Source organism: Echeneis naucrates, chromosome 8, assembly GCF_900963305.1.
Source record: "Echeneis naucrates chromosome 8, fEcheNa1.1, whole genome shotgun sequence".
Taxonomy (NCBI): domain Eukaryota; kingdom Metazoa; phylum Chordata; class Actinopteri; order Carangiformes; family Echeneidae; genus Echeneis; species Echeneis naucrates.
Genome location: NC_042518.1, coordinates 12511975 through 12742029, shown reverse-complemented (window position 1 = coordinate 12742029; position 230055 = coordinate 12511975). Strand labels below are relative to the sequence as shown.

Here is a 230055-nt window from a genome sequence, read left to right as displayed (position 1 = left end):
GATGCATTTGCATATTTGTACTTTTTGCTCTCTTTTTTTCTCCGTTTTTGACTGTGCGTGGTGGCAGAAGTGGATTCATTTAGCATTATTGTTTGAATGTTGTGTGACCGTGTCCCCTTATGTTTTAACATCTCCAGCGGCACCTCAGGCATCATTGGGATGTGTGGATAGGTTCCAGTTAACATGGTTTGGATAGTCTTTTAGTGTGTGTGTGTGTGTGTGTGTGTGTGTGTGTGTGTGTTATCAGCAAGAGAGTGGTTCAATTCTTAACTGACATTTCATATTTAGGCCCTGAAAATATGTTTAGAAATGTCTGCATTCTAACCTGTGAGGAAAATCCTGGGTAAGATGCCCACCTGTTCAGATAAACCAGTTAAAAAGTAGATTGATATGTAAATATGATTGATATGTTAAACTCTTCTGTCCCATTAGCGTGCTTCACACTGAATCTTAGTTATATAATTCAGAGTATTGTGATATATTATTAACAAAATGACAGCCATGGTTCCTGCCGTTTTGATGAATAGGGATAAAGACTTTGTTGCGAATGAGGTCAAAGAAAATGTAAGAGATCTTTTTTACTTCCTCTGAGCAGCATAAACGGGTCAGCTGGATCTGTGCACAAGCCTGAAATCACTTGTCTGGTCACACACACACACAAACACATGGACACACACTTGAACATGTGCATGCATGCACAAACCAAACCGACTTGAAAGGTTTGCAGATTAAAGGCTCAGGAGAAAGGGCAGGACCGGTATTCAGAATTTTTCGCCTCTTGCACGTCGGAGAGTGATAATATCGCATCAATAATGTGCAATGAAACATTAAAAGGCAAATTCATTGTTAATTTCTTCATAAAACTAAAAATTTATTGCATCAACTGCAGAATTTGTTCCCTAAAAGGGAAGTGCATAAGGGTTTTGTTTTCTTTAGAGTTCATGAGTCATCATTATCAGTCATCATGACCTTTGCTTACATAACAACTGTCTTCATGAGTTTCCATATACTGAGTGATTAATCTCCAATTGGGATGTTTGTTTGTTTGTTTGTTTTGTCGAATAAGGGTGCCCTGTACTGTGTTTTGAAATGAAATCTTCACAAACTAAGTATAAACATTCTTATTACTATGAGTATATTTCTCCAAGATCATCCACAGTCTCACTATAAAAAAAATACAAACTGATATTGGTGCTTACTCATGCGGCTGCTACACATCCACGGACCGACATCATGTTCTTTCTGTAAGCAACAAAATGATAATGGAGATTTTTGAAGCTGAAGAAACACAATGAAAATATAATCAATAATCGTTTGAGCCTGTACGTTCATGCGTGCCCATGTCAATGTTTCAGCTCACCTGATGAGACAATGTCTTGCGAGAGGACAGCTCACATTTATTATTGTGTTTTTCCAGTAAGTCTTCCCTTTTCCTCCTTTCGTGGAGCAGCCAGTTCCCCTTACACCACGGTTCTTGTTACTGCTGACTCCCACTGTTGGCCCCTGGGAGGGTGTAAACATTGTTTCTCTTCTGATGCACATGGACTTCAGCCAGCTGCTTTGTTTCACCTGTTGGATAGAAGCTTCACTCGGAGAAAAACAACATGCACATGTACTCACACGGTCCAAAGTTCTAAAACATCCCTATTTTTCCAGTTTATACAGGCCTTTCAGTATTTAATGTCTAGTGAAAAGCATTAGCTCCGGTTGTCGCTCTAAACCAAACACCAGAATCACGCAGTCAGCCTCAAGTGATGGAAGAGCAGCTGTCTCTAGATTTCCTGTCTGCCTTAACTTACTGCGTTCGATGGGATTATCCTCCAAAGTGGAGGAGCACTGTTCTGACACCGAGGACCCCCCTAAGGCCGGGAGGTTGAAATGGTTCCCCTCAGAATCAGGGCTAAATGGTTTAGCTAGCACTTGATTGATAGAGCCAACGTATGTGCTAACAATAAAATCCCGGCCATTGCACCAGTATGTTCTCGGGTCACCCAGTTCACAGGCACCAGTAGGACTCGTGTTAACTGGTGGGAAGCTGATGATGAATCACACTGTGGTTGCTACACTAGTGACCCCTACTGACTAGTTGGGGTATCTAAGAGAGGGAGGGATGGAAGGCAAATGTCATGAGCCTGGGACGTTTTTTATGTATTTTGTTGCTAGGCCAAATCACATTTTTTAAAATTTGTAATCATTCAATTAATTTAATGCAGTTTTTACATTATCAAACTCAGAATGTGGCATTTCAGGATCTACAGGATGCGTTGGCTGCACACAGGCTTCTTGTCTTACAGCTCGTTTAGTGACGTTTAGTGCAAAGCAGTAGAAATCACATTTCCTGTTGGATCGTTACTGGCTAAACAAGAATAGAATAGAATATACACCCACGAACAATTATTGCTACAATGACGAAATCATTGATCTCTGAACATCAAACGAGCGACGAGGAACCAGGAAAAAAGATTGCAATGCAGTCCTGCTATTCATACATGAAATACCTTGCAGTATGTTATGGGAGAGAGGGAGGATGAGGGAGATAGAGAAAAATGTAGATGGAGGGAAATAACGTAAGAGAGGGGGAGCAGAGGAAGAAAATAGTGAGAAATTTTGTACCTCCAGCCTGGCTGAGATTTCTCATCTAGCAAAAACCCACCCACGCTGCACCTTATTATGACCTCACTCTCTCTCCACTTCACATTCAGTGTCTCTCACTCATCTCCAGTTGGCCTGCTTTCTCTCTCCCCTAAGTGATAGCGATTGAAGCAAAACGACAAAATGGCGACCTCTAGGGGTTTTGTAAACTGTGGTTTTGTACATTGTCAATAAACCAATTCCTCACACACTGTAGCCTTTGTGCTTTTTCAACTCACCATGCATCCTCCATTTTATCTCATGTAACCTTGTAGATAGTGTGAGGAATTTTCACATTGGGAGATTTTATTTTGTTTGTGTAATCATGGCTTTCTTTTTTTTTTTTTTTTTTTTACATGATAATATATAAAGCAATCACTTTGAATTATGGGAAGTCACAAACGTGCTTGTTTATTTATATTTTACTGATTTTAAAAGGGGAACTCATGGATTTTGAGACCAGTGCCTTAAAACTTACCAACCACTAGAGGGAGACAGAACTATGCTGTGATTACTCAGGATGTGAACACGTCTGTGCTGTCTGGCCTGGTGGCAGGCTGAGGTACTGCATGTAGAGTTGACTTTCTTAATTTTGAGTTTTCTACTAAGCAGACTGGGTTACAGACTAGTTTAGCTAGTCCATTATCTCTAACACAATCATTTATTAATTTTAACATTGAAGCTTCCCTCATCTCAAACATGCTGAGGTCACAGACAGAAACCTTCAAGTGATGATATGCAGACAATATTTATATAGACTGGTTTTACATGCTTATTTCTATGTGAATGATGGCTGCTTCAGACAGGATTATTATGAACCAAACTGGGGTTTCTCTCCTGAACATCTGTTTTCCATACTCTGTTTTACTTCCCATCAGATGTCAATCTGATGTCAGATGTTTTATTTTCTTTTCAAAGTCAAATAATGATAGCGTAAGTGGTTATTAGGAAGTTTATTGCTATTGGACATTACGCATTTACACAACAAGTCCAGAATATGTATTTGATCGGCTTCCTAATCTGAAAGAGACAGCTGGTTAGCATTACAATGCTGAAATAAAGAGACATTGCAGGGTCAATATAAGGATTGCTTTTTTCCTTGGCGACTAAACAAATCAATTTTGATCTTAGCTCAGAATCTTTGTTCTGGACTGAGCTGTCACTAGTAATTTTGTTTTAAAGTTTGCAGTTCTGTTAGTTTTTTCAAACTGCAGCAGACCTTTATTTAGAAACACCAGTAAAAACACTCTGATAGTTTGTCATAGCTGCCCCACCCAAACTTTATGGTATTTGGCAAAACCTAGTACCTGAAATAATGACTTCTTTTTTGAAGCCCAGACCTCACTAACAAGTCCAATGAGAGCAGGTGAGAACAACTCTTATAAATGACTAACCCAAAGTCAAAGAAGTGTCTGCGATGTTATTATTGCAAGAATTCTGCATCTTCCTCTGAAGCTGACTGTGTGCTTTGACTGTATCTGAGTTTGGGATTTTCCAGCATTTCTCAAAGGGCCTCAGCATTTCATATAAACGCAATACTTCAAATAAACAGAATTTGGGCTCATATGTTTTTTTCTTTTATGATAGAAAACAGTGACAGAAACATTCCTGATCTGTGTAAACTGAAAAACACACGGTTGTTAACCTTCCTGTGTACGGGACTTTGTTTACAATGGATCAACAGTATAGTTGGGTAAAAAAAAATTGTGCACTGAACAGCTGCCTCACAGTGTGACCACACATGAGCAAAGATGGAAAACCTGATTGTAATGACAGACTGTGTGCTGCCATTATAATGGAGCTGTGGTGCAATGTCTCTGCTGGATCCCCTCAAAAAAACCAAAAAACCAAAAACTAACTCTGGTTAAAAGGTCAAAAGGTGATCCTAAACTATTTTCATACTTTGCTGAATGCTTTGCCAAACTTTCTTCCACAGATTTATATTAGGAGATTGACAGCTGCATGTTGGCGGCCAAGCAAACAGCACAGCAGGTGATCACATACAGTTTGATGGGGTCTTATCTCTTGGCCTCCTGTTATGCTTTTGAAATCATGATATTAGAATTAGCAACCAATGTCGTATACATGCAGCATTAGGGAGTCTCACCTGAAGACAAGCTTACTATGAATTATGTGACAAAACTCAATGACCTGGCTTTTCCTAATGACCTCTATGAAATGGACATCAATCCTGATGTAAAACTCCTGATGCTTAATTAGTGGTAGCTTTTTTGTTGTTGTTGTTGTGAATATATATGTACCATTAAAAATATTTGACTGAAAAGTGATCTAGTCCAAGATTTCCATTGGAAAAGTCCACCCAGTGGCTTCATCTACAAAGTCAGGAAGTAAATGCAAGCCTACCTCCATGCTTTATTCAAACCCTGAAAAGTTTTGGAGGGCTCTGAGTGTATGTTCTCCCAGTAGGTGTTCCAGCTTCTTTACACATTCCAAGACGCGTTCATTAGGTTAACTGGTGAGTCTTCATTTCCCTAAGGTGTGGGTTAGGGTTAGTGTGGCAGTCTGGCCAGAATGTAGATCGCCCTCAGCTGTTGTCTGCTGTGACTGGCTCCGGATGGGATGGATGGATAAGATGGAGCTATGTCTAATCATGTCTCTCAGTTAACGCTTGATCGTGTGTTTTTCAGTGTTATACAGTAAAGGGTCAGTGACATCAGCAGCAAAGGGCAACCTGGTGTGTTTTTTTTTTTTTTTTTCATCTTAAATTTCTCAAATTTTGAACGTTTCTATTTCCACTGATGTTTTTCCCAAATATAAGGAAAGTGTTCGTTTTGCCCACTCTTGCATTGTGGTGCATTTTAAGCCAATGACGTTTCTCACTGTCTGGTATTGTTTGTGTCTGCGGCTGTACTTACTGTAAATGGTTTACATAGATCCTCTTCTTCTGAAATGCTGAATTATTATAGAGAAGTCCCATTTCCTTCTTTCAAAACATTATACACCCAAAAGGAAAACGACTCAAACACAGATACAGTACAGGCCAAACGTTTGGACACACCTTCTCATTCAAATGAATAGGAAAGTGAGTCCAAGCCTTTGGCCTGTACTGTATATAATAAGAGCAAAAATGGGTATCAAAAGTTTGACCACCTCAGAGAGTCATTGTTTTAGTAACGGTTTATTCCCTTTTTTCTTATATGACCAACAGTATGACGTGACTTCACTTTCATATCATCATTCTATTTCTTTGAAAGTGAAAAGTATATTTCCAAGAGTAATACAAGTAGGTTTCTCTACAGACTGTTTTTGCACAGGGCCGAGGTGGTTTAACATGGTGAAACCTTGAGTGTCTGTCGAGTCTCACACCATTGTTAGAATACATCCACCCCACAGTGATGGTGGTTGACAAGGTGTAATGAGAGAAACGAAAAAAGAAGAGAAAAAAAGAAACTCCAATCATTCACGTGTGTGTATACATACACATGATAATATGTCTGCGTGCCAGGCTGTGAAAGGAAACATAAAGACATAGAAGGACTCCGACATGTAGGCTGCACCAGATACCATGACGAAAAGAGGCCATATGACTTCATAAAACTGAGTCACTGTGATGTGAAAAAGGGATGAACCACAGAGTTGTGGTGTGTCGCTGTGTGTGGGGGGGTAGCGGGGGTGGGTCTGTGTATTTGTGTGTATGCCTGTTGAGGGTGACCTTATGACTGAGACTGTTTAGTGGAAAGAATAAATTTATGATTAAGCCTGCATAGGTTAAACAACTTGAAGAGCGTGTTCTTGTTTGTCTGTGTGTTTTCCTGTAAGCCATTGGTGATGTTCTGATAGTCATGAACAGCTGCAGAGCTTAGTTGTAGAAGCTGCTACTTAAAAAAAAAAAAAAGTGGTAGTAGTAGGTTGTAGAAATAACATAATAACGTAATAACATAATTACAGTAACTACAATAAATATGAATGCAGTCATAGAGGGGTGATGAAACACTTTGATGGGCTTGGAGGTGCTTCAGGCATTGTTTTGCGAAGCTTACTATCCATCTCAAGGAGAATAAATTTGTCATGGATTCTGGAAAAATTATGACCCTGAACCAAAGACCATTCAAATCAACAATATTTGACCGTGAGTCCTCTGAGAGCTGGCTTGCTCGGTTGATCAGCCAACTCAAACTGTTTAAGATGACAGTAGCAATCTTTCCCGAGTAAATTGTGAATTGTGAAACAAAACAGATTGTTCGTTCATTATTCTAGCTTAGCTAAAATCTGATCATATCTTAGGGCGACTTCGCAGACAGAGACACCAGTTAACCCAAACATGATGTCTTTGGACAGTGGGAGGAAACCCACACAGACGCCACACAGAAAGGCCCCAGGCCAGGAACCCAGCCCGCGGCCTTGGGATGTGGTGCCAAATTGATACCAGACAAAATGAATTTATCAGGTTCAGAGAGAAGTGGTGCTGACTTTCCTGCAACATCATTTGTTTTGTAAATGGTTTGTTCAGTGTACAGACACGATTTACAGAGCAAACAGTGAGATCTAACAGTACAGTTCTCTGAGGAGAACAGAAAGACAGAAGTGTAGCTGTGGTGTTTACTTTATTTCACACACAAAGCCGGTCTGGGAAGTACTATTGAACTTCTATAGTTTAATAAGTAATGAAAATGTATGTATATGACAAAACTTTAAAAACCTAACATTTCTTTTTTTCTCTCTGTCTGCATCTCAACCTACTTCAACTTGGGCCTCTGCAATCTGTCTGCGGTTTGAAAAAATAAATAAATAAAAAGAAAACAAATCCAAACCGTGGATGTGACCTCCCCTACAGTACACTTATTTTTCACATTATCGCACAGCATCATTGTGCTCGTCGCTCTTTTTTTTTTTTTTTTTGTCATTACAAACTCTCAAACAATTTCATCAAACAAAAGTAAGTGGACGGAAAAGAGGATGTCATCACGGTCCCGTGATGTTGTGCTGCTGACAACAATGTTAGCCAACACATTGGTGCACCTCAATTTTTATTATCTCATCAACTAACTCTTTTGCTTTCAATTTCTCCAGCAGCTCTGACTTACACTTTTACACACTGTTACGGTAAAGGGGTTGAAGGGTTTAGTGTGTGTTATCTTATGAGTTGAAATGTCTACTCGAGAAGGATTCACACACTGTTTAACCTGATAGCCATCTATGCAGATTTCCCTGATCTCGAGCTCTTCAAATGAATTATGGTTTCAAGAAAACACTTCCAAGCAAACTGAAATCCCATTTTGTCCTTTGAACTTTCACTTTGCACAGACAAGATGAATCCCCCAAAATTACCTCAGTGTCAAGTCACAACTCCCTATAAGCAAGTATTTTTTAAAGAAAATACTATTCCACAGTGACTCATAATCTTATTCAATAGCAAACTTGCCACATTTGACGCACACCATTGTTGTTTTATTATCCAGTATTTTGTGCATCTTTTGAAGAACCCATGATTTTATTTTACTGTATGTTATGTTCAGTCCAGGCCTGAAACTGTTTAAGAGAAAAGGATTGTGAAAATCATTTTCTCTCTATTGTGATTGTGAGAAAAAAGGGTGCAAAATGTGATGACGTAATTGTTTTCTCCCATCAACATAAATTTCAGAGAGCATTGCGTGAAAAGCCAGTTATAGTATTATCTGTTATCTTTACGTGAGCTGGAAGAGCTTTCACTTTCACATTCCTGGAAAGAGCTGTAGTTCTACTGCAATGCTCCCTGGATCTGACAAAGGCCGCCAAAGGTACACATTTGTACTTCAGCTGTCCTATTATCGCTTTTATTTCTAAATGTAGAGAATACAGCACTGCGCTCCTGTTGCTGTGATCTGTTTTCCCAGAATGCGGTGACACTACAGGAAACCACAACTCCTTCATGCTAGTGGCCTTATCTCAACAAATTCGAAGAACTCTAACCCCTGAGTTGGTCAGATGGTCAGCTTTCAGTTTCATTCTGACAGTTTATAGTTTGAATAAAGCCAGTGCAATTAAAATAATATTTGGATTTTATGAAGAGTGATACTGGACTGCGTCTTTGGAGCTGGATATGCCGATGTCGCCGGTGTTAATGCACCTAGAAACAGTGTTAAAGCCGTGAATCTCATCTGCAGCGTCGCAGCTACACAACTTGTGGGGATGTGTATCGCATTTCCAAGCAGAGCAGGAGGGCCAGGCTTAACAAATGCCTGGATAACGCAGACTGGACCAAATCACAGAGCCTGCAGGTGCTGCCTCTGGTGCTACCACCAACACTTTGAGAAATTCCAGTGCGACATACACTCAAGGACGAGGTGGATTTTTTACACTGTAATTTGAGTTATTGGAAATGCGATTTATAATCTGCCCACACTGTTAACCAAACACAACTGAGCCAGGATTAACCCCGCAACATGGTGTGGCAGACTGCCGGTCTTTCACAAGTCAAAAAGCATAACATTTTGTGTCCTTACAACAGTGATGACAACATTTAACAACATGACATGCAGATAACCAATAACATGCATGACCCTGCATGTCCATGTGACACATTACACTTAACTTTCCAAGATGAAAAAGAAATTGTAATGAATAGGTCATCCACTCTGGGTACGAGAATGCTTTCTGTTCCAAAGGCAGCCAGAATGACTGAGATGTTTTTAATAGCAGCAGGAGGAGGGACTCAGGAGTCTTGGAGGTCACGGAAAGCTGTGTTGACTGATAAATTTGTGAACCCTGGCCAGCTGGGTTATGTTGTGCAGTGCTGTCGTCATGACTGCTGTGTCGTGTATTGGCATGTGTGTGTCTTTGTTACCTGGCGGAACAGGCCTTAGAGTTGTTTTCTTTTCTTTCTTTCTTTTTTTTTTTTTCTTTTGGGGGGGGGGGGGGGGGGTTAGTTTGTAACAGGGTTAGCTGATGTTTTGACTGACTATCTGCTTATCAGGACAATGTAAGTTAGCCAGGGCATCTTGAGGATCACAGCTCTAAGGGGAAAAAGGCATCATGAGAACCATCACAAGAACACTCCAAGGTCGCCGGCTTATCACAGGGCTGACATACACTCCCACTGACTCACACAGGGGTCATCACTCAACCTAACCATGCATGTACCTGGATGGAAGCTGCTGTTACTGAATGGCCCGAGTTGAGAACAATGAAATCATACTGTTCTGTTGGAGTGCATCTGAATAAAGGCCCTTCAGTTACAGAGACTGGTCAACAAAAGAGAACACTTGAATATATCTACAGTTTGTGAGATAACTGTTTTCCAGATCTTGTCTAAATGTGTTTTTAAGACACAATAGAAAAACTGATTTAAAGAAATAAAAGTCTGGAAAACTACCTTAAACTGTACAAAAAAGAAGAGACTGAGCCACAAAGTGACTGCTTTAATATTTCTTGAGGAGAAGAAGTGTTTTGAATGAAGCAGAGGTTTTCTTGGAAATACTGGAAACTACTGAAGCCTACTGAAGAGTTTATCAGCCAGTAGTCATCTGGAAAGGCTGCTTCCTATAAATACATGACACTTCAAGGAAGGCAGCACTACTTTCACATTTTGCAGCATTACCGTTGGCACAGAGTTCAAATATGCTTCATGATATCATGATTACACAGATTACATATGATCCTGCTCTTCCTTATAAGTAGCATATATTCAATGAAACACAGCGAAAACAAAAACAAAACTAATTCCTGCTTAATTTTGCTTTGACAGAGGGAAGCAAGAATTGCTGGATTGAGAAGATTTGGCCCTGCCAAGTTCCTGTTTCTCCAAGTATCGTAACGTTCAGGGTAAGGATGATTGACGCTGTAATTGTTGAAAGACCTGGCGGCATTTAACGTGAAGGGAGCCTGTCTACCAGAAAGGGAAAGATATTTTCCTAAAATAGAAAAAGAAGTTTTGTGTTGCTTTTTAAGCCAATTTGGCTTCGGGTTTATGACAATATTGTGCAATCGGACATACTTACAACTAAAACACAAAAGGTTTGCTGAAGTTGTAAGGCATTTTGTATTGTTTACAAAGTTATGAACCATAACCAGCAGCAGTGATTGCCACCGTGTTCAGGGTCACTTCTCCAATGAAGCAAAGCTTTATGAGTGCGTGTGGCACAGGTCTGCAAATTTTTCTGAGAAGTCAAGAATGAAGACAAGCCTTGTGAGGCAGCGTGGAAAACCTAGTATGGGATAAAAGTGAGAACCAGCACTCAACACGGGCTGAAAAGGTGGATAACAGCCAATCACATTACAATGAGAGAGGGGAGTGGATGGACAACATTTCCTAATCACCAACCGTCATCGTCAAGGACAGCGATTTAACACAAATAATATGAAAACACGGATCTACAGTTTCTCTGGTTCAGACAGGGAGGTGCAGAAATCTTTAGATGGGTGGGGCAAGAAACGGAGCCAAAACAATTAAAGTCCTCTAGGGTGCTACACTTTATATGAGAAACTCCCAAAAAAGAAAGTCACACCCATAGATGGGCGAGGCCTGTTTAACCTATTATATCAGATTTTTTTCAATGTTGACAGATAAATTATAGACATTAACTGAACTCTGTTTTTAAATCCGGCTTTTTCCTTGGACATGAATATGATACACCAACAACACATGGAGTGCAGTTAACCCTACGCACAGCCTTAAGACTTATAATACAGATAGAATGCAAAAAAAACAAAAAAAAAAAAGAAAAAGAAAAAGGAAAGGACATATGAGAAGTAAATAATATGAATGTATTATAGGTAAGCAAAGATTCAGTGGAAATATGAAAATAGACGTTGTGTAAGGTGCAGCAGTGATGCAGGCTATTGCACAGTTAAGGGACTCTTGGAAATAGATGGATAGATCGATGTGAAAATTTGCAGACCATACATACAAACACCAAATACAGATATGTACATACACTGTAAACATAGCATGTACATACATACAAGGTATTGGGGAAAAGTGGGGGAAAAATCTAACAGAAAGGTGTTGCACATAGTGGAATTAGGTGGGGGGGGGGGATTATTGCTCCTTACATGTGCTAGCAATATAATATGTTAATGACCACGTGCAAATTCACTGAATAGGCATCATGTGAGAACATGAGATTGCTACATTCAGGACATCAGCTTCACCAACAGACACCTCACCCCTCAAGAGACTCAAATCCTTGGACTTCCTTGTACTGTCAGACCTTTTGGGCTGCAGCGTTAGTCTTCATATGCTTAATGGGGAGATCTGGAAGTAATCCAGAAAAATGACACAACTAATCCAAAAAAGTACTTACACGGTGCACTAAAAATGTTGCCAATGGCTCTGCAGATCTCTTTAGGTAAAGAGGATAGCAATAACAGTCTGTCTCCTCTGCCGTGCCAAGAGCCATCGTGACAATCACAACACGAGGGATCAAAATCCACCCTCAGAGCACCCACTCCTTCTAGCAGCCGGGATCACACAGCGAGTTCAAATCGAACAGTGTGAAAGCCAGTTGGCCAGCTTGCTAACTTAAGTAGGAGAAATATAGGATAGAAACAGATGCATAAAAAGGGGATTGTATCCTGCTGGAAAAAGGCTTTGGTGGGGGAATAGCGGTTAACGTTAACTATTTGACAATAGCCACAGCAAAAAAATAGTTGTGCTAAAAGTTAAAAATAACTGTATCAAAGCAAAGGGCCCATCCCCGCAGAGACTTAATGTGTGCCTATGCTGTGACATGTCCATGTGGTTTCTTCTGGCAGTTTTAGTGTTGAGTCTCGCCTCAGGATAATTTACAACACTGAACACGCATTAAAACAGACCAGACAGACTCCAACAAAGTCCTTACATATTAGCACAAAAGGCTCCTGCAGGACTGGAAACAACGAAAATGGATTTTTCCTGCTTTGCATTTTTCATGCATCTGTCATTCATTGATCAACACTGCACGCTCAGTTGCTGCATGCCAAAAGAAAAAAAGAAAAAAAGTGAGCAAACCCATGTGACTACACTAACAAATACTTTTGACCAGATATAACTGAATGCATATTCATTTATATATACTTTTTCGCTGCATATTCTTTCTTACAATTGCAGTCTGCAAGGGTCTGCAACTCGGCACAAGTGGCACTTTGTTCATCTGGCTGTGTTTCTCTCTCTTGCTTCTCTCCCTGTTTCACAGAAATGAAACTCATGGAGTGAACGCATATATGTAAACAAACAAAGTGCGAAACAATATTCCTGCAGCAACCATGTGAACACACAACAAGCACGCCATTTCAATCTACACCATATGCATTTTAGCATGTACGATATCTGTGATGCATGAAGGAAATGCCTGTGACTGCAACATGAAACATGCAGAAACAACAGTGGCAGTGTTTTACGAACCTAAACACATAGAGCAGGAGCCAATAAGATGAGTGAATGCTAGATTATGTTTCAAAGGTACACACAAACTACACACTAATAAAAGCCATTTATTTATCAAGTATAAACAGAAATGCAGCTTTCAACGGTGTCTCATTCCAAAAGACTCAGATATAATGGACGTCCTGCAATCAGGTCAAATAGAAATTAAATAAAAATGGGAAGAAACAAAACTGAAACATGGAACCAGGTAGTTTTGAAAGCAAAACATGAAGAAAATTAAAAGATGCCTCAAAGTATGTTATCACTTGAGTACATACATAGGTAGTGATTCATACTGTGGAACCCTGTATGCATACATGCATAGCAGCAGCATAACATGTGTGTTTATGCTTTCAGAACAATCAACTGATGAAAGAAATATGACAAAGACCGAATAATTATTGTGTACTGCCTGGTACACTAAATTAAGCAAAATAGTGACTGATAAAAATGAAACCTAACTCATACTGACTGTTTTACTCAAGTAGGTTTTCTTATTCTAGACAGTCTCCTATTCTCTGCCCTCACCAGATGACCATGAGCCTTTTCTTAACTTTCTGTTTACCCAACACTGCTCTTTGGTAATCTGACTCCCTCCCAAGGCTGAAGCCGCTCTAGTTGTCGCTGTACCTGAGCTGCTGCTCCCATTTTGCTCAACAGTAGACTGTTCATAACTTTCATTTCTCTTGACCTTCTTTCCTGCAGTTGATCAAGAACAGATATTTTTGCACGAATGAACAAATCCGGTGCAGGGCAGCTGACTTTATCATTTATATATTGTGCACAGTTCAGAATGCAAATACTGCAAATTTGAATAGATTTCCATTTAGTGTTTAACTTAATCATACTAAATTTGATTAAACATAATGGGGACAGCATGGCTGCAGCGCGCAAACACATGCATGTTTGGGTTAATTGGTGACTAAGTTGTTTGTAGGTCTGCGTGTGAGTGTCAGTGTGAGTGGTTGTCTGTCTCTGTCTGTCGGCCCTGTTCGGCACTGACTGGCGACCTGACCAGGATGTACCCCGCCCTCGCCCCCGGGGGAGCGGGGATCGGCTCCAGCATCCTCTGCTACCTAGAAACGGATAAGCAGTTGAAGATGAATGAGTGAATGAATAAACTGTAATGTTTGAAAGCTGCCAGTGTAATCATAAATTAATGACACTGTACGTTTGCTTTCTCCTGTGCTGATACAAACTAGTTAAACTTGATACAATTAGAAATGGCCGAAAGAACACTGTTTGGGTTGAGTTGGGTTTCTGTGAAACAGTTGGAGTCTCAGCAATGATCAATTGAAAGAAGTCATGTGATATCCACCACATAACCACAGCTAAAGAATACCACGAAACATCGTACGATGAGTCGTGCAAATACCACTAATGGTTCAAACTATATCATAATGGGACTAATAATGAAAAATGCTTCAGTGTGGCAGCAGTGGAATAAATAGCTGAAAACCAAAAAAGAGAAATGACTGTGAGGAAGTCACAATATGAACAACTCTGAGATTAATCACCTGAAATGTGAAGGGCCCATTTGAACTATTTCTGCAGAAGAGCCGATTATTAAGAAAAAATGAAGAAGTGCGATAGAAACACTGGTCTGATTTCACTGTGTGGCCCCACTACTGCTTTTTTTTATATATATATATATTTATTGTAAGAAGAAAGATTTAAAACTTCCACCTCATGAGAATTTGATATTCTGTGTCTGTGTGACAGCCTCACATCCAGTGGAATGAAGATATTAATCTAAATGGGACTTGCCTGGTTGAGTAAGATGTAACATGGTTAAGCGATGATTGTTTTTCTTTATCAGGAACTTTATCGGGATGCAAATCTGTGCAGACTGACAAAGAGGTTAAAACTAGTTGTGCATGAATGCGAACTTGTTCCATTTCTGATAAATTGGTCACAGAGTTCTTTTGGACTAACTGATGTTTAATGTTTAACCTCTCCATTGACTGCCATGGAGAGGAAAGAAATGGATAAAAACAGCACAGTAGAATAGCCAATTAATGGAGTCATCTGTCACCTGTAGCCTATTTTTGTAAACGTCAGTGTCATGTGGCTTTGCGGTTGTCATGAAATTCTCTAAATACTGACAGAGTTCAAAAGAAGTGAAAAAAAAAAAGAGAGAAGACAAAAAAGAAAGGGTGGTTCTTAGTGCTGCCCGAGCTCTTAGATAAGTTTCACTTTCACTTCTGTTTCACCTCTTCCTCGAACTGCAACAGTTCGAGGAAGGTAGAAAAGGTGGAGCGGTCGGAGCCACTGAGCTGTATATAAGCGCTCTCTGTTTATTATCCTTCGCACACGCAACGCGCAGCGTGATCTGACGGCTGGAAGTCTCAGCCAAGCAGGACCGACACAGTCTCCCTCCACCGTCCGCACAGCTGATCACGGATGATCATCAGGAATTTTACCGGCTGCACTTTGGGATTACTCTGAAACGGATCTTTAAAGCGCCATTGTTGGAACAAAACGGTAAGAAATGGCTGGATTTTTTTTTTTTTTAGCATGGGTTCTCCTCTTCGGCTCTGAATGGGTTTTATCAGCTGTGTGAAAGCAAATGTGCATGAGTGCAGGGAGTGTGTGTTTGCACACAGACACACACTACACAGCGCATGGATCACACTTGGGATAGATTGTGTCCTCAAGTTGATCCATCTGCAACACGTGACTGTGATGTGTAAAGATTACAAAACACCACACTTTATGTCAAATTTGGAAATATATCCATCACAGCTTTTCCTCAAATTTAAAGCCATTCTGATCAACTTGTAGAAGTGTGAAGTAATTGTGTGATATTTCACCAGTTATTATGTGACACTAAAACAGTGTATGAAGGCTCCATTGGTCATATCGATTTAGTATTTCAATCATCTCTGGGATTAAAATTAAGTCACAGAGAACTAAAAAGCCAAGTGTGATACTAAGCCGATATTTAGTTATGGTGACATACGTCATGCAGTCTTATGGCCCCAAAGACCTGAAGGTGTAAGTGTGTGTGTGTGTGTGTGTGTGTGTGTCTACAGACAGTGTACAGTAATTCTGCTGACGCTGACATCAGCGCTGAATTCCAGCCAAACCACAGATTCCAGTCATATCAAACCGAGCAGCTCTGAATGGAAATTCGAATGAATGTCTAACTTACTCAGTGATTCTGTGAATGATAACACACACACACACAGACACACATCGAAGGCTTTCTAATTGTAGAGCCACAGGCCCTTACATGGTCCTTTTCTGGGAGCTGAGGTTGTGTCCTCCACTTTTCTTTTTCAGCCAACAAAAAGTTATCTCCTACTTTTGTTAAAGTTGCTGTAAAGTGATGCCACTGGTGTGAATAATGCTTAGAGAGTAACCTTTCTTCTTCTTCATCTCTCTCTCAGGATGACAGTGTGGTGGTTAGAGATGGGAGAGGGTTTGGGGCCTCTCTCCCCTGTAGGATGGTAGCCGACAGCACAGTGGAAGGCAATGACAAGACTCACTTGTCAAGCTCATCGTCATCATCCTCGTCCTCATCATCTTCATCATTCTCCTCATCTTCCTCTTTGTCATCATCGTCATCATCACTCCACACAGAGTCTGAGCGACTTCAGCATCGAGCTGCTCCAGCGCCAAACCCAAGACAGCCGCCTGTCCGTTCTGTGTATCTGACCCACTTTCCTACCTTCTCCTGCAAGGAGGACTGCAAGATTATCACAGACACAGCAAGCAAGCTCGAACGCAGCGGTTTCTACTGGGGCCCCCTGGGAGTGGAGGACGCTCACTCTCTGTTGCGTGAAGCTCCGCTGGGCAGCTTCCTCATCCGTGACAGCCGGCAAAAGGACGTCTTTTTTACGCTGTCCTACCACGCCAAAGGTGGACCGGTCAGCGTGCGCATCGACTACAAGCAGCAGAAGTTCTCACTGGCGGGCAACCAGCGCTCTTTCCCGACCCTCTTTGCCCTGTTGGAGCATTACATCAACTCTCCCAAGAAGAGCCTGAGTATCCCTTATAGGAAATGGGAGCCAACACTGCAGGAGCTGTGCAGGAAGCGCATCATAGAGCTTGCTGGCACAGGAAGGGTTTCAGAGTTGCCAGTAACTCATGTTGTCCAGGACTTCCTGCTGGAATTCCCTTACAAACTTTGACCAGTTTGCCATGTAAAGTTCTGACTGTATTATTTTTTATTCCAAGAATTACATTTTTCTCAAGTGACGGTGAACGGGAGGGGTCAGCAAAGCCCATCGAACATGCATCGAAACTCAAGACTGCACTCCCATGGTGGCTTACTATCAAATCGGCTCCTTGTTTTGAGCTGAAAATCTGCACAATGTTCCAAGTGGAGGCCATCTCCAGGCGGACGGGATTCCTGCATGAGATTTCAACATACATTACCTCTGGAGACTCATCTCCCATTTGCACATGGACAAAGCACCTTGTGGTTTTGAGGAAGCCCCGTGAATTGGAAAAGGCTGCATTAAGAGTACTCAACAGAAGAAATGGAGCTATTATAGAGAGGGAACAAAAGTCTACTGGGACGACACAGACACAGAAAGTTTTAGAAGTACCTTCTGGAAGCACAATAAGACTGTCTGAGTGGACTTTTCAAAATGCCAGGGAATGGTGGCTCGTACGATTGAAACCCTCACAATCAGTGGTAACAGTACGATTTATTTTGTAGCAGTTTTGAATACTCTAACAATGTTGAAAGTTTACATTACACAGGAACGTTGTTTTTTTTTTTTTTTTTTTTTGGTGCAAAAACCACTTGATATATTTTAGTGACAGATATTTTTATATTTTATGTTTTTTTTTTTTTCCAATTATATTTGAAATAAAATTTATTTAAAGTGACCTCTATATTTGTATTGCTTCACTTTTTGACGGTTCCTAGAATCATGTCATTGTAGGAATTCACAGAGGTGGAGAGAAATCTGCACACCCTCAGAATCTGTTCACGCCAAGTCACAGACAATGGGACACACAGTGAGACAGACAGGAAGTGCAACGAGGTAGAATACAGTATTATCACTACAGTGATTCATCTGTGTAGGGTAAAGTGGCAGGTGGGTGGGGTTACTCTGGTTGTAAATGGACTTACGCTTAGAAACACACACACTTACCAGAAACAGAGGCAGATGTGACACAAAATGAAGCAAATGAAACATGTGATTGAGTGAATGTGTGTGTAGAACTCTTATCTGAATGGGGAGCCAGCACATATTAAAATTTCCTGAAGAGGAAGTGGGAAATTTTTTGGGTTAGTGGTTTGATGGAGACAATGTTTGATCAAGGTCAGGCTTCGACTCACATTTTACGTAAAAAAGAGTCATATATATAAAACTCTAAACAGACTAAGAGTAACACACAGACACACACAAAAACAGACAAAGTGAAAAGCTTGAAATGACAAACCATCTGAACGATAAAATAGAACATTTAGACCAAAGGACAGTCTTCATAAGAATGGCGAGGCAGAGGAAGAAATTAAATGTTACTGTTGTTCCTTCTACACTGAATTTTTATTTATCTGGAGTGGGCGTGGCATTACTGAATCAGACGTCGGTTGACTCATAGACTGCCAAACATACATGATCATTTTCCCAGCTGACAGACAAGTATAGTATTTATTAGTAATGACAACATAAAGGATGGCATTAGATAAGAACACTCATATTACTAAAAGTAGGCACAAGTAGTCTGCAACAAGTTTGTCTACTCCTCATTACAACCTGTTACAGTATGTGCCGAGCCAGTAAACTAGATGGTGACGGATGATAAGCTGTAGAAGTCATCATAATGTGGAGTAATTTTTCAGTTTTGTGACATATGTAAGAGTATCTGTCACAGTTTCAGGCAATGAATAGTACACTTTAATCTGAAGTTGTAACCTGGACTGACATACAACATCCTCCTCATGGTTAACCAGAACTCCAGCAAGTAATGACACATTTCCAACAAGCAGAACTCCAGCTGTGTGTTTGTGTGTGTGTGTCTGGATCATATGCAGTAGTTTCATTTAGCTTCTGTTTTTAGGACATTCCAAAAGTATTTTGAGAAGTGAAAGGTGAAGTGAGGTGTTTTGTGACTCTGTGCTTAGCAGCTGATTTCTATGGAATCCTCTATTTGGAGTTTTCTGTCCTTTAAACTGTCTCACTCTCTCATGTGCACTCACCCCCACACACACTCTTCGAGCCGAGTCGAATAAAAATTGAGAGTCTCCTTAACAGAAGGGCAAGAGTCTATCAGGACAAAGTGAAAGATGACAGGTGCGAGTTTTGATTGTGAACCGTTTTGTCATTGTGTTCTTTTCTTACTCGTATTCTGTGAATTCAGATGAAATACATCCTTCACGGCACTCACAGATGTGCTAACTGTTGGTGGCATAAGTGTTTCCTCAGACTATTAGCCACTCCTCTTAATAAACAATAGCTTGTGGATTTCTGGTAACCCACTTCTCACTGAGATGTCATGTAGGTGAAAACATCCCTGATTCCTGTCATTAGTGACCAGTTTTCTTCCTTTTTACTGTGCACTATTTCTTGTTGGTGAGTAGGTCAGAAGTTATTCTTATTGTAACCGATTTGTAGGTAATTTATTGGAAATGTCGGGAACAATACTATCACAAATTGTGACACAATGGGTGTCATTGGAGGAGCCTTAAACAATACTTGCTCTAACCCTAGTGCCTATTTGACAATGTGGAGAGACATTGACTGTAGCTGTCTTTTTCAAGCAGCTGCTACGTCATTCCTGAAATTCCTGTTTGCTTCTTGACTAAAAGCAATGGAAACAGCTCATTGTGAGAGATCTGATGTTGATCTCACAATCCTTCATCACTGATGAGTAAATAGTTCTAGCTCTGTAGCAAATTCCCAAAACTTACAAATACCCATTTAAAAGAAATAAATTGACCTTTAAGGAAATATTTACTTTCCTGTGAAGATTTATTTTACATCTGTCTTGCACGTAAATGTCCAGGCTGAGTGAATGTAGATATAGTAACTGCAGGATAAAAATAATACAAAGTGTGCGCATCTCGAACAAAATCAAATTCTTACCTACTGACATATGTAAATAAGTGTCATGTGATTTTAAAAACTTCACTGATGGTGACTTCAACTGCACAAAGCCTCTCTTGTCTACCATCAAAACTAAAATCGATGTTGTGACTGTGGTTTGGTAAAGAAACACATACACACTAACTATTTCTGTGTCGTTGCAGTACCAGGAACCATTCACATGTTTACGCACACACAACCAGACTTCCCTGAAGAGAGGAACCGTGATAAAAGAAACACGAATCAACCACAAGATGACAGAGGGCTCCTGCAGCAGCCACATGAACATAACGTAAAGGTAGAAAGTGTAAAGGCAACGTCATGATCTCTGCTTTCAGACCATCTGACACACACACATGCAAATTCAGGCTTGAAGCAAGTGCGTGCATCGGTTCTACACATTCAGATGTTTTCAAACTCCGGTTTATAGCTGATTATGGAGCTGCAGTGCAGGAAGCTGCACCATTCTCCTTCACAGAAAAGTTATATGCTGCAGTTTGAAGGTCACCACGTGGGTGTTTGTTCACCTGCAGCATCATTGCAGTAGACCATTGTCTGATATGCTTGTATAACCCATGACTGAGTTGAAGAACTTGAAGAACTAAACCTTAAACTTAAGAGTTCTAGTTCTAAAAGAGTTCTTCTCTAATATTTGCTGTGGTTTTCTTGCTCATACACTGAGGAAAACCTCCTCTACTGTTACTGCTAAAGGCTGACTCTGTGAAGAAGAGAGAAAGAAAAGAAAGAAAAAATTCTTTGTTTTTAACCCCAAGTAGAAGGCTCATGCAACAGTCTCGCTGTTCTTAAGTAGAATAATTTATTGCAGTTCTTTATTTCTCTCTTTTAGTTAATTAATAATAATTACAGGTTTTAAAGGCCAAAAGCATTTACAGAGCATACACACACATTACATACACACACACTCTACAATCAGAGACTTAATAATAGAAGCTTGTTGTGGCATCTAATTGTAGAACGTGCAAGTGCTCAGAGGTAACAACGCCATCATGGTGTTGTGCTCCTCCACAGCATCAGTATCAGCTCTACGCATTGTGCCAAGCCTCTTCAGCATGTCAGTGATCATCACTATCATTCCTCTGCTCTCTACAGCAGCAAAGTGGAAATACTAACAGACCAACCAAAAAAAACAAACAAAACAGAACAGTATTGCTCAGAATTTCTCATTTACAAACTTGTTGACTGTACAGAGTTATAAAATAAGAATGACCGTGCATTAGGTCTTCAGCTGTATGACAATGGCACAGAAAAAAAAAAGACAAGAAAGTGAGCTGGAAAGCAAAAGTGGAGAAGAAAAGAGAGAAGAGTAAAAGCATTACAAAAAAAAAAAAAAAAAAAAAAGATTAGGACACAGGGAAGATACATGTTTGAGACCGTCTGTGTGTGCTTTGTTCTTAAGAGTTAGAAATCTGTCAAAGTTAAGTTACAATGATTCAAATTTCTTAAAACTGATCAACACAACTTTTCAAAGAACTTGGTTACGCTTATCACTCTCCTCAGTGGTTAGCTCTATAGATTATTGCAGTAGTAAGAACTTAGTTACACTGTTTATAGACGGAGGATGAGGAGGGGGCTTGCCTTTAGAGCCCAACATCAGGACAGCATCTGGTTGCCAAAAATGTTTTTCCAATAGTATTTTTCTCTTTGTAATGTTTTATGTCACTTTGAGATTAAATATATGATCCATGCCACATATTAAGCTCTTTTTTGGGGGGTTATGAACAACATTATGCTCCTAATTTCATTTTCTTGAACAGACAGAGGGGCCAAAAAAAAAACAATTAATCACTCTGACAGGTAACATTTCATCAATTTTCAGAGAGGATGCTCCCAAGAGTCATTGGTGTGGTGAAAGTCCACATTCCTTTAAACCCACCCAGACAGATAGAGGACCAAACTACATTCAACCCAGCGTAGTTGAAGTGATGTAAGGACCTGATGACATACGTTATTTCAAATGGTTTCTCATCATTTCCTGAAGTTGATTCATCTAACATCAAGGATTATTTTTACACTGCATAAACACAGTTTCATTTAACCAACTGATCTTTTTAGTCTATTTTTCTTAACATATCAAACAAAGAGGAATTACTTCATTTTTCAACTAGTTGTTCAATGCTTGGACTGATTACAGAAATACTTAGTCACGAAGTGCTGTCACTTCTGTACCACTTATTCAGCAGCCGCTGCTCCATTCACATCTTTCAAAGCATTTACTCCACCAGTCAGTTTGCTGTGTGACTTTTTGAATAGATCCCTTTATCTGATCCCCAAACAAGATATTGCAAATTGTTTAACGCATTCGAAACAAACAACCAATGTGCAACGGAAGCTGAAATAAAAGCCTCACATTAATTGTTTTCTGCAGCATATTTGGAAGGAGAAGAAGAAAACCCATCTCCAAGCCTCATATGGTTCCAACATCCTAAAATGTCTCAGACATGCGAAGATGGAAACCAACTGTGTGATGGTTGTGACTGCATCCAAAAAGTTGCTTGACATTCCATTACCATATAAAGAAGTCCAAATATTCACCAGCAGGGACCATCTGAAAAACTATTATTAAATTAATGGTTGCATTTTAACACCTGCTCCCTCTTTACTTGGGATGTTGCGGGTGATTGGACACATGGCGTGTCACAAAGTATTGTTACTTTACATAAGGAAGAATGAGCACTAAACCACAGGGTTACAGGCAAATGCTGCCGACTCAGTATGCACTGGATGTGTTTTAGCACAGTAGTGACCACCACTACGCATAGGGGCCAACTGCTATCTGAATGTAAGACACAAAAATAGGGCAATTCCCACAAAACATTATGTGTAGATACACAGCTCACAACAGCAGCATGTGGTGGGTGTGCATGTGTGCGCGTGTGTGAGAGAGAGAGAGAGAGAGAGAGAGAGAGAGAGAGAGTGAGAGAGTATGAGCTGACAATCGATCAGAATGAGTAAAAAACATTGCTGGTTGTGCGCTTTAAGACGCGTGATTAAAAACACTTGCATACACATGACCAGACACGCTCGAGTGCACAAAAACCCAAACGTGCTTTGAGCCTTCCTTGAGTTTGACCAGTGTCTGTGTTGTCCTCTGTTCTCTCAGTCTGTGAGAAGAGTCTTTCTTCATGTGCAAACACAAATGCTGAGATGCCTCCAAAAAGCCTCCTGGACTGCCTAACCTACAGGTTGCAACATGAAAATATACTGCAGCCAAGCAGGATAGTTAAACTATCACACTTCACTGTCCTCTGTTTGGGTTAGAGAAGAGTTTAAGTGCATGAACATGAATGTGTGTGTGTTGCTTAATCCAGTTCAGGTGAGTCTGGTATTTCAGTATGTGTTTCTGCGTCTCTTCCTTGCAGCTCTGCAGCTGAGAGCAAGTCTCTATCCAGCTGCTGAGGTGTGTCCTCACCTTGTAGCTCATCTCCTTCCACAAGAGCCTCGTCAGTGGGCGTGACCAACTCTGTTGTTGTGGTATCCTCTTTTACTGTTGCATCTGTCTCCGTCTCGTCCGTCAGCGACACCTCCTCCTCTTGTAACTCCTCCTCTTCTCTTTGCTCTCTTTTCCTAGCCCTCTCTTTGTCTTTCCCCTTCTTCTCCTCCTCCTCCTCCTCCTCCTCCTCCTCCTCTGCAATGGAGGTGTCTGCTGTGTGGAGGAAGCATGCTGTGGGAATGTGGCTGGCGCAGGGGTGCAGGTGTGGTGAGTCGGAGGGGGGTAGCAGTGTAAGTGACTCCACGGTGAGAGTGTCAGTGCTGTTGTCGGTAAGGAGGGAGATGGTGGGCTGGGAGGCTGGGGTAAGACTTGGGGCCAGGGCTGGAGTTGACACTGGGGTTGAAGGAGTAGAGGAGACTGCCATTACTTCTCCACCTCCTCCTTCCCCTTCTCCACCACAGGATGAGGGCGGAGTGTGCTCCAAAAATGTACCATCATCTAGTTGAGAGAAGGGGACAGAGTGAGGCAGATGAACTCAGAAGACGTTGGCTATGAAAATTAGGTTTATTCTGCACACAGAACATCTCAATTCATTAAGTTTCAAAATATTCCCTAAATTCAGTGCATAATGTGTGACGCGAGCACACCTTTCTGTAGAATCTGCTTGTGTCATGTGTCAGACCACTTCACTTGAGAGTCATTGTTAAAGTCTAGTCAGTTGTCTATGAGGAATTAAAAATAAACTTAATGAACCTAGATAAGGCAGCACGGTGGAATAGTGGTTAGTGCTGTTGCCTCACAATAAGAAGCTCTCAGGTTCGGTTCCTGGCATGGGGCCACTCTGCGTGGAGTTTGTATGTTCTCCCTGTGCCCGGGTGGGTTTCCTCCCAGCTTCCAAAGACATCATGTTTGGGTTAACTGGTGACTCTAAATTGTCCGTAGGTCTGAGTGTGAGTGGTTGTTTGTCTCTGTCTGTCTCTGAGTGTTGGCCCTGTGATGAACTGGTGACTCCGCCCTCACCCAGAGTCAGCTGGGATTGGCTCCAGCACCCCCCCACGACATGCAAATGGATAAGTGGAAGAAGATCAATGAATTAATAAAATAATCTATATAAAATTTTTAAGCCTTTGTGCAAAAGACTGTCTACACACTGTTCCACAGGACTGAAACACAGCCAAACAGATGCAACACCATTAATAATAAAGAAATAACTTTTTTTCCAAACTTTTCATTCTATTTTAACAATCAGAAAAAGCACTTCCAAAAGACGCGTTCCTACTGATGTCTATACATCAAGAACAACCAGTGCTCTAAAGGATCACATTAGAAAAACAAACCACAAACCTATTTGGCATAGGAGTAACACAAGGTACATGGAGTACCTACATACTCACTGCGACCCAGTGTGGTTTTCGTGGTGCGTGTATATAACCCTAACCCTACTGGCCATTTTGTGTGTGTGAGAGATTATACCTTCCCTAAATTAGAGGTTTACCATAATTTATAATCTATATTTTGTTTTTCACTATACTATATGTGCTACTTTGTTTTGGAATGTAGGGACCGGAGATGTAATGTGTGTGTGTGTATGTGTTTGTGCTACCTGTGGGGCTCTGAGCTGATATAGTGCTTGCAGTAACAGAGTCACACCTTCCTGTGCTTCCACTCCCACTGGAGGGAGGCGAGGGGGAGGAAAGGGGTGAGGGACTGTGCTGCGACACACAGTGAGCCACTGCAAAACCTGGAATGAAGCATGTGTTACTTTCATTTAGCCAAAACGTGCAAAAAGTAGTTTTGGTGACAGTTTTTACACTCTGACTTATAAAAAATTGTCCCAAGCATATTCACTGTGTTGAGGCTGACAAACCAGTGACAAATGGACAAAATATGTAACCTGTGGTAACTGTATTTAAACAAAAAAAGGTTAAACACCTTTTTGACCTGTGAAAAACCTGTAGGCTGTTGCTGGCAATGGAAAAGGCTTCAACCAGCAATCACATTCAAAGGCTCTGGTCAACACAACACACTTGCCTGCTATTTTTTGCCTCTTTTTTCTGTTATTTCCGAGAACACCTAGAACACTTAGAACACTGAAAAGTTAAAATAAAAGGAAATATGCACATTTAAAACTTTTTGGTGTGTTACTTCTCAAAGCCTCTCTTGCCAGAAACTGACTTACTGTTACACTTCCACACTAAAGGTCAAATCACAAACCCATTTCCACTGCTCAGTCTATCACAAGATGGTTTCAAGATAAGATAAAGGCAACTTTATGACAAAGTTTTCCCTGAGACTCAAAAATAAAAGTATGATAATGGTTAAAATGACTTCATGTTCTATTTCTTATTACTATGATATTTCTCATGAAATATCCCGTGTGTGTATCAAACAGGGCTTTGATCTTGGTAAAAGCTTGTATATCTTTGAAGGGTATGAAGGGTGACTAAAACAGTGGCAAAGCGATTGCACTTAATTCTAAGTTACCTGGTACTTTATCAACAGTGGCAAAGACTGATCTATTTGCTGTGGGATCGTTTGGTGCCCGTCTTGACTGCTCGTAGAAACGGAAAGGCAGGCCGCTGGGCGAAGGGTTGGCTGTCTGACCGAAACCCAAAATCTCGGTCGCACTAGGCTGCACAGGCAGGTCGAGCAAAGCTGCATACACAAGAAGCATAGGCATATAAATCAAGAACGTGCAGCGGATTTATCTTTGGGATTTAAATGGAAATTACAGAGGTGGCTACCTTAAATCCATAGCTTGTCTGAGTATTTGGGTTCCCCCATGAGTTGACTTGTAAACATAACAGTTGTTTGGTCCTGCTGATGGATCTAAAAGTGGTTTTATGATCGCAGTAGCTATTTTTGTAGGGTTCACGTCCTCTTTAAATACACTATAATGGGAAGACCTCAGATATCTGCCATTACTACTGTTTATATTTTGCAGACTTTTGGCTAAAGCTTGTCATTTCAGTATGTCTGGATGAGCACAGAGGGGTTAAAGGATTTTCACTCACCAGCAATTCTCTGCATCTTCATGCGTCTGGCCTGGATCCGGCCTTTGGCCAGTCTCTGCTTGGCAATGATGCAGCGGATATGGTCAGCAAAAATGAAGTTTGCCTGCAGGATGGGCAGGGGCTTGGCATGCGGATTGGAGCTGGGCTTATGGATGACAATGTTCAACGCTCTGCTGTCGTCTTCAACACCAGACACCTGCATGTCCTGTTGAGGGAGATGGAAAAGGGTTAGGGGGTTATAGACAGAAAAAGATAAGGGGAAAAAAAATAGAATGAAATAGACAGACATGAATTCTGACCATGGTAAGATTAACAAACTTACACATTAACAGAAGTTAACGTAACATCATTTACATATCATGTTTAAGTCATAAAGAAATACATTGTAACAACCTTTTCACAATGTCAGTTTAACAAGAACGTGCGTATTTTGCAATTCAGATTTCAAAACTTCCTCCAAGAATGAAATGCAGTATCACTTGATATTGTCTGAGGTTATCTGATGTTTCAAGGTCATTACAGAATACACAGTGCAATGTGAAGAGCATGACTGAACATCTGAAGGACACAATGAGGCAGAAGAGTAAAGGAGATAATAAAATTACAACTGCCATTGCAGAAACATAAGAATAAGATAAAAATAACAAAAGAAGGAAGAGAAAGACACACAAACACACCACTTTGCCCTTACTTGCAAAAGTCCAGCAAATTTGACAACACCCCATCCAAGGCGTTTGGTTTCTGGCTCAACCAAACTCATCTGGTACACATCTACAGCGAGGAACCTCTGGGCCTGGCCCCCGTCTTTACTAACCACCATACAGGCTATGAGGTCACTGTTATCTGAAAAACATGATGTAAGTGTAGGTAAAACAACTTCTATGCTATCTGGTACATCAATCCTTGAAAAACTTCTCAAAAGCAATGCATGAATCACAACATTTTGTTTACCATTTAAGAAATTAAAATGAGTGGACTATTTTTCTGGAATGATCAATATAACAACACAAGTGAGTCCTATATTAAGACTATCTATTTACAAAAGCTTAGCATTAAACTGAGAGACATAAAATTCCATAATTGAGAAAACCACATAAAAATAGTACAGCAGATTTCATAGTGCACTTCTGTTTTTTGTGTACAAAATGAAACTTACATTGCAATACAATGATTCATCTTCTTAAGGACAACTTCAATACAACACCTAAGCAAGTGCAACCATATTCGGGAAAAAACATTAAAACATTACTATTTAATTAATCATCATGTCTCTCTCTCCCCCTTCCCAACCGGTCGAGGCAGATGTCCCTGAGGCTGGTTCTGCCTGAGGTTTTTGCCCCAATTAAGTTTTTCCTTGCCATTGTTGCTTCAATGCTTGCTCATCAGGGGATCTGTTGGGTCTCTTTAAATAATTTTATAAAGAGTTTGGTCTAGACCTGCTCTATATGCAGAGTGCCTTGATGTAACTGTTATGATTTGGCACTATACAAATAAATCTGCTTTGATTTGAACAAACTCTACTGCAGAGCATAAATGAACTATGGAACTGATCATTACCTGGTTTGACATCACCACTTTAGTAAAAAAAAATAAATAAATAAATAAATAAATAAATAAATTAAAAAAAAAAAAAAAATCACTGAATCTGACAAGCTCAATTGTTAAAGTAGTAACACCACGCTGATATACAAATCACTCAGTTTCAAGCATGCCCTTTATTTGATGATGATGATTCATCTCATTTTTGGTTCAGAAACCAACCCATTACTAATGTGAAACTGGCTTTTTGCATGTTTTTATATTTTTAAATTAGGCCCAACAGTAGTCTGTCTGTTGGGAGGAAAAAACCATTCTTGCACTATTTTCAGCGTTCCTCCTAACTACCAGACAGTTATTGACACACACAAAGCAGCTCTTAGTGTAAATTGAATGTTATATTTTGAACTATTAAACAACACTATTAAATGATGACTGGGGGTTACCAGGAACTTCCCTTTACTCACCGAAACAGGGAAGAGGGAAAAGTACCTTTAGCTGGAAAGGTAGTCCTCAATTCAGTGATAAAGAAGGCATGCCAACATTTAAATGGTCAATTGGTAAATCAGGGGAAGTCTTGCAGATTGAATCCCCTGAGCAGGTGGGAAAAAACCCTCCCACCCTCAAAAACGTCTGCTTGACTTTTCACTACAGAACGTGGGGGTGGGTCAACTTGCCTGGTCAAAATGCCAACAAGATGATTCGTTTTTTTTTTGTTGTTTTTTTGTTTTTTTTTTTTTAGAAATCACAGTTTCAACCACGCAATTAGTTTCAGAGACACATTACAGTGAAGCACCCTTCTATGAAAGATGCACTTTCAGGAAGAAATTTTAATATTTCAAAGTACTAGCCAAGCTCTCAGGTTTTGTCCAATGTACAAACATTGAGCGAAAAACATTCATGTTAAGCAAACAGAAAAAAGGGCAGAACTCTGTTTCAGCATCTGGTGAGTCATTCATCCAGTCAGATTCTTCCAGCTTTTACCATCAAACATCATTTAACACTCAGCAAATGAACGCTGATTCTTGTTTTTACTGCTGTTATTTTAAAAACATCTTTATCTAAATTTTAACAAACTTCATAGAGTAGTACAAGCTCATGTTCAAGCAATATATGACTTCAGTTGTTTTGTATCACGTACCAAACAGTGCAGTGGGCTGTCACTGCTGCTGTGCACGGAGCACTTTTTGTACCTGAAACTATACCCTTGAACTAAAAAGTGGGCCTGCTCAACCTGTTGGACTGCAAATACCTTTCTGAAGACAGACAGTGAATTGGATTCACCGGTTTCAGAGTTAAACAAACTTATGTTTAAACTGCAGCATGCTGCTGAATGGCAGTTGGTTTCAGCCTTTTATTTACTTCTTTCCAACTCTGTCCTCAAAATTATATTTTAATGCAATCAAATTTCCAATAAAACGATTCCATGTTTTTTTTCTTTTGTTTCTGTTGCCAGGCAATAGAATGAATATAAAATATTGAATTGAAATTTGCCTCATTAAGACTGCATTTTAACTACCAGTCCGTTACCAAGCTGCTTACACAAGTTGAAAGAAAACAGCTGCAGTCAATTGGTTTTACTTATTTGTCTAAAGATTACTGACAAGAGAAAAATTACACCTCTGTAGGTCAGCATACAGAGGTGTGTCTGGAAAAAGCCAAGGGCCCACCTTGTGCTAAAAGGGCTAAACTTGCAACAGTGGTCTATCCAAAGTAGTTAAGGCTTGCTGAAAAATACTCTTGGGATATGGAGCGCTTTGGGACTTGGGGCATGTTTTTGCATTGTCTCTGTTTAGCATTAATTTATTCACTTTGACTGTCAACCACACAAGAGATCTGAAAAGTCAGAATATCAAGTGATTTGTTCATGTATTTTGAAACAGCAGCAACCCTCAGGGAGACCAATACTCAGCAGGCCAACCATTGGTGTAACCTTATCACTCATTCACATTTGTGTTTGCTACCAATGATTTTAGTATATAATTGATTATATTTATGCATGGGATCTACAGTGTGAGGTGTAATGGTAATTTCAGTTCCTTACATTTGATCTACTTGAAATACCCCAGTTCCCTTTTCCTCATCAGGATGTCAGATCCTTTTGGGTTTTTAATTTTTTTTTTTAAACACCAACATACAAAACCCTGCAGAATACCTGCAGTGTGGACCACACCCCAGGGAGTTGGCACCAACACCTACAGCAGACCAGAGGGTGTGAAAACACACCTTTGGGTTGGGGGTGTCAAGTATAAATATTTAGCTCTCCCCATGCTTGGGGTCTTTTTTTAATTTTTACCGCTCATGTGATGAATGACCTTTTCTTGGCAAAGAAAACAAAACTTGTCGGCCAACAGAAGTCTGTATTTCATTCTACAACAGCAGCAGAGAATTTCCACAACAGGGCTCAAACAAAGAGACTTGACTCAAGAACTGTTACAATTTGAACAACTTCCAACTAAAAACAACTCACAACACGACAGGTGCAAGGATGTTCAATGAGCAAACCCCAAAATGTAGACGTCCCATGTTGAAAATACTTTTGATTTAGTGCATTACTCAGTTGAGTTACACATACAACCAAGACGGGTGTAGTATTGCTGAAACAAACTTTCTATATTGAGGCAAATTTCCTGCTGAATGCAAGATGACCTTCAACCACACTTTTGCCACTCCTCTGACACAATACAACAAACACAATAGGTACAAACATTAGCATATGTTTTGCAATTCAAACATTTACTACAGAGGATGTGGTGAAATGTAGGCAGTGAAAGCTTAATGGTCAGGAAAAGGAGTTTGTGGGTGGGAGGTGGCAGCTTTAAATCCCCCAGCCAATGAGGAAAAACCCTCCCTCTCACCACTATTACTCTGTGAGAGTGTTCTTAGTCAACTACCTCGCCTAAGTGAGAGCGCTGGTGACAAGGTAAAAAAAAAAAAAAGATAAAAAAAGAATAATAATAAGAAGAAAGAAATGCATTGTTTAAAATCACTGTTTGAAATGGCCACAAATTACTGGAAGTCATGCCACACTTCATATGACAACTGATTTCCTAAATCTTCCACAGACTCTTTCGACTGGAATTTGGAATGAAGAAAACATTCAGTTTCAACCACTGACTTAGATTTGAAAGTAAAGGTGAAGTGAGACATCTGGTTTCAACAAGTGTGTTTCCCTGTCAAGTGATTTTTTTTTCTGAAAAGAGAGAAAATGAGAAGCCAGGGTTTAGGAAAACAAAAATAGACCTGTGAAAGTCATTACCAAGTAGTGACATGAATGACATATTTCCTTATTTTGAAGATCAGCTATATAATTTTGATAAGGAGAAAAAAAAAAAAAAAACTAAACTGGACTTCACTTGTCTAGTAGAACAAGTGAATTGACTGTTCAATAAATGTGTGCGATTTTCATTTTGAATTTGTGTTCGCAAACATAAAAGAAGATGACCCGGTGAATAATGGAAAGCCTCAAAATGAGAGCACAGACAATGTGAAAAAGGAAATCAAAATAGACTTTCTTTTTTTACGTCACAGAATAAATCTAATACTGATACCGCGTGCCATTTTCTGCTTTGGGGAATTTGTGGTCAAGGTTACTTTCCTTCTTGGACTAATTTAAATTAACCAGAAGGAACAGGTTCTTTTCCAGGTAGGAAGTTGGGTGTGTGTCTGTTTTACAATTCTCTGGAAACAGTTGACTAAATGGTACATAGTAATATTGTAAAGTTGTAGTATAATTATAACAGTGCTATAAATTGTCATCGATGAACATCATTCCTATCACAATTTATTGAGGTTATTTTTTTTTACATTTAATAGTCTTTGCGTGAAGTTAAATTACGCCTTAACTATATTATTTTTTGGAATAATTTTTTTTCAGCACATCTTTAACTGTACATGCTGCACAATTGTTGAGACACAACGTCCAAATGAGGCCGCTTGGAGCATAATCTATCACTCCTTGAATAGCCCAACTTTTAGTGGAATTAATCACTTAAATTCACAATTTAGTCCAACACATCAACAAACCAAAAGTTCACGCATGTCGAAAAACGAAAAACAACAAATGTTTTGCTACAAATGGCTTTGCAAAGTTTGAGCAGTTCATGTGTGCGAGAGTCGCCTGACATTATTTTGCATTCATACTTGTGATATCCTGCCCAGCAGCAAAAACTATGTTCAAGTTTCCAAAACATCAACACACCTGTGTGTTATGAGAAGACTGTTCAGGTTATCTTGGTGTGTGGGAAGTTGTGTGCATAGATGCTCTGTCCGTATGCTTGTCTCGCTGTGGTTGTCAGTGCATGCATGTGCACGTGTCTTGTTAAGTGCACTCATAAAGCAAGTGTTTTGCAGAGAAGGTACGTGTGTGAGATAGAGAGAGGGAGGGAGAATTCCTGATTCGTCACAGAAAGCTATACTAAAAATTTTTATATTGATAAAGGGTATTTTGGGGTAATTGTAGGAGTGGTTGTATTTAGGGAAAACAGCATCTTTAATTTGCTTTTGTTAACCTTCTGAGATTATACTTTAACTACAATAATCAGTGTTCATTATGCATTTTCTCTATAATGTTGCCTTAAATCCCAAAGGGAGGGAAAATGAGAGAGAAGCTGTGGTCAGATTGTTAAAGTTGAAGGGAGATTGCTGTCATGACTAACAAAGTACAGTATGCCTGTGTTCCTCTAAATGTGTCTTACTGAGGTCTAAGACATCGTCCGTCTTGATGAGGTCTTCAGGTCTGGTTAGAGGCAGCTGTGTCTCAGGTTCTCCCTGCAGCTGAAGAGACAGTGACCGCAACATGAAGAACACACGGATTGCCTGTGTAGAAATAGGAGAGGCCCCACACAAACACACCCAAAAAGAAACTATGTTAAATCAAATTTCCTGTCTGAAGACAGTTAACAAATACATAAACAATCAAACAACAAAAACTGTGAAAGAATAGGAGGGATTTTGTTTGAAAACAATGCCTCAATCAATGCCTTATCACTTTTAGAATCAAGCTTTGAAGTACTGTTGTTTCAGGCACAGCTTGGCACAGAAACTCTGCAACACAATGCTTGCAGTGTAATTACATGGGTATTTGAAAATACCATTCATTACGAAGTCTACTATGTAAAATAAACCAAGTAATATGAATTTTTTCAAAACTTTCAAGAGAAAACTCATAGTTCAACTCCAAGATCCGATTGCTCAGTAATCTAATATGTGACACACATAATAATATAATAACAATATGGGCAGAGTTCATGTGTGTGAGTGGACGCACCCTGCGTGTCTTCTCCACATCACCGCAGGGCAGTCTTTTGACAAAATCAATACCAGTCAAAGGGGTTCCCGTGGGTGGCAGCAGTATTGAGGCATCCATCATTAGATATTCCACATTCAGAGGTTTACTCTGTAACATTCACACAAGAGTGTTAGTCCAGACAAGCAACAACAATGTATTTTTAGGCACAGGATGATAATTCATGTTAAAAAGGGTGATGGCATCAGATCATTTAACACCAAATAAAGTCCGACTAACCGTCATGCTTCGGTACTCATCTTCAAACATGTCTAGAAAAATCTCCTCTCCCTGTCATGACAGAAATTGGAAGCAAATTAAATATAAGCCATAATATTGAAATCCACTGTGTTTATTCACATCTCTCAGGAATCAACAGACAAGATGGCTTCATATAAGAATAATGTGTGTATGTTTGGTGTACACACTTCTATGCTGGATGTCTTGGGCTCACATCAATTCAACTCTGCTAAAAGTCTCAACTTTAATACTGAGGTGTCCTTGGGAATGGCTTGTGTTACTGCCAATTGCAGCCTAGACATTTATATGAATTTATACAGCACCATAAAATTTGTAGTGATATTATAAATAAAGGTCTTCTTTCTATTTATAGGAAGCTCTTGCTGTGTCTTGAAAAGATTATTATTTTTTAAATAATGATGTACAGGCAATGGACAAATTAAAGAAAAAACCTAATTGCATGAATGGAGAAGCATGCAGGAAGAACGGAGCAGCCACCACACATTACATTAGGTTATTTAAACCATGTGCATAAAGTCATCAGAGACATAAGATCAGTGCCAAGCAGTACAGAAACTGTTCTGGTGGCATGTGGAGACTTTTCCGTTAACTTGTCATCTGTCTGTTGACGCTGCTTTTGTGCACACAATGAACGAGAAGCTTACAAAACAGGGACAGTTTCTTTTTTGGTAATGTAAAACTACTGACCACTCTTCAGTTTAAAGCAGGATTGAAATTTATTGTATGTTTGCTGGTAGTAAGAGTTTTAAGAACTTTTTATTTGGGCTAAGTGTACTGAATGCAGATATGTTTTCCAAATGTTGTGAAAGAACTTCTATGTCCTTTTCTGAAACTGGACTAAAGAGGAAATCAAACCTGTGATTGATTCCACAATTGACGTCCGAACACACTTAAAGAGAAACAGAAAATCTGGAAGTGACAGCATTTTGAAAATGTGTACTAGTGCATCACTGTCTTGATAACACTTTCAATTCTGTATAAAACTTCAGGCAAATGGCTTCAGTTTGGTGAGTCACTCATTTTGAGACATGGAACTGAAGCCTAGCTCCCTAGCTCCTTTTTTCCTCTTTTTCTAAATTGTTTATTGGTTCCTTTGAAGACACCCAGAATTCAGAATCTCACAGAGCAGAAACTACTGAAATCTACATTTTTCATGTTAATATGACATCAGTCTACTTCTCTGAGTGTGTTTAAGGACATTTTCTATAACTTCTTCCTTATACCTCCCTGATAATATACTGTAGGTAGCTGGCACCTTTGTAGGTTAGTGGTACATGTGGGAATACCAATAACAAATGTAGTTACTATTACTGTGTATACTCACTTTGTAGAATCTCCTCAGTAAATGCAGACTTTCCTCTCTTGCACCCTTCAATCAAAAACATTAAGTATAAACAGAATGCAATAACAGAAAATACACATATTGTACCATGGTTTGTGACCTTTCCAAAATAAACACAAGTGCAACAAGTGGACTCCGTGGAAGTTAGTTTAAGGCAAGATGGGCATTATCATATTTCTCATGTTACTCTATATTTAGTAGCACAGAAATGCCAAATTTGCTAAGCAGTTTTTCCAGATAATTTGCTCTGGTCTGTGATAACTATCTAGTTGGGACAGAGACCAAAGTCCAGTTCTATGCCAAGTAAGTGAGTATCTTTGTTTGTTGCCGGCTGTTCTTGGGTCAGTGTTGAAGTTAAAATTTAATTAGAACCTGATATGATATAGTTAAACTGCTCAGTAATGCTGACACCCATGTTGTGTAATAGGAGGCAAGGACAGATAGGTCTGTGAAACCAGTGTTCATTCTGCAGTGATGTCAAAACAGCCCTCGCCAGAGAAGCAGTATTTGATATACACTGAATTAACTTAACTTGGAAGTTTCTGCCCAACCTTTTTCTAATCAGAGATTAGTAAAAAGTCACTTATTCGCCCATAGCAAGCTGGAAATAGAATCAGCAGGCTCAGGGTCATCTTTGTGTAATATTAACAGAATGGGTTTTCTAAAGTCAGTTTTGTGACATTTTCCTTGAAATGGATGTGTTAACAGAGAATTAGTAACCAAAGCTACAAATAAAAAAATAAAAAAATAATGCAATGACCAGAACACTTTGAAAAACTCTCAACTTCTACTAGAAAAAGCCTCTTGATTAATATTCAACAGTGGCAGAGATGGGAAATTCTCAGCAGAATCCCCCGAGTATTGTTAGTCACTGATAGGCATGGCCTCAGACCTTGCTGTGAAATGACCGCAGGTAAGGTTTAATTTGCTTTATTTGCTTTGGGAATTTCTCGAAGATTAAAATGTCAAGTTAATAAAAAAAAAATAAAAAAAAAAAAATCAACAAGTATTAGCACAACTACTTTCATTTAATTCTGTGAAGGAGGAAAAGGAGTAGAAAGAAAGAGGATGAGGAGCATTACCCCCCAGGAGGTAACAGGAGGTAACTTAGAAATTTTGCATAAGGATTAGGAAGAGAATTCCTGTGCTGTGCAAGCAGAGTCAGAAGGCGTAAGTAAGGAAGGAAGAGTTGGTGAAATGCATTCTTTATGTCTTCTTGTGAAATGAGTATGAGATATGCTGCAGGATCTGTGCACATGTGAGTGTGGTGTACCTCCAGGCAGGCCAGATGAACATCTTTTATAATGCAGTGATTTCCAGACAGCACAGACTGCTTTAACAAAAGGCAGCTCAGTTCCAGTGTAGCTAGACGCACTCTGCTATCTATACATACACAGACATGCCAGAAAAATACATGAGTAAGTTATGAAGATAAGTTCTTGTGTTTTTGTAGATACTTGACAAAGAAAGCTTCTTGTGTGCGTTTTACCTGGCTGTGCTGCCTGGCTCATTACTCTGATTAGTCTCTCTACCAACACAAGGCTGTAGGAGCTCCTCTCCTGGTCAGGAACGGGCAGCTGAAGCCGCTCCAAAAGGTCTTGGTTTATGCCTACGGACAGAACATGCACATTAGGTGGTATAAACATTCTTGGCTGATCTACAAAGCACTGAGTGGTCTTGAACCAAAACACATGCTAGATTTATTAGCTCTGATGAAGCATTCAGACCCGTCAGCTTGGCTGGGACAGATCTACTTTGTGTTGACAGAACCAGACAAAGGTAAGCTGCATTCAGTTACCATGATCCTTATCTATGGAACAAACTTCTTGCACACCTGAGGTTTGCACAGACTGTCAGATTTTCTCGTAAATTCAGTCAATTACTTTAATTATCTCAAATGCGCTTTTATTGTCTCTGATTTCAGTGTAATTGTAATAACAAATTAAGATAAAGACCAACCTTTGCTGTGTGAGACAGCATAAAGGAGACAGAGGACAAACAGAGCGTGATAGTCGTCGCTGGTGCAGTCGAGAGCACTGTACACCATGTCTAAGAATGGCCTGCAGGTATAGAAAAGGTGTTATCAATATCAATTCACACCATCTATTCTTCCTTTTATTCAATCTCACCACTTCAACTACAGCTGTGTTCACTTGTGTGCATCCATGTACCTGCTCCTCTGTGCTTGTGTGCGGGTGGCAGCAGCGGTCTTTTCCTCATCAGTGATGTTCTGCTCTGTCAACTCTGATACCATACACTTCTCCATCACCACCATTTCTATCTCTGTACAAACACACAGACACAGAAAGACACACCCAAAAAATTGTGCTTGCTTTCATACATGTGAAGTTTTTTTTATTCAAATCACAAGCCCAAAGCAAAAAAAACCTGCAATGTAAAATATTTGCTCTTTTCACCATGATTATGAATGTACAGTCTGTGCTTCCTTCTTACCCTTCACTGGTTTAAAAGGTGATGCAATCTATTAAAGTAGCTACCAACAATGCAAGAGGTGATTGGTTTTCACAGGTCTACTAACTATTGATTACAGGAAAAAAGGTAATGCTCTATGATAGTATGAAAATGGAGAGAGACCATTGAATTCTAGTGATATTTCAATAGTCTGAATCCTAAATGAGAAGTTGTTATCCATTCTTTTTCCCCCTTTTTCATTATCAGCTGAAAGTTTTGGCTTTTCTACCCCAAATGGTAATGTTTCTTTGTAGCCCACAATGTAGGACTGTACCCCTGCACAAAGAATTTTCCAGCAAAATTTGTATATCTAGTCAAAGTGAGGGAGGAATCTTTTCAAATGACTGAAATGATCACATTGTACATTAAACACACACACACACACACACACGAGAGACAGGCGGAGAGGTGAGGAGCACAGGATGAACGGTGTGCCACCATGGAAATGGGAAGAAAGCTACCATGGAGATTGTGTTGGACATGTGATCAGTGGTAGCCATGGTAACCAAGGGCAAATAAACGGCACCAAACACAGAAAGCATCAAAAATGGGTGGGGCTCATCTCAAAATCAGCCAAGGAGGAATGATAAATCAAACCCATTACCACTTTTGCAGTTTTTACTCTGCATTTTGTTATTGCCTCAGTTTTAACAAAACAACCTGTCTGTTGTGTGCACAGTTAATTGATAAACAAATTGCAAAAAGCAAAAAAGCAGAGCACATTTACAAAAAAATGTGAAATGGTATAAGCTTTTCAATTACTCTCTTTTAAAGATTTAATCTCTCTCTTCTGTTTGGAGATGAGGGCTGCTGCTCTGGTGGCTGTTGGGTAACTGGGGTGCTTCTGGGGAGACTGTGTTTGATTGATGGGATCAAAGGAACACTCACAAACACAGTCCTGTACTACCGTGTCCAATGAGACACACACTCACCTTCCGCCGTCTCCCCACTCGCTCTGCTTCCCTTAGAACTCCCACCTCCTCCTCCCTCTATACCTTTTCCCTTCTCCTTCTCCCGGCCTCCTTCCCTCTCTCCTCCTCTGCTGTTGTCATCCCAGTTCTCCTCTCCTCCAAGTCCACTACCTCCCCCAGCCCTTTCATCATCCTCCTCCTCGCCCAGGTTCTTGTAGTTTGGCCTCTTCTGGGTCCTCTTGCGGCCACGGTGGCGAGACAATTCCAGGGAGCGCTCAAGAGACTCTGGGGGCTTGGTGAAACGACGAACGCCTCCCACATTGGCCTGAAGGTTTGGAGAAGGCCAAAGAAGAGCCATTAAGAGGAGGGAAGAAATTGTATGGCTGTAAGTGAGGATCACAGACTAATTATTTGATCACTTTATCATAAAATCATGAAAGTGTTTTCTATTACTGTGGTTATTCAATAATGTTTTTTAGTGGTAAGAAAGCTGAATTCCTTCTAGTAAAGACAGCAGGAAGATAATGGTTCAAATGAAGAGAAAACTTAAAGATGAAAGGGGTTTACTTTGTTGGGTAATGATATTCTTGGACAGAAATAAAAAACTGTTCAGTTTCCAGAAAGCAATATCATTGCAACATTTTACTGGTAGATATGCAAAAAACAGATGCAAATGAGTGCAAGTAACCACACAAAAAAAAAAATATATATATATATAGCTCATGGGTTTATACCTGCTCAGATATGCAGACAAACACAGAGCTTTACTGTAAATACTTCTTGCACGATCATGTTGATCAAAGTCTCTTAAAGCACCAGTCACTTCCTCTATGAGAGAGTTTATCAGGGTATAGAGGAGAGGATAACCATGTACTTCACAAACCTCTACTACCAATCAAATTGCCCCTGATGTATACTGGTCAGGTGAGCGTACAATACCCACCCCAAAGAAAAACAAAACAGGTGTGAGGCCAGAGTAGAAATACATTTCATGAAATTGCTCCGCACAGGAAGACTGTTGTGGAAAGAGGGAACAGAGTATCATGAATGAGTGCTGAAAGAGGACTTCAAACAAAATGTGGCTGAATGTGTGTTGTAATTCTGTATAGCCCTCTGAATAACTGTAAAGAAAATCATGTAAACTTTGGTATGTAGATTTGTTATAAGTGCAATTGGTTTAATATTAAAAGATATTGGTCTGAGTGTGTAATTTTAAGTGTAATACAATGCCTATTTACATGGAGATGTGAGGTTTAGTCAGGTTTGTGCTAAGGGAAAAATATGCTCTGCAATTCTGCTGCAAAACAAAATGCAATTTAATACCTGGATAATCCTGCTTTTAAATAAAACATCATTGTCGCAGAACATTAAGATGTGACCCTATTTTGCTGATCTTATTATGCAAATTCAAACCACTGAACAGGCACATAAGCATGATGATGTACAAACTCGACAGCTGTACAATGAATCAAAATTAAAAGTTACATATTGTGTTAATTATTGTGTTTTTGTTCCTCCATCTTGCTTATCCCTTTGACCTCCATCCAATTTAATTTCTTTATGGCTTGAACTTCCAGCTAAGTCCATAGTGAAGGACTCTAGAAATACTTTTCAATAAGACTGTGAATAACAAGACAATACAGGAAAGTGTATAAAATGTAAAATGTGTTAATTGTTCATGGCTCAAGATTACTGAGAGACCCCATAAAGCAGCAAACCTTTTCTTTGCTGGAAATGAGTAACAGTGTTTTTAATCCTCCCTGTAGCCAGACGCACATTTAAAAACTGGGTACATCTAAGCAAAACTGTACTGTAGCTGCTGTTGAAAACAGTGTGCATGCTATCAGGCATAAACCACAAACTAGTATCAGTGTGTGTGTGTGTGTGTATGTGTGAGTGTGAGAGAGAGTGTGTGTTGCACCTGTTAGCTGACTATATTCTGGTAAACCACTCACAGCCAATGCTGAGAAATTAATGGAGGTCAGGGAGCATGTAAGACAAACCTACACACATATACACACGCTCAGTCAAAACCATGCACAATCACACCTGACAGCACCTCAAAGTAGGGCAATGTTTGCAGGTTAAAGATAAACTCCTTAATGCACATTTCTTAAAACAGCTGCATGTAATTTTTAGAGGTTTAAAAAAAGATTTTGGTGCACTCATGCAAACGTTGATATCACATAACTAACTGGTGCACTTGCAAGGAAACATGGGTACAAAAGAGAAAATAAGAGATGGAGATGATGAAGAAGAAGAAGAAAAAGAAGAAGAAGAAGAAAAAAAAAAAAACTTCTTCCAGGAAAGAGATTTGGGTTAGGTGAGCTAGCTCAGTGTTCCATCATGTGACCTAATTTCCTGCCACATCACAGACAAACAGGAAGTGCCATTTGACCACCTGCGCAGAAACAGTACCCATGCCTCATCATTTTCATCTACAACAAATCAAACAAAAACAAAACAGCAGTTCTATCTGATGTGGTGAACAGAATCCAGCTTGGATGCAGATAAAAAAAGAAAATCGTCTGCGCATTGGCAAGCATGCAAGTGAATGCAGGTACAAACTAATATGGCTCCAAAATAAGAAAAAGATTTGTTCATGGCAACTTATTGCTCCTTTGAGAGAGACAGGCCATTGAAGTCTGTGTGTGTGGTGCTCAATGGGAAAGCAGTAAAAGAGAACAAAAGTGATTAGTTGTACCAAGAAGTCATGACTCAAACCATGTCAAGTGTATTTCCTTAAATTGGGACAATTTCAGTGGCATTTGTATATATATATAGCTCTTTTTTTTTAACTGCTATGTTAACAGGTAACAATGCAGTATGGCTCCTTTAACATCTGCAAACTGTGGAGAACAGCAGCTAGTAGGGATTAGTCTATGTCTGGGACTCCTTTTGTGTCAGGCCAACAGTCTTCAGACATCACACCTCAGCTCATATTCACTGAAAGGGTAGGCTGCTTCTTACAACAACTCAAGGTCTAGGAAACACACATACTCAGCACTGAGAATAACCACACGGATTCTCAGAAATGCTCACTACTTCAATACACCCACCTGGCATTTGACACACAGATGGTCAAAAAAAAAAACCTGAAGAAATACGGAGTAGCGGGGATGGAAGAATAGAAACTGAATCATGGCAGAGGAGGAAACAGTCAGAAAACGGCAGGTGAGGGGACTCAGATGGGGAAGGTTAGGGGGAGAGAGGGGAAACAATGTAATGAAACAGACCAGTAAGAAAGACCATTAGAGGAAGATGTTAAAGAAAGATGTAAAAACAGACAGAACATTTGAAAGATGGACATGATGTAGAGTGTTTTAAAAAAGGAAAGATGAATAAAGTGTAGGTCATTTACATATTGCTGCCTTGATGTGGGTGAATCATGGAGAGAACCATGACCTTGAGATCTCATAACCACCGAGTGCAACTACACTGTGTATTTGTGTGTTTGTCTGGTTGCTGGCGTAGGTGTGCGTATGTATTGCACTCCTTTTTTTTTTTTTTTTTTGTAGTGTGACTCTATAAGTATGTACAGTTCATGGTGTATCAGTATGTGTAACTTATTAGTAGTATATGCACATTAACACAATTCAATCATGTTTTTGCAGGTGCTGTTTGTGTCAGATAATGCTGTGTTTCTGGCTTGACAGCTTGTGTGTGTGTGTTTTACCGTGGTCTTATGCGTGCTGTGTAAGTCTGTCTGAGGGGTGAAGACGGACAGGTCCCCATTCAGAATAACGTCGGCCAGGGCGTTGACCAGTGGCTGGTAGTGGATGATCAGAAAAACCTGGAAAGCATGCCGACAATCTGTCAGTGATTAATTTCCTTAACTTTTTAAGAAGAAGATGGAAACACCTTTTATTGAGAGTACAATGGATAAGTAGACACTATGAAAATGCCAACTTTTCCTTAGTATAAACCTGCAACCTTCACAATACTTCACATAATACAAAAAATATGACTCCAGATAAACAGAATTAGTTGATAAGACTCTTTAAAATGATACAGATCTGCTTGAATAGTATTGTCATTTCTACAGTGGTGTGATAGATTTGCATGCAGTGCTTACTTGAGACAGCAGGTAAAGGGACACCTGAGGGTTGATTTTTCGATCCTCAGACTGAAAAATATATAAAAAAAAAACAAAAAACAAAAGGCCAGTCAAGGTCACACATGTATGTTTATGTGCTGTTAGGTAGCTAAAGCTGTATAACATTTGGAGCTTGAGGACCCCATTTTTATTGAACTTTCAATAAAATGATACAAAGTATTTAAGGAATTGCTATTTGATAATTATCTGTGATCTGTGTTTTGTTTCCAAAGGTGACACTTCGAAATGCAATGCAATGAATGGCAAAGGTCTATCATTCCTTCAGCATGTTAATGCACCATCAGGAAGGATTCAAGCATCACTCCATGATGGTTACCATTAAAGCTTGGTAGCCCAGTTTACTAATGACCTCCTTAAGTACTAATGAAGCCAATAGGGTAGTGTTTCATTGTGAAATGTTAGTGCTGTGGAGAAAGTGTTGATGTTCATGGAAGTTTGGGGAAGCAGATTTAATGTTTATCAAGTATGAACACATACTGGACTGATCTAATTCCTACTGGTAATTCCTTGGGTACACTTTCTCATAGCTTTTTTTCATTTGTTTATATGAAATTGTACATTAATTGTCTTTTGAGTTTTTTGCTGAAATAAGCAAATTAAAAAAATTCACTTAGACCGGGACTTTTTACTTTCACTCATATTAAACACACGTAACTATAACTGAAATAGTAATCACAAACTCCCAAACAGCTTAAAAAGTCACTAGTGAAATGACATAGGGGGAAAAAAAAAAACAAAATAAAACACATTAATGCACAATTTCTGTGACGTGTGTCACATTAGCGTGGGAAGATATGCATATGTGCCAATGTGTTATAATACACCACCTACTAACAATTTGGTGTTAAGATGCTTTAGAAATGAATGGCTGAATAGTGCAGTGTAATTCATCTATAGACATGCACATCAGGGTAACACACCGTCTCGGGGCTAACCAAAGAGTAAACGTAAAGGGGCAGGAACAGACGGTTGAGGAGATGGTCCGTCAAAACGTCATTCAGGAATTCACAGTTGATAATGAGGATGTCGTTCAGGTAATGGAGGTGGTCAAGGTGCTCTGCTACCAGGTCACTTAACTTCCCCCTGTTCTTATGTCTGGGACAGACAGAGAGACAGAGAGAGACAGAGACAGAGACAGAGACAGAGAGAATAAAGACAATAGCAAATAAATTTAGATTTCTGTCACTATAAATATACAGAAAACCTAAATGTTCTAAATTAAATATAAAATAAATAGCTCATAAATGTATATAATGAGTTGCTACAATCATTCAATATCCACCATCCAGTATGGCACTCACTCTTCATCCGTCTGCACACATTTGTCCAGCTCGATGACATGGCTGCCGATAAACCACACCAAGTTGCTGAAATACGGGACTGCTGTTTTATCTCGGATGTAGTGCAGCATGTGTTGGTTGTCCACTGGAGAGAATAAGGTCAGAAAGAGAGGTTGTCACCAAGGCAGCCCACTTTATCAGATACAGACATGCAAACATTCACTCATATGCATAGACACTTGATCCCAGAGTTTTACTAAAATGTGTAATTTAAATATGATTTCAAAACCAAGCCAAAAGGAAAAAAGTAAGAAACACCACTTAAATTAAAAGGACAAATTAAGGAAATTAACAAAGCATGTGAGGTAAAAATTAAATACAGGAACAGGTTTGAGTCAATCCAATTTTGTTGATACAAAATAAAGGGACTATCACTGGAGTGGAATTAAAAGATGGTTTGGTTTTAAACTAAAACAGCAGCGATACTGGGGCTTCTCATGCTTTATAATACAGACAGATGCTTTTCCATCTGATTTTCTGTCTGTGGAATCCACACCTATGATTTAAACCTGCATTCACCAAGATTTCATATTCACAGTAAAAGTAAAAAATAGCAGCTCTAGCAGTAATAAAATTGACGACACAATACTAAAAATCACACAAGTGTAAACAAAGTGCATGTGCTGCACAACAGCATGAAAAGCCCTACATTGTCAAGTTGGACAACAGGCTACATTTGTTGGTGCTAATGTTAATGGAATGGACTAATCCCTGTGTCACCAATGTAAACCAAAACTACAGGTGTGAAAAGGAAAGCTGCAAAGCAGAAAAATCTGAGACATGGTACTTGGCCATCTGGAATATGAACTGACTTTATCTTATCAGAGTGCTGCTTACAATCACATAAGATATTGCTGAGCCCAGATTATTGATGCTTTCGCTCTGTGACTCGCATCTTATTTGAGTTGAAATGTGAATAGTTTGGTAATGACACTTTGAAATGCAAATAACACCTAGTTGGAATTTCACAATGCACATAGGTCAAAATGAGAAAAGTAAAAAACGAGCAGCCAAATCAAATTAATGAGCTACATATGAGCAGAAAATGAATAGACAAATCACAAGCTGCCACAAATTAGAGTCACAGTGTCACTCCAGTTTGGTCCACAAGAGGTTGAACTGAGAATTGTCATATCATCACCAAAATAACAAGCCAAATGTGGTGCTCATCTGAAATTAACCCAGTGGAAGACCAAAAACCAAATTAAAAAGGCATGCAGGTTTATCTGCAGTATATTTGGTAATAATTATACGAGTACATTTATAAGAAAAATATAAAAGAACATGTAAAAGAATGAAAGAAAAACAACATTTTTTAAATAGAATATCCAGGGCTTAGAAAAAGACTGAATGAATGGAACCAACTTACATGAAACTGGAGTTAGGCAGATGGGACGCGCAGAGGGAGGGGGGGAGGAGAGAGACAAGGAGAGAGAGTAGGAGGAGTGGTTGTTGAAGAGGGGGGAGAGGGGGAAACAGACACAGGGTTAATGTGAGCAAAGGGGTGGCTGTGGGGGTGGGAGGGAGTGGGGTGGAGGTCCTTTCAGCTGTCTTAACGAATAAACTACAAACAATGGCACACGAGGAAAAGGAATATATAAAGGTTACTGTGGCACTGGCACATATTTTGGGGTTTTCGGATTTTTAAAATGTCAAGTCACAAAATAAACAGATTATGATTAGAAAAAAAGCAATAACACAAAATTGTTGTACTGGAATGTATTGACTCTTAATGTCTTGATGCAGCACAACATTCTTTTCCAGGGTGTCATTTGTTGCAGTGCAATGTTCAAGGAATCAGTAGGAAGCATCAAACAGAAAAAATCAGCAACATAATTTTATATTTTTGGTTAATGTAGCATTGTTTTTTTTTTTTTGGCAACGTAAGGTTGCCATTTTAATGGTTGTGGTATGCAAATTGTAGGTTCATTTCCAATTCTTTATCCTTTTTTATTGTAATATTAGTGGCTGTAATTTAATTTGCAAGCGTTTTTCCCCCAACAGAATAAATTACAGTTTTTATATCTGTATTACTTATAACAGCATTTTCGGAGAAAAGTGCACAAAGGTAGCATTTAACGGCATAAAAATCAAAAATTGTCATCAACATCTATTACAGCCATGAAATATCCTTCACCACCAGTCACCATTGTCAGTGAGTTCATGCTTCACTCTTAGACAGATTCCTTACTTTAGTTAAACAGTGGTATAGGCTGCAGTATTCCCCACACCACTAATTCACGACTTGTATTTCTAGTGTGGTTAAAGACAGTTTTCCAAAGTGTAATGATGTTACTTTTGAGAATCACAGACTTGAGACTTTATGGACAACAAAGAAAGCGAGGTTGTACGGTACAGTGTTACATGCTAGACAAGACATACAAGAAGAGAGACAAACAAGAATCCATCAGTGATGTGCTGCAACAATTATAATCAAAGCAATGTTATGTTATATGGAGTGAAAACAGGCAGGATGTGAAGGAAAACCTGTCCTAGGCACCACCAGCCTTCCCTGGGGTGACAGCTACCAGCTCCATCAAGGTCTGAAGCAGCCCAGAGAGTAGGCAGGAAGAGAGGCCGAGACTGGCGTAGCACAGTGCATGAAGCAACGCAGCACAGCCCGATGTCTTGTTACAGACTCACAACATCACTGTTTTTTACTCTGCAAACTCAACATTTAGTCTGAAAGGCCTTAAGTGCTAATTTGCTGGTGAGGAAATTTCACATCCTGGGTAATGCGGCTAAAGAATTACATCATATTTTGTGGAATAAATATGTGAATGTGCAATTAGTGAAGTGATGATAATGAACTTTGTGGTTATGCTACACTATCAAAATCTCACAGTTGATTACCTGCTGATTTATATCTTGTTTGATTCTGACATTTTGGATTTTTTTTTGGTCTTATTAGGAAATCAGATATTATGTCCTTATGATAATACTCTTAAGAATGACGGGCATTTAGCATGAAGTGACAAGATTAATACAACAGAAGATCACCAAGACAAGGAAAATACACAGATTGCAGCAGTGATTTGTGAGTGAACCCTGGAATTTTTTTTTAAATATATTATGAATGAATTCAATTATTGAAGCTAATTTAATGCTTGCTGAATATTCTTATGACTACATTGAGTGCACATTTCAGAAACAGAAGCAAGGGCAAGTGTATACACAAACAGCAGATGTTCCAGAGATAAAAAAAAAAAACAACAACAACAACAAATGAGTAGAATAAGGAGAAGTGATAGTTTGGATTTATATTTAATGGTCCCAAATAACTAATGAATTAATCTCTCCTCAAAATAACCAATGGTAACCTTAACACTTGTGTGCATATGATCTGAATGAGCTGTGAATATTTCAACATGTCTGTAACTCTGCCACTACAAATAGGTGCTGTGAGTTCAACCGTCATGCTTTGAGCTAATACTTACTGTACTTACAGTCTGTGTTGTATACCCATTGTCTGGTAGATCTTCTCATATTGGACATGCATTAAAAAACAACCCCCCCGCCCCCTCACTTCTTCAACTCTTGCCATGTTGTTGTGCAAAAGAAAGATTAGTTTCAGACCCACAGATAAAATTGGCTTAAAAATGTTATGTGGAGTAAATTGCATTTCCTGGGATCCACTCTTTTGTTTAGACTTTCATCACCAAAAATACTGTGTGTTTGTGTTTTTGTTACAGTATTACCTGTTAGTCATGCTCATGCACCAGAAGCAGCAGCAAGAAGAAGGAAGAAATACGAAGAGAGGCGGCAGGCAGTTTTAGCACCTCATGAGTGACTGAGTGTGTGCATAGTTAGCATGTGCGCATGCACATTCCTGGCACTCACCTTTGTAGACGTTCAGTGTGATGGTGCGGACTGCGATGCGGACCATGCTTTCAGGGTGGTTGAAAAACTTAATGGCCTCGGTGTACAGGGCAAAGTCATTAGTGTGCTGTGTGTGGGAGACAGAGAGGGGGTGTTGGTGAGCAAGGCACGGTTCTGCGCCGCTTGGGCTGAGATCACTAAGAACTAGATAGAGGTAATGAGCAGCTACTGGAGACAGAAAAGCTGGGCCCTGTTTGCACTATTGCTTTTTACCAAGAGATGATGTAATTCTGTTGTACAAGAATAGCCTCTGTTCAATAATTAATAAATTAATAATAATTATTAAAGAGTTAATACCTCAATTCAAACACTTTAAAACAAATCATGAATGTCTCATGACTTTTGAAATCATATCAATATGGATACATTGACTTATTTGTGTGATATAATTTAATGTCGAATGGAAAGTGGGCATGTCATGTTGCCACTGACTTCCAAGAATTTACTTTTCATATAATAAAACAACAATACTCATAAAATCCAAACTGGAGGTAAATTCGCTCCTGTGGATTGAGAGCTTGAATAAGCTTTAGCGTTCCCTCATTTAAAATCTTCGAAGAAATGATTCTCTTTAATGCGTAAATAAAATTTCTTTTTAAAAAGTACTTCAAATAGTGGTCACATTAATTTAGTAACTTTGGGTATATATATAAAAAAAAAAAACCCAGCAGATCTACATATTTGACTCATCCTTCTCCGTGCCAGGGCTCGATTCAAAACCCAACAATTTCTCAGTCACTGTGACCTCCAACCATTCAAAGGAGGAAACTGACATCCAAAGGTCACAGCAAATGAAAAAATATGACTGACACCAAACCCAAGCCCAAAGTTTGTGCTCTAATTTTAGATATGTCATGTGTAACTCAGGGGTTACGGTAACAGAGATCAGATCTCTGATCCAATGGCGTCCTCTTGAGGGGAAATGACAATAAATCACCCAATCATAAATCAAATAAGAGATGAATACCAAATATGACCTGTAATTTTTGCTACCGTAAATTTGGAAGAAAAAGCAAATATTGTGAGGAATTTTAATCAGCATTGTAAATGCCATTTAGCATCTGACTGGCCAAATACCAGTGTGGTTGCTTAAAGGATAAGCCCACAGTTTTTCAAATCTGCAGGATTTCTTGCATGCAGGAATTCAAATTAATTTGTTATGGGTTAGTTTAACTACAAAAATTCTCAGGTGTACACTTTGGGTCTGCTTTGGCTTCAGGGCTGAAGCTACCATCAACAGTACACCAATCACTTTTCCCAGAACACACAGGCCAATAAAGGGATTAGAGAAACTGCTGTAATGACGTGGGGCATTAACATCATTAAATTGCTCTGTAGTCTTCACTTTTAACATCAACTCCCTCGTTTTCTTCACTCTTTCACCCATCCCTTTATTGAGGCCTCACCTCATTGTAGAAGAAGTGCACCGTGTGGTTGTTGAGTTTAAGTGACAAGGTCTTGAGGAAGGAGATATAGTAGGCCATGATCTCCTCATCTGAGAAGTCAAATTTGTGGACAATAATGGAGTTCACATGGTTGTTTGACAAGAGGTAATCTGAGATGAGAAGAGAACAATAGCCCAGTTAGACTTTTTAACATGGGACATATTTTTTCAAGGACACAGCTTTACTGTACTTCTCTCATTTTTGCTCTACATACATTACACAAGTTAAATGAAATAATAGGTATAAGCTATAAGTACTTTTTCTGATGAACGTTAATCTCCATCCTGAATCCATATCACAACTGTGGAAAACATCTACAATCAATCTGAATACAACCAAAACATAGTGTGTAGAAAATATTAGCTTACTGTATAATGACAATAAATCACCTGCTGAGTTGTTTGTCTGGAAGATGCAGCAAGCTGCCATGTATTGTATAAAATCAACAAAGACAGAGAATGTAACCTGGGTTGTAATGTTCAGCCAGACAACAACAGCTTGCATACAAGTAAAACTATAAAGTTTGTAAAAAAGAAATGCTTATATTTAAACGTGAACACTAAGAAATCAAATGTATTTATATAGTGCCAAGTCATAACAACGTTACAGCAAGGCACTTTATACATAGAGCAGGTCTAGACCAAACTCTTTATGGTGTTGTTAAAAAGACCGAACATACAACACTTGATGATAGCCCCAAGGCCCCATATAACCAAGTAAAGCAGTAGTCTCACCCCCAATCCCCTGGACCAGCGGGGATGCAATAAACAATTCTCCACACTGGTTTCACAAAAAATTTCATGTATGGATTTTTCTTTTTTTTTTTTTGATATACAAGTCCATCAGTGTAGAACCACATACTCACATAGGGACGTCTCATGGCTGATGTTCTCAAACAGTATGTTGAGGGTTTGGAGAAGCTGTACACAGACGTAACGTCCCGACTTCTGACGGAGGATATTCAGGAAGAAGGCAAACATGTTCTTCTCCAGAAAGAAGCTGAAGACATGCAGCAGTGCAAATACAAATGTAAATAAGATTCATTATGACTTGATCTTGAAATAAATAATTGTAATAGTAAAGAATTTTTCTCCTGTACATTTTCAAAGTGAACTAGTGGTTCAGACAAACACAATACATACACACAGTTGCTGATTTGATTCAAGAAAATGGACTTCTGTTGCTGTCACATCACAGTCTAATACATACAAATTGCCAAAGATTTATTTTAAAAACTGTTAATTACTGGCTCTTGGACTTGCTAACTCAACAACACCATAGTGCCAGGCACAATGGAAAAAGATTGTGTTCTCTTTTAATGCGAAGATCGTAATGTAGGGTTAGGGTTAGACAGCATGTTAATTCAATTCTGGATTTTTATAGCCAATGTTAAAAAAGGCCAAAGAGCTCCTGGTGCAGAAAAGTTTATGTGACTATTGGTGTCTTGTTTATTCAAAAGATATCCTGAGAGCACTCTTAACATCCTCTGTGGGTTTTCTGCTCTTTTACAGCCCCTTCCTGTTTCCTATGATGAAGTTATTTCCTCTTGATTTTGTAGAATGCATGCTCAAGTCACAATGTTACCACTGTGTGCAGTCGGTATGTCAGTGAGCTTATGAAAGTGCATTTGATACACAAAAAGCGTAACTTCAATTGATTTTGAGAGTTTTAGAGAAGAGATCTGAGGTCACTAACATAGCATACCTAGCTTACTCTGAAAGGCTGCAGTGCAAGTAAATGCTGTCCCTTCATTTCCCCATCACAGCTGCACACAGCTCAGATCTAGGTGACTTTGCATGAAAACATTGGCTGGGACTTACTCAAACACAGAGCTGTCATTCTGGTCCCCCCAGATGAGGATCTCTGTGATGGACCGGATGGTCTCCACCAGCAGGTTTCGGTTGTGGTCTGTCACTGTGGTATTTTTGGTCAGGACATGGTACATATACCTGATGTGTGAAAGCGTTGTGTGGAAGAAAGTAGTAAATTTACCGGTCAGTTTTTTGGGTTTTTTTTTTTTTTTTGTATGTGTGTGTTTGTGTGTGCATTTGTAGAAATTTGTTGTGAGCTGCTAAAAAGACCATAATGGAACATCGACAGGGCACTAACAGTAAAAGTACTACTAATGAGGCTAATGAGATATTGTCTTATTGACATCTGCAGACAATGCATTCAAATTAAACTCAGACAACGTAACAAATTAGAGTCTTATTTAGTATCAATGGACCCTCTCCATATTATATACAAATATAATGTAATATATACAATATATATCTGTCAGGAATTTCCCGGTTTGGGATCAATAAAGTAAATCAATCTATCTAGCTGTCTATCTGTCCACCACACGACGGGCCCTGTAATGTAGGCTCATAATAGTGTTTCTATTTTTTCTGCCTGTTTAGAGCACTGTGGACGTTATCGAGCCCACTCCCTCATTATTTTGGTGCACCTGTTGTGGTGGGACAACGGCTCAGCTCACATTTTGGGGCGGGTTTTAAATGTAGAGCTAACATTTACATGCTAGCTCCTATTTCTATCTCCGTTTCCGATCGGAGAGCAGTCGCCATGGCTCTAAAGGGCATTAACATGACTGACTGGACCTTCGGACAGATTCGCTTAGCTAGCTGTTGTTGTGTTAGTCGGGGATAGCTGGGCTAATACTGCCGCCGATGGTCGCTTTCAGCCGGTTACCAATAAGGCTAACGTTAGCTTAACCGAGACTAGCTACTCACTTCAGATGGTCCAAGGAGTGGATGTTTTTCGTCCTCCCCTGTCCAACCCAGCTCCGTGACCGACCAAACATGGTTGCGGTTGCAAAGGGGGCTGTTGTTTTGCCAAGCGCGTTATTTCGCTGATGTTAGCGTCAGCGTCTATCCATTACACCCACTTTTCCGGACATTTAGGCATTTAGCAAACAGAAGGTGATAGTCGGCTGTAGCATCTGCAAGGGGCGGGGGGGCGTTACGTAACAGCTTCATCGTCTGGATTGTCTGGGACTTGTAGTTTTTATTCCCTCAACGGCTACGTGATACAGACCAGGAAAAACTGCAACCTTCGTGGCTACGTTAATAGTGACGATATAAGCACGCGACACACTCTGCAAGGGGAAAAGGGCGGGGCTTGTTAGGTAGACTGAGAACGTCGAAAGCCAATCGTGGGGCAATCTGTTGAGACGAGAGCCAATCACGTGGCGAGGCTTCAGGCGCCGCTCTGTCGTCAGGACTGTTTTGATGCAGCTGGCAAAAATGTTAGGAGGGACGTTTATCGGTGGAATCCTTTTAAGAAGCGTATATTTCTGAATGCGTTTCCAGGTGCCGATGAGTATACAAGAAAAGTCCAAACACTTCGCTTCCCGGAGATGTCCGCGTTTGTTTGTTATAGCTTTACATGCTACTGTTTTTAGCCCAAACCAGCTGGCGAGGCGTGAATTCTGCAAACCCAACAAACCAATGTCAAGAATGCGTCGAGCAAGCTAACGTGGTATTTTGATACTGCTCGTCGGTATAATTAGCTATGAGCATTACTCCCTCAACTTTCTTTTCTTGTCGTCTTTCTCGGGACCCTACAGATAGAAACTATTTAGCAGCCGCCTTTCAAACACTATTTACAGGTCGGGACGAGGCGAAATGGACGCCCCAGTGCCATCACCCAAGACACATTTCTAGCGGTGACACTTGAAACTCGAGCCTTGCTTGGCCTTGCAGAACCACCACAACCCGACCCGTGGCTGTCTTTGTTTTCTATGACACACCAAATTTATGCCCAGTTAGATTCGGTGGAATCGCTTTTGGACGATCTCCCATATATGTTTTATTTGGGCCTGTTCTTTGTGAACGTCTTGATCCTCTACTATGCCTTTCTGATGGAGTACATCGTCCTGAATGTGGGGATAGTGTTTCTGCCCGAGGACATGGACCAGGCGCTGGTGGACCTCGGGGTGCTGTCCGACCCCGCTTCTGTCCCTTATGACACGGACACAGAGCTGGATGTTTTCGAGGGCTACCTTGAATGACAGGCCGGCCCCAGAGGAGGAAGAGGAGGAGGAGGTGATGATGATGCTGCAGAGGTCCGGGGCAGGTTGGGCCGGTGTCGACGCTTCCTGGGCAGTGATGTGGGGGAAAACTCCTTCCAAAAGAACGCTGTTGTTGCCTTTCTCTCACTCAGTGAAAAAGTAAGCAAAGTAATTTGGGTGACATTTCTTTGTTTTTGTTTGTCATGCTCACAAGGAAAAGGATTTAAACTAGTGGTTCATTCAGGGGACAAAGAACAACTACACCTGATGCAAACTTTGGTGATTGTAACCAGAATGGTCATTCATATTATTGTTGTTATTGTCTGTGGATTATTTTTTTTTTTTCAACGCCACTTTTCTGTGTGTGTCTATCGCTCTAGGTTGTCTCGGCTCAAAAGAAGGTAGTCTAAGGATGAGACCCATCACTGCCGGCCACATGATGAGCTCCTGTCCTCTGGAAAGAGCACTCTGCACTACATCAGCTGTTAGTCATTCTGTAGTCATTCTAATGGCATTTCACTGTGGTTGGAAATAAGGAAGTGAGTTTTGGCATCTGTCACTCACAGCAAACACAATTAAAAGACAAATAAGGAAGCACAATGTGCTGCAGATGGGACACCTTTTCTTTATGGAAAGAAAGAAAACTTGAATGTTATCAGAGGTGCGGGGAATGTTTCCAGCCAGATCAGACTGCAACCTGACATGTTGGTACCTAATAGTTATCCAGAATGTAAGATCAGGTGGTTGTACACATGCCACTGCAGTCCCAATGAAACCAAACATCTCAGAAGAACTGTCAAAGTGCAGGAAAACAATGTGCACTGTAGCTCTGTTGCAAACTTAATCATTTACAAAAAAGATTTGTTTTAACTTTTATGTTTTTAGAATACAAAATGCTTTGCTGGTTTGCAGGCTCACACATCACTGAGGCATAATTTTAAATGTCTCTTTTGTGGCCATCCATACTGTGCTAATGTGTGCTTCAGGGATTTACTCACAAGACAAACACTGACACTGGACACAGGCTGTGAAACTGTAGGATATAGATGAGTACCAGACTCTTCAAGCTCTCTTTAATCAGGAACATCATTCTGAACTTGTCACACCCTTCACTGTAATTCAGAAACTTGTGAAATAGACCTTCTGCAAACTTATGTCACAATAGATATTTGCTTCATATGCAAATGTGGTTTACCACCAAACAAGTAACAGTAATAGATTAGTGAGAGCAGGCCAGATGTGCCAAAATGACATTAGTTTGAGTAGTGACAAAGGCTGAATCCTCATATGGAGGAGAACCTTAAAAGATAGGAGACATATTCACCCAATGTCTGATTCATACGTCTGTGCTGTTGTAATTCTAGACAAGAATCAGCACATGATAACATTTTTTTTTTATTATTTTTTTTTTTTTTTCAGTTATCAAAATTCAGTTTTATTGCACTTTCTTTTGTTTATTCAGTTATTAATTTAGCATTCAGCTCATAAAATATGTATTCTTGGCAGCAATAACAAACTGGATTCAAGCAATGGGGCAATTAAATGGCTTGAGTGGCATCCTGCACAGAATCAGGTAATCATTCCTATTCCATCAATTATACTCATGCAGTAGACTTGGTTGTTGGTGGGTGGAAGAAAACCATCTCATGTCAGTGATGCTTGCAAACAGTCACTTGATCACCTGGATATTTGTTTTTGAAAACTTCTGTAAATACAATTTGTCTGTGAAGAGCACTTACAGTCCAGCTAATAAACTAAGCATGTGTTACATAATTTTTTAAAAAACATTACACATAAACCAATATTTTCTCACAAAATAACTCACTAGAATAAGCAACTTGTGAATAATGATCGTCACTTTGTGGTTGTTCTTCACCAAACAACCAAAGCTTCAAAGAAGAAAACCATTTCAAAATATTTCCACATGCACGTTTTAAAGCTCCAGAATCTTATTGCCTGATTATCAGTGTTCTGAACATTCACCTCAGTAGAGAGCCATTCACAATCATAAATGCTACATTTAAACAAAAGTAAATCATCTTCTGCTGTAATGTCTAATGAGATCAAAAGAAAAAGAGAAATGAAAGAATGTGGATTTAAAAATACATAATTGACAGTACAGTTTGATTATGCAGCATAGACTTTCTACATCTGAATTCCTATTCCATTCATTTCCATGAGTGTTCATCTAATAATGGATTACTGATGGCTGATAACCAAATTCCTTCTTCAGGCTACTGCTAAGCAATATTTTTTTGTACATTTACAATGTTTGAATTTGTTTGTGTCAATCAGTATGTCAACAGTGGTATTTTTGGCAAGATAGAAATTCTTTGAAACAACATTGAGTCCACATGACACTAAAGCTCAGGATGAAACATATTTGTCTGGAATCTGATCAAAATAGTCAGAATCAGGTAAGGGCTTCCAGTAGATTGACAGTGGGTAGTCAATGAAAGCTTGAGAATCTATGTAACAAAACTGCAGCAGGAAACACATGATGTCAACAAGGTTTTTTTTTTTCCTTTTCTTTTAACTGAAGCTTATTGATCCAGGATGAGTTTGATCATTCAAAACGCACACTCTCTAATGAGAAATCAGTAGCAAGTAGCCAGGATTGTTGTTTTGTGTGAAAACTGTTGATAATTCACTGCTGCGTTGGGGCAGGCTCTATTGAAGACAGTCCCCACAGCATCTTCATTCATTGAGAACTTGATGAAAACTGTGACACATGAAAGCCTAACGCACATCATTCAACCCTTACCCAGTGCTCTGGTCCTCCCTCCACATCTGCTTCTTTGCATTCATACACACGCTGTCATAAGCTATGGATCGTAACAGAGTTTTATTTTCCAATGTGTCTATTTAATAAACTTCCAGCAAATGCCAGTTCTTCCTGTTTCTTTAACTCTTGATTTTGATGCACGATTGTAGATTGTCTTGTGCTACTTGAATGCATTTGAAGACTATCATCTGTGGCTGTTTATTAGAAGACATGCGCTTGGCTGATGTCCTGCCATTTGTCCAAAAGAGGGCAGCAGAGCACGAGAGAGCGACAGCAGCTTGTTGGATTAGATACTCCAGGCAGAGCCGGACTTTTACTTTTACTCTACTACATTTAAAAGTAAAAAAAAAAAAAGTGCTTTAAATCCGTTACTTTGACGTTTGCCACCTCCTTTACTCGTTACAAATATAATAAACCATCAATGGATTATCTGGAATGGGCGTGTCCGAGAGGATCAGAGGTAAAGGCGGGAAGCGCGGGGCCGTCGGTCAACATGGCTACCTCAGCAGTTAGCGATGGTGAGGAAGATATGGAGGACGTCACCGCACTGACAGCACCTCATTCGGCAGAAGGCGACAGTCACCCGCCGTGGTCACACTTGCCAACGACGTTTGGCAAATCCTAAAACATACAGAATGAAGTGCCTCTTGTGCCTACCAAAGTGCCCCGAGGAAAAGGCGTTTAGGATGTAATCGTATGGATAAAACGCACTTTTAGCCAACATTTTGGCCTTTGCGCTCCGTTAGCTAACATTTCGTGCAAGTCAACGTTGCTAGCGACGAGCTTCCTGTTTCGGCCGCCACGCTAAGTGACGTCCATCCTGAATATGGCGTCAGGAACAAAGTTGCGAGGACAACAACCGATAATGGCTCCGACCTTATAAAGGCTTTCCAAGTTTTTTTTTTTTTTTTAGTGGGGACAAGAACGGAGGCAGAGAAAGAGGATGAGGAGGTGGTGGAATGTGTTGACGAGACTTCGATCCTAGATGAGAATGATGGCTTTGAGTTGGAGCTTCCAAAACATCTCCTCAGCCTAGTCTAGAGTTCATGCTGAAAAAGCAGCAGCCAACAATGGATACCAAAAAAAAAAAAAAAAAATCCCAATGCTCGACACTCAGCAATGGCCATGGGCTGTGGAATAGGTGTGGAAGATGCCTGCTCCCTCCAGCTGCTACGACCAAATGCCACCAGGTGGAACTCGCTGGTTATGGCTGTGGAAAGGCTACTCAAGATCCTGAGAGAGGTCTGTGGAGAGTTGAAGATCTTTAGAAATGAACCCTAGGTGAAAGTGCTGTGCTCCATTAAAGTCATCAATTCATATGATCAGAAAAGTTCAGAACGGCCTGGATCAAAGATGATGATACACCGAGAATCAGTAAGACAACATGAAGATTTTTAAAATAAAGAAAATGTAGCAAATGTACGTTAAATTACAAATTTAATGTACACTTATGACATTTATATTATTTTACTATTCATTTCATACATCAGTCTAATTTCAAATTAGGTTGATAGTATTTCAGTTGTAATGAGTGGACTGTAAATTTTAGTTTTTGAAGTTTGGGGCCTGAAAATATTTTAAGATGTCTGGAATTGTTGGCGTTAATACAGAAATTGTGAAAGTAGCCAATCTGCAAGCTCATCATGCCTCCTCTTATTTTATTTATTTCTTGCTAATTTTGGCCTTTTGTTTCTGATAGTATTGCTGTCAATGCAATATAATTTTTTTCTGTTAAGAATTATGAAAAATGTCATAAATGTGATTTAAATTTGTCCTATAAAAATGTGCGCATACCCTGGCTGTACTAATAGCAGACGGAGGATCCTTCCTTTTCATCAGATGTCAGATCCGGCTCATCTGATGAAGAAGATTTCTTCCATGCCCTGAAAGCGCCACCAAGCAGCTTGATTTGTATGTGGCCTACTCAACAGACAACATCACAATACTGAAGACGTTTCCTGTGGTCTGTCAAACTCAGCAAACCTCTGCCTGCTTCTACAGCCGGTGAAAGGCAAAGCAGTTCTCATCTTCAGCCCAAAAAGGGCACGGCCAACCGTGAAAATCAACTTTTGCTGAGGATGAACCACAAGTTCAACTTCTGTCACCACTTGAAACAGAACCAGAAGGTTTGTGTGTGGTGTTAGTATGCCTCAGCCCAAGAGGAAAAAGTGGAAAAGTGGTCTTTAAGTTAAATTTTGCAGTACAGTTTGTGCAAGGCATTGCTCAGAAAAGTGATTTGCAACCAGTCTGCAGTGATGGTGATGTGTGTAGTGAGAATGTATTTTTTAAGTTGTATTCTTAACCAAACACAAGGCACATTATTAAGCTATGTTCTCTGAGGCAGATAGGAGGCACTTTATTGTGTTCTTAGGCAGACAGATTCTTTATTTATAGTTATATTTCACTCACTCTACATGCTTGCGCAGGTGGTGGTGTGTTTTTGTTTTATCAGTCCACATCTATTTCATTCAGATGAAAGTGAAATAAAGAGAGCAAAGGGAGAACCATTTTTGGTTGCTTTTCTTATTTTTATATGTACTATAAAAATACTTTGTACTTTTGATACTTAAGTTCATTTAATGTGAGCTACTTTAAGATATTTACTCAAGTGATTTCCTTATGGGTGACTAACTTACCAAAGTCATTTTCAGGTATGGTATTTGTACATTTACTTAGTTATTATTTTCAAGTAGTTGATTCACCTCTGACTCCAGGTGCTTGGTGACGTAGTGGGGAAGGCTCCCTCAGTTGTGAAATAGTTTTGGGAGAGAGTGAGTGCAGCCCCTGGCCTGATACCCCCCCACCTTCCTTCATCAGAGGCAGATGTAAGCCACCTGGGGCTTCATGCTCGCTCTTCTGCCTTTGTCTCTCTGGCTCTGGTGTGGTTGGCTGTGTGTAGAGATGCAGGTGGGTGTTCCACAAAGCTTTTGTTAAATATAACTCTTTGCTAAACTTTGTCCCTTGATGCAGCTGCTTTGAATTCTGTCTTATGATGACTACCTCATCATGACATCACACGTGGTGTTGTAGGCCAGAGTTGGTGAGTAACAGTATTGTAACATATGTTACAGCTGGGTGAACCTATTTAATAATTTTTTTATTTTTAAATTCATTAGTCACCGTTTGAGAGGTTACTTTCCATCTATAACATGAGTAGGAGCAAGGGGACACAAGTATATTAAGTTGACCATTTCTTTGCTGTGTTGCACCCAACGTAGATTTTAGTTTTAGGTGGCTCTCCTTCATAATCTGCTTCTCCACTAGCTTTTTGGTTTTATGTTCAGACTGACTATTGTAGAAACTCTTAGTGTAAACGCCTGTCATTTTAGTACATGTAATAAAGATCAATTTTTATTTACTATATTGCTACCATTCTTTAGTTCAATATTCCAACATTGCTGTGATTCACATTTTATACCTGATACACCCGGCTAGACAAGGTGCAGAAGTGAAATGAAAGTGATAAAGCGTAGCAACGTTTCAAAAACTAGCCACAGGATCAGAATGAATAGCCAAATATGACTCCCACAATGTGACAGGAAATTGCAAAATCCAAGCCTTAAGTCTTAGCACAGTGTGACAAGTACACAAAACGTAAAGTTATAAGTAAAATTCTTGGAGGATAATGCAGATCTTTAAAGGGACAGCAGAGGTCTCAATAACTAACACTCCCAAGTACTCACCAAGAAAGTGTTCAGTGGAGTTAATTTATTTTTCCCCTCAAACTGCCTCAAAACTGACAAAATATGATCTAAATATTCAACCAGAACTGTATAGCTTAAAGCTAATGAAATAACTTAAATAACTTATTTAGCAAGTACAAGGAGAGGAGCAATTAAGAATTAAAGGCCATCGCAACCCAACTAGAGAACTGAAACTTTTTAGGTAGGAAGTGAAAAGAAGTAAATAAATAAGTGAAATGATCAGACAAGGCATGTGACTGGTGACAACATGACACTCCATATCTATACTAGTGTCAGGTATCTGTTAGCCTATTTACATTTTTAAAGCCACAAAATGAATGAAGACAAAAATGATAACTTTGACAAAAGCATTACAGAAATCATACAATGTTGGTAATAACATTGAATAGAAAAATACAAAAAATTGCCATTTAAAAAAATAACATCAATGTGCAATTGCGCTTCTGTTGAAATCTCAGAAAGACCCTCAGATAAAAGTTTGAATAGACCAGCAATTAACTCCAGAAGATGCATGTAGTGTAAACATGTAGGCCTGTGATAGATGATTAAAAAGTTTATAGCATTGTTGTAAAGAGGTTTCATATTGTTCTAATGCCAAAGGATCCGGCTGTCTTGCAGCTGAAGATACTCAAACACTCCATATGGAATACACTGGTTCCACATCCTGAGATGAGATGAAATGACAGAGGGAACAAGGTTACAAAGAAGTTATGTTTGGACAAAGATGTTGCTCAGTAAAATGGCACGATAGGGAAGAAACACGTGTTTTTGTTTTACTTGTAGAGAAAATAGAAGTTTTTTTCACCTTAAAGTCTTTATGTTTTTGCAGTCTTTCAAACTTTCTCGAAGTTTCTGAGCACCAACATCCGTCAGCTTGTTATACTTTACACTGCCAAGCAAGAGAAAACAAGATCAGATGGTGTATTCTGACTTCTTATCTGGTCTTTTTACCCACTACTATAAACATACATACATATGTTTATACATACATATATATATATATATATATATATATATATATATATATATATATATATATATATATATATATATATATATATAGATAGATAGATAGATAGATAGATAGATATAAATAGATCCTGCATCTAATCTGAAAGCAGCTACTCTGTTTCTTTTAGGCACCTGTAGCTGGACAGCACATATATAGTCATGAATTAACAATGAGAGCAGACAAAAATTAGTTTCCGTGTGAGATATGAAGGCTTACTCCAGTTCAGTGAGAGATTCCATCTGTGGGAGGGCAGCTGCTAAACTGGCCGCCCCTTCATCAGAAATCACATTACTATAGAGACTGGAAAAAAAAAAAAAGTAACATTGTTAGGGAAGTGAAACTCTGTGGCTTTTACAGAATGCGTCCACATGGTTATTTTTGTTTAAGGGTAATCGGTGAATTTGTGTATGCAGTTTGTCTACCTTAAACAGTGCAGTTTGGGCAGATGCGTCAGTGTGGTCGCCAGTTTCTGCACCCCCTGGTCTCCTATACAATTCTGTGACAGGCTGGAAAGCAAAAGGAGAGGGTATTGTGAGTTGAAGTATGTCTCTGCCATGGAGTCAATTAAAATGAGGATGGAATAGAAGGCCAAGAGGTTGTACTCACTTAAGTATCTCCAAGGAACTGAGAGAGGCTAAAGCACAAGTCAGTTTCTCTGCCCCTTTGTCCCCTATCCTGCTGTTCTCCAGACTGAAAGAGGATAAAACTGTCACTCCAAGCCAACCAAAACACTCTAACACTCGTTCCAGTGCTCTGTCAGGTGAAGATCCTTACTCTAAGTGCAGTAGGTTCTGCAGACCTGGCAGGAGCTCCCACAGTTTGGGAAGACCCAAGGGACTCTTCTCTGGCCCAAGCCTACAGTAGGCAACGTCATCATCATCATCATCATCATCATCACCATCACTATCATAAACATCGTCATCATCAATGTCTTACTCAAATTCCAGCTTGTGCAGCTCTTTGACAGCTGGTACTCCCTCAGCCAGGATGGGATGTGTTTGGCTGCAATCAGATGTGTCAGATGTATATTTATATAGATATGGTTTCAAAGTGTATGCAGCTGTATCGTGTGTGTTTGGGGGCGCATAGTACCTGTCCGACAGTCTCTTGTTCACATGTATGTCCACCAGCTTTGCCAGGTGCTCTACGTGACACACCTGTGTGGCTTTGAGAGGGTGGATGTTTAATTTGGACACCGCCCCTCGTAGGAGCAGCTCCTCACCACTCTGCTCCAGCTGCTCCCATAGGCTGATAACATCAGCAATACATGCCCTGGAAGGGGGGGGGGGCGCAAAGTGTCAGTTTCTCAACTGCTGCAAGTCATATCAGTATGGATTCAATGAATGGAGAAAAAAATTGACTTTTTTTGACAAAATCAATGAACATATGAAACAACATTTAATTATCAAGGAGTAGAAACCCAAAGCTTGGAGTAAGCAGTAACTGCTTCTTGAGGAGAGGAGTTTTAGAGAACCCCCAAGGGTTGGAATTATAGACTGTAGTCAGTACCTGTATCTGTTGATGCTGTTGAGCCCCACCAGTGCTTTCAGTCCAGAAACCTGGATCCCAGAATCCTCCAGGTCCAAATGGAAACTTCTCCCTTCAGTTCCGCCCCATTCGAGAACGTTCTGTACGGTGAACACATCCGGTGGCTTCAGTGTAACTTCGTGAAATGTTAGTACTTCTGGAAGATTCCCTGCCAGGTAAGTAACCAGTTGTGTGCTGTCACTGCCTCTGCTGCCATCACCATGGGTGTAACTGGCTTCATAAACATAGTGGCATGCCTCCAGGACCTGGGAGGGACTCAGGTCACTGTAAGAGAGCCCTTCGAGGTGCTTTGTCACTAAAGCCTGCTTGTTGATCAGCATATCTCTAAAGGAGGTCTCTGTGTTTGAGTCAAGCCTCTGTAGCTCCGTTCTGTTGTGGAACAGGAGTCCGACAGCAAATCGCTGAGTGAGCTCAAACTCCTCTCTGTGATGTCGCCGGCGTCCCCTTGGGCCTGACTGGAAAGGCAGGGTCTGGAGGAATGTTCGGTCTGACACAGTCCTGGGAAACAGAAAATGATAGTGGGTCAGTGTAGAGCACTCAGTGTGAAAGAGAGCAGAGTAGCATGGAAGGGGATATGCTCTTTCATTTTTAAATCTCATTTGGGACAACTAACTAAACAGTATTTGTCCAACAAACTGATTTTTACCTTGACAAAGCCAGATAGACACCTGCCAAGTAACTTTGGAGAAAAGGGTTGGCCCACAAAACAATCTCATCATCAGTGTTGTCAGAATTTCCCCTGTCTATCTTCTCTCTGTTTCCCTTCCTGTCACTTGTCTCTCCTCCCTCTTCCTTCTTGCCCTGTTCTCCGCCTTCCTCCCCCACACCACTAGAGCCAACCACCCTTCGCTTCAGTGACTGGGAGAGGAAGAGACATGTCCTCAGACCGAAAGCCTTGAGTTTTGGAGTTAAGGTCCTTCCTGTGGGGAGGATGGATGAATTCGTTTTGACCCCCTCCCAGGCCAAACAGCTCAGTTGGGAAAGCAATTCTCTCTCCACAGTTCTGTTGATCTGCATCTTCCTCTCCTCTTCATTTTCTTCTTTCTCCTGCTGATTAGCCCTTCTTTGGATGCGAGACCGAGTGTGTACCTGTGCTCGATTATTCTGGCACCTTCTTGTGCCATTATCTCTTGAAATGTCTGCCTGGGTTTGTTCTTTAGAATGCAAAGGCGTATGTGTTGGCTCTGCAGCCTGTGAATGTGTGCTTCTACGGTCCTTGTCCATTTTCAAACGAAGCACTTGAAAGCAGAGCCCGGTTAAAGTTCTCGGCAGAGCCTCTAAACTTTTGGTCTGTTCTAAAACGAAGCAGACCAACCGACATAGTCCGGGGTTCCAGCAGAGGAGATGTAGATAGCTGGAGTTTTTTAAGCAATCCAAAGCGGACGCTCTCAGGGCAGGATCTGTGAAGTACTTGGATAAATATGCTTCTACATCCGTGGGCGTGAAGCCACATACTTCCAGAACACAGTCTGCCCGCCGCAGAAGTTGGCTGGCAGTGCCTTTTGGCCGTGTCGCGAGCAGGAGCGAGCATCCTGGAAGAAGGACCCTCTGAAGGATGGCAGAGTATAACTGTCTTACTGTGTAGGTCTGTGCTTTACTGTTTTTCTGCATTGATGTTATCAAGTCTTTTTCTTGTGTCTGGAGCAAACTTTCATAGTCCCGCAACTCGTGAAACCCATCAAAAATTATGAGCACACGCTTAGGAGCTGCAAGGATTTGAGTGAACACTGCCTCGGGGTCCATGCAGGTAGGGCTGAAGGTGGAGAGGTTTAATAGGAGGGTCTGAAGGCTGTAGGCTGGCGTGGTTAAACTGAGCGCTTTGCCATCTAACAGGAAGACAAAGTCAAACTGTGGGATGTTGTCATTGGACCAGTCAAGGCAGAGCTTTCTGATCAGGGTGGTTTTTCCTATGCCGGCGTTGCCAAATAGCAACATGTAACTTTTGGATTTATCTCCATTTGAGCCATCAAAGATCTGAGAGAAAAAAACACCAAAAAAAAGATATAAGTAAGTTGCTGCTGTGGATATTTTAGCGATACTTTTAGCCTGTTTCATTAATCTCATATACTCATTGTCAACATCAAATTTGCATTTGTTGTCAGTAGATGACACCTCTCATCTCTGACTGCGAGTTATCCATTAAAGTTGACACTCTTACCTGACTCTGACCCAGTAATCTTTTTTGCCAATCTGTATCCCCCATGATGATTAGCTCCCTGTCCAGGCTTTTGGTTGCACTTTTTCCAGAGCGAAGAATCTCTCTCCGACATACTTGCATGTCTACGTAATGAGAAGTTAGGCTCAGCCCCTCCTCCATATCCTGGCAAGCTTGACCCATGTTGTTTTTGACTTCCTGAATGTAGTTCTGAACAACCGCTGAAAAAGAAATTCAGATAAACATCGAGCTACCTGTCTTCAAAACATGATTTTTACATTTTATACCAAAGAAAAAGAGAGGATTTGAAGTGTGCGTTGTCTTACCCGGCATATCAGGGACAGAGGGAGACTGAGGGATAGGTGAGTCCTTACATGGGGAAATCTCTGAAAGGTTGTGATATGTATAACGAGTCAGTGAATTTTAAACACACTGAAGAAGGATTGAAACTCGTTCTGATACACACCATTACTGGGGGAGAGGGGTGAGTTACAAAGGGCTTTGCTCGCCGTGTCTGACAGAGATCCTGGTGGAGATGAACTCATTTGGACTGGGGCTACTGCATGGTCCACTGCAAGTCAAACAGAAGAGAGAACAGAGCACGTTGGCACGTTGGAGACTCTTTACTTCTTAAAAGACAGAACCCCAACCAACTTAACACTCCCAGACACTGTCACTGTTTAAGAGGCTTTTTACTGACCTGGGGAGGCTGGTTGCACTTGATGTTTGGAGGGGGGTGATGCAGCAGGAACTGTATTAGAAATTGGGTTTAGAGTGTTTACACATTATGACAGCCCCGGAAACAGCATGTACATTCATGGAACAACTGGTAATTGAGTATACATGTTAATGTTAAAATTACCAAAGAACGGCACCAGGAGCGGAAGACGAATAACTTGAGAAGAGACACTCAGAGTCCGAACCAGTCCCGGGTTGTCTGGGAAGATGAACTGAAAGGGGGACCGGAGGTGAAGGATCCTCTGGGGAGTGCTAAGTCCCTCTGTGTCTGCAGGACTTGGCTCTGCTCCTGCGTCAGTGTCTGCAAAACAAGAGACAGCATTGTTATCATTCACTCAACAGGTTTTTGTTTGGTTTTGTTGACCACGGCCATTTCAAAACAGATGTTGAACCAAACTGTAGTTTGGCTTCCCAGGAGATAAGGGATTTGGTGTCATGACCAGGAATTTCCATTTCAACGTCAAGACTTGAAAGTATTTAAATAAAGTATAAAATTGACCCTACATGTACTTTATATTAAGCTCATCACATGCTTTTTGTTGCAGCTACATAAAGAAAAACTCCATTTTGGGTGGTGGCGTTCAGCTATTGACAGTATACAAATGATTATGGTATAGCAACTCTGTCCTAATGTGAACATTAAAGCCATTCTGATCTTCTGAATGGTGTCTGTACCAACATGTCCAGTTTGCAGATAGGCTGTCACCATCTTGTTGTTTTCTCGTGTCTCCTTTCTGACAGCACTTTGCAGCGCTAACCCCCTGTAGCTTTTCTCTTCTGAGGTGGATCAAATTTTCAAAATGAGGATTACTTTTCTCACTAGGTGACATCAAATTACAGAAACTGTGATGGAAACTTACTCTGGGTGACAGCTGGTTTATCTTCTACCACTTCTCTTTGTGGCTTATCTGCAAAAGTTGAAGTAGCAACATTACAATACAACTCTTTGCTAACATTAAATCAAGATAATCACATAAAATCCTAGCCATATGCAGTTTTCCTCCAGTTCCAGGCAGCCATATAATCCTTTCTTACACTATGATGTTTGTAGAATGAGGAGCTCTCTATTAGTATATTGACTACCTCACAGTTTGACCTCCATTTAATGCTTAAATGTTTTAGAAAAAATATTTTTGTTGTTGTTGTCAAATTTTTAACTGATGAAAGGGCTGTTAACCAAAGTATCACATCTTTTGTACCCTATAAAATCACCATGAACTGATTAGTTAGACTGAATAAATACAGTAAGTACCAGGACCAACTCTGAAAAGTGGAAGCGATAAAATGGCACGATGACAAATCTGATGTACTGGTAGCTAGCAGGACACTGTGCAGGTTATATAATCCACAGTGATCCGAATAAACGTCACAAATATCAAAAACCAGTCGTCCAAACAGTCTGGGTGGGTCACCTGCAGGTCTTTGCTTTTTTGGTGTGGGTGGTGTGATCTCATCCGTGAATTGCGCTGACCCCGTACATTTGAGGACCGCTGCAGCTGCAATACCAAAAATACTTTTTTTTAAATAAAAGTTTAATGTGATAAAGGGTTGGTTTCATAAAATCAGAATAGATGTTGAGCTGCAGTTGGTAGGCTGTTGAGGACAGGTTATCTACCTCTTTTTCTTTTTGTTTCCCTCTTTGTTTTGCTTGATTGTTTGTTCTTCTTCCTCTGGCTTCCTGGGTGCGACGGCTCTGTTGGTACAGCAACATCACCTGAAGTGAATGAAAGAAGGTAAATGGGTCAGACACGGTAACCAAAATTTATTGCTGGTTTCATTCACGTCTGCCCCGAAAATCATGATAGTAGAGCAATTTCTCTTCATAGCTTCAAGATCTGAGTTTATCTGATCTAGTCACACTTTACCATCTACAGTTTTCCATTTATTAATCACCTACTGTGAACATTTACAACTTTTCTTTTCATGCTTTAGTATGGTTTAATGTCTGCTGTGTGTCAGTATTTGTAAAGAATAGAGATTCTTACTGAAGCTGTTGGATTCCTCGCCATTGTTCAACCATACATCACCGAAGAGCACATCTGTGTCTAGGTCAGAAAGTGCATAATGGGCGTTAACAATGTGCAACCACACTTGAATATGAGAGATTTTGTGGTTAGACTATTAATAATTGTGTTATTGTCTTTTGTGTTTGAGGAAGAAAGTGTCTAAAAGTTGTTTCTTTGCAACTTACCGATTTCTGGTATGTAATCATCCTGAAAGAACTCACATAAATCTGGAAAAACAAGTCGTCAGAGAAAGAATATTGGCTCAAGTCATTCAGGCTATAAATTATCAAAGTCGCACAAACCTCGGACCTGTACCTTTTTTTTTTCTTCCTGTTTGTTAGCGTTTGTCTCAGTCTCAATTAGTCAATAGTTTTATCAGATTTTCACACTGAAAAATCCCACCATTACCTTGGATAAATAAAGATAAGAGGCTACAGTACTGGAAAAGGTGCCAGTTCATTCATCTCTTTAGGCCTGAACAACCAGGAAGTGGCCACAAGGAGCAGAACCAGGTGTAGGTTACCACACTAACCCCATCCAGGTGTAAAATTGTATTTTCAATATATCTTATCCTTCATTCAGTCCAGATCCCAGACCTATTTTTCCTTCATCATATTAAAATGAAATGAAATGAAATCATGAAAATATCTAATGGCCAATTTATTCATCCGTTAATTCAGATATAAGATCCCTTATTTGTTATTCAAAACGGTTCTATTTCTGTAGTTGTGCCAGGTGAAATAACCGATGTTAAACATGTTACATTGGAATGCATCATTTTGACTGGCAGCATTGCGATTGGGATTAATGAGGTCATCTCGTCAAGAGATAGCATTTCAAATAGAAAACAGTTCTAACCTGGTAGATCTCCCAGATCTAACGTCATAAATGGTTCCTGGTCCACCTCATGCATCTTGGCACCTAATGAGACACACAAAAAGGAAAAATTCAGTACTATGTTATTTCAAATTGAACTAATGGATGCATTAACTGATCTGCAGTTACTCTTAACTCGTGTCACGGCGTCAGATGAAGATTTGGCTTTGTCATTGCTGACACAACAAAGGTTATCCCCTTGGCAAAATAAAAGAAAAAGACATTGGAAAAGGCAGCTGTTTGGGGGAAGAAAAGATGCAGATGGCCAAAGAGAAAAGCATTTGTTATTGCCTGTATTTGGTGTAATGCCCAAAGTAAAAAAAAAATGTATATAAACAAAAAGGCAAATACACTTATTTTTTATTTCTTTTTTTTTTTTTTTTACATTTTGTTAAAGGGGTGGCAGCACGGCGCCATGGTGGTTAGTGCTGCTGCCCCACAATAGGTCACAGGTTCGAATCCCAGCCTGGGTCCTTTCTAAATTGTGTGAGTGGTTGTTGGTCTCTGTGATGGACTGGTGACCTGTCCATGGTGACCCCGTCCTCAACCAGAGTGAGCTGGGAGTGGCTCCAGCCGGAAACAGATAAGTGGTTGAAGATGAATGAATGCTAAACAAAGTTAAATAAATACTTCATATTAAAAAAAAAATCAAGATTTGAGCGGAACATGGAAGGTTTGAAGAAATGTGTTTTAGTAATGGCAAAGATGAACACAATGAATAGCTGGAGTATTGTTGAGAGCACAAGACAAGGATTTTACCTACAGCCAGTGATTTGATAAATATCAGGACACATTTGATTGCTCACATACCTTTTTGTTTTTCTCTCTCTCTTACATCCCATGATCTTGGTTGCTAGACTGTCGAATAAGTATATAAAATGGACTAAAACACAAATTAACATGAGCACTAAAGTATAAAAGAAAAGCCAGGACGATCAGGGCAGGAAGCAGAGAGAAGGCAGTAAGGAAGTTTGGTAAGGTCGAAAGAAATAACTCCCCCGCGACATACATGGAAATATCCAATATTATTAAAGTTGCTCTTATCCCTTCTTTTTTGTTTTGAATGATATCTCATGGGTAAAGACAAATGAGAGACACAAACAAAGGGACACGCAATACTTTGTACAGTTAATGTAAGTTTGTCATGTCATACTAGGCCTCCGTCTGAGACAGGCTGGACAACCTTCGAACAAACTGTGGCATTCTAAGCATGATTTATGAAGCTGGCACTAATGTTCTGTCATTAACGCATTATAAAAGTAGGACAGTGACTCAGAGGTTAGCTCTTTTATCTCTGGTATGATTTTTTGTTAGTGTTGTGTTAGTTTCAGTTTTTCCCTGAGACAATAACGTTGAGAAGTTTTCCCCTTTTTCTCCGCACAGGCAAGCCACCAAACTTTGTTCTACTTATAGCACACACCACCTTTCTATATCCAGGCAGACCCCCAAAGCTTGTTTTCAAGTACACCCAAGTTCTGGTACAAACAAGATGCCACAGTGATATATCAAATTGCCCAGTGATTATCAAAGTTAATGCAATACAGCACGAAACTGTGAAATGACCTAACTCGTCTGGAAAAAGGAAGCTGGTTGTTATTTGATTGGCAGAAAACTGTTTTGTATTTGTGCTCAGTCTTATCATAATAGTGGACCTAGAAAAGGAGTCTTGTTCAGTGAATCGTATTATGAGTTTGGTCCGGTCCGGCTCTATACGTACAGCGCTTTAATTTGTTATGGACTGGCTATCAACAAGTAAAAGCTGGTTTGAGTTTAATATCTGAAGCTGCGATGGGGTACACGTGAACTGTCTGGGGAGCACCAACATCTTAAGTGTGACTTTTCAGGGTTGGTTTGGTCCTGATGAGACACAGTCTGGCTCGAACCACTCTGGTCCACAGGATGAAATTTCAACATAGTTGGCAGTGGCAGACTTCATCACGGACCGCCAATTGACATGAAGACCTCCTGTGTGTGCATCGAAGCCACACACACACATTTATTTATACAAAAAATACTGCCTATAACAAGAACTCTTATTAATCAGCCGTCACTAGAGCACTACCTATTATTCCTCATTGTTAACCTACTGAACAATAAATCTTGATTGTGAAGCTTTTATTTTTTTTCTCCACTTGTTTCCTGTTTCACTCGTGCATCAGGGTATCAGTAAAGACTGTGCACCACTTTCCACTTTCTATTTTTAAGATAGATAGAAATTTTACAAGAAACATCCCTGGTTTCAAGCTTGAACACACACTTACATACAACAGTCTCAGCTATGAGGAAGTTAGTGCCCCTTGCTGCCTACTGTACGCTCTAAAAACAAGCATCCGAACCACATTTTACACTACACATGCAAAGAAAGAAAGAAAACAAGTCCCTGGGCATTGTTCAAGGGCAATATCAAAGAAACTGAAACTGAACTGTGCACATCCATTCTGGCCAAAAAAAAAATCAGAATTTTTTTTTTTTATTTAATTGTTTATTTATTTATTTTGCTTTGAAATCTCGCCAATGCGTTGTTTCTCTTCACTTCCTCAGCACATACTCACATACATTAGCTCAGCTGGGGTGGGGATGGATGGACGCACATGGAAGCCAAACTACACAAGCGCACAGTGTTCAATGAGTTCAATGGGGTTAAGAGTTCATGCACAAAGAAACCAACCACCAAGTTGGTGTCTCATTAAAGAAAAATGGCATTATTAGGGGTATTTAAACATAAAAACATACCAGAGCTACAAATGCGCCTGCAGAACTGTAGAACATATTTCTGTCTCTGCTTATCACCTAAACTAGATGCAAAAAAAAAAAAAAAAAACTGTTTCTGTCTACAGTGTAAGAAAATCGAACGTAAACTCTAAAATCACGACAGTGCATGAGATATAAAAGAGCTAAATCCCGACGAGCTCCCATCGCCATGTCTGCGCACTTTGGATAAACGCGCCCCATCCACAGAAACCGGTCTTACCAGAAGGATGCTGCTGGTTCACCGACTCCTGCTGAGCTTTATATTCACCGGAGGGTCACGACAGAATCCCAAAAGGCGATTAGCAACATCAACAGCGCCATGTACACCTCAGATGACCCGACAAGTGCCTCCTGCCGATGGAGCGACCTGGTGACTGGCAATGCGCTCGTTTACTTTCACTTTGCCTTCCTGAGCACCAAGCTGTCCTGCTCAGCTAGAGGTAATAACAGCAGGAGGTGGCGGTTGGAGGGGATGAAGTTTAGATGCAAATTGAAAAGTGAGTGAGAGATCACTTAAAGCAGGATCACGCAGAGGATGCAACACAACACAGATGACATCCCCACACACCTGCACTGACCACATGGACCTCATGCTCACACCGGTGACCGGCTGAAGGTGGCAATGTGGCTTCAAAACAACCCCCAAATTGCACTGTTGTCACTGCCAGAAGTTGTGCTGAGAGGCTTTAATCCCTCTTGAATGCTTGGATTTTTATTTTTTTTTATGTTGAAGTCACAATAGTAACAAAATTCTTTGCCTCTACAGACCTTCTACATTGTTGAAATTTTGTGCGAAAAGAAAAATGTCAAAACAGCTATGACCTGCTATGGACAAGGAGTTTTGGTTGCCATGTGGAATGAACCGGTGCTACCTGTTGTGTGATGCCAGCCTGACTGGGCCCTCATTCCAAAGTGGCCACATATCATGTTACTGTTACGGCATCATACTGTGCCTTTAGTTACTGTGGTGTGGTTGCTTTATTGAAACGATGGCCGTACACTTTCATCAAATACATGGATACTCGCATGCGCACAGTTTTACTCTCGAAGCAGTAGTGGGTCACTTTAATACTAAATTAGGAGTGGAATGCAAATATTTGAAGTGAAATGTGGGCATATAAACGTTCAGGTCACACCCTCATGCGCAGTATTAAAGGAAAGCTTCATCAGGTGCATTCTTCTCCACAGTGCTCAGCATTTCCTGTCCTCCCAAAGAATAAGCTGTTTGTACCATTTTCATCTTGCCTCTGTGGTGTCTATTCCCGACTGGTCATCAAAAACAATATTCTGTGAAACGTCCCTTTATTTCTGCGCCAGACACAGTACTTTGTCTTAAACACAAAGCCTGAGGCGTGATGTAAACTAAAAAAAAACTGTGGTGCCGCTTAAAAAGGAAAGTGAAAGTGAAGTCCTCGCTGAGTACCAAGCCCATCCTTGGTAATACCCGTACTTGCCTAAATAAATAAAGGCCAAACAACGTGTGGTACAACCTGCCTGAGACCGGTGGCAGAGCCAAACAATAAATATGATCTGGAAAGCACCCAAAAACATCATGGTGCCGTTCACATGAAATCAAAGCTGTGAACCAGATATTTCACATCGATGTAGAAGTGTTGCTTGTGAACTTACCCCACTGTGGACCCACCATCACCTCATCCTCTTTATTCCCATTCCAGTCGGTTATGCTGTCAGTGCTGCATCTTGGTGGGTGATATACAGCCCTGGAAACATTTTCCAAGCTGTCTGCAACACTGCGATCACTTTTTGAGTAAAATGAGTCTATTTGTGCGTTAGTGTGAGTACTAGCTGACAGCAAATCCACCACATCTGTAAATCCAAAGTCTGGGCCACATTGCGCGTCCCTTGACAGGCACGTCAGGTCCAATGTTGTGTCTCTCATCCCATCAGGGGCCCAGCAGACGCCGGGGTGGCCCTCCAACCAGGCGTGCGTGATGTCGTTGTTTAGGTCTGTCGCTGTGCAGCCCTCGGCAGGTGAAGCATTTCCTGCTGCCTTGTAGATATCCAAGTGGTCCACACTGAGTCCAGCTGTGGCCATGCCAGTGAGCCCGGAGAGAAGGAGGCCTCCTGCCGATTCAGCAGCTGCTCCTGGATCCAGTGTCAAGCTTATGTCTGTATCCTCCTGCTCTGTAAACGTGAAGCTGTCACTGTACAAATCCAGACTCCTGCACGTGACTGCGAGCTCTGTTTCTAAGTCCATATTCAAATCAGGACAGTCTGCCATCGTGCTTTCTCTTGTTGCACAGCCAGAAGTCACACCCGGTATCAAAGGCAGCACCATCCTCTGCGCTCTGTCCCAATGCTGCCACAGAGAGACAGCCATCCTCCTCCACTTTCTCTAACCCCTCCTTCTCGTAGCCCTCAATTCTTTCACTACCACGTATCAGCTTCTGCATTGATTCTGCCCGCCTCAGCAAGTCTGTGGTCCCATCACTAAATCTGAAACTGTCTTGACCGTCAACTGTGGCAGACTCCCTTGATCAAGAGGGGCCACGTTGCCACACCTTGTTCAGGTAATCTGGAGGATTTATCTGATCATTGCCTGCTTTCCATCGCCATTTTCAGGCTCTTAGCATAGGCATCTGGAATGATCCAGCCCTCCACCAGGCCCTCCAGCAGGACAGGCCCAGGTCAGAGCCAGCCATAACCCATCCAGAACCTCTTCAAACTAAACCATGGTAGGGATGCTGCCTCTGTATAGAATTGGAACTGATACACAATGATTTTATTCAGGAGGCGTTGACATCAGCAAAAGGAAGCTTATGTGTGGTTGGAGGGGAAGTCCATTTCACATTGACTTAATGTCTTTTAAAGTTGTGTGATATTAATGGGTGGAACTTCTAGTTCCAGAGGGCAGTGACATCACTTTTATTAAAAAAAAAAAAAAAAAAAAAAAAAGTGGGCGAGAGGTACATGCCGACACAAAGAAAAATGGGAATGGCAGAGTTTCGGTTTCACTCACTCACTCACACACACTCTCACACACACTCTCTCACACACTCTCTCACACACTCTCTCACACACTCTCTCACACACTCTCTCACACACTCTCTCACACACACACACACACACACACACACACACACACAGCTTGTTATTCAACTCTATTCATTTGCCTTACTTTAGTATAAGCGCATAATTTTGAATAATTTTAATGGATGAAATTTCATCATTTCAATATTTCAGTGATGGATCCGAAGATAACAATGGAGGAAATAAATGTATATTTCTTGTGTAAATTAATTTTGCCTAAACTATAATGACATCAGTAACCATATAACATTTTCCTATGCTGTCTTGTTAGAATCACAAAGGTACAACTGTTCACAAACTACTTTGTTTATCCTTCCAGCTGTGCGAACCGGTATTACCATTGGCATTCAAACTGGTTTGGTTGAATGGCCTGCACGGTGTGACCAGTGTGTAACCATTTTCGATTTGCCTGGTGACATGCCTGTACAGGTTACTGACAAATGCCAAAGGAGGAGAAGCTATTTAAAGATTAACCACGGAGTCAAGGCGAATTCGCAGGTCTTTACAAAATGTCTGTGTTCAAGTCTCCAGACTTCATCGGCACTAACCCATTTGCGTAGCAAAGAATGATTCATCTGACCATATTGCATGTTTCCACATTTCTGTTGAGCTTTTCTCTGGAACCCTGGTCTGAGGGCTCAGCTTACGCGACTGATGGACTATACTTGCTGACAGTCCTCTTTTTCCTCACACAGCACACTAAAGCACTAACAATCAAATGTGAGAACCAAAATGTGACCACTGTTCCCATTTAAATGCCCATCTATTAACCAACCTTTATGACTGAAGCTCTCGTCTTTCATTCTCCAACAATGATCCCTCTTTAAAACCTACTTAAATCAAAATCCTGCTTGGATTTTTAGATTTTTTTTTTGTTTGTTTTTTTGGCACAAGGCATTCGCACCGTGCAGCGTCCGTGTGTGCAAACTGCATTCATCTTCACTCTTTTAACCAGATTCCCATCCATCCATCGATACCTGTGCTGCTTATCAGTGCATTCCAGCTGACATTGTGCCAACACCCCGAGCAGTTCACCACTCATTTGTAATAGTTACAGCGCATGTGATCTTTCATCTGTTATTCTTCATAATCAAAGTCATACTTTTATAACTCGCTGCACTTTAACCAACGCTGTTACAATAAAAACACAAATTACAGTCAACCTGCTGTCTGACATATGTGAAAAATCAGTCAGTTGGTTTGGTGCTTTTTTCTGTTGGCAGGATGCAGATGCAGTTTCACATGTGTTTTTTGGTGAACCCTGAGGGAACTACCATGTACAGCAAGAGCAAACAAGGACACAGACAGCATAGAGATTTCTGTGTATGTTTACAGTGCAGTTTTAAAGGTTTGAGACTCAGGGCTCTCTACAGACATCACAAACGTCCTGACAATTATTCATCACAGTGAAATTATATTTGAAAATACATATTAGGAAGTAGAACTGTGTACATTCATATTAAATATTTGTGAATCTCAAGGACTTCCAGAGAAGGAAGCGGATGCATAAAACATGGATAAACCAACAGTAAGGCCTGAACTAAAGAGAAAATTCATGAAAGGCCATTTAATTTTTGGTCATTCATTTTACAAATCAATCAACACAATACATCTGCAGTCCAAAACATCTTGAACAAATAATTAACTCTCTCTCTACAAGCTACAAGCTCCAAAAATCAGAATGTGTGCTCTGTGTTAAGACCCAGATGGGTTAAATACGTTCTTTTGGTTCCACCATTACCTCTCTTCCTGTTTACTGTTCAGAGATTCCAGGAAGAACAAGGGCCAGCGAATTAACAAAGTTGATTCAGGGATAAAAACTGGAAGAGTTAAATATATCTACAACTTGAATTGATGCCTGATCAAAGTTTTAACTTCCTCCAAATAATGGGAGAACCAGCACAGTTTATGTGTATAATTGCTGCAGATTCAGTCTCTGGCACTACACTAGTCCACCCTCAGTCTTGTTATCTATATTTCTGTTCTTGTCAACAAATCCCATAAAAAGACCAGAATCAACCAATGAATTCCAATTAAATCACTTCAACTGATCCCACCACTTACCTCGTCTCTGTAACCCAGATTTTTATCAGGGTGCTTGTTTTCTGTTTTGTTGCGTGTGAATGTTCAATGAGCACTGTAGGTTGTTTTAAATGTAAAAAAAAAAAGTTTATTTATCTACAGATAAAACAATCCTCAACAAATGTACTGTTTTATATCTCTCTGGTGAAAACTACTGGGCCCAGCTGTTTGAAACCATACGTTGAAAAGTGTTTTTAGAAATTCACATCTTCAAGTGGAGCAAATTGCGCAGAAATTAGAAAAAGTGCTAAGACCATAGCTGCTACCTGTCATGAATAAAAATTTTGTTATAGTTTTATTAACGCAGAAATGCTGATGTCATGGATTTTCTTGTATCGGTCATATCTACCACACTCTCACTGTGTGATCCATCTCAGTGCTTCAGTGTGGTGCTCTGCTCCTCTGTCAAACTGTTGGAACAGTAGTCCTGGATACCTGAGGGAGGATAGAAGACAGGACTCAATGAAGATGAAGATGAACGAGGGCACAAATATACCTCTTCTCTGTTTGTGATCTTTGTGTGTGCATACACAAGGCAAAAGTCCTGACTGAAGCATCTTTTACATGAACCAAATTTAATTCCTCCTCTATAATCTCAGACGGCATGGGCATTATTTTACGATTAAAAAAAAAAAAAAAATACAAAAAACAAAAAAACAGCCCTTCTTCCCCTTTGGCTGCCTGCTTCCCATTTGAGAAGTGGTCACTTCTCCTTTCATGGCATTTAATCAGGAATTGGGCCATTAAGTAAACTATTTTGTCATCAAAAACACAGAGGCACTTGATTGGAAATCAGACTATATCGGTTTGCTAGTTTATCAGGTACAAAATCCACATTATGATGAAAGAAGTGATGGGACCGGCACACTATGCAATTGTGTACATGTTATTTATGGATTGTGAACACTCACTTTGCACAATGTTCTGGTAGACCTTAGCAGCAGGAGAGTCAGGTACTTCACTGAGGAACGATTTGCCCTCATCGCAGCTTTGTGCTATCCTTGGGTCTAGAGGTACTTTTCCTAAGAGTGGCAGATTCAGATCTGCACACATCTGCTCAGCACCGCCACTGGTGGGAGGGAAGATTTGTGATGTGGTCTGCAAGAGAGAGTACAAATCCCCCCCAGAATTTATTATTATTTATTAGTTTCATTTTTAGATTCTAGTCAGCCTCACTTACACTGGTCCCATGTTGCTTGTGAGCACAGGAATAGAAAGTGGTCACAAATCTATCATGAATTCAAGTTCAGTATCTGTTACTGTGAGAAACTTCAGGTTCTGAAGCTATTTGACATTTGAAATGTTTTTTTGTCTGTTTGAGTGGGTTATTAAATATAATTTAAGAATCTAAAAAGGTCATTTTTGCTGACACATGCTTGTATTGCCTGTATGATTTGCCCACTTCATCTACTCTGTATGCACATATGTGTCAGTTACATGCTTGTGAATCTGACAGTGACCTTGCATTTTGGACAGACGAATCCACTCATGTTCTCCACCACTCCGATGATGGGGAGCTTCACCTTGTGGCAAAATCTGATCTCCTTTCTCACATCCTGCAATGACACCTCCTAAAGCAAGAGAACCAGAAAGAGCGAGTGAGAAGGACAGAAAAAGAAAAGTAAAAGCAAGAGGGGAGGAGAGAGAGACGCCAGTGAAAGGCGCAAAGAGAAGAGAAAATATTAGTTTAAATTGTTTCTGTTTCCCTCTCATCCAATATCAGTGTTCTGTCAAGAAACACTGTTTAACTGTTTAAAGTTAACTTTGTATATTTCAGGGTGGAAAAAATGCTCTTCTCTCTCTGGGTAATCCCCATTTCAGGGGCATTAACTTTTGGTTAGAGAGCTGATGGAATGAGGAAGTGATCTACTTCTGTGTGACCTTGTGAATCTTTGTTTTTAGATATCAAGACTGACATAAAGAGCAGCAACAAAGTGACAGTGGATTAGTTTTCAAACGTTGTTTATAGGAATGTTAGAGAATTCATTTGACAGCTAAAAAGCTTGTGGGAATTCTTTCAGCGACAACTATAGCAGTTAACTGCTTTTCATACATACATGCGTTGACTGCAGACAACTCCAGTATGGCTGCCAATGGCTGCTACGCATAGTCTAGTCAGTACAAGGTCAGATGACAACTGAGTATTGTTCATATCTATCTATGTACACACTTATAAAATGCTAAATGCTTGTGGTGTTGAGTTTGTACAGTATCAGAGGTTATCTGGCCTCTTTCTGTACACACACGTCAGTCTGGGCTTGTCTGACACACACACACACACAAAAAAAAAAAAAAAAAAAAAAAAAAAACCAAGAAGTTAAACTTCGTGTGAAGTTATGTGCTGTCAGCAGGTAAAACCTTCCAGCACTGCAGTCTGGTCAAATGTTTGTGTTTAAAATTAACACGGATACTGTGTGTGTGTGTGTGTGTGTGTGTGTATTTATGTCTTCATTTATTTATTTATTTATTTATTCAAAAAGGTTAAAATATTGATGTATTTATAATAGGCTATGTATTTCTCAACGAATAAAAACTACATTGATTGTGTATTCCTCTTTCATATTTCCATTATTGGTAACCGTTTTATAAAGCAACACATAACTTCAGGCTGTGATATACGCTCATTATATCACAGCTGAGGAAACTGACGAAAACTGATATAATGAGCGTATACCACGGCCTGCTTAAATATATATACATAAATAAGTAAAATAATGTCTATATAAGTAGAAGTGACAATGTGTGTAAAAAATTTATAAAACTGTGTAGATGGGCTGGAAAACAACATCAGAAAAACAAAAAAAAAACAAGTATACTGAGATATACTGTATAGTATGCACAATACAATATGCTGTTTCATATTTTATGTTTCATTTTTTACAGCTTTTTTTTTTGCTTTGGGTTAACAAATAGGTAATAAACTACGGTTGACGTGTTTTGTGTGGTAATTTTTATGGGGATAAGATTAGATAACATCTTTTGGTTGCAGTGCGATTAAACACTGTGTAAAGTACAGCTGGGACAGAATTGGCAGGGAAAATAGCTCCACTGTTATGGCTAACATGGTAACATTTCTTCCGTTTGTTCAGACCCCTTTCATTTTTGGAGATTGCAGTTATCCTTTTCAGCCATAATTTGTCTGCCAGCTCAATCTGTTAGAAAAATGAATAAAAATAGGAGAAAATCCGATCTTTAACCCAGTACCGGAACTCTTACTGAATCGTTAGTTGAATGTATCATTACATCCCTGCTTTCCATAGCTCTTTAAAAAGCTTCTCAACAGTCATAAATGCAATGCAATCTTTTTTCTGCTCCTGGTGTTTCAGATTGTTGCCTGGACTTGCCTGCCATTTCTCTCTAACATTTTAGATAGCGGCCATCTAGAACTGAAAGTGGTTTGATTATGCTTTGACAACCTCCGCTGCTTTGTTGGAACCAGTTCAGTTTCATTTGCTTACAAGAGCATAAGAGACTATCAAATCAGGAAATGTTAGCAGCAAAGTTTCTCATGATGAGTCTTACCCCGTTTTACAAATTGTAGCAAGTGCCAACAGAATCAGTTTCTAAAATTTGGAGTCTTTACATGCTGTAAGGTGTCCAGTGCCTTTTCAAGCTCTGTTTGCCGCAGTTTGTTTTTTCTTAGTTCTACTTAAAGAAAAAAAGAAATCAAATTTCAGCCAATTATCATAAATTCCTGTCAACCAAAACTCAATTGTGGTTCGCAATTGAATGCTTGTTGATGGGTGTCGGGCATGGTGAAAAGAATGGTGACAGTAAATGAACACTGAGGGGTTTTCCAGTTAAGATAACACAAGAGCCCCCTCCTCTCCTTTACAACTATACCCCACACTAATCTGCCATTGTACAGTCTTTCCATTTTGTTCTACTGTGGTTTTTCTTCTATTGTAAATTCTAGACATAAATCTTCACTTTTGATTGCCGGGTTAACAGAGATGCTGAGATACTCTACTGCAGCTGTGGAAATGTTGCATTTTGAGTAAAAAGCACTGGGTGCCGTTCTCGTTTTAGCCTCATTTTCTCTTGTCGCGGCTTTTTAGTACCACTATTACTTTCACACCTTTAAAATACCAAAAAAACCCACTACTGAATGAACAAGTGCAGATAGGTGAAATTCATTCCGCAAGAAAACATCAACTGCATTACAATCAGTATTAATGTTAAGACTGAGGAAGGAATTTCCCTGACAGTTGCTGTAAATGCTGTTACTGCACTAACAGTTATGGATCATATGCATGTGTGATTGTACCTGTGGTGTGGTGATGATGATGGCTCCATCAACATGGGTGGAGCTAAGGTACTGAACAATTGACAGGTGCTCATCAGAGGTTCCAGGGGGTGTGTCCACAATGAGGTAATCCAGCTCCCCCCAGTCCACGTCCCTCAAAAATTGCTTGATTATCCCTGTTGGAGACAAACACTACGCTAGCCAAAGTGGCGTGACATGAAATGATAAAACACATTCACGCACAGACGCACACACCATTCTTCTTGGGTCCTCTCCAGATCACAGCATCATCAGGGCTACTTAGCAAGAAGCCAATAGACATGACTGCCAGGTTGTCATCGACATACTAAAAACACATAAAAAGATATATTTATGATATGATTTAGATTTTTTTTTATTATATTACTAATTAAATAATAAAAACTCCAGCAGCATTGTTTAAATTGACTCACCACAGGAGACCAGCCTGAGCCACTCTGGTGAACCTGACCATGAAACAACAGAGGACTCATGTTTGTCAAAGCTTGATTATAAAATAAAACAAATGTCTGGAAAGAATATTATAGAAAATTGTTTCCTGTGTGTAAGTTATGGGGGGAGAATTTGTGATATGTATCATTAATTGTTCTAATTATAATACAGTTATAATAAAGTGTTGTATTACTATGAATTATTCGATAAAAACCAAGTGTCAACTTACTTGCTCACCCTCCAAGCCCATAATGCGAGGAATGGATGGACCACAGATGTCTACATCCAACAAGGCAACCTGTAATCAGAACAGAGAGAAACAAAAGGAAAAAACCCTTAGTCTATGGTGTAGGGTGGGCTGGTGATAGACAGAACTAATGTAATTCAGCACAACCAGCAACGAGGTTGTGGATGCTGACCTCTGACAAAGTTGAATCCACTTTTTGAAGCTACTGTATGCATGTAGCTGAATTTGTTTTTGCATGCAATTTGTTTTAACAACTTGTGATGTTGTGAAGAGCTCACATCTACTAATATGAAGCTAGACATGCCACAGAGTGAAGGAATGTTTAATATTAACAGCCTATGAAAACACACCTTCATACCAGCAGAACTGAATCTGAAAACAGCTTTTTCATCCTCAATAAAACCAAGGAAATGTGTCTACACTTCCTTCAATTAGAGGAAAGCTACATTATATACCAATCAAAGGTTTGGACACACTTTCCTATTTGGGTAGTGTATATTAACTTATTAGATGGTGATTCAGGTTTTCTCACATTACAGTTCTGAAAACAGATTCAGGAACCAGAACAGAGCTGACACTGTTTTTGTCATTAAGCCTACAGTCTAGTTGCGCATTTCATTTAATCATTAACAAGTGTAAACCATGTTTTAGACATCATTCCTTCAATCTGTTTTTTTATATATATAGTTTGTGTAGTTATTTTAGGTAACCTAACAATTCACACCTTACCCGTCTTCATTACTGTACTGACAGGATATGTACTAGTCCATTCATTCACACAGTATGTGACTATTATGAATTGACCTTTTAAGCTTGTCACAACATCAACTCTCCTTCTTGGAGAAGGTCCTTTTAGAAATTGCACAGTCTGCTTAAACTAATACCGCACAAAAAAAATTCTGTTTTCATGTTTTTCTGAACACAACATGTAAACATTCATAGTGCAGGGTTGAAAAAAACCTGGATTTAAAAGAAACATCAAACACAACTAAACTACAGCGCCAACAGGGGTTTATTACATCCCATGAGTTTTAGACTATGCAGATGTAAATTAATCTTAAAAGGTCCCAGATTGTTAATAGACAGTGATATTTTCGTATCTTTTTGATAATAAAGTAGATTCTATATAAATACTGTCAGAGAATCAAGGCACTCAACAAACAGGGTAACACACACTGCTCATATTCAGAGACTGTGGATTAAAACGAGTCATTAGGACCTCTGTAACTGTGATGCACAACAAAGCAGTCAACCATGCCCATAGCAAGGCTCATCTGGACCTACCGTTCCACCATCTTTTTGTCATTTTAACTTTATTAACAAAACAAGACTAAGTGGCCAAGCTATCACTGTGATGGCAGCTAGAAGACATGAGAGAAACTAGACTGGGATAGTGGCTCTTACATAAAACCACAAATATGTCTTTAAACCAAGAAGATGTTATCTAGTTAATATCCTTGTCTAACCCTGAAAAAAAACACATTAAACCAGCAATAATGTGTGTAGTCCTCAGTTAAAACAATAATGTTGTTTATTGGACTACTTGCTTGCGGTTCAGTGTCATAATAAAAAATAAATAAAAACCAACGCATTACCTCCTTCGTGTTGTCACTTGCCAGAGCGTGGGCCAGGTGGGCACTAAAGGTGCTCTTGCCCACTCCTCCTTTTCCAGACAGCACAAGGATCTTGTGTTTGACTGTTGCCAGCTTTGCTCCTATCTCTGCTATAGCTGAGAGGATTGGGAGATGTTTGAAGAAGAAGAATAAGACGTGTTGTTTCACAGACTTTTTTACAGTTTTTTTACTGTTGAATGTAGATCAGCTTGACCATGAGTCACTGGATTAGTTGTAGAGTATCAAAGCACCATAATGTCAAGATGGATTTACAGTCTTACCAGGGTCGGGAGCCTTGGTGGCTCCAGAGGCACACAGCTTCTGATTGGGGCAGCCCTGACATGACGCTGACTTCCCTGCTTGCTCACTTGTTGTACCTGGACAATCTGAAAGAGTTCATTTGTTTGTGCGTTGCTTCGTTCAGCATGTCATACACTGCTTCAAGTGGCTAAACCTCAACTCTACTGTTGAATTTTGTTCCTCTAACCCCATTAAAAACTGTTTAAGAAATGGAAAGAGCAATCGCAACATTTTGTCAGTTTGACTACTTCCTTTGTACAAATTACCTGAACTTAGAGGTGATCAGGAATTGAAATGAATCAGAATAAAATGGGAAGCTGCATATCTTTGTAATACAATTTCACATCGTATTTGGATATGAGCAAAAACGCAGTGCCACCTTGAGACACAAGGAGGTAATTTCCCAAACTGGACCAAGACCCTGACAAATGTATTACAGTGACTCAGCAGAATTTCAGGGAGCTCTGAGGAGTTTCACAGTCAACTCGTTCAGTTGTCCATAAACCGACCGTCTCCTTTTATTTTGATTATTAGACCTTTAATCCACCGACGCTGATCTCATTCAAAACAATGAGGAGCATTTAGATGTGTTAGTTAACTTTAGCATTCAGGAAGCAAATTGGTTTTGGCTCTAACCATCGCAGTACTGGTGGGAATACTAACCTGCCGAGATGTTGATAAAAAATTACAGCAACATTTCAGGTGTCGGTTGTCAACAGTAACAGCCGCGTTTGGGGAAAAAATGCAATAAGACGGAGCTACAACAGACAAAACCGCGAATAGACTCTAGTGTCTTACACATGTAAGTCCACATGAATTTAACTTTTTTAAAAAAACTTACGTTCTGGCGCATTATCTGGTACGTCCGCCATCTTTACATCAGTGTCCGGCTCTCAAAGTCTTCCGCACTCGAAGGTTCCGACTGCGCATTCAATGAAACTTCAGCGGGCTGTAAATCTACTTCTTTGGCCACAAAGAAACCTCAGGCTCAACATAGCATGTTAGAAAATAACCCCCCCGCCCCCGAAATTTTCAATAAATATGATGAATTACTGATTATAAATAACTTTAATAACTAATAATAACAACTTTAGAAACACCATATTTAAAGTACAGAAACATTCAAAATTCTGTTGGAATATCAACAAACAAGAACCTAATGCTATGAAACAACACTTTGTTGTCATGACCTGTGTTCATTTGTTCTGTTTTGTGTTGTGTGACATCTGTCCCTCTCTTCACCTCAGCCTGTGTTCAGATCAGAGTGTGTGACCGTGTTGGATGTGCAGGTGCCTGTTCCCATGTGCGCTCCATCTGACCTCTGCCCCCCCCCTCTCCTTCTGGTGGCTGGTGGCCATGTGTCGGGTGGTTTGTGTGTTTGCTGTGTTTGTCACACTTAGTGAACTAGTGTCTACTCTGTGGTGGCAAACAGTTAACACGTAACAATAAAATTTTACAATAAAAACAAAACAAGAGCGAGAGAAAGCAGATGCATTGTTCAGTTATGAGCGTGTGAGTTCAAAATGACTAATTCTTCCCATTAGGAGGTGCTGTTGATTCAGTTTTGGTGGGTAGTAACAGACTGGAGAAAACAACCAGCTGCCTGAACATTGTTTCAGCCTAAAGTTACTGTGCATATCTATGAAGAGTTATGATACTACTTAAGTTGACATAAAATCTGCTGGACTGTGGTAAGGTTTTAAAGCTGTTCTCTTTGACGTGGCAATGACATTAATATATTCATAAACGGGGAGTTTTGAGATTGTAAGATGAAGTAACGAGTGAAGTCATAAGAAAGTACTTCTTTATTCTAAAGTGCCAAGGCCAAGACCAGGTAACAGTTTGACACCGATGCCTTGATTTGGAAATTCATTATTATGCAGAAGAAATGTTTCATGAATGAAATTTGTGACATTGTTCTCTACTTTTCTAATGTTTTTTCGCTCAAATGACTTTTGTTAGTATGTGTGTGTTTACTCCATCATGAAATATGGGTTTTTATTGTTCTTCATATTTGTTTCTATTCAAAGACATTGTGTTGTGCATGTAGGTGATGTAAGAATGTGCTATGTGCTCCCTCCTTGCTGGCTGTTTGCCCTGTCTACTGTAAGGTGTGTTATGTGATATTTTCTTTGTGTCATCCCATCTATCATCTATTTGTCACTTCTTAGCACTGTTTTCCCATTTGTGTTTGAAGCAGAGATGTAGGTCCTGTGAGGTTAAATTAAACTGGTACATTTCCATAAAATGTCTCTGCTATAAATGGCTACTTGGTTGTAGTTACAGAAGAAGCTGTCAAAAATTGAATTGGAGATGTTATGTAGACTTAAAACAAGAAAAAGTTCTCAATTGACAGATCACGGAGAAAAATAAAAATATCAAAAGGGAGATAGGGAAAGACACTAAGACACATCTACACAAACAGTGTGAGCAAGGGGTGGAACACAGAGCAAGAGAGAGAGCAAAGATAAGGTTGTCACACAGTGTGTAATTTACTCCTCAGGGCTTCACAAAACTCTTAGCAGACAAAAACAACAGCACAGCTGGAGGCTGCAGTTTGCAGGAGTGGTTTGTGAAATGCCTCTCCACACCCTTTAATGGAAGTGCTACAAAGGTGGAATTACGTCCAATCTCCCTCTTTGAAAGAGATAGGTCTGAGTTGGGAAAAAGCAGAGCGATCAAATGGACAAGATGTTCGAGCTGCACGCAGCAGGAATCAAATGGAACACTGGAATATCTGAATTTCTAACAACAAAAGAAGCTCTGAAACAAATAAAAAGTTTCCTCCATATCTAACCTATATTTGAAAAGTGTGGACGCTGATGATGGAATATGTGCAATAGGCTGCAACAAAAGTTTTGCTTTTGGTGAAGTTCATTTGTTTTGTGGCGGAGAGTGAAATGAGAAAATCAATACCACCCTCCTAGCTGTGCCTCTGGCAATGGAAGGAACAAGCTCGACTGCCTCAAGTCTTTAAGAAGTAAAATCAATTTGTCCATCTCTCCAATGAATGTTGTATATGTGTAACTTTCGCAAAGACTGAATTCTCACCTGGTAGGTGTAACTTCCATCAGTCTGTGGATTGCATGGAAACCGGACAAAAATTGTCCCTCTGTTTTCAGTGTTTTTTGGTAAACTAAGCTAACCAGTCGCTGGTTACATCATTTTATTGTAAGGACAGATAGTTTATGAGAATTCAAACTTTAAATTCTCCTTGGTCTCCACCAATACAAAAAATTGTCTTTTGTGATGTGTCGTTTGTCACATCAGACATACAGTTAAAACAAGATTACGTGTCCACAGCAATACTGAGGCCCTGTGAAGATGTCTTCAGGTGTGGTGGTGTTTTGAGCTGAATGGTAACATTCCTACAATGACAATTAATGCTTTGGTTTTTTTTTACCCACATTCAGGTGCCGACAGTATTTAGCTTATTTTTTTAAGCGATGACGGTAATGAGGAAGATGTTGATGTTTATAGGTGAAAGGATCATCTGCTGGGGATCTACAGTGTCTCTGTCATGACTATCCATCCATCCATCTTCTACCGCTTTTCCATTTCCGGGTCGCGGGGGGTGCTGGAGCCAATCCCAGCCAACGTTCCAGGCGAGGGAGGGGTGCACCCTGGACCAGGGCCAACACAGAAAGACAAACAGAGATGAACAGCCACTCACACTCTCACTCAGACCTACGGACAATTTAAAGTCAACAGTTAACCCAAACATGACGTCTTTGGATGGTGGGAGGAAGTCGTGACTGTCAAGCTAATATTTATGGGATATTTCAGTTTGAACGGATGTGGCAGATTGACCATTATAGCCGCATTACTGTCATTTTCTGATTTTCTGTTTCTGAATTAAGTGTTTAATGTGTTTTCCTCAACAAAATTGTAGGTTATAGTGAACCCATTATGTCAAACTGCTGTGGCCTTAGAGGGATTCGTGTGTGTGCATGTGTATGAACAATGACATCACCTGTCAAATCTCTGACTCTCTCTCTCTCTCACACACACGCACAGTGTTCAACTGAGCACATAGCCCATAGAGTCACACACATTCTGTCCATTCAGCAAGTGGTTGACACGCACACATGCACACACACACACACACCCATCCACACATACGCAGACATACACAAAGACACTAATACACTTCGGTCAGATTTTGGCCACAGTGTCACTCAGCACAAAAGTTAAGCCTTGACTGCACAAGCAGTCATCACACTGGAAACAATGCCACACACACACACACACAACAGCCTTAACATAACTCAAACTTTTTCTATTATGATTAGCCGAAGGGGTTTTGTGTGCTTGCCAGTGAGTGTGTTTTGGGAGTGTATGTCCGCCAACTGAAGAGGAAATAGGAAGTAAGTCGTTTATGGAAAAAGATGGGTGTGATCAGGACGTGCTGCTCTTAATGAGCTGCGTGCGTAGTAAAGTATAGAAAGCCCTGTTTGGGATCTTGTTCATGAAGTGTTCACCCTTCCCCTTCTGTTAATAAATTAGGACAAAACAAACTTTCACAAAATTTTTGGGTGGAAATTGTAATAGAACAAAAGCGGATTAGTCAAACACTTCATTTCAAAGATCCTGTCAAACAAACCTGCCCTTGCCTTCTGCTTTCAGTTACAAAGAAGCTTATTTTTTTGTCACGTTACATGTCACAATATCACAACATGCAAAAAGAAAAAAAAGAAGATACCCCTTTGCTCCTGTTGTCATGTTTAAACACAAAGGATGAAGAACAATGCAAGAGGCGGACTCATGAGTGCATACAAAGTTCAGTAGCATGAATGTGTCCTTGCACATAATTGGCTGGAACTTTAAAATAGAATGACAAAAACAATAGCATCATTAGTTTCAGCAAGGACCTAAAAGCAACATTTGTTTATGCTTAAGTGCTTATGATTCTTGCCTTTCAGGTAAAAAAGAGTTGCGTGATGTCATTGCAAGAGCTGGATGAAACCGTAGTTAGTGGATGGGATGGCAAAATGCCTTTATTCAACATGGGTGATCACTGTTTGCCTCTGGTTTCTGTGAAACAGTCAGTGTTGACTTCTTCTAACCATGACAACAATTGTTTAGTGTTGTAACCATGACACCGAAGGTCTCCTTATTGAAATCAACGGGGGTCATGGCAGCCTGATGGTCAGGAAGAATGACAGACTCTGAGAAGGCCATCTTTTTAAACTTTCATATCTCTGTGGTTTCAGTTCCTCCTCCGCTGTCGTCCCATTCCTTGCTCCATCCCACTCCTACAGTTCCTCCTCCTTCCTCACACTGTCGTGAAATTCTCAGCTGTTACAGTCCTGTCGGGTCATCGCCTTGGTGACCGTTCTAACTTTTTTTCCCACACCTTTTTAGCCTTGAGTCAGATGAGTTTACGGAGCGAATCAGTGTCATTTTAATTCAACAAATGGCAAAAAGTTAACCATGCCTTTGTTTCAACTACCTTCTCCCCTCCAGCATTTGTTCTTCCCACACCTAACGAAAATGCAAAGCTATGTGCACCAATACATATTAAACAAGGCATATGCAAAGTAGTTGCTCACTATCCAGAGTGTGCGTGCAAGCATTTTTGTTCACGCTTGTGTTTTTGTGTGTGTATCTGGGGATACTGCCTAAATTATAACACGTGCAAATCTACATCAAGCACCCAACTAGACCTGCTTAATTGGGGTTTGCTTTTCGTGCATTTGTCAGAGACTGATGAAGATGCTCATCGCACACGAGGTGATACATCTCTAGGGGTGCTCCAAAAATTCGTCATACTTAGAGTGTCCCGACAGTTTGATCGTAGAGCAGATGAAGTTGCATATCACTTATTCTAAAAGAACAAAGATCAGGTAATTCTCAGAGTCTCTGGTGTTGTTTTTATAAAGATTAAGCAAGTGAGTTGTATAATGTTCTCAGTTTTTTCAGTTTCACACACACACATAAACACCCTTTTCTGTGCTGTGATATACTGCACGGCACAACTATAAACGGACTTATCACCTGCCCAGCATGGTTAAACCAGACACCGTAGCTACACTGAGTTCAACAATGACAAAGTGAGCTGCAGCCCCTAAATGAGATTCATAAACAAAAGTATCAGACACTAACAGGAGCTCCACCCAGGGATGAGACGCAACAGATCCTTTTACTACTTTGCAAGATTGCTAGGTGCTTACTCTTTCTGCCCTGCATCCATGTGCTTGCTCTATAAGTGAGCATAAGAGCGGGTATAATGTCATTGCTGCTGGTTTGAAAAAATATATTGCTTACTAGAATATGATCTCTCAACATAAGTGCGGCTAAAAAACCAAATTGTGCTTTCCTTCAAAATCCAACATAAAGGAGATGTGGTCCTTTTCAAGAGCAAACCCCCCACAAAATGTAAAATTATTCAGGCCAAAATGATCATGTACTGTCAATAGTAATTGAACAATGGGAATAGACACATACGCATGCGCAGCTCATGTGTGGAAGGAATTTCAGATGCTTCTTGCAGTTATTCTGGTCAGACGACAGCCAAAGGAATCCCAGCCATCAACTCTATTTTCAGGCCTCCATCTCACCAGGCCACAGCTTGAACTAGTGACCGTGTAAAGCCACTCACTCCAGATACTGTGGAAAAGCCTGGCAACTGAAACTAATCAAAGAGCTCAATTCAGGACTGACTCTCCAAAGCCTCACAGATCGTGCTGCCGTCAGTATGGAGAGAGGTGAGGTTAGAGAGGAAGAGATGAGTGACTGAGACGTTCTTCGATCAGAACAGTCATTGATCTTTGAGGCCTGTGTGCTGTTTGCGTGTGCAAATATGACAATGTGGTATGTTTCTGTCTGGACGTAGCACCTTCATGTGACCTTCACACTTCCAGCAGTCTCCCTTACAATGTCGAATGTGGGAAAGCCACACATCCGCACGCACAAAATGAAGAGGTCACGGGTCAAAAGATGTCATAAATTGGCTGATGGGAGACCAGGTGGTGCTGCCTGCTCCCTCTCAGCTGCCCTGGCTTGCTGCCTGTACAGAATAATCCCTGACTAACTATTGTTATCTCTCTGTCTATATGTGAGTCTGAACAAAGCAGTTGGGAGGCATTTGCGATGATACCGAAAATAGATTATTTATGTAGAGGAAGGAAGATCAGCTGGACTCACAGTTTCTGCTCTCTTGATGTTAGACAGTGTTTTCCTCTGGATTTGTTGTCTACACACACACACACACACACACACTGCATTTCCTACCATACAAATAAAATATACAACATCTGCCGTCTAGGGAATAGAAATATGGATAATCATAGAAATAAAGTGGAGCAACTGAAATATTCCACTCCCAACTCAATGGAAAGTACAGTGTGTTCATTTTGGAGCTTTGGAGATGCTGGCAAATAGATTTATGTATAGTCTGATGAGCCATGTGGGCTGTTGTTTCAAGTATGAATGCTAAACTAAGCTAACTGGCTACTGGGCAAAGCTTTTTTATTTCCCCTAATTCCCCCACTTCTAAATACTTACACAATATTGATTAAATAATACTATTTTCAATAAACATGTGATCATAAACTGCTGGAATTTTGTGTTGCTCTTAAGATTTCAAATTTGACATATTATATAATTACATGGGCCAGAGAATTCCTGTAATTTTTGTTTTTTTTAGTTTGTTTTGTTAAATCATTCTGAAAATGTTGATAATATGATGATAGAAACAACTCCTAATGAGCCCCATCCCCTGCCCCGACCACACACACACACACACTAATACAGTGTTGGCAAAGTCTAATGAAGGTTTAATTAAACTGTGCATCTACTGTTTGCCTGGGTCTGTATATGTACTTTTGTGTGCGTACTTGTGTTTGTGTGCTCAACGGGTGGGAGAAAAAGTGCTTATAGTCTATAATGATTGTGTAAATTACAAAACTTTAAAGGCGGTTGTTCCTATCAGTGTAATACTTTTGTCAGCGTTCACTTCCTTGTTGACTTGTTTGCTTTGGTTGGCTCTGCCCTTTCTGTTTGTGTGGAAAAGAAACAAACCCTGATAATGTCGTACTCATGACCCAAATCCCGCAGTCTCGTCCGAACTTCTTTGCTTTCTTTTTCCTTTCCCTTTCATCGACTCTGTGTCCAACATTGCCTCCTGTGGCCAGGTGTTTAAGCAAATAGATGAAAATGTGGGGATGCAAATATAATGGAAAGTAGCATGTGTGTGACCTTTATCTTTGGCGTGGTTACACACGCCCACACACACACAAACACACAAACACAGAATATGTATATGTATGTAATTGGTGAGAAATACATAGCAGTGAATGTTTTCTGTAGCTCATTCTGTGAGGTTTCAAACAGATGAGGTTTCATTTCAGCTTTCTACTTGTTTTTTTAAATAGTATTCACCATGATGCACAGTATCCATGGCATGTGTTCCTCTTTCAGTGACACATTAACTTTCTACAAGCTCTTTTCGGCACCAAAGCCGCTTTCTTAATGCAGTTCCATTTGTCTGTTTCTGTCTTGTGTGAATGAAGTCTCACACAGAGCCATTATTTCATTCATATGCGGCTGTCTCATGTAGTTGATAGCAGAAAAAATGTCACCATTACAATATCTCTGTATTTATTGGTCAGTATGTCTGTCAAAATAATTCAGGATGAGTCAGGGTGAGAGAAAAATGTACATATTTCTTTTCACGAAACATGGAAGAGGGTGTTGAAGGAGTTTTCAATAAAGCTGTTGTTCATAGTGAGAATGGAAAACATTAAGAAAATCTTTCAGAAATGTAAACACTGCTTTCACATTATCAGGGCGAACACTGCCGGAGCCCAAACCACACCCTCCTTCACTCGGCAGAGGAGAGGAAGGGAGGGAGGGTAGAGGTGTAGAAAACGTTTTGTCCGCCAGGATTGTTCCAGAAGCACATCTTTCCAACTTAACTATCTGTTATTTTCTGTATAATTCTCTGTACAATCTTTTGTATATTTTTTGCTCTCCAGCAATTTCGCTTCTATTCTCCCCTATTTTCTATCTCATGTCTTTTTGTAGGGTTTTTTTTTTAATTATTATTTTTCTTCGGGCTGCTCAATCTGCCTCCTGCAGCAGTGGACACAAACTCACACACATAAACACACATACATGTTGTGAGAAACAGGAACAGGGGAGGTGGGGGGTACTTCCTGTCTGGCTGTAGATCTGTGAATGTGTGTGTGTGTGTGTGTGTGTGTGTGTGTATGTGTGCGAGTCTTTGTGTTTCTGGCACACATCCAGGTAGTAAAAGTGCAGAGGAAGGAGAGGCACTAGGTTTTAGTTTGAATGGTCATACAGGAGGCACTACTGTGGATGAAAGCAACTGTAGCAGCCTGGTTGCAGTTTCTATGATAATCAATAATAATAAAAATAATTACATTTGGGAAATCTTGAGCAATTTCATGTCAAAGAAAAGAAAAGCATCTCAACAGTAGGCATTGTACACTTTGATATGACATTTCCCTGCTTTTCTTAAAACCAGTCAGATGTCATACACAGGACCTCACTTCAGGAGGACACTTGACAGAAAGGTAAGGTCATTTTGTTAGAAATAGATTTTGAAAGAATGACATACGATAGAAGACACTTTTTTGACTACTATAAACTATACGCTATATACTCAGTATTTGAAACAAGCAACAAGCAGGTGACAACATAGTAAATTTGGTTAATGCTTTACAAACTTCAGAGGAATAAAAGATTCCTGGGAGAAAAATATTATTTATTGGACAACTCGTAGATTCACTTTTCATTCCCAATTTTGAGAATTTAGGAAATATATCCATATATCCTTAAGTTTTTTTTAAAGGCTGTAATTCTTTTTTTTTTTTTAATCTAGATGTTCTAGATGTTTTTTTATTTTTTGTTTTTTGGGCCCTAACTAGCTAAAACATTAAATTTGATCCTGTTGTATTTATTCTCTCAAACATTATAAACAACATCACAGTGAGGAGCATTTTGCAACATGAGCTAATTTCTCTGGTTGTGCTTACATATTTAAGTTGAACTTTGAGTAGAATCATGAGAGTTTGGAGATCTCCTCCGCTGATATTGGCTGCACACATATTTGCAGCAGCTGGACATTTTCCACTTTCATTATGCAATATCCTTTATTTTTGGCTCAAATACAAGGAGACCATGACCCAGATATTTTATTTCACAATCTGGGCTAGGTCAATGTTGCTTCTGCAACAGAGATTGTCTTTTTTACTATAAAACATAAGATGCTTTTTGTTACCAAAATAAACATATTTAGTTTTTCTATTTTTTCCAAATATAGCCGTAGACGGACATTCTGTTTTGGCAAGTGAAAAAACATGTATTTCTGCCTCAGGTGAGATAGTACACTGTCCTACAAAGGTTTAACGTGCACAGCTCATTGTTTCCTCCAATATTCCCATGACAGTAGCAGGTAACTGATATGTGTTGAAAGTCATGTAAAGTGTAGCGTGTGTGTGTGTGTGTGTCTGGGTCTGTGTGTTTGTTTTGTGAACACCTGACACCTGGCAGAGAGGTTAAACCTGTTCCCACCCCTTATGTATATATATATATATATATATATATATATATATATATATATATATATATATATATGTGTGTGTGTGTGTGTGTATGTGTGGATCTGGATGTGAGCAGTGGAAGAGGAAAGTTGCCTGAGGTGCTGGGGATGATGGCGTTTCTGTTGCTTAAACAGGAACCAGCTGTGGGCCTGTGTGTTTGTGTGTGTGTGTGTGTGTGTGTGTGTGTGTGTGTGTGTGCTGCAAATTGCCTGAATGTGCAAATGTGAGCAAATACTCTGAGAGCTAGTGTTCTAATGAGAACTTATGAACCTGCTAACACCTTGCATCCTGAGCGAAGTGTCCTGAAACATCATATCGTGAAGTCATGATAACCCTTCTGCCTTCTGGGGTGCACATGGGACGTGCACTTCCTGTATCTGTCCCCTCTGTCCCCTGCATCCAGTAGAGAATGAGTCTACTGGTTATAATAATGTACAGCCAACCAGCCAGTAAGACTGGCAAGCTTGTGTTGTGCCTGCAGGGAAAATGCAGAGAATTATGTGCTGCAAAAGCCTGAAAAAGGAAGTCTTCGTTACATGATGCCAGTTGTAGTTAACCATCTCCATATGACCCCTCAGATGAATCCTGTGCTGCCCAGAGGGAAAGTAGTCAGGTATAAAACTAGCAACATTTGGATGCTTGATAATTGCAGATTTTTCAGTTATTCATTATTAGCAAATGGCAGGCCTGCATGGGGAAGTTGCTGAATAAGCCCTAGAGCTGATATTAGAGGTGGGTGTGGCGTAGGTGTGGCGTATAAACATTGGCTTTTTACACCCTCACTGGTGGATTAATATAAACAGTTACACAGTAACGCTGGAAGAGTAAAAACTCCAGCAATTACTCAGCTAAAACAAATGCCTTTTATACCGGCCGTACAGGAATAATGATTAGCTTGTCTTCATACTCGAAAGTGCGAGCCGCAGAATGACCTCATAATCCCACCGAACCATTCATCATTCATTGCTGCCTGAGCCTTGATTTGAGAGTCTGACCCTTATTTTTGTATGTGACCTTTATTTATGCTTTATGCAGATCCTCGGGAAGGCTCATTTTGAATTAAAGGCCGAGTTTGACATTTTGAGAAATATACAGCCTTGCTGAAAGTTGGATGACAAAACTAATATCACGCTCACATCAGTCTTTTAAATACGAAGTTGCAGCCAGCATCTGCTTGGCTTAGTTAAGCATTAAAATCATACAAAGGGGTAAACGGTCGGCTTGGCTCTTTCCAAAGATGACATTGCAACACCCTCAAGGCCAACTCATTATCCCTGGTTTGTTTAACAAAAACCGACAAATAAAATTAAATTCATGGGAAGATTAATTGTGGCATCAATCTTGATATAAGGTGTATCAGTCTCCTCCGCTAATTCCTAACAAATAGCATATACGCTTTTTTTCCTATAATTACTCAGTCTCAAATTCACTCAGATTTTTTCTACTTGTGCAGAAGAGTGACTTCAGAAACCACCATAAACAAATGTAAAGCAACAGCTGGCGGTGCTTGGCAGAAAGAAGACTGAGGGACAGATCGACGGGGTAGAGGAGGGGCAACAACTTTCTGCATCCAGTATTTTGATTGTTGATTGCTCAACCTTTTCATCAAGACTCTGTGGTTGAGGTGTGCAGTAAAACCACGCGGCATCCAGAAAATGTCTTCATGCAGCCCCTCCTATTCAGGGAGGCACAGCAGCTGTGAAAAAGGAGCGTTCCCAGGGGAATAAGAATAGGACAGAGTCAGGGGTTACACAAACACAGGAAAGTGACTACTCCAAAACTTTGACCTGAGATGTGATAGAATACGATGTGTAAAATAACACTGCAGTGAAGGAAATAATGGGAGAAGATCTTAAAGTGACAATTCAGAAGGGAAGGATCAGAATGCAGTGCAACCTGCTCAATTTCATTTCTCCATGTCCTTTTTCAAATATTCTCCCTTATTCTTCTCCTTTCTCCATTTTCAGCATTTGTTCCACCCTGGATGCCTTACGCTTCCTTCGTTTTCATCCTATTTTATCTTTTTAATTTCCTCTCTGTCTCCCACTCCGTCTGATCCCGGTCGTTTGTCTCTCTTCCATGTGAGGGAACGGACTTTCAAACCTTCCCTATTGGACTCCAATAATGGCTTTTTTTATAGACACGTCTTGAACCAATCTTCTCATGTGTCAATTCTACACACAGACACACACACACCCAAATGTTTGTACTTCTATTTTTGTAGTGACCCTTGCTGACACAGGCAAATGCATTTCCAAGATCAGGACTATTCAATGTTGTTGAGGGGGCCACATTTCTTAAAAGCAACCCAACTGCCGATATTTCCCCGGACTATTCTCATTTGATTTGATGACTTTGATGACTTGAAATTTGATGACTCATCTCACTGCAATTTCCCAGTCTGGGATAAATAAAGTATCTATCTATCTATCTATCTATCTATCTATCTATCTATCTATCTATCTATCTATCTATCTATCTATCTATCTATCTATCTATCTATCTATCTATCTATCTATCTATCTATCTATCTATCTATCTATCTATCTATCTATTTTCTGTACTTGTCTTATCCCCATAATGGTACTTTGTGTTATTTTGTTGGAGAAAACAACAAAATAACTCTTTATTTCCTCATACGTGCTCAATTAACATTTTTGACTAACAAGCAGCATCGTTTTGAACAGATCCTCATAAGAAATGTATTTTCTTATGATGGAAATGTAAAACAAATGTAATACACAACAATGTACAACGAGGCTTTACCATGCCTGTGTCAATTTCAGGGTCAATTTGATACCACTGTCATGAAAATCAGCTGATTCAAGCTTACTTTTCCATCACTAATACATTACTTATTATTTAGTAAGCTGTGTGTGTGGGCTCCAGGCTGCTACAAAATGTTGTTTTAAGGGTTTCTAAAGATAACATTTTCCTCCCTTTCAGCTATTTGTAGTCGGGGGGATAAATTTGGACATGACCAGAAAGAGAGAGTAGGGTGTTTCTCTCCTCCAAAAATTTCTCTGTGGTCAGAAGGATTTATTCTTCAGTATTTCACACTTTTTTTTCTCTCTTTTTCTTTAAGCACTAAATTTGGCTTATTGGTGAAAACTGATTTGTGTGTCCGTGAATGAGGAGGTGGCGGGCAGGGACCCAAACCCAAACTTGTTTTTAGGTCCTTGAAGTTGCGCATAAAGGTAGTGTAGACATTAAGTTTGCCATCACAACTTTGTACACACATGCAGACACATAAACACGCATATTATAATAAGAGGTCCCAAACCACACCCAGCCCCGCCCCTCGAGCCCTCCCACGCGCGCTCCCTCCGAGAACGCGCACCTTTAACACATTATTTTGGCGCTGTTTGGAGGAGCTGCTGCTGCTGCTCTGTCTGCAACTACACGCTGCTTTATCCAACACTTTCCCCCATCCACTCGGACCTGCGGCATTTTCCACCTGGAGCCCCACTCGGCTTCCGTATCGCTCCAACCTCGGTGAGTAAACTGTGTAAAGTGAGTATGTTTTAGTTTGCATGCTCCTTTGAATGCTGCGCCGAATCCCCTCTGTTGGATTCACGTCCTACTCAAGTGCAACGTAATTGCGAAACGGCTCTTTAAATAGAACAGCAACACTTTCCCACTGACCAGCTTTGGGAAAATATTCCTAAAAAAAAAAAAAAAAAAATCCAGTTTTAATTCAAGGTGTGTCAGGATATATACGTAAATATGTGTTAAAGAGATACAAATATTTTTATTATTATTTTAAATCTCTCTGACCCGCTCATATTTATTGTATTTCATTGTGTCTTATATGAGAGGAGCCGCTGAGGAGCTGTGGTGTTCTCTCCTGTGGGTATTTTTACACAGATCATAATTCCGCTCCTGGCTTCAACTTTCAGAGTCTGGAAATGAAAGGGGCGTTGTCAGTCACCAGTGTGTGTGAGAGAGAGAGTTAAATTTATTTGTCTGTCTGAAAGTCTGTGGGGAAGATAATTGGCTTTTTTTTTTTTTTTTTGTAAACACAGGAAATGTGTGTTTGTGTGTGGACTATAAGTTTATCTGCCTCTTTTTGTAGTTAAGCCTGTCCATCATATATTCCCATGGCATCCCTCTGGCTTATGCTTTTCTAGTAGCTGTGATCTCATCAGCTTATACATTATCTAAAAATTAGTTTATATCATTGCTGCTGCTGCTGCTTTTCTGTCTTTGGGAGTAAAGTCACTGTAGCACTATCTGAGTGAGAGAATGGCACTACAACATTGAACAAACTCCAGCTGTCATAGGATTAAAGCCAACAAAGTCCCAAAGTCCCCGCAAGTTACAGTCTTTGCAATGTTGACTGTTTCATTAAAGTTTTGATGGGGCAGTTGCTGATAATTACAGTCTCCTTTCTTATGGGGCGCCCCCCTGTGGTTGAAAACACTAAGAAGTTGTCCCGGGTATTCACACTGGACTGCAGAGGTTGAGACAATGTATAAATTGTCTTATGATTACATGGAATCTGAGGGAGAATGAGGTCTGTGGAACGCCACAGAAGAATTAAATGTCAGATGAAATGGGAGTGTCACGTTACCATTCCGCAGCATAATTTGTGACATGACTTCTAAATTGTTGGACTGAATGCTTGGAAAAAGGCAGATGGATGAAAAAGATTTTCAAACGAAGATGACGAAAATGAATTTCCTAATGGACGTTGCAACCTTCTTAAGGAGACTCGTGCCGAATATTATAATGTTCCTTCAACACTGCCGTCCCTTAAGTTCAGTTCATGACAGTGGAGTGGATATCCAGGAGAAACTTTATGTAAACCAGTAATTTAAAACATTCTATAAACACCAAGTGTTAAAGGCCAAATAAACATTTGAGCTCATTAAAAAATTGTTATTAAGTACAACTGGAAGGTTTTCACACTCATTTCCATGCAAATGCAGTATTTGCCACGACAGGAAGTAGTCTCTGGGGTGCCATCCTCAGCAATATTTGGACGGTGCTTCACGTTTTGTGTTTCGTCTCCTTCTTCTTAGTGTTTTGATGTGATGTGACAGAAGGCATGTGAATGCCAGTGCTAATTTGAAGGTATGTTCAGTCGTACCACATGAGACGGGAGGAACGAGGTGTGTGATACTTGATAGGAGGAGGATTAGTCATGGGATTAGCTGGAGGTTTTAAAAAGTACTGACGGATGAAAATGATCAGGGAGCAAGTGTGAAGCAGTTTAGGGCAGCACAAACAAAAGGAAGTGAATGGGTGTATGCTAAACAGATGAGGATGGAGGCTACTGCAGCGTTCCTTCACCCTTTTTATAAGTCGCTCTCTGACTTTTCTTTGCCCGCAGGGAGCCATTACTAATTTCTGTCACATTAGGAATGTGTGAAAATGCGCGCACACACAGACAGACACCTAAAACAATTTAGTTCCCAAGCAGGAAGACGTATGCTGTTTTCTCTCTCTCCCTGTACATTAGCCATTTTCTTATCCCTTATCCCTGAAGGAGGGATGTTGATCGCACACTCTCAAACTAACGCACACGCTCATCAAATACCTTTGCAACCATGTAGACATCATTATTCAGAACAATGTCTGCAGTGTGGACCTTCCATTTTCTCCCATTAGTTAACAAAATTATCTTAATTATTTTATTTTTCTGTTCAGCACAGCGGTGTTTTGATTAGCGCTTTTGCCTCACAATAAGAAGGTCACGGGTTCAGTTCCAGGCCTGGGGCCTTTATGTGTGGAGTTTGCATGTTCTCTCTGCGCCTGTCTGGATTTCCTCTGGATCCTCCAGTTTCTTCCCACCGTCCAAAGACATCATGTTTGGGTTAACTGGTGACTCTAAATTGTCCGTAGCTCTGAGTGTGAGTGGTTGTTGGTCTCTGTGTGTCTCTGTGTGTTGGCCCTGTGATGGCCTGTTGGCCTGTCCAGGGTGACCCTGCCCTCACAAAGTGTGAGCTGGTATTGGCTCCAGCACCTGACCTGGAAACAGATAAGTGGTTGAAGATAAATTAATTTTATTTTTCAGTCTCACAGAAGCCAGGAATTTCTAACTAAACATGAAAGATGCAGCTTGATTCAGAGATTTTAAAGTGACGCTAGTAGGCTTGTGCTGTCAGCAATAAAACATTTGTCCTAATTAAACTATTAAGCCTGTCTGTAACAAAAGTGATATTGTCAATTTGGGATGTGAATGCATCGTTTGTTAGGATCCACAGTTAAGCTTCAATTGTTTATCACTTTTCTTCGATGTGTGTATCTTATCACAGCCCCGTGTTGAGTGTCCTAAGCTGCTGCAGTTACTGAAAGAAAAGCCTTTTTTGGAGGGTTTAACCTCTTGCCATTCATTGCTTCTTAAATATCAGCAACTTAGTGTGCAAACTGAATCTTGATAACTTCAAAAAGGTCAAATTAAGTTAAAAAGACAGATGAGCAGAGTACAACCGAGTCTAATATTTCACACTGAAGAGACAGAAAAGACGGGAATCCGGTCCTCAAGCTGTCAAGGCAGGTTTAAAACTGCTGTTGTGAAATGCATCCCAGCATGAGACGGGCTAACCTCACAGACACTGACACAGCTGTTCCTATGCAATTTGCTGTTTGTGTCCCCCTAATTCAGTCATTGTGTGTGAAGGTGTCTATGAAATCCAGCAGCCCTGTCAGCTGTTGTGATGAGAGAAATGTGGCCTGTCCCTCAGTAAAACCTTCTAACTGAACTGTAAATTTTTTTCACTTTTTTTTTCCACTCATAGCAACAATGTGCAAATAGTTGTCCTCTCCTTGTCTCACAGGCATTGCAAACTTGTGTGTGAGAATGGGTAGCCAATGCCCGTCCATTAAAAAACTCCTGTAAATTTACAGTATAAAGCTGTCTCATTATCTGGTTATATTTATATTTCTGTATTTATGCCGTGACCCCTTCCGTGACTGCTCCTGCATGCTGAAGCCAAAGTGTGTGTATATCTGCTGAAGGTTTTTATGGGCTCTCCCTAAACAAAGCTTTGTTTGGTCACCATGGCTTCACTCCAGGGAAAATCTGCCTTTAGTATTTTCTCTAAAAATAAATCGGAGCTTGGCTATTGTCGTTGTGTATGCGCACATTAGCAAACACAGCTTACCATAAATAAAGGTCAGTTAGATACAGTAAGGCCAAAAAAAAAAGCAAAAAACTAGCTGGGCTAGCTTTTTCAGCAGCACCTCACCAGCATCATGAGTGAATGGTATATGTTCAGTTTAGATAAGTGTCAACCTTTACACACAGAAAAACCTGAGGGACAGATTTGTCAGTCCAAACTATAAGCTTTTATTTTCTGCCCTATAGAGCAGTTTCTCATTAACGTCATTTCTATCCATACAATGATATGCAGCAAAATGCAGCACTGAATACTGAGAATCCGTCTACAGTGAATCCCAGCGAGATTTCTGATTGAAGGCTGTGATGAGAGGATGTTTTACACTAAACTCAACTCAGCAACCTCATGGGCCCAGAGGGCTCCACTGGAAGCCTTCTTGCCTGATCTCCTCCTCCTCCATCAGTTTTTCCATGGCTGAAGACAAAAAGAGAGAGAGGCAGACAGAGATAGAGAAAAAGAGAGAGTGGGACGGTGAGAGAGATGGGGGAGTGAGATTTGGAGGCCTAGTTAAGTCTGCGGCTTTGTCGTTTTATGAAAAGAGTAAAAAAAAAAAAAAACAAGGCCGTTAAAAGTCAGCATTTTCCACCAGGCAAGAGAATCAGTCAGCACACACACACACACACACATACACTTGCACTCTTGCACAGAGTCCCCCAGCCTCCTATTATAAGGCTGAGTGGAGAGGAGGAATGGCAGCATTTGTGCCTGGTTGTCAGTGTATGGTGTCTGAGTGAGTGTGTCTGTCAGGCGAAATGGCTGTACAGAAGGACTGACAGAAAGACTTGCTGTTTTTGCTCTTTCGTAGTGCCAGGGTCCAACTTCGAAGGGAAACTGCTACATCACGTAACAGGGAAAACAGGATATACTACACAAACAGTCACAGGGCTTGCGCCGTCCTGCTAGATAACAATATTTTGATATTCATTGTTGTATGAAGTCAGTTTCGTTATATTAAACCCACCTATAAACCCTCTTTGGGTCGCTCTAAAACATTAGCTTTGCAGTGAAAATGATACATTGAGCAAGCTGGCGCTTTTACAATGTCAGCATTTTACCTTGTTGCTCTTTTCCCACTACCCTAATAAATGTCTTTTTTTTTTTTTTTTTTTGCCTGGACATCAATGCAGCATTTTGACTAAGTTGGTCTGTAAGATTTTATCCTCCTGTTTTGCTGATGGCAACACCACAGCTGAGGGCAATACCCCTTACTATGTGTATACGTGAGTCATGACAGGTAAGGCATGAAGATCTGTGAGGTATGAATGTTACGCATTCCAGACAAGCGAGGCTAATGTACACAGCATGCTTGTGGATGAGGTGAGTATCAGTGTTCTCACACTTTGCTATCAACTGAGTAAAACCTTTGCAAGGCAACACTACTCCAAGGATGACTGGGGAATATGAAGCTCTGCATTTACATTTGTGTGTGGGCTAATGATTGGAGTGAAGTTTGCAAAAGACAGAGATGTTAATGGGAAATGGCAAGATTTTCAATAGATTACTGTTTGAACATCAATAAAATTTAAAGTAAGACACAAAGCTAACTTTGCAGAAATGCTCGTCTCTTCAGTGGGACATGATAAATAATGATAATAGAAATAGTATATAAATGAACTTAAGTGAAGCTTTTGTATAATTCCAGTTTAAATCTTGTCTTTTACTTCTGTAAATCACCACACATACAAATCGTGTTGTATACTTATCATTTACAGAAACATCTAAACACTAAGCTGTTGTCTGTATTGTTTGAATAACCTTTAATCCTCTCAGGTCTCATTTTATGTGAGTTGCTTGACAAGCTATATATTAGGGGTTTTGCATGCTTTGTATGTACATGTGTGTATCAGCGTGCCTGTGTGCGTATGAATGAGTTTACACTAATGTTTTTGCCCCCCCCTCCCACAACCCCACCATACCACTTTTTACTGAGGTGGGAGGCAGTTGCACTGGAATTAGATCCAGCTGTGTTTGTGTGTACATTTCTAGCAGGCTAATGGATGTAGTGAAATAACTTGATGTATGTCTTTCATACTGTCAATGCTTCATTTTGTCTCTCCCTCGCTCTCATTCCCCCGCTATCATTCTTCGACGTGGTCAAACCTAAAGTCAGATTGGCCACCTCAGAGACACACTGATTATGCTTCCATTTAAATTAATTTCTGGTATCTCTGGGCACTCTATAAAAAAGCATTGGCTGGCCGTACTGTTTTTTCGTGATGCCATAATGCAGAATTTGTAGAAAACCCAGCAGTGAGTTTTGCATGGTACTTTAGAGGGCGGCTGTAGGACTTCAATGTCATGTATAAACATACAAACCTTATGGTATGTTGTCTTTATAGGGTGGTACTGCTGCACACAATTTACATGTGAGCAGTTTCAGATCCATATGACGCATTCAAGTTTTTTATTTTTTTTGAGGTTCAGATACAGGCTTAGCAAGAACATGATAGATATCAGGTTAGGCTTCAAAAACTGTTTCTGTTCATGTTCCTGCTCAGAGCCTAAAACCTGTGTCTTAGTGTATAGGTTAAAATGATGCTTCCTCAGGTCAGCTTTACTGTTTACTCCCAGTTTCCCCCTTCCCCCAACTCAGACAGGGAGGGTCTATCCTCTTGCACAGCCCACAGCCACACGCTCACACACAAACCTGTGGCGTGCTTCCTGTCGGCGGAGAGAAGCTGTTTTTGCTGTGACTCCATTTTGGCAGAGAGGGCTAATTCCTCTGGTGTCTGGCTATGTGTGTGTGTGTGTGTGTGTGTGTGTGTGTGCGCGTGCACGGTGCTTACACTCACATGTGCTCCTAAACATGTTTCTGACTGATTAATTTCAAAAGCAGTGGAGATATTTTAGGTAGTTCCAAGATTTCTAATTTTCTGTGTATGTGCTCATGTGTCATTTTATATGCATCATCGCCTCAGGATAGTTCAATATGTGCAGTGTAGGCAGTCGGGCAGACGGCAAGCGGTATCAGAGATGAAGTCTAAGCTGACATTAAGTTGTAAACCAGCCTATTAAATGTAGCTGTAAAAGAGTTTGGTTTGAAAAAAAAAACAACATTCAGAATTGTGTCTTGTGTGATTATTTGTAGCTGTGTGATTGTTAGCTATAATGATGCAGACGAAGCATTTTTCTGCACATTTGCTATTTTTAAAGAGATTTTCCTTTTGAGATGATTCATTGGAGTCCATGTGAACAAAAGCAACAAAAGTAGAAGAAGGGGACATGTTGTTATGACTGACAGACATGTTAGTCTTGTGCCTTTTAATTGCCCCTCTGGGATAAATACAATGATGTGAATTGAATTGAATGGAATCCCTACAAAAACAGAGAGGTTGTTCAGAAGCAGAAATGTTAGATGAGCAAAATCCAGGTTGGATGACCATCTCTGAAGTGGAGACTTGTGTATTGTTATGAGTGTCAACAGTGTTTTCTGAGGCTATGCACCTCTGGGCATTTAGTTCATGTTTAGTTTGCTTTCCTGCCTAGAACTACGGTGTGTCATAATGCTACAAATGTCCAGGTGACTGTGCAAAAAACAAAGGGATAAGCTGGTGTTGACCCACACGTGCCTTAAATGTCTCTCCTTGAACACCAAGCTGTGAAAACATGACAGAATATAAACAGTAGAAAAAATGTATCTGTGATGAAGGTCAAGAATGGATGATGCCTACCCCAACCCAAAGGCTGAACACATGTATGGTTGTGAATGCATATATTTCCCAGGGCTGCGTCATCTTTCGTGACTCAACGCAATGGCAGTTGTGATATTCTGGTTCTGCTATGCTGTTGTATCCTGGGTCATTTGAATTTGAACAGAGCACATTTTAACTGTTAACCTGCTGTTACCATCAACAAGCCCTAGTAAGAATTAAGGCTTTGAGTCACCACAGTACCGCATACTGAAACTGTACACATACTCACACACTCGTGGTTCAGCAAACTTGCAGACAGAACTTTGTCTCAGTAGCATTTTTGGTAGTTTGGAGGAAGACTTTGGAGGCTTCAAAAATGTCTTTGTTTTATTAAGCCTGTATTTTTGACGGTTGTTTGGAATATTTTTGTTTTTGGAAAATGATTCCCAATGTAACAGTTCCGCCATGCACACACACACGCACATTTCAAGCTACTCAGTACAACGGAGGTCATAGATATATGTTGTGCCTTGGATTATGTATAGCGTTGCCTCTTATTAATCTCAGTCTGGAAGGGGTGTTATCTACTGTGGATTGGAGATGTCCGGCTAGGGCGGCCCGGCGAGATCTTTCATCCTGGCCTCCCAAGCAAGACGGTCCTCGGATGAAGCGGCTGTTGAACTGACTCGTCCCTCTGGAGCAGCAATGTTGTCTCTTGTGTGGCTGGTTTGATAATCCACTCAACGTCTGAATTAATTTCTTTTTACGGGGCTACAAAACCCAAACAGCAAAAGCAAAAAAAAAAAAAAAAAACCCAAAAAAACAGAAGAGAAATGAAAGGTGGGTGGGACTGGCTCAGGCCAAGCGGCCGTGGTCGCCAGTCAACTTGGGATGCTGAGCCTGAGTGCGGTGCAGCCAAACTTGTCCCGACCGCCAGCGGTCTCTACTATGAGTCGAGACTTTTGTATTTGTTTAGCTCTCCTCCCTCGACTTCTTCTTAACTTCTGCCCTGATAAATTTTATCATCTATTTATTGAAGAGCCGAACCATGGGTGTGGTCTGATTGTCGGCACAAAATCGACCCAATTGCCCTTCTCTCTCTGGCTTCTCAGCGTTAGGGGACGGTCTTGGATTTTGATTATGCCTTTCATTCATCCAAGTTTTAAATTACATCGTACACAGAGAAATGTGTGACTTTGAGTACAGTTTTCTCCATACACCATGGTCGATTCACTGGGCGCGGGATACATCATCTTCTGCAAAGCACAATCAAATGGTTATCACGTGCTCACATCATCACAGAACACACAATACAACTGAACAAAGAAAAGAACATTTCTGTGTATGTTTTAATTGGTTAGGAAGAATCAGAATTACATGACTATGGGCAGCGTATGAAGTACCTTTCTCTTTTCTCAGACATTTATGAGTGGACCCAAATACGTAGGATTGATGTAGTGGCAACATGCCATCGTTTCCGATGACTCATCATCAGGTGGTGCTGTGGCTGGGTGTTTGGAGTAGTTCGTTATTCGGTGCAAATCCTATCTCTGCTGAATCGGCCTGTGGAAAAACGGTTCGAACAGCTACGAAATCCTCTCTTTGCAGAGAAGTGTCTTTGCAGTCTCTTACTTCCTGAGAGTATCCTATTTTCTATATTGTCAATCCGTGTGTCCTTATGAGTATGGATACATTCCAGGGCAGCAATTTGCGTTCGCTGTCTGATAAGGTTATCAGGTCAGCCTGAGTGGAGGGTCAAAGAAGGGGTACCTCTCTGCGGGTGAGGCAGGTTCATGCTGATTTGTGGCGTTGACTGCAATTTATAATCTTGGGAAAGCGGGGTCTCTAGATGCCCGGTTCGAATAAGGGTCCAGGATAGCACTTAACAGAGACCTGAGAAATCTCAGATGGAGGCAATAGTCTCTTTGAAGTTTGAGGGATGTGGGGGACTGGAATCTCCACATCCCCCCTTTTCTTCGGACCTCACAACAATACATCTATGAATATGTACCTAATAAAATGCAAAAACTTGGATTATTATAAATATCCTTTCTTCAGTTACGGTTATTAGTACATATTTTTACAAATTTGCAGGTCCCCAACATTTGTGGGACCACTGCAGTAATTCTAATTCTGCTAATTCTCAATTGGATGACCTTACATGTGTTTGTGTGTATTATTAAAGCGTTATGTTTATGTGTCCTTCAACAGACTTCTTTAAAGTGAGACTTTGATCCACCTGTGACCATCGGCACCCAAACCTACCTGTCTGCCAACCAGCATAAACACACAGAAACTGTCACTGAGTGGGACCACCACCCACCAGAAGCTACAACACACATTCCACACAATCAGCCGGTGAGAGACACATAAATCTGCTGAAGAAGCCTGCAAGACATTTAACGAACGGGCTCCAAGTAGGTGACAAGTTAACCGGACAGAAAGGCAGCCATGTTAATCATCTTGGCGTTCATCATCCTCTTCCATCTAGCTTCAGTCATCCTGCTCTTTGTTGCGACCATTCACAACGTGAGTATAGGGAACCAACGAATGACCAGCTGCATGGCCGCACTGGGTATCATATTTTTTTTTATTGCAGGCGTGGTGGATAGTGTCACCACCAGGACGTGATGTGATCTACACTGACCTGTGGTACTCCTGTAACGCCACATGCATCCCTGTGGAGAACAGCCATACCGCTGATGCAGGTAGGACAGCGCACAACTCCATGAAGCCTTTGCGTGTATAAAGTGTGTGTTCCTGCACATAAAACCAAGTTCTTCCTTTCTCCTCAGCCTACCTGCAGGTGGTCCAGGCCACGATGATCATGGCTTCCATTTTATGTTGTGTCAGCTTCTTTGTCTTCATCCTTCAGCTCTTTAGAATCAAACAAGGAGAGAGATTCATTTTCACTGCTATTATCCAGCTAATGGCCTGTGAGTAAGCCACATGCACAAACGTTTTATATCTTGATTTAACTGATGTGTACTTCATTCAAAGGTTTGCCTGCTTGCACATTCTTTGCCATCATCTCTAATCCTAGGTTAAATCTGATCCTTGCTGGTTCTCTTCATGATGAAAAGATGGCTTAAGCATTAACTCTTTGATTTTAAGTGAAATTCAATTAACTTACAAAGAGACAGGAATGCACTGTTTATTTTACTGTATATTGTGTTCTAGAGCAGGAAAGCAGGTGCTGCTTAACATTAAATAAACAAACAGCTAACAGCTAAACAGCTATCAGCCAACACCCTCCAACTAACAACCAGTTTCAGTGTAGTATACATGATTAGATTTAACTAACACCTTTTCACCTTCCTTTTGCCCTCAAATCAATGTGATTTTCTTACTATGCTGACTGAAGCTGTATTTTTAAAAGGGAAATATGAGAGCCATGTTGAACTTGTCAGCAGATACTCTAAAAGACAGCAAATAGTTGTTTTTCTCATAATGTCAAAGGAGCTGTCAGACTTTGAATAATGCTCACTCATCACCCACTGAGGGTAATTTATCTCCTTTTTCTCCTCTCTTCTTCTTCCCCAGCTCTATGTGTGATGGTCGGGGTGTCCATCTACACCGCTCAGAAAAACAGCTTTCATGTGCAAAGTCTTCAGGAAGGCACTTATGGCTCTTCTTATGTCCTGGCCTGGATCAGCTTCCCCATGACTCTTATCAGTGGCCTCATGTACCTGGTGCTCAGAAAGCGCAAATAGATGCGACCAACTTGAGGCAAAGGCTCGCAAACATTCAAATGTACAAATAGAAACACCTGGACAAAAATACATAAAGAAACACACCTTTCCTCAACAAACATCCCTGCACACTCAGTCTTTCTAACAAGTAGATTTCATTACACCATTAGAGAGAAATAAATATCCCATAGTTGAATTTAAATTTAACACTTTTTACTACTCTACACACTAAAAAATCCAAAGAATCAGACCCCCTTCTCCTCACTGATGGTACATCATTCTCACCAAATGTGTCATGATTACATATTTGCTCTAAACAAGTGCCTGAAAAACATGGATGAAAACATCCATTGCCTATGTTTTTCTGTTTTCATGCCTGATAGACACTAAAATATGTTTCTTTGAAAATGTAAGGCTATGAATTACCATTCAATTCACAATGCTTGGTTTGAAAAGTCTGAATTGACTGTCACATACATAGAACTTAAGAGGTTCATTCACACAGAGAGGAGATCAAATCTGGTCTGTGAAAACGTGCTCACTCAGTTATCACCAGTGGAGACTTCGATGGTCTAGCTGAGACCGTATTTGGTGAGAACATGCTCTTGACTGTCCTCTTCCCTCTTCTCTCCTCAGCCAGTACACAGAACATGAGCTTTGTTCTACATGGATTTGTCTCGTTTTATACTGGTTCACCATTCATCGGAACTAGCTTAAGATATCTGATTACAAAGGATACAAGTTGCTGAAGAAAAAGTTGTGGGCTTGCCTCACTGGCATACCATCTCTGGATTCTCCAAAAGGTCTATCTTTTTTTGTGTGAAACTAGGCAACAGAATTTATTTTGTACATATTTGCTGTGTATGTATAGTTAAGATAATTGCCAAAAGCCTATCTCTAAGACTGAACCACGATGGGGTCCTGTCATTTTAAACCTGGTTGCAGAATTTTTGACTCTACTGTACACAGGAGGAAAAACAGACTCTCGTGTTAACCGTAGTATGTAGGAAGTATAGTGAAGCAGTAGGAAAGGTATAATATGTAGAATTTTAACCCACTGTTTGTATTCTTTTGTTACTGACTTGTATTGTTTTTCTGTTTTTTGGTGAAAAGGAACCAATGATGTGCTGTGATATTTGGGATTTAAAATGACAAAACTGAAACATGCAAACTTGAAGTAAGAACGAACATTTCTGTATTATTGTGCCTTTTTTGCTCACAGCTTCACTGAGGGGAAAAAAATAAAAGACAAACGCTATTTATTGTTTAGAACCACTGTTTTTAATTTTAACATGCTATTGAGAATTTTCAAATAAGTCAGTCTTCCCTTTCTAGCCAAGCTACTGTTTCTTTGGTCCATTACTTAACAAGTCCAACACCTATATGGGCATATACTTTAATTTAATGAGAATAAATTCATTACTGGGAAACACTTGCCACCAATACCTAGAGTATGACTACAGCATTTATAGAGATAATGTTTAATCCCACATAAACTCTGGACAAACTGGTTTTATTTTCCTCTTTCTTGGTGTTTGGGCCAGGGTAGCACAGTAAAGAAAAACCAGCTGGGTGTTATTACGGTAGCTCCTAAGCCTCGAAACATAGGAAACAAGCACTGGGTTGTTAAGTGATAGAAATATGTCCATGTTGGACAGGACTTGGACCAGAGAGCCTGGTAACACACCAGCTCGCCAAAAATTAAGATTCAGGGATGACAAAGTGAAGAATTTGGTCTGCTATCTTAAGATGATACTTGATTGAGATAATTGTTCTTCTTGTCTAGTTGTTATTTCAAAAGTGTTTCACAAAATAATAAGCCTGGGCAACAAATTGAATCAAAAGCAATTGGACTTAGATTTGTCTAAGAAGACGTTTCGCCTCTTATCCAAGGGGCTTCAGTAGTTCTTAACGCAACAGTGTAGTTGCTTTCGATTCAATTTGTTTTCTGGATATGACTATGACCTAGAAGAATGAGAATATACACAGACAATAAGCCTCCTGTTTGCATGCAAGCTTTTGTTTTTCATCAAGTCCCTTGAACTTCAGATGAAAAGTAAGTTGTTCTGTTGGCTGGAGGTTTGATTGTGAAGTACAGTTTATTATAAATTGTGTTAAGTTTGTAATGATTCAAATTTTGATGGTTTTAAACTAGACAACTTGAAGAAAAGTTCTGTGCTTATGCTGTTGCAGATATTCAGTAGAATTCACAGCTATAATGAGCTAACCTTGGTTTAAAAATTAAAATTTTAAATGTTATCTTGGTGTTTATTTTCCTGTAGTGTGTTTTATGTCAATACAGATGTACTGTATCTAAGTCATTGTAGATCTATGCAGATAACCACAGGGCCATACTGGCAAATAATCATACAGCTTGTTGAAGCCAAAACTGTTTTATAACAATTTGTTTTTTAAAACATTTGAAATGCATAATGAAGTATTAATTACACATTGATGGAGCATCTCATGTGGAATTATAATAGAGGGATGTTGTAATAATCACTAAGAGTCATCCAAACGTTTTGTTTGAGAGCTGACGTAGGCTTGTATATTGTGGCATTTTTCTGATGTTTCTGCTTCTAACAGTCACTTTTGCTCTTTCAAGCAAACTCTTAAAGCATGCTGTTTATTTTGACCTCTGTTGCAGCCTCTCTGTGTAAAGTGACTGATGTCATGCCATCCAATTCAAATGTTTGTCTGCCATTGACACCTAGTGGACTGAGAGAACAGCACACCATGATTAGCTGTTATTTTTCATAGCTTCATTTTATTGAATAGACAGAAAAGCTTCTGTTAAGCACCTCTGAAAAGAATGAACTTTCTGCTTGGTGAATACTGCTGCTCTAATGTAAAGCTTTGTGGCTCCTGCATACATTTTATTTGGTGCTTATTTTCTGTGTGTTCCCCAGTCATCAGATGTAGATCTTAATAAATGTGTTTTACAAGTAAATGTGTTATATACCAAATTTGTATAGTCTCTTTTTTTTTTTTTTTGGCCATATATTTGAATTGGGTATCCAGGGTATCATACATTGGGTGCCCACTTACTATCTTTCCCTCACATCTAATTTCCAAGATAACTATTTCATCCTCTTCCATATCTTTTCAGTCATAATACCACAACTTGAGCTCTCCCATGCTGAGCTTCCATTTTGATGTTCTCTATCATTTGTAATTTACTGAACTTGAATTTGGCTGGTCTGAAAGAAACAGTAGTTTGAGCTTCTGAAAGTTTTTTTTTTTTTCAAGAAATCTAAAAATCTATATGATTGATTGATAGTGCATTGCTTAAAAGGGCTCCGTGCTTATGTTGAATACAAACATACAAACGTATTTTGACTGAAAATATGAGCCTTTTTTCTATAAATAAATTTTCGTTCACTGGCATCCACGGAAGTGTGGCTTTTATTCTGAAGGAGTGGCGCCGGTTGGCGGAAGTGGAATTGACGCAGTTCCGGAGTTCGCTTTTCTCCCCTGACGGTCAGATGTCTGCTGTTGAAGGTATGTCCATGATAAATAAAGCTTTGCTCTCATTTTAACACTGCTGATTTAACCCAGGAGTTGAAAGACAGCGGCCTTTATTTTTCGCTAACGTTAGCTCCCTCGTGGGTCGTTTGCCGGCTAATGCACCTGCTAGTACGCCAAATGTTAGCTAACCTCTTCAGCTTGTTGATGAACTGAAACAAACTTTAACGCAGTTTGATTTAGTCTCTTATTCACAAGCTGGTTTGAAGCATTATTACATTAGAGCTAATAGAAATTTCAGCAACGTGGACGAATGAATAAACGAATCCTTTTTCGCAGCACAGCAAAAGGGAGCAAAACAGAAACAGATTGGACAAATAACAAACATTAATTGTAAAACATAATTAGGACTGAAAATAATCACTTCTATACAGCTGACACTTTGTAAACTATTGCATTTTCTATCCCCAGCCCAGTTTATGACTCACAATTAGCAGTTATTACATGATTAATAGTATGAAAGCTTAAATTCCAAATTGTTACCGGTTTCTTTTACCTTAATTTTAAATAAAAATAAATCAAAAAAAGTCACTACAGTTGATGAAATGACAGCTGATCTGAATAGCCTGTTGTAGTTTACCCGGTCCAAAGGCCAGAAATAAGACTGAGACCAAATTAACAATGGCTGTTGTTATTGCCAGGGCTCATGATGTCAGGCCATTGATGACAGCTCAGCCGCCTCCCTCACCACGTGCATTGTCGTCTGATCGCTCACCCTATTAAAACACCTGCATGCATCAACTGCCTTGGCACTGTACTGATGATTAAGTGAGAATGGCAGGGGGGCAACATGAAATTCAAGGTTGCAAGGGTTTTAAAAGAACATCTCAAGACGGAAAAATCCAATCCACCAAACCCAATAAAGGCAAACGGTTCTTTCCGAAGCTAAAATGCAAGGCACAGAGAGCTCGAGTGAACATTGGATTGGCATTTGAAAGGTGGCGAGCACTGAAAGCAGCACAAGGACTGAAAACTGATGCAGAAGTGGCCCACTGTCTTCTTGACGTGTGAGTTAGCCACTAACAGCTTCATATATGTTTCCAGTGTGACTAACAGTATAATCTACACACAGCTTATTTGTTTGTCCAGCTTCAGTGTGCCATGCTTCTAATTTTGTTGCCATTGGAACAAATGGTTTTGTGAAAAACTGAGATGATGATAGTCTGAATGGCTTAATGCATAGGTCTCTAGCTCTGGTCCTGGAGAGCTACTGTCCTGCATGTTTTAGATGTTTCCTGCTCTAGCACACCTGATTCAAATGATCAGTCATCAAGCTCTGCTGCGGTCTGATAAGGAGCCACTCATTTGAATCATGTGTATTGGAGCAGAAAACTCCAGGACCAGAGAGTGAGATCTCTGTTCCATTCAAGTTTTTGTGGGAAAAAGTGTATGGACATGCAAATTGAATGGGCTGTTAACACATTCCCCAGCAAACAGTGGGTTGCAGTGGATAGTATCCCCCCCCCCCCACGTTAGACCTCCCATTACATTGTCCTGCTGTGTAAATCATCTCGCTGTGTGTTTTTGATGCAGCTGTTTGTCTCGATAAAGCTCTGTTACTGTTGGCTTCTTGCAAAAGCATTTAGCAATTAATATGCAATTTGATAAATTTGCAGATAGTATGAATACAATAAGTTCTTGAAAATGAAGCAGATGTGAACTGGAAACCTGGCCAATGTGTATTTTGAAAGCATCAACTAACTTTCTTTCAAAGACAAGGGACAGTTATTTCAGAGATGACTGCCATATCTGGATGGAAAGGGGTTGGCCACTCAATGTACTGAATTTCAAAACTCACTCCATTACAGCATTTATCAAATTTGATGCAACTCAAATTATGTCTTCTTCTTTGTGTTCTGTGTTTGCTCCAGCAAAAATTGCTTTGCTTTTTGTCGCATTGAACAATTTCATCATTTCATTCCATTATGTGATAATTCCGCAGGAGGTTTGTAAAGGCTGGATTGCCCTTTGGCCCTTTTTGTCTTTCTCAGAGGAAGCTGTTTATGCTTGAGTGCTACGCTACACTGGTTTTTCTTTTCATGACTTAACATTTTGTGACTTTCTGATTGTTTATGATTGTTCAAGGTATGTTTTTGTATTGCAAAACATCCAACAGTGTTTTGACTAGTATCGGATCAGGACTCATGGTTTACAAAAAGCATTTTAGGCAGCAAAAGTCTTTTATATGAATCGGAGCTGCACAAAACCAAATTAACAAATGTAATATGGACCAAATTAGTATTTTATTTTCACTACATATATATATTGTTACAAATGTAAATGATAGACCACAGCAAGTGTTCTCATGTCTTAGTCCTGGAGTAAAATGACAATTGGATGCTTTCTTTGTTGATCTCTTTGGTTGTTGCATATGATGGATGTAAGTGTTTCATAGAGTTAAACTTGAGCCACAAATATTATCATGTGAATTCCTGGTTATATTTAACTTCTGTGTTTGTGTCTCTATCTGCATTTTCGTTTGAAGAATGAAGAGATTCCCCACTGCATCAATTTCCTCTGAAGCCAGTGATAAAAAGATAAAAATCTCCCAATCTGAAGTAAGAGACAGCACCGGCGACTGTGTTTGCCAAATGCATTACATTTACGGAGGCGTATACATCTGAAGTAAATGAATAAAGCTTTGTCACGTGCCTGTATGTATTCATGTATATTTGTGTTTCCACAGGTCCAAACACTGATCAAACAGGAGGTTTGCAGTGCAGTGAGGAAAAATGAAACCAGGCTGCAGGATTTAATAGAAACTATTCAAAAGCTGGATCATGGGGTTGACTATGAACGCTCCATCCAAAAACTGGAGGTCAGCGAACAAAAGTGGTTCATATTTTTATCTTTACCTTATTCACCACTTTTATTTGTTCCCACCTCTTGCTCCTTCAAAATGTCTTAATTTCTTCCTCTGTCTTAAAATCAGTTTTTTTTTGTCTTCCTAAATTTGGCAGCTACTGGTAAATCCACTTCCCCTCCCCTGTCCTTATTATTCTCAATTTATTAAAATACAACTGAATTGTACATCTGTATATCAATGTTTGGTTTTTTATCCTCACATTTCTCATCTAGTAAAACCAAAGACCCAAATATGAATGAAATGAAATGAAATGTATTATGGTGCTAAAAAATAACTTTAATAAAATGTGGGTTAGGGTAAACCCAGAGCTTACAGAATGCTCCTGTCTTCCACAGGCTCGAGTCAACTCGCTTTCAAAGAAAGCAGAAGTGGCATTTGCCTACATGACTAAGACACAGACAAAGGTTTGTTACGGATAAACATTCAAACACTTGAATGCTCAAGAATGATTCAAATCTTTGATTGGGGGGAGAAAAAACAACCACATTGGCCCTCACTGTTCCACACCTGCTGTCTCCTAGTTTAGCTCTTGATTGCACACACGAGTGGTCACGTCAAAAGTTTGGATATACCTCTTCATTCATCATTTTGTCTTTATTGTGACTTGATTGCATTGTGGAACAAGACTGAAGATATGAGAATTATAAAATAGCATATATAGTATTGTATAGTATAATAACGACTAAAATATGTCATAAATTTAGATAAGAAATAAAACCTCTTTCTCGTTTTAGATTATTGTAAGTGCTCACCATTTTCCTTCATGACAGCTTTGCATCATCTTAGCCTTGTCTTAACCACATTCATTTTGGTGGATTGTTGTCAGCTTCAGATGTAAACACTGCCCACTGTAATCACACACATTACTTTTCAGAGTCCACATACATCCCCTACTGACATGAACATTAACAGGTATGTAGACCAGATCAGTGATGATAGTTGTCAGTGAAAATCATAAAAGTCCTTCATATTTATGCTTTTCTTTGGATTTAATAAATTTTGAGACAGTCAGATTTGTTGTCCAATTCTTCAGAGCAGAACCTGAGTGTGAAACAATGGAAAATACATCGCAAAGTAAGAGCCAGACAACAATATATACTATTTGCATTTGTTGATCATATGTATTAATTCTATGCATATTTATTTTCCAGCTGACAGAAAGAACATGGATTGGATGGACAAGGATAGAGAGCTTTTTCAGATGATGGTATATGTGCAATTTGGACACACCTTCTCATTCAAATGAATAGGAAAGTGTGTCCAAACTTTTGGTCTGTACTGTATATAAATCAGTAAAATATGTTCAAATGTAAGCACGGAAAGGCTTTTGGCTCTTAATAATGTATTAACAATAAGGCCTTTTTACTTCTTAATTCCAAGAGAATAAATCACGTACGGCAGTGTAAATTGTGATTTTGGAGATTAATTAGTTAGCTGAGTAGAAAAGATCAAAGTCAGGATGGGTTATTAATGTAGTGGCTTACATAGTCTTGAATAACTTAAGAACTGTGTAAACAATGAGGTTTAACTTGATTGGTCCCTTTTGTGCAGGAAACCACAAAAATGTCACTCAAGAAGATGCGTGCTGACAATGACAGTAAGATGATTTCATACAAGCTCAAATTTAAACTAGGTTAAATATCTGCTTCGTTGGTGTAGCATCTTTTTCTCCATGCAATGAGAAAAACAGACCTGATGAGCTATTAAGTCAAATCAAATAACATGAGTCGTTTAGCACATGATTAAATAACCACATCCTTTTTTCTGCTCTCCTGTCCCCTCTTCTCTTATTTGTGATTGTACATAATCTATGTTAAGATTTGACGGCTGCCATAGCAGATTTAAAAGAGAAGCCATCTCCCCTAATTCCCTCTCCCTTTGGCTCCCCCAAGTGTAAGGTGGGATGTGTCATTATTAGTTAAATGATTTTCCAAAACATATCACACATAGCTGTTATGTAAAACTAATGACAAGCTGCTCAAGAAAAAAAAAAAAAAAAAAAAAAAGCTTTTGTTTCCATGAAATCTTGCATCCACTTATAGTTCAGGTTTTTCTTTGCTGTGTGTAATTCAGGAATATGGCAGCGCCATGAAGAAAGAGCCAGAAGAGGAGCAATGTAAAGAAGATGATAAGAAGCTAAAGGCTGAGAGAGTGAAAGTAGAACATCTCCCATCTAGCAATAGTAACACTCCTAATCCCACGGAACCAGAGAAGGTGATGTACTCATTCACACCAACTCACATTAGTAATTGACTTTACTGTTTACTCACATCACCTCCATTCACTCCCCCTTCTTCTGACACCCAGGACAAGCTCTCATATCCGCCTCTTCCCTTCACCATCTTTCCATCCATCCTGAGCATGGAAGCAGCCTCATACAACATCCCCCAGAAACCAGAGGTGCATCTGGCCCTCATTCGAGAGCCAGCAGGACTATCTGTGCTCTGGAAAGTGGACAAGGAAGACCCTTCTGCCCCACCCATGGATAGTTACAGGTGAGAAGACACACAGGGCAACTGACTGTGTAGTTAAAATGCAACTTTGTGCCCATTCAATCCTCCACAGTGTACCATTTGAAGTCCTCCTGTGTCTCCGATTGAAGACGGAAGAAAAAAACAGAAGTAACATCTTCATCACACTCACCATAGTCCTCTTACCCTCTCATCCTTTGTATGAGCAACAAAAAATGGTCAATATAGATTACAACTAAACTGCTGATTAAGTTTTTTAAGTTTATTCTTATGAATGACTGAGAAAAGAGGATTTGGGAATCACTAACCTGTACATACTTGAACATGTAGCATTTTCCTCAGAGAATAATGATGGTTTATCCGCCGTCAAGTGTTGCCAATAGTTGAATAATCAACTGATGGTTTTCAATGAGTATTTTGCCATTTGCTTCCTAGATCAGCATCCTGGATCAACCAGGGCTGTCACAGGAGTGATCCCTTTTACATATTTGTCTGAAGATTATTATTATTATTATTATTATTATTCTGCTTATGTGATCATAGGACGGCCAGATTGAAGCAGCTCTCAGCTTTTTTTTTTATTTATATCTGACCTTTGTCCCTCTTCCCCTTCTTGTAGCATCTACATGACTACAGAAAAAGTTAAGGGTAGTGGCACCTTCCCAAAGTGGAATATGCTTGGTGAAGTGAGAGCCATCAAGCTGCCCATGTGTGTGATGATCACAAAGTACAAGCCTGGGCGCAAAGTGTGCGTCGCTGTGGTGGGTAAAGACATTTTTGGCCGGTATGGGCCCTACAGTAAAGTTGTAGCTGCAAACATACCTGACTAGTTGGAAGGAGGATACCAGATCAAAGGAGAGACGATACATGTACAGAATTCACGTTTAATTTACTCACTTCAAATATTTATGTTTTTCTTTTGTCAGTGTTCATTTGTAACTACAACATCATTTTCAAATAGCATGGAGGAAGTAGAGAAGAATTTTTTCAAACACTTTTTTGAGGCAGTGCTATATCCTGTTTTAGAGATTGTGTTTCTTTGCATTTCTTACTCTGCTTCTAGAGTTGATAAACACACAGTGAACCAGAGAACAATTGTAATAGTTAAATACCTTGCTCTAAAAAAATGTCATTGTTTAAGCAGTATTTGATGAAGCTGTAATTAAACAGTTGAATTTTCACTTACCTTTCTTTGTACTATATATTTAATTTTTTTTTTAACCAAATTTTTACAAAATGACATTGACCAATCTTAAAAGAGACAATAAAGGAAACCTTGTTTACATTTACTTTGTATTTCTTTTCTTCACTTTTTGTGAATTTTAAATACCGTATTTTCCGCACTATAAGGCGCACCTAAGAGCCTTCAATTTTTTCAAAAGCTGACCATGCGCCTTATATATGGACCAATATTGATATTGATCCATATATAAGGATCAATATTGATATTGATCCATATATATATCTGCCAGTGGATCGTAAATGCCTGGGCTGATATATCAGTCTCAACTGTGGTCCGAGCTTTCAGGAAGGCAGGAATTGTCACTGAACTGCCAGACAACAACAGCGACACTGACTCGGTGAATGACTTTGATGAGTCGGAGGCGTGTTGGATGCCGCATTCGCGCAGCTGTTCAATTCGGACACTGAAGAAGAAGAATTCGAGGGATTGGTAGATGAGGAATGGACTGATAAAGTGAGCTTTACGTGTTTCTTTTGTGTGTTTACAGTTGAACAAGGTTGGTCATATTGTGAATATGGCCATTAACGCATAACGTAACGTAACGTAACGTAATCCCAGCCTCTACTGTAGCGCCTTATATATGGAAAAAGTTTTAAAATATGTCATTCATTGAAGGTGCGCCTTATAGTGCGGAAAATACGGTAGTTAGAATTTCAAACGTCGGGTGTTGCAGATTCACAAAATCTCGAGATATCTTGGTCTCTAATTCTTAATTAAATATTTTGGTGTATTTGGAAGCCTTTCATTTATTATTAATGAATTGTAAACTAAAGCGTTAGCAAATACTGAACGTGAAGCTTTTGAATTAGCACACTGATTTGCCAACAAGCTGCCAGAAAGCAAGTGGGTGGAGTGAGGGGTGTCAGCTCTGTCTTCAGGGAGTGGCTTTACCCAAGTTTAATACACTAAAGGTTGGTAAAACGTAGCTCTTATCACTCTGATAACACCATGGCCCTTTCTTTTTGACAATATCCTCATGATACTTGCCTTCTGGGAAAGATATATAACATGCACCAGATGTTTGCTCTCCCTGTGTGACATTCGTGCCAGCTGGCAGCGATCTTCAAGGTCTTCCTGAGAATCGTTAGATAAGAGAAACACACCCTCAAAACAGGGACAGCCTTGTGATAGCAACATGCATAGTGAAAGTGGTCTGTTTACACAAAACAAGGGCTCGCCTTCACTCTGCATGCTCTTCTACACCACAGACAGTGCATATGCAAAGTTTTCATATCCTTTCAAGTTTTACGCGTTTTATCTTTCAGACTCATCTTAAAATGGATTCAGTTCATTTTTTTTCACATCAATCTACACAGAATACCCCACAATGACTGAGCAAAAACAGCTTTTTGAAGTTGATGTAATTATTCAGACCCTTCACTTATTCAAAACACTGTTGACATCAATGACATCCTGAAGCCTCTCAAGCAATGTTCCATTGGGTTCAGGTCCAGACTGACTGGGCCTCTCTAGGAGTTTCAGAGTTTTCCAAAAACTACTCCTGTGTTTTCTTGGCAGTGTGCTTTGGGTCGTTATCTTGTAAAAATGCAAAACTTTGCCCAAGCCTGTACCTGAGTAACTTTTTTCTAACTACAAATTTAGTTCCTTAGAAACAAATGTTTTGCATTGACTCTCATCTATGTGAACAGTAATCATGTTAGTCCAGTGCTCATAATGCACTGAGGGTCATCAACTAAGGAAACTGGAGGGAGAGATGAAGAGACACGACATTATTTATCAGCTCGCAATATCTGAGGTAACGAATGAAATCCTCAGTCTACATAAATTAACTTTACATACAGTTTTCAACTTAAATCATAAGATATCCTGTATTGATGTTAGATAGCACTGAACTCAGTGAACAAAATGGATGGGCACTCATCGTATGCAGGCTATATAAAGAAAAAAGTACATCCTAATAATATTTGTGTTATAATACCAAAAGACAAAAGGATAGAAAAGTGAATATGTACTTAGTTTTAAGATAATGTTTTATTTACTTGACTGGAGAGTGGAGATGTGACACATCATTCCCACCTCTTAAGTTTAGCAGTTTACTTCGTGGACTGAGACTGGGTGTGAGAGCGGAGATACAGTTCAGAGTAAAGAAAAATGAAGAAGCTTTTAAAACAAAAACAAAAAACTGCCCACCTCACTATAATGCCGTTTACTGTTAAATATTTCTATTCTGGAAGTGATGATGAAAAGAGACGATGTACCTTTTTCCAAGAGCAGAGCAGGCCATCTGTTTGAATGATATTCAGAGATCTCATTTAAATGGTGAATTCTTTAGATTGAACCCCTGGACCGTTCAAAGAGCAAGATACCCCAAACAGCCAAAAGAAAAACTTGCCTCATGGGCTGGCATCAAAATAAATAATATATAAATTATATTCAAAGACTAAACATAAAGATATGCTGCTTGAATAAAGTATTGCAGTAAATCTATTGATTTATGATTTGACTGTTATTTTCCTCATGTGGAGTCCAAAATTAAGGTTTGATGCATGTGAGATTTGTTAACATTTGGCTTCTGGGTTTCAAAGGCGTTCTGCTTCAGTGCTTTGGGGGCTGCAGGTCAGCCATATTTGATATTATGTTGAGAGAGCAGGAGTGTATCTATAAAGGGAGTCATTTGACCCCCATCGAATGTCTACTCATGGCATAAGCAATAGTGTGTCTATGTGTCTCTCCTCGACCAGAGGGGCTCAGTGGGCATCACAGCAGTCATGGGCCTCCCAACACCGCTTATCATCACACACACACACACACAGTGGCCTAATTAGAGTTGACAGCAGATGACAGAGCTTTTGAAACTGATGATGGAACTAAAGCTGGCTAGGAAAAAGCATAGGCAGGGCAAAGAGACTAGTTAGAGAGCAAATGCTTTCTTTAAAATTTTCAAGTGAGTTGCTGGCAGAAAGGTGGCTCTTTAGTCCCTTCCCACCTGAATGTGTGTGGATGTTATATACCTTTAAACTTCTGAAATACGTTTAATGCGTTCACTTTACTGCCTTCAACAATTTCCGGAGTTCCTATAAATGATTGACCACCAACATTTGAGACCACTTTCATGGAAGACCAGAAGACAGTATATTCTTCATAAACTTTATACAATATATAATATAGAATATAAACAACAATAAACAAGGAGTGTAAATAGACAGAGTGAGCGCCTGACTGTGCTGAACTTCCAGCTCTTCCGAAAATGAAGGAGAGGATTTCCGGTGCCTTGTAGGAAGCATACACTCTTGGACATAAACAGTAGTGCAGCATTTGTCAATTGGCAGATGAACCAGTAAATGTTGTCATGATCAAAGAAGCCACTGATACTAAACTGGTATTTGCAAAATCATCTTTTGTTAGGTTTAGGGGATTTATTAATGACTTTGATATCCCATTTAGTTATATTTAATGGCAGCAAAGTCCACCAGTGCCAGTCACCTCCTGCTTTATCTGGTTTACTTAATCTTTTCCATCTGATGTCTGTTTCCCTTTTGAACTTCCTCCAGTACCATGTTTTTGTTGGTTTGCTGCCCACTGATGAACTATGAATGCAAGAGCTATACTCCTCTGGTCAGAGAGGACCAAAAGGAAAAAAAAAACAACTGATTACTTCGTTATTTTTTGCTTCATTTTTATAGCTTGACTTTCCCTGTAAAATATGTTTGGCTGGTCACCCTAATACGGGCCTGAATGTGAAAGTGAGCTGAAAGTCAATCTTCACGTTTATTCCTAGTTCATGTGACACCAGCTACGTAATAACACTAAGATCTTAACTAACTTATGTAAAATGGCTTAATGTATTTGTATGTTTTACTCTAGTTAGCTAGGATGAGGTTTGTTTGATGTTCTTTTACCTTCTATGCTTGCAAACTATTTTATTTTAGGTAACTTGGTGATATATAGAAGGTATTTCTAAGGATTATTGTAAAATGCCATGCTAGCTACTAAACTTTGGAAATGACTTTAGAGCCTGCTCATGTGCTCAACAACTAACAACCCCTTTAAAACAGTCTAATTATATTTCTCCCAAGCACAGTTTATCTGTAAAGTTACTAGTTGTGCTGCTACGGTCATGGAGAATAGTTTACACGATATACGTTATGTTGCAACTCATTAACTTCTTTTTGTTGAAGTATACCACCATATGTAGCTCATTTCAGTGAAAGCACTAGCTCATTATTAACAAAGGAGAGCAGCCAACAGGTTAGGCTTTCACATAGACTTTAATTTTTCTTTTTTGTTTCTGATTGTGTTACATAATGTGCTAAACTGCAGTCAGTTTTCATGTAAGACACATGTATGATACAGCCTGAAGGGACCTGTGCTGCTCACAAGTATTAGAAGGAAATCACATTTGTTTTCACTTGACACTTGAGACGGTCTGTTTTTTTCTGGTTTCTCCCTCCCTCAGTGATGCACACACACAGCTTGTTCTCTCCCTTTTCTCTAGATCCGCCCACTAGATCCCCAATTCTTGCTTCCTGTTTATCGTCACAACTCTCTTTCACATTCAAATTTTTTACACCCATACACAATCGAAACAAGATGCATAGCGGTGTGGTGTCTTTTTTGCTGCAGCTTTATAAAGGACTTCAGATACAAAGGTACAGTAAAACAACAGGCTTGTTTGAATGCATCTGTGCCTGTGTCTGTGTGTGTGTGTGTGTGTGTGCGTGTGTGTGTGTGTGTGTGTGTGTGTGTGTGTGTGTGTGTGTTTGTGGTACGTATTGAAAATAGATGTAAAATACATAAATAGTCAAGTTATTATTTCTTCAATGTTAATTGGATTAAATCAAAATCTAACTTTTTAGCTTGTGAAAAATAAAGATGTATCTCTTTAACTTGCAGCTCTTTAAACTTTAATGTGAATGTTAATGTAGAAAACTTCTTCTTGTGCTTCTTTTTGTAATTTTTTGAGAACTTCGAATATTCTCTCCATCACAGATTATCCTGAGTTGACACTGAAGAAATACCATGGGGAGCCAATGCTCTGCCCTTAGGAGGGGTAAATTAAAAGACAAGGAGTTCTACGAGCCTAAAATAAAGAACAATGAGGTTGAAGAACAGTTTCCTCTATCAGAGGAGTCTGGAGCCATAGAGTCTACGTCTGAGGAGGAGAATTTCAAAAGGCAAGAAGAAGAAAATCCTGTTCGTCGGAGAAATATTCAAATTAAGATCACAAGGTGAGATTATTTTTGCTCAGTTTTTGTGTGCTCTTACAAAAAAGTATCATTAAATATATATATAATGATCCAAATGGTTATAAGCAGTTATTAGCTCTGTTAACTCACTGAAACTACTCAGTTTTTTTTTTTTGTTTGTTTGTTTGTTTTGTATTTTTTTCAGCCCGAACTGTTCTGAAACAAATGATCCTGCTGAAGTCAGCCTAGAGGAAAAAGGTGAGGGAGTTCATAGTTTGAGGGGAAAACGTGAACCTTGTTTGATTCTAAAGGCAATTTATTCAGCTGCATGCTTGTAATTAGGTGCCAGAGTCCATAATCTGATGTCTGTGTTGTTTTTAACTTTGTACAGAAGCTAACTATGTGGACAACAACAGCGCTCGCCTAATTCAGGAGGTCACTTCAGTGATGGCCATAGCGGATGAGCTGAAAGACCGGAATGCTATCAGTAAGGAGATGCATGCCAAGATCCGGGCTGCAAGCACCAGTATGGATAAGATGAGGGAGTTAATTTTTGCCCTCAACACCACAAAAGCCAAATCTCTTTTCTACAGAATCCTACAGGATCTCGAGCCACAGGCATTTGAAAGTATGTATTTTTAATGATTTCACCCTTTATGAGAATATAATGTTTCTACTGATTGAGAGTGTAAACTTGTAAATAATCAACAGCCATAAATTAATAACTCCAATGATTCCATTCATGTACAGATTAACAGAAAAGCGTTGACACTATTTAATATATTAACATGATTCAATCTTTTTTTTTTTGTAACTCTTTTGCTGTAGCAGAGGAAAACATATCTGAATTCATCGAAAAGCACAAAAAACACCTGAGGGAGCATCTCAAATTTGAGTCTGAAGGCACAGATAAAAATTGGAAGGATGTAAAATCACTCGACGAAATTTATACAGAGCTTCACATTATACAGGGAGAGAGTGGACGTGTCAATGAAGAACACGAGATCTGGGAGATTGAAGATAAAACAAGGAGCCAAGCAACTGAAGGTGCAAAAATCAACTGCAATGACATCTTTAAAAGCACACTGGAGGATGATGTGTCGGAGCAGGACAGGAGTAAAGCGGGACTCATCAGAACTGTGATGACGAAAGGAATTGCAGGCATTGGAAAAACTGTGTCTGTGAAGAAGTTTATCCTTGACTGGGCAGACGGGAAAGCCAACCACGACTTAGACTTCATCTTCTTTCTACCTTTCAGGGAGCTAAATCTGGTCCTAGAGAGGAAATTTAGCCTTGTGACCCTTGTGAAAGAATTCCACGAAGAGCTTAAAGGAGTACGAGTTGCAAGAATATTTGCAAATAACAAAATTCTGTTCATTTTTGATGGTCTCGATGAAAGCCAACTTCAACTGGACTTCAAAAATGCCACAAGATTAACAAATGTAACTGAGGAATCTTCCGTGGACGTTCTCGTGACTAACCTTGTCCGGGGTCATCTCCTTCGCTCTGCGCTTCTCTGGATAACCTCAAGACCAGGAGCAGTTCAGCGCATCCCCCGTAGGAATGTCCACCAGTGGACTGAAGTCAGAGGATTTAACGATCCACAAAAAATCCAATACTTCAGGAACAGAATCAGGGACAAGGAGGTCGCTGAAAAAGTCATTGGCTACATTACAATGTCACGGAGCTTATACATCATGTGTCACATACCGATCTTCTGTTGGATTGCAGCAAAGGTTTTTGAACATTTGCTTCCAACAAAGGGCGACATTCAAAAGGAAAACATAAAGATACCTACAACTGTTACTGAGATGTACACATACTTTCTCATTACTCAGATACAGGTAGCTACTGAAAAGTACAGCAACCTTAATGAGCCGGATACGGAGGAGATCTTCAAGGCAAACGAGGAATTCATTTTCAAACTAGGCAGGATGGCATTTGAATGTCTGACTGAAAGAAAATTAATATTCACCGCCGATGATCTGAAAAAATATGGCATCAACACAGACACAGCTCGAGTGCACTGTGGCTTGTGTACTGAGGTGTTCAAAGAGGAGAGCGTGTTCAAACAGCAAAAACTTTACTGCTTTGTGCACCTGACAATTCAGGAGTATTTCGCTGCCCTTTTCGTGTACCAGACTTTTGCAAATAAAAAAGTGGATTGTCCAGTTCTCAAAGATTTCATGCTGGAAGGTTCTGATGAAGAGTTGAAGTCACTTTTGGAGAAGGATCCAGTTGATCTGCCTTTAAATGAGCTCATAGAAATCACAATGGCAAATGCGAGTCAGAGAGAGACAGGAGAACTGGACATGTTCCTCAGGTTCCTCGTGGGCATGTCTCTTCAATCAACACAAGAGCTGCTTCAGGGCCTGGTTCGGCAGACGGATGATTATTCCGAAACTGTTGAAGGAATCACGGAGAGTCTACTGACTCTAGATCTAGGAGACTGCTCACCTGAAAGATGTCTGAATCTTGTCCACTGCTTGATCGAGCTGAAAGACGGTTCCCTGCATGATACTGTGCAGCAGTATATTACATCTAATCCTTCTCCAGACACACAGCTCAGCCCTATTCAGTGCTCAGCTTTGGCCGACTCAATTCTGATTTCAAACACGCCTCTGGCTGAATTCAACCTAAAGAAATACAGACCATCAGCCAAAGGTATATTTAGGCTTCTCCCAGCTGTGAGGAACTGTAGAAAAGCCAGGTGGGTTGGTTACTTTAACTGTGCCTATGATAACTGAGGAAACAAACAACCTTGCATGATTGTCTTTTTTGGAATATCTGTAGGATCTCGGGGGTGCAACTGGACAGATGGCTTTCTGACACAATCGCTTCTGCACTTCGAATGCCCAACTCTGCACTTACTGAGCTGCACTTGGTCAATATTTCTATGTGGGGCCAAAGTTCAAACATCTTGGCCAAAGCCCTGATGGACTCTCAGTCTGAACTAGAAGTTCTTAGGTTCGTAACAGTAATGTGTCTTTTTTCATTTCCTTGTTAATCCGTTGTTGAGCAGTTAAAGCCATAAATAGTTTGTCATTTCTTTTTAATTCTTTGGAAGCAGCCAAGATTGGATTGGATCTGCTTTTTCTTTACTGAAAGGATACAGGGATATTTACAAACTACCGCATCCACTTTGGATCATGTTGTCAACACTGCTTTGACGGGATGATGAAAGGTTCATTGACTTTCTTTTTGTTCTCTCTGTTTGTAGTCTTTCAGGTGAAAAACGCTCACAGGAAGAGAGTGAAGAGCTGGCATCAGCCGTCAAATCAATCATCTCAAATCTAAGGGAACTGGAGTTGAGTAGCAACATTGTGCAGTGGAGATCATTATGCTCTGTGCTCTCTGATGCACTTTGTCAACCTAAACTGGAGAAACTCAGGTCAGTCTCATACACCTTTTAAATCAAAGCTACATGTTGGCTATGTTATAGGGCAGAAGTAATCCTTAATGTACATTTTACAGAACTATGCTGTAGGAGAGGTTGGCTGATTATTGTTAAAGCTCTATCACGGCAATCCATATTTGCTATACTAACACTAAACACCTAATAACTGAACTTTTTTGGCATGCTTGAGCTTTTTTTGGACCGCAAATCCAGCTGATAGCCTGGACAATGCAATCTATGTATTTATCTTTAATGAAATTTGATTTTTAATGTCTCTGTACCAAGACTGAACCAAAATTATGGGATTAAAAGCATCTGTGAGGAGTTAGTGAGAGCATTCACCTCCAACCAATGTCAACTCCGAGAGCTGCAGCTAAGTTTCAATGATTTTGAAGACTCACATATGGAGATCCTCTCAGCTGGCTTGAAGAGCATGCAATACATATTGGAGGTGTTAAGGTAAAAAAAAAACAAAAAACTGTGTTGCTTTATTTATCCATATATATATATTCTATATAATGTAGGACTATTTATTAATATTCATCATTCAGTCTCAGTCACAACAAACTCACGGATAAAGGCTGCGAGACATTGGCGTTGGCGCTCTCAACACCATTGCGGTTGAGAGAGGTGGATCTGAGTTACAATGACCTGTACGATGCAGGAGTGATGGCCCTCAGTAAAGCACTGATGGAACCACACTGTGCTTTGAAAACACTAAGGTCAGTGTAACAAATAGCCCCACGTATATTTACTTCCATTAATCAGGGATGTTAATAAATCAGAAATAGCGAGATTCAAAAGTTTGGCTCTTTCTTCTCATGTTTAGTCTAATTTAGCTAAAGATCTGTTGATTTAACACCAGGGACATTTTAGAGGCTGTGGAGCTGTTGAATCACATTTAGAATCATTTGCATTTGTTTTCTTCGTGTGCAACTGAAATTATCCATGTACAGTACAGGCCAAAAGTTTGGACACACCTTCTCATTCAAATGAATAGGAAAGTGTGTCCAAACTTTTGGCCCGTACTGTATACGTTATTCTGGCAAGTTGTTCATGTGTTTTCTACCCCAGAGGTATTTACCTACATTAACAAGATTACTTAAACGTTTTGATGAATTCAGGGAATCATTATAAATGATTACCAGCTGTATTATATCGAAGGATATACTGATGCTGATGTAAAGGAGCTTGGCCTCCGACAAGTGCTTCATTTGGTCTGCCTGCCTCGCTCAAATGTCAAATTGTGTAAGTTAGAGCGGTTCATGCCAGGTAGTTCAAATGGAATGATAAATGGCTTGTCATGACTTGTCTTGGGTCATGTCATTTTAACAAGCAAGTTTTTCTGCTGACGAGGACATCTACCACACCACTAAAACGTCAGTGTCATGGTTTCTGTAGGCTGTCATTCTGCAGAGTGACAGTAGACGGTTGTGCGTCCTTGGCGTCGGCTCTGAGATCCGACCGCTGCGGCCTCAGGGAACTGGATCTGAGCTTTAATCACCTCACTGATCAAGGAATCGGTCTGCTGACTGAGATACAGAGGGATTCCCGCTACAGTCTGGAGAAACTCAAGTACGTTCAATCGGCACATTTTCGATGGGCACTCATTTCCAAGATTCCCTTTATTCATTTGATGTGTGCATGTTACATCGTTCTTACCTCCACCATCTGGCCCTCCATTTCTCTTCAGCGTGGACCAAAATAAAGAATACTGGTTTGACTTTCAGCTCCTGAGAAAGTGTAAGAATACAATGATTTTTTATGAAATTCCAAAGCTATGAAAGTGTAAGATGCATTTTGCAATCTGCAGTTCTCTCACACAGAAGACCTAAAAGTTAATTGTTTGCCCTGTCGTCTCTGCTTGCAGTTGCCTGTGACTTGACTCTGGACAGCAGCACGGTAGGCCACAACATAATTTTGTTGGAGGAAAACAAAGAGGCAGAATATGTTTCAGGTCAGCAGCCGTATCCTCCTCATCCAGACAGATTTGTCCACAATCAGGTGATATGTGAAGAAGCCTTAACAGATTGTCATTACTGGGAGGTTGAATGCCACAAGATTGATGTGGGAGTGACATACAAAAGTATAGACAGGGTGCATGACTATTCATCCGAAACGTCTTTCGGAAAAAATGAAAAGTCTTGGTGCTGGTTCTCTGAGGGTTCCTTCAGGCATAACAATTCCTGTCTGAATTTTCTGGACCAAGACAAGCCTTATCAATCCACCATTGGAGTGTTTCTGGACTGGCCAGCAGGCATTTTATCCTTTTTTAGAGTAACTCCTGATACAATGGTTCACCTGTATACTACCTGTACAACTTTCACTGAACCGCTTTATCCTGCTTTCATACTGGAACATGGATCAACCTTTAAAATACTCCCAGCTCAAAAGACAATACTGAGCTAATCCTTGATAAAGTCCATCACAAAGAAAATGGTTGTAAAAACAGAAAATGCTGTCACTACTCATGTCTACAAAGGCAATTTCTGTCTCCATTGCCAGACCTTGAATTGTGCATTTGATGGCCTTAAGTACATGTACTGTAAATTGTTTTTAAATTTGTTGTTTAAAAGAGAAGCTTTCAATGATTCTTAGAAAGGTGTAAATGTTAGTATTATTTGCTCCTTGTTGTTGATGTACTTGTAACTTGTGATTCTGTAATATATATTTTTTTAATTGTTTGGACTTTTGCATAATGTGAGTAATGCATCTCTACATTGTATTGTTTTGGGTTTTTTTTTTTGGTAGCAACGAAGTTGTGATTTTTGTATTTTCAGAATTTTCTTGATGAAAGCTTCCTTTATTATTTTTTTATTTGTTTGTTTTTCCATTAAAATATAGAAAAACAGTTCATTCTTAATATTCTGTATTATGTTTTTGTTTAAAATGCATACTCACATTTTCAGATTTATACTCCAACTTTATATTTTATACTTGTACTTGTTTTATCAGGAATTTTGTCAGGAAGTGAACTCACCACAAATACTCAGGTCTCCATTCCTTCTCATGGTTCTCTTCATCCTCATCTTATGCTCTTTCATTTGTTCATCTGACTGCTAACTGCTTCAGTGTGATTTTTATCTTGACATGGTGGGAAGAAAAACAAAAAATGTCTTATACTGTCGGCTTCACCTCCTTTACAAAGCCCTTTTTCCTCAATTACTCAAGGTACCAGGACGGCCAGCTCAAGGAAGAGCCGTGGTTGCTCCATACTTCCTTCATTTAAGAATAACAGAAATCCCTGTGCTCTTGCGAACCTTTGGAATCATTTTTGCACCTCCATATTTGTGCACAGTCTCTGAGCTCTACAGGCAGCTCCTTCTAACTCATTGTTAGCTGTCATGTATGTCTTTCCAAGACACATCCACGTATCTGAATTTACGCCAGGTAGACTCAAGTTCAGATGTAGAAATATGAAAAAGCTTTGCTTTGAACATCATTTCAAGAATTTCATGTCATTTTGTGAGTTTGTTTGGATGCAGAAATAAATGCATTATTCAACCAATGGCTGAGTTCTTTAAGGAGAAGAGGGAGATCTGACTTAACTTGGCGTTGATATTCTAAGGAGGCTTAGAATATCAACGCCAAGAATATGAACTTGTTATACTATTGTGCCTTCTGCTCTCAGCCCAATCTTTCTACCTGGAGTTTACCTTATCTGAAATATTAATGCTTGTACCCAGAGAATTCCGTCATGTGAGAGCAATGGAAAAACACTGCGTGTCACCACTTGTTTTGTTACATACTGTGCTCTCATGTCCGAGGTACCGAGGTATCAGAGAAGAAATCATTCAAACTGATTGCCATAGTCATAGTGTCAGCTGTGTGTTTGTGTCTCTGATCTTTTGTGTGTCTGTATGTGTTTGTGTGTGTGTGTGTATGTTTATGTATTTGGATGTTTGTATATTTGTTTCTGTATGTATGTATGTGCTTATGTATAGAGTTGTCTGTCTGTATATTTGTGTCTCTTTGTGTGTGTCTGGTTGTGTTTTTATGTGACCGTCTATGTGTGTGTATGTCTGCATATGTGTCTGTATGTATTTGTGTGTATGTGTCTGTATATCAGTCTGTGTGTGTGTCTGTGTGTGTCGTGCAGTCTAACACAAATGTCAGCAGTATCAGCTGATCAGCTGCTCTGTCATGATGATGTCATCAGAGCAGTCTGATGACATCACTGACTGCAGCTGTGTGCCTGTGTGTGTGGCTGGATTGCGTCAAACAGGTTCATTTCTGTCGGCGAGCCTCTCACTCTGGGGCAATTTGTGACGAAACGGTAACTCCTACCTGAAAACGGAGCAGACGCTGAGCGCCACAACAAGTGTGTGAAGTTGTGTGTGTATTTTAGTGTTTCTAGGATGTAAAATGTGGACACGGGAGCGATTTAAAAACACATGAAAATGTGAACTGCTCTCCTTCCGGCCAGAGAAAAATACATGGGGAGTAATAGGAGAGAGGAGGAGTGAGCATGTCCTTTAGAGGGGCACAGTTCAAATTTGGTTTGTCTGACTGTGAAAGTAGACACATTTTTCAAGCGAGGACAAGAATCTCTACTACTTTGGAGAAAATGACGCGTGTACCTCAAACTACGTGCCCATGATGGCGATTTACTTTTTTTTTTTCAATAATCATCGCCTCACTGTCGCACTCTAACTGCAGATTCCTCCACTCTAAGCCGCCAACATTCCGTCCAACACACACACACAGGAAACTGCCATTTTCAGCAGAAATGAGGTGAGACGAGCATCACACTTGAACAATGGCTGATCAAAAAGTACAAAACATATCAGAAAGATGAAGACACGGCTTGATGGAGAGCATATTTTCCTCCGATTTAAAGGTTAAATGGACAGTGTAGCTGTAAGTACGCCGGAGTACCAGAGGTTTGAAAAAGCTGAATATTTTCGCCGTCTCTCATTAGAATGAATGGAGTTTTTTGGTCATGTTTTCGCCGTTTACGCCGCCAAAATATCATATTCTACCCAGAACAACGATCCCAAACAGGCCCCGGATGTTGGTGAATTCAGAGTTTGAAATCTAAATTCTTACGGAAGAGCAACAATAACATTAAAAAGAAGATCGTCACAATCGTGACTCTGAGGAGGCCGAGTCACTAATAAAGCATATTTTCTCATATTTCGGAGTCACTAAACTAATGTCATTTAGTTCAACTTTTCCCAGATGAGATCAGGAAACTAGCTCCCTGAGAAGTTGTTATTATTGTTCCAAAAGCATCAACCCTCATGCAGTATGTGACACATCTACAATGTTGTCCTGCCCGCTCGTCATTGCATTTTATTGGCATAACACTAGAGGGGGGTGCTTGACAGGAAATGAGATAGGCCTGCATGTTGGGTCATTTAGTGGGCTCTTGTGTGTCTGTGTGTGTGTGTTATTTCAAGGCATGCGCATGCCTAGCATATTTGTGTTTTGATAATAAAGAAACACACACACTCGTGATGTGTCCTGTTCCCATTCTCCCTGGAAATGACAGGAATGTTTTTGTGAATTCAGTTTCTAAAGATTTCAGAATAGGACTTTTCTGAGAAAATGCAATGAGTCATATTGCTTTAAAATTGGTTTGACAAAGAAATATTTGAAATGCATGCAAAGAAATTACTCCTACTTCTGCTAACTAATATAATATAATACATAATATAATTCCTACTAACCACATTCTCATATACACTTCTTATTTTTTCACCCTCTGTTGTCACAATGGATAAGTCCAACCACATTTTTGTGTAAATAAGAAAAGTTTAGATCTTGGCACAATTTCTGCTGAAATGTCACAAAAGCCATTCACGCAATACAGCTCACATGCTGATGGACGACTTTGCCATCATAAAATAGCGATTTGATGGAATAACTGCAAACAGGAACGTCTGTTTGCCTTTGGGTAACTTTGAAAGGTAGCATTTGTGCGGCAGAATTGCATTTCAGCTTCTTCTGTTGTTAGGTAACAGAAATGATGTAATGATGAGTTGAGTTGCATTAAATTGCAGCGAATGTGATGCTGGTGAGCAGGAAGAGAGGGAACAGAGGGAACAGGTTATGTCTGTCCCACTTCAAACCAGAAGTTGGTTTAGGTGCACAGTTTTGCTGAGGTTATTGCTCATAACTAAATGTTTTATCCTGTTATATTAAGCTAAGTTCACCTACTGATGGCTCTGGCTACACATTTAAAAAATTTAAGAAAGTGACAGAACGTATTTTAGAAAATGTAGACGTTTCAATCCAAATGAAATAGTAATAACAGCACTCATGAATGTCTGGTAGAAAACGACGCTTTGGTTTGTGTAAATATTGAAAAGTTGGAGTTTTCATATTTCCTTAATGGAGAAAAAATTGTGTTTGTGTTATCCATCTGTTGATAACTTGGTTATGTTGCGTAGACTGTGACAACCATCTGACCTCTGAAATCCCAAATTAAAAGATTTATTTCACTTTTTGCTTTTTATTTCACCTGCACACAAACACACACACACACAGACATGCTACTGGTTTCTTCATCCTTTTTGACTTTGAACTTATGCAAACATATTTTGCCAACTCATCTTTTCTCATATCAACCATCATCAATCATTTAATTGCTGGATAAGTCACGTCCAGCTAATCTTCATTTTAATTTCTATTTGTTCTGTTTCTGTCTCTTGTGCCATGCAGCCTCAGGTACAATTTTACAGGGGCCTTAATTATTTGGCAAAATGCAATCTATTAAAATGCATTGGAAGTATGTAGGCGTATGTGAGCTTCTAGGATTACAAATCTGATTTTACCCCGTTGCAGTTAATTTATTAAAGTGCCAGTATGTTACAGTATTGGTACGAGTAAGAAAGACAAGTAAGAAAGAGAATAAGCCACATTATATATCCACGAAGGAAACATTTTGGTGTTTCTGTACGTATCTGGCTGGCTTTCCTTATGAGATTTGATCTTGTGCTTAGTGACAACTGCAGCTGAACCAATCAAAGCTCTGCAGACTTGGAAAATAGAGATAATAATGTCCACATAAATGGCATCAAGAATGAATGAAAGTTGTTTTAGGGCAGCTTACAGAATTAACTCTTAAAACATCATATTTCTTTAATAGCACTGAGAAACATGTGTAAACTGCTCTTCAAAATAGTTAGTCAAAAAGCAAAATGAAGTAGCAGGATGGAAGTTATGATGATAGTGCTAATATCAGAGGAAAACTAACTAATGCAGTAAAACGTTCACGCTTTGTATCAGCTGAAACTGAGCTCGTACATCAAGACAAAGCAGAAAACTTTAAATCAAATTTCACAGTTTCATTTTTATGATTTTTTTTTATTTGGTCTAAATCTGACTCAATGCCAAATCATAGACATTAGTTAATTTTTTTGTGGGGGGCAGGGTACTCTAAGGTCTACTTCCATATTGACTGACCCTCTGCGTCACCCAAAGCAGTTTGCAGTGTGGCAGGGCAGTGGCAAAAGCCACGCATTCTCAACTGAATATTTTCCAGGACATCGCAAAAGCTCTGATCTAGTCATCCCGCCATCACAATTTCCTCTTTTTTTTTTTTTTCTTTTCCAGTGCATTAAATTTCGCAGCCAAGCTGTTCACTTTCTGCCTAATATAGCCCATGTGGAGGTTGCAGTGTTTTGGCTGGGAAGAAACAGAACAGTCGCTCACATGTCCACTTTCATGTCACTCCTTGAGTAATGGGCTGTAGTCTAAAATCTTGTTTTCTTTAATGTTGTTTGTATCTTCTGTGCACATGTGCTTTTTCTGTATTTATCAGCACAGTACGGTACTTTTGAAATGGAGCTTTTCAGATGCCATTTTACTCCTGTTGACCAGACCTATTTTGAAGACTCAAAATGCAAGCCTGGGTTAAAAAAAAATAAATAAATAAAAAACAAAAGGGGGAAAGGAAGATAGCAGCAGCAGCCTATGAAGGTGACTCTCGGAAGAATGTTAATGGAACATCCTTGTTTGACAAGATTTAGCATTCATATTTCATGAAAGCACACTTTCAAAAGTAAAACATTAAATGTAAAAGGATTTTTTTTAAGGCTCTCTGAACAGATACATGGACATTGAGATCATAAAGTAGACAAATGCACACAACCACATAATACACAACAGATACCAGTGATTGAGTTTTCTAGTTTTACCATGAAAACAAAACAAAACATTGCAATCCAAAGCTTACCATCAACTTTATTTCAGTGTACTGCGAATAGAAGGGACAGGGTAATTTTTCCAAAAACAAAATCTAACAGACAACTGGACATTTTGCCACAGTCGCAGAATAATTGTGGTGTCCAAGGCTAATCTCACAGATAAAACCATGGATTACACACAGTAGTTTGAGCACATTTCATTTCCCCTTTTCTCCATTCCCTACCACACAGTGAGTGTCAGTGTGCACCCTCACTCTGTGGTGCTGGGAGAAGGCTTGTAGAGTTTGATGTTTCCTTTCTTTGCTGTCATGAATATTTGATTCAGCTCACCATCCCCAGAAGGTTGTATCCAAATGAAAGCTAAAATAACAGCATCAACAACTACAAGAGGAGCTACAGCAGCAGCCGCTATGGGAGCATGCAGGAGATCACCAATAGCTAGTTCACTCACTCACTCACTCAGAAAGCTGAAATAATTCAGCTATTGACAGGAATGTGTGTTTGAGTGAGTGAAAGATGTGTCGTTAAATATGAAAAACAGAATAACACCCTGCACGATAATCCTGAGAATGAGTATTTGCACACGCACACACTCATAGATGGAGGTGAAAGTGTGGCGCAGTCTGGATAAGGACAAAGAAGATCCAAAGGGAGAAGGAACGGAGCGAGATGGTCATTAGGAGGCAGTGCTATACCTTTTATAGTATGTATGTATGCATATGTGTTTGTGTGGTAGAGACAGTGAGCTCAGCATGCAGAGTTGTGCTTGAATATGTGTGTTGAGTTGCTATTTGTGCAAGCTGTGTATGTGTGACTCGGCTTCTAAGTTTGTCGCCCTTGGAGAGAGGACATAAAATCTCTATGCACAGCGTTGAGTGCAAGGATGAGGACAAGAATGACTTCAAAAATGATGGAAAGGGATGCATGATGAAGGAGGCAGCGGTAGACACTGCAGAAATAAATCAAGGTAATGCATGAGGAAGGAAGGATTGCAAAGTTAGAGGGATTTACAGACTTCTCATTTGAAAAATGTTCATTGTTTCATTGCCCTCTCATTTGTAGCCAACAACCATCATGGTCGCCCACTGATATGGCAAATGATCCAGATGTCATCAGCTATAAGACAAACTAAAAACAACCCATTGATTTCTGGCAGAGGAACAATTTTCACTCTGCTTTCAAAGGAGAATGATATATTAACATTTGTTATTTGTGATTTTTTTTCTTTTGTGTGTGTGTGTGTGTGTCTCATATTGGTACTTAATTCAGAAGACATCTGCTACTCCAAATGGAAAAGTTTCCATTTGCTGGATTTCAAATCCGATGGGCTCATCTTGATTTTATCAGGCTCCATTTAAATCAGCTCCCCCAACCAACCCAGAATGGATGTTTGCTTCCAACAGCCAACAATCTTTAGTCAGGTTAGCTGATAATAATTGTACAAAAACTATCACAGACACACAGAGGACCTACATGAATATACTCTGAAAGAAATAAATGGCCAGCCATTTCTTCCTGTTGCTCCCTCATCCACAAATATCAGTGAGGCTCCAACTATTCACCCTAAATGATTAGGTTTCATCATTCGCAAAGATTGTACTTACTGTAATTACCTTTTAATCGTGTGGCCGACAGTACAGTTCAGTCTCTCTGTTAACCTTTGAATTGGCAACTTTATGGTGAAGGCTGGACAAAAACCCTTCGTGTCACTCTGACAAGCTATCATTTTAACATCATAATAACTCAAGCAGCTGCAGCACAGAGCTGTCAGGAGAATGTGTTTCTGTTGATATGCCCGGGGAGTTCTCCTTTATAGCAGAGGTGCAGAAATGTGTGTCTGCCACGGGTAAATATGGCGTGAATGGAGTTACTGGCTAATCTTAACTAAAGAGCCAATAGGTCTGTTGGTTCAGCCTACATTAGTTAGACATTAGCTACAGCCTAATGCTGCAATGACAAATATCAAGTGAATTTTGGCCAGTTAGACTGTATGTGTCTTGAAGTGAGGGCTCCCACAGTTTGACTGAGCCTGTGTAAAACGTGGGAACAGTGAGAGCTCTTATTTCATATCATTTGAACCACATCACACAAGTGTTTCTTGTTTTTTTAGCCGGGTTGATATGAATCTGCTGAGTGTACATGTTTTGGTGCGCTAATGTGTCCTCACACTGGTGTCCTACTTTTTTGCCTTGCAGACTTTGAGGTCAAATGAGGAGCAAACTTTCCACATCGCGTAAGGAAGAATCGTATCCACTGGCACGCAATCAGACACACACACGCACACAAGCACACGGTTAATTTCAGTTCTAAATTCGGATTGGTCATGCTGTCAGGATCCATTTTCATAAACGCAATTAGAACAACATCATTGTCCACATAATCAATGACAACCACAAAACAAACAGACTGCCAGTTTCCACAGGTCCTGCAGGCTGGAAACAGGGCTCTGTGAACACAAACACACACACACGCACACACACAGTATACACTGATACTTGCATATTTACACATTTTTTTCTACGGTGGACAGACCGTGTAATGCACTGTCACATGATCCAAAGAACACACACATGCACAGATCACAAACATAGGCAGAGGACAGAGGGGTGTCACATACCATCACCGTAGACAGGTCAGGATACGATGACACAGCCAAGATGGACACCGCAGCCAAAGGGCAAGTTGTTACCAAGCATACACACACACACACACACGCAAAAAATGTGTTTATTGCGAGCGAAGTGCAGACATCATGGGACCTGACGTGGGCTAGAGGGTTTTCATGTGACTGGCCGTCACATGCGCTCTGTTTGTCGTGACAGCGACTGTCCCTGTAGGACACTGACAGCCTGAGATCGGCATGGGACCGAACGGTGGCACTGATGAGGGAGTTGGAAACTTTTTAACCCTACTTGTGGATTACACTTACTAAAATTCACTTGTAATGGTATCTGAAGCTGCGAACTGATTTTTTTTTTTTTTTTAAATCTCTCCTTGTAGGACTTCACTATTAATGTTGGCTCTGCAAGCTTACCTCACATTCAGCAGGGTGAATACACAGTGGTTTGTAGTCAATAGAACACACGATGAAAGTACAATTAGGATATTTCTCCAACAGAAAGTAATGAAGCTGCGGTTTAATTGCACTGAGGCAGAAGAAGATATTTATGACTCATTGTGAATCTTATTAATTTGGGTATATAACTATGTGTAGTTAGAATGGTTTGATATGGAGATGAGTCATTAAGTTTAAAGCCTCATACAGGTATTTCCATTTGCTTCCTCTGAGGATTGTGTGGGTGTGTTTGCGTGTGGTGGATTGACATCTCATTTTGTTGCACTTCTTAGGGATTCTTTATCAGGCATTAGTGCATAGCGAATATTAGCTGTTGTATTTATTTCTGTTTGTTTCTCTTTTAATGGAATATTTGTTGAATCCATTTGAAGAAGAAATATTATTTATGAGCCATATGAGCTTAAAGCTGCAAATGCAAAGATTGATACTGTTTTCCCAAGCCTGTGCATCAAAGCTTGTGAATTCAAGCTCTTGGATTCACAAAATGCAAGTTTGTGGCTGAGTGGCTGAGTGGTCTAGGGGTGCGTATTACGCTTCGTTGGTGTATGTTCACATCCCACCATTGCCTTTTGGGGGTCTTTCCCCAGCTGCCTCACAGCCAGATCCTTCTGCATTCAATTCTCGTCCCTTTGGACTTTCTGCATGGATTTCACCTGCCCTCCCCATCCCTGCATTACCCCTTTCAGGTGCTCCCACAGTTCAAAGACTTGCATGTTTGCATTAATTAACCCTAAATTGCCCAGAGGTGTATATGTGAATGGCTGTTCTTCTCTGTGATGGACTGCTGATCTGTCTAGTTCCCCTCACCTGGAATTGGCTCCATCCTCGCTTGACTCTCAGAAATAATTGGTGTAGGTAACGGGTGGATTCGTGGCTCCAGTGGTTAATTGTATGGTTTGAGAATGAGAAGATAGAAAATGTGTTTGCTTATCTGTTTTTTTTGCACTGAATCCCTCCTGCTAATCCCTTTATAAATCTGTGGGTAGTATGCACCACCTACACATGAAGTGGCAGTAGTGAGCAGCGTTTCGGTCAAAGCTACTTTTCCTCTTTTCCTCCACTGAGGAAACCATGTCTGGGGCCAAAAACTGTCTCAGGCAAAGAAGTTGATAAGACAACATCCATAATGTTTTGATAGTTTCACAGGCTCTGTAAGTGTCATTTGTGTGGCCTGGTTCCAGTGGAGGCGTCCAAGGCTGAATTTCTTTCACCGTCTGTCAGTCGGAGCCAATATTAGTCTGACATTTCTGAGATGGAGGGCCCAACAAGCTGCTCAAAGGCTCCAGCGTAACCTGGAACTGTGACTAACATGATGCCACAGAATGGTTCATCTCTGTCTTCATTAGAGTGGCTGCAGAAGACATGATAGTGTCAGCTGTTTATCATCAGCCCGCTCAAAACACTTTGCCAACTGGGACTGTCAGCTGTCCGGAGGAGGTGGGGTGGGGGTTGCAATAGAGCGGGGGCAAAGGTGTGGTTCTCACAACACACATTCATTCATTCATTCATTCATGTTGAACTGCTTCTCCGTTTCCAGGTCATGGGTGGTGCTGGAGCCAATCCCAGCTCAGACTGGGTGAGCGAGGGGTCACCACACAGAGACAGACGGAGACCAACAACCACTCACACTCACCAATTAACCAAAACATGATGTCTTTGGATGGTGGGAGGAAACCGGAGGACTTGGAGGAAACCCACACAGGCATGGAGATAAAGGCCCAACCTGAGACCTTCTGGCTCTGGGTTCACAGCACTTACCGTTTCCAATCAGAAGTGCCAAGCTTCTAAAACCTAGACTAAGAGAATTTGGAAGTCGAAGCTAGGTTGAATTACAAACCCTGTTTGCTCACCAGATACGTACAGTTGGTTTTCTTCACGTACCCAAATGTGTCGTAATGTAAACTAATTTACTTTTTAAGTAAATGCAGCTAACTGTATGACATTTTATTTTCCTTTTGGCCAGCAAATAAGGAGAAATAGTTCCATTGAAGCCTGCTGTTTGTTAAACCCACATAAATTTTATTGAATAATTTTTGGCAGAAATGTCCTGTGACTGAATGTGCAGAAACCAAACATATAGAAAAAGCTGCAGAGTCTCACAAATATCACCTCATTGCACCTCATTTGTTCAGTTGGAGACAAAATAACATGTCCCAATTGGGGAATAAGCTCACTTATGGGTCAAAAGTTGAGAGCAGGGTTATGGTTCAGTCAAGGCTAGTGTTAGGGCAAGGTCAGGCCAAGAGCTAACCAAGAAGTGAGAGCAAGACTTTGCAACTTCCCTGAAAGAGAAAACATATATGTGTGTTTGTGTTGGTGTGTTGACTTATCTCATTCCTTTCCTTTTAACTGAAAACAGTCCCTTTAAAAGGTGATTCTGCTGCCTCAGTGTGTGATTCTCCATCTTGGATAATGAAGCCACAGGAGACGCACATTCAGAACCGAGTTAAATCATTTCACACACACACGTGCGTGGACACACACAGGTACACACCCTTCCTCTTTCTCTCTCCCTCCCTCATATACATACACTGTGGAGACGCACAGTCTGCTATTAGAGTTAAATCACTTGACCTCTGACCTCTCTCTGGACCGATGAGAACATCCTGGACACCAGGGTACAGACCTGATGACAGCCTATAAATAGCAGGCAATTTAGAAGAAGCGAGTTAGGGGCATCTGTAAGATTAATGGCTCCCCTCTCTATGTATTTTACTCCTTTTTGTTCTATCAGTCTTATCTCCCTTATTTCCTCCCACCTGCTCTTGACTATCTCACTGGTGGGTTTTTTTTTGTGATACCAGCATTCTTTCTTTCTCTTCCACTGTCTTCTGTATATTTGAACTGCTTGCCATCTATCTATGTGTGTGTGTGTTGTTGACTTGGTAAGTGCTCTTACTCTGTATTAAAAGGTATCAGGTAACATCTTTGAAGCTCCTGACACTGACTGCAAGATGCCAGGTTTGTTAAAACATGACATCATTTTCTACCAACATATTTTCCGCCTGGATTTTCTTTTTCTTTTTTTTTTTTCGAAAATTTGATTTGCTCAGGTAACTTTTGCTGAGCGTGTAGCTCGTTTTTCACACTCATAGGCACACATCCTCACCTGGGACCTGAACCTCACTGTTAATAACAAGCTGCTCAGCTGGAACAGTTCAGTAATTGTCTCACTCAAAGGACCCAAACAAAATAGCATCAGGGATTGAGAGGGCAGGACATTTATCTGAAAACGCAGTGATGTTTCAAGCGGGTAGTTTTATTTATTTACTCGTGATTGGATGAGAGATTTTCAGTGTTGCGATGATTTCTCATTCCTTCTATGTGTGCAGACACACTTCATCTTGTCCCTAATTAAGGGAAATCTGTTTTTGCTGCGTCGCCTCATTTTCTGTGAGAATAAACAGGCACAAAACCAAAGAAATTTTAAAACTGTGTCAGGCTGACAACATGAAGTTCCATTAAACTATGTTGCTGATGTGCAGAACAGCATTTTTCATCTACTCTTGAAACTGTGATGCTTTATGAACTTCTTTTGGTTATAGCACAGATTAACAATGAATGAGAGACTAACAAACTTTGGCATCAGGCAGAAGTGACCAAGTATAAGAATGATGGACTGGGAAATACACGCTCAGCTTAGAGAAACTAGCAAACCGCCTGTGTGCTTTTGGCCAACCACACTGTTTCCTCTGGACTTTCATGTGTGTACAGTAGAAGTATCCATGTCTTGCAATTTAACAAATTCCTGCCATAGTTTTAATACAAATGACTTCATATTCACCCATCTGAAGACATTCAGTCTTTATCATAAAGCCTTTAAATTCCTTGAGGAACATGGGCCATTGATGAAACTCCTCCATCCACTTCGGTCTTGTGTCCTTTGGGCCAGTTCTCTTTTGAAAACCTTTAAGATAAAAAGTGATTGAAATCTTTGGTGTCCCTTTTATCCACTGAATGTGCCAGGAGCTTCAAGATATCGCTGGAAAGAGGAAGTCCAGCATACATTTGAATAAACACATCTATCTGCCAATTCTGAGTCAGACTGCGAGACAGCCCCCTACTGGACGCAGGGAGTCGGCCTCATATCAAAAACAACATCTGATATTTACAGGGTGGGTTCTCCATATCGCACACTGTGACAAATGTGACGAATGGATGCTCAGAGTTTACTCTGAAAATGTAAAAAAATCTATGTAACAATGGTCATGTAGCAGTAGGGCTTCAAAAAGCAGGAGGCCTGGCGCAGAACAACCAGATGGTTACTTCACCACGCAGAAGAGAGGAACATCACGGCCACAACAAATACTGGGACTACTGTACAGGCAGCATGCGGCACTGAAGGCAACCCAGCAGATAGAAACTGGCAGCCTCATATACAGGATCACTGGAGACGACCTCTGACTCACATCTATACATCAAACCACACAAAGCATGATAAATGAAATGAAACACATGCACACTCAACCTAACTATAATTATTATACCTGCTTTTAATTCAAGGTACAAATTGTAGTTTCCTTAGAAGGCCTAAACAGAAGTTTAAAGTACATTAACACCCCTATAATAATGATCTAACTGGCGCCCCCTGGAACCTTCATATAGGTGGTCAGGATTCTGGGGACTCTTTTAGCCTGAACACCATGGAGAGGAGACACAGCAGAGGTGAGCATTTCATGTTGCACGACCAAATTTAGCAGCTAAAGTTACAAACTCTCTTTTTTCAACGCAGTGCTTGTAGAGTAAGCGTTCTTTAATGTTGTTAATAAAACATGTTCAACTTTTTAGGCTACAATGCCGTAAGGTAAACTAACTGTTGTAGTTTCCCATCATATTAAACCGAAACTTCAGGTAGACAGTAGAGGTAGGTAATGTTGTTGGAAACATTAGTTTTACGAGAAGCTGCCCTCCAAATTTGGTTTGCATGCTGCAGTCCCTGATAGTTTATCTGCACAAAAATGCATGTTACAAAATGGTTCAACAATGTCACCTGTAATACTGGGACACACGTATCATGTCTGAATGGACGAAAAAGGTCTTTTGGGCCCCAAATCCAACAAGAAGTCAACTATTTTGATTTAAAATTTTTGCTAACTTTCTCCATTTCCTGTCATATCTCATTCTTCAACGAACTCAAATGACTTCACAATCACTAAGTAACATCTCAAGACCTTGAAGATGAAGTTGTTAAAGTTAGTCAAGGTCACAGCTCCAGCATATAGCATGTTGTCCAATCTGCCCCAAATTTTGCATGTATAAGAGTTCTGTCCTGAACAGGCCAATGTGTCGATCGAGTCATACTCAAAGCGCCACCTACTGGACACAGGAAGTCAGACTCGTATAACCAACATCGTCTGATTACCTTGATACAGTATGTGCACGGGGTGTTCGCCCCATCGTACACTACAACATGATGTATAATTGGTGGCTGTTCTCCACCAAAAGCACCAAATTGTAGACACTCATGAAATGTTGCACACATGCCGCCCCCAGTGAAACACCAGTGAATTACACAGGTGTGCAAGGGCCAATTCATCACTGCTTTGCGGCTTTAATCAATATCAGCATCACCTTAACTCTCTGTGTTGGCTGATTGCACCAGTCTGTAGCTCACACACAGGGTGAGCTATATCACCAAGCTCAAGCTGAGTTGTCAACCAGGGCACAGTAAATATATGCTCCCTTATATCTAGTGGTACTAAAATATCACCTCCTACTTTTGGTTTTAATATGTGACGCTTTTCAGACATCCACTTCTTAACATCTACCACCAAAGCAATTGTACAAGGAACGTTGACAAGATTTTAATTTGTGAGTCTTAGAAATGTGAAAAATATTTTTAGATATATTTGAAGACTGGGCAGAAAACTTGTACAGCTGTTAAACTTACAACTAGTGCTTCTGTGTCTCTGGAAGGGACAGTTTCATATCAGGATGGAAGCCGAGTGGAACGGATGTCAGAGACCATTTTCTGTCAGCTTTGCTTAGTGTGACATGGACATTTTATAATACCCTAGTGTGTGCTTGTACTGTGCGTGTGCACGGTATGTGTGAAAATGTAGCTGCGCGCGTGTGTGTGTGTGTAAATGCACAAAAGAGCATAAGGATGCGCACATGTAATCTTATCCATCTCTGTGTTGTGTTTGTGTATGTAGGTGTGTGGGTAAGTGTGTGTCTGTTCAACCACCCTCTGGCCATGGCTTCATTAAACATTTCATTAACGTCAAACATCATTTGCATTGTCAGATTAAACTAGCCCACACACACATGCACACACAAACCAAACATCACCGGGGAAAAAACGGGAAACATGTTTGAATATGATGCTTAAATCAATGCCACTCCCGCCAAATGAAACACAAACACACACAGACACAAACTCATTCATAGACCGGTGTGGATTAACATCAGTACTCAGTCGGATGCTGGATGTGCTTGTGTGCATATTTCTGTAAACGTAGCTTTCTGTGTATTTTGACTATGACTTGTGTGTGAATGAGAGCATGTGAAATAAGAGAGAAAATGGAGGTTAAGTAGATTTTAAAATGGCATCTTAAAGTCTAGCAGTGATCTGTCACAGAGAGACGTGGGGGGGGGGCAAGCACCAGACATCCAAATAAAATGCAGAAGGAAGGTAAAAAGGGGGGGAAGCAAAGTGTTTGGTGGTTAGTATCGCAACAAGTCTGTCCTTTCCTCTCGTTTTGTTGTTAAGTTACTGATTTCTGAGCATGTTCTCATTTGTAGTCCACTTAAAACTGTACGCATATCAACTGTCTTTTTTTTTTTTTTGATGATACCGCAATCAATATTTTTTTTTCTATATTAACGTATTAATGTATATTACCACTACTTTACCTGCACCAAATGTCAAAAAGACTTACATCAGTTACAGTTGGTTACTTGCTGTTGGACAAAGTGAGGCATTCATTCGTTTTATAGCAAGATATTTAAGTCAGTAATTTAATGGAAAAAAAAAAAAAAGAAGAAGCTTACTGCAGGTTTAAAGAAGCTATTTTGTTGTTATTGCAACAAAGCCAGCGGTGGCGTTACTTACCAGGCGTACTAAGAGCTTAACAGTTGCACCTTTCTTTCTCATGTGATGCACAGACTGCAGGACCTCGTATTTAGTTTAAGAGGAGCAAGTAATAGAATGAAGACCAGTCAGACATACAAAATATAAGATACTTCTGTGCAAAAGTAAAAGCATCTTCTCGAAATGTGCCCAAAGTTAATTACATGGAAAATCCTGGAAGAGCTCACAAATGCCCAACTTCACCCATAAATGATGCAAATCTACAAGGGAGACTTTTACTAGTGAGCCCACAAAAGCTAGGCAGGATGCAAAGTGCTGAAGTGGCAGGAAGCCCTAATGAGGACACTGGTGGCAAGTGTGTGTCCGTGTGTGTGTGTGTGTGTGTGTGTGTGTGTCTGTGTGTGTGTGTGAGAAAGAGAGAGAGAGAGAGAGAGAGAGAGAGAGAGATTTGCCCTGTGCTATTAAGAGCAGGTTGCTAGAGCTTTCATCACTTAGATGAAGTAAAGACGTGAGTATCTTAAGTTTCAACACATCATTCTGCAGAGCTCCTTTCTTGCTTTTAGAAATTCTTAGAAGGAGAGGCTTTGCATTGATAGAGACAGAATGTATAAAGGCAGAACAGGATGTAGGACAAAGAACAAATATGGCTTATTTAGCAGTTTTTGTTTATTCATTTCACGGAGGGAGAGGAAGGGAAAAGTGGAGAGGGTTAAGAATGAGGTGCTGCAGTGCATACAAGAGCAGGACGATGGTCCGGACTGTGTCTTCGTCAGGTTCATTCTCCAATAACACCTCGTATAACAAGCTTTACTGATGACGAACCATCTCCTCAGGATTTTCTCGCCCCCGGAGCCCCTTGCACCCTCCAGGCTTTTATTTAATATTGAGCATTAGAGAAAAGTGCTGTGATTAAAAGGAAGTTAGGGTGGATTTGATTAAAGGGGACATGTAATGGACCTGACTCCAGGGTTTCTTTTCTTTTTTTCTTTTTTTTTTGCCCCTTTACTGATTAATTGGGATATTTATCATCCCACTCCCGAGGCCTTGGTAGAATGCAATGTCAGAGTTTTTTTTTTTTGTTTGTTTGTTTTTTTGTTGTTGTTGTTGTTAATGTTTTTGGTGTTTTTTGTCTTAAAAACCACAACCCACAGAAGTGAGCTTTGTGGACCATTTAAGTGTAGATTAAATGCAATTTCTGAGCAGTCAGTAGCGGTAAGGTGGGGGTTGGTTGGGAGAGATTTAGACTCAGAGACAGAAGGTAATGTCCCACACTATGACAGGACCCATAAAAAAATCAAATCTTCGTAGAACGCTACCATAGGAACAAGTACTGCCACATGATTTGGATGATGGCAACAATTCAAAACCTCCAGCTCATAAATTTGTGAATTTATCCGTGGCGAGCTGGCCAACCCCATCAATCACACAAAGTTACTTTTTCTGTTTATGACTCACAACTTCCAATGACTCTTCTCACCTATGAGAAAATAGAAATTGAATCCTTCAGTATAAATGTAATTTTTAGAGATACTGAGGTTTTGATAAATAATCTTACAACTCTCCTTCAGCGTGACTGCCAGTGACAAGATGATTCACAGAAACAAAACCCACCTAATGGCTTCATTCTGATTTTGTCTTGTATAAACATAAGTAATATAAATAATATAAATAATATGAATATATGGTTTTAAAGGAACTAGTGTTCTGCTCTGGTGTCTTATTTGTTATGTGGTGATGTTATTTGGTTTGTTATCTGGTGTATCCTGCTTATTTCTTTCTGTATGCATCTAAATTTCTAATTATTGTGAGAGAGGAGTGAAAAGGTCAGACAGACCAGGCTACTGCATATCGGCACCAAAAGTCATCCAGACTATATCTGAGATGAACTGTCCATTAGAGCCTTAAATATCAGAAGGATAAGCAACATTTAGAGGGCCGTATTTATGCATGAGCATGAATGAACTGACCTTCAACAGGCACAAACAAATCAGTGAGTCAATACTTGTCATAGAAGACGCAACACAAAAACTATCCAAGCTTCAAAAAAACAGAGGAAACATACAAATGTTAGGGCAGCAGAGCGGCATAGTGCTTAGTGCACAACAAGAAGGTCGCGGGTTTGGTTCCCGGGCTGGGGCCGTTCATATTGCACGTTCTCCCCGTGCCTGCAAGGGTTTCTTCTGAGTACTCCAGTTTCCTCCCACCATCCAAAGACATCATGTTTGCTTTAAATTGTGACTCTAAATTGTCTGTAGTTCTGAGTATGAGTGTGAGTGGTTGTTGGTCTCTGTCTGTCTCTGTGTGTTGGCCCTGTGATGGACTGGTGACCTGTCCAGGGTGGGCTGGGTTTGGCTCCAGCACCCCCCACGACGGAACAGATAAGTGGTAGAAGATGAATGAATGAAGACAAGATTTTGGGACTTTTTAGCTAATGCTTATATCATATGTGCAGAGACCGTGTTTTTAAATATAAACATTTATAGCCACACTGCTACTAAGTCCACATCTTCACACCAGTTCCTTAGAAGCTGTCCATTGGGCCAAACGGAATTAGGCTAATGAGATGGCTAATCCCACTGACTTCAACCAACCTACTCATTGGCTTATAAACCAAATTATAAAGAAGAAAACAAGCTGTCTTAGACTGAGAATTCCAAGGATGGAAAATTAGTTTGTAGGAAAACCCCCGACACATACGAGGTGAGTCACGTGCAGCAGATGCTGTTGCTGATGCAAAGCCTGCAGGGGAAGACATCGAGTAAATAAGCAGTAAAACGTAATAACCGAGCATTACAAAACCAGTGCAAATAATAGGTTTTCACTGGCAGAGACCGAACCCAAGACGACCAATTAGAAGAAAACACCAGCGAGAGTGAGCGAGTCGGAGAGATAGAAAGGGGGACTAAATGTTAAATCTCTAATTGGTCTGAAGTAGGGAGATGTGTGGTTGCACATATGTACCAGCCTGTATGCGCAACAGTAAAGCCAAGTAATTAGGTCTGAGAAAGCCCCTCATTATAAAAGCCTCAAGCAGCTGTTGTTCATTAAAAGCAATGGTCTTTCAGGAAGTGAAACAGTTATGCCACCAAACCCTGGCTCTCTGCATATAGAGTTCAGATGGTAAGTGTAGCGCAGAGTGGACGGCATCCCTTATCGTGCCATCTATGCATTACCGTCACCAAAACCACACACACACACACACACACACCACCAGGACTTTCTTCACCCAAAATGACACATAGGTGATATTTCTGCTCCCTCGGTGAAAAAACTCAGGGGGGGGGGGCAACATAGCAATAATCTCAGAAAACATTTTACATGACACAGCAGCAAATGCACAGGTATAAATAATAAAACGAATAGTGTCCCGAATTCCATTTTACTGTTCCATTGTAACCTTCCTGTAACTAAGGCAACTTTGATCAACCTTTTATTCTCGAGTATTCAGAACAATAAAGTGGTAGTGGTGTATAAATATATGTAGCTGCTGTCACGCAGTACATAATTGATTAGTCCATGAAAATCAGTGATATCAAGTTTGGTTTTTATTGCTGTTTAGTTTTTTTTAACTATGCAATTGTTATTTGAAACATAAAATTTGCTTCAGTAAATCAAATCAAATCAAACTTTATTTATAATTTTACAGATGTCTCTGATTTTGTTATTTTTGTGGACTCACTTATGTTTAACTGTTAACTGGACTCTAAGTGCTGTTGTTCTTGCACAATGTGTGACATTCACTGGGACTTGTTATATTTTTCCCACAGCAATGCCATCAATGCATGTTCCTGAGAGTTTATTTTACTTGGCAGATAGCAGGGCCCTGGCCTCCGAATAGCTGCAGCAGCCTTTACCGTATAGGCATGCAATGTTTGGGCACAAATCCCCCTGAAGCAATACAAAAATCTGGAGCCTGTATGATTTTTTTTTTTTTTTCTGATGGAGAGAGTTTGTTGCTTCTTGTGTCAAATATCACACAAAACATCCAGTCTCAATGATTGGTGGAGGTTTTGTAAGCTGCATAATAATTAGAATCACAATCACGTTTTGTTTTGTTTTTTTTTTTCTCCATGTAACTATTCTTCCTCTCAACTACAAAAGTTGTGGCCTCATTTCAAAATAAGGCCATTATCCACGCTGGCAAGAGGCCAATGTTATACATTTTGCACAACAATGTGATTGTGTCTGTGTCAAAAGGGAGCATTTTACTCTGACTTGTCGCTCGTGATTTCAGCTTCAGCTTCTGCACAAATCTTAAATTCATGAGTGTGCATTCAGGGCACAGGGAATCACACAGATACAGTATGCATTGCGTACGCACTCTGAGACTGACACACTTCCCCAATCCTCATGGTCGGTGGCGAGATGACAACTGGTTGTAGAGTGACTGCAGAGGTTTGGGAGCAGTGCGTAACTACGGTTGTGAAAAGCGACAAACGTTGGCATGCATGATTCAGTATATGTAAGCTTAATGTAAACCGTAGGATGGAAAAGCTGCTGCTCAATAATATATCAACATGTGCCTGGCGTTAGATATTCAGGTTAAGGAAGGGCCATCTGTAAATACTTAACCAGATTTTATACGAAGTGATTTGAAGAATAAGCTTTAAGATGGACAAGGATGAAAGTAAAGTAGCTGGGAATTCAAAGAGAAGGAAAGAAAACTGAATGAAGGCAGGAAACCGGAAAGAAAGTCATAAAGGGAAAGAATGAAATGCTGCAAAATGAAAATGTGTGACAGATGGACAAAAGGGAAAATGGGGGGAAAGAAGATGGATAGGACAGAGGGATGAGAATGATGAAAGGGGCAACTGTAATTACGGCGATATTTATGTTTTACAGTAACTGCACACAGAGGAGGGAGCAGTGACACACACACAGCCACTAAGCTACAACACATGCTCTCTCTTACCTTCTAATAGTCCCTTGTGAACTCCTGGATGATACATTACAAAGTGCACTCGACCTAGACCTTGTGTGTGTGTGTGTGTGTGTGTGTGTGTGTGTGTGTGTGTGTGTGTGTGTGTGTGTGTTGTCCCAAATGCAGGCCACAAGGGTGTGGTTAATATAGGATGAGTAGAAGGTTATGTCAACATTCTGTCTATTGATTCCTCTGCAGGCTCCTTCTCTCTCTAACCTTTTAACAGACATCCTTTTTAGCCTCCATCACATGTACTGGTCTGATGCCTCGCTCCTTCCCCTCCCCTCTCCTCCTCTCCCCTACAACAACCACAACTGCCAACTGACTGACAAGGGCAGCTCGTATGATTATCGGTTACTAAATGTGCCAATAATTAATAAATTCTGGACCTGAAGTGTCCAGTTAGTGACAAGCCTTGGAAAAAATGCACGGTTAGGTTTTCATTAGATTCAGGACAAACACGACTTGGTTAAGGTTTGGTAGAAGCTCACAGTGCGTATTAGATTTGCTTCTTTGTTTCAGTGAACTCCAGTGTCACCATTACACTACGAATCACACGAGTGAAGTTCGAAAAACCAGATCAGCATCAACAACCATCTTCCTTTACTTTGTTGCCCTGTAAAAAAGTAAAATTACCGGACTTGTTCTTTTGAGCCTCCTACTGCGTGGGAGGCCATCGGGATCACAGTCATAATGGGTTTTTTAGGACATTTGCTGAATTGAGTGCTTTTCTTTGTATTTGAAGGAGAGTCTTGATTTCATTGTATTATTCAGTTAAAATACATTTAAGTTTTGCTGTCTCTGGTGGCAGAAAGCTGTCAACTGTTTTTGACTTTTAACGGTCTTGACCTCTGCAGGCTGGCCTGCCCTGAGGTAATAGCACTGCACCCTTTAGTTTTTGTGTTTTTTTTTTTTTTTTAAACCACAGGTGGATGAAGCTTCCACTCCCAGAAAGTTGGACAACTAAAATTTCTGAAATGAAACTTTTGCCTTTGGATGATACAAAAGCCATGCCTGCCACTATTTACTTAATGTATGCTCAACTGTTCAAAGTCAGGGCAGCAGGGAATCTGAGGTGGCATCCTCAAAATGAGCAAGTCTGGTATTCTATGCCAAAATAATGATTAAATAAAAAATGGGCCATGCTAACTGGATTATCATGATTCGGAAGCAGAGAGGTATAAGGAATATGGATAAGGCTATCTCCTGACTCTGTAAAAAGTGTTGCCTTCTTTACTCTATCTCAACATTGAATTGATGATGTACTGACTGCGTTGACTGCTTTAAGGGCCAATTTGATGTCTGGGTTTCTTTTTTTACTTTGAATGAAATGGAGTTGCGGGTACTTATACTCAAAGCTAATCATTCGACGCGTTGCAAGAGTAAATAACACAGACCCTCAGAAATGGTTTGAAGAAAAGCACATTGTGAGCTTCACAGTCCGTCTTCCTGACTACCTGTATTCCTGCCTGCACATTCACTCAGCATTTTATTCAGAAATTCAGAGTAATACTGGATACGACCTTCTTTATTTGTTGGAAACACATCCCTGCGATTCTGTTCTGTTCTCGCTTTGTGACACCATGCATTATCATGTAGCCCTTAAAAGATGGGAGATTGTGACTGTAAAGGATTGCACATGGTCAGCAGCAATACTCAGACTGCGGCTTTGGATGCCAACGTCAGATGCTGCTATCCGCTGCTTTAGTGGGATACCCGGATTCCCCGGGGTCATCAGATCAGGCTACATTTTCTTCCAGTTTTGGTCAGTCTGTGCTCACTGCAGCTTTCGATTTCTGCTCTTAGCCAGGAACCGATGGTGGTCGTCTGTTGTTGTAGGCCTTGTCCCTCAACGTTGGTTATGTTATTCCCTCTGAGATGCTTTTCTGCTCACCACAGTTGTCCTTATCTGAGATACCAAAGCCGTTCTGTCAGCTCCAATCAGTCCCATCATTCTGCACTGTCCCCTTGCGTCAAAAAAGTGTTTCTGTCTGCAGAAATGCTCGACGTGATTAACTGTAGAGACAGTCTGATGTGGGAATTAACCGCAGCTCTTGACTCATATCTACAAAATGACACGCTGATTGGATAATTGCATCAATAAGCAAAGGGTACAGGAGTTCTAAACAGTATCTGTCTTTTTGTCAGCAAGTCTCCAGCTCATAGAGGTTGCTGTGCATTGTGATTCTTAACATTCACTTTGTCTTCTCATTCTACCCTACGTGCACACAATCCTTATTTTTCCAACACTATTACTGCAAGGTGTGATGGGATTTTTTTTTTTCCTCAGAGGACTATAACTATATAATAATGGATGTGAAAGGAGGACCCAGAAAACCACATCACAGCTCATCAGCGAGCCTTATGAGATTTATGCTTTGATGATGCAAATGTCCTGAAAACAACAGAAAATGGGAAAGAGGTCAGCTGTGAGGGCCATGTTCACATCATCTGAGAGCTTACTCTTGATGATAATCAGCCAACGGGAGAAAAAAATTATAGAAAAGAAAAAAAAAACTGTATGAAGGAAATCTATTCAGCAAATTACGTGACGAGAATTCCCTCCTCTGTTAAGATAAGTGTGTGTGTGTGTGTGTGTGTGTGTGTGTGTGTGTGTAAGAGAGTCTTTCACCCTAAAGGCTTGGATGGAAACTGATGGACAAGATCGCAGGAGCAATGGGAGGATGAGGGGGAGGCATCGGGGTGTGAATGCTAATAGTCTCCTAGCTAAGACATCTCTGCATCTCATCCCTTAACCTTGCCTGACTCCCTTCATTCCTCCCTTCCTCCTCTCCTTTTTTTTTTACCCACAAACTTCTCAGGCACAGTCATCCTCTTGTTTTTCAACTTTCCAGATTTTTCCTCACTCTTCTCTCTCTCTCTCTCTCACTGTGTCCGAATTGCATCCCTGTTTTTTTTTTTTTTCTTATCTACCTCATCTCTTCCCTCATCCCCAGGCTTCTCTCCCTTTTCTTTATCTCTCTCCAGAGACAAACACATTAGCAAAGATCAGAGCGGGAATCTCATCATCCCCAAGTCCTGCACCCCCTGCTGTTGCCCCGCAGCATACAGTTTTTGCTTGTGCGTGAATACGTGTACCTGTTTTGTGTTATTACCAGATTTAGCATGCTCATGCTTATTTGTGCACCAAGATTTAGAGGTTACACATGCAACTTTGTATTATGTGCATTACTACACATGCACATCAGTGTCTGTATGCTTGTGTGTGTGTCCTGAAAGGATGCTGTTCAGTAGTCTCCCATGCTGCAGGCATTGTACAGAGAGTACGGGAATGTGCTTGCCACTGCAGTAAATGGAAAAAAAAAAAAAAAAAAAAAGAGAGAGAAAAGGGAGAAAAAGAAGCGCTGTAAAAGTTGCTGAGGCACACAAAAGAAAGGAAAGAGACAGAGAGAATCTCTTATCCTTAATTAGAGTTTCCGCCTCTCCCTCTTCTTTTGGAGAGCCAAAGCATGAAACCCCTTTCTTTATAAAAAAAAAAAAAAAAAAAAAAACATTTCTTTTTGCTCCCATCAGAATCATTTCTACCCCAATTACACATGCAGCCCCGTCCATTTTGTAATGTTTTATATTCCCTGTCATCCAATTTGTCTCTCAAAAGAATGGAGAGGCATAGCAGTTCTCTACGTCTGCCCTTTTTTTGTTTAAATTAGCTTCCTCTGCGTCTGTGTCTAAAGTAAGCTTAACTGATGTAGCAGTTTCTAAATGTAATGCTTACAGTTATCTGTGTGATCCTTATCACACCCTTGTGGGTATATTGTTTCCTCACAAGTGTAGAAATGCAATAATGCACCTGCACATCCACACGTCGTGGCTCTGACATTGAATCTGTGTCCCGGCTTGTGTGTACGGCGTGTAGAAGCTGATGGTTCATTATAGTAGAGAAATGGAGAAATATGGGATCCTACGTCTCCCACAGATTAACCTTGAAGGAATTGAGTTTTACCATATTTTATTCAAAAATGTTCCGAGGGTCGCTGCACTTCAATCATACACACATGTAGAAACACAGACAGGGTGGAACCTAAAAGAAAAGCTCTGCCAATGATTGAGTGTCATTCTAAACTTGATGCCATTATTTTATTTTGTCTTCGGGTATTCGAGTATTCGAGTTTTTCAGATGGAATGGTTTGCTTTCGGTGCAGCCTGATTAGCTTGTCTTGTTGAGGTGATTCATTTATTTAAGTATGAGTCCAAAGATCAATGGGAAGAAAATGTTACGGGACTCGCAGTGGGAGTTTTGCTACGACGCTCATCAGCATGATCAGTCTCAGTGTGAGAGTTAAAATAGAGTCACAAAAACTTTGCTAAAAATGAATACAACCCTGTGCACATGAAAGTTATTTCCAGCAACTCCCATGGTGGAATTAGCAAAGAAACGCCCAAACACTGAGCCTGAAACTCTTTCAGGTGAGCCGCTAACTGTGTAATGTTACATGTAAGACGCTGAGAAACCTGGAAATATAAAATGTATCTTCTCTGCAGCACTAAGGATGATACATTTTGTCAACTGTGAGGACAAAGCCTTGTGAATTTCACACTGTTCTAATTCATGTCTCTGACCTGTGCCTGAGGCTCATGGGTATTATAGACCTGACCAAAGTGACAAATCCTGATTGCTCAGAAACAAGCCGAAATAATGAAAACTGGGGGGCATAACATAGAAAATGTTAGGTCATAGATTGCTTGTTCGTTCTCACACTCTCTGAGTTCATTGCTCAAATTTTACCAATAACATAGTTACCATTTTACTATGTTCTGGAAAGTCCTATTTTGAGGTTGCATGCCTTTATTGTTACTCAACCAAAGCACTGATTTTGCTGGTTGTAACAACAACAACAACAACAACAGAGGCCCGCTGCAAGGTTTGCACATCTCCTCTGTGTGACTGTGACAATGACCGCCTCTGTGTATCTGCTGTCGGTGCTTGATTGGCGATCTGAGCTGCTGTGTTTATCTGAGAAGATTTATGGGCAGGACCATGTTCAGGTCACCTCTGTCTCCCTTGCTGGTTGTGTGTTTGTTTGTTTGACAGGTACAATTACATCTAATCGACAATTTTGGACTCTGCTGTGGAACTGAGGTCTCTATTAATCACCATGACAACAAAGGGAGAAAGGCGAGAATATGGTGGGACAGAAAGACAGGCGGCTATTTGTTTACTCAAGTCTGTTCCTTCTGTTGCCAAGGTCAGGAGTCTGTTTGCCTGCCCCTGTTTATCAATTCATGACACCTGAAGAGAGTGACACTTTCTTTCTCAGCGAGTTGTGATTGAAAATAAAACGACTGCACACTTAACTAGACATTTATGTATCCTTACAAGTACTTAAGCATACCTAATTCTAAGTATTGTAAGTAAATTACATTCAGTCTAATGGAGTAATGGCAGGTGTGGTGAACCAGTGAGAGCAAGGGCAGGGCAGATAAAAAAAAAAAAGGGAAAAGGAGAGATGCAGATATAGAGGAGAGGGTGGGTGTTAATAACTTGTCAAGTGTAATACCCCCTTAAATGTTGAAGGCTTTTGTCGACATCAATAATTTTAGAGGCAGCAATTGAACTCTTCCCTACTATTACATTTATCAGCAATGGGTGAATCACTCTCCCTCTCTCTCTCCCTCTCGCTCTCTCTGTCTGTGTGTGAGTGGTTTCATTAACTCCCTATTTTCACTGTGCACGATGTCACCACACTGTAGATTGAGTGCTTACTGAGTAGACCTGCCAGGCTCTCTGTCTCCACTGAAATTTCTCATCGTGAACTATTTCTAGACCATTATGCAGAATAAGCTCAACTGTTGACGGCTACAGTAAACTGGCCTCATTTTCAAACCAAACTTCCATTTTTTCCCCACTGCACCTCAGGCAGAGAGAGACATGCGGGAAATGGATCGAGAAACACACATGAACAGACATGAGAGGACTCACTCCAAATTCTACGATCTGCTTAAAAATGCTGGTGTGGGTGTACAGCTGAGCTCAGACATTGTGGATCTCTGAAAGTATTACTTTTATCTGTCAAGATTGGACTGCAGTGTCGAAGTCCAATTCACCTGGGAAAAGAGACATCAGTCTGCAAAATCACAAGAAAGTGTACGTGTACACGCATCACATATTAGCTATGTATTATACTTTTGTTTGATGTTTAAAAAAAAAAACAAAAAGCTGAAATTGTCTTGGCGTAGACAGGTGACAACCATAAAATTCACTTTCACTGCAGATACAATATGAGACTGAAATAATAGTCTCATCTCATAAATCTAAAGGAAGGATTCCACATCCAACTCCAATGTGAAAAGTACATTACACAATCGGCAAATGTCCACATGTCGACCGATTCTATGAGGGGAAAAAAAAAAAAAAACACTTTTCCCCTTTTCTTTGAAACTGAAATGGAGGAATCTTTAAAGATGAGAGCAAAGTCAGAAAAATAAGTCATTATTGAGTGTGTTGATGTTGAGCTGTTGTTGTATCGCATGACCAGGTTTGAAGCAGAGTTAGCATAGTCCAAAAGTAGTGCATGGGAATTGACGTATCCCTGGGTTTTTGTTAATGTAGGAGTGGAGCCATCTCTGCTTGGCGCGGCGTCTCCTTTCCTTAATGCGTGGAGCTGAGCTGATGCCGTATATGGGAAATGCATATTTTGTCTGAAACAGGTCCGTCTGATGACAGCTTAACATACAAAAAATGCCCCAACGCGCAAACACTCTTTGATTTCCCCTCTTTGATCGAGACACGGCAATGCCACAAAATATATATATATATTTTTTTTTTTTAATTTATTATTTTTTTTTTTTTCTTGAGATGTGCTCTGCTTCAAAAAATGTGATTAGAGCATCCTGAACCTTCTTCTCCCACAATTGTCCCACAAAATATACATTCAGGATTATTACAGTTACATGTGTGCAGCCCCAGTAACTGCATCCAGCCATTTTCATGGATATAACATCTAAGAAATGCTCCGATTTTGGTTAAGTTCAATGTGACCTCACAAGAAGATTCACACATCAATCAGTGATTCAATCATTTTGCTTTTAACCTCATAGAATTGACATTTTTCAGTAGTCTTTCCATCCAACAGACACATTGATTGACTGTACATGAATATCTATATATTCCCAAATAGCGTGAGTTCCAGGAAAGACAAGGTAACATTGTCTCCATACACCGTAAATCTCACGTGTCATTACATCACTTCGATACGAGGTGATTTGAGGATTTGAGGGCACCATGGGAAGACCCATCTTTCTCCCTTAGTCCCTTTCTCATACTCACAAATCTGTCAAATCCCCAGGGTGGCTGTAGACTTAGGGATGTAAAGACAGTGACATACTGCACACTGACAACAACAGGATGACAAATTTGTCACCGCCGATGTAAACTAATAGCCCACAGTACCACACCACCGGTCCACACCATGAAACAAGACTCAGGAGTTTATCCAATCAGTCTTTTACACATACTGTAACTTCACAGGCCACTTCCAATGCTCAAACTACAAGGAGGCAAAACTGACAAATCAAGAATGCACAATTATTGTTGAGCTTTGCACATGTTTTTGCCTTTAAACTATGACAAAGGGTAGCAGAGGATCTAGTTTACCGCACATCCAAATGGCATAAATGAAAAGAATTATGCTAACAGATTACAATACACTTGTAGTTTTAATAACACTTGAGACATTATGCTTTTGATGCATTTGATTACAAAGAAAAGAGTCCCGTGACTTGTGTAGAAAGCTATAAAGTGTAGTGATCGAATAGCTCCGACAGTATTTGTGGGTACTTCTTTATGGGCCACCAGCACCCCACTGTGTTTCAACAATGACTAACGAAGTCTTGTCTCATTTTAAAGATTAGAACATTCGACAAAAAAAAAAAAAAAGAAAAGAAAAGAAAAAAGCTATTTTTGCTGGCTGATACAAAGACATTTTCCATTTTATGCATAAACCAATTTATGACATAACAAAAATCACCTTGGGGAAATCTTTACCACCCCGCTGTTGACAGCTGTGACCAGTGTACTGAGAGGTGCAGCTGCAGTTGTGATGAAGCAAGTGCATGCACGATCAGGAAATTACATATCGAGTAGGTCTTACAGACTTCTGATCTCTTCCACGGAAGAAATATGTTCCCCAACTTCCAAAACTCGGGCTGGAGAGGTGCTGACACATCCAGTCTGCATTGTGGCAGCACAGCAGGTTCAGCATTTAGAAGGAAATTACAGCTATTATAAGTTGTCTGCCTGAGGCGAAGATGCAAAATCTAATGACAAGGATCTCTGCAGCGAGCACAGCATAAGGCTTGTGTTTAGGCCGAGCTACAAGAATTCAATTGCATTTCTTGCATAAAAGCGAGCACTCATATTTTAATTGGAACATAATCTTCATTATCATTTTCTAAAATGGCATTGTTCATATCCGCCTGTGTCGGCACAAAGGCTGCAGCGTATTTATGCCCTCTGCTGCCCACCTGCTTCTGCGGTGACGTGTGAAAAGGCACTCACAGCTCATCTTCAGTAAAAAGTCAATTGTTGGACGTTGATTAGGAGAGATTTTTTTATGACCTTTGCCCGTCATTTTGGCAACTGAAAAGTCTATTCCAAAGCCTGCTGCAGAGAGTGAAGTAAGTGTAGGGGCCAGTTTCTTTCATGTTTTAGAGAGACGAGCATGAGCAGCTGATGGTCCACATGCATTACTAGAATAAGACTTCACAAGGAAATGAACACTAAAGAGGGTGTTCCAAAAGCTACGGAGCTGGGGGCCTCAGCAATATCTTCGCAGAGCACTTAGCTACTTGTGCGCTGTGTTTTCTGGAATGTTAACACTTAAAAACAAACATGACGAGGGCTTTCAAGATATGAAAATGTTTTTATCTTAACTTATTTTTTCCATCTAACAAAAAAAAAAAACAAACAAAAATCAAAACCCAAAACAATGAAGCGGATGCTGTCAGCTAATTATAACATTTTCAGTCAGACCACTTCATAGTTAGTAAGCCGCCACCATCCCGTCATTTTACTATGCTGAGATAGAGACTTGTTTGACAATTTTTATGACCATGGCTACTAAAAGATGCTTTTAGATTGTGGATAATTTATCCAACAGGGTTTTGCATGTCTACAAATATTAAGCTGCAAATCCCAAAGAAATCTCTGCAGCTCTGTTATGTGCTGCATGTCAAGGATATATATATCAAATTATCTGTCAAGTTATAATTATAAATATTTTTTTTCCCGCACTTTTTAAAAATTTTTTTTCTACACTTCCTTTTTTAGCCTTTGTGGCCTGGTATGTCGCTGCTTGCTGTGTTTTCCCGACCCTGTGCTAACCCCAGTGCTACAAAAATGTCCCACAGCTCCCACAGTTAACATGCCCACCCTGCTCCATCATTTAAAATTCAACATGAGTCCAGCATTTAGGTCTGAAATGAAATTCTGCTGACTTTAACAAGTCAAATGCAATTTTAAGTAAAATGATTTTGTAGGTTTTGTAGAGCCGCCACCATCTCCAGAGTCTCGTAGCTGCTTGTGTTTAAGCTACAGCTTCGCAGTGAAAAGGGCTTTTCCTAATTGTTTGACTAAAGGCACTGCATGCCACCTAGACAGCTCAACTACAGTACATAAACAAAACATCCCCTCTTAATCGCAAGCGGTATGCTGTATGTGGAAAATCAATTTGGTAGGCTAATCTCTAAAAAAAGATGAGTTTCTAATAACACAAAGGGCTTTAAGTTGGGATTATTTTTGTATCTTACGATAAAACGTATTGTTTCCTTGGTTTTTGCCAAATGTAAAATATCCCCAAACAATAACCTCACTATGTGTCCGACTACTGAAAGGAGGCAAGCATCCTTTTTTAACCACTTCTGTCACTTCTCATGGCTTTAATGAATGATTGATGCCAGCACCATCAATATTTATTGATAATCAAGAGGCTGCGATGAAGGCTGTTAAAAGATTCATTCTCCAATCAAAAACCGTTCAGAGTCTTATCTTTGCTTTGATGGAAGAAGGAGGGAAATAGAGTAGTAGATATTTTTGCTCACAAACATTCCAAAATCACACTTTCTTGTACTGGACATCGTCTCTTAACCTTTTTGCTCAACCATCGGTTACCTTTTGGATACAGAAGGTGCTTCTGTTATTGTCTGATGAGTTTGGGTATTGGAATTACTAAGCACGCAGAGAACACAACTCCAAAGACAGCGCAAAGGCCATAAACCTGTGTTACTCTCAACCAAATTAGTGCTAACTAAATTGCCTTAATGTAAATCCCAAAGCCTAGTTGCAGTTATTTGTTTTCCTAAGTAGGACAGCACACTTCAGACCTAGACCTGCTCATTAACAGTGCACTTTATGCTTTGGTGTGTGCTGTCTTTCAATTGACCTGCGATGAAAAGTCAACTGTAATATGAAGTAGCCTACAAAGTGTTCTCAAGGTGATTCATTACCCTCTGACCCAACGTGCACAGTAATGAGCGTGATGCTTAACTCAGGCCACAGGAATACGACACTCGCACATAAACACAGGCATGCACAACACATTTTGCCACCCACAGTTGCATTTTGGATTGAATTTGCGTATCCCCTTGAGACTGCCTCCACACTGTTAATATTCTCCTCGCCATTAAGAGTGTTATTGCATTCACAAAATCTTTCTCTCTCCCTCCATCCTTCTCCTCATCCCACCATTCCCTTCCTCTTAGTTTGAATAAATGCTTCTGGTAATAACACTCCTGTTCTGCACGGTCTGGCTCTTTTTTTCCTCAGAGAGTAATTGTTGTGTTCAGGTGCGTGCATGTTTTTGTACATGCTAATTAACGTTAATATGCATGTTTGGCTGTATACATGTTGTGCATGTGTGAACATTTATTATTCCCATCTTTAATTACTCGATTCTGCTGTTGTGGTGGCCTTGTTGGGGATAGTTTCCAACCTGATTAGCTTGAACACAGTCAGCTTTGCTCTGCAAACTGCAGGCTGCTGCCAACTCCCACACTTACTTATTAGTCCAGCAGGGTTAAAACTGTCTGCAGACAGAAAAATCAGACAGAGACAGAGGAAGTAATAACCAGGGCCAGGTGGAGGAGGTGGCGATCATAATTGACCAGCCCCTTGCTTTTCTAAGCATTGGTTGAAGTTGTTCTCTTCACTCTTCTCCTACTCTCTGCAGAACAGCCAAGCCAGCACTTTGAGAGACTGCGACTCTAAAAGGAGGGCACAAGTTTAGCTGACAAACAAGCACTCTCTATTCGTCTCTTTCCTCCTCCACTAAGCCTGACCTCTTGGAACAAGACTGGAGTTGCTTACTAAGTGGAAAGTGCGCTCGTGCACAATTCTATAATTGCCTAAATAAAGGTGCTATGAGATGAAAATGGACAGGAGCGAAGTAGGGGTGAAAAAGCTTGTTCCATGTTGGTGATCAGCACTGATCATTAACCTACGGCCAACATGCCTGAGTTATTAGTTCACTCATTCATTCATTCATTCATCTTCTACTGATTATTTATTTCTGGATCAGTAGTTCATGTCCATGTGATGGGTTGGTGGGCCCTGAGAAAAATATCAACATAGTACTAATAATCCCAACAATATCACTGTCCTTATGTTTTGTGTGTGTGTGTGTGTGTGTGTGTGTGTGTGTGTGTGTGTGTGTGTGTGTGTGTGTGTGTGTGTGTGTGTGTGTGTGTGTGTGTGTGTGTGTGTGTGTGTGTGTGTGTGTGTGTGTGTGTGTGTGTGTGTGTGTCTAAAACAAACCTTTCTTCAGTGGCCCTCAAGGCAATTTCATATTTCAGCATATGTTACTTTTTGGCTACAACCTCATCCTGCATTTTGTCTAGGTCAGGGTGTCTAATTAAAAAAAAACAAAAAAACAAAACACTACATTAAACATGTTGATTCATGTTCTGGGTTATTGAATTAGGATCTGGCGGTCTTTGCACTTGAGCAAAAGACAGATAATTTCATCCTTATGACTTCTCATCATTTTACCTTACTTTTGAAATCCCCTCCTCTTCCAAACTGGGGCTGCTTGTCACTGTGTATCCGTCTTTGGCTCCCTCGTCTCTTCCTCTCAGCTCAGAGTTTGACACAGTGTTGACACCGGATGGGCTTAGACAGACAGCCGATGAGATGAAAGTCAGATGTGATGAAAGCTGAGCGAGCCAACAGGAAACTCATTTACAGACTAGTCTGTGGACGTCTGGGAAGGGCTCCTTTCATCAGCATTTTCTGGAGTGTGACAAAAACTGATCTATTGACTCAGATATTAGCAATAATTCAATAAAATCCTTACAGTCTCAAGTACGATTTTAATAGGAGTTTAAAACCCAAAGAAGTGAGCAGCATTTTGCCTGACGTCTGGTTCAAAACTAATTTCTCTAAAGTAAGTCAAAGTGTAGCCAAAGGTTGTTAAAATTGTTTGAATTTTGTGCACCTGTTTGTGTTTCAACTGATGTCTCGAGGCTTTAAGTCAAAAGTCCAGGCTTAATATTTCAGCAAGGTGTCTACCGTCACTTTGTTCCCTTGGAGCCGACAGGAAACTGTCGCTTGAAATTGGATTCAGACACCTCTGTGGAGTTTAAACTGCCTCACTTGTGTTGTGACAGGGAACTTCAAATATTAAAGGGGCATGGTGATTTATTTTACTTTGGGGTAAACTTAACTCAATTAAAAATAGGGCTGAACGGCCTCCCCAGTGGCACACCAGGTAGAATGCATATCGTACAGGTTCAGTCCTCACCACGGCAGCTTGGGTTTAAATCTCCTGTCCTTCTGTGATTATAACTATCTAATAAATACCCACAAATGAACGACCAACTGTCTGAGCCAAAAACTACTAATAATTGCAAGGTAAGAAAACCTATACCAGGTCCCGTCTCCTCTCGTCTGTCTGATTAGAAACCAGTTGACTAAAACTCTTAATTTACTACAAATATATCAAGAATAAAATGAACGCTGAGATTTTTATATATATACACTAGTGGTTTCAAAGTTGTTGAGATTTAATCTTTGTGTATAGCAGCTTGTATGGGTGCCTGACTGGGATCTGCATTGAAAGTTGCCAATGAGGTAAAGCAGACTGTTCAAGCTTGTGTCATGAATGGGTCTACATCACCAAAAACATTTAATGCTGTTGTGCTGTTCCTTTAACAAAAGTAACATTGAGGCCTTTCATTAACGCAGTTCAAGGTAGAAACTGCCACGCCATGTTTGCAGTGAAGTTAATCAAGCATTTCACAACGTCCACAAGGCCGTTATGGCTCCTTATTTTCTTATATGCCCTCCTGAGCCTTAGTGTGTGCTATAGTGGTTCACTGCAGCAAGGAGGAGGGAGGAAAGTCTTGCTTTCTAGTTCTGCCAGATGGAAAGACACACACGCACATATACTAGTCAGAATAAGGCTTTCTGCACCAGTGAGTACTTTCAGTGAGCAGAGATATGATGTGTGTAACGTGTTTGTTCTGCAAAGCAGAAATGAATTTGGAACAGTGAGCGAGCCAGAGAAAGTCAGATTGACAGAGAGGGAGCGAGATTGAGTTCTTCTCACATCATGCTGAAAAATTAACACCTGTTTCTCTGTCTGTCCTCTGGTGTCCACACTTTTTATGTAGTCTCACTGCCTCCCTTTTTGTCCGTTCACTGTGCTTCTTTGACCTTAGGTAATGTCGCAGCTCAGACAAATCTTGATCTCCTGGTCATTCCTGTTTATCCCACAGAGGCATACTGCGTCTACACTAAGTCAATCTGAAAATCCAGAGATGAGGCCGTTGCTCTCAGTACTCAAAAGCCCTACACTGTCCAATGTGTCCACCCTGCAGTGTGTCAATGTCTGTAGTGCAGTCCACATTTCTTGCCTACTTGAACAAGTTTTTTCTAGCGAAACAAATCGAAAGCACATTAGTACATTGGCTGCATGTTGGGCCCGTGTCACCCCTGAATCTAATTTATCCCAGCTTAAATTTCTTATCTTTTCCTGCAAAGCCCGTAGCAGCACTGCTTTATCAAACATGATCATTGCAGGGAAACAAAGTGCACTAAACCATGAGAGAACAGCAACTTTTAATTATTTGTTTATTTATTTTTTTTACAAGCTCAGGCTTCTTGTTTGCCCGCTTGTGAAAATCTCACCAGATGATTGCATCTTCTTAACCCCTAAAATATGAATGTAGAATAAAATGCAAGATGAAATAATCGACTGTTCCCAAATGTGACTCATTTTGTTGTTTTTTTTTTTTTTTTCCCCCCACTGCTTAAGTGTACTGTTACATCACTGAGAGAGTACAGTCAGTTTTATCTGTTTTTCTGTTTTTTTTAAGCCCATGATGGTTTTTTACTTCTGCAGTCGAGAAAAACGGAAGTGAAAACGAAACATATTTGTTTTGGTGGCTGCACAGATGCCTTGGTACAATGACACAACATTTCACAGCATAGCAAATATAACGTCTTAGTAATGCTAGAAATACAGAGGATTCCGATTTAAAGCTCTGGTGACTGAAGGCAGCTAAAAAAAACTCATGACTATGCTGTAGCACAAATTGAGTTTGGGAGTATGAGCCTAAAATCAGAAATGTTGTCCATAGGTAATGGGTCCATGTGAGGTACATGTTACTCACAGTTTTTAAAAGCTTCAAAATCCCAGAAAATATATGCATTTGATGTTTGCTGGAGTTTTACCTACTCCAAACATTTATATTTCTCTCAGGTGAGTCTCCTCCAGTCAATTCAGGTAATCCTGCTGATTATGGCAAATATCCCTGCTGGGATCAGACAAGCAATCCAAGACAACATCAGGGTAATGGAAATCCTTACCTAAATGATATGCATGCATGTTTTAACCACAGCCCAGGAACTGATGTCACAGCATTTTGTGTTCAAATCAAAGCAGAGCATTAGGAGGTCAAAGGTTTGAAGTTTTAACCCACAAGTGATCACTTTTCATGTCACATCTGTGTGGCAGGCAGCAACTCTCCCTGACTTCTTCAATGCTCCATGGTTGAGATTGTGGGGCCTGTTACGTGATACGTAACCAACCAAACCTCCTTGGACTGTTGTTTTGCTTCTCGTAGCTATGATTCACAACTTATTATAATTGTTTTGCTTAGGGCTCATCTATTCATTTGGATTCCTTTCCATTTGTATGAATATGACAAAATGTTACCTTTTGACATAATTCTTTTCCACTTGAGACAAGAAATAATAATAGTGATGAAAATAAAAGTAAAAATCAATGGCCATCCATAAAATATCCACCCCCCCCCCGGTAAAAGTTATTTTCTGACACGGCTAACGGCTGCACTTTGAATTGCACTAATCCACCAGCAGGCTCATGAATTAGAAAAAGTACAGATGTGCCTGAAAGAAAAAAGACTTTGGCAAAATATTGCACTCTTGAACCTTGGAAATCAACTCCTTCCTAACTAAACAGCTGTATCTTTCCTCTTTTGCCACAGGCAGCAATCTACTCCCCTTCATCAGGCGGCAGGGTGGAATGCTTTCACCAAGTGGGGTTTTGGTTCAAGTCAGTCCCATGAGAGCAAACATCTGCTCTGCTGAAGTGTCCCTGAGCCAGACACTGCACCTCTATCGGCTTCATGGATGGATGCTGGTGTCCAGCTGAGCCTCTGTGACCTATTTGTGTGGCAAGTACGTGATGTTCATTGCTATTCATGATGACTCATTATGTTTTATTGGCCTGCTGTGGACGGTGGCCTGTCAGAAAATGACTGAGGAAGTCATACACTTTCTAGTGTCCATGAAATCCAGCTGTTCTCTGTGGGAACACATTTTTTGAAACCAGTATGTCACATCTGTAAATCACTGAAATAGTTAGATTCTCTGCATGTGATAACAGTTTCAAAGTGTCTGTTTTTCTTTTTCCTACAAATGACGGGAGCGTGTACGCATCGCTTGAAAACTTCTTGTAGATAAGAGTGGATCGGTGGCATCTCTCGTCTAAGGAGGGGGCGGCCGGTACATTCTGGTCATACTAAGCACTTTTCAAAAGAAGTGTCAGATAAATGAATCATTGTTCCCATTAACCTCATGGGAATACAGCTGTATAAAGCAGAATGAAACATAAAGGCCAATAGGCAGCAAAAATTTTAACCTTCTGAAAATGTGAGCAGGCCAAGTTTGAGGAGGGAAGTCTTGAAAACCTTCAGAGTGCAGTGATGCTGTTTGTGCAGTAGATGGCAGCTGGTGTTACTTTTTTCTTTTAAAAGGAGGTGTGAGGCACTGCAGTGAAGGTGGAAAGAGTGGCTATGGCGCATCAGACGGGGATGGAGTCGGGAGGGGGGCACAAAAAACCCCTCTTAATCTAAGTCCCCAACAGAGCAGAAATACTGCCGTGGTCAAAATCAAAGGGCTTCTTCAAGGTCGGCCTGTCCACCCAGATTGAGATTGAGTAGAGAAACAACTAGGTGTGTGTGTGTGCACATTTGACTTTCACAGGATGAGTGAAACAATGAAAGACGAAGTTAACAATTTAGACTGACAAACTGGTAAATCAGCCGACCTGTAACTTGCTGATAGCAGCGAGTCAACCTGACTCTGAACAGCAGCAGGCAGAGGTACGAATGCAGCTTTCCCTCCAATTAGTGTAGCGTTTTAGTTGAGGCTGGGGGCCTGAGTTAGTGCCGACAGAGCAACCGCTGCACTGATTACAGTCACGCTGATGTAATAATTTTTATCATATACAAGAACAAAAATGACTTATTAGATAGCAACAGAGGAAGTGCAGATGTATTCTGCCTCACATCTTTCAAACCCAACTATCCTCAAAATCACGAGGCTCCCCAAACTCCACGAGTGGCCCTCTTAAATTGAGTCACTATTATTATTTAATTTGACAAACCGCCAAACAGTCTTTCCAAAAATATCGTATTGTTTTGGAATACAAATATTACAAATAAAAATGTAATAACATTTAGCCAAAGTCAGACCCCATAACAGCTCAGCAAAGCACCAACCTGCGTATGTCAGGTTGTGATACAACTTAGGTGTGTGCGTGTGTGTGTCTGTTCTGTTCTTTATGACCTAGTTTCAACCATCTAGGTCACATCATGTACAGCGCCTCACCCGTAACCTCAGTCTGCGGTATTTGTGTGTAAGAATAGTATTTAGGTGTGCGCCTGGCACAAGCTGCGTTCAGAGACCATTTATTTATACTCACTGTCCTGTCCCCAGAAAAGACATGAACCCGGCTCGGTAGCCCTCCCTCGTTTCTCGTCCCCTCCTTCCCATCTGGCCTGACTTTTGCTTTCTCTGTGCTGCCCGCCTTCCTGCCCTTCCTCCCATCACTCATTTTGTGACTAAGTTGTGTAGTTGACGCAAAAAAGAGTGCAAAAAAAGCAGGAAACACAGAGAATGAGAAAGCAGAAGATTGAAGATGATGGAAAAAAATGTTTGAGATGCTCTGAACGTTAAATCAAATGTGACCCATCTCGTTTCCTGCGGTGAAAAATCTCACTCTGTATGAATCTTCTTATTCTGCTGGGAGCTGGTTGTCTTTTTGTTTAGTTCAGCGTCCACTAAATTCTTTCATCCTCTAGCTCTTGCTCTGCCTCTCATTCTTGCTCGAAAAATGTATCTGTCTTCCCTCAGCAGTGGACGACCATCACTTTCGTTGCAGACCTTTGTATCTGTTCACGGGATTTCTCGTTTCTCTGAGGTGTTTATCATAAATCCCTTGTGCTACTTTGATTTTAGACGTGGGGAAGTGAGCTGAAGCCTCGTTTCACGCTCTAACTGTATCAATCAGTGCTTCTGCAGGGCTTGGGGGTGATCTGGCCATGGAGGGAAAAAAAAAAAAAAGTTTAAACATTAGCCTGTGGCTGTCAGTATTGCATGAGATTGAATGTAACTAGCTAAATCACTTGTGTGGGAAAATTAGTGTGTGCAGGGGCCAGATTTTGTGTGTACTATGATAGAGATGGCAAAATACCTAAGAGTGCTGCAAAGGCTTAATGTAGACACATTGTTGTTGATCCCAGACCAGCAGCAAACAACATCCTGGTGGCACATTTCAGATGCAAACTGCATAACATGCATCTCCTGGGACAACTCAGTAAGGTTCCCTGTGGATTCCTGTAAATCATCTGCTCTTTGTGACGCTGTAGGACACTCTTTTTCAGTCATTTGGTTCTTAATGTGTGATATAAAAAGGAGGGATTTTTCTCTCTTTTGACCTCAATTTGTGTCGAATTTTAAACTGATGCAAGCTTTATTGTTTTTGTGTGAGATCATCTGACCAAACAAATGAAAACGACAGCAACAACAACAAATAAAAAAAACCTCCACTCAGAGTCAGGCTATTATATTCTGAGCAAAAGATTCATTGACATCAGTATTTGACACTCTATTTCTGATTTCTCATGTTACTTAAAGGCACTGTGACACAATGGGATTGGCTTACAGTGATATGATGCAGTATATTATGTTGAAGAAAGTCATAAAAAAGAGAAGAATATAATAAAAAAAAAAAATAATCATCTCACAAATCACACGCGTAGCCATGCTAGACTAACAAGGCAGTTCCATTCAAAACAGTTTGACAGCAGCACTGAGGAAGTCTGTAAATATGCGGAGGAAGTGATTAAGGCCATGTTCAGCCAATTTGACTCTAAAAACAAGTTACATGTTACATTTAAATTTTTCTTGGCCTGAAAATGACTTTGTCTGAACTTTCTGCGCACGCAGTTTGACAGACGGGGAAGCACAACTTTTCCTCCGACATTAGCAGCCCTGGGGAAACACTGTCACTGCCCATATTGAGGCTATTTTTCTCCCCTGCTGTCGATACCATCTACCACATGGCAGAATAGCTCATCGAAAAGTCTGACCTTGGTTAGAGAGATAAACACCTGGGAGTTCTTCACAGGGATTCTGTGAGAGGTATAGCTTCTACTGCAGGCTTTTTTTTTTTTTTGCTGGGGGGGGGGGTTACAAAATATTACTTACTTAATCTCAGCCCAAATGATTAATTTTTTAAATTCTGAATGATTGTGTTTGTCACACTGACTGTGTGTGTGTGTGTGTTTGTATTTTCTGCGTCCAAGGTGGAATGAGCTGATGGCTGATGGCAGACAGAGTGCTGCTGACGAGACAAACATTTGACCTTTTCCCTCTTTACTCTGCCTACTGTAACACTCAGTCCTGTTGCATCAATGTCCTTCCATTACCCCCAACACACGCACTGAGCTCATGACAACGATCATATATGTGTAGTCGCTATTTCATTCTAATAAGTCAATCTAGGGCAGTATGGCGGCTTATTGCCTCACAACAAAAAGGCTGTGGGTTTGGTTCCCAGCCAGGGGCCATTCTGAGTGGCGATTGTATGTTCTCCCTGTGCCTGCGTGGGTTTCCTCCCACCATCCAAAGACATCATGTTTGGGTTAACTGGTGACTCTAAACTGTCTGTAGCTCTGAGTGTGAGTGGTTGTTGGTCTCTGTCTCTCTCTGTGTGTTGGCCCTGTGATGGACTGGTGGCCTCTCCAGGGTGACTCCGCCCTCCTCCAGAGTGAGCTGGGATTGGCTCCAGCACCACCCGTGACCTGGAAATGGATAAGTGGTAGAAGATCAGTGAATATCAAGCTCTCCCTCCATCAGGGTCTTGCTTTCTGCTGGTCACACACGAATACAGACGAGTCGTAACTTTGGTTTATTTAGAGTTATTATTTTTGAGTTTAAGGAATCATAGAACCTAAGTAACATCATCAGATACTCGTTAGTCAAATCGGTTTTGCTATTTTAGGTTGTGAAGAATTCCACTTTACCTTCAGCTTTGTGGTTGAGGTAGTCTGGCTGAAAGCTTGGCTTGCTCGTCTCTTAAGTGTCACATTTTTCAGACACTTAATGGTTGCTTCCTCATACTCTTCCCTCCTAACACACACACACACACACACACACCCTCCTTTCCTGCCTCTGCTTGTACTGTAACTTTCGCTCACTCATCTTCTACTCCTCTCCCTCTCATCCTCTCATTCCGTCGGCCACTCCATTAACCAGGGGGTCACTTTTCCAGCTGGTTAGCCAAACCAGATCTCCGTCAGGTTGCTGACGTACGAGACTGTCCCGCCATCTGTGTGTCTGTGAATGTGTGTGTGTTTGACTGTGAGTGTTTGGACGGAAAGATTCATCAGTTTTAGTTGCCTCTTGTCCTCCGGTGTGATCCTGTAATGACCCGAGGCAGTCCAGACAGATAGAGGAATGGCATTTAATGCTACCCTTCTACCTCACACACACACACACACACACACACGCACGCAGATCAGTAGAAACAGTGGAATAAACTGGAGGTGTAGTAGGCCATATAAGAACTCATTAAATAAATAAACAAGATATGAACTTGTCCTTGTATTTTCTCTTGTTTCATTATTAATTTTTTCACCTCAATCACATTTGGATGAACAGTTACACTTATTTTGTAGGTCCAGAATTTACAAGATAATTTCCAGGAAATTACTCATAACTGATGGTTGTTGACAATCAATGGCTGTTGGCTGTTATTTCTAAGATGGCTCCCATACAGGTCTGGACAGTTTGGTCCTAAGCATGAAGGAAATAGAGAATAGAGAGTGTTGCTGTAGCCTCCCCAGTATATTATACATATTGGGACATGGTTCTTACACATCAATATCCATCATTTTCCCAACAAGATTAAAAAAAGCCTAAATCTTGATTATAACTGCTGAATATTTAATGAAGGTCTAAAATCAGTACTTCATAAACATTCTTGCTTTTGAACATTCACCCTGAGGTGCAGCATGTACATGCCTGCACTCAGCAGGCTCTCGCTGATATCTTCCCTGATCCCAAGGTGAATTGTTATTTATTTATTTTTTTAATGCACAGTTGGAATATTTACTATCTACATTTGCATTTATTCATTTCAGTCTGGGATGCATCAACGTCCTTGAGAACATGACTGTAGTTCAGTGGTGTTTGGTTCATTTCATCAAGCCCATGATTGATGATTTTATCACTTCACTTTGTCTTATTTCCTTTTATTTAATTAAGCTCATTTTGTCCCACAAAGGAGCTGGAAAACTACGCCACAACACAAATACTAACTGCCCTCTCTCACTCATTGCGTCATCCGCCATCTCTTTCTTCATCTGTCTGTCTTTCACTACTCTACAGATCTCTCCTCCCTCCTTTCATCCATCCTATTTTAGATGGAAATTAGCTTATCACCAAGCAGAACGAGTATGATTATTATTAATGACTGTGTGTGTGTGCAGGAACACATGTATGTATATGACTTAGTAAAACAAAGGGTTGCAGGTGAGTAAAAGCACGACAGAAAAATCCCAGCTGATTTCTAATGTTCCACAGCTAGAACTCTCCTGAATAATTACATATTTTACCCTATTAACTGTTAAATTCTCAGAGCTTGACTGTTTTCTGCTCCTCAGCCTCTCAGTGTGCATCATTTACTCATGACACACCGTAGGAGTCAGTAAAACTGCATCCTGTATTACTTTATTTGAGGTTATTTGATGATTTATCAATAATCCAAAGCAGTGTAAAAATAGAAATTCCAAATAATAATAAAGTTTCAAAGGCCTGTTTTCTCTTCACTTTCTTATCCTTCGGTGTCCTTTTGCGTAAATCATCAGTGACCAGCTGAGGTGGCGAATACAAAATAATAATGACTGCACCAAGATGCGAAGTGTCCCAGTGCAGCTTTAATATAAAATTTATCAACACTTATTATCTGACTCTGCAAAGCACACGGTACAGCAGTGGCTGAGAGGCTCTATAAAGAAAGCAATCTAGTGACCATAATGTTATCTTGCAGCTGCTGTGAGACTGGGGGTGTGGAAGGTGCTGGCGACTGAATAGCCCTTTAGGTCACAGAGTTCACCATCATCTCTCAGGTGTGAATGTGTGTAACTGTGATGAAGAGCGCTTCTGAGGAGGAGAGAAAGTGCTTGTAAGGAGTAAACATACAATATAGAGCTGCAAAGAACACTCGTGTTCGGGTTATTAGACCTGAAATGAAACCTCGGAACAGGAGCAGGTTTTAACTGAGCGTTCAATGCAGTGTCTTTTTTAGCAACTCCCCGCAGAAAGAGCGGGAGAAAAGGAGCAAGAAAATGGGCTCAAAAAATACGGTTCCAGGAGTGAAGTCATCTGACATTTAAGAATCAGCCAGCCATGGCCAGGCAGTGCGGTGGGTGTGCGTGTGTGCGGATTTGTGGGTAGACAGGAGAGCCCAGAGGGCACGCAGCTCAGACAGAGTCATTATTTAGTGACACACAGACGACGGCATGGCCTTAACAGGGACTGCAAATATACACACACACACACACACACACACCGGCACTTCCGCAAATGTTACATCCATAAGGCTTGAGGTGTCACGATTTTAACAAGAAAACATCCGTTATGTTACATGTTGCTTGCCTCACTTTGCCTGCTCTCTGCTCATGAAAGAGCACAGATGGAGCTAATCATTGAAGCTAATGACTAAAAACCATCTGCCGGAACCGAATAGATAAGCTGCTTCTATTTGGCCATTGTGTAGTGAAAAAGACTTTGGCAAAGACACCTGACCTTTGACCGTAGTACCAGATGGAATAATCCCAAAAGGTGACATATACCTGTGGCATATAAATAAAAAAAAATTAACTATTGATATCATATAAAGACCATGCAAAGGTTACATCTTTTCACAAAATAAAATTGCGAATCCTTCCATGCCCTTGACAGACATTGTTACGGGGGGCAGATAGCATGCTAAATCTCCAGTGATGATAAAAGACACTGAGGCAAGGTTATGTTTCCAGTATGCTATAGGAATGACAAATGAATTTCTTTGATGGTGGACTTTTACTTTCTTCAGTGACAAATTGGTATAACTAGGGTCTGTTTGTGAGGCTTCACACCCACCACTGTTGAATCTCATTAGCATTCCTGTGATATTATCTATGAAGTCTCTCTCTCATCGCTTGGCTTTTTTGCCCGGCATAAGAAGTGACTGTATGAAACTTCATTGGGTTTAATTAGAACTTAATATGAATCGATTGAGTTTGAAAGACAGAATCACATCTGATATAGATGCGATCTGTGATAAAATGGTGGGGAATGAAAGCTTTGCTGTGGTGAAGAGCTTTGATGGGACAGATTATTAGAATCAGTGGCAAAGTGGTCACACAAAAAAAAACTTTAGGTAAAAGTTGTAAAATGCAAATATTGGTAATGAAACTTTGAGACATTCAAACTAGTTTCTATCTGTAGCACTTTATCAGGAGTAATGAACAGAACCATTAACATAACAATAAACTACTACTTCTGGAAACTTCGACTGTTTAAATTATGACTGTTTTAATTAATTAAAACCCAAAACCCAGAAAAAAAAACCCCAAACACTGGGTCTCTCTCGTTGTGAAGTCCTATTGATAAACAAGTTTAAACATATTAGTACAGCCAAAATTAAAATCACAAAATACAGAACGCACACTGCCCATATAAAGATTATTTTCACACTGGCTCTTAATACACTTGAGCAACTTTGCTGAGACCACGCAACAAAACATCTGCAGATTTAGATTTAGACAGTTGATTTGATTGACACATCCATATGACTGGCTTTACAGATCTGCTTGCACATCAGCTCCGACAAAGTCTCAAGACCCTGTAAAGATTCCAGCCTACACCAAAATAAAATAAAAGGTAAACTCTCATAACAGTGTCAAAAAGATGTGAGCTTTTGAACATTTTTCAGAATGCACTGCTGGCTGGACTTCTGAGGCTTCAGCAGAAAAACCATCTCCCATCAGACACAACTGAGCTGCTAGTGTAGCAGAGCCAACGCAGAATGAAACGGAGAATAACTAACACACACACACGCAGGAGATAGAGTCTAACCCCTGCTCACGTGACACCAGTCTGTGTTTGATAAGGGTAAAGACGAAGCTTGTGTTTCCTTTCTGTTTGAAGGCTCAGGGTGTTTGAACTGGGAGACTGTGATGAGAGGCCAAAGTGCAGAATCCTTACCCTCCAACATCACCCTTAATTTTCCCTCTTAAAGTTTAAATCTATTCAATATGTTTTTTTTTTCCTTGTCTCAGGTGTAGGAGGTGAACACCAGCATGAAGATAAGGGGAAGATGTGTTTGAAACCAGAGGGCTCACCAGAGACCATCCCTCCGTGGCTTCAGTGAGTCATGTTTGACACATTTATCATCGGTTAAAGCGGTGGTTGTAATAGCTCTGCGGTTTTAAAACAAGCGTTGAATGGCTGTAAGCAGCGGACATTCCAGGATCATCAAATGGGCTGAGATGTGTGCCAGGAGCCTGACAGAGTAGTTATAGGAGGCCCTTAGCTCCAAACTGCTGAGCTCACGGGAGGTGGAATTGGAGATTATTCCCGAACTGTTGAGGGGGGGGCGAGTGTCCATATGTTGCCTGACTGCTTTGCAGCTGAAGTGTCAAACACAAAACAAACAAGCTTACACTCATTGTTATGGGTAATTTCTACAGTCACCAATTAACCCAAACCTGCATGTCTTTGGATTGTGCGAGGAAGAAACACATGCAGGTGCAGGATTGGGACACAAAGATCCCAATCCTGGGAATGAAACCAAGAGCCCTCTTGGTGTGCTGCCTGCAACAGTTAAATAAAATCTGATTTCAAAATTAGCATTTTTTTCACGAGTATTGGTGAACTTCAAAAAATATAATAATACTGCCAATAAAGGGCAACAATTTTTTATGGACGATCGCTGATCACAGGGTGGAGTCAGAATGCAAACCTCCGGTGTGTCCATTTTACACCTAATCCACCACAGCCTTCTCCTGATGGTCATAAATGGAAACCTTCAGTCACTCAAAATTAAAGATAACCTCTGAACGCCATCAAGCCAGGGACTATGTTTTCTAGATAATTTGGAGTTCACTGTAATAATTTATGAATGTAATTTCCAGGAGATGGAGTTAGTTTCCTACATAGCATATTCAGAGACTGCCTTCCTATGAGTAACAACGCAGTAAGTCGTTTGTCCAAACAGCCCGGCTATATCAGAGGCTTGAGGCAAACGACGTGGTAATCAATTTACATTTAAAAATTCTGAAATACAGGGAGACACATCCAGAAAGTGCAGCTGTGTCAAGAGGGATTTTACCGTGTTGTTACACACATCACACACAAGTCCAGCGTCCGGGTCGGTGTGTGTTGTGAAGAGATTTTGGAATGTATTAGTAGAGGGGTCTTATCCTTAGCATGACTGTGTGACCTAACCCTGGGAGAAACTGCATGGTAAATACACACACACACACACACACACAATCAGACATTGCTGGAGGCAGCAGTTGATGTACACCACTCTGTGATCATAAGCCAAAAGGGGTAGGCGGGAGAAAGAAAGCCCAAAGAGTCAGCACAGCTAAAATTACAACCCTGTCACACCAAATCAGAGCCGATGACCATGTGCGTGTGTGTGTGTGTGTGCGCGCTCATGTGAGAGAGAGTGTGTTGTATTTGGCTCTGCCTAAAGACATTGGGAGAAAGTTAACATACATGAATATATACACATATACACATGAAAAGTGTGCACATGATGTTTTCTTGAGTCAGTAGAGATTATGTGATGGGATCAGAACAGGACCAGAGTCAATCAGAGTCTGTCTGGGCCTCACTTATCTACTAAATCTAACACACACACGCATACATTGTAGTTGATTTACTTATAATTTAATCAGTGCAGAATGCAGCTTATTTGAAAATTAGTGCATTTTAAAGTTTCTGTTAACAGGATTGATAGCAAAAGTCTTTTCCTGTACAGTGGATAAGTTGAATTATATTTAAAGAGCTGTCTGAATAGATGCAAGCTGAAACTAGTACGCTCCATCTCTATGTTGTCATTGTTGATTACACTGAACCCAACACACACATGAGCACACAATATGGATTAACATGGCTGTTGGCATATGCTGGAGCAGGTGGTTGCTCTCACAGGACTGTATTCTCCACTTAACTTCAAAAATAATTTGCCTCTCACAATTTAAATTTATGCAAACTGGCAACAATCAGTCTGTTTTTTATCAATCTAATCACTTAACTGACTTTGGGCCTCACTGTCAGCTATAAATTTTAAATTTTTTCCAAGAAGTACATTTCCAGATGAATTCATAGTCATGCAGTGCATTTTGTGTCGTTTCTTCTTCACTTAGGAATGTCAGACAAAACATGCGATGCTTTCTCTGCAGGAGCAGCGAGCAGTGTCTGTGCTTGACAAAATGCTGCATGAAAAGAAGAATTGTTGAACCATATATTGAACCATATTAAGTGCAATTAAGTGTCTAAGTTGTATTTTGGCCTGATGAGTAAGGGAACAAGGAGACATACTTATTCCTTTAACCACCGACATGGCCAGTCTGAACTTATTGCAGGGGTATAAGTGGTATGAGTAAAGAAATCTGCTTTCATTAAACCTGGTTCAGAGCCATTTGTTGGCTCGCAGTTACAAAGTGCCCTTGAGCCTGAAATAAGAGTTTGAACCTTACAAGCCTCAGGGAGCCCTGCTCTACATGCACCTGAACTCTCTGTGATGGGAAGGGAGCAGAAATTCTAAGTAGCTCAGTGGGACTCAAGAATTACACAGTCTGTCGTGTGTGTGTGTGTGTGTGTGCGCGCGCGCCATTGTGAGAATATGCATGGTTATGTTTTATATGCGTTGATTCCGTATCTGTGTGAGTTTGTGTTGACATTGATGAATGAGCCCTACATCAGTGCAATCTGCTACCAGTACTCTATAAAACAACCACAAATCACTTCAGGAAACATGTTTTTGAAAAAAAGTTGCCATTGTGAGATGTTCTCTGTGAGCGTATCAGTGACGATAGATTTATGTGTAAATAGAATATCTTTCCATGCAACTTTTGGGAGCACCACATGCAGTAACTGGACGCTGATAGCATTTTTCTGACAGAACATTATGCTGCAGTGCAAAATGTAAAATGTTTCCCCTGCACACTCAGTCTTTTTACAAAGTATTCAGACAACATCGCGTTTTGCACACAATGTGAGGTAAAGATTCATTTTAAATTGATAAAGAAGGTCCATTTACACTAAGTAAAACAAAAGGACAAAGATTATTTGTTACCAAATATCCTTGAGATGCGACTAATTGAATGGAAGGTCGCACAATTAACACTGCTTGTCAAGACAAAAACCAAGCCATCAAATCTGCGTGTCGACCTCGTTGATTAAAACTTATCAAGCATGGATCAAGGGGAAAGTTATAAAAGTATTTCTAAAACTTTAAGTGCTCCTGGAAGCAAAAGTGTTTCAATAATTGCAAAATGAAAGATAGCTTGGAAAAGACTGTATTCCCAGGGGAGTCTGTCAGGGAGGCGTAACCAAGCTCTTACTGCTGACAGAGTCCTCTGCGGAGGTGGAAGAAGCTGCTGGAGGGATATTCATCTGAACAGTGCTCCGTTCACTGGGCCACAGAAACCATTTCAGGTTAAAGCTGCTCCGTGACATTCAAAGAACTGGGATTGGTCAGAACTTCAAACGTTATGTCTGATGAACACCACAGACATCACCTGGCCAAAAAAAAAAGCATCCCCATGGTGAAGTTGTCCTTGAGGAAGACCCAAAGCACACAGCCAAGAAAATCCTGGTGTGGCATCAGGACAGGTCTCTGACTGTCCTTGAGTGGCTGAAGCAGACCTCAGACTTAAACCCCACGGAACATCTGTGGACAGGCCTGACACACACACTTGCAATCTGACAGAGCTTGAGAGGATCTGCCAGGAAGAACAGGATAAACTGCTCAAATCCAGGTGTGCAAAGCTTGTAGAGATTTATCCACAAAGACTCAAAGCTGTGCTTGCCACTGACGGGACTTCTCCAGAGCACTGAATTAATGGTCAAAGATGTTATTCTTAGCTATTCTGTCAATACAGGCGAGCAACAATGGCAACTGTATTTATTTTCAATCAGATCTACAAAACAAAGTGGAGCATGTGAAGCTTTTATGTTGAAATTTTAATTTAACTTCCTGAATCTCTGATATATTTACTATGTATGATGCAATTACTTTTCAAAATCTTCCAATAAAACTGATGTGAAAAGAGTCAGATTTATCCGAGTGGTTCCCTTTAAATAATAACAAATACACAACAATTTCACAAAATAGAAAAAATAACAAAACAGCAAAGGCTAGTGAAAGTACACATTTAGTTTGTTTGTCATTTTTTCTAATTGTTGCCCAACAAAGCTGAATATTGCTGAAAGCCTATTCCCATTGATACATTTGTAATGGAACATAAAAAAAGAGTACATGATAAATCAAATATATACAATTTAAAATAATTGTGCTTTTTCCTCCTTGGATATTTTAAGTACATTTTGCTGAGTAGAATTTTGAAAACAGGTTTCTGAAGTAGGATTTCAAACCCAGCAGAAGGAACGAAATGATGAAATATTTTCTTGACATTCTCTGTTTCTTTCACTCTTTAAAAATTCTGCAAAGTTCCATTAAGTACGTGTGTTAATACATATGTATTTATTTATATTTAGTACAAAACAAACTAACGTCCTTGACTTTCAAGGATATCATTACTGTATGTGTGTGTATTTGTGCAGGGAGGGTAAATAACGTCCACTTTGACAGTTACTTTCTCTGAAGGGCAAAAGCACACCGTCGTTCTGCCCCCTGGGAAATATTCTTGTTCTGAACCTGGAAACAGAGCGGAGATTGTTCCTTTCATTGGGCTTACCCTCCCTCCCCATTTTCTCCCAACCGCTCGTTCCCACTTTGTTCAACCTCTCTCCCACTTTCCTCCACACACCAACTCCCCCTCATCTTTCTCACAGCACCTGTACTTCCAACTTTCCCCCTTAATCAGATCCTAATAAGAAAAAGCTTGCAGATGTCAGCACTAGTTAATTAACGCTTTTCCTCGTCCCTCTTGCTGTCTCCCTCAATCTTGCTCTCTCTCACACTCACTTATTATTTCATGGCCACAGTAAGCAGCAAAGAAGGCCCACAGCATTAACTTATGTAGTCACACAGCGTGATCTGAAGCACGTGGGTTATTTTGGAGTAAGTGAGCTCTACAGAGCACTGACTTGGACAAACTATTACATTCTGGAGACCCCCCCTGATTTTTCATCTGGGATCTGACAAGTTTCCTTTTGTAGTTGGGAAGATAATTAAATGCAGCCTTTTATTAGGCAGAAAGATATAATTGAGTTAAGTTAAGGCAGTTACAGAGCAAGATTAACCTTTAATCTCTGACATCAAGTGTGTGGCCTTAGATAAATCTGCATCTTCTTTGCAATATTAACATAAACTCAAAGTTGTTTTTTGAAACATCCACTATCATTTAAAAAGGACAGCCAGGAAGAGGCATATAAAATAACAGATGCCTAGTTTTTGTTTTTTTTTTTTGTAAAACTATTTTTAAAAATTGTTATATACTAATATAAAAAGCCCATATATAATGTGCAATATAGTTCAAAGGAAATCATACATTAATATGTGTTCGGACTAAGGGCAGCTGTCCTTTTGTTAAATTGTTTCCTGTAAACTTGCTTTCAAAGCCTGCAAATACTTGAAATGGTGCATCCATGCTGACATTATGCAACCAGACAGTTTTGGGCTGTCATCTATCCAAACAGCAAATGCTTGCTACAGTATGAAATGTTAATGAGTGAGTGTGATATTATTGTCTGTGACCCTTGCACAGTCCATCGTAGCCCCCCCTGCCTGATGCAGCTAGATGCATACTACATGCAAGCATACATACAAATAACACACCTGGTCATACGCAAGGGCACAAACAGGCACATACATGCCGTCTGTTGCCTCAAGCAGGCGAAGATCTGTATGCGTACACATCTGTATGCATTCAATTTGCCCAAAGAAGCTCAAAAACCTCTGTGGTAACTCCACCCATACTTTTTAGTTTCTCTCAGTCACTTTGCATTTGTCACTATTAAATATATTTTCTAATTCACACATTTCTCATTTGATGCTGACAACTCATTACAACAGTGTGTACCTTTTTTCAGATAGACTAATTTGATATAACCTTGCATTGAATGAATGTTTGCAATCATATTAAATGGATTTTTTTTTTTCTTCAAATATGAGTGATACCGCACTTTCTAACTACGTCTCATTTTTGAAAAATCTACCCAAAAATCACAAAGAATTTCACACACAAATAGTAAAAACGTAGATTGCGGCGTTTCTGGTACAAAAATGAAGCACAGCACTGAGAATATCTTTATCACATACCGTATCATGAAGCAGCTAATGTTCTCAAGTCACAGTGCATGTCCAGTAATCTGTTGAGAGGGGCTGAAATGGAAACACTAATGCAAAGTTTAACCAGAATGCATTCATTTTTCCAAGATGTTATTTTTATCACTGTCATTTTGTGTAGTGGAAACCATTGTGTACCACAGTGCACCACACATATCATTGTAAAATATGATAGCCAGCCCGGTGACAGCAGTGCAGCAAATGGGCGGCTGCAGTGACACCTACAATGTTTATGGAATGCAGTCATATATAGTTTATGGGGATGCTGGAGTAGCATTGGGACAGGAGCAGACCTCACCTTATGTAGTAGTTGAGTTACATAATTTTTTATTATTTCTGAATAATTACCTTGTTTCTGTAGTCTACCCTTACTTTTTTTATTAAAATATCAAATCAGTTGATTGCACCAAAGCAAAGGAGAAAAAGCTGTTGTATTCTAATTAACTGCCAGAGCTCCATAAATCTACGAGCAGCGATCTGAATGATTGCAATTAATTGTTCCGTAAAGTTTCAGAAAGTTCCTGTGAGGCTTTTTAACATAATGTGTCATATCTTCTCTTAGTGAACATTCATTCCACAACCACAGCTGAAAGTGTTGCACTTTGTCTTTCTAATGAAAGCATCTGCCAGAATCTGGTGCAACTTTCATTTTGGCTCCACAGCTTTCCTCTCCTCCTATGACTTTCATTCTCCTCTAATACTTTCTGTCCTCTCCCCCAACTTCTCCTGTACTTGGATGTAGCATTTGACCCATGCACAGGGCAGAAAAGCAATATAAACTTGAGTGTGAAGCCTTCAAACATAGTGTTTGTTTAAGTCACTGCAATAAACTAAAAGTAAGCAAAGCAACAAGTGTCAAAGTATCGCCTAAACAAACTACATTATAACCACAGCAATGTACGTTCAAAAAACATTTCAAAGAGGACTATGTTTTGAGATAATCCCAAATAAATTTCATAACTAGCAGCATTTATTTGTACTTAATAAATTTTGCACTTTGCCACGAGAGGTCTCATGTGAAGCATTAAGCATCGTTCCAATCTTAAAACCATCAAAATCTCATTATCACCATAGCTCTGTGTTTTATGGAAGACTACCAGGAAGATGATCACTTCTGTTTCTGTGATTAGTTTATAATAGTTGACTCAACTTCATATTTGAAACCTCATGTAGAGAATGCCTCATTATTCGCATTTTTTTTTTTTTTTTACTGTGCCTCTGATCTAAGTGTGTCGTGTTTTGTGTGTGTGATTATGAGGAGAAAGTCATTCCATTCATTACATAGCAGCAATAAAGCCACTAATAATTGACACAGAGGAGGAGGACCCATGAAGGTCTTTATGCAGTGTAGAGTGGAGCGTGGAATTGACATTTCCTCCTTATTACTTCACAAATCACCACCTCTGTGTGTGTGTGTGTGTGTGTGCTTCTCACAACAGATTAATTTATGAACTCTCATATAATCACAGCCTATAGAAAATAACTTGCAATTCATCAACCCTTCAGCTGCTGTGATCCATGCACACAATCTACCTTAATCTTTCACTCAGTGACACACACAAACACACACACACACACATTATCCACAAGTGTCCTCTTTTTTCTCACTTGCACAAACACATTGGCCTTATCACTCCACCACCACAAATAGATAGATAGATAGATAGATAGATGGGTTGGCTATAGCATGCAGCTGTCTGTGTTTGTGTGTGTGTGTGTGTGTGTGTGTGTGTGTGTGTGTGTGTGTGTGTGTGTGTCTGTGTGTCTGTCTGGGGGGGGGAGGGGAGGGTTATGAGACAGGTATCAAAACAGTGTGAGTCTAAGTGACAACTGTGTCCAGAATGTCAAGCAAAGTGACGCTTGGACAAAACCTCAGGGTATATTTGTTTGTGTGAATGTGAGGTGTATGCAACATAGTGTGTGTGCACCAAATAATGTGCCGTGGTCAGTACGTGCATGGCCTTTTTTTACCTGTGTGTGTGTGTGTGTGTGTGTGTGTGTGTGGGTATGAATAAATAATGCTGACAGTTTAATTCGTTTACCGTTGCTGTGTAATCTGCTTTCACAACATAATGGCCAGTCATTCTGAATAGGATCTTAATGTGTGGCAGTGTGGATGTGTGTTTGTTGTGCTATTTGATAAGGAGCTAAATGGGAATGAAGACTCTAAATTGCCTTCGCAGTTCAAGCTCAGCCATTTATGCCGCTTTTGATTGCTACATTGATAGTCTTTCTCATAAAACAATCTTTGGCATGACACACTGAGTCAGTCTGTGAATCTGTTTATAGTGGCAGAGAGTAATGGAATACTAAAATACACAGAGTGTGTATCAGTATTCTAATTCTTTAAATTAGCCCTTTTCTCTGTCATTTGTGAAGAACTGTTTGTCAAGGTGAGATATCTGTGCTATTTGGAAAAGGAGACAGTAATCACCACAATAAATTAAGATGAGCTGCGTACAGAGCCATTAATTATGCTCACTAATGGATTCCTTAGCAAGTATTTCAATTTTGGTGAGATTGACTAAAAGCAATCGCCTGCTAAAGAGGTACATTGAAGAGAAATACTTGTAAATGTAACGCTTGGTTAGTGGCAACTCTCCTTGTCCTGCTGTGATTTTAAATTTAGTTTTTACAAAGTTTGGTTTGGTTGGGTTAGATTTTGTACACAGCTGTGGGACAGTAAACAGTGAGACTAATCTCTGCATCACATTCTGCAGTGCTTCCTGAGAATAGCTCACGCTGGTGAATGCATTTTCAAGCTAAACAGTTATAACTTATATGGACAAAGACAACTTTGAACTCAATGTGTGTAGAATAAAAAAAAATAATAATAATAATTAATAAAAATGTTGAAATCATACTTCAAGCAAAGATAAATTTCGAATTCAACGTGCTATACAGCTAATTGCAGTGATTACATTGTAATCCAACCCACATTACATTCGGCCTAATTCAGGTTCATTCAGGTTCATCATCTTCATTATATCAGTTACATATAAAACTTTAGGCAGGTGACCCCATCAGTAAATTGTTGATTTACGACTATATGTAAATTTTTATTTTTATTTTTATTTATGCCTTTAGCATGAACCAGCATACTGCATAATAAGTTGCACATTTCAAATGTATCTTGTTAATAAGGAGTTAAAAATCTCCCACATTGCCTCGCCATTTCCCTCTGCTGCATGTGTCTCGGCTCAGACCTCTTAGGCTCTTGTTTCATGTCCTTGCCAGACCAAGTCAAACTCTTGAACCCCCCTCCCGTTACCCTCATCTTTAGTGTTGCCACCCAAGTGTAAGTTAATGACCTTGCAGCAGAAAGAGAGCAAACACAGAAGCACAGAAAGGGTGAAACGGAGAAAGGAAGAGATGGGGGTGGAGGAGGAACGTCAGTGATGCAGAGACCTGACTTTTCCCCAGACTTTGGAGAGCCAATATATTGCTATCAGTTTCTCTCTTTGGCTGCTTTCATCTTTATCTCTCCGTGTACAAAGATTTGCAGATTTGCTTCTTCAAACAGTTCACTCATACTAAAAGATCACCCAATTCAAAGCCCAGAGTTTAGATTCTTGTCACACTCACTCCCTGTGCGGGTTGTGTATATGTGTACATGTTTTTAACGCTTACTGTTAGCGCAGCTATTCAGAATTAAATGTCAAAGAGGTATAAAGTGAATCTACCAAGAGTGTTTAGTTATGGCAGAAGCATGACTAAATAAAAAGGAATAAAAAGAAAGAACGAACGAGGGCAGAGCGAGAAGAGAAGATTCTTTTTTCTCATCCTCCCCCTCCTCTCTTCTCAGAGATGCTCCAGAAGATAACAGGGTCAGGGATGAAAGGATGCACAGTTGGAAGACGAGAGGGAGAAAGAGAAGACTGACAGTGGAGGAGAAGAAGAGACAAACAAAGGTTGACACAACACTGAGAGAGTGACGTTGTGTTTCCCTGCGTGAGAATGCTTGATAGTGTGTGAATGTGTCAGTACTGTACATGAGCATGTCGCCCTCTGCATGCTTCCATCCATGTCCGATCTTTCATGCTGTGTGTCAATGTTGCTTCTGTCTTTGTATAGCTTTGTGTAGTTTAAAGTGAATGTGTGTATGCACACATGTACCTGCATGGTTGTGTCACTGTGTGTGTTTATATATGTCAGAGATTGTTTAAGCAAAAACTGCAGTCAGCAGTGTGGAATGAATAGTGTGTGTCTGTAACCATGAGAATTTGTTGGTTTTGAGTTTATATTTGGATTTGAATGTGCATGTGTTTTGTGTGTGTGTGTGTGTGTGTATGCGTGCGCGTGTGTTTTTGGTCGGTACAGTACGGATGTGTATGTGTTTTCCTTTGAGTTATTTTTAACCGCACATCACGAGAGTAGCTGGAGTTTCGCTCCAAGTAGGTCAAGTGATGATCTCAAGCAAGAATACAACAACAAAAATTACACAGCAATAAAATTTCATAATGTTACAGACATACAGATTCTATTTGAAATGACATGTTATCGTGATCTGAAATTGGATTCATTCATTGTTTCATCGTTCCATGTGTCTTTTACATCACATTGCCGATTGTGTTGTCTGGTGTTTTTTGATGCCGACTCAAGTTAAGATTTACAGGTGCATGATGTGATGAATTAATGATACAGTGGGTGCCATAAATAGCCACAGTTGTGTAACCTTCATTTTTAAAGGTGACCGATGTTGAAGGACATTCAGCGAGGCTGATCCCTCAATTTTAATGAGTTTTTCAGCTGCCTTTGAAAATGAAGCGGTCTCACGGGTGACGTGTGACTGGCTGTCTTAGCGTCTTGGTGAAGGTGCTAAAGGAATATGGATCACCAGAGTTTTTGTCCCTGAGACCACGAAATCCATATTTTCATCCTGAGCAGTAAATGGAGAGTGTTTCTTTTGGGTGTATGGCTTCAACAAGTTTCATACTTGTCACCAATTCTTCTTATTGTTTTCAAGGCCAGAACCTCAAGGCCTACATCTGAGCAGAAGGCCTGCATTTTGCTGATGATATAGTTCTGCCAGCTTCGTCATGACATGACCTCCAGTGTGGTTTGCGGCACCCACAAGAGTCAACACCTCCATCACTGAGATTGCAGCGCTCTTGGAAAACAGTGGTTTGGCGCGCCTGGATTGGGACCATGTTTCTGCCTCATGTGACGCTAAGATACTGTAGAGGTGTGAATTTGAAAGATGGTTTCGACTCTGTCATGGCAAAAAGAAGGGGAAGCGACGCCTGAAGGTGATCTTGTCCGGATTGGGATCCCGGAAGAAGGGCTGAGGGATGTAACTCTGGAGACCTGAGTCTGAGCTGCTTTTGTTTTCTTTAAAGATACACTAGATACAAAGATACAAAGCAGACTGGAATTAATGCAAGACATTTATCTGACTTTAAACAGCAGGACTCACCAGTGTTTTTTTTTTTTTTTTGGAATTAAATGTTTTAAATGGTCGTCTGTCTCTGTCTGTCATTCAAAACGCTGAATCACTCAGTTAAATTGCATGAGTAGTTATTTATTTATTTACTTTTTATCATTTCATTCTCCCTTTATGCTTCTCCCTCACACACACACAAAAAATCATTCTCTTTTACTTTCAGAAGCTTCAACATAACCTTTCATGTCTTGTTTCATTAAAGTTTATAACACTCACTTGGACTGAGTGGGTGAGTGAAAGACACATACGTCAACAACTCACCATTTAACTGCTATACGTGACGTACAACATCATTACAGCACTTTGCTTCCAGACACTCTTTGGCATGGCTGACCATCTGTTACTGATACTGTCCCTACAGCTTACCCACTGGTTAGAGTGCTGGCAATAGATAATAGACTTCAATCCCACTCTGCCCCCCCATGTGATTTGTCTCCCAGTATGCCCATGTATATTTATTTTTTGTTCCTTCCTTTTCAGCCACAAGCCAATAGCTTGTTCAGTCCAATCAAAATAGAAACATATAGGGGACGATGACGGATTCAAGTCTTGTGTAAGCGATATTCTGCAGCTGTCTGTACAGGGAGTCTTTACCTCGTGCTCTCAAGAGCTTTATGTTTAAGGCTTGTGGAGGAGACTTGTGCAGCCTCCTGGATCTTGCTCGCCTACAATCTTGGCTCAGTGTTTGTCAAACCTCACAGAATCACTCACATTTATAGCTAAACCAGGACATAAAGCCATGTTATGTATAAACCATCCTGTTCATCTATTACCTTTTAAGCAGAGCAAATTCTTATTTAAGAGAAACTTACATTGTTTCAAGAACTGAAGAGTCAGTTTATTGATACTGTCTGACAGGTATGTAATGGTGGCTGATCAGGAGTCAGCTCTATTTCTGCAGTGTGTTTCCAAATGAAACCTGGGAGACCCTGCAGGGCTGACATTTTCAGTCAAAATTTAGTTTGATAAAGACTTTTTAGCAGTTTTTCCAAGGTTTGTAACAACAAGTAAACCCCACTTCAGCTTCTGTTAGTTTTTCTTTTTCTTTTCCCCGATTCATACCAAAGTTGTGTATGCGCATATATAAATGAAATTAACCATGAATATATCTGCTGCATGAAATGAGCACCCAGTGTACTTGGTGCATGTGCAGCGCCGTTGGCATAAGCCCAGTGAAAGTGGCCACTGAACACATGAGGCAAAACTGAATAAAGCTAGCCTGTTTGCATGATCACCAACCAAAAGTTGAGCGATGTGCGGCTGTCATGCTGCCAGCAACGAACATTTGTTCAACTCTTTCGTAATATTGCTAACAGTTAAATGTTATCTTGCTACTGTGGCTGTCACTAATGAAGACACACATGTAACAGTATGTTGCACCCAGTTACTTACACATGGCAGAGAGGAGGACCAGTTCTCACGATGAAGCCTTTGACGAGCTAGTGAGGCTCCCGGTCCATGTAAAGACAGTCGGCATACACTTCTCCACCGGGGCAGTGGACACACGGATGACAATGAAGAGCAAGTAAAGAGAATGAGGTGCAGCTGAAGACGCTGGCAGAGCTGGCAAAAAAAAAACAAAAAAAAACAAGCAAATAAGAGTTTCTGAATGTTTTGGTGGTTCACCACATAACCAAGGGTTTAGCCTCTCGTCCCCAAGGCCAGTCTGCCTGTCCTTGGCCTGAGATGAAAAGAACTTTCATTTATTTTTTCTTAAATGGAGGAAATTTCTGCAGGAGAGACTCAAACTCACAAACATGCCCATGTGCATCCATCAATTCCCAGACCTGTTACCAAAACAAGAAACTCTGACAATCACACATACTGTATTGTACAGAGGGGGTGTGATGTTGTTTTTCCACTTAGTTTTTTTTGTCAAAAACGGGGAATGTCCAAGTGTTTGGACAGTTTTTATGATTGATTCTGATTACTATAATAATAATATAGTGCTTAATTTAATGCACAAATATACTGAGCACTCAATAACAACAACAATAGCTTTCCCCACTCCTGTGGGGGCATACGTCGTTCTGCACTAGCAGCAGTTCAGTCTCTCCTGTGTATCTGGGCACTGACCCACTTCTCCACACAGTGAAAAAACAGGACCAGCACCAGGTTTGTGTTTCTGTGAATAGATTCAGGATGGACCATATAAATGTCATGGGGTTTCTAAAATACCAAGTACATAAAAAACCTTTCACTGCTAAAAAGTGCAGATAGACAAGTGGAAATGGAACAAAGATGGCGTTTATTATGCAAAGTAATAATCATTGCATGCCCTACATATTGTCAAAACCTTAAAAAGACAACGAAAAAGGATAAAGAAAGGAATACAAAATAAATATGCAACGACCTGTAAATTAACGATGTGGAAATTCTTTAAAATTGCTCATTTAAAATTTTTCTTCACAAGTTGTGAATCATAACTTGGATGAGCATTTATACCCTTCAAACTGTTATGTAGAAAAAGAAACTTTCTGAGGGATGAATAAAACATTGGTGCGGTTTGGCCTAAATTAATCTTGCATATCCAAGTTTACACAGGTCTGGAGAATTCAAGCTCTAAAGAAAGACGGGGGTGGAGATTCGGTCAGCTGTCATTACACTTTAAACCAATACAATTACGCTTGGGAGAACTTGTTGGCACTCAACCTGAAAACCAAACTGAGGTAGCGGATGCATGACTTTTAACTTCATCTGGATTGTAAAAAAAAAAAAAAAAAACAACTTTACAGTGTTCTGGTGACAACAGTCAGGTATGGAGGTTACAGAAGTTAATCTACAACTAGGGTTTAAAAAAGCTGCAGGTGCAGGGATCAGGGGTAAAAGGGTTGACATCCAGCTTCCTTAGAGCTGAAAAACTCAAAAGCAGTAGTGGAGGAAACCAGCAAGACACAGCGGAGTCCACTTCAGAAAAATTATGTTTTGTTTTCACTGTATGTAGGGTGGTTTTATGGATGCCAGACACCAAAGACTGGGGCTGTAATTTTGCTCATACGCTCGGGAGGAGGGCAGCAAAAAAATAAAAAATAAAACTGTGTAAAGTTGCATATTGTGAATATCATAACCAAGTGCTGCTGCGGAGCTGTAGTGGTCAACAGCAAAAGGCTCTTTTTAGATTCAGATCCTGATTTACCCTGGTTTATCCCAGTGGCTCCTGGTGCCAGACAGAGTCCGCCTTGCTCTGGTAGTGTGGTCAAAAGAGGGAGGTCATGCCTAAATGTATCCAAATAGGTCTATTAGATCCCTTATTTCAATTTCAGCATCGGCTTGTATGTTCACGTCTGACTGCTCAAGGATTTGCAAATTTCTCCTTTGGTAGAAGGATATAAATTCCCTCTGGGTTTGAATTTGAAATGAGCCTCTCTCAAATACGCCCTATTTTGATGGCAACAAACACACACAGAGACACGTGGCATGTCACAGCGTTCACCACATTGACAGTGAGACTGACAGTAGAAGCAAATGGGGATGACACAGACAAAGACAGAGCTAGAGAGGATAAACAAAAGGACAGAGTAAACACAACACAGAGAGCTATAGATGACACAAAGAAAACAAAGCCATACTATGCATACATGAAATGTACATACATAAAGTGCATATTCCTCTACCTGAAATATTTATTATAGTTTGGAGTGTGAGCCGTTCCCTTGTTGTCTGGAACAGTGAAGTAATGACTTTCATTCCTCAGTCATAAACCCATATAGATCCGAATTTGGCAGTAAGAGGAATGCTTTAATCTGAGAAAACCCTGAGAACGAATCAGATCACATTTCTGCCTGAACATTAGAGATACATTTATATTGTCACTTTGCACACCCATAATGGATCTTGACCAGGCTTTTCATAGAATATCAGGAATGTGATCCCTATGAAATCATAACCATTTCTAAACGCAACTTAAATTTCCTTTAAACCCTATAATATAATTTACACGCTGATAAATTGGCAAAAATCTTTTATAATCAAGCTTCATTATAAATCGTCGTCTGGAGCTGCCGTGAGACTTTGATGACGATGCCAATAAAATTAAGGGTGTCAGCTCTGGATCTAGTCAACATAAGATATTACAGAGAAGGCGCAGGAAAAGAAAATTAAAATTCATGCTTGGTGCCAACTTAGCATCACTATTCACATAATTATATGTGACTGAAAGTAATTTGTTAATAAAATTCAGGGGTTGTGACGAGTATGTTTCAGACAAATTTAAAATATACATCTAAACTGATGGAGCAATTTAAAAATTTATTCTGTGACTGGACTCTCACTGCAGGCATTAATGCTCAGCAATTTCAAATAGCTGTTTACTTCCTATTTTCTAGATGACAGCTGAAAGTCCTGTCCTTGGCTGTGAGCATTTTGGGGCCATAATTAGTGGCGTTTTCAATTATAGCACTAATATTTTAATAGTGTTGAAGCAGTCCAATACAATACAATACACTCACCCTCGAATACCATCATTTCATTCTTCTGACAAAGTATTTTTGCACATAGTCGGAACTGTGTTACATTTGACAGTACAGATGCACATAACAAGCTGTAACTAAGTAACTAGGTTTGCGTATTTGGATAACAAATGTGCCGAGTTATGACACAAAACTAAATTTCAAATAAGAATAAATCATTCGATAACAAATAAATTAAAATAATGTGGCATCTTGTATCCTATTATGGCTAAAACTTTAAATGCCAGAAGGAAATCAGAGAGGAAAGCTCACCTCTGCCAGTATTTTAGTTAATATACTGCAAGCTAAATAGCCTCTTAATATAATGATTGCCAGATAATGGAACAACTCTAGTTATAACAGTGACCACCTTCCCTCAAAAGAGCTCTACTTTTTCAAAAATTAGTAATAAGGTAGCGGCTAAAAAAAAAAAAAAGTTAAAAGTCGTTAAAGTAGTTAAAAGTCAGTATCATCATAAAATTTTTAATAATAATATATATATAATTATATATACAATAATAATAATATAATGTAAATATTATAATAATATAATTGAAAATGAACTAAAATAAAAAAAAGAAAGAATATGAAGAGAGAAAGAGAAAGGCAAGGATAACAGAGGAACAGATGAAGAGTGAACTGTTGATGTTCTCTTTTCCTGCCGTGCTGTTCGCTTTCTTTTGCTCGCTTCGCTCCTTCATTCTGTATTATTCTCAGATTCTTCCTACCCCCCAACCTTACCTTCTCCTTACTTTATCATCTCTGCTTGCTCTCTCCCCCTGCCTCCTCCCTTCTCTCTCTGTCTACCTCCAAGCGTTGTTTCCACCGTTGCTCTCTCTTTCCCCAGTTTTCTGTCTCATCCTTTCATCTCTGTTGTTCTCCTAACTTATTCTCCATCCTTTCCTTCCCTCCCAATGGCCAACTGCTGCATAAACAAAGTTTCTGTTGAAAGTTGAGGAGTTGAGTTGATTGGTCAGGCCATCACAGAGCTTAGTGTGCACACAAACACAAACACACGCGCACACACACACACACACACACACAACTCCACACAGATAGAGAGAGCTCTGCTGTGTTCTGCTTCAGTTCCTTAAAAACAAAAATTGTAGCCAGGGGCGAGAAGCTGAGCCTGATGTTATTATACACAGATGGAGAACAAACAAAGTTTTAAACATTTTCTGTCCAGAGCTGCTCACCCTCTGCGAACACAGTGGAATAGCTGAGCATTTATGTAACATTGTCACAGCTAACACAGCCATAAAGTATTTCTTCAATATTGCACAGACAGGCCTGGGAATGAAGAACTTTCTCTTGTAAAGCTTTAGCACGCAAGCTAAGACCAGAGACAAGACAGGACGCAGTAGGACGCAGATAAGAAGGCTGGTCTGCACTCTGCCAGGCAACGCCTTCTTTATCCCCACCCTCGGCTTTCTTTATCACCTTCCCTCCATCCCTCACTCCTTCCCGACTTCCACCCATTCCCTGATGAGATTGTTTCTGACACTGCCACTGGCTGCCGGTTCCTCTAGCAATCTGTAATACACACACACACATACACACACACACACACACAAACACTCACGCCCATACACAAACTGAAATTCTCCTATATAACACATATTCAGACACAAGAAGCGCAGTAAAATAAAAACAAAACAAAAAAAACAACAACACAAAACCACAATCTACTGCAACACTGTAGCATTTTGCACACCTCAGCTTCACCATACTGTTTCTCACTGTTAAGTGCCTTGATGTAAGCTTGTTATGATTTGTCGCTATATAAATAAATAATTTGATTTGGATTTATAAAACCATGCATGCGCACACAATTTTCCCTTTATATATCAAGTGTGCACGGACGGATCCACCTCATACTCTGCCATCTACATGCCCACTTTCAACAAAAAATGGTCAATACAAAGCACCTCATGAATATTAATGCATATATATGTGCCCTACCGATCAATATTTTCCCTGGAGAGAAAGTGTCAGGGATTGAGTTTTCGGTTTGTGTTCACATCCTGTTTCATTTTGAAAGTTTTGAAAGTTGATTGCCTTCCCTACCCTCATGTGGTTCACCTGTCTTGTCCAGTCACTGTGTATGTAAGTCTTGTTTTCTTTCTAGTCTTGGTCAGATTCTTGTTGTTGTAGTTGTCTATGCCTTATTCCATGTCCACAGCCTCACAGCCTCTTTTTAGCTTCTGTTTTTTTTTTCTTAAAATAATTACTTTTTCTCACCTCAACCTGGTTCTCGGTCTCCTGCATCTGAGTCATCTTCACACCTTGAGAGGAGAATCCCACCAAACATGGACTCAGCGGAGACCGGCTGGCTGGCAGCCGTGCTGCAGGAACAGGAGGCTCGACTCTCCCGCCAGGAAGAGATTCAGGAGGCCTTGATGGCGCAGTTTGGTCAGCTGTCGTCCCAGCTGCGGGAACTGCAGGGACACCTGCAGCGGACCTCCAACCCACCCATGCAGCCATCCCCCGCTCCTGTCCCTGTCCCGGCTGGGCCGCCGCCGCCGCAGCCATCTCCCGTTCCTGTTCCCTCTGGGCCTTGAATTTGTGTATTGTTCTGTTGAAACATGTTGTTTCATGTATCATTATTAACAAAAAAAAAAGTGTGGTCCTCCAACATCACCATCCTCCCGCGTCATTGACAGATCTGGATGTTAAATAGAGGTTGAGCCCTCGCAGTAGTTCCCAATGGATTGGTATTTGGTCCCAGAGAGTCTGAGATCAGCTGCAGGTGAAGCTCTTCATGCTTTCTGTCTCACGTACAGATCACAAGTTCTTGACTTGAAGAGTTTGAGTCATTGTGGCTGATCTTGAAACTTTTCATCAATGACAACACTCACTCATCAAAATTATTTGTTCCTTGACCAGAGTCCAGACAATTTTATTTACAGAAGCCTAACATTCCCACCATAGGTTCTGGGGCCTTCGAGGGATAGGTGGGGTTGTTTGTTGGGTGAAGGAGGGTGCTGGGGTCTGGAAGTTGTAGAGAGAAGGGTGGGGTGTAATCTGAGGGGGAGGGTAAATCTTGAGCTGAACTTGGAGGCAGCTGAAGACATGCTGAAAGTGGGGGAGCTGGGCGGAGCTTCAGATGTTAATCTGAGGAACTCCAGCACGTCAGACAGACATATTTTAGGGCTGCAGGTTACAGAGCAGGAAGGCTGTTCAGTTGGTGGGGTGGAGGCCTCTGGGGCGGTAGTCTGGGAGGATGAGGTCTCTGTGGTGGTCGATTGTGAGGCTTCATCCAGGTTGGAAAGGAGTTGGCCTCTATCTTGCTGATTCGAGAAGAGGAGGGCTCCATAGCTGCTGTCTGGCCTGGGCTGACAGGGAGCTCAGTCCAGACAGTCCGGAGCTTATGCTTCAGATGGCTGCCAAACACACACTGATCAGTCAACGGAGACTTTCTAACACTTTAATTTCTACCGCCATAGTCAAAAAACCTTCACTATTCTCAGTAGTTTCTTATTCAGTTTACAGCAGAAAATAAAGGTTGGCATTCATCACGGTTTTCATCACTTAAGTACAAATGCTATTGTACCTTCAGCTGTAGTTGTGGCCTTTCTCCTCTCTCGCTTTCTCTTTTTGCCCTACAAAATCACAAAGACATTAGACTTTCTGCGTGACTTCACCGTTGTGCAGTGACTGTGTAGCATTGTCTAATATAATGATATAAACACGTTTGCATCATGTACATACATAATTGTCACTGCAGGACCAGTTTGGAAACATCTGGGCATGAAGCTGCCGCTCCCTCGCTGCCTGCTCATAATATTTCGCCTGCTCTTCCTTTGAAAGGGATTTCCACTGCAGACAAACAACAGCACATTTTCAAAGCACACTGCAATGCATACCGTTGGAAACATTAACAGTTACAGGCCCCACAGTCCTAAAACACTGGAAATCCTGGTTCAGGAAATGAGCAATCAATCAATCTTTCTAGCAACATACCTTTTGTCCAAGCAGAGTGTTTATTACTGCACTGTTATTGGTGTTCAGTTCTGCAGCAGCAATGTTCCTTTGCTCCTTCTTATAGAGCATGAAGGCGTTGAGTGGTTTCTTCACATATTCCTGTTCATCGTCCTGTTGTTGCTCACGTTTTCTCTTACTGTGGTAAAACAGATTATCACCAATGAGCCAAAGTGGAATGAAATACAGAGTCTGGATGAGACATGCTCCTGAGAACCAGTCAGGATGACTTACTGTGATGTGGTGGGAACAGAAGGAACATAGGAGACGACGGGTTGGACGGCTGTAAATGTGTACACCACCTCACCATTCCTGCATGAATAACATCAGACAGATAAATTACATTACAGAAAAAAAGTAATTCAAATTACAGACTGAGGCTTCCAGGTGAGTGTGTGTGTGTGTGTGTTACTTACAATACACCGACAGGAACCAGGCTTTCCTGAATGCCGTTTGGAGGGCTTAAAACAGGCACATTGTAATACTGGAGACACAAAACACAAATAATACACATAAGTGATTAGACAAGCTGCTCCATCTTCATTGTCTGTGTCACCTGGCAAAAATCACAATAAATCACCATAATACCACAGAGGTGGATGCTCCTGAAGGGGGTTGCGGGAGTCAGGATTATCTATACAGGCCATAAATATCAGCTTACACAAACCTGTAATGTGTGCATCGGAAAATGCTTTTCATGAAGCCCATGTTTTGAAACTTTACTTGTACATATATAAAAATTTCCTTCAGGAACATTTAGACTTATTCAACAGCCATAATGAATGTCACAGAAATAAACACAAGCATGACTGTGATTAAAAGTGTCCACCAGCGAGGGAAGTTGTTTACAAGTGTTTTATCCAAATACAGGGGAGCCATGTCTTCTCACCTCTCCTCACTCCATGATGAAGTCAGTTCTTTATTGAACAGTGAATGTGTGGGAGGAGGAGGAGAGGGGCTGGGGATTTTGTAATACCACCTTTAATGACTCCAATATGATTTAAATGTGTACCTTGAACAGGCTTAGGTCAAAAAATATATACGGCTTTAATCATCTCATTAAATCTGGTTTCTGATCCCTTTTTAGTGGAGTGTCAGCATCACAGTGTGAGACCTGTTTCAATTCCAGTCACGTGACTAAAAGAAGATTTGTTTGTGTCAGAGTTTTGAAGTCCATCACTGATACCAAGTTGATGCTCCTGAAGCTGCTGTCCACCAGGTCAGTGAGGTTTCTTCAGTGTGTTAAACCTGGGCCTTACCTGTGGAGGAGGAGCAAGGGGATCTACTGTTCCCAGGTTCTGGGGTCCAGGCCACTGGCAGGGCTGGTACTGTGAACAGGGGAGCAGAGGTTAATTATCTATATACATGATACATATCATAAATCTACATATGTGAACTCAGGACTTCCAACACAATACAGCAGTGGATGTATGAGTCAGTCTAATAAAGACTGAAGTTTGTTTAGTAATGTTCTTATATTACCTTTGCCCTAATTTACATATATCAATAATAAATCATATTTCCTGTGTTAAAACTAAAAATCAGCTTTGACTCAGAGGTTGATAAAATTCTCACAACTCTACTGATCAACTATGTTTAGTGTCTTACCTGTGTCTCGTCATAGAATACAGGAGCAGATACTGATGGCTGCTCAAAGCTTTGTGGAGCTGTTTCTGTGGAAATGTCTCCACTGCTGGTGTCACCCAAGAGGTCACTGATAAAGTCCTCAAGGTCAGGGGGAAGGGGAGCAAAGATGGACCCTGATGGCTGCTCAAAGCTTTGTGGAGCTGTTTCTGTGGAAATGTCTCCACTGCTGGTGTCACCCAAGAGGTCACTGATAAAGTCCTCAAGGTCAGGGGGAAGGGGAACAAAGATGGGAGAAGGAGGAGAGAGAGCAGGGGGAGCAGTAGAAGGGGCAGGAGTAGGAGGGGAAGCAGGGGGAGAGGAGGGAGTAGGAGTAGGGGTGGAAGTAGGAATAGGAGGGGAGGGAGGAGGAGATGGAGGCAGAAGTGGAGAGATGAATTCATCTACCATGTCTGGTAATGTTTGAAAGATCTCACTCCATTTCATTCCTCTGTTGGGATGATCCAGATGTTCTCTGATGTTCATTTTTGCTGAGCTGACACAAAGAGAAAGCTGTTTGTGAGACATTGACTATGAAAAACTGTACGTTTCTTTGCAACATTCACCTAACAGCTCAACTTTGTACTTACGTTTCAAAATAAGTTTGTATGTAGCTCATTTAGAAAAGACAAAACTATTCAACAATATATAATTATTCTCTATTCACCTCAGCAAACATGTTTATAAATATTAATGTAATCATGTCATCAGCCTAACGTTCAGCCAATAAAAACAATAAACTAAGTTTCTTCACTTAGTCAAAAACATTTCTGGTGAAGTTAAAAACTAATATCTCACAGAAGAGTTTGGAGTTGATCTAAGTTATGAGAACAAACATTTTTAATAAAAAAATTTTTTAAAGCTCGGCTTTAAAAAGAATCTATTTCAGTTCATACTTGTTGCGTTCACTGATGCTTTGGTCAGTTCACCGTTTCCTGGTCTTGTTGACGTTTCCAGTTGAGGTCTGTGAAGATATTTGTGTCTCTCTGTGTTCTCTCTGTGATGGCTGCAGGTGAACTGAGCTGAAACTTTGATCTCTCATTGTGTGAAACATTCCATAGAACTGTGATGCAACAAAGCTCATTTAGGTGTTCTATGACATGTGCAGAATCACACAGAATCATGATAACCATGACGACTACTGCCAGTCAAGTACCCCTGATTTCAATATACCTCACATACCACGAAGGTTTTTTACTCAATTTTGAACTACTTATATTCACGGGTCAAAGGTTCAGTCAAAGTTTGCTTTTGTTTTTTTTGTAATTTCTTGCTTCAAATTTAAAATTTGAACATGCTTTCATGGCTACATAGCTCAACAAATTACCCCCAAAATTATTCTACTAACAGGGGCTGGGCGGTTAATTAATTTGATCTATTATTTGTAAATTGCAGGTTAGGACTTGTTTTCAATGAGAATTATTCATCTTGGAAAGCTACATACAGTTCACCTTAAACAAAAAACCCAACTCAATCAAAAAATGCTAAATAAGAACTTGGGCACTTTAATCCTGAGGGAAAATTTGTTCAAATCACACAAGTAAAAATCAAAACTAAATAAAAGTAAACTTCTTTAGAATTACTTCTTTGTTATTTGCAGTTTGCTTCACAGTAAAAACGTTTTGATTATTCTTAAAACATGTCACCCAGCCTTAATATTAATATTCTCCAAGCAAGATGGAGTCTAATTGCACTTACTGTATCGCTTGCTTTGTCTTCACCTGAGTCCAAAGTCCCCCAAAGCAGTCATTTGTTTGGCAGTTTGTTTCTGAGCCTTGGTCCTGTTGTTGTTCAGGATGTTCATGACGACCTCCTGAAGGAGCTCAAAGACGTACCTCGACAGCCATCTGATGTCATGTAGGATGATCATCTCTTCTACTATCACAGCCACATAAAGGTTTCCAATTAAAGGCATTTTGCAGAAGATAACCTTAGCTGATAACCACTGTGTAGGGTTAGGGGTTAGCTAGACAGATTTTTTTTTTAGTTGTTAAGTAATGGCGTGCGGTTAGGGGCTATAATAATAACTGGTATGAACGGAAAGTTTACCTAGAGGGGGAGTGTTTCAAACATCGGCCGCGTACGAGAGCTGAATGTGGATGTAAGGCGCGATATGATCTGCCTCCTCTAATTTTAGGCAAAAAAAACGTCATGTCCACTTCTTTTTTTATCTAGTTACAGACCATTGTGCCTTGATTGTGCTATCATTTTTACATATAATATACATACATATATAATGTGTATGTTTACATTAACTACACAATTACAATTTATGAGACAGAGGGTGTTTCTTGAATGAGCTCGCTTTATTCTGAACCGTTCGTGTTTGTCACCTCTATTTTCCATTAATTCTTCTATTTTTGTGATTATATTCCAAGAACTGAATAAATGTCTTCTCACTTTTAAGTGATTGAATTTGTATTGCATGCGTGACTGCAGGAACAACCGGCCGTTTCGATCTTGCCGATGTGTCCCCCGATTCAGTTCCCCCAAGTTCCTGATCCCCTTTCCGCCGATTTACTGCTGATTCGTGCGTAGTTGCTATGTTACCGCACGTACTTAAGGAAGAAACGCAGCTGGGTGTACGGAAAGCGAAATGGGACAAACCAGTGTGTAGGTTACTGATATTAATTACATTTAAACAATACATTGACAATGCGCTTGTTCGACCATTAAATCTTTGTGTTAATGGATGCCAGCTAGCCTAGCTGTGCGAGAGTAGCCTGCGTTAAGTAAACCTCACTGCCGGATCACTTACACTAGTTGGTGTGCTAGCTAACTGGTTAGCATGCTCGACTGACGAATTGATAGCATTATTTTTGACGTATAACGTTAAATTTGCTTACCATTCATTTGGAAACGGGCGGAGCGCCTGCGAATGACATATTTCTGCTCCTCGGAAATACCCACCGGTTAGCATCCATATTTTTAATAATTTACGAGCTCGCTGAACACAAGTTTGTCCATTTCACCAGGAGGAACATACAATCACGTGACAAACGCGCATCCTGGCCACCCAAGTTTATCAACTTTGCGCCCTTTGGATACCGGTTTGGGAATTAGTTTATGCCAGGGGTCTGCAACCTTTAGCACTAAACGAGTCCTTTGGGCCCATTCCCACCAAATTAAAACCCACTCGGAGCCACAAAACCTATTTGACCACTAAATTGAAGCTATTACATATAGTTTATGCATTTAAACCTATGCTTTATGAGAGTGTGTTACCTTTATGAAAGTATGAACAGAAAATTACTTTTTTATTTTCCATTTATTAACACCAAACATCAAATTAATTTGAATTCTGAGAGAAACAAAAGACACTGGCAATTATATTTTTTCAACTAATGCAGGCCTGTTAAAATATATAAATATAAATATAAATATATAAAAAATAAAATAATAATATTATATTGATAAGGACAAACAAAAAATGCCAGTTTAAGTCATATGCCGTAAGTCTTTCCTCAGGTGACGTGTAGAAGCCAACTGCCAACCTGAATATGACACACAAATACAGTACATCAGTTCAGGGTCTGATATAGAAGTATATATTTTCAAAATAATAGTTCACTAAATAACTTCTCTCACCTGGTTAATGGGACTTCTGCCGCTGCACTTCACTGGACAGCGTATCAATATCTGGGTTGTAAGATGTCACTTTTAGAGACAAGAATATCTATGAAAGTATTACTAAAATGTCACGTCCATGAGAATGTGACAGAAGGACAGGACAGCTTGCATCCAGACAACGTGATGGACAATCCAAAAACAGTGGATTACCAATACATAAAGATGTCTCTGGTTGTTGCTGGTATGACGGGAAACCAGAAGAGCTGCAACTGCAGCTTTCAATCGCTTCACATTACTTTTATTTCTTGCAACTTGCATTTGAAGAGAATCAGCAGCTTCTTAATTGCAAATAAGTGAGTTTACATGTAAGTTAACACGTAAGTTCTGCAGGTCTCCTCACATCAGTAATTCAACAGTAGTTATACTGTACATATCTTGCAGCAAATTATTATTTTGTCTTGTTTCTTGTTGTTATTTTTCTTGTGCTGTGTACCTGTTTGTTTAGCAGCCATTTGATGTTTACGATAGGAAGCAGCGATCGTGTGCTGGTGTCAAGCTTTTAATAGACTAATACTGTTACTCGATGTTGTACCTTCTGTATTTTTGCCACTGATATGGCAAAAGCTGCATAGGATCACAAATGATATGTCATTAGCCAAAGCAGCAATCGGCTCAGAGACATCCTAAACACAGCTGTGCCAGTCTTCACAAAATTCAAACTGTCAAGTGCTTGTAAAGAGATCCCGACTTAGAGGGCAAATCCACTCTGATACTTCAAAAATTATTTCCAACTGAAGGGGGGAAATTTTCACATTTATGCCAATTGCCCTTCAACCTGCCTCTTCTCCTCAGAATTTCTGAGAGACCTGTTTGACAGCCTGTGGATCTGAGCTTGTTGCACTGAAATGTAGCGGCAAAAATACAAGATAAAGTGACCTAAAAGAAAAAAGGAAAGATGTTGTCTTTGAAAAAAAAAAAAAAAAGGTTTTATTGCACTTCAAAGAGCATAATAAAGAAGTCAGAAAGAAGGCCATCAAAAAGTAAATCTGTCCTCATCTTGCGTTGGAGAGTAAGGCATTTGTGTTAAGCCGCATCATCAAAGTGAAACAGTGGATGAGTGGATGGAGCTGCAGTTTCTTTATCTGCTTCACTGTTTATTGACTGGGACATATGGGAGCAAAACTGGAGCATGATACAAAGAGCACTTTTCAGCTTTTTAGGTTTAATAGACCCCTATTGTATCTTTATCTCTTTATGAAAGGCTAGCAGCTTATAACCAGGAGCCGAGTTGATTCTGACCTGCGCATATGGAGCTGTGATCCTGCTGGCTTTGATCAAACCCATAGTATGCTTGGAAGATTCTGTCTATTCTCAAACCTTAACAAGTCCTGCAGAGGTTTTTAATTCTTTTTTTTTCTTCTTCTTTCAAATCCTTCATTCTTTTTAGGGTACTTAAACTGATCCAGGATGGTTTTTCTCCCTGCATGATGGTCAGTATTTTTGATAGCTGAAAAGTGTTTTAGCTTTATCATATTTTTTGCACTCTAAAAGTAAGCAGCCATGGACATCCAAACAAATATCTTTATGACACCATGCCGGGACCAACCAGGACAAGAGGACTTACAATGTGGGGCTGTGTGGCTGTCTGTCACATTCTTGAGAAAGCAAGTAAAATCAGTAAAACAATGAATGAAATTCTTGAAATTTGGACTTGGACTCAAAATTACTTGAGCAAAGTGCTTCGTGGTTAGATTTTGGCTTGTTAAAGGTCGCAGGTCAAGCACTCACAATGACCTTGCAAAATAGATTCTTGGCCATTAGCATTCTTCACCCACCTGTTTTCATACAATAATTTGATTATGACCGATAATGATTTTATATACAGAGAGCCGAAATTATCCATGAAATAATAATGTTATCGTGCTTGAGCTTCAAAGTGTGCCAAATTATGTTGCAAGGACAACATATCTCGGGCACACGTAAGAAAATCACACAGTGCACAGTTGAATATTATCAGGAAGGAATCGTCCCTCAAATCACAAAACAATACTAGTGCCATTATATTTTTTTCTTTTTGCATTAACACAACCATACAATCATGCACACAAAAGCATCCCCGCTTGTAAGAAACACACACATACATATACACGCTTTTCAGCGTGCTAAGCTGATTATGCATGACCTCTCCAAATACCAGCAAAATGCCAGTGAGGAACACACAAAGGACTGCAAAGGCACTGGGCACAATTAGGGGACAAACACCATGATATAAGCCACATTAGCACAGCCAAACGTATTCTTTACAGCTGCACACTGTACCTCAACAAACTATCCATCCAACAGACCTTTGCAATGTGGCTTAATTGCTTTAATCATTTCCTCCAGGAGGTTCTGCTTTAAAATTAGGAGCTGGGAAGTGTGTGAATTGAGGCACATAGACAAACTTACTTGGACAAACACACAACAGAAAAGACATTCACATATACTCCATGCACACATGAACACTCACTTGTTTTTTTTTTTTTAAACCTCACGGGGGCTCCTACAGTAGGTAGTTATGACTCAACATCCCTCCTAGTATGGGCTTGTGTGTGTGTGTGTGTGGTATTTGGCTCCCTGAATCACCCCTCTTGTGTCTAAAGAGTGATTCTGCTGACTTCAGTGTTATGTTTTTAATCACTGTGTGTGTGTGTGTGTGTCAGTGTGTCCCTCTGAACAGCCTATCCTTTTTCTATGACTTTAAGAGAGCAAACCAGTTTGTGTAGATTGCCTATATGTGCGTGTTTGTGAGTTGGTTGTGTTCATGTGTTGGCTAATGGGTTTTGTCAGTGTGACTGAACTGAACTTAGGTCAACAGAGTTGATTCAAGAAGCCAGCTCTGCCACTCTGCCTACACATTTACCACCACACGGTCTACCTCTCCATTCTAAGCCTCCACTTTACTGGTGCACACAGATTAAAAATTTACTGCTTGCAGTGACAGACAGTAAATCCACAGCTTCACATTATTAAAAGTCTGAATGTCTGCAGGCAAAATGAACATCTGAACTGGTATTAGTGGATGGAGATGGATGGGAGAAGAGCAGATTCTCAGACTGAGGGACGGATCTTCTTTCAATACAGCCCTACAACTAACTTCAACTGAACAGTTCTCTTTCAGCTCTTTTTAGAAATCGAATTATATTTTGGATGCATTTACACGTGTTAATGGTTTTTTTTTTGTTTTGTTTTGTTTTTAAAGTTATATCACAGAAAAGGCGATTTAGTTATTGAGAAAATGTAGCTGTATTCCAATTCAGGGGCTTCTTCTGTGCAGGCAAAACTGCAACACGATAGTTTGGTCTATGGAGGATTTCTGCTTTAAATCTCCAGCTGTGCCCATCTTTACTGCTGCATCACAAAGTGGTGCTCTTTTCATCAAGCGAAATAACCATTTAGCTGGACTGCAATAGCAGCAGCAGCCCTACGATCGTGGAAGTGACAATAACTAATCATATTTCCACCAATACCAACTAAATTGGGCATTGTAAACAAGAATGGGTGTTTAGAGCCTGTAGCGCTGTCAGATGTTTGTTTGAGGATTTCTTTTTCTTTTTCAAATAACACTGGGTATACATCTGCTACATGGTCAGACTGTGTAAGGATGCCAATTGGGCGCTTAGAGCCACATATTTTGTGACAGATAATATTCCGAGCAGTTCCGGTGGCATGGCTGCTGTAGAACTTTAGAAAAGTGGAGGATGGCTTTGTATAGACTGAGCATCAGCACAATTACAGCAAATAAACTACTGTCACCCACAGGGCAGAGGAATAACAAAACATCTGAAACTGAAGAAACTAGCTCATCTGATTAGCATGTCAATCAGCAATCTGAAATTAGACATTGAGCTTACTGCTACACAACAGTTACAGATTCTGCACACTGAAACACAAGAGGGCTTTATGATGGAATGCTTTAGTTCCTTTTAAGTGTCTTTAACATGGAACACAGGAGGCTTTTTGGGATGTTGTGGCCAGTTTTCCATATCAAACCGAAGGAGTTCACAATAAGGGCCTATTAAGGTTTGGATTCAAGAAAAGCTAAACTATATTGGAGCCCTGGCAGAGGCTGTGAACTGTGTAGGAGAGAAAATAGGAATGATAATCTGGCTTCAAAGAACAGGCAGCATATAAGTGTGCTGTTCACTTGTCTATGAAGGTGCAAATTACTCTCTTGATAGGAAAGTGCAAACAAAACGCGCTACATAACACCTTACATAAGACCAGCACAGTAAGGGGCACTCAGAAGGCTGGACCAGAAAATGAGAAATTTGTCTACATTCAAGGTAGAATAAAGAAAACTCACAACAGCCTAAACAGTTGCTTTTAGCTGCCCTGGACAGAGAAAAGCAAAAAGGAGAGGTACAATGAAACAAAACTACAAAGACAAATCTTCAAAAGTACATAACTCTTGATTTTCATAACAACACGGTGCACAGTTAGGTTATACTTGAAAAATGGTTTACATTCACTGTTAAAACTATTAAACCAAATGTTTTTCCAAATTACATGAACCATAGACAAAAAATGTTTCACAGCAGACTCGTCATCAACCACAAAAACACGTTACGCCTCATTTAGGGGTGACTGAGACCTAAAATGAAGGAGCCCCATCTTCCAAACAGCCCCTGGGTTACAAAGTTCAAGAATAAGGAAAAGATGTTTCATTTGTACAATGCAAACGTGATCATCAGCTAAGGTAGGCTTCAGGGTGGACCCAGGCCAAAACAACAAAAGCTAACCTCCCCAGAGGAAAACAAAGCTAATGGCAGTCCACCGCTACACAAAAACAGGCTTTACTAATAATGTGGCTGATTGGATGGCGAGGAGGATGAACAATGGTCACGGACATCGGCCTCCCTGCCTCTGGACTGACGCCATCTTGGCCATCTCACAAGAAGCATACACAAACATAACATTCACAAAACATTTCAACACAGTAGTGACACACGTAAGACCTCTGGATTGCAATACAATTAGTTGCATTATTGGCAGTATTGGAATAACTCATTCTTTATTCAAACAACAGTGGACTGCATTATATCAATACTTCTCTCACAACAATCATCAGTTTGTTTGGCCGATGTCTCCTCTTTGATCTCTATATTCAGTTTGTGTGTGACTGGAGTTGACACCTGGCTGCTAACACAACACAATACAATGCAATTAGTCACTGAGCCCTGTGTCCCACTGTGACACACACACGTAAGCACACATGCACACACTATATAATTCAATCGTATTTATGCCTCAGAGCACCTCACAGCATCTTGCTCTTGCAATTCTGTTTCCAGTGTCAAGTCCAGTATCCCTGTGTTTCCCGTGCTGTGCATGTGTGCTGCTGCTGTGTTTTGCTGTTTGTGCTTCCATGTTATCCTCATGCAATGAACAGTGTTGGCATCTTGCTTTTGTTGCATCTTTCCGTTCCTCTGTTGTGTCATGTATTAACCATTTCTTAGTGATTGTTTTCTTACATATTATTGTTTAGTATATGATTCATTAATGGATTAAATGTATTCTACATTCATATACAGTAACTATATTCCGTAGTAGTTAAAAAAAACAACTATATATATATATATATAAATGTTTTATGAATATTAAATAATTTCTATAGCTCTAATTCCAATTCCAGTGACAGAGACATACTATCCTGACCAAAATTGTTTTAAATGAAAAGAATACTATTTATACATTTTTTTCCTTCTTCATACTTTTGGACCAGTCGGCATTTGTTTATGCAGGGCATGTTTTCAGCTTTAAAAGGTCATCACCATTAAAATACAAACAAACCTTTATTTTTATCTTTCTTATTTATTGTATTCCTTAAATATACAAAAACCCTCTATGATTGGAAACGCCCTTGAACACAGCTATTGCCTTCACTGCTGTTAATTCAGAGCATGGGCTGCAAACAAAAATGTACCTCGCAGACCTTTCAGATTTCTGAAGAGCAGTTTTGAAGCTTAAAGAGCCACTGCAGTTGCCATCTTGGAAGAAGCTGCTGAAATCCTACCTATTTTCCAAAAAGTGGAGTGGCAAGTATAGATCTTAGATGGGCCTCAGTGCATATGTGGCATACTTACACTTAGCTACTTGTCACTCAAAGAGCAGTGGATTAACTCTAAGCTTTTAGAAAATTGTGAAATAAAAAAAAGATTTGAAAAGATGATAGAAAGCAGTCAGTAGTCATTAGTCATATACAGCATCATTGTAATAGAGGGGGAATTTAGTTATGGATACCAAATCTGGCAAATTTAAAATGAACTGTCTATAGCTTTGAATCTAATGTGTGGTTGAATTGGACTTAGTGACACTTTCACACGACTGCAGCTATTTGTTTTGATAGGAATGTAAAATGCAGCAGAGCCCTGGTCAAACCAGAAAAAGCCTACGTCTCACGTCACCGCCTCTGCACACATCCCAGGATGCAGCAGGCCTCGTGGGCATGTCTGGATATCGCACAGCTCACAGAGCCGACCTCAACACAGCTGTACAGTCAGAGTGTGCATGTTCACAATGTGCTTTGTTCTTATTTCCTCTTTGTCTGACGTTTTCTTGTCTTTATGCCAAAGTTCATTTGTACAGTTATGTAGTTTAATATTTTTCTTCTATTTAGGTCATTAAATTATTGTGGTCCATCACTTTCCTTCTCTGTCAACTCTTAAAGCGTTTAATGGGCTTGCAACACATTTTCCAATGTTTGAAGTTATTTTCACATCCGTTTGTTTCAACTGCAGATGACAGAAAGATAATTGACTTGTTTTTTTTTTTTTTTGTTTTTTTTTTTATTACTGACAAAAATAGTAATTCAGCGCGAGGAAAATCACTGCAAGCTTCACATTCAAAACAATGGAATGGACTTTAATCTCCAACCACAACATTAGTGTGCATGCTGAAATGAGCTGAAAAGAGACAATGTGGTAGAGACAGAGAAACAACCACAGTGGTTAAATTCAGTCGTAATTACTGAGAGAACTCGTGTACATTGCGTATTCCACATCACTTATTTTAGACACACACACACACAGGCTCTCAGTCTACGAACTCCAACTTATTAATATTTGTGTTGTTTTTTGTTTGTTTTTTTTCTCAATCCTTTCCACTCAAAATGCCTGATTCAGTCTCACACACATACACAAACATAAGCAGTGGGTTGGAGTGGTTAACCACCCAGTAGAGGACATAAATCAGTGTGATTTGTTGGCGGAGGGGTGAGTAGAAAATTCAGGCTTTTTGTCCTGCTGTGCTGACAGTGCAAGTGGTCAAAACCTTATTGTATATTAAAAGTTTCTGACAATGGAGGCCCTTTATTTTTCATTTTAAACCACTAATTTGTCAGGGTTGAGGTGGTGGTGGTGGTTTGAGCCGGGGTGGGGGGGCTGGAGTCAATCCCAGCTGGCATCTCAAGGACAAGGGTGGGGTACACCCTGGACAGATCACCGGTCTGTCGCAGGGCCAAACTTTATTGAAATAAAATGATCTAATTGGTCAGCCACTTATTTTGGACTAGATCCACGTAATGTGAGGTAGGAGGGCCACTGCAGATGGACGGACTCTATGAATTTCATCAAGAGTAGATTTATTCAGAAATAAAGTGTTAATGTTTTCTGCCACCTTAGCTATACCCCTGCCAGCATATAAAGTCATAAATATTTGGATTTGTCTTCTTAAATTATGTACCAGGATGTTAACAGGATCCAAAACAAAAGCTTTTGGACATTTGTTAATTAAAAACGTCCAAAAACTGAATATCTGAACTAATGTTTGCCTTCAGGAAAATCTGCAGAACAAGAACAGACAGTAGCTAAAAGTCTGAGAGATTATTAACATTACATTACAGCATTTGATGTTAATTGATCCACTACACTGTAGACAGTCAATCGGAAACAATTACTGTGTTTACATGGTCTTCAGTGTCCCAGGGTTAGGGTTAGATAGGATGCAGTGATCAGAAAACAGGATGAGCAACCGGGTTTCTGGGATAAGCCTCAAAACCGGGATGCTAAAGACCATGTAAACACAGTAATTGCAATGCTAGTTAAATGTTGAAAGAAACACACCCTCACCTCAAGGGTTCCAAAAAGAAAGTAAAATTTGTGGCCTGATGACGAAAATGTACGTTGCTCAAGAGACACTTTTATCTGCTGCTGATGCAGAAAAGGACAGAGCGCTTCACTGGCTTTGCTGAGTACCCTACAGGAGAAAAGTGTGACCACACTGGGCCTTTCCCAGGTGTGTGTCCTATATGTAACCCTCACTTCCTGTGCAGCTACACCTCAGGCCACAGCTATAGCTATAAATAATAAAGATTGTTCTTATTTGCTTGCTGCAGTGCTTCTCTGGAACTTCATGCCATTTGGACAGTGTGTTAGTTTCTCCACCACGCTTCTGTCCAATGAAGTTGTTTCTGCGTGTTAAACACCCAGCTATTACTTCAGCCACACTGGACTCACTCAAAATAATATCAGATGAACCGGCGTTAACAAACACATGCTCACAGGCGCATACTATAGGTGTGTATTGTAAGGAAGACAACACACATCTGTGTACGAACAAGCGTCGAACCAGACACATGCTCACATGATCATTTTCAGAAGGCTGTGTCCTTGATGTGAGGCCCGAGGATCTATTTTGAGTGTCCCACTTAGGCAGTGAGGCAGCTAAAATCCATACATCCTTCTGTGGCACTGAGACATAAACATACAGGCACACATTTCACACTATCTTATGCATCGCATGCGCACATCTGAGTCGACTCCATGCTTCACATAGGCATTTTCCACCAGTTTCAGTTTCAAACAGTGAAGTGATTGATATTAAATGCCTCTGTAGAGAATCCTTTTGACCTTCTGATACCTATAGACTGTACTCCTCTTGTGCTGGTGTGGTATTCTGTGGCAATGGTGTTTTTTTTTTTCCTGCATGACCCCTTATCACTAAGAGGGGTTGTTTGGAGGTATCCTATCAAAAAGGATATTGAAGATCACAGAGGACACTGAAGCACAAAAATTAGCCATTGAAGAGCACTGTGAAAGTAAAAGGACATCAATGAGTATTAATATCTGAGGACATGAAAGCTGGGCTACAGGTAAGGCCACTAATTTAAAAAAAAAAAAAAAAAAAAAAAAAGAGGACATTTGCCAATTTCAAGTCACATGTTTTGACAACTTTCAAATTCTCGTTTACATCATCGTAAAAATGAGGGAAGCATGCCATATGCCGCCCCACACACTTTCGTCTGTAGGGCTTGAACTTAATTTGAACTTAACACACTATGGTGACCTTTACATAAGAGAAAAAAGAGCAGGAGAGACAAACAGGGAGTGAGGGAAGCAGAGAAAGCAAACAGAAAAAAGGAGCCAGGAAACACAGAAATGGGCAGAAATTTCATTCCTACTTCATTCCTCAGAGTAATATGGAAAGGCAGGCTGTTGGGTAAACTGACTTGGATAACCACTGGGCAGCAAGCGGGGGGTGGGGGGGGGTTGACTGGGGGTGGAAAAGAGATGAGAGGAAAGTGTTGACAGAATGAGGAAGGGCAGAGAGGATAAATGTTAGTCCCAGATGAAAACAAAAGGATGACATGAGAGTGGAGGAGGCAGATTATGCAGGTAAACGACAAGGAGGGAGTCGGCAGTGGAGGAGGAGAAGGAGGTGGAAGAAGTGATGGAGAGGGGAAATGAGCAGATAAATGCAGAAAAAGAGGGGAAAAGTGAGGGTGGAAGGGAGGGTGGGCACTGGGAAACCAGGGAATCCGGATATCAGGGGAGGAGAGTTATAGAGACACACAAACACACAACAAGAGACAGTGTGAGTCTGTCCCATGTACATGCGTGTGTATCTGATTGCCAGAACACCTGCTTACCCTTGTGGGTTTGGCGTCACTGTTCTCCCTTTCTGCCTCTAACTGTGCATACCTTTATGTGTGTCTCAGCTTACCGTGTGTGTGTGTGTGTGTGTGTGTGTGATGGCCTAGAACAGTAATGTATGCCTTCTCCTCAACTGGGTTGATCTCATTGTGTCAAACCCAGGGCTTTGACTAATCACTCTCAAATAAGAGGACTCAGCGAACAGTGGCACACACACTTTCATGAGCTCACACACACACACATCCCCACAATAACACAAACTATCTTGGTATTTCTTCTCCGTCCATTACACCATCTCTTCATCTCTCGCTGTCTCTGTCATCCTTCCAATATATCCATCTTCCTTTCTTTGTCTCCCCGTGTGTTCGCCTTCCGTCTGTCAACAACACAGTCTTCCTGTTGGCCTATGCTTCTTCTTTCTCTTCGGTATATTTGCTTTTATTGGGTTACATTTTTAAATGGTAAACAACGTTGAATGACAGGAAAGTTGGAAGGATGACAAAGAGGTGGTGAAGGTCACTGAGCTGGTATTAAAACATGCATTTTCAGTCAGCGTTGTGCTGCATCTGAAATAATTGTCCAGGAATGTTTGTGACCGAGGCGTTATTGATCCTCACAGGAAATTAGCAGTGCATTTATTCTCCATAGAAGCATCAGTGGTTCACCCACAGAACCTGACCTTTGTCTCGCAGTTCAGGACACTTCAGAAAGAAAAAAATCTTGTTCCTTCAAGGCATCTTAAATAAGCCACAAGTGATTTCTTTCTGCACACAGTTGATACCCCAAGCATGTTAGTCATTTAGGGAACGGCTACTGTTCATCTCTGTATGTAACGTCATATTGAACAGAGAATTATCCTTGTGTCTCTCTTTATCATATAACTCAGCAAAAAGCAAATGTATAGCTATATTTTCTGAAGTGTCTAACTTCAGCTTTTGTGTGATGGGTCAGAGCAAAAAAAATACGAGAGGAAAAAAAATGGGGAGGATGTTGGTGGGCTTCAATTTATGTGTGGTTTTAGAAGTGCAGCCATAGGACCAAAGTCTTTGCTGAATGCTTTGAAAACAGGTCCAAAGCAATATAACAGCAATATAAACAGTATATTTTATTTCTGAGGGTCACATTAATATTAATAATTAATATAATAAAGATGCAGAATCAATCAAACTATAATCAAACTGAAATCAATATGACCAAGTGTTTTATCCATTTGCAGGATCTGTATATTTTTGGATTAAAGTAAAATGTGTCACAAAACTGTTGTGCATTGTTCAAAGTGTGAACATTGTTGCGCCACAGAAACATCCTGGTCTACAACTGTGCAACTGATTCTCCAGGTGGAAAAACTTAACCATCATCAGTTTACATGAAAACATGCACAATTGTGTGAAAGAATGAGATTTTCAGAAGACAATACCTTATCTGTGTTGGAATGTGTGTGTGTGCCTAGTGGTTTAATTAATGCGTGTTTTCAGAATCCTAACTCGGGTATAAATTCACTTGGTCATTGAAGCCCAAATTTACCGTCACCCCTCTAATACATGCCGGTGAGCAGGTGCATGATTGTATGAATGTGTGTGTTTGAGTGTACACGTGTGCGTCTTATGAATGATTGCAGTTCGACCTTTCTTTCTGGCAACCTCTCCTGGATTGCACTCAGATCGTGATGGCAAGTTCTCTAAATATGTGAGTGTGTGCGCACACAGGAGTGCATGTGTGTGTGTGTGTGTGTGGTTTGATGGATGCACCAGATCGTGGCTGTTGGATTACATTGTGGTTTGCCAGCCCGGCCAAATCATATCACATTAACAAACTACACACACAAACGCACACAAGCGCACATCCACACAGATGTCCTCTCATAAATGGATTGGTGAATAACTAAGATGGTAAGGAATGATGGGTATGTGTTCTTCTGTCCGTGTGGCCCGTGTTGCGGGTTTTGGTGGAGTCAATCCCAGCTCACACTAGATGAGGGCGGGGTACACTCTGGACAGGTCACCAGTCCAACACATAGACACACGGAGACCAACAACCACTCACACTCACACCTACAGACAATTTAGAGTCATCAGTTAACCCAAACATGATGTCTTTGGACGGTGGGATGAAACACACACAGGTATGGGGAAAACCTGTAAACTCCACACAGAAAGGCCCCAGGCCGGGAACTGAACTCACAACCTTCTTTTTGTGGGGCAACAGCGCTAACCACTGCTGCCCTGTATGGTGTTCATTTGCTATTACTTATTTGTGCTAACTACCTATCTATCTAGCAAATAATAAACCAAATCAACCCCTTCATGTTGTACCTAAATCATATTTCTAATTTTTCCTACCAAACCAATGTTGTGAGCAGTAATTTTGTGTTGTGTGCAGATTCGTTGTCTAGCCTCACATTGCGTCATCTCGCAGCAGGATAGTCACGAGTGCTGCTGCTACTGCTGCGGCAGCAGCTGGCCTTGTCAGGTTGAAAGGCACTACACGCAGCAGCCTACTGGGGGCACTGTGAGCCATGCTTTATGTACTGCTGTTGAAGTGGAGCAGCAGAGGCAGCAGCAGTGTAACAGCTGGATATTTGCAGTGGTGTGTGTGTGTGTGTGTTCGGCAGGGCAAAGCAAAGAAAGGGAGAGGGGGAAAAAACAGCTTGCAAATACATAAAAAGGTGAAATTGCTGCTATGTTCCCATAACTCTACTGCTAAGAATGTGCACTGAAGTGCTCAATGACTTTGTTGTATGTTATTAGAATATCTCGACAGTAAAAAGGCTGGGAATAATCTTTCATAGTGCTGATTTGCACATGCCAGAGAGCTATACATCGTCATTTCTTAGATCATTTTTGGGCAATTATTTACCTTTTGCTAAAAAAAAGATGCCTTTGTTCGAAGCATCTATGAAGGTAGCGCATGACTGTTTTCAGTAGATGGCTCAGTTGTTTAAAAAAAAAAAAAAAAAAAAAAAAAAGCCTCCTCTTGGCAAAGGTAGCACCTTGTTACCTTTGAGCAACCCAAGGCTATGCTACCCATATATCATGGGTTTAAAGTTCCAATCGCTCAGTTCATGTATAATCAGTGTGGACTAAAATGTCAGTGAAGACACACCAAAGGCAAGTCTATATTCAAGAGTCATTATTTGTTTGTGTCAATCTCCTGACATGTCCTTTCAACACAACTGACAGGACCAAGACGACCTGCACGTGGTGCAGACGAATGCAGCCTACCGGGCAGTGAAGATCGCCTGCGACTGTACAGTAGGTGTAACAGAGTTAACCCTGTTACCTAACCTAACCCCAACCCTTCATTTAGAGAAACTGAGCAACGAAGGTTCATTTGTTAAGCCTTCAAGTGTGACAAGGTGGCAAACATGGTGGAACAGGGCTAACGCACCTTGCGGCGCTCACAGTGGAAAGTGCAATATGGCCAAAATTTTGCATTGCTGCATTGCGTAGAGGAGTCTAGATTACAGAGCGTAGAAAGGAATAAACAGAATAGAACAGAATAGAAAAAGACCTGATTACAACTGAGACGAAATAGGATTTGGCAATTCAATGGACTCGATCCGGACCAAAGCGTGCCAGTCCTCTGACGTGTTTTTATGAATATAGGTCAATTTGTGTGACTAAATGTGCATTTGAAAAGTGTGTGTGTGTGCTATTTGAATACAGAAGGCTTGGATTCAGCATCAAAGGCCCATTCACAGTGAAGTGGCAGAGGCAGTCTCTCTGCCTGCCACCAGCTCTAATTAGTCATTCACACTGGATATCGCCAATCAGCAACTTCTTTTTGGCTCTCAGGAATTAGCGGCACACAGAGAGACACGCTTGTGCAAATACAAACACACTTGAGTTCTCCTTCCAGATAAACCAAAGGTTGTGACAGGCTTGCAAGGTGTGTCAAGACGTACCTGAGGAGGAAACAGCGCCTAGAGCCCAGATGAAGATGAAGACGATCATTCAGTGATGGAGTATGACCAGCAATCGAAGTGTCTATGCGCAGGCCCCATACAAAATCTCTCTTTGGGATAATAACATCAGAACAGCAAGTTAAATAAATTAGGCTTGTCTTTCATTCTAAATCCAGACAGTGCAACCACAAAATGTATATTCAAATTAAATAGAAACAGGACGTATATCCGTAAATTGCTTTTCCTATTAAATGTTGCTCCTGATGTCTGGAGTGCTCATTCAGTCCTTTCTAAACATTTAAATGCAAATGCCAAATGTGAGATTTGTCTTTCCAAACTAATCAAGATTCATATTAATAAAGTTATTTTTCTTCTTCACAAGAAGGCTGATCAAGAATGCAGCTTCCCTTTTGTGCTTTACTGGCATATTGTTCAGACTTTTGGAAACAAGCAAATTTAAATTTGGACTTTATATAAAAGAATAACATTGAGTGGAGCTTAAGAAGACATTTGAGCATTGAAGAGCCATCTTGAATAAAATAGTTACATAACAAAACATTATAAAATTCTTGTCATGTAATATACTCAGGAGGCAATTTCTTTATCCTCCTATTAACTCTAAAAATAAAGCTTTTTTCATTAAAAATGCATTTGTTTCATGTATTTTTTTTATAAATTGGTTCTTCAGTAGCACATTCAGGAGTTAACAAGAGGATGAACTGACAATTTTTCATGAAGTTGATTTCATCCTTCAGCTGTCACAGTGGGGGAAGGTTGATCATTCAAATAAAATCAACAGGCCAAGATCAAGATTTTGGTGTGAAATGTGCCTGAACTGTGTTTGCGTATGTAAACTGTAGAAAGAAGCCAAAGCCAGATCCCGCTCCATCTCCATATTGTCCAAGTAAATACTCTTCTACAAACAAAGCAAAAGAGTGGGGCCGCTGGCAGGGGAAAGCAATCACCTGAAGCAATCCACCTTGTATTTCTTTTATGGTCATCTTATAGCTTTCCCCCTGCTGCCCCCCTTCTCTCCATCTTTTAGCTGTTCGTCTACCTAACATCAACAGATATAGAGAGAGCTTATGTGTAATGCAAAAGGTACGTGACAAAAGCAGGAAAGGTGAGCAGGTGAGCTGAGTAAGGAAATACAATGAGACAGAAGGAAATGTGTGCTTTTATTTGCCTATCAAGTGTGCACTGAAGTAAGAAACAGGTCCATCTCAGGGCTGCACAGCGTCACATTTATAGCGTATGAGAAGCTTAGCGTTCGAGTAAAAGAAACGCATGAAACACAATGCCGTAAAGATAAAGAGGAGATAGAAGAGACACACACACACACGGAAGTGTATTCACTTGGGAGTTAGCGCCTGGTCAGATCATCTTGTTCCAGGTCAGTGTCATCATGAGCAGCCCCTGATGAGCCATCAGCAGTGAGCCTCAATGATGTGATATAATCTTGTGCGTGGATGTGATTAAAAAATGTGCCGCACTCAAGCACGTTGTGGGAAGCAAGCAACGTCCCTTCTTCAGTTTTTCTTCTATATTTCATCTGGTCTTCTTCTCTCCTAATGTTCCCATTTTGCCCTTAAGTTGTTTTCTTTTTTTCTCTCTTTCCTCTCGCACTCTTCCCTCCCACTTTCCCTCGTCCAGTCCTCATACCCACACTCCCGACCATTTTACGTCACGAAGCATCAAGAACAGTTTGTCACATTAGTTGGCTGCTGAGCAGAGAAGTGAGCGATGCAGGGAGCGCTGACCTTCCTAAAGACAAAGGCTTTCTGCATCTTAAACAGCGAGTGTTTGGAGAAAAAATGCCGGGGATTGCGGACGGCTGCTCCTCTGCTTTGCACGGCGAGCTATTATCATGTGAGGACCCTGCTGTCACTGCCATCGCTGCGCGTCGCATACATACTCATGCATGCACAGAAATTCAACTTGGTGATGAGGAAAAACATTTGCAGAGGCTGAACACATGTGGCCGCGCTGTGATTGGCAGTAAACAGAATGGGAAAAAATACAAAATACAAAACACAACTTTCCCTCTCCGGTTATCTGTCTGTCCCTTTGTGACTTGGTGAGCCACCTCCTTGGTGAGCCCCCTTTGTGACAACACTATGAGTAATGCCATCAGTGATGCCGTGTCTCAGCAACATCCAGGCTGCTGAAGGTCGATCAGCGGCCACTGGGCCTACAGGCCTGTAACACAGCCCCTCAGTTCATTTGGGCAAATGCTTTTTTAGCTGTGTTTGTCATGTCCAGACATGAATAAGACTCAGACAAGTGTCTGTGAGCAGAGTTGGCACCAGTCTGAAATCGGAGGGTTAGTCCATTCATAAAAACATTGTAAGGAAAGAACTAAATCAAATACAATGTCATGGAGGATGAAAGTGGATTTGACTGTTTTGGAAGTTAAAAGTTACTGAGGGTTAAATCGATTAAAGGTCATTGTTAACTAGATATTACCAACTGAAAATAAATGACTGATAGTTGCTGCATGAATGACGCCGATGACACAGCTGTGTCACCGTCATTCACAGACTGATTCACCAAAGTATGTTTTCAACATGGCCTCGAACCTAAGCACTAAGACGAACAACAAAGCAGGTCTCTGATCTGCCTTTTAGATGTCCTGTTAGCTGCCCGCAGCTTGGCAGGCACTTAACAGGCATACTTGGCATTCTCCTTTGGGTAAAATCAGTGTGTGTGTGTGTGTGTGTGTGTGTGTGTGTGTGTGTGTGTGTGTGTGTTAGAGGGGTATGACAGTCCTGATTGAACTACAATCGGACAATGAATACCAATCTGTTCCTTCCCAATCTGCCTGCCTTTCTCCTTCTCTGTCTTTGTGTGACAAGACTCTAAGTAACAGCGGCAGCACAGTTGGCTTGTCTGTCAGCGTTATCTGTGACACAGAGACTCGAGGTGCTCTTTAGGGTCCGTCAACAGGAGCCACGGGGTGCTAAGCAAAAAATAAAAATAAATAAGATTTCCTTTATCGCACAGGTGTTCTCAGCAATGTCACTTCACAATTGTCTCAAGCATGATTGCAGCCTAATTTATTAGTGTGTTAAAAAATTTGGGGAATGGGACAATTATTAATACTTATTTTATTACTTATTATAAATGAAACGAATCAGTGAAATGCTTTCTTGATCTGAAGATAAAAGGTTAAGGACAAATAAATATTATATTCTGGGGGAGCACGGCGGCATAGTGGTTAGTGCTGTTACCCCATAATAAGAAGGTCGCGGGTTTGGTTCCCGGTCTAGAGCCTTTCTTTGTGGCCTTTCTCCCCATGACTGTGTGGGTTCCTCCCAGTACTCCAGTTTCCTCGCACCGTCCAAAGACATCATGTTTTAACTGGTGGCTCTGAATTGTCTGTAGGTCTGAGTGTGAGTGGTTGTTGGTCTCTGTCTGTCTCTGTGTGTTGGTCCTGTGATGGACTGGTGACCTGTCCAGGGTGACCCCGTCCTCACCCAGAGTGAGCTGGGATTGGTTCCAGCATCCCCTGTGAACCGGAAACAGATAAGCAGTTGAAGATGAATGAATGAATATTACATACTGTGTGCGTGTCCTTTACCAAAGGCCTGGGAGCTTGAGGCTGTTCGTAGGACTGCACCCTCACAGACCCAAGTCCTCCCATTACCACAGGGACCACTGTTGCATTCACTTTCCACATATTTTCTTACTCTTCTCACAGCCCTTGGTGTTTCTTTAGCTTCTTGTGTTCCTTGTTCATGATGTTGGTGTTGCTTGTCTATCACAACCGCCTTCCTCTGCTGTTTTCTTACCACCGCCGCATTTGTTGGCCAGCACCAGTTGCTCAGTCTGAGAGTGCACACTTCTTGACATAGATCTTGGATGTTTTTCCAATAATCTGCCACAACCACTTTCCCAATTTTGGGGTGACAACTTTCCTCTTCCCATTAATGTGTGTTAATTTTCCAGTGGCCCCTTTCTTCAGGTTCCCCTGGTTGGCAAACACCTTCGGCAGACCTTGTTAGCACAGCTAACAAACTGATGAACTTGACCCAGTCTTGTCTTGTGTCTCATGGGGTATAGGCTAGGCAGCAAGTGTTAAGGACCTTGGCTAAGGGCCAAAACTAGCCACTTCTTGTGTGACATTGAGTGCAATTAAAAATTATATTTGGTAATAATAAGAGTCTTTATTTTTGCGAACATGTGAGATTCCTTCAGTGGCCAACAGCTCGATTGTGTTTATGTGCACACACCATGTGCTGAATATTAGCTAACTGTCTACCATATTTTGGATGAGCTATTTATAGTGATCTTCATATATTTCTTATTAATACATCTGAATAGCCACATAAACAAAGCTTTTTAATGTTTTTTGATTTGATGTTAACATGGAAGTAAAAGTCATAGAAAAAGAGAAATCTGATTAATGAACCGATAAGATGTGTTCATTCGCCTGGTTCTTCGCCTGACTTTCACAAATAACAGCATGTAGTTCAAAGAGCTTATGGGGTCGATATGCACTGCATCAACACCATCCTACAGTGCAATACAGGATATTTGTCTTCAAACTTTTGGAGCCAAAAAAGAGCAAAAAAGTCTTTTTTGCTACCATAGAATATGTCGGATTCCATCTCAAAGTTTAAATCAACACATATATCTATCTATATATATATAGATGGATATATCTGGATTTTTTTCCCTTTCTCTCGCCATCTGTTCTGTCTCCGTCCATCCCACCATGTCTCTGAGCACTCCTCTTTGCATTTCAGCCTCCGTCTTGTCAGAGCCACGCTCAAAATAAAGCATAACACAAATGCAAAATGTTGTGGTAGAAAAACAAAGGATGAGACATGGGTAACAAGACACACACACAAAAAAAAAGGTAGAAGAAAACAGCAGGGGTTAGAGGGGAAGGAGGGTGGTGGTGGTGGGGGGGGGGTCAGGCTGCCTTGAGCAGAGTTCACTCCAGTTATTTCCCTCCTTTGATTCGTCTTGTTTTACTCCCCCTTCTATATTATTTCAGTGCGCCAACTACTTTCGCTGCAGTTTGGAGAGACAGACTCATCATTTTGCCCTGAAGGGGAGAAATGCAGATGGCAAGATGCTCCACTCCTCTCTCATCCCTCACTTCCCTACTCATTTTTTTCCTCCTCTCTTCTCCCCAATCCCTAATGAATGAAGATAATTAATTAGAAAAATATAAAATTAGATGACTGGAGGGCTGAAAGGAGAGACATGGTGGAAGAGAGAATGACGCTTTTTTTTTTTTTTTTGTCCTTTTCTGGGCACATATGCTATCATTTATTTGAATTTGGATAATTTACCTACTGGCAAGATAAATTGTGTTCAATTTGTTATGGTTGTGCATATTCCAGTGAATTTCTATGTTAGTTGTTATTATATCAGCAGTGCAACTAAAAAAAGTGAAATGATGACCATCACAACATCCAACATAAGGTATAAAGCGTGAGGTTTCAGACCTGGCACAAGAAGCCAAGACGAGATTAACTCATGTTTTAACTGCTTATAGCATCAAGTGTGCACACAGGACAAAAACACGGGGAACACGATGGAATTTTAAATTTAAGTGGGTCAGCGTGAACATGCGCACACAATTGTCATGCACAAAGGGAAGAGCAGAGGCAGTATGTTGGGAATATCTTATATCAACAGCGATAAGATTCAGTCTCGCCTCCTCCTCTTTTAAATAACCTTTTCGCTCCCCCTTTCCTTCTTTTAGTCTCCTATTGTCTCAGTTCCTGTCTTTCTCTATCCTTTAATACTCTTTACACCTCGTATTTTCCTTCTTATTCATCTACCCTCTCTTGCCTCTCCTCCCCTTACAAGGATCTCCTTGTCCTTTCATGTTGTCACCTTTGTATCTGTTCTTTCTTCTCCTTTTCAGCTCCCCTCCCCTCCCCTCTTTCTGTCTGCCGCTGCCAGTCTCTGCTGTCTGCCGTGCTCCCTGAGGGGATACAGTACAAGTGTTTTTGATTTGGAGCCAGGGTAAAGATGCATCAGACAGCACGACCGCTGTGTGTCACAGACACACACGCGCATTCATGTAATCCTAACTAAGTACACCCACAGATGTACATGTGCAAAAGCCGAGCACATGCACACCTGCCTACACACAGGCACAAACAGTTTCCAGCAGACAGCAACAGTCAAAGTCTTTCCAAAGTATTTTCCACTTGTTCACATACAGTAAGAAGGAGGAGGAGGAGGAGCAAGACTCCAACCATGAAGGACAAAGATGCAGCAAATGAATTTATACACAGATTGATTTTCTTTCCCAAGTGGTGAGGAAGTATTGTTGGTCAACAGAGGTTAAATGTCTATAGAATGTTTCTCAGTATGTTGTGATGGTGTCCACAATGTGGTATCCATGCGTTACTTTTACTGCGCAGAAAAGTGAAACCCTGTGAAAGAAGTCATGATGCTGACACTCGACGAAAAGGCAAAAGGGCTGATTCACCTTCTGGGGCTTTAACATAATGAGCTACAGGTCAACCAGCCTCTGTTCTCTTGGCTATCGCTATCTTTCTATTTGTGTTTTGCTGCATCTTACGTATGCTATATACATATCATATAAAATAAAAAATAAAAAAAAAAAACCTAGCTTACAGTACAGGTTATATGATAACCACAACGTTGAGCCACCACTCACATCATACGGAAGGATGTAATTTATTACAGGTATATTTGTAATTCGAAAGTATCAGGTATACTGATGAACATGCCTTGACATGAATATTTATTGATGATATGGGGGGGTACTAAAATGGCTTTGAGGTAGAGAAACAGAGGATTTGCTTCGGTAATGCCTACTGCTGCACTCCGAGACGCCTTTATGAGCTACAAGGGTTTATGTGTTGGCTCGCACACGGGCTGTCAAAGCTCACTGCTGGCCTTGATCCCACTCCACTTCACAAACATGAAAAAGAACGCCTCACTCTCTCTTTCTCTCTCACACACACACGTATACACAGATTAGTAAGGCACAAGAGAAACAGCAGAGAATTTTCGAGATGCTTTTTGCCGCTAAGTCCTCTTCACCCTCCACTCCTAAACTCTATAGCTGTTCTTAATGGTACCTTTCAGTTTTACCCTAACCGGAGTCCAAAGATAGCCTATATCATTACATTTGTGTTAAAACCAGGTTCGAAAGTTGTTTTGAAGCTGTAAGGGCCAAAAATATGCCAAAATTATATAAGAACCAGGTTGCCTTCAGTATCACACAAGTGATATTATACTGCAAAGCAAAAACAAGTTATGTCACAAATAGAAAGCACCCACAGCAGTTCAATAGATTTTGGTCATGCCATCGATCCTAATTCATAAAAATGAGCTTTTCTCTACACATACAATCAACCATATTCATGCACTATGGATTTGAGAACACCCACTTGTATGCGCACATGGCCTTTATTAGCATACCTTTTCTGGTGGCCTTTGGAAAATTGCAGCAAACGCCTCCTCAGTACAACAACAAGGTGCTGCTTTCACATTCTCTCATGCCAAAAGTAAGAGACGGCAGGCGGAAGTGAAGGAACAAAAAGAAACGAGCGAAAATGAGCTGAAAGAACAAATAACATTAACACTGTTTGATTTAAAAATTAAGTGGGCTATTACAAGCTAATTTCACTAAACATGCATTTAAATTCAGGCAGAATACCGGAATTGATAGCTTAATTAAATTCTGAAAGGGAGAGGAGTTGCAAAAGGGGGAGGCAAGACGATAGCATTGGGAGGAAAGCTGAGGGGGAATAGGTGGGTCTGCAACTGGCAGAGAACTATTATCTTTGTCTTTGCTGCAATATGTATGAGTGTGTTCATTTACATTTAGCCTGAAGACAAAAACTTTATTTTGAGATATGGATTGATCTAATCGAGTTGTCTCATAAGACTGTTGGTTTTGGCTAATGCTTCACTCAGGATTCAGCAGTCAGGTTACCCTTTACGTTCTAGACATCCATTAATGTATGAACATGATTCTATCTGTCTGTAGGCCAACCCAGAAGCGACACCTTGATTCCCTCCCAAAAAAAACCAAACAAACAAAACAAAAAGAAAAAGGATTTTTATTATTAATATAATTATTTTTTATGTTTTTGGTTTTTTTTTTGCTAATGCTTTGGGAAAAACAAAGAATCTGATTTATTTTCTTCAGAAGGATAATCTACACACCACTACTTTTGTAATTTTAGAAGCTTAAATAGGGTCACCAGAAAAGACAATTTTAAGCTATAAATGAACTAAAGTCACCTGTGATTAACCTCCAACATATAAATGGACTGCACTCACATAATGCAGCTTATCAATCATTCAAAGTGCTTTATAACGGAAGCCACCGTCACATTCAAAAAGATAACCATTAGAGGCAATTTAGGGTTCAGTATCTTACACAAAGCCACTCCAACATGCAGATTGGAGGAGCCAGGAGACTGAACCACCTTCTACTGTAAATAGCAGACAGTCCGTTTTACCGCCCGAGTCAGAACTAGTTTTATCTACTGCACATTACTTCTCCTGCTGGAGTTAGTAAAAGTATAAACACATCCAAACTACAGAAGTAGACTGCGAGCAAGGTCAGTTTTCACCAAGGCACAATGAAATTGAACATCCTCCGCAATCTCTGAAGTCTTAGTAGCCACTTGTTGGCAGCCATCCTCAGAGATATAAAAGCTCAAAGACCTCATGACTTGGGAACTTACTGATGTAGTTAACATTAATGAATGAAACTTGAAAATACTGCAAGCGTGTATTAATCACAGATGTTAAAAAAAAAAAACAAAACACACAGTTCATGATGATGAAGCATAAAATGCTAAACACCATCGTGTCAACATCAAATGCGTCTCCTGTTTTATCCACCTCACACTCATGATCATGACTGGAGAGTGAAGGCATCTATTTTAATATCAATTTAGACAGTGATTTTATTATGGCATTCACTGTGTGTTTGTCTTGACGTGGGCACAAAACTACATTAGAAATTATTTCTGGATACCAGTTGAGGATATCAGCTGCCGTTATGTGATCAGTCACAAAAGAACTTTATATTAATGATTCGTTCTGCATCAGATTACATTTCAGCAGAACCCTTTTTTGGGCTTTTCACTCTTAACATAACAAAGCATGGCACAATGATTATGCTCATGTTAAATTGGATCCGCCATCTTTGTTCATCTTTTTTGTTCTTCTCTCTCCCTCCAATGTGATGAAAGAGTTTTCCAAAAGTTGACAAAAAGGGCAAATATGATACAGATTACACAACAAACACACACATAGAAACATTTCAGAAATTGCTTAGGAAACAAGCAAGAGACAGTCGTGAACTCTCTCCAAATTGCTGTTCAGGATATAGACGATGTACATTATATGCTGTCTGTCTTTTAAATTGCCTTTTTATGGAGGTAATACCTGACAGAGACAGAGGACAATTTTACTGTAATAGCTTCATAGGGGCTGTGATATGTTACCTGCATTTCCTAATCCTAACCCAACTTTATGCATGACTTGAAAAGTGTGAATGGGTGTCTATTGTCTGCCGCGTGTACAGTATAGGTGAAGGCTTTCCTTCACCCAGTGAGTGAATTTGAGGGTGCTGTGTTTACATTGCACTACATAGATAGATAGCATCTGTTGCTGATGATTTAAGACTTATACATTTCTGCTATTCATCCACGTTTAAAGATGAAGCGATGACACGTACCAATCATGCAGAGGCCTGGTACTAACCCACTCTTAAATTGTGAGCTTCAGAGGACCTCAGGTTGTCTCTGCTGCCCGGAGCCTACTATTGTTCCGTGTGTGCAGCCGCGAGCCCTCACCAGTCTACACGACTACCTGCCTTCTATCTCCACAGCTCCACTCCACATGCCTCCCCCCTCCTGTTGTCTCACTAGCTTCTGGATTCCTGTGCTCACCTGTGCCATCTCCTTCCCTCTGCTCCAACCTGTCTTGCCCCCCCCCTCCCCCCCGTTCCACACCACCTGGCCAGGACGGTTACCTACTTCCCTGTCCCTTTATCATTATTTCATTAAATCTCCAGTTAGCCTCTGTGTCTGCTTTCGCGTCCATTTGCCAGCCTTGCATCACAAACTGTGGAATTTCTTTATGACAAAAAAATGTTTTTCTCTCTTTCCTGAACCCCAAAATCCTTCTTATGCTGACTATCTTTGCTTCCCTGATACATGATGGTGTTCTTGCCATCTCCTCAAATCAAATGGCTCAAATCAATAAGCACAGTCTGAATAATTTCCAAATCTTAATTAGTCTTATATTCCTCCCAGAATGTGATGCTTTGCTCTTTGGAAATGGCATATGAGTAACACAAAATTCCCACCAGGAGTGAGATGTCATTGGCCCGAGGGCACAACAGAAATGTTCATACAATCTGTCCAACTCACTTCTGACCTTTTTTGCAGCCATCACTGTCATCAGAGTGGACTGATAAACATCAGAAATACCGTGGAAATGACTGTACACGTACACGTACACGTACACACACACACACACACACACACACACACACAACCGTCCTGGAGCTTTTCACTGGTGTGAGACAGTTTGTCATTTTATAAGCATGTATCACTCACTGATTTCAGATTTCACTGTTGACACATCTATCAAATCCCCTCCATGCAAGCGTCAGGCCAAAGCGCAGGCATTTAATACACATGTTCATCCCACCTGAGTCTGATGCAGAGAGTACTTTTTGTTCCTCTAACACATCATGTGCTGCTTGCGTGTTTGAAGTAGAAGCTGTGCGAAACACCTCACACTGTTTGCACACACTATGCTGAGAAGTGTCAGTGTGTGTTTCTGCACAGTGCGGGGAGGTGCTGAGAATGACTCATCCTTCTTAAAAATGAAGTGTGAGTGAAGCCTGAGCATGTGTCGGCTCCGTATATGGAAAATCAACCTTTAACATTTAAAGTTTCTTATTTGCTCGCTCTGAAAACAACCGAAGAACTGAGTCACCCAACATCCTTTGTGTGTGGTGGTGGTGGTGGTGGAGGGGGGGGGGGTGGCGTCTGTTTTATGAGTTTGCATGTGTGTGGATGTGCTTATCTGTGCATGCTGCATGCTGGGAGTTTGTGTGTGTGTGTGATGTAATTACCAACGACACATTAAGCTGTGGGGAAGTGGCAGAGTCATGATGTGCAACCTCATATGGTATGGAGGTGATGTGACAGATCTCGATGCATGCACACAACACTGTACACACACACACACACACACACACACACACACACGTGTCACAGGACTGTCATAATATCCTGCTTAGATGTGCATCTCCTGCACTGATGTGCCACTGAGTAAAGCTCTATATTTAGATGATGTTGATTCCTTACCACAAACTCAGTACAGTGCATAGATGGTGTGCAAAGGTCAACAAAGTTGGACAATTCTACAAAATGAAATTTGCAGGAACAGTTAGTTTCTACAGTGGAATCTCTGATGTTATTGTTCCAGCTGCCTCCTTCGTGGGGTTAGGAGAGAAAGTCTAGCCTGCTATAAGTCAGTATAACTACGAGAAAGGTTTTGAAATTAGGCAGATGCTATTTGCACCTGTAGGTCTGAATCTCATGCACATCCGCATACAGGCCACGACAGCAACAAGTGGCCCTTTCAAGAGCGATCTGATCATCAATGAGAAGATTTGTCAGAAATTTGTCACGCGTTCTGACAATATTGGGAAACGCTTCATTTCAACTTCACCTAAATACCAAATACCCACAAATACACCTGTGGGTAAAGCCTCTCTCTTCTTGGGGAAAACCTGTGCTGGGCCCAGTCATCCATCATGACCTCCTGCCTGCATGGTCCAAGCTGCTCTCCTAAAGTCTCTCTCCCAGGTTCAATAAGATATTGTAAGTGGCAGACATATCGAGCATCATGGGCTCTCAGACTGTTACGCAGATTTCCTGTTCGATTCCTCACTGTCCACATATCTTCCTCTCTCTGGCCCATTATCTCCTTGCTCTCTGTACTCTCATGTCCAATAGAGCTATGAATCATGAAAATAAAGAAAAAAAAAACAAAACAATTGAATAATTTGCTCTGTCCAATACGCTGTTTATGAACTAGCCATTGGGCTTTCCACTCAGGGCGGAGATAATCAAAGACTTCCTGACAATTCTACTCATTTTCACTCAGATCTAAATAGAGTGTGTTGAAACTTGGTGTCAACCTGCACAGTCACTTGCAGAATACATATATTTTTTAACAATACAATTTTCAGTTTATTTAAGAGCATCAGAGCTGTTTTTTTCTATATTTCTGGTTTTCTTTTGGGTCGGTAAACATGTGCACCTTAATTGTTAAGCTACACAAAGGCCTTTTCAAAGAGAGGAAGAAAAGGAGAAGGAATTCGTGGGGTGATACCTGAATAGAGGAGATGCTGAACAACTTTGTCGCTCTCATCCAATAACAAAAGAGTATTTCAATCCCAATACGTACAAGGATCATTTTTTTCTCTCTTTTTGTGGGTACACCACTGTCAAGGCTGCGCAGCTCATCATCATTCCTCTAAGCCTTCCGCTTCACTGTCTCTCTTAGTGCTTACCCTGACTCTAGAGCTCACCTTGTCCGCCGGCAAGGCTCCAATCAGCCGGCTGTATGGTGTTAAAAGTCTTTTTAATCTGCACAAGTGAAGAAGAAAGATAATTGGAAACAATCAAGGAGAAAGTAGAAGGCACTGGGGCGAATGTGTCTTTGTGGGAAATTGTTGGCTTTTATCACTGTGAGACAAAACAGAGATATCAAACATAATGATGCGCGCACATGCCTTCACACAAACACACACACATAATACCAATAGGGGTAATGATTATGCAGCTTATCAGTTTACTGTTTTTCAGAGAAGGCAATAACAAAGCTCAAACAATAATGAGGCCATTAGAAATCTGTCACGTTCCAACACACTTCCTTTATCACTTCCTCTCCCTCTGTCTCGCTCCTTCTCTGTCACACAGTCACTCACATATGCATATATTTGTTTAAAGTAACTAGTATTATTCTGCTACAAGTTGTCATAACTAAAACTATGAAAGCAGAAAAACACACGTTTCTCCTCCTGTATCATTGTTTCTCTCCCAGTTTCACTTTAAATACTAACATGTTCAAGACTGCATATTTAAGCACCACCTTCAGGTTTTTCTGTGCTTCTCAATCAAACTTGTCAATCTGATTTTGAGGGCAGGAGCTGCTTGTACTTTTAAACTATTTTGAAATGAAATTTGACTTTTAAATTCATCTTAATCCTTTGATGAATTCACTAATATGCCTTTCTCCTGAAGTGGCAAGTTTCAACGGACAAAAAAGCCAACAAGAAGACAAACAACAAATCTGCATAATGGGAAAATTCAAATCAATCAGAAAATAATAAATGTCAAACATGCAATATGGTAGTCATACAGTTGTGTTAGTAGTGTGTAGTTTGAACATCATTCTGTGCCCGTGCTGGCCTTGTGTGTCTTTGATCAATAAAACACACACTGTTACTCTCCTTACAATTAACAAATCAAATAAAGCTTGAATCCATAAAACTTGCATAAACTGAGTTCTGGCTTGGGTTAGGCATTGTAGGATAAGGTGGGTGATTTTATATAATTACTAGGTTGCCAAAGCCAATGAAAAAACCAAAACCAACATCTCTAAATTCTATTTAACTCTCTCTTGCGCTCACCCTTGCTGAAAACATAAATCTGTAAAAGGGGCCATGAATATCCATTTTACTTTTTATTTTTTGAAGGCTAATAATTTGCTGAATCAGCTGAGCGATGGAGTTTTTTCAAAGTGTTATTCACACACGAGTAATTGGTGTGTTTGTTGAGGACAATTTGCATCTGCTGACAGATACACAGTCAGTGCATGAGTAAGCATAAGGGACAGCGCGTGTGGGATTGACTCAAAATAAATGAAATGGCCCCTGCTGACGGTAAGAAAGGGAAAGGTTTTTGCCAGTGCAATGTTGTTCCACACACGTCTTTTTTTTTTTTTTTTAAACAACATAGAGTAGAGAAGGGAACAAATAAAGTAATAGGCTTTGAAAATTGCAGTAGCAGGAGAGACTGAGGTAAAGATTTCAGCCCTGTGCTGACCTCTTGTAAGTGCTCTCCAACTCTCCTTTCACTTCCCTTTTTGCTCCAGTGCAGTCTACTCTCCTCTCTCATTCCAGCTGTCTCATGAGTGGCCCAGTAATTGCACTGATCATTGCTCTTGCTACAGGTAAAGGATCTTGGTGTGTGGATTATTTAGCACCATCTCCTCTCTTCGGACGTACTGTGTGTTTGTGTGTGTTCGCTGTTTGTGTGCCTGGACCAAAAAGCAGACACAGACATAATTAGACCATATTGGAGAAGATACCACACACAGGCACACACATTAACATAGGTCAGCTACATTTACTCTCTCTGTCTCCATCACGCTCACACGCACGCACACACACACACACACACACACACACACACACACCAGAAAGACATTTTAGACAAAGGTCATCCTTTTTATTTCTTTCAGACATGTCTGACCTTTCAGTGCTTGAGAAAAGCTTGTCTGTGCTTTACATTGAATTTGTTTTAAAGGAATAAAATATGGATGATGTGTTGGGTATTGTGGCAGCAGAAGATGACTTAGTTCGTGTTTTTTGTGTGTCTGCCTGTCCTGTGTGTGTGTGTGAGTCTCAGCAGGCTTGACATAGAAAAGGAAGCAAAGACAGCATTTGAAAGGGAAAGAGGGCGACAACAAGCAAGTAAAGGGGGGGAAAAAAAAAGGAGACGCAATGAAACGGAACACGGAAGGGTCTGAAAGCTTTGAGATATGTCTGTCGCTTTCAGAGGTCTGACCAATTAGGATGCAGGAATGTCTGAACAGCTGAGAGAGACCCATAAAACACCACAAGAAAGAGCTACACGGGTTAGAAAACTCAGATCTTATACGTATACGTATAATGTATGAGATGTTCTTACACATTCTTACACACACACACCTTCATCATTTCACACAGCATACAAGCTACCTGTTCAGCAGCTTCATCACTCCACGGTGACTCAAAGGTGTGTTCACAACTCAACATAAGGACATCTGCACGTCTTTTGTTCTAAGCTATGTGGACATGAATAAATGCAATGTAATAATGTTTTTAAGTAGCAATGACTTTGCAGTTTCGCAGTTTTTTTTTTTTTTTTTTTTAACTCTTTCTGGTTCATGTTTCAGAGGTGGTTAGAGAAGAAGGAGAGGTCCATACCATCATTTCAATTTTCTTCTCAATCTTCTCGCAAGATTGAATTTCTCTCTGTGACAAGTAGATGGAATTCTTTATCTCTCCATCTCGATCTGTCTTACTTGCACACACACAGGTTTGTGCAGCTGTCTTTGTTTTTGTTAGGATGTTTCATCAACTTCCATTAATTGTGGATGAGCTGGACCTCAGAAAGCATTGGCACAGGTCTCCAAGAAGGCCAGTGGTCCCAACAAGGTCACTGTTTATCCCAGAAAAGCTCATAGAGATAACACACGTTCACAATCACACACACACACAAGCACATGCACGCACACGCACACAGTCTTTTAGTCCCAGAATCATGGCAAACGTTCGACAACGGAGGTAAGGGGATTTGTATTTCTGTTTTTGCACATCTGTAACAAACAAAGAGAAGGAAGAGAATGAAAACCAGAAGAACGTTTTGGTCATTTTTGGTTGTTGAAGGCAAAGGAAAAACTGTGGTCTGGTCCGATACAGCAAAAGGTTCAATCACTTCAGGCCCAACCCTTCAACCAAAGTGCTACAATTACAAGAATTGTTTGTTTTGTCCGTTCGCAGGATTGAACTTGATTGTGACGCAGCAGGAATCTGTTTATATTATGTTCATCTCTCACTGTTTAGACTTTTCCTCGCTATTTGGTTCGGGTAAAGGTAATGCTGAACATGGCAGCAGGAGTTCATCTTGCCATTTAGGAAATTATTATCTTCAAGAGGCAGAATTGTGTGGGAGTATGTTTGCATGAACTCCCTTGGCTAAAAACGATGAGGAATACCCAGTCAGGCTATTGATCTGCTTTGATCACCGAAGACGCATACCAGTACTCACTCACTCAGTGTGACATAGCCTGCTGGCTTGCTGCTCACATTCAGGAATATTTACTGGGGAAGGTCGTGCTGAAGCACTTTGTATAACAAGAACTTTTTGCATGAAATAAATAAGAAAATAATGGAAATTGGCAGCACAGAGAAAACATAATCAAGGGCCTCACATTTGCATGAGCAAGGCGTTTTGTCTATGCTTCATTGGGCTAATGCTTGTGGCAAGGTGAATGATAGATCATTTTTACTGGCCGAGCACTTTGGATTTTGTTTATTTTCTCTGACTACAGTTTGATCCCACAGCGCTCATCACCTGTTTCTCTGTGTGCATGTTGTATACGGCACATCTTGCTCTTTCAAAGAGTTTTTGACATTTTCTTGTCAAGTCAGAACAAACGCTTTACAACTTCTTTAATGCTGACAGAAATATGCAAAGGGGAAAACACCAACATGTTAAGTACACACTGTATATGCAGACAAGGGGACTTATTTCTACAAGCTGCTCACGTTTTTGTTTTTAAATCTGCTTTAATGCGGGCTGATATAGATGCATGCTGTACACACACACACGCACACTTTCTTTTGTTCTCTGAGAGATTCCTTGCTTAATCTAAGCAGCCTTATCATGCCATCACAGTCTTTGATATGGAAAGCAGGCCAGCACTAGAAAAGCTGAGCTTTGTCAGATGAAACACACACCACCATTATTGTTAAAAGGACAGAAAGACAAACTGGGAAGGGAAGGGGAAATATGGGGGTGGACTGGGGGAGGGAAAGAAAGAGGAGAAAAGTTGGGGTCAGAGTGGCCTGGTGTTAAGGAGGGAAGGTGAATGAAAGAGAGGTGAAGAGGAGCAGAACAACATAAAGCAAGGGCGAGAAGAAGGTGAAGGCCAAAATGAGTTCCGCTGTGACATAAAAGCAGACCATACGAGGTTAGTTATCTCCCAGCGCACCTGGTTCAGGGTGAGACGCACAGAGAGAGAGAGAGAGAGAGAAGGGAGAGGAGAGCGAGATATGAGGGCAGGGGAAAAATAGGGGTGTGTGTGAAGTGGCTGAGCTGAAGAACATTAATGCCTTCTTTGATTCGTACATATAGTTTTATGGACAGAAAATTTAACACATGACAAACTAAGTCAAGATTAAGAATTCACTAATGTTTTTTTGTTTCACCATGATTTACATTTAAATACTTTGTCCCTAAAAACCTCTTTAAAAACTTTGGTTCGAACATCGAACACGGTATGTTTGTATCGTCTATCTGTATGATGTGCATATT

At 40.3% G+C, this 230055-nt stretch overlaps 8 protein-coding genes across 17 annotated transcripts; 5 read left to right on the top strand and 3 right to left on the bottom strand.

Annotated features, from left to right (window-relative positions):
• Positions 1-15229: 15229 nt before the first annotated feature.
• On the top strand, positions 15230-17445 carry socs1a (suppressor of cytokine signaling 1a). The gene is made up of 2 exons (XM_029508736.1): positions 15230-15457; positions 16366-17445. Exon 2 carries the CDS (start codon positions 16423-16425, stop codon positions 17107-17109), a length of 687 nt encoding a protein of 228 aa, XP_029364596.1. The 5' UTR covers positions 15230-15457; positions 16366-16422; the 3' UTR covers positions 17110-17445.
• A 3375-nt stretch (positions 17446-20820) lies between these two features.
• On the bottom strand, positions 20821-52004 carry clec16a (C-type lectin domain containing 16A). 4 transcript variants are annotated; one of them, XM_029507771.1, is made up of 24 exons: positions 51810-52004; positions 50898-51026; positions 49943-50076; positions 49039-49187; positions 47594-47699; positions 45123-45128; positions 43715-43838; positions 43334-43508; positions 42372-42422; positions 41973-42089; positions 38318-38621; positions 37085-37196; positions 36873-36973; positions 36403-36522; positions 36187-36296; positions 34896-34940; positions 33551-33601; positions 33293-33421; positions 32721-32841; positions 27179-27330; positions 26488-26692; positions 25958-26128; positions 25077-25214; positions 20821-23971 (listed from the first exon to the last, which is right to left on the bottom strand). In XM_029507771.1, the coding sequence occupies exons 1-24, from the start codon at positions 51878-51880 to the stop codon at positions 23343-23345; spliced, it is 3450 nt and encodes a 1149-aa protein (XP_029363631.1). In that variant the 5' UTR covers positions 51881-52004; the 3' UTR covers positions 20821-23342. The 4 variants fall into 4 exon arrangements, with proteins under 4 accessions (XP_029363631.1, XP_029363633.1, XP_029363632.1 ...); XM_029507773.1 differs by having other exon boundaries at positions 38381-38621; XM_029507774.1 differs by having other exon boundaries at positions 23856-23971; positions 25124-25214.
• Positions 52005-52304: 300 nt separating this feature from the next.
• On the top strand, positions 52305-55978 carry dexi (Dexi homolog (mouse)). Its single transcript, XM_029508800.1, has 2 exons — positions 52305-53248; positions 53470-55978. The coding sequence occupies exon 1, from the start codon at positions 52820-52822 to the stop codon at positions 53087-53089; it is 270 nt and encodes an 89-aa protein (XP_029364660.1). The 5' UTR covers positions 52305-52819; the 3' UTR covers positions 53090-53248; positions 53470-55978.
• A 3589-nt stretch (positions 55979-59567) lies between these two features.
• Positions 59568-73360, bottom strand: ciita (class II, major histocompatibility complex, transactivator). 3 transcript variants are annotated; one of them, XM_029508540.1, is made up of 22 exons: positions 72294-73360; positions 67896-67958; positions 67223-67264; positions 67017-67076; positions 66647-66745; positions 66444-66527; positions 65892-65939; positions 65156-65332; positions 64994-65044; positions 64760-64864; positions 64620-64679; positions 64297-64514; positions 62785-64112; positions 62100-62636; positions 61683-61862; positions 61527-61598; positions 61365-61445; positions 61197-61280; positions 61013-61096; positions 60807-60890; positions 60384-60467; positions 59568-60242 (listed from the first exon to the last, which is right to left on the bottom strand). In XM_029508540.1, the coding sequence occupies exons 1-22, from the start codon at positions 73003-73005 to the stop codon at positions 60167-60169; spliced, it is 4329 nt and encodes a 1442-aa protein (XP_029364400.1). In that variant the 5' UTR covers positions 73006-73360; the 3' UTR covers positions 59568-60166. The 3 variants fall into 3 exon arrangements, with proteins under 3 accessions (XP_029364400.1, XP_029364399.1, XP_029364401.1); XM_029508539.1 differs by having other exon boundaries at positions 61527-61592; XM_029508541.1 differs by lacking the exon at positions 72294-73360 and adding an exon at positions 70885-71194 and having other exon boundaries at positions 61527-61592.
• A 1667-nt stretch (positions 73361-75027) lies between these two features.
• Positions 75028-83566, bottom strand: nubp1 (nucleotide binding protein 1 (MinD homolog, E. coli)). Its single transcript, XM_029508162.1, has 10 exons — positions 83516-83566; positions 82656-82760; positions 82357-82490; positions 80744-80812; positions 80496-80528; positions 80299-80389; positions 80065-80219; positions 77258-77368; positions 76709-76895; positions 75028-76232 (listed from the first exon to the last, which is right to left on the bottom strand). The coding sequence occupies exons 1-10, from the start codon at positions 83544-83546 to the stop codon at positions 76171-76173; spliced, it is 978 nt and encodes a 325-aa protein (XP_029364022.1). The 5' UTR covers positions 83547-83566; the 3' UTR covers positions 75028-76170.
• Positions 83567-91996: 8430 nt separating this feature from the next.
• emp2 (epithelial membrane protein 2) lies at positions 91997-108948 on the top strand. 2 transcript variants are annotated; one of them, XM_029508218.1, is made up of 5 exons: positions 91997-92213; positions 106210-106527; positions 106598-106706; positions 106794-106934; positions 107542-108948. In XM_029508218.1, the coding sequence occupies exons 2-5, from the start codon at positions 106450-106452 to the stop codon at positions 107709-107711; spliced, it is 498 nt and encodes a 165-aa protein (XP_029364078.1). In that variant the 5' UTR covers positions 91997-92213; positions 106210-106449; the 3' UTR covers positions 107712-108948. The 2 variants fall into 2 exon arrangements, with proteins under 2 accessions (XP_029364078.1, XP_029364077.1); XM_029508217.1 differs by lacking the exon at positions 91997-92213 and adding an exon at positions 96602-96737.
• A 2174-nt stretch (positions 108949-111122) lies between these two features.
• On the top strand, positions 111123-117831 carry atf7ip2 (activating transcription factor 7 interacting protein 2). 3 transcript variants are annotated; one of them, XM_029509500.1, is made up of 13 exons: positions 111123-111191; positions 111857-112222; positions 113701-113773; positions 113902-114033; positions 114417-114485; positions 114956-114993; positions 115115-115155; positions 115233-115288; positions 115633-115678; positions 115900-115979; positions 116155-116295; positions 116389-116576; positions 117172-117831. In XM_029509500.1, the coding sequence occupies exons 2-13, from the start codon at positions 111990-111992 to the stop codon at positions 117380-117382; spliced, it is 1308 nt and encodes a 435-aa protein (XP_029365360.1). In that variant the 5' UTR covers positions 111123-111191; positions 111857-111989; the 3' UTR covers positions 117383-117831. The 3 variants fall into 3 exon arrangements, with proteins under 3 accessions (XP_029365360.1, XP_029365359.1, XP_029365361.1); XM_029509499.1 differs by having other exon boundaries at positions 115094-115155; XM_029509501.1 differs by lacking the exon at positions 111857-112222 and having other exon boundaries at positions 111126-111191; positions 115094-115155.
• Positions 117832-122269: 4438 nt separating this feature from the next.
• On the top strand, positions 122270-129843 carry LOC115048156 (NLR family CARD domain-containing protein 3-like). 2 transcript variants are annotated; one of them, XM_029509474.1, is made up of 12 exons: positions 122270-122405; positions 122746-122984; positions 123148-123200; positions 123334-123570; positions 123774-125652; positions 125736-125909; positions 126163-126333; positions 126625-126798; positions 126891-127061; positions 127741-127914; positions 128033-128082; positions 128210-129843. In XM_029509474.1, the coding sequence occupies exons 2-12, from the start codon at positions 122776-122778 to the stop codon at positions 128746-128748; spliced, it is 3831 nt and encodes a 1276-aa protein (XP_029365334.1). In that variant the 5' UTR covers positions 122270-122405; positions 122746-122775; the 3' UTR covers positions 128749-129843. The 2 variants fall into 2 exon arrangements, with proteins under 2 accessions (XP_029365334.1, XP_029365333.1); XM_029509473.1 differs by having other exon boundaries at positions 123771-125652.
• Positions 129844-230055: the final 100212 nt, after the last annotated feature.

Excerpts from the sequence above, each read along its gene's own strand:
- ciita (XM_029508540.1), bottom strand. The coding sequence starts at position 73,005 with ATGGCTGTCTCTCTGTGGCAGCATTGGGACAGAGCGCAGAGGATGGTG. Across the intron at positions 67,265-67,895 it reads AGATCTGGGAGATCTACCAG|ATTTATGTGAGTTCTTTCAG; the intron begins GTTAGAACTGTT and ends TTGTTTTTCCAG. Across the intron at positions 67,077-67,222 it reads TGATTACATACCAGAAATCG|ACACAGATGTGCTCTTCGGT; the intron begins GTAAGTTGCAAA and ends TTTCTGACCTAG.
- dexi (XM_029508800.1), top strand. The coding sequence starts at position 52,820 with ATGACACACCAAATTTATGCCCAGTTAGATTCGGTGGAATCGCTTTTG.
- socs1a (XM_029508736.1), top strand. The coding sequence starts at position 16,423 with ATGGTAGCCGACAGCACAGTGGAAGGCAATGACAAGACTCACTTGTCA.
- nubp1 (XM_029508162.1), bottom strand. The coding sequence starts at position 83,546 with ATGGCGGACGTACCAGATAATGCGCCAGAAC. Across the intron at positions 82,761-83,515 it reads ACCAGATAATGCGCCAGAAC|ATTGTCCAGGTACAACAAGT; the intron begins GTAAGTTTTTTT and ends GAACTCTTTCAG. Across the intron at positions 77,369-80,064 it reads TCATCATCACCACACCACAG|GAGGTGTCATTGCAGGATGT; the intron begins GTACAATCACAC and ends CTCTTGCTTTAG.
- emp2 (XM_029508218.1), top strand. The coding sequence starts at position 106,450 with ATGTTAATCATCTTGGCGTTCATCATCCTCTTCCATCTAGCTTCAGTC. Across the intron at positions 106,528-106,597 it reads TTGTTGCGACCATTCACAAC|GCGTGGTGGATAGTGTCACC; the intron begins GTGAGTATAGGG and ends TTTTTATTGCAG. Across the intron at positions 106,707-106,793 it reads CAGCCATACCGCTGATGCAG|CCTACCTGCAGGTGGTCCAG; the intron begins GTAGGACAGCGC and ends CTTTCTCCTCAG.
- LOC115048156 (XM_029509473.1), top strand. The coding sequence starts at position 122,776 with ATGGGGAGCCAATGCTCTGCCCTTAGGAGGGGTAAATTAAAAGACAAG. Across the intron at positions 125,653-125,735 it reads AGGAACTGTAGAAAAGCCAG|GATCTCGGGGGTGCAACTGG; the intron begins GTGGGTTGGTTA and ends GAATATCTGTAG. Across the intron at positions 128,083-128,209 it reads CTTTCAGCTCCTGAGAAAGT|TTGCCTGTGACTTGACTCTG; the intron begins GTAAGAATACAA and ends CTCTGCTTGCAG.
- atf7ip2 (XM_029509499.1), top strand. The coding sequence starts at position 111,990 with ATGGCAGGGGGGCAACATGAAATTCAAGGTTGCAAGGGTTTTAAAAGA. Across the intron at positions 112,223-113,700 it reads GCCCACTGTCTTCTTGACGT|AATGAAGAGATTCCCCACTG; the intron begins GTGAGTTAGCCA and ends TTTCGTTTGAAG. Across the intron at positions 116,296-116,388 it reads ATCCCACGGAACCAGAGAAG|GACAAGCTCTCATATCCGCC; the intron begins GTGATGTACTCA and ends TCTGACACCCAG.
- clec16a (XM_029507771.1), bottom strand. The coding sequence starts at position 51,880 with ATGTTTGGTCGGTCACGGAGCTGGGTTGGACAGGGGAGGACGAAAAAC. Across the intron at positions 33,602-34,895 it reads TACTGAGGAGATTCTACAAA|GGAGAGGAGATTTTTCTAGA; the intron begins GTGAGTATACAC and ends CTGTCATGACAG. Across the intron at positions 23,972-25,076 it reads ATCAGCTCAGAGCCCCACAG|ATGATGGTACATTTTTGGAG; the intron begins GTAGCACAAACA and ends TCTCTCAACTAG.